The following is a 288,358-nucleotide window of genomic DNA, read 5'->3' on the forward strand; positions in this document are numbered from 1 at the left end:
CCAATATGATGATGCTCTAACATAAGAAAGTAGAAGATGGAAGAGAGAAAGGGGAGAGATAAAGAGAAAGAGAATAATATGTGGATGTGGAAGAAGATCCCTCTTGAGCCAATACCCAACAAATATATTTAGCAATCCCTTCATTCTATCCACATTGGGGAAAAAGAGAAGTCAAAATCCTCATGCAAGAATGGCCCATGCACATTGATTAGTGAACTAGCAATCCAACTAAAGTTGTTTCTAGTCCAAACAAGTGCGAACCCTATAATCTCGAAGAAGAGAGAGGTGTCAAGTGCTTTGAGTTAAATTGGGGAATAGTTGAGTCATCACGAGTTGAAGTGTACTAGAGTATTAATGTGCATTAGCTTAATAAAGAGTCCTTCTCAATTAAGTATCCAAGAATTGAAGAGGAAGCTATGCGCTCTAGTGATTGTTGTAATTTGGTGGAGTGAAGTGAGGATTCACTAATGTAAGAGTACTAGAGTATTAATGTGCATTAGCTTAATAAAGAGTCCTTCTCAATTAAGTATCCAAGAATTGAAGAGGAAGCTATGCGCTCTAGTGATTGTGGTAATTTGGTGGAGTGAAGTGAGGATTCACTAATGTAAGAGAGACTAATGCCCATGGGTTAGTAGAAATGCACATTAGTCAACTTAAGATATAGGTGAGTGAAGTTGAAATGTTTTAGAGTTGAAGTGGAGTATAGTGAAGTGAACTAAGGGTGAAGAGGAGAAAAGGGAAAGGCCATGTGCATGGGTGAAGAAGAGTTGAACTTAGTCGAACTAAGGTCAAACTCAGAGAGAGACTAAAGCGAAGTGGAGAGACGAGAATGCATACATTTAGTTAACTTGAGAGAAGACCTCGTAGCATCCTCCATGCATGCATGTGGCTTAGCTAACTCTAGAAGCCAAGTCAATCATAGATCCATGGATGTGTCTTAGTAAGATGTTGACACTCTCAAGCAACCAGTTACCTCACTCTCAACAAGCTACTGTGTGTCACAAACTAGAGAGTACCACATGTCACACCTACATGGCCACCATTGAAAATATCAATTTGTCTGCATGTCCATAAGATTATACTCATCGAACTCAATTTTCAATGAGACCAAATATGTCATCAGAATCTACGTGCAACACCTACTAAAAATAGAAATGTCACGCATGTCTGAAACTACCCTCCTCGGACTCTATTTTCAGTAAGGAATCCAAATATGTGATCAACTCTAACATGCAACCCCTACTAAAAATAGCCTTGTCTCGCATGTCACTCGAAAGTAGCTCAACGAAATTGCGAGCTCACAATAATCTCAAATATGCCATCACAACTAACAAGGGAATCCCCAAGCCATGTCTCATAAAAAATAGGGGCATTGCTAAAAATAGAAACTCTCTCTAATGTACTGAAAAAATTGTGCAAAATCTGTATCTAAACTTTATGGAAACCAACCCTTGGGTCAAGAAAAGTTGTATCTAAATGTCTTTGAATGAATGCGTTGGTCATCAATCCTCTAGAATTGCAAGGGGACAAATTTAGGGGTTAATAGCCATAGAAGTCACCCTTCACTAGAGAGCCCACAAGTGCAGCTTATTTATTCCACCAAAGTCGTCTAGGGCTTGCACTTGGGCCCACCTATATCACAAACACAAGCACACTTGCACATGAGAATGTTATTGGATAGAGTTGAAATCTAGTGGGGCAAACAATACCCTATTTTTGGCGACCCAACAAGTAACCCAAAAATATACTATAATAATTATGACAGGACATGTTCCAAAGAGCATGACTCTTTATGAATGGACACTCCCGCTAAGGTATATATACAAGACCCCAATTGTACTCTAGTCATCATTTTTTCTACTACCAATTACTTGTATACTATTTATATATTGTCCACATGGATTTCTTTATATTCCAGATATTTTAAATATTTTTGTGGGATAACAAACTTTGTTCATATCACATAGCTTATAAAATTTGGAAGGCATGTGACATTGTAAAAGCAGATGCATTGAAAAGGGGATCAGTTTAGGTCTACCTTTTTGGTTAAATGAGCATTCATTTTTCACAACTCTTTGAAAGGCATGGGAACTTGTAAGCTGTATGTAATGGAAAGCAGACCAGTTTAGCTTCTAGCTCTTGGTTAAGCATTCTCTTTTATAATCAATATTGTCAATGAGAGGCCTTTTATAGAAAATCCTTGTTTTTGAAATATATGCCTCTTATTAAAGAAAACTAAGAACAATCAATGATGTTTTGTTACAGATCATCCTTTCTTTTCAAATTTACAGCTAAACATAAACAATCAATGACATTTTTTCATCGACTTGAAGAGGGTAGATGCTATAGAAAGGTTGGAAGGAAAGTGTAAGTTAAAGAATTTGAATATATTAATTTTAGATAAAATTAAAGAATATTAATAATAAAATCTCTCCCTTTCAATCTAGAAGCTGCTCCCCCATGTAATTTGTGAGAAGACTCGAATTGTAGTAGAAGAGCCTTTGGTAAAATCAGGAGTAGGAGACCTAGAAGTTCCAAAGAATGGTGCAAAAGCAAGTTAATAGATTAAGTTGGTGTCGATGGAATGCCTTCTGCAATGCTATCTCCATTTAAGATGATTTAAAACTGGTACCAATAAAAAAAATTAGAGATTGGAAAATATCTAGCACCATTGTTGTGGAGACCAGCACAACAATGTCAACGAGAAGTTGTCATTGTAGGTGTATCACATGTAATCTTGGTCTTATTTGATGTTCTAGGTTTTGATTATTATAGTGTAGATGTAAGTCAATTCAACAAAACACTGAATTGACATTGTCAAACCAAAACTGTTTCCCTGAATGCGACGAATAAAACAGTAGGTTCTTTTAGCAATATAAACTAACAGTCAAACACACTGTGTCCTTGTCAACATACTGTATTTTTTTCTCGACATATTCAGTCGCTAAAGGATTGCTTAAGTTGACAAAAGGAGACAATGACATATACTTTACCACAAAGGTCAGCACATTGAACTCTTTTAACCGGGGTTTGCAAATAAAAAGCTCCATATAACTTTGAAAAACCAACAGTATCTTTGTTTTATACTGAGATCAAAGAATCCGACTCAGAATCAACAGGAAAGTTTGGAATGCAACCTCGAGTAGCACTAAAACAGAGAACATCTTGATTACTTTCTCATTTTAGAACACAGAGAGCAGAGTAACTATTACTAGAAACATTAAGCTAAAAATCTGAACATAATTGCTATTATGCTCAGTAATTTCATCCTCTCCCCCATAGATTCAATGATGTAACATTATATGCCAAACGTAATGTAAAAAAAACGAACCATAGCATTATTGTTCGACAGCAATTTCTTCAATGGCAAGTTATCTTCATGTCAAATCCAAAAACAGCAAGTAGAATGCTTTATATTAGTAAAAGCAATATTTATTTCAAATGCGAATAGTGAATGTGACAATGCCTGTTATTACTGTACAGTGTACACAAATGTTGACTGGAAAATAGTGTAATGTCGAAACTTCTTGAATTTTTAGTATTCAACGTCGAATCTCATTTACCTCAAAACGAATCAGAGAAAAGTAAAGCAAAAAACCCACCCTTACATAGAAACCAAGTGAACGTGTATTAATAGAGGTGTGTGCTGTTTGAATATTGTCAAAGCTGCCAATTTCTCACAAATTACATATTCTTATAAAAATTTATTAATCCTTATAAACAATCTGAACCGAAATAATTCTCTGAATCGAAAATCAAGCCGACATCATGACCTGGTCACAGGCCTGCAGCGCTTTGCCAGCAAAGTATCTTACATCAACATCGGAATCTTCACTTAGCTCAACTAAACAAGGATGAACAGTTTGCTCTACAACCTGGAAAAATGCACAGAAAAGCATTATATCCATGTAAACTTTAGCGATGCCACAAATCTAAAAATCCTGACCTTAACCAAGGTTACAGTTGCAATGTATAATATATAGCATAATTTGATTTACTTACAGACTGATCAAGAATTGGAATAAGTGACTGTAACACCTTAGCAGTATTAAATTTGATGTTGGGAACCCTGTCAAAATAGGAACTCAAATTCCGGAGCATTCCTGTCGAGAAATTTTAAATGAAAATGAATGCTTTAAACCTACAGTTCTGTAAGAGAATTTACCTGTCCTTTGCTACGCTAATGATAACAGGCAACATTGTTTGACATGTTATCTCTGGACCCAGGACAGGGGCTAGAAGTGAAATTGCATGCAAGACTGTCATTCGATATAAGTAGTGTTGGTTATTTATCATCTCTAGAACCTGTTTGTCAAACGAAAAAGGAACTGTCAAATGCTTTGATAATTATTAACAAGAAAAAAAAAAACCCGTGTACAACTTCCTATATACATAAGGGCATACCATAATTATCAAAAGTTCCAAGTCCAAAACATCATCTCTGACCAAATCATCTGCCAAACTGACATCTTGGAGAGCACAAGGTGCCTCAATCACAAACCCCTATGCGAGTCAAACAATTTGGAACCCTTGATTAAGGACTAAAAGCCACATCTTTTCATACTGATCGCTTTTAGGGTACAGCCATTCCATATTCATATATCAATAATAATTCTCCCTTTGAAGGAATTTTTGAGTTATTACTTCATCTATTCTTCAGTCTGGGAGGGTTTCCTCTTTCTTCCTTCTGTCACAGTACATCCGTTTACATCCTTTACTTGCATGCATTGGAACATCAGCAATGTTGCTCAACTCTCAAACTGTATGCGCTTGCTTTTAGAAATATTATAAATAGAAGAATATGATTCTATTCGTACATTCTTAAAAAATTTTATTGATCCATTTGCAGCACAAGAAGAAAGGAGAGTTTCAATTTGTAACATACATAATCCAAGCAGCCCTCCCCGTGGAGAAAGTTGAAGGAAAGAGATTGAATGAAAGCTCATACTATAACATTGTTTTTTCATTTGATAGAAAGTTTTTTTTAGGAACTACCCTCATTTGAGCACACATCAACATGAGGAAACATCTAATGAGCAGTTACCAGAAATTATTAATTTAAACTCATTAAGAAATGGCTAAGGCAAAGACTAGGAGACAAACTGGAAAAGAACAATCCAAAATTAGCTGACTAACATTTTCATCAGAAATCTTTAGGTACTTGTTACCCACCAAAGGTCGATGACCCCCAAAAGAAAATTTTCACCTATTCATCTCTTCCAGCTGGCAGCTGACAGCCTCTGAGAGCCACTTTGTGGCCGATGTGATGTGCCATTCATATCTCTACCACCTGCATCAGTGATATGTCTTCTCGCCCATTTGTCAAGAGCACATGTTGGAAGGTGGGCTTCTAATCAAAAGGCACTTTATTCATTTTGCAATCAGATGCAATGCTTGTTTGTATTTGGGCATTTTGACATGGATTATAGGGTAGCTTGGAAGAAAGAAGGGTTTTGGCCATAGTCTTGTTCCCTCACCTTAAATGGGGGGTTAATTTTCAATAATAGCCAGTGGAACCCCCCCTAATGGCCCATGATTTTAGGAAGGGGCACTAGTTGAGAAACCATGATTGAAATAGTGTAGCCCCATCTATCCATATTCCATACGTACCACTTTCCATCTTACATTACAAGCCTTATTCCACCTAACTTCTTCGAGTTCAACTAACCTTTGGTTCATTGGAATTTGGCACCCACACATCCTCATACCTAGGCCGGCCATTAAAATGCACCCTAGGAGGTTGATGCAGCTAAATGAAACAGGAAAAACATATAATGGCCACAAGAACAGCAAAGAAAAATCAAAATACAAAAGATGGCCGAGACATGTGGGCATAAGCCAAGCATGAGCTCTACCTCTATCATATGGCCATCACCCGATTCCTAGGCCAATGCTACCCAATCTCATAGAAGACAAGGAACCTTTGCATGTCCCAAACCCCAAATGGGCGATGAACTGCCCCACATCCTAAAGGGGGTAATAACTGCTATAAATCATACAAAGAAAGCTCTCATTCCTTGAACTATGAGCAATAATACAAGGGAAAATCATGAAAATGTACAAGGCAATATAGAGGGGTGGAAAAACAAAGGTCGAGGTAATTCATGCATCCAAGATTGCTCCCTCCTCACATCTATACACCTAGGATGAGGTATTCCACCATAGTCGATCCCTTTGTGATCCGGATTTAAACAGGAACACAATAAAATACAGAGATAACCATAAAGACAGATATGCAGCGGAAATAATACTTCATTTCATTACTGTAAAATATTGAAATATGCTTACAAACAGAAATGGAAATAAACCAGCTAAGGCGATGGTAGCTTATCTCTGAGAAGAGATGTGGCAGCTACATGCCTCTGAACTGTGTTACAATGAGGCTCGAAGGCCTATTTATTGTTGAGAAACAATGGAAAACCCTTAACATCCCAAAATCTAACCCTAGAAGATGAAACGCCAAATTGTAGGCCTCGTTTGGGTAAATTGGTACATCAATTTCCCGGGGTCGTAACTTTGGCATACGATCTCCGTTTGACGCGTACAATAGCTCGTTAGGAAGATCTATCCGAGCACTATAACTTTGGAAAAAGCAACATGGGTCATCCCAGATTTCCCAAAAAACATCGTTTAGGGCCTCCAAACGGCTCCGGAAGTTCAATACCCAAAAAAACTGTTAAAAATACTAAATTGTGCTACAATTACAGAAAATGAAAAACTGAAAGAGACAGTTGTGGGGATCCAAATGGGATAGGTGGGTGGCCACAACATCCACCTGGATCATTCCTCCCCCCTTAGGAAGCAATGTTCCCCATTGCGTTGAGTTCCTCCATCTGTTGAACTTGTTCACGAGTGAGCTATTCTGCAATCTTTGATGTGTCCAGTAATGGTGGGAAGCATGGTCGATGATGGTCCACATTGAACACTCGGTGCAAGCAAAGGAATGGAGGAATGTTGTGCTCCAAAGCATTGTTTCCCATAGCCTTGGTAATGCTGTAAGGACCATGTCGGAGTGGTCAGAGCTTCTGATGGGCTCTTGTAAGGCGTTTTTTCTACAGATGTAACCAGACTTTGTTGCCCACTTGAAGCTTTTGTGGTACCCCTGCGGGTGAGGAGAAGTTGTTCCTGTGTTCTATCATGACCGTATCCCTTTGTTGCTGCTGCTGCATGGAGGAACCTTTTGCGGGGGTCATGGATGTGGTGATGATCTTCCCCTTACTTTGGGAGTGAACCAGACAGATGAATTTCCTGGTCTGGGAGATGAGCTTGCTGCCTTTCTTAGCAGTGATCAAAGAGGTGGCGGTAGGTGGGGCTACCTCCGGTATCCTGTATAATGAATCATCCAAAGAAATAATAACAGCACAAGGCCTTGACTCATACACAGCATGTCGCCTCCACAAGTATGGCTGGCCTAATAGTACATCACAAACATCCAAAGGTGTAACATCACACAATACCTCATCTGTGAAGAGCTTGATGCTGTAGGGAAGGTGACACTGCTGGCGGACTTTGAGATCTCGTCCTTCCTGAAGCCACCCGATACTATACGGCTGCAGGTGTGGTGTAGTCGGTAGGCCCAACCGCTTCACGACCTCTGCTAAAACGAGGTTCATTTGGCTGCCACTATCGACAATGAATTGCAGCGGCGAACCCTTCACCCACATCTGTGAGTGGAAAAGACGCTCCCCTTCCTCTGGATTTTCGGGCTAATTTTTCTGGATCTTGGCAGTGGCAACAGTGGCGCTGGGATCCACATCAATGATCTGCTTCCCTTTGCCATTCCCCTTGTCAGGTTCTAGCTAAGGGTTGGAACATGCATCTGATTCAGAAGCCTTCAACTTGGCCACCAACGACTACTTGATCTGACACTCACTTGTGTTGTGAGTGGGGATGTTGTGGAACTCACACCACTTTCCTGTGTCCTTCTTCAACTTCGTGGTGTTGTTCTTTTCTTGCGGCTTCAACGGGTTGTTTTGGGTCACCCCTCCTTGGCTTTGTCCTTTGGTCTTCGGATTTGCAGATCCAAAGTCTCGCTTCTTCTATTTGAACTTTTGCTCAATTTTGACAGCGTATCAGTACGCAGTGCTGAGCGAGGAGATGTTCAGGAACTCCATCTCTTCCTGGATGTATCTGTGTAGGCAGTCGCGGTATTTGAGTACCAGATGCAGATCAGAATCTTTGATACCAAACTGTGTGCGAAGGGTATGAAAAATGTTTGTGAACTCCGGCACATCTTGGTCTCATCCCTGCCGCAGTGTGGTCCATTTGATGTATTTGTCCTCATAGCTTTTGACAGGGTAGTACTGCTCCTTGATGGCATCCCGGAATGAATCCCAAGTGGGTGCGACTGAAAATAGTGAGCCCGTACTTTCATTCTTCTGCTCGTAGAAGGTTTCCCACCAATCCTTGACGTGGGGTGCTACTTTGAGAAGAGCGAAAACAATCTTTTCCTGACTCGAAAATTCATGAACAGAAAAATACCCATCTAGCAGATTTAACCATTTATCTACGGCATCTGCGTCTATTTGACCCTCGAAGATGGGGATTTCAAAATTAACTTGTACCTTAAAGGGTGTGGCATTTCCAGAGTAACTGTTGGAAGCCGATGCGTCGCCTCTGGGTGGCTGCTGAAGGATCTGCGCAAAGTTGTCCATCATCACGTTCCTTTGTCGCTCGAGGGCTTCTTCGAGCAAGATTTTGATAGGATCTCCTGCTCCCTCGTCTTTCTTTTCATCTACCATGGGAGGCCATCGAGTTTTGCGTAGCTGGTCTTGCAAAGGTTCGACCAGTTCAAGCCCTAACTCCTTATATCCCAACCTCGTTGGGGACATGCAAAGAAAAACAGAGAAAAAGCAGACCGCTTTGATACCACTGATCCGGATTTAAACAGGAACGCAATAAAATACAGAAATAACCATAAAGACAGATATGCAGCGGAAATAATACTTCATTTCATTACTGTAAAATACTGAAATATGCTTACAAATAGAAATGAAATAAACCAGCTAGGGCGATGGTAGCTTATCTCTGAGAAGAGATGTGGCGGCTACATGCCTCTGAACTGTGTTACAATGAGGCTCAAAGGCCTATTTATTGTTGAGAAACAATGGAAAACCCTTAACATCCCAAAACCTAACCCTAGAATATGAAACGCCAAATTGTGGGCCCCGTTTGGGTAAATTGGTACATCAATTTCCTGGGGTCGTAACTTTGGCATACGATCTTCGTTTGACGCGTACAATAGCTCATTAGAAAGATCTATCCTAGCACCATGACTTTGGGAAGAGCAACATGGGTCCATGGACCCATGTTGCTCCCAGATTTCCCAAAAAACGTCGTTTAGGGCCTCAAAATGGCTCCAAAAGTTCGGGACCCAAAAAAACTGCTAAAAATAGTATATTGTGCTACAATTACGGAAAATGAAAAACTGAAAGAGACAGTTGTGGGGGTCCAAATGGGATAGGTGGGTGGCCACCAACATCCACCTGGATCACTTTGACCATAAATCTTGGCCATGACGTCCTTTCCCTTCTATTCCATCATTATTCACATGGCACCTATCGATTGAAGGGTGCACCAAGGACATGTCACTTCCCATTAGGGGTCGGAAACACCTAATAGTATCATCTATCAACAACTCCTACCTAGGGAGGTAATAACATTACGTGACTATGTGTTAAGTTATGGTATGTTCTATGCTTAGAGCAGTTTACTTCTTTTTATTATTATTATCCACAGATTAGCAATCACATGTACATTAAGTAAAGTGCAGATAGAACATTAAACGATCGATAAAAAACAAGCCAAGACAAGAGACACAAGATATGGCGGCTAGCCAGGGACAAACCCAATATGGGGAAACCCTTTGATCAAATCTTCTTTTATCTTCAATAATTCAACAAAGAGAAATAGTAAAAAAATCTGATTTGCATTAGTATCAGCAAACCCTAGATCAGCCCTCAACTAGGGCAGACAATATCTTGCAAACCGACCGTCAATTGCCTTGATTCCTTCATCAAAATGTACGGCCTTCTGAGGAGAGTCAGTTCCACCTACAGTGTAGTTCTGAGAGAGAGTCTGATGGTCAACGCTGGTCAAACCTCCGATCTGCAGTTGCAGCCCTAAATTCTGTGTCCTTCCTTCCACACGTGTGAGAGAAGAGTCCCTTTCTGCGCAGTAGGAGAAGAGCCTCTTTTCTTTGCAGGAGAGAGAGAGACATGTGATGAGAGTGAATCTCCAAATGAGGAAAAGACCTCCTATATTTATATACAAATGTTGATGATGAATAGATGCATCTGTTGGGCTTCTGAGCCTATATGAGTTGCTGGTCGGCTTGATAATTATTCCATAATCAAAATAAATTCATATCTCCATAAATACGTATCGGAATCAGATGATATTTAGATCAATCCTACACCTCTCGATGAGAGGAATCTAGGAAAAATATTATCAGCCATGAATAAGGTGACCCACATGGAGTTTGGCCCTAGTTGCCAATTTTAAAACTCCCTCTCAACGAGAGACAACTTCATCAGCAATTCTGTCTGTCACTACTATTCATCCATCAAATGCACTGCCCTGTACAACTTGACCCCTGCTCTGCTTTTCTCTGTTCTGCCTTGTGCTGATATGCTTTGTTCTGCTCTGCTCGAAATATGAAGAAGAAGAAGTGATCGAGGATGTATCATACCATCCTCCACTAACTCAAAGTCAGTCTCAGAGTGTGTAACATTGGTCTCAGACCAGTCCTCAACCGACCCGAAGTCAATGTCATAGTGGGTACAACTCCTACCACTGGTCCCAGACCAGTATTATTGATCCCAGATCAATGAAGGTCATCCTAGCATAGGGAGTACGGTAGATACAACGATGCATCCATGGGTACTACTATGGTCCCTATCCTCATTTCCCTACTCTCATTGATCAGATGAGAGGTACTTCCCATGAGTCCCAGACTGCATGGGTGGGATGCCTCGACAGGATAACTAATCATCTTGTCCACAGGAGAGACAATCATTCTATCTAGTGGATGCCACAGAGAACTAATCATCCTGGCCCACAGGAGAGCAAATCATCCTGTTCCACAATCGCCATGGAGAACACATCATCCACGCCTCACAGGAGAACTAATGATCCTGCTACATAATCATCATGGAGAACACATCATCTAGATCTCACAGGAGAACAAATCATCCTGCTATACAATCGTCATGGAGAACACATCATCCAAACCTCACAGAAGAACTGATCATCCTGTTACATAGTCACCACGGGGTGTCACAGAGAAAGTTTTGATTCTTTTACCCTGTACATGTACACCACCAGGGGATGGTGAGTCACCCTGTGGTCATATGTCGCTCCAAAAAGTACCCCGTGCCCCCCCGGAGCTCTAAGAGCTCCATATATCATACAACACCCTCATCAAAGGGTTTCTGAAAGACACCAAGTCATTCTCAAAAAGTCAAAAATTTGACCTTTCCTAGGGGCTTTGTCAGAATGTCGGCGACCTGTTCATCTGTACCGATATGTTGGAGCCTTATAGCTCCCCGCTGCACCATATCTCGAATATAGTGGTACCTGATATCGATATGCTTGGAGCGATCATGAAATACGGGATTCTTTGATAAACGAATCCCACTCTGGTTATCACACAGGATCACGGTGGTATCCAATGTAAATCCAAACAGCTCACTAAAGAGCTTTCGTAACCAGACTACCTCACAGGTGGCCATGCTAGTAGCAATATACTCTGCCTCGGCGGTGCTCAAAGCCACTGACTTCTGCTTCCTGCTCATCCAGGATATCGAAGCAGATCCCAAGGAGAAATAGCACTCAGAAGTGCTCTTACGATCCACCACACTGCCTGCCCAATCAGCATCAGTGTATCCAAGTAGTCTCACATCTCCGACAGTGTATCTTAACCCATAAGTAATTGTGCCACGAAGATATCTCAACAGATTCTTGGCACCAATCCAATGTATGTGGTGAGGTTCAATCATATGTTGACTCAACGTGTTGATTGCGAAGCATATATCTGGACGAGAGTTCACTAAGAACATTAATGCTCCGACGAGTTGATGATACTCGGTGGCATTTCGTAAAACAAGTCCAGCAGCGCTACCACTTAACTTCTTAAAGTCAAGCTCCATCAAGGTAGTAACAGGCTTGTAATCCACCATACCGAATCTTTCCAATATCTTCACCACATATTTTCCTTGAGATAGGAAAATTTCCCTTAGCTTCTGCCAGATTTCAAGTCCTAGCAAATAGTGCATTAGTCCTAGGTCCTTCATTTCAAATTTAGAAGCCAACTCCCTCTTACATTTGTGAATGAGAGGGTCTGCACTTGTTAGAAAGAGGTCATCCACATACAGCACCAGTATGAGAGGTTTGTCATCTTCAACCTTAAAGTAAAGGTTAGGATCGGCTTCACTCCTAGTGAATCCTAGCTTCATCAAGTAGCTATCGATCCTCTCATACCATGCTCGGGGTGCTTGCTTTAGCCCATAGAGAGCCTTCTTCAACCTGCATACATGAGATTTTCGATCATAAATCTCAAATCCTTCGGGTTGCTCCACGTAGACCTCTTCTTTGATCGAACCATGCAAGAACGCGGTCTTGACATCCATTTGATGTAGGTTCCATCCTTTTGAAGCCGCAAGGGCTATGATCGAGCGAATGGTGGTATATCTGGCAACAGGTGCAAATATCTCATCATAGTCTATACCTTCCTTTTGGGAGAAGCCACGAGCGACAAAACAAGCCTTATACTTTTCCGTACTTCCATCTATTGCATGCTTTATCTTGTAAAGCCATTTAGAAATGACAATTGTCTTGTCCTGGGGTCTGGGAACTACTTCCTAGACATCATTCTTCATAATAGACTCATATTCTTCGGTCATAGCATCCTTCCATACTTGATGCTTGACGGCATCTGAGAATGATGAAGGCTCATTTTGTATGATCGTGCTCATGATGGTCAGGTATCCATGATACCTGTTAGGTTTCTTACTTTTACGGAAGGTTCCTCGGGGTGTAGTGTGTCCTTCAGCATCATCGAGTAGCCCCCTAAGCCAAGAGGGCCTCTTCCTAGAAGAGGAAGGCTTAGGTGGATCAATAGGATCCATGGGTTCATCCACATCGGGCATTGTTACATCATCCTTTTCTTTTGGTTCCCTAGTGTCAGCTTCTTGAGAGCTCCTTAAAGTAGGAAGATTGTTCACCTTGCTGAGAGCCATATCTTCATCGAAGGTGACATCATAACTAATCACGACTTCCCTTTGACTGGCTACATAGATTCTATAGCCCTTAGTATTTTCACCATAGCCCACAAAGATTCCTTTCTTTCCAGATGCACCCAATTTATTCCTTTTCTCTTTTGACACATGAAAATATACAGGGCTTCCAAAAATTCTAAAATGAGATACGTCAGGTTTCTTACCGGTGAACATTTCTTTAGGAGTCTTGGAACCCAATGCTTGATGAGGGCATCGGTTTTGTACATATACGGCAGTGCTTGCAGCTTCGGCCCATAGAAACTTCGGAAGTCTTTGATCATGGAGCATGGCACAGACAGCTTCCACAATCGTACGGTTCTTCCTTTCCGCCACACCATTCCGTTCAGTAGTATATGGTGTAGTAGTCTCCCTCTTAATGCCAACCTCTTTACAAAAGTCACGAAACTTGTTAGATTCATATTCAGTTCCATTATCAAAATCCTTAAGATCTTGATCTTCTTTTCAATTTGATTCTCGATCAAGGCTTCGAAGTGTCGAAACAAAGAGAACACTTCATCCTTCTTTTTCAAGAAGTATATCCAAGTCTTTCAAGAATAGTCATCTATAAAAGTAAGGTAATATGAATATCCTCCCTAGGAGTTCACAGGCATCATACCAGATATGTCTGAGCGAACCAACTATAATATATCGGAAGTCTTGCTTTGGCTTGAGGGGAATGGTCCCCTTTTGAGCTTTCCTTCGGCACATCCCAGACATACACCTTCTTTCTCTACTCGGAATTCGGGTATCCCTGTCACCATTTGTCTTACATCGAGTAGAGCTTTATAATGAAGGTGGGCAAACATTGATGCCAAAGTTCGAACTGAAGAGATGTGTCACAAGACATGACACCTAGCGGACTTCCACCAACCTGATATAATGAATCAACTCGAAACCCAAGAGTGAAGGGATCTTTAACATTGTTTTTCCATATATGTACCTTGCCATCGTTGAAGGTCACCTTGTAGCCTTCGTCTTCCATTGCCGAGATGGACACCAGGTTCTTTTTTAGGTCATGTACATATAATACATCCTGTAAGTGGATTGTATTACCTTGATTCAATTTAAGAGAGACATTGCCTACACCTTTCACGGGATATTTCATATTATCTCCAAGGACAATTTCCAGTTTAGTTTCTTTCTTTATCAGATTATGGAGAACTTCTTTGTAACCAGTGAAGTGCCTTGAGGCACCACTATCAATAAGCCAATTTCCCAGCGAGTTCGAAGGAGTAGAGGTAGATAGAGCAGCTGGTAGATAATATTCATCCTGTTTATTGTCAACAGTGTTAGATTCATACCTGGAATTTCTAGCCTTCTTGAATGGTTGTCCTCTTCCTTGATTTCCAGTACTCCTTTTACCTCTACTATTAGATTTGCCATTCCTTTGATTGCCATGAGAGGGATTTTGATCGTCATCCTGGTGAGAGTTCCTTCTATCAGGGCATTCCCTTGCATAGTGACCTACTTTATCGCAAATGTAACATCGTCCTTTTCTTCCACCCTTAGGTCCAACCTTTCTTTTTTATTTAGTCCTGGAATTATTTCTTTTCTTAGCATGAGAAGAAAAAGCAGCAGGAGGACCTTTAGGCATGGGCATTTCTTGCTCTTCTATCCTTGTTTCTTCTTGAATGCATCTTGCCATTAATTCCTCGAAACCAGGAATTGCGTTATTGTCGAGAAGAGTAGTCCTGAACACGTACCATTCGGATGGTAATCCTCCAAGGGTTGAGAGTGCCATTTCCCTATCAATGATAATTTTTCCAATAGATAGGAGATCGTTCTTGATCTCGATGATTCTTAAGAAATATGCTTGCATGCTCTCATCTTTGCCCTTCTTAATTTCCTTCAGCTTATTTCTAAGAAACAAAACTTGATTTGCATCATTAACTTTAAGTAAAGTCACCAGTCTATCGTAGATTTCCTTGGAGGTGTTCAGATCAAAGATGTAGGCCACCAAACATTTGTTGATAGAGTCCCGGATGATCTTCTTAGCTTTTACTTCTCCCTTGGTCCATTTGTTCCTAGCAGCAGCAGATGCATTTGATGGAGGCTCAGCGATTCCGCCTCTCACATGGTCCAACACTTCCTGTTCTTCTAATGTTAGATCGAGAGACATCTTCCATCGTGGTAGTCAGACTTCTCACGGAGCTTGTCTTTAGCAGGGAAGTGTGTTGAGGACCCCATGAATTCTTTTTGGATAGCCTGCCAATCTTCTCTTTGTGATTGCTCTTGCTCTTGCTTGGGCTTTGTCTTCACCTCAGCTCTGATACCATGTTAAGTTATGGTATGTTCTATGCTTAGAGTAGTTTACTTCTTTTTATTATTATTATCCACAGATTAGCAATCACATGTAAATTAAGTAAAGAGAAGATAGAACATTAAACTATCAACAGAAAACAAGCCAAGACAAGAGACACAAGATGTGGCGGCTAGCCAGGGACAAACCCCAATATGGGGAAACCCTTTGATCAAATCTTCTTTTATCTTCAATAATTCAGCAGAGAGAAATAGTACAAAAATCTGATTTGCATTAGCAGCAGCAAACCCTAGATCAGCCCTAAACTAGGGCAAAAAATATCTTGCAAACCGACCGTTGGATTGCCTTGATTCCTTCACCAAAATGTACAGCCTTCTGAGGAGAGTCAGTTCCACCTACAGCGCAGTTCTGAGAGAGAGTTTGATGGTCAACGCTGGTCAAACTTCCGATCTGCAGTTGCAGCCCTAAATTCTGTGTCCTTCCTTCCACATGTGTGAGAGAAGAGTCCCTTTCTGCGCAGTAGGAGAAGAGCCTCTTTTCTGCGCAGGAGAGAGAGAGAGATGTGATGAGAGTGAGTGTCCAAATGAGGAAAAGACCTCCTGTATTTATATACAAATGTTGATGATGAATAGATGCGTCTGTTGGGCTTCTGAGCCTACATGAGTTGCTGGTCGGCTTGATAATTATTCCATAATCAAAATAAATTCATATCTCCATAAATACTTATCAGAATCGGATGATCTTTAGATCAATCCTACACCTCTCGACGAGAGGAATCTAGGAAAAATATTATCAGCCATGAATAAGGTGACCCACATGGAGTTTGGCCCTAGTTGCTAATTTTAACACTAAGGCCCCAATTTTGGAAGACAAGCCATATATAAAGTGTTATTTTTCCCATTTCCTTCAAGCCTGGTTCTCTTAGATGCAATAATGATTAATGTATCTAATGATGAAGGTTGCAACCACTAGATATTGTGTGTAATTGGCAGGTAGTTCCATCTATAGGTCTAGGCAACTTAACTAAGGTCCAGGTCCACCAAAGAACATATTGACACCCATGAGTGAATCGTTGAAAGCCATGGGTCTCCTGACAGTTTTAGAGCATCATTCATAGCCATGGGCACCTTCAGCACCCACAACGCTCTTGCATTTGCTATATTATTCATGGGATGATGCACCTGGACCAGCATGCCCCCAACCAACCTAGTAGTGATTACATGGTTTGCCAATTGATCCAAGGCTTAGATGAGGTTTGTCTCATGCTTTGAGACATGGCAGGGCCAGAGCCATCTTCAGTGCCCTCAGCGCTGGAGCAGAATCAAGCTTATTCATCACTTGGAGACCCATGAGACCCTGATTGTGCCCCAAACCCACATTTGGGAGCCACAGAATGATTTTTCAGAGAGATCTAGGGGCCAAATCCTTGACCTTGATTTTAGGATCCCTCTACACTTATCAGGCACCAAAGGAGCTCAACGTAAGCCCTAGAAGGGCCTACGACAACATCACGTCAGCATTTCGGCCCTCTTGTTGGGAGATTTATTGTGCTTCACATTGGCTACAAGGTCGACCTATGACCTTGATTAGTTATTAATTTATTACACATTATTTTAATGTTTGAGGGGTTTCTAGGCATAATTAGACATTAGTAGCATAAATAGATATTAGAGATCATTCATTTGTGATCTCTCATCATCATCAATCTTGGAATTTCGACCTCATTGAGGAATTCAACCTCTCTAGAGGAATCAAACTTGTCCTCTTGTGGATGTTTTGGATCTATTGGATGCATTTTGACATTTGGAGTTGATCTTGGATATTTCTTGGAGCTATTCTTTGGACAATGGAAGTGATTCTTGCATGTTGTTTTGTAGGTACACTTTATTATTAAATATCTATTTTTTATGTCTAATGTATGGAATTATTGATTCTAGGTCATGGTAAATTGTGCCCTAATTTGTTGAAGATTAATTGAATTACTATCTAGATGAATATTGCATACATTACTCATGTATAACATGTGATGAATAGTCCTAGTGGTGAACTCATTGAAGCTCTCCCATAAAAATCCATTTTTCACTGAGTGGGTAAATGCTTGAAATTTGCTTGCTAGGGCATCAAATTTCGGCCTCCTTCGAAACAAGTCTAGCTAACTTAAATCATCCTAGACTCCTTTCTCCCAAGGAACAAGGAACTGGTCGAATTGGTTGGTGACCAATCTTTTCTCTCTCCCAATTCTAGTCCTTTCAAGGCTAGGGTAAAAACCTAGGGCTTGGTATGAATTTCTAGGGAGGAAGGACTTTGGTGGTTGGAGCCTAAACAACAAGAGGGTAGGGTTTGCCACAAAACCTATCAATTTGATGTGAATCCACTACAATTTCATCCATAATTCGCTTTCCCTAGAGAGAAATCGTAGTTTTTCCATAGTTGCAAAAATCGTGATAAAATCACAATTTTTTCAAAAAAGGCAATTTTTTTATTTGTGGTGATTTAATCGACCAATGTCATCGACAATTTTTTCCAAGATGAAAAAATCATGATAAAATCATAAAAATCGCCAAGAAATTGTGAAAAAATCACTAAGATTTTTTCCAAATGAAAAAATGGCGATAAAATCGTAAAAATCACCAAAAAATCATCAAAAAATAGTGAAAAAATCACCAATAATAAATTAACTTTTTGAATTCATTAAATAATAAATATTATAAAAATTGAGCCCCAAGGGTTAGGTCAATTGGTCAAGTTCTCATCACTAAAAGCATCTCACTAATGGGAGGTCACGGGATCAATTCTCCTCAACACCCTCGAGGTTAGGCTTCACTAATAAGCTGGTGGGAAGTGATCCCTTCATGTGGATCTACCCAGACAATTCCTTGGGAAAATATTTATAATTTATTATTTTTATAATTTATGGCCCTCATACAAGTGCGAGTCCCAAACGCCTTAATGACATGGTCTACGTCTACTGTAATCTCTAATTGTAGGCGAGGCAACTTCAGAAGACACCTAAAGTGGAGGCCATCTCATTGGATGGGATTGACACCATTGCTGCATGGAGGGTTGAGGCCGAGAGCCTGTCATGGAATCGACCCCTGATTGGTTAGAGGCCGTAGCAATGAAGGAGGTAGCAACTGCAGAGGAGAGAGAGAGGAGGAGGTGACACAGCCTACCATGGTCACTAGTACAGGACGTGGTCTAGCTCCTTCGCTAAGTAACTAGATTCTTGCCCCCCCCCCCACGTGTCTCGAATCCTGCGTGTCGGACATGATTCTCGAGGGACATGTGTCTGATTCACAGGTCGAACATGTCTAAACACAAGGGATCTGTGGACCTAGTGAATCTTATTCGTCCGAGCAGAGTGTCACGATTTTCAGACACGTGTCCCTCTTGAAAAGTGTTCCACGGCTCTTTAGAACCCCAATTTGGGCCACTTTCTCTTCATTGTAATGCATCTCTCTTGTAGTGGGTGTCTGGGAGTGAGTATCAAAGGGTTTAGGAGTGTTTTAGAAGTGATTCAAGTAACCGGTAAGTGCATTTTGCTTCCATTTTTTTCAATTTTGCTACAACAGTTTTCCTGTCCATTTTGTTTACATGCTAGTGCATTCTTTCTTTATTTTTTAACAACATTCATGGCTCAATCAAGGGAAGTAGGGAAGGGGCAAAAGAAGGGGAAGAATGTCCCCGTTGGCAATGCCCCCCCCCCCCATTCCAGTTTCATCAGGGTCTATCAGTGCTCCCTCTGTTGGAAGTGGGGTTGCAACAACAACTTCAAATATTGAGAGAAAAATAAATTTAGAAATACAACAGTCTCAAGAAAGTAAATATCCCTTATGGAAGTATGTCACAAGAGAACAAGGGCCAGGCAACAAGTTAAGGGTGTTGGAAAATGTAACTAGGTTCGGTCTTCATTAAATGTATTTGAGTCATTTTGTAATATACTTGTCAAAAGAATAACGAAAAGAATTTTTATTACTATTATTGGAACTTATTAAAGCATGGGTTTCATGTTTGAGTCACCATGTTTTAGGTCAAAGTCTCCATTGAGGACTTCTAGGATTTATTCTCAATCAATAGAGTCATTGTATTTTTAAAGAGACCCTTCTTGGGCTTTTGAATCATGTAAACAAGTTTAGTATCGAGTCAAGTATAATTTATGTATCCTCCACATCATGTCGACCTAGAAGAGATCAAGTCAGCCTAAGGACATCAATTTGACCTCCCTTAAAGCCTATCAATAGAAGCAAGCTGCAAGTCGAATTCAATTGGAGGATTTCATCTCAAGCAAGTTAATATCTCTAAGGAAGTCGAAGAAGTGCAAAGTGTGTATAAGGAGGCCAAAGGAAGTGTGAGTTGGGTGGAGTCTAAGGAGAAGAAGAAAAAGGAAATTTTGGCACCTCTCTTTTTGTTTCGTGCCCTAGTTTGGGAGAGCGAAGTCTTCCAAGTTTTTCTAACGCCGGAAGTTGTCTGATGTCGAGCTACTACATAGTCGAAGTTCCTAGAAGAGAGGTCGAAGATCTGGGACGCTGACTTGGTGTGGAGTGAAGGTTTGGTCTTTGTCTAGGGTGAAGAGTCTCAAAGAATACTATTGAAAGGAAGAGAATTTTGAATGGGTTTTCCCCTCGAGGGGGATTTTTCCTTGGCATAGTGCCTATATCTAGTGTCCATTGTTTTATGTGCTTTTGCTTTGATAATTGCTTGATGAACTAAAAGAAAGAATATATAAAGAAAACCTAATAAGAAGTCAAGAACATCACAAGTAATTATCAAGTATAAGAAAATCTTTCTACCTTTCTAATTTTCTAACATGGTATTAGGGTTTTGGTGAAGAAAGAAGAAAAAGACAATCTCAAGCACTTGATCAAGGAACCATTCAAAAGGATTATCTCAAGGAAGGAGTCCACTATATTCAAGGAAGATGTCTAACACAATCAAGGGAGAGAACAAACTTGAAGGAGCCTCAAACTACAGGTCTTGGAAGAAGAGGATTGACCTCATCCTTGAAAAGAACAAGGTACTAGACTTGGTCAAAGGAAAAGTAAAGAAGCATATAGATGACTCTACTGATGCTGAGAAATTAAAATTCAGAGTATTAGAATTGGTGGTCATGACTCTAATGGTAGAAGGAATAAAGGACAATCTTGTCCCATTTATAGCCAACATCAATCATGCTTAGGAAATGTATGAAGCCTTGTCAAATTTATTCACTATTAAGAACATTGGTCAAGTGGCAAGCTTGAAGAATGAACTAAGGACCACAAAGATGACTAAAGAAGATACAGTGGCCTCCTCCTTTGTGAAGATAGCAAGAATCAGAGATGATCTTTTGGCCATTGATGAAATTGTTCTAGGCAAAGAACTCGTGATCACCGCTCTATTACGATTGCCACTTACTTCGGGTGCATTTGCTGTAGGACTTAACAATTGGAAGGAAGCTCCCACTTTTGAAAAACTATGGACTGCCTACAATCAAGGAGAATTGAGGAACTCTCTAGTGGCCAATCCTGAAGAAGTATCTAATGCCTACACTGCTCAATATAAAGGAAAGAAATTGAAAGGACCAAGGAAGAAAGTAGACATGTCCAAAGTAGAATGCTATCAATGTCATAAGAAGGGTCACTACAGAAGTGACTGTCCCGACAATCCAAAGAATAAGAAGAGAGATAGAGATCATGCTAACATTGTTGAAGAAGAAGATCCAAAGAAAGTCAAACCTGAAGAATCTAATATAAGGGACTTACATTATTAAGCCCTTTACTTCTAGTCCTAAATACCTTATTTGTATTTTTTATGTTTTTAGAATTTATAGGTCTTAACATGTTTTTCGAAAAGACTTTTTCTTTGTTTTATAAGTTTGTCAGTATCCCTCAAGCTTTGGAGGGAACCCCCAATAACTCCCAAAGATAAGTATCTCTTTTCCTTTTAGTTTTGGATTCATGTGCTCATTTAGTTTTGATTATATTAAATACTAATCATCATTCTCCCTCTACTGTCTTGATTGGGAAGACATCTGCTATATCCTCAAGGAGTATGGAAGAAAGGCACTCAAGATAAGGTTTGTCAAGAAACAAAGCTATGCCTTAAACTACATTGACTTCTTTATAGTAAATATTCATTTGACAATCTATTACTAACATTATTGTGTCTAGCTATATTGAATCATATTGATTCTTGTTTTGGGTGATTCATCACTTGATAAATCTACCCCAATCCTTGTTAGGTCCCTATAACACTAGTGTATTCCCCCATTATTATTGTCATTGTAGCCCTTATTGTTATTGTTGTACCCATGTTGTGCCCATGTTGTCTCCATATTGTTATTATTGTGCCCCATAGAAGCTCACTATTGTTATTATTGTGCCCTTACATTATTATTGTTATGTCGGCTCTAATTATATTGTGACCCCTTAGACTCCTATATATAGAAAAGAGGTTTTGTCATTTGAATCGTCGAAAAATTGTTCATTTGTGTAATGTAAAGGAGGGTTCCCCTCAAAAAGGCTGATTTTGAAGTCGTTCATCTATCTTTTATATCTTTTTGTGCGTTGGTTGAATAATATTTGGTATTAGAGAAATTTATGGTTCCTCCATAGCAACCATCACTTGACACTCTCGTGCTGGATATAGGAAGCAATTCAATTCTTTGGATGTCAAAGGATTTTATCACAGGTCTACCCAAGTCTGAAGGAAAGAGTGTCATCATGGTGGTAGTTGATAGACTTACCAAGTATGCACATTTTTGTGCATTATCTCATCCATTTAAAGTCAGTACAGTTGCTACTGCATTTATGGAAACAATACAAAAGCTACATGGAAACCCAAAGATTATTGTAAGCAACAGAGATCCCATCTTCACTAGAAATTTTTGGACGAAACTATTTTCTTGTTTGGGTATTTAGTTAGCTCATTGCTCATGCTATCATCCTCAATTTGATGGGCAAACTGAGATAGTGAACAAATGTTTGGAAGGATATCTTCGTTTCTTTGTAACTGATAAACAAACACAATGGGTCAAGTGGTTGCCTCTGGCTGAATGGTGGTATAGCACTTCGTTCCATACTACAGCAAAAATGACCCCATTTATGGCACTTTATGGATATCATCCACCGTCCATCATATCATCTTTAAGAGAAAATTCTAAGTTTCAAGCAGTGGAAGATCACATCGAGCATCAACAAGAAGTTCTTCAACTCTTAAAGGATAACCTCACTTTGGCACATAATAGGATGAAACAACAGGCAGATCAACATCACAGCGAAAGAAGTTTTGATGTAGGTGACTAGGTATTTCTCCAACTACAACCATACAAACAAATGTCCCTCAAGCACGCTAAGAAGGATAATAAATTATCACCAAAATGGTCTGTACAAGGTGTTGCAAAAGATTGGTACTATGACATACATATTGGAGCTTCCTGCATCTTCCCGAGTGCACCCAGTTTTCCAGGTTTCATGCTTAAAGAAGGTTATAGGTGACAAGCTCCCAGTTCAAAAAATATTGCCAGAACTTGACAAGGAAGGAAAAATCATATTGGAACATACAACAGTCACATAAACAAAAACTCGACAGCTACGAAATAGATCAGTTTCAGAATATCTCATCAAGTGGAAGAACTTACTCGCTGAAGATTCCACATGGGAGGATATGAATTTTATACAGAAGCATCCAGAACTAGTCAAGCGTTGAGGACAACACTTTTTTGAAGGAGAGTGGCATGTTAGGTCCCTATAATACTAGTGTATTCCCCCATTATTATTGTCATTGTAGCCCTTATTGTTATTGTTGTGTCCATGTTGTCCCCATATTGTTATTATTGTGCTCCATAGAAGCCCACTATTGTTATTGTTGCGCCCTTGCATTATTATTGTTATGTTGGCTCAGATTATATTGTGACCCCTTAGACTCCTATATATAGAAAAGAGGTTCTGTCAGTTGAATCATCAAAGAATTATTCATTTGTGTAATGTAAAGGAGGTTGCCCCTTCGAAGACGCTGATTTTGAAGTCATTCATCTATATTTTCTATATTTTTGTGAGCTGGTTGCATAACACTCCTATTCCTAACTGATTTTATAGAACCCTAGACAGGTTCTTTGGAAAGCCCTAACCTAAAGGTATGCTAATGTGAATGTTTGAAACCCTAAACTACTTGGGGATATTGTGAAATATTATTTGAATTTCTTGTTGATGGTTTCATGATTGGGATTTCGGTATGATCATAAAATCTTAACTTGTTAGGGTTGAATGATGTTGGTCTGAGATCTCAAACTTTTGAAAATTTGGAATAGTAGGTTTTGCTTTGCTATGTTATGAAACCCTAGATTTTTAGGGTTTGGTTAGGACTATAAGCAAAACCTTTGTTATGAAAGCAAGATCCTAGGAATGAAACCCTAGGTATATATGTGTGTGTGTGTGTGTCCATTTGGTCGAAACCCTAGCATGGTCTAGGTCAGTATGTCTAATGTATTAATGTTGTCTGACATATGATATGCTTATGCATGATAATGAATTCCTAGATATGTGTGTTGACCTAGTTATTGATGGTCACAAGTCTTAGGATTTAATATAAGTCCTTGTCTGAGATTCTATGATGCTGATATTTGAAATTCTAGGGTTTTGGAGTTAAACCTTAGTAAAAGTAAAAGTCTCTGATGTATATGTGATGATTTCATATTTGTGTAAGATTGTTGAAATCTGAGTTTTAGTTGTAACTGATGGTTGATTGACAATCTAGGGATTACAACTAACCCTAGTGGAAGCTGGTCATGTTGATAACTAAGCTGTGATTGGTTTTGATTGATTCTTTTGTATGAAATCTAGGATTTGTCCCTAGTGGAAAGTCTAACATATGAATTCTGAAAGTTGTTAGATGACTTGTAGATCTATATTTGTTTGAATTGTTTCTAGGGTTTGCTATATGTTGTAGTAGTGTATGTCACACCTTTGAAAGAAACATTGAAACCCTAGATGGAATGAAAGTTGTTATGAAGTAGTCTAGGGTTTATGACAAAGTCCCTAGCAAGATGTTGAAGAGAATGTGTCTCTTGTTTAAGTTTGGGTATCGAAATGCTTCTGTAATTCTAATATGGCTAACTTCAACCTTCTATAGATTTGGTTGTACTTGCTATCTAAGTTGTGCAAGTACACAAACTTCAATATGTTGAAGATGTTCGTTGATGTGATGAACATGATGTGGATGATGATAACTCTGATGAAAGTAATGAAAGATTCTCCGATGACAAAAAGAAGAAGTTGATCTCCTGAGATTAAGAGGGAGTCTAGATAAAGAGATGCTCCCCAGTTGAGAGGGAGGACATAGCTTGGTTTTGATTGAAGAATGAATTTCGGAGGATATGTTGTTGCATGGGAAGTAGGAAAGGAAAGTGTATGATTGAGGAATCTTCTGTCAGAGATTCGGTTGATAGTCTTGCTATGAAAAGTTGAGAAGCAACATCAGGTTGTCTGGAAGACCCCGAAGATTTGTATTTGATTATGTACATATGAAAGTATATTATTGATTGGGGTTGTGTTTGTACAGGTGAATCTCTCGAAGGTGTTGATAGCATGTTGGTTACCAATCAGATTGATTGGGAGAGATTGGTTATCCTTGATTTGTTGGATTTAGGAGTGTTGAGGCTTTGTGAGTGAAGCATTGCCTTGGAGAACATCTAGCTAGCATTTTGTGTTAATGTCTAAGCCTCGAAGTTGGAAAAGGTGGTGTTAATTATAGAGATTTCTTTTTGGATACACACCTGGATATTTGGGTAAACCTTGATGGTACCTAAAGAGGTTGAAAGCTTGAGTCCATCTTATTCCCACTTTGATAGATTTCCCAAGTCAGGAATCTAGTGCGTGGCACTGCGGTGCCTAAATTGTTGAGAGACCAATGGATAGATAGTCCTGGTCAGAAATCTAGTCCATTGCATTGCGGTGCCTAAAGTTCTTCATGGTTCATATAGTTGAGATCTTCCTTGTACTTGTATATGATGAATACCTCCCTAGTTAAGAGGGAGTGTTGGAAAATGTAACCAGGGTTCGGTCTTCATTAAATTTATTTCAGTCATTTTGTAATGTACTTGTCAAAAGAACAAAAAAAAGAATTATTATTATTATTATTATTGTGACTTATTAGAGCATGGGTTTCATGCTTGGGCCACCATGTTTTAGGTGAAAGTCCCCATTAAGGACTTATAGGATTTATTCTGAGTCAATAGAGTCATTGTACTTTTAAAGAGACCCTTCTTGGGCTTTTGAATCATGTAAAAAGGTTTAGTATTGAGTCAAATATAATTTATGTATCCTCCACATCAAGTCGGCCTAAGGACATCAATTCGACCTCCCTTGAAGCCTATAAATAGAAGCAAGTCGAATTCATTTGGAGGATCTCATCTCAAGCAAGTTCGATATCTCTAAGGAAGTCGGAGAAGTGTGAAATGTGTCTAAGGAGGCCAAAGGAAGTGCAAGTTGGGTGGAGTCTATGGAGAAGAAGAAAAACAAAATTTTGGTGCCTCTCTCTCTTTGCTTCGTGCCCTAGTTTGGGAGATCGAAGTCTTTCAAGTTTTGTTGATTCTGGAAGTTGCCTAATGTCGGAAGCTGCTACATAGTCGAAGTTGTTGGAAAAGAGGTCAAAGATTTGGGAGGCTGACTTGGTATGGAGGGAAGGTTTGGTCTTTGTCTAGGGTGAAGAGTCTCAAGAGTACTATTGAAAGGAAGAGAATTTTGACCAGGTTTTCCCCTCGAGGGGGGTTTTGCCCTAGCATAGTGCCTATATTTGGTGTCCATTGTTTTATGTGCTTTTATTTTGATAATTGCTTGATGAACTAAAAGAAAAAAGATATAAAGAAAACCTAATAAAAGTAATTATCAAGTATAAGAAAAATCTTTCTGCCTTTCTGATTTTCTAACAAAAGGGACGAGGCAATGTTTTTTGGACATGCAACTATTGCAACAATCCATTCAAGAGCACCTAATACTATGTGAAAGAGCGTTTGTTGGGCTTACTAGGGTGTGGAATTGGAACATGTGCAAATGTTTCTGTAGCTAAGAGGAAAGAAATGGAAATAGAGGCCAATGTTGGTGTGGCAAGGGTAGCTACATCATCTAAAAAAACAAGAATGAAGATCCCCTTCCATTCTTGAGGAAAAGCAGCAACAAATTTCCATTTGAGAGATCTATTGGGAGTGTAGGTCAAGGAGCAAAAAGAATGGTTGTGGCACTTGGTCCAATGGACAAGATATTTCAACAAGAGAGAGGAGAAGAGCTTGATATCACCATTGCCTTCTTCTCTATCTGAACTTCATATCATTTAATGTTGCATGATCACTTTTATTTATTGAGATGTGTCAAGCTCTAACTCAAGGGGATTCATCGAGGTATGTGCCTCATGGGTCAGAGGCTTAGAACCACATTGTTGACTAAGGCAAAGAAATAGATGGATAAAATGCTTGAGCCTATTAAATCAACATGGCCAACATTTGGGGTTAGTATTGTTTCTGATGGATGGAAAATTCCAGCATGCCACTCACTCATTAACTTCATGGTGTCTTCCTTGAATGGACAAATACAAGGATGCAAAATATATGGGTTAGTTGTTCATTAAAGTTATTGAAGATGTAGGTGTTCATTCTTGTGTGCAATGTTAAAGATTGCAGAGGCGGGAAGAAGAGGAGAATAATTTCAAAATAGAAAATGGGGTGGACTCAATATTCTCATTACTCAGTAACAATTAAATAACATTACATAGGAGACATCAACAATAAATGACTAGAGTAAAACTCAACTAAACTAAACTAAACTAGAACACCTGGATTGATAGTTATGATACTTAACAGACAGGGACAGGTGGTTGGAATTATTTTCTCCAACACTCCCCCTTAATTACAACCACAAAAATTTAAACTAAGATGCCTACTACTCTAAGTCTCAGCTAGGCTTATAAAAAATGTTGACATCAGCTAGATTTCCTTTTCTTCCAAATCTTGTAGCCTTTGAATTGCTTCAGTTTTGTCTTTTCGTTGTAGGCTTAAAATTTCGATTTCTTCAAGTTGTCCATGCATGTCATCTATTTCTTCACAAATTTTCTTGTATGTGGTCTGTTGCCACATGTTATGTTCTACAATGTGCTTTTCATCATCAATCTTTTGTTGCTACATAAGTTCATAATAAAAAGATATTTCTTCAGGAATCCAATACATGAAAATTTCATTAACATTTTCATTTTCTACCACGCCCATGCTGTCTTCAACATTCATAGTTGCAACTTCCATACAGACTGTTGAAAAGTGTAACTAGGTTCGATCTTCATAATGACATGTGTAATTATGATTTTATGTAATTGATGTAAAGAAGAAAAATAAAATTATTTTTGTAATACTTGAATCATGGGTTTCGTGATCAAGGAATTTTATTTTTAGTTAAAGCTCCCATTGTGAGCTATTAGGTTTGGTCATCAAGTCAAAAATTCATAGAGTCAATGTCAAAGTTTGAAGACCCATTTTGGGCATGTAAACCATTGTAAAAAAAATATTATTAGCCCTCCATGACCTTGTCACAAGCTATTCTTCATGTTATCCTAAGGATGCTCCCAGAATGAGAAGTTGTCTTACCCATATCACAAGTCGGCTTATATTGACGGACAAAACACTATATATATGCAGCTCAGCCTCCATTTGAGGACAAGAAATTTGGTCAAGCAATTATGAAGAAGAAGTACAAAGACAACAAGAAAGAAGCCTCATCATTAAGCGAAGGAGAAAGGAAGTCAACCGAGTTAATTTCTGATCTGTTTTAGGGCTCATCTCTTCCACACGTGCGAGACTACAATGTTGTTTACTGCAGAAAAAGGTCAAGGTATTACAGTCATATTGAGAGGGAATTTTTGGGAGAAAACAAGGAAGATCCCAGGCCGAACTGCCAAGGAAGAAGTCTCCTTCTAGAGCGAGAAAAATCAAGAGTCAAGATTGGTCAATCTCTTGTGCTAGGGTTTCCAAATTAGGGCCGAAGGTTGAAGAATTGTTCCAAGGGACCGAAATTCTGAAGGATAGCCGAGAAGGAGGAAGAAATAAGGAATTTGACTATCGTTGACTCAAGGAAGAAGAAACTCATCAAGGAAACCTTGTGACTTGGTCTTGGAGAGGTTAAATAGGTCAAGGATCTTGGTCTTGGTATTTGTCAATTGAAGTCTCTATAAGAAGAAGAATTCGTTTGGGTTTTCCTCTCAAGTTGGAGAGGTTTTGGCCCTGGCTAATCACCTACATTTTGTGTCTCTTGTCTCTTTATTGTTTATGCATTGGTAGTTGTTTGATGAAGAAGAAAACAATAATAATCTAAGTAAAGAGAAGGCCCTAATCTAAAAACCATTCACAAGTTGTTATCATTAGAAGAAAAATCTCATCATTGTTTTGCCCTAGATTTCTCAACATGGTATCATAGCTAAGGTGACAAAGTCAAGGAAGGGCATCTTATCAAGGGACACTCAAGGATCAAATCTCGAGAAATACATCAAAGCAAATCTAAGAATATCATCTTGGAGTCAAGATCTACAAAGAAGTATCAAAACCCTAGATCGAAGAAGAAGTCTACACCAGCAGAAGTCTTGGGATCCCCAAGTCATCAAAAGGACCACAAAGACCCTACTCAAGATAAAGGGACTTATAAATCAAGTTTCTTACTAGATAAGCAAGATCAAGGACATTGTAATCATCTTCTGAAGTTCTAAGACAATCTCCTCTCGTTGAAGAAAGGACCTTACCATTGTAGAAGATCATCCAAGAAGCATCAAGAAGTCATCATTGAGCATCATCAATAAGGACATCAACATCAAAGGATCTAAAGTGATATCCCTTTTTGTAGGGTCAAGGATCATTCTTGAAGAGAACTATCTTCATCAAGGAGAAGCTCTCTATTAACTATATCATCATCAAAATTCAACGAGGCAACAAGTGGAAGAAGAATTTTTACAAGTAAGTATATTTATGTCTGAATCTGTCAAAATATCTTTTTGCAAGGAAAGCAACAAATTGGTTGGGGCTTCAAACTATCTTGCATGGAAGAAGAGAACAAATCTGAATCTCATTGAAAATCAGGTGATGGATCATGTCAAAGGCTCTATCACTAAACCATCGAAGGAAGATGCTCAAGCACTTGCAAAGTTTATGAAAGGGGAAGTGAGGGCTCAAATGATTCTCATAGAATCCACAAGGATTCTCTCATTCCATATGTATCTAAACGTGACACCTCAAAAGAAATATATGACAAATTGGTAGAGTTGTTTTTTGTAAGCATTGCAGGAGAAGTTATCTCTCTAAGGCGAGAACTCTACAAGCTAAGGACATTAAAAGAAGATGGGATAGCCTCATACTTTTTGAGGATATCTAAAATAAGGGATCAACTTCAAGATCTGGACGAAATAATGTCTAACAAGGAAATGACCACTGTAGTACTAAATGCACTACCAGAGGAATGGGGTAACTTTACTGCAATTGTTTATGGGAAGAAAGAAGCTACTTCATTCCAGGATCTATGGTCTCTATGCAAAATTGAAGAAACCATACTGAAGGCAAAAATTGATGTAGGATGCAGTGAGAAAGATCAAGCATATGATGTTATGGAAAAGAAAAAGGAAAAGTCTGGGAAATTTGGTCCTCAGAAAAAGAAGAACCTAGCTAAGGTTCAATGCTATGGATGTCAAGAATATGGGCATTACAAAAGATATTGTCCTAAGCTCAAGAAGGAAAATAAAATAGAGGTAGAGAAGAAGCCCATATCACTGAAGAAGTGGAGGAAGTTGAAAAGAAGAAGTCCAAGAAAGAGGAAGTAAGAGATCTCTACTATGATTGAGACAGTCTTCCTCACCTAGTTCTGTTGAAGTTCTTGTTTTCAAGTTCTTTTGTTGTAAGATATGGCTATCATGAATCACTAAGGAAAATGATAAGATGCATCATGGCAAACCCATGAGATATGAAATTTTGTGCTGGGAGGAGGAATTTATGGCTAGTAAGAGCTAGGGTTTCAAGCTTCTGCAAGCGTTGAACTCCATGGAGGGGCGCAAAGGGGGGAGCTCCACTCCCTCCTACAGTCAGGCCGTAGCTAACCGAGGTAAGAAACCGATAGAAACTGCCAGAGGTCCTTCAGGAGAAGGAAAAAGGAACATTGAAGAGGAACAAGATTTGACCAATACAAGGGAGGACAATAGAACAAAAGAAAATGAGGAAGAAGACAAGAAACAGGAAGCAGAAAACAAAACGCAAAAGGGGCCATGTAAACCTAAGGTTGAGGTCACACCCAGAGTAGTTTTAAATGATCCTGCTCTGCAGGCGCACAGGGACCACATGCGGACCTATGCTATCATTTGTAAATTCATGGGATTATGGCCCACAGAAAAGGCACTACAAGTGTGGATTAAATACCACTGGAAACCGAAAGGAGGCATAGACCTACATCTTGGGTCAAAGGGTTTCTTCACTATGGTCTTTACAAATATTGAGGACAAAGACAGGGTGTTTGAAGGAGGGCCCTACTTCTATGCAGCTGCAAGCCTCTACATGCGGCCTTGGATGATGAATTTTGTCTCGGAGCGAGAGACTTTCACTTCGGTCCCGGTCTGGGTAAGACTCTATTCCCTACCTCTAGATTACTGGCAAACTAAATCTTTATCTGCCATAGGAAACAAATTAGGGCGTTTTGTCAAAGCATCTGAGGCCACCAGAAGGGAAAAATATACTTCCTTCGCACGAATATGTGTGGAGATGGATCTCTCTGGAGCTCTACCAGATGAAGTCATCTTGGAAGTTTTTGATGAAGAATGGGTGCAAACAGTAGATTATGAACATATTCCTTTCAGATGTCGCAGGTGCCATGAGCATGGGCACCTATTTAGACACTGCCCTCTCAATAAAATAGAGAACAAAAGTAAAGCTACCACAGTGACGGACACTGAAAACTTTCACAAAGTGGGATATAGAGGAAAAAGGGACAAAAGGGGGCCAAAGAAACATCAAACACAAGGGCAACAGGCCAATCTAAAAAGGTTCCAAGTACTAGAAGAAGAGGAAGATACAACAAAGGTAGATCAGGTATGGAAGGCAACCCAGGGGAGAAGGAGAAAGAAGAAAATAGTGGGCAAACACAGGATATTAATAAACAGAAAGAGACTACGCTGAGCGATGGAGAACTGGAAATGGACCAAGAAATGACCCAGAGTGAGATGGAAATGGAGGATCATGAACTGCAAGATATTCTTGATAGAGAACACCTAGATCTGGAAGGGTTCTTGAAACAAGGGACCATGGGAGGGGTAGACTCACTACCTCAAGAAGAGTTCAACAGAGTACAGTAGTTGTTCCTATGGAAAACTCAGGCTAAAGGGCTGGAAAGGAAAAGAAACAATGAAAGGCAGGGCAACGAAGGTGTGAAAACTATGAAAACCACACCAGGATTAGCTCCTCGAAATCCAGGAAGGAAAAGAAGCAGAATGAGTTATTGATGGAATGTGGAAAGCTAATGAAAGACTCAGGTAAAATGAAAGATCTAACCAGCTACTCCTTTACAAATCTTTCATAATGAAGTTCACATCTTGGAATATCAGAGGTCTAGGAAGTAAAAGAAAACAAAGAATACTTAGCAATAGAATGAAACAAGAAACTTTGGATATGATCTTTATCCAGGAAACTAAATGTTTTATTCAAAAAATAAAAGAAATACACAGTAAATGGCTCAATAAATATGAGTTTCTAGAAGTCAAAGCAAATAAAACAGCAGGAGGTATACTTACTCATTTGAACCCCCAAAAGATTGGCATAATAGATGCTGAGGCATCTAGGAATTATTTATCAGTGGTTATTCAGCCGGTGGGAGATAGGGAGACTTATTTGATTACAAATGTTTATGGCCCCCAAAGACCAGATGATAAACTCAGGCTTCTAGATTCTCTTGTGGAACTAAGAGATAGACATGCAAGAGTACCATGGATCATGGGTGGGGACTTCAACATGATCAAATCACTTTCGGAGAAAAAGGGTGGAACCAGAACTTTAAGCAAAGACTCTATAGCATTTCAAACTTTTATAGACAATTTGAAGCTAGTTGACACTGATCTGAGTAATGGACTCTTTACATGGAACAATAAGAGAGGAGGAGAGTCTCAAGTAGCCTCAAAGTTAGACAGATTCATAATCTCAGAGGACCTTATGCTCACAGATAAGGAAATGACAGTGAGAATTCTCCCCTTTGGAGGCTCGAACCATTGGCCTGTACAACTTGAGGTTCAGGGCATTGGCACCCCCAAGAACAGACCTTTTAGATTTGAGAATATCTAGCTCACCCACCCAGATTTTATCAGCAACATTGCAAAATGGTGGACAGAAGATCTGCATATTCAGGGTACAAGAATGTTTCTACTACACAAAAGACTAAAACAAATCAAGCTCAGACTCAAAGATTGGAACAAGAATGAATTCGATAATATTTTTGAAGCGAGAAAAGTTGTTGAAGGTAAAATGCAGGAACTCAATCAAGCCCTTATCACGGATGGCTTTGATAGAGTCAGAAATGATCAAGTCACTAAGCACCATCAAGATTAGGAGAACTTATGTAAACAAGAGGAGATATTTTGGAGACAAAAATCAAGAGTTCAATGGCTAAAAGAAGGGGAGCGAAACACTAGGTTTTTCCACAGATCCACCATGGTGAATAGATCTCATAACAGGATCTCATCGATCAAGGATGCCGGAGGTCAACTACTCAATACCCATGAAGATATAGAAGTTGTGTTGGTTCAACACTTTCGAAGTATCGCAGAGGAGACCATTTTAGACAGAGCTCATTTTATCAGGGACTTAACAAGGTACATACCTAAGCTAGTAACAAGAGAGGATAATTTCAATCTCAATAGGCCAGTGATTGAAGAGGAGGTTAGTGAGGTCATCAAAGAAATGCAGAATGGTAAAGCGCCAGGCCCTGATGGTTTCAATGTGGATTTCTTTAAAGCTTGCTGGAACATTGTCAAGCAAGATATTCTGAATGTTGTGGAGGACTCCAGGATGAATAGAACCATTTTGAAGGTGCTCAATACATCCTTCATCTCTTTGATCCCCAAACAGGACATTGCTCAGACTCCAAACAAATTTAGACCCATAGCTTTGTGCAATGTGGTGTACAAGATTATATCCAAAGTTATTGCCAATAGACTCAAACCCCTTCTTCCTACTCTAGTTTCTGAGGAGCAATTAGGATATGTGGAGGGTAGACAAATTCTCAATAACATCATTCAAGCGCATGAGGTGGTTCATTCATTGTTAAGCAATAGGAAGGCGGGAATGATTATGCAATTGGACCTAACCAAAGCTTATGATAAGTTGAATTGGACCTATATCAGGAAGGTCCTTCTAGCCTTTGGATTTGACCATAACTGGGTAAGATGGATTATGGCCCTGGTAACTTCTTCTAGCTTCTCAATTCTAGTTAATGGTTCTCCATCCAAGACTTTTACTCCTTCAAGAGGCCTCAGGCAGGGAGATCCGCTCTCCCCCTTTCTCTTTATCCTCATGATGGAAGGACTTGGTCGATCTATCAAGCATGCTAAAGAAGTGGGTAACATCAAGGGTCTCCAACTCTCTGAGACTGGACAGGCTTTGACCCATCAACAATTTGTTGATGACACCATGCTGCAGGGCATCCCCACGGTCAAAGAAGCACTAGCTTATAAACAAATCCTGAGTGACTTTGCCATGGCTACAGGTATGGAGGTAAATCTCTCCAAATCTAAGATTTTCTTCTTTAACACTAATATTGCTATCCAAAGGAATATCTCCAAAATTTTGGGATTTCAAAGGGATGTCTTTCTTTCCAAATACTTGGGAGTTCCTCTAACTGAGAAACCTTTGCACAACAGCATTTGGGGGCCAGTGATTAACAAGATGCAGGATAAAACCCGAATATGGACTATTAGATCTTTAAACTTGGAAGGCCGGTTGGTGCTTACAAAAGCTGTACTTCAATCAATACTCATTTTCATGCTTTCAGCCCTTCCAGCTCCAAAAGGAGTTTTGCATCAATTTAGAACCATTCAAAGAGACTTTCTTTGGGGTAAGGGGGAGGAGAGAAAGAAATGGGCCTTGGTAACCTGGGATAAGATTTGCAAACCTAAAAACCACGGAGGTCTTGGACTGGATGATCCGGAAGTGCTAAGCAAAGTTTTAGGGGCAAAATTATGGTGGCGTTGGGTAAAAGATCCAAAGGCTCAGTAGGCTTGTATTTGGAAAGAAAAATACACCAGCAATTGGCAAGATAATGATCACATAAGGATCACTAGCATCATAAAAGGCTCCTACATTTGGAATAAAGCCTAGGAGAATAGAGGCTTAGTGCAAAAAAATAGCTTCCGGGAAATCAGAGAAGGAGATCTTGCTTTGTTTTGGGAGGATAAATGGCAACAAGAACCTACACTACTAAGAGAGGATTTTGTGAACCTCAAGAAAGAAACTGATACCAAAGGGTTACTTAGGGTAAAAGATTTTTGGGATCAAACCAATAGTGAAGGAAAATGGAAAACCTGGAAGAATATGGAATACAGGGACGATAGCCCCTTGAAAGCAAAAGCTGATGCACTTCTGACAATGTTGGACCAAAGGAAAATTCTAGTTTCAGAGGGGCATGACCAACTTAGATGGGGCAACAATAATGAAGGTACCTTCAATCTTAAGGAGGCAAAGCGCATAATCTTGGAGCTGGATTCCAATGAACCGGACAGGATTTGGCAGAACCTATAGAGGCATCAAGTATGGATGAAAGTCAAACTCTTCATGTGGCTAGTACATCATAAGAAAATTCTGACTTGGGAAAACATTCGGAAGAGGGGTGTTCTGGGACCTTCTAGATGCCAGCTTTTTGAATCCCAAGAGGAAACAATGGAGCACCTTCTAAATAATTGCATTTTCACCTCCAGGTTGTGGGATACTTTTGCCACAATTTTCAAACAGACAGACAGGGACAAAGGAAGCATTATCAATACCCTTAATAACTGGAGAAGAAACTTCTCTGATTATGAAATTCTTCGCTCAGCTTGGGCTTTAACTCCAAGCTTCATAATATGGAATGTCTGGAAAGAAAGGAACTACAGAATCTTCAAAAATGAAAAAATTTCCTCCCAGCGCATTATTGCACAGATCTTAAGACAGCTTAAGGAGACAGTGGGAACTTTAGTGCGAACTTCCCCAAAGAATCCACCTTCAGAAGCTGAAATGCAGATACTTCTTCAGTTGGGTATGCAGGGGCTTATACCACAGGGCATGGACAGGAAGGTGAAGAAACTGGTCAATAAGCCAGACTGCTGGCATCCTCCCCCTCAGGGTTTTTTGAAATGCAACATTGATGGGGCCTCAAAAGGCAACCTGGGTATGGTTGTTTTGGAGGGGTGTTAAGGGATGAAAATGGTTGCATCCTTTTTATTTTTCATTGCCATTTGGGAAGAGCTACAAACAATATGGCGGAATTAATGGCACTTGAGCAATGTTTAGAAATCCTGAAGCAGGACAATCTCCAGAATATAATAATTGAAGCTGATTCTGAGTTAATCATTAACTCGGTCAAGAGAATCTGTTGTGGCACAGAGCTGGAAAAAGTCTCAAGACACTGGAGGCTGCTTCAGGTCTTTCAAAGGATTCAGTTTCACCTTTTGTGCTTGCGTACCGTGAGTTTTACTCATGTGTGAAGGACGGCAAATAAATTGGCGGACATTCTAGCCAATCAAGGGGTGCTCTGCACCAAAAGCAGGGTCAAGTTGAGTTGGCAAGAGATGCCTCAGAATAGATTGAGGGAGCATTGTCTCAATCAGGCGGATGAGGACAGAACGTTATTTCGAAACAGAGTCGCAGAGACGGGGTCTAGTTGATTCGGATTCAATATGAAGTGTTATTTCAGAAGTGATGTTACAATTGGGATGCAGGTCTTTGTCTGCCTCCTCAGCCCAGGTAAGCGCAAACCCAGAAGTCTCAGGTGGAAGTTGCTCGGCAGACAGTGGTTCTTAGATGACCGGATGGAGAACATCAAGAATGGTAAGAAGATTTTCATCTTCCTTTGGTTCAAGCGCCTGAGGAGTTGGGATGGTGCGAGGGACCGGAGTCCCGGCTTTCTCAGCAGACTCAAAACCCCCCGCATTACTTCCCGTGGTGTCAATACTGCCCTCGGGGTGGTTTCTGGTTTATCGCATGCCCTTAAAGCCAGGAGCGGTTTTTCGGAGTTGGGAGCAATTCCACTCACCACGCAACACGTGGCCAAGGTTGGGGAGAGAATACCGCCCTCATCGCGCGGTAATTCTCTGTGCTTTTGGTTCATGCGATATGATCCTCTGTCGTTGGATCAGGCGAGGAGAATCAATGGTCAGGGAACAGCGTGCATGTTGGTGGGTCCAGGTCTTTTATCGCGCAATGGGTCACAAGGTGATCGTGTGGTAATTCTCTGTGCTTTTGGTTCATGCGATATGATCCTCCGTCGTTGGATCAGGCGAGGAGAATCAACGGTCAGGGAACAGCGTGCATGTTGGTGGGTCCGGGTCTTTTATCGTGCATGTTGGTGGGTCCGAGTCTTTTGGCCATTTACGCATTGTTTATTTTGGATTTGAGTTACTTCGAGTCTGTTGTTTGGGTCTTTAGGACCTAGTTGGTGGGTTTTTTATTTTGGTGAGGCTTTTACCTCAAGCTAAAAGGTTTAGCCTGTGGTTGTTTGTATTTTATGTAATTTTACCCTTTGAACATTTTGAACAAAAGGCACGACTCTTGCATTAGCAAAAAAAAGTTAAGATGCATCATGGCATCATAGAAGCATTAAAAGCAAGAGCTCGTAATATCATCAACACAAAGCATGAAAGATCGCTGAAGTCTATGGAAATCACTTATGGAAGGATATAGCTCTTGGTAACCTCATTACAAGCATAAGTAGCACTTATGGGAAAAGAAGAAAAAGGTCATCTAGCACAAAGCTCATCATACATCAGTCAAAAGGGAACATTTTCTAAATTAGGATACTCAATATCCTCTATTGGAATCTTCATTGAAAGGTTCACCAATCAAAAAGAAGCAAGGGTTTCATCAAGAATTCCATCTTGTGGGAATTCATGGGATGATGGTATGATGACAAAAGAGGTGAAGCAGATCAAGGGATTAAAGTTCTTTCAATCAAGGAAGCTGCTGAAAGGAAGTCTAAGATGACCTAAAGGAAAATGAGGTATGTATGCTTGTATTCAATATTGTAGAGTCATGTCATATGGTTGCAGGTAACATGGATAAATGCTCTATCTCAAGAACATGATCAAAATAAAGGATCTCCTCCTTTGAAAGGATGCAGGGAGGCATGAGTCACACAATGTCTAGATGAAAAGAACATAATATGTCCTCATATGAAATATGTAGTTGACAAAATTGGAGGAACTATGACTGGAAGTTCCTAAAAGGAAATGTGTGAAGAAAGAAAGGAAGAGATCATGAAATATGCAACTATGGAAAAGGTAATCAACATCTGAGGACTGAGAGATTTTACTAGGATATCTCCATGAAAGATATGAAGACATTGATGAAGTCTGAAAAAGAAAGAGACCTTTGACAACATATATCTTTTGGAGATGTGTCAACGTGTATGCAGGACGCTGATGTGAACTAGAATATGTCATGATAAAAGACCATAGTAGTTATGAAAACACACCTGTGGAATAATTCGCTGCATTGCCCATTCCGGGCCAAATTCTTCAGCAAGTCGCTTCAAATTATTAGCAGCTGCATCACGAATTGAGAAAACCTGCAACAAATTTCTCAGTTCTTTATCAGGTGAACATACTTGCCATTCTATAAGCTTTACTAATTCAGGGATTCATAAAACTATATGAACCACGCAAAAGTGTGCACAAGAATAATAATGACATTCGATAAATTGGTAACATGTAAATGCTGCTGCTTAACATGTAAATGCCGCTGCTTAACATGGAAGAAATTTAAAATGGTTTTATAATATATTGATTTACAAAGCAGTGAATAAACTATAACACTATGAAACCAAGACCAAAAAGAGATGTCTGGAATTATGAACTGACAAGAGAACTATATTGAACATGTTAGACAGAGCATGTTGCATCTGTTTTTAGATGTAGATGACTTTCAATTTTTCCTTCATTCTTCTCTATGTTGTTGACAACTTATTTAAGTTATTTTGTGAATATTTAAAACAACACCAAATATAATCTCTTGCTTATCACTAGAAGGCTTTCAAAGTTTCAATGGAAACCTGATCTTCAAGCCACTTCATGCAGAGGTTCCCGAGTCTATCATCAAAAAAACCAACACCCAACTGACTGGCCAGCAAAGGAATATACTCGATTATTGCAAGCCGAACTCTCCAATTCCGATCTTCTGCAAGCTGAACTATAGCTGGTAACAGTGACTGAGATAAGAGATCGATTCCAATTACCTGAAATACTCACAAAGCATAGTTAAGATCAATGCAATGCATTACATTGGAAAGCAACAACTTCTGGGGCTACAAAAGCGATTTTTTTAATAGGCAGGCTGCAGAACAGTTAAAAGAATCTAAAGCCAGAAGCACTTAATTTCCAGCAATACTCACCAGTCACAGTTAAAATCACTACTATATATTATAGAGAGCAACAACTTCTGGGAATACATTTTAACAAAGTTTTTTTCAATAGGTAGAACATTAAGTATCATTCTAAAGCCAGAAACACTTAATTTCCAGCAGTATAATACAGCGCAAATAACAATGTATCAAGCAATAAACATGATGAAATATGTTCTACAGAAAAAGACATAAAAGAACCTATAATTCTATGCCCACAAACAGACTATAACAGAATCAATAATGATGGGCCCATATAAAATATGAGGGCATTTTACATTGATTACCCAGAGTAGAGTTAGTATTATTTTGTTAGGTCTTTAGTATGATAGTTGTCCTTAAGCAAAAAATATCATCCCATCAAAAATCAACCAAACATGCAGAGATTCTCCAAAGTGCCTGGATTTTCTGCCAAATGTTTCAAAAATAGTTTCCTACAGGTTAAAAATCTCAGAAAACACACAAAATTACAATGGCTAAAATAATAATTGCAAAACTGCTAAAAAGGGTTTGAATAGACTGTAAAACAGTGCTTTAGAAGTTACTATGTCAAACTAAAGTATTTTGTCCTACTACAACACTGGAAAAACAGACTAATTCCATAAAGCTATAGACTTACAAAACTTTGCTACAGGAAAAATTGCCATTTGGATACAAAGAAACTACCCATTGTCTAAAAATAAACTTAATTCATCTCTAGGAACTTTGCAGTATGTGCAACTTGTTATCTCCCAAATATGTCCCTTAATGAAAGGGGAAGTTCATGTTAAAATCTAAAAGTTCTAACTGAATGGAACTACTACTTTGCAGAAAGTTGAATGTACTTTGTTGAATGTTCTATGTTGTTACAATTACTTAGAATGCAGATTTCTTCTTCACAACTTTTCAGATCAACAATTGTAGATAGAACATAAACTTAAGGATCATATGAAGACAGTGAGGCATAAATATAGGACACTAAGAATTCGGTCCAATGACCAGGGAAAAACCCACAAGGGGAAAACCAAAATAATTCTTCTTCTATTAATTTCTTCAATTGCTCAGCAGAGTACATAGAGTCAGAGAGAATGAAAATGAATAAAGTCACCAATGTTTGATCAACTTGCAACTGAAGTGCTCTTGCTTTTTGCTTGAAGATCTTCCTCTCTTGATTAGATCTTGTCCTTCACACTTGCTCCAGCTCTTCCCTTGCTCTTACTTTTCACTTGCTCTCACACTTCTCTTGCACACACTCAACACTAGCTCTCCTTCTTCACAATGAACATGCTACTCTCAACTCTCACTTGCTCTTGCTTAAATAGATGAGAAAGGAGAGGAGTTACAAAATGAATCCATGCCTTGAGCCAAGAATAGGAGAATCGAATTACATAAGGGAGGAGTTACTTGAGAAGAAGTGTAACTCATCCCAAGAATAGAGAGAGAGAGGTACACTTGTCTTGAGGAGTTACAATTCGAATTAAAGAGAGAGAGAGTTACACTTAGACATAAAAGAATATTTGATGAGATTTACAAATCAAATTGAATGAGAGAGTTACAAGTGCATTTAATGAGGAATTACACTTTTGTCATACATTGAGTTAGTGAGGGAGAGTTACATTCTCTTAAATGTAAAGTTACTATTTTACTCCAAGAGAGAGGTTCGATTTGCCAAATAAGAGATTCTAAATTTAATTTACTTATTCTATGAGAGAATTCGTTTTTATTAATCCATTAAAAGTGAATGACTTTAGATTATTTTATAAATAATAGTATTATAATAATAATAATAAGGATAAAAATATTAGTTCTTGACTTGTATAATCATGATTGATATGTCGAGATCATCTTTGATCATTTAGACATGACTTTCTATTTTTGGAAAGCCACTTCCAAATTGAGATGTGACTTATTATTTTTGTAAAATCATATTAGAATTATGATAAAAGTATTTCGGCGTAAATCACATGAAAAAACATTTGTCGACGTTTCAAACCAACCGGTGTGGTTCATTGTCATATTAGAATTGTCAAAAATGAAACATTATTATAAGTGTTTCAAACAGAACTGAAATGTATGATTTCTTTTAGGAGCAATTCATCCTTGAGCTGCCAAATTTTAACACTTCAAAAGGACAGTCTAGGATCCGTGCCCCTGTCACTGCAAGAGATCCTCCCACGAGTCATTTATGAAATAATGCTTTGTTGATTCAAGAGACTATCGTTAAGAATTCTCATATTCTTCAAAACCGTGAACCAATTTCTCAAATCTACCACTAGATACTTCAGACTTGGGAGACAAAATACCACAGATCTGAATTTAACATCACATGGGTGCATAGGAATCTCATCCATATCATTTATCAAACATGTGTTTGATTTTCAACCATAAGAATTCACACTTTATCCAAAAGTATTTACTTGTACAATTGCTTGTTATATAAAATTTAGTTAATTAGTAGTTATTAGGCATAGGGTATTAGGCATAGGGCATAATCAAAGATCATGCCCATTCACCAAGAGGCACCCAAGGCAGTATAAAGTCAGGGGCCTCCCACAAATTGTAATCATCTTCTATATGTTTAATAATAATAAATATGAATTTGCTGAATATCTGAGTTTGTTTGTGCCATCTGGTATCAGAGCAAGTTGCTCCTCAATTTAAGTGCTGCATAGATCACAGTTTCTCCAGTGGTTGTCCCTACTAATCGCTACCTCCTCATTTCACCGCATTCCTCTCTGTCCAGACCTCTCTTCACTTCCGTTCCATATTGCTTGTGTTCCGCTATCATCCACACATCCATTGTCCCACAAATCTCTTCCGCGTTGTGATTTCTCTCTCTCACCGTGCCCGCATCATCCGCCAAATTTGTTGCGACATACCTCTGCCACAATTTTGCTGCCGTCAAAATCGACGTCCGGTATCTGCCCCCATTTCCGACGCCTATCATTGCACTCTGCATAGCCGACACCCCGTCTTCTTCAACCAACGATCGTGATGCCCACTCTGTCGACCACCGTTCCTTTAACTCCCATCACACAGTTGATTTGGCCCGTTCACATTGTTTGATTCGTGCTCGTTCCCCATTGTGTCTACTATCCTTTTCATTATACGCCCAAGTCAATTCACCAAACATTATAATCCGTAATTATTTTATAATTATAATTATTAAAAACACTTTGTTATAAAATAATTCAATATATAGTTAAATTATTTAATTTAATTATATTAAAAAAATCAAATTAAGGAAGAAACTGGTGGACAAATTTACACCCCCACAAACCCATTCAATGTCGTCGATGACAATGACCGATTTCAGAAAAAAATTGGTTGATCTTGAGAATAGGATTACTAGCCATTCCGATGATTTTAACCAAAAATTAGTCGATCTCGAGAGTAAGGTTACCGGACATTCCGATGACATCAAGAAGCTTCAGGATACGACAAATCGAATAGAACAATAGCTTGGGCAGAACCATATCAAATCTGAAATGAATCATAATCAGACAATGGCAATGCTGACCATTATGTGTGACAGGATGAAGATTACACCTGAACAACTATTCCAGGATGATGGAGGTAATCAACAGCACAATTCATCAGATTCAACAAATTCAACGGATTCTCATGAAAAAACGAAGCCTCCAAAAAAATCATCCACGCACCATCAAGAAAATAGTAATGCGACTTTTCAAAATAAGCAACTCTGGAATTCATTCACCAATCAATACACTTTTTTCGCTCCACCGTTAGCGACGTATCAACGAAGAGCAAAATCAAGCTACCTGGTGGGCTCCAGTATTGTAGTAATGATGCTGCAACTCCTGGGACTCCCTTCTTTACTTTTATCAACCTGGTTGTTCGTAACAAACTTGGAAGCGACAGTGTTGTATGCACAAGTACTAGCTCTTGCCGCAAGCTGTCACTTGATCAGCTGGCACAAGTTCGCTAGGAACTTAAGCCAACTTCTATGAGCTCTTAGAAGAAGCTTTTAACTGTGATGGACAAAAGCTAACTCAAAAGAGACTAGTCTACTTGCAGAAAGAAACGGAAAGCTGAAAGGAAATGCAAACCCTAACAAACCCTAGTTTCCCTGACTAACCCTACTGGTGCAAGAAAAGAGATGAAAGTTGCTAAAATGGATGCCATTGACTCTTGGAAAGGTAAACTACATGTGATTACGCTACTTCTGAAGTAAAATCTAGAAAAAGCTTATTTTCGTATTTTTGAATAAGGTTGCAGAATTATTATGCATGTGCTTCTACTGTTTTTGACTATGCATAGGTTGATTGGCGAAAGGAAATGGAGTGAGCGCTTGCAGGAGGTTGGGAAAGTGAGAAGAGGGCCTAAGGGGTCCCTAGCACCCTTCTAGAGAATTTCACAGCGATCAGACCTCGAAAAACTACTCACGTGAACTTCTATAGGAAGTCTGCAGGGGTTCCACAAGAAGTTCTACAGGAACGGCCGAAAGAGGATTTTAGAGGGTTGGTGGAGGAAAAACGGTGGGAAAGTGGAAATGAAGGATGGATAAGGATGTTAAGGGGTCTAGAACCTGGTAAATGAAGCTAAGGAGTGAGGAAGGTGGTTGGATTTGTTCAAGGATGGAGGGAGCAAAGTTGCACAAGAATGTAGAAATTAGGGCAAATTGAGAAAGTGTGGCAAATGAAGGGAAGGAATCTTGGATCAGAGGTTGGAGCAGGTTGTATGATGGAGGAAGGGTAGGTAGGGATGTATTACAAGTGCTCTGCACACTATTTTCCAAAACTGATCGAACAAAGATTAGAAAAACCAGAGATCTATCTATTTTGACCTAAAAACCATAAACATGATGAACAGAAGTTTATAGACAAGAAATCATGCAAGATAACTATGGAAACTAAGTAAGAACAGATCTAAACATGCAAGTACAACTGGTATCAACTTTTCCAACTTAAAACCTAACACTAGCAATTGCATAGGAAAGCAAAAACAGTGTTTTTGTGGCAACATGTATGCCTTGGTCTCAGCGCATGGTCCCAAGGAGGGAGAGATGAGATCAAGGACTGCTTGATGGCCTTTTTGAAGATATTTTCTGTTACCAAACTGTCAAATCAACCCGAAGCATAAAAACTATCTTAATCATCAAAAACAACCTGAGTAACAAAGCAAGATTTTAACCTAAAGAACATAAATTATTCTATGAATGCAAGAAAAATACATAAGAATACACAAAGGAGGTACTGGCACTTGGGTTGGGCCCAACCCCAAGAGCTACAGCCTCCTAAGAAAGCTCAGAGCTGGTGCAAAGCGAAATTCATCTCCATTATTCAAAAAATAATTATGTCACAAAATTGTTTATAGCAAGAGCTTGAAAATGAGCTGAAATACAGAGCTGCACTAAAGTGCGAAAAACAATTGTTCAATAGCTAAACTACCAAGGCTTGAAGCCTTCCTACTTATGCAACACGAGGACTCCCTGTTGGAAATAATACTGAGAGGGGGGGGTGAATCAGTATTATCAGATCAGATAAAACTTTTCAATTTCATACTCAGAAACATATACGCGACTTCAGATAAGTGAACCCGCGTGTACACGCGACTGTGTCTAATGCAACTAGCGTATACCCAGAGATCTTATAATTCAGTTAGCTTAATCTTCAGTAAATGCATCAGAACATTATTAAGCAATTTAACAGTAAACAGGCGCAGTATAACAGAACAGAACATCACACAAGAGCCACACACATGAACACCATGATATAAGGTGGAAACCCAATGTGGGTGAAAACCACCTGCTGCAATTCGTCTCTTTCTTCTTTAATGAGAAACTTCTTTTACAATGTACTAGTGCAGTCCTTTACCAGTACGCAGGCTACAACCTGCAGAGGGCTACAACCCTCTCTGGTTTTCCAACTACTTCTGGAAGGGAGTTACAACCCCCTCAGCTCTTGTACTAGCTGATCCATTTACTAGTACGTAGGTGCTGACCCTACAACCTTCAGGGACCACGTTTCATCAATTTTCAGACTGGATCCAAGAATACAAAGCAAACATTACCGCAATACAATCATCAACTTATACTTGCATCATAATTCATTAAACAACCCAATACCGAATCACTGAAACCCTGTCATCAAGAACACAGAACCCAGACCAGAATCCAGAACTCTGTAACAACCACCAGAATCAGCAGCAACCTGAAATATTAACCCTTATCATGCATACGCTACTTCACTGTACCAACAACGCGTGTATACGCGCTTTCTCCAAAGGCAACCCGCGTGCAGATCTAGAAATGATTACTTCTGCCTTCGCTATCAGATCCGACCCTTGCCAAGCGTCCCGAACAGATAACCAGCAATACCAGATCCTCTCACTGCGTCAGACACTCACAATCCATACTTCTTTGCCTAGTGATCTTCTCCTTATATAGCCTTAGGCCTTGTTCAATACCAAGAGCCAAAACCATAGAAACACAATACCATCAACCTCGAAACTAGGGATCAACACGTCCGTCGAGACATTATGGTCCAAAACCATAGGCACAACTTCCAAGGTCTAACTACCACGGACCAAAGGTACTTTTCACATGTACGCGCTTTTACTGAAGCCAACCTGCGTGTACACGCGGATTATCCTTGCTGAACCTGCGTATATCTCTTTCTTGTCCTGCTGTACTGAGATCTGTCCTCTGATTAAGTTGCCATCACCTGTACCAACCTCTGAGCACCTGTACCAACCTCTGAGTGAGTTGCCATCAAGGACAACACTTGAAACATAATGCCAACAATCTCCCCCTTTGGACTTGATGGCAACCACCACACCAAGTCACTCTCCCCCTTTGACATCAAGGGCAAAGGGCGTACCAAGATATGCTCTTCTTTGGTATACCTTCTACTGTCCATACTGCTGTCCATACTCCCCCTGAGTACATGCTGAAGTTTCTGATTTGGCTCCCCCTTTGTATATGCCAAAGTGTACCAATCTATCCACGCTCCCCTTGAGCAGATGCAAGTTCTAAGACCAGCCATTCAGATCTGTATCATAAGCATCAGCCTGCAATACCATTCCTTTGATCAAACAACAAGATGTATCATCAACTTCTAACCATAGTGCCAACAATGAATTATTTGAAGAATATTCTCCCCCTGAGTGTGAGCCAACCATGTCTGAACCATTTCCTGAGTCTGTTCTGCTCCCCCTGAGCCTGAGCCAACCATGACTGAACCTAGGTCTGTTTTGCTGCCCTTTCTCCATATACGCGACTTTGCAGCCTGTAACTCGCGTATATACGCGACTTGTTTTCATTATATCAGCGTATGCAGGATGGAATACTGAATTTCATCACTTTCAGATTCCCCTGTGTCTGTTATGTCAGCTGACTGAGTTATCCCACACCTTTCTGTCTCTGTCTTCTTTAATTCCTGCAACTGTGATGATGTATGGTCCCCTTGTCTTGAATTTTGAAATCTGCTCCTGCATTCCCTTGCTTTATGCCCATAGTTGTTGCATGTATAACACCTTATATTTTTCATGTTCCTTCTATCACAATCAATTGCTTTGTGTCCATATGCATTGCAGGCAAAGCAATACCCTCTGAAATACCTGGGATGCGATGATCTTTCTTGAACCATTCTACTTCTGCATCTGGCTGCAACATGTCCAAGATTATGACATACATAACATTCAACATTATTCAGCGGAGGAAATAATCGTCTATCACGTCCATAGTTAGGAGTAAAGGATCTTCCTTGAGGAATTTCTTTCCTTGGTTGTTCCTTGAGCATTTCAGATTTCTCATTAGAGTTTCTTGCCTCACCTTGTGAACTAGATTCACCTTCAACATATTCATGAAAACCAAGACCAGTCTTGATAGCAGGAGATCTTTGACTATTAAGAATATCATCCAAGACTTTAGAACTATCTTGAAATCGTAAGAGCTTATCTTTTTCTTCTAGTTTACCTTTCAAGATATTTACCTCAACTTGATGTTTTTCTTCCTTTTTCAGATACTGCTTCCTTAGGTCTTCTTCAACTTTTCTCCCTTCTTCCACTTGTCGCTTTAGTTTGATCACTTCATGTTTTTGATCTTCAAGATCTTCTTTTAGAGAGAGGATCTTTGATTCAAGTCTCTGAATAGTTGTGCTCTGATCTTTTGCTATATCCTGCAATTTCTCCCTTACCCTGGTTTCTGTCTCCAATTGTTCTTTTAATTTGGCAACTTCTTCAGTTTCTGCATTCTTCTCTTCATGTGCCATGAGACTTTTAATATCCTCGCTATTATTGGATGAAGCATTCTTCTTCTTATGTGCCATGAGACTTCTAATATCTTCACTATCATTTAATGTACTTTTAATATGGGTATAATAGCTTCTACCATCTTCTTCATATATCTTTCCTTTGTTATGAGGACATCTAGCAGCATAGTGACCAACTCTACCACATAGAAAACATTTGAAAGGTAGCTTATCTTTGAACCGTCTAGTTCCCCGTTCAAGATTCTTGACAAAATTTACCTCATCTTCTTCCTCTGACACTTCGAATGCGGCCTCTGGTGGTACCTCTTGTCGCATTTCAAAAGCAGTTAAGATCCCGTGAAGCTGTGACATGGTAATTTTCTGCACATTCTCCTTTTCTTCTATGGCAGATACTTTAGAATCAAATTTAGTAGACAGAGATCTCAAAACCTTTTGAACTAAGACAACTTCCTCAAATTCTTCACCCAGATCCCTCATACAATTCACAATCTCATCCATACGCAGGAAATAATTAGCTATGCTTTCATTACTTCTCATCTTAAGAGTTTCATACCGGATTCTGAGAGTTTGAAGCTTTGCTATTTTTACCTGATCATCTCCTTCGTAGCTTGTAACGATTTTGTCCCATATTTCCTTAGCTGATTTGAAATGCATGATCTTCATAAATTCTGATTGAGTCAAAGTACTCAATAGGACAGTAACTACTTTGTCATTGAGCTCATATTGCTTTTTCTCTGCTGGATCTGTAGGAGTTGCTGATGGGAATTTGTATCCTCCTTCTACGATTCCCCAAGCTTCTGCTCCAAGAGACTGTAGATATGCAGTGGTTCTTATCTTCCAGTGAGTAAAATTGTTCCCGTCAAAGACTGGTGGCCTGATGCGTGCCTCTCTTTCTGGATTAGCCATTTTGATGGATCTTTTCCTTCAAGCGATCAAGCTTCTTCTGAAGGTCCTGGCTCCGATACCAATTGTTGGAAATAATACTGAGAGGGGGGGGTGAATCAGTATTATCAGATCAGATAAAACTTTTCAATTTCATACTCAGAAACATATACGCGACTTCAGATAAGTGAACCCGCGTGTACACGCGACTGTGTCTAATGCAACTAGCGTATACCCAGAGATCTTATAATTCAGTTAGCTTAATCTTCAGTAAATGCATCAGAACATTATTAAGCAATTTAACAGTAAACAGGCGCAGTATAACAGAACAGAACATCACACAAGAGCCACACACATGAACACCATGATATAAGGTGGAAACCCAATGTGGGTGAAAACCACCTGCTGCAATTCGTCTCTTTCTTCTTTAATGAGAAACTTCTTTTACAATGTACTGGTGCAGTCCTTTACCAGTACGCAGGCTACAGCCTGCAGAGGGCTACAACCCTCTCTCGTTTTCCAACTACTTCTGGAAGGGAGTTACAACCCCCTCAGCTCTTGTACTAGCTGATCCATTTACTAGTACGTAGGTGCTGACCCTACAACCTTCAGGGACCACGTTTCATCAATTTTCAGACTGGATCCAAGAATACAAAGCAAACATTACCGCAATACAATCATCAACTTATACTTGCATCATAATTCATTAAACAACCCAATACCGAATCACTGAAACCCTGTCATCAAGAACACAGAACCTAGACCAGAATCCAGAACTCTGTAACAACCACCAGAATCAGCAGCAACCTGAAATATTAACCCTTATCATGCATACGCTACTTCACTGTACCAACAACGCGTGTATACGCGCTTTCTCCAAAGGCAACCCGCGTGCAGATCTAGAAATGATTACTTCTGCCTTCGCTATCAGATCCGACCCTTGCCAAGCGTCCCGAACAGATAACCAGCAATACCAGATCCTCTCACTGCGTCAGACACTCACAATCCATACTTCTTTGCCTAGTGATCTTCTCCTTATATAGCCTTAGGCCTTGTTCAATACCAAGAGCCAAAACCATAGAAACACAATACCATCAACCTCGAAACTAGGGATCAACACGTCCGTCGAGACATTATGGTCCAAAACCATAGGCACAACTTCCAAGGTCTAACTACCACGGACCAAAGGTACTTTTCACATGTACGCGCTTTTACTGAAGCCAACCTGCGTGTACACGCGGATTATCCTTGCTGAACCTGCGTATATCTCTTTCTTGTCCTGCTGTACTGAGATCTGTCCTCTGATTAAGTTGCCATCACCTGTACCAACCTCTGAGCACCTGTACCAACCTCTGAGTGAGTTGCCATCAAGGACAACACTTGAAACATAATGCCAACACTCCCAACAGTCCTCCTTAACTTTAGGAGCTTGGCTGCTCAAAACTGCAGTTAATCAGCCACTTCACAAAACCTGCTCGGCTGCCCATTGAAATCATCTTTGGTGGGCTGTTGAACTCCAAGCTGATGGTGGAAAACTCGAGGAAGGGGTCATTTAGTGCAGGAGACACCCTTCCTACAAATCCTCAGCCTTGTTCCTTCATATTTGGCTATCAACTTGCTCATAAATGCTTGACCTTGGTCCAAAAGATGTCCAAAAATATGCAATAAGCACGTATTAAACTTTGTGGTCAAATGACTATTCTCATTCATTCAATTAACATAAATATATTCAATAGCATGCATAAAACTATGAAGAATGGTGGATTAATCGAGAATAATAGGCAAAATGAGCCCATAAAGTTACCCATTTTTGGGGCTCATCATCACCCCCCTGCTGAATGTGTTGCTCATCCTTTGAGCAACTAATCCAACTCATCATCTTTGATTGCTTTGACTGCCTCTCTAACATCCCAGGTTTCCGAGGTGATGTCCTCTTTTCGATCATGAAACCTTGCTTTTCTCTCTACTTCCTCCCATTGCCTGTGTTCTTCTTCTTCTTTGACCCTTTCCAATTGTCTTAAAAGCAATGGAGGACTAAACTTTAGGCCAATCCAGTTGGCCTGCAGATTTTGCATTCACTGTTTATAAAGTGGTACTCCTGCCAAAGCCTCCCTCATCCTTGTTGGGGAGTGGTACTCTCTAATTTTCAGACTGTGGGACAATGTGTTCCATCTCCTTGTGCAAGCATGAATGCAGTTATCACCAAGCAGTCTTTCCATGTCTTCAAAGTGAGCAATGGCCTGAGCTTGCCTTTCAACGTAGTCTGGGAGAACCTGGGGGTTGTTGGCAAGGTGCTGATGGGCATATATTAAAGCTGAGGGATCTTCTGGTTTTGCCCTGATCATGAGTGGCTCACTTAGCGCTCTGTCCATAACTTTCTGAATTTCTACTTCCCTCTTTTCCTCATGGTTTAACCAAAAGGCTATGGCCATGAGTTGCACATCTCCCAATGTAGTATTGGGGTCCCATAGATTCATGTTTGGAAGTGCCAAGTTGTGTAAATAAAATTCTGCTAACTTGGCCTTATCTTCAACTGAGCTATTGTCACACAAATACATGAACTGATTGTAATTATGAAATGGAATGGTGCCCCTTTGGGCCAATGTGTTAATTTGAAATTGCAACCATTGATCTTTAAGATATAAGGCATAGGACTTAGCAGGTTGCCTACATTGTAAGGCTTCTACTGCCCAGCTGGCCATGCAAGCCATTTGGGCTTCTTTTTCTTGCACCTGTTGTTTTAAACCCTGTATCTCTTCTGCTGCCTGAGACTCTTTTTCCTGCAGCAATTTTGTCAGCATCTCAACATCAACTTGCAGCTTTTCCTCTCTCTGTTGTTCCTCAGTTATTTCCTTGTCTGCTGGAGGTCCTTCTTGCTGTTGCTGCTCTCCCAAAATGGACGGCCTATCTTCCTTATGACCTTCCTGTAGCTGCAACTACTTTTTCAGCAGCTCATTCTCTTCCTGTAATTTGGTTTTTTTACTGCTTTCTATGTCCCTCACCATGGCCAACTCTTTTCTTGATTCTTTTAGCTGTTCTTCCAAGTGGCCTATGTCTGCCACACCTTGGATTTGGCAATCCTCATCCAAGTGTGAGTCCTAACTCGTTCTTGTTCCAATGCAAAGAAAAGTGGTACAGCAAACTTCTGTGGGATGATCTTCCCACCTTCTAACATGTTGTAATATGAGCCCAAGCTAGGTTGAGGGCTTGGTTCCAGTATCTCCTTGGTATTTTCTTCTCCCTGTGATTGTTTGGCTGCCTTCTCCTCCAATTTCTCAGTCTCTTTTAACTTAGCTAGAGTTTCCTGTAGAGATGTTTCAGCTTCCTGTAGAGCTGCCTTTGAGTCCATCATCCTAATTCTCTCTCCAGGTGTAGGTTTTTGGGCTTCCTCTTTCATAGGTGATAGATATCTTGGAAGGAGACTCTTCCTTCTGTTTAGGGGTAGTGTCCTCAATGACAATTGGTTCCTTTGATTGTGTCTGGGGTTTGCCCACTTTGATCCTTGTGCTTCTCCTAGCTTTAAAGTACATGGAGGTTTTCCTCTTTCTCTTTCCCTTTTGTTTTGTAGGTGTGCTTAATGCAGCAAGCACAGTTGCTGCCTCCCTTGCCAACGTCTCAGGGGATTTCTCTTCCTGCTGTTCTTTTTCTTCGCTTCCTGTAGAAATCTCTGTGTCCACTGTTTCTGTCTGTGTTACTGATATCTCAGGGTGTGTCTTTCCCTTTTCTTTCTGGGTGCCTGCTTTGGCTGTGGCAGCCTTCATTTGGGCTTTCTCGGCCTTTTCCCTTCTAATCTGTGTCCTCTTTTCCCTTGTTGTTTTTGCTGTTGTTTCTTCCTCTGTTTTAGGCTCAGCAGTCTTGCCAAATTCTTCTTTTTCTTTCTGTTCTTCCTCTGTTTTGCCCTCTACTTGAATGTCCTGTGCTCCCTCATCATTGTTCTTCTCAATTTCTTCAGTTTGCTCCCCCTCCTCATTGCTGGATGGGGTGATGTTCTCAGCCAAAATTCTAATTTTATCATCCCTGGACATATTTTTGAAGGTTTCCCAAGATATGGGGACAGTATAGATGTGTAAAGCATTCTCCACCAATAGTTTGATGAGCCCATGATGGGCCGACTAATCTGGGATCCCTTCATTTAGCTTTGTATTACATTCAATTAAGGACTGAAGAAGGAAATATGGGATGCTCAGTTTCTTGGTTGGAGGCAAGTCCATCCCATACCTTAGTTCATGTAGCAACCTGAAATGGTATCCATAAATGATGCTAAACCTCCCTTCACATGTGATATACTTCATTATTTGATAACTAACTTCACTCCAGAGAGGAGGCAAGCTTGTCCTTCTAACTCCGTTTTTGTCTTATACAAGATGTTCCTCAGGCAGAAAAAATGTTTTCTTAGCAACTTGGCCCAATGATCTCTCTTCTTTGCTCCAAGGGAGCCCCAATGGTGGATCAGTAATTCTACTGATGAGCTCAGGGGTAAGTTCTAGGGTCAAACCCCTAAAACTAACTGTGGCATGTGTCTTTGAATGCGGACTCATGGACATTAAAAACTCTTCAGTTATCTCCTCATCATAACCCTGAATTTTGTCAAAGAAGGATATCCAATTTGCCCGGGTGAAAAGGTCCACCACCTCAGGGTGCTCGTGCAACTTGCTAGAGTCTGAGGGTTTTTTCCTTATGAATCCTCCTAGCATGGTGTTGAGTGCTCTTTTTATGTCTTAACCAGAAAAGAAAATGCTCAGGAAAACAAACAGTCAATTACTGAAACAGAGGATAGTTGAATTCGGTTTCTTCTGAACCCAAGAAGGAATTTCTCGTGTGTTCCTTACAATATCAAATAGCAATAATTGTCTTGTTTTAAGACTGTTGTCACCCAGAATTTCACTGTCTGTTTATGAAAGAAAGAATTCTGTTTTTACAGAACAGAGCATAAGGACACAGGTTCTCGTCTCAGCACATAGATATATATGTAAATTCAGTTTTTTTTTCACACACACAGGCTGGCCTCTACTGCTACATGTCTCTTCCTTACAATAGAATTTAAAAGAAGTTGAGGAGATTTCCAATGCAGAGAAAAAAACTGGGTAAAATCGGTGAAATATGCAGGCAGACTTTCACTTTTTTCTCAATGCACAGGTAGACTTTTACTCTCGTTTTTCAATCTAATGTTGTTCAATTCACCACCTTGCACAAACAAATCATGCACAGAGAAATTTTCCCGAGCCTACCTCGTTTGGAGCTTGAAATTCAACGAAAATTCTGGGTTTCCTCTCCACAGAGTTGTTCTGCCTTTCCTATAGGACCCTTCCTGTAGAAGTCTCCCGGCTCCTGTAGAATAGAATTGTGCTTCCGGTAGAGCCCGATAGGTTGGAGATTTTCGAAAACAGGTAGAAAACTGGTGGAGGACGACTAGTTAACTGCTCTGAAAGCGATGGATGCATACTCCAGTCGAGAACGTCGTGAGTGCAAAATGAACAGAGGGTGGTGCATGTTTCAACTGAGCGTCTTTTAACTGCGGCGTGATTTGTGGTGAGGGGATGAGGTGGCCAGACCGAACCGTTGATCCGACATCACAGCCATAATGTTTCTGCATGTTTCTGACCGCCATCACCTCCTTTCTCCCGTTATCCGCCACCACCACTACCAGTCCCGACGATTTCTCCCTGAATGGACACTCCACACGTGCTAGCTGCACATCTAATCAGCAGTTTTGAATGTAACGGGGCTCGTTTGGATTCCACGAGGATATGTAACTGGCTGAGGGTGGCCAGTTGACTGGCCACCAATTCCACTCAATCCGAACCATTCCCATAGTCATGCAACTTTAAAATATGATTTATGCAATTGAAGAACGAATTTAGGCACTTACCTGTGTGGTCGTGGCCGTGTTATGTAGATTTCAGGTTTTGGAACCCATTCCTTCGTTTGTTGTTGTTGCATGCACACTGCATGTGTGGCCTCGGCTGTTGCTGATGTTCATACATTCAAGTAGAGCTCCATGCATGTTTCTTCTGCCATACTTTGTTGTCCCTGTCTCTAGAGTATGTCTTTCAGAGGGATCTGCTACTACAAGATTCCTGTAGGATGTCCTGTAGCTACTTCTCCTCCTGGAATGCAAGCTAAAATGAGCAAGGCTATACTGATGAGGAGTCTAGATGGAGGGTAACAGGTATGTTGAGTGAAAAATTGCTGCTTGATTTGTCATTAAAAAGTTTTTGCTGGCAGTATGAAGAAAACAAGATTTTTGTGTGTGACTGTGCAGGAACATAAAAAAATGAGTGCAATGGAGGTGTACAGAGATGGAAAAAGGGCGACATATGGCAATGGATGGAAACAGGGAGGTTTACAGGCCTCATAGGCAGATTCCCAACCTTCAGGTCCTCTTCTGAGATCGATTTTGGCTTGTCTGTAGGTTCTACAGGATCTTCTTGTAGAAGACACAAAACTTCCTGTGGAAGACACAGAACTTCCTGTGGAAGGTGAAATCTTAGCCCGAATGAGACCAAATCTTAGGAAAGGGTAGTGGTCATGGAGGAATGGATTTTGAGGGATGCTTGCAGCCTAGTGCTGACCTCTGTCTTTGTCTTGTGCGATCCTCCTAACCGGCAATGTCCTTCCTGCAACCTGCAATTTATTCAACAAAAATTAGGTTTATCTTCTTTTTCTTTTTTTTCTTTTTTCTCCTTTTTTTTTTTTAGTCTGAGACAATTGGGGTGCCTTTAGGAGGTTTTCACCCTCACTATCTGCCCTGGGCGCCTCCCAAAGGTTTTCACCCAAGGATCTTTTATTCTTTTTTCCTTTTTTTTCTTTTTTTTTGTGTTCAAGGTGTGGGTGGAGCGAAGATAGGGGCCTGCTCCACTACCAACACTGATTTATCCAAAGTTTCAATAACTCCTGCTTAGAAAGGGGCTTCCAGTAGATTTTCAATCGATGCCCATTGACGAGCATGGGGATGGCTTCTTCATCAATAGTCCTGATAAGGACTGACCAATGTTGCACGAAGCACGAGCGAAGCGGAAGCGCGAAGCGGAAGCGCGAAGCGGAAGCGCGGAGCGCGGAGCGCGGAAGCGTCATTTTCCAAAAATCTAGGAAGCAAAGCGTCCGCGGAAGCGTCTGCTATATATATATATTTTTTTATATTTTTTTGCATTTATACTCAAAACAAACATCCCAAATACATTGTAGAAGACATGAAAACATGCATATTCTTGCATAAATCAAGATAGATATGGCATCCATGATTCCATTGTAGTTACTAGTATGTACAACAATCATCTATATTCTAGCTATTACAAACATACATCAGTATCAATTTGATACTGCTTGATGCCTATAAAATTTCATAGGACAAGCTCTAGCAAGAGAAGGAATGCAATCACAAGGAAAGTTATCAAGTTTCTATCAAGTTTCTATATTCTAGCTATTACAAACATACATCAGTATCAATTTGATACTGCTTGATGCCTATAAAATTTCATAGGACAAGCTCAAGCAAGAGAAGGAATGCAATCACAAGGAAAGTTATCAAGTTTCTATCAAGCAAGGTAAGGGCAACAAACTACATTAGCAAGAATTGCAGACTTTACAAGGAAGTCTCTCAGATCTACTCTCACAGTGTATTGATAATTTGATACTGCACCTCTGGAATAATTGGACGTTCGTTATATGGCTATGCTCTTGCTCCTGGTATGATTTACCAATAGTGTCATATGATCATTGGCATATGCTTCAGTATGATTCTTTGCATTATGACATTTGTTCATGACATCAATTCAATATGGACATGTCACTTGCTTCAGTCATATATATGTTATCGTTTCTCATATAGATCAATATTGGTATGGCTTCCCAATATTGGCAATGATGGGTATAAACCTATAAGCAGAGACTTCTTCATTCTTATATGCACTTAGCATTATGTATGGATATCACTGCTCAAATAGCTTGAGTATGGTATTGCTATGTTCTAATTACAGCAGTATATGCATGACCTCAACTTCAACAGTTGTATATATTTATGTGTGTGTGTGTGTATCAATCTCACAAATATGTATGGCATCCCTATGTATGATGGTACAGTATATGAATATATAGAAGTGCATCCATCAGTTCAGTAGATATATATATATGGCTCTCTGCTTTGTACGTATGGTACCTCTACCCTTTTTCAATGTATATTCATTGAGTTGGCATTGTATTCAGAGCAGTAAGACCCCTCTACCCTTTTTCAATGTATATTCATTGAGTTGACATTGTATTCAGAGCAGTAAGACCGTATATTCAGGCTACAATGCTCAAGTTATATGGTATTAGGAATCCTATATGAGAATGATGTCATAGTGGTGTAGCTGTAATATCCTCCATCTAAGATATCAATGCTTTTGCTATTATTGATCACTGTATTGAATGCGCAGTATTGATTTTGTTCACAATCGTATTCCTTCAACAGTGTCAGCACATATATAGATACACAGTTTGAACTCCTTAGCTAAACCGTCCTATGAAATTTTATAGGCATCAAGCAGTATCAAATTGATACTGCATCCATGATTCCATTGTAGTTACTAGTATGTACAACAATCATCTATATTCTAGCTATTACAAACATACATCAGTATCAAACATACCGCGGGTTGCGTCCGGGTTGCGTCGGGGTTGCGTCCGGGTTGCGTGCGGGTTGCGTGCGCTTCCGGGCGGGTTGCGTGGCGCAACCGGATGCCAGAATCGCCCTCCGAAGCGCGGATCCGGGCCACCGCCACCTAAAAACCAGGAAGCGTGTTTAAAAAACGGAATCGCGCCACCTGCAATTTGGAATCGCGCTTCGCCTCGAGATTCCGAAACGATTCCGCACGGGTCGCGGTTCCGGGTTAGGATCCGGGGGGGGGGGGGATTCCTACAACCCTGGGACTGACACATTGTCGTTGCATTTCTCCACTGTATATGGTCCCAGCCATCTTGTCCTCAGCTTTCCTTTGAAATCCTTGTATCTTGAATCATATAACAGCGCCCAATCTCCTGGCTGAAATTGCTTTTCTTTAAGGTGTCGGTCATGCCATATCTTTCTTTGAAGTTGGACCACCTCTGAGTGGAGAAGGGCCTGCATTCTCTGTTCATCTAGTCCATTCAGCTAAAGTAATCTTTCCTGTTGTGCATGGCTGAGATCTAGGTCCAGCTGAGCTGCCAACCTCAATGTGTTATATTCAAATTCTATGGACAGCAAAGCCTTCTTCCCGTAGACCAGCTCATAAGGTGTGAAACCTGTTGTAGTTTTCCAAGTAGTGTTGTAGGCCCAGGTGGCCTCAACCAAGCGATCTACCCAATCTTTTCTGTTGTTGCTCACCACTTTAGTCAAAATCTCTTCCAAAGCTCTGTTAGTGACTTCCACCTGTCCATTTGCTTGCGGATGATAAGGGGTGGAAGTTCTGTGCTTAATCTTGTGATGAGCGAGCAGGTCTTCAATCAGGTTAGAGGTAAACTAACTTCCTTGATCTGTGAGTAATTCTCTTGGGTAGCCAAACTTGTAGAAGATATTTTCCATCAAAAACTCGGCCACTTTTTCCTCTGTTGCTGCCTTGATTGCCTTTGTTTCTGCCCACTTCGTCAGGTAGTCTGTGCACACAATGATGTAAGACTTTTGTTTTGAAGGAGTGTTGATAGGACCCACAAAGTCCATGCCCCACTTCTCAAATGGCTCGAAAGTCACTTGAGGTTGGAGGGGCATTTCATCCCTTGGAGTCGGTTTCCCCATCCTTTGACATCAGTCACATTGACTGATGTATCTCCTGACATCTTGATGAAGAGTGGGCCAATAGTAGCCTGTATAATTTTGAAGGCGGTTCTTTTTGCTGCAAAGTGGCCTCCACAGGGCCCATCATGACAGGTTAGGAAGATGTCAAAAACTTCCTCCTCCCTGACACAACGCCTCAAAATCTGATCTGGACCAAGTTTAAACAAGTGGCCACCAATCCAAGTGAATGGGGCGCTTTTCCTCACAATCTTGCTCTTCTCTTTTGAGGATAGGTGTGGCGAGAACTGTGATGAAACCAAGTTATTTGCTATATCAACAAACCATGGAGAGAGTACTGAAATAGCAAACAGGGGTTCATCTAGCATTTGATCATCCACCATCCCTTCTTCACCTGCGAGCAAATCTAGTCTAGACAGAAAATCAGCAACAACATTTTCCTTACATGGCTTATCAAATACCTAATTGCAGCATGATCAGTGTGTACGAATGTTTGATAACCAGTGATGTAGTGTCTTAACTTGTTTAGGGAACGGACTACAACTAGGAGCTCTTTCTCGGTTACAATATAGTTTAACCCTGCCTTGGACAGGTTTTTACTGACAAAATATATAGCAGCTTCTCTTCAACTTGTCCCAAGGCTGCTCTTATGGCTTTGTTCAAGGCATCTGTGTGAATGTGGAAAGGTAGGGCCCAGTTTGGACCTCTCAAGATTGGAGCAGTTACCAGCTTACCTTTCAACACATCCAGAGCCTCTTGACAGTTGTCAGCCCATATAAACTCAACATCTTTCCCCAAAAGACCAAACAATGGAGAGGCTATCTTACTGAAATCTTTAATGAATCTTCTATAATATCCTGCTAAGCCTAGAAAATTTCGAACATCTCTTACCTTTTGAGGAGGTGGAACCCTTTGGATGATACCAATCTTGTTGGGATCCACCTGTACTCCTTGCTGAGAAATTGTATGACCTAGCACGGTCCCTTTAGTCATCAGGAATTCACATTTTTCAGGACTGAGGGATAGGTTCATTTCAATACACTTGGTTAGAACTTTTCCCAGGTTAGTCAATGCTTCTTGGAAGTTGGACCCATAAGGAGTAAAGTCATCCATATATATTTCCACCAAATCATGAACCAGCTCAGCAAATATGCCCAGTACTGCTCTCTAGAAAGTGGCAAGAGCATTGCATAACCCAAAGGGAAGGACCCGGTAGGCAAAGGTACCCCATGGACAAGTGAAAGTGGTCTTATCTTGGTCTTCCGCACTGATTTGGATCTAATTATACCCACTAAACCCATCTAGGAAGGAAAAGAACTTCTTCCCTGCTAGGCCATCTAACACTTGATCTGTGAAAGGCAAAGGGAAATGGTCCTTCTTGGTAGCTTTGTTAAGTTCTCGCTAATCTACACGGATTCTCCACTTCCCGTTTTTCTTAGGCACAAGCACCAGAGGAGAAACCCACTCGCTGTCAGAGATAGGGTAGATGAATCCTACATCCAGCAACTTTTGCAGTTCTTCTTTGACAATGTCCTTAAGGGCTGGATTCATTCTCCTCTGAGGATACCTGACTGGTTTACAATCCTCTTTAATGTAAATGTGATGGGTACAGACTGAAGGGTGGACTCCTTTCATCTCCTTATAACTCCAAGCAAAAGCATCCAAATGGTGGTTCAATAAGCTACACAACTCCTTCTCCTGAGAGGGGGATAGGGACGAGTTGATCTTCAAGGTTCTTTCAAGGCCAAATTCACATTCTTAACTCGGGGAGAGGTCGGATCAGCCATACAGAGATCCACTAAAGCACTAGCTTGGGTGTCTTCTACCAACTCTTCTAATGGCAGCACATTGGGAGGTGGATATTGAATCAAACTCTCAATAAGGTCATCCTCGGTTTGAGGACCTCCCCTGGTGGTTTCCACTGTGCACAATGGTGCAAACTCCAGAGTAGACTCCATCCTATCTTCCTCCTCCAACGAGAGAGGTAAGTCATGTTCTATCAGAGGTTGGGCAGGAGGATATAGGACTAGCTGTTTGGACATAGGCCCATTCTTAATGGTCATACCACCAGCTCGACAACTGATGTAAGCATCTGCAGTAGCTAACCAAGGCCTTCTGAAAATGAGGGGGTATCCAGTGAGTTTTGCCTTTGGTTGAAGGACCAAGAAGTCCGCAGGGTACTCCCAAGAATCAACGGAGACCATGACATCTTCCACAATCCCTTCGAGGGTCACGATGGAGCGATCTGCTAACTGCAGTACTGTCAAGGTCTTCCTTAGGGAACTCTAAAGGTTGAGTTTGAGCATAGTGTCCCTGGTTATCACATTAATGGCAGCCCCTAAAGCAATCAAGGTGTGGGGGATTATGGTGACATTGATGTGGACATCGACTACAGGACTCCCAGGTTCCAGATATTTTGGACAGATTACCTGTCCCAACATCAAGTCGGACAGTTGTCCTATGACATTGATAGTTGGGGCATCTCTCTTGCGCCTGCATGGGTGCCTGAAACACTTCTCTTTGATCAATTTGTTGTAGATTGGTGCATCTTTTAGGGCTTGGAGAAGTGGTATTTTTACACAACTGTTTAAGTTCTCCCAGAAGTTCAGTCTCTTCTAGGTTTAGTTACGTGGTTCCAGTTAGTCTCTCAGGAAAGGGTGGAATGGCTTTTGGGTTCACTTCCCTGTTTCTCTTCCTCATCCTCCTTAGGAGGAGGTTGGTTATCTGGGAGGACCTTCCCAGATCGTAGGTTGATCTCCTGAATCTCCACAGCATAGGTAGGGCATGTTGTCTCCCCAGTATATACCTGTTGGGCCTGTATGTTATTGGGGTTCAGGTTCGGTTGAGCAGCCATCTGGGGTTGTCTTGGAGCAATAGGAGGTAATGGTTGTGGTTGAGCAGGTGGTGGAGGCAAAATAGCGGGAGGAGAGTTATACTGGGGCCTCCACACCTATTGAGGTGCATTCCACTGAGGTTGTGGCTGAACATGAGAATGAAACGAGTGAGCAACAGGTTGAGTACGGTATTGAGATGGATATGACCAAGGAGGGGGTGCAGACCGGGAAGGATGAGCAGGGGGACCCCAAGAAGGTATGTAAGTGGATTGGTTGGGGTTGTAATAAGTCTGGGATGTCCCTTGCATCCCCTGCTGGTAAGGTCCAAATCCATGTGGCCTCCTTTGGTTTAAGAAGTAGAGTGGTTCAGTGGCTCCTTCAGCCCCTTGGTACATAGCTTTAAGTCCGGGTAAAGTTAGGCACTGGTTTGTAGGGTGGTCTGCCTCATAAACGAAACATATCTCTACGAAGTGCAATGGACACTCGTTCCTGGGATGCTTCCTTGTGCATCTAGGACAAAAGATGGCCAAAGCCCTCTCAGCGTCCTCTTGCTTCTGTTGGATTCGAAAGGTAACCATTTGCATGGCAATGGTCTGTCTCACCTCACTTTTAAGGTCTTCCATCTGATTTGCAAACTCATGTTTGGAGAAGGTGGCACTAGCTGAAAGTTGATTCCCACTACCTCTTTTCCAGGCTACCCTAGAATGGTTTCTAAACACAGTCTTTATGTCATCATAAGATAGCTAGTAGATGTCTCCTCCAACCAGCAAATGGAGGGTATCTAGAAGGTCTTCAAGGTCCTTGGAGCAGAACCAGTTTTAGAGATTCGGGGTCAAGTGTGCACCTGGCCCTTTTATCACTGAGTTGGAACCTTTCTTCATAGTCTTCTAAAGATTCATCACTTCCCATGTCATCCGAAAGATTTCTCCCTTTGTTTCCTTTGACCTACAGTAATCCTGGTATTTGTTGTTAAAGGCTTGCTGCATCTGAGCCCAAGTTGTAATACTATTTTCAAGTAACCCCATGAACCAGCGTAGTGTTGCATCCTTGAGGGTAGAGGGAAAGGGTTTCAACTTTTGCTCGTCTTCTGCATAGTCATAAGTTTGACAAAGGATAGAAAACTCAAACAAGAAGGTATCAGGGTCTTCAGTGGTCAATCCATGGAAGTGAGGTAAGGCTGAGGGACTTATGTTTTTCATTTTTGTGTCCCCATTGGTCTCTCGGATGGGAAAGGCACCTTCTATTCTCTCCTCATCTCCTATACCGTTTCTGTGTTCAGCCATGGTCTCAGGAGGAATGTTTTCTTGCTCTTCTTCTGTTATAGGATCTTCATATATCTCTGGAGGTTCACCTATAGGTTCTTATGGATCACTGCCACCGAAGAAGAGAGAAGGGTGACTCAGTGATGTGGTGGGGGTGTTGGGTAAGAATTTTCCTAAATTGTCTATGTTCCTACGAGGCATGAAATGAAATATTTTTGGTTGATTTTTGTGTTTTTCTCTGCTTGTACCTGCAAAACTGAAATTGATTGAACAACAAATTGCAACTAACTAAAATAAACCTTGCTGGAATGAAAATTGCAGAATTGAAATGAAAGCAGGAAATGACTAATCTATGCTGCTGAAATGAAATTGCAGAAATGAAATGCTAAGCTACGCTTGCAGAATTGAAATTGCGGAATTGAAATGCTAATCTACGCTTGCAGAATTGAAATTGCGGAATTGAAATGTTAATCTATGAAAGCAGGAAATGTCTAATCTACTTTTGCGGAAATGAAATTGCAAAATGGAAATGAAACAACTACTCTACTCTTGCTGAAATAAACTACTTAGCAAAAGGTTGCAATAGAAAATAGAAGAAAAGCAGCAATCACAAATACTTTGACGCTTCCCCGGCAACGGCGCAAAAAAGATGGTGGGCTCCAGTATTGCAGCGATGATGCTGCAACTCCTGGGACTCCCTTCTTTACTTTTATCAACCCAGTTGTTCGTAACAAACTTGGAAGCGATGGTGCTGTATGCACAAGTACTAGCTCTTACCACAAGCTGTCACCTGATCAGCTGGCACAAGTTCGCTAGGAGCTTAAGCCAACTTCTATGAGCTCTTAAAAGAAGCCTTTAACTATGCTGGATGAAATCTAACTCAAAAGAGGCTAGTCTACTTGCAGAAAGAAACAGAGAGCTGAAAGGAAATGCAAACCCTAACAAACCCTAGTTTCCCTGACTAACCCTACTGGTGCAAGAAAAGAAATGAAAGTTGTTAAAATGGATACCATTGACTCTTGGAAAGGTAAACTGCATGTGACTACGCTACTTCTGAAGTAAAATCTGGAAAAAGCATCTTTTTGTATTTTTTAGTAAGGTTGCAGAATTATTATGCACGTGCTTTTACTGTTTTTGACTGTGCATAGGTTGATTGGCGAAAGGAAATGGAGTGAGCGCTTGCAAGAAGTTGGGAAGGTGAGAAGAGGGCCTGAGGGGTCCCTGACACCCTTCTAGAGAATTTCACAGCGATCAGATCTCGAAAAACTGCTCACATGAACTTCTACAGGAAGTCTGCAGGGGTTCTAAAGGAAGTTCTACAGGAACGGCCGAAAGAGGATTTTAGAGGGTTGGTGGAGGAAAAACGGTGGGAAAGTGGAAATGAAGGATGGATAAGGATGTTAAGGGGTCTAGCACCTGGTAAATGAAGCTAAAGAGTGAGGAAGGTGGTTGGATTTGTTCAAGGATGGAGGGAGCAATGTTGCACAAGACTGTAGAAATTAGGGCAAATTCGAAAAGTGTGGCAAATGAAGGGAAGGAATCTTGGATCAGAGATTGGATCAGGTTGTATGATGGAGGAAGGGTAGGCAGCGATGTATTACAAGTGCTCTGCACACTATTTTCCAAAATTGATCGAACAAAGACTAAAAAAACCAGAGATCTATCTATTTTGACCTAATCTGACCTAAAAACCAGAAACATGATGAACAGAAGTTTATAGATAGGAAATCATGCAAGATAACTATGGAAACTAAGTAAGAACAGATCTAAACATGCAAGTACAACTGGTATCAACTTTTCCAACTTAAAACCTAACACTAGCGATTGCATAAGAAGGCAAAAACAGTGTTTTTGTGGCAGCAAATATGCCTTGGTCTCAGCTCATGGTCCCAAGGAAGGAGAGATGAGATCAGGGATTGCTTGATGGCCTTTTTGTAGATATTTTCTGTTACCAAACTGTCAAATCAACCTGAAGCACAAAAACTATCTTAATCATCAAAAACAACCTAAGTAACAAAGCAAGATTTTAACCTGAAGAACAGAAATTATTCTATGAATGCAAGAAAAATACATAAGAGTACACAAAGGAGGTACTGGCACTTGGGTTGGGCCCAACCCCAAGAGCTACAGCCTCCTAAGAAAGCTCAGAGCTGGTGCAAAGCGAAATTCATCTCCATTACTCAAAAAATAATCATGTCACAAAACTATTTACAGCAAGAGCTCGAAAATGAGCTGAAATGCATAGTTGCACTAAAGTGCGAAAAACAACTGTTCAATAGCTAAACTACCAAGGCTTGAAGCCTTCCTACTTATGCAACTCTACTCCCAACAGTCCTCCTTAACTTTAGGAGCTTGGCTGCTCAAAACTGCAGTTAATCAGCCACTTCACAAAACCTGCTCAGCTACCCCTTGAAATCATCTTGGGTGGGTTGTTGAACTCCGAGCTGATGGTGGAGAACTCGAGGAAGGGGTCATTTAGTGCAGGAGACACCCTTCCTACAAATCCTCAACCAACTTGCTCATAAATGCTTGACCTTGGTCCAAAAGATGTCCAAAAAACTGCAATAAGCACATATTAGACTTTGTGGTCAAGTGACTATTCTCATTCATTCAATTAACATAAATACATTCAAAAGCATGCATAAAACTATGAAGAATGATGGATTAATCGAGAATAATAGGCAAAATGAGCCCATAAAGTTACCCATTTTTGGGGCTCATCACTACCCAAGTTCGATGGTCACGAAAAAAGCAGCGTTGCGTGGTTGAATAAAGAAAAATAATATTTCGAGATTTACGATATTGACAATGATGATGAAAAAAGTAGGCACACTTCCATGAAAATGGAAGGCGAAGCATATAATTGGTATATGTGGTGGAAGAAGACAACACTCGCTATCAGTTGAAGAAAATTTAAGGATGCATTCTTTAAAAGATTCCAAGGCGTCAAGGAAGAAGACTTCTTTTCAACACTTGTTAGATTGCGACAAAAAAGAGATGTGGATGAATACACTCCAAAATGGGAGACTTGTCTAATCAGAATCATACATCTCCAGACTTAAAACTCATCTACGAGTAGAACTTGAGCTTCATGACATTTTGTCGATAGAAGTAGCAAGACAAAAAGCAAAAGCTGTTGAAAAAAATTGAAAAGATATTGTGGTCAAAACCGGAAAAAAGTATATTCAAGATGAAGAATTCCCCAGTCTGTGAACGGATAATACAAGATATGTTCCACCACATCTTCGTGAAGGCAAAAATCTAACGTGGCGAAAAGTGGGACCCTAAACATAGGTGTGCTAAAGGAAAAAAGACAAAGAACCTATATAACTGTGAAGTAACTTATGATTCAAACAATGATGAATCAGACATAGAAGGAATAGAAGATGCCCCAAAATTCTCTCCAGAATTAGATGGCAGAAGCATTCCGCAAGTGTCATTATCGACTATGACAAGTATATCACAACCCCAGACTTTAAAATTAAAAGGACATATAAAGAACAACGTAGTGGTTTTCATCGACTCCGGTAGCACCCACAATTTTTTAGACTCAACCATGGCAAAGCGACTCAACATTTTCACATTTCCCATGCCCAACATGAAGGTGATGGTAGACAACAGTAAGACGATTGAAAAAGTAGGGAAATGCCATAAGGTCAAATTGCAGATTCAAGACTTTAATTTAGAATATCCATTCTACACTGTACTATTAGGAGGAGTAGATGTGGTCCTAGGTATCCAATGGCTACAAACCCTACGCACTTACTCTGCCAACCATCAAGAGCAGTTTATAAGCTTTAATTGGGAAGGGCAGAGGTACAAGTTATACAGATTCCAAGCACTAGAAAATCAAATTGTGGCATCATTCCAAATGATGAAAATGATTCGAAAAGTAGCACCAACTTATGTAGTACAATGTCACCAATTAGAAATGTTATTTGCAAAAGTGATCAACAAAGATTCACCAGAAGTACAAGAGCTAATTCAGAAGCATGAAAAAGTATTCCAAGCCCTGCCCATGAAAATGCCTCCCGAGTCCTAACAGGGAAATTGAGCATAAAATAGAAGTCAACGCAGGATCAAACCCCATCAATATCAAACTATATCGATATCCACATCACCAAAAGGCTGAAATTGAGAGATTAATCCAAGACCTTTTAAAATGTGGGATCATCTCGAAAAGTAAGAGTCTGTATGCTACTCCAGTGGTATTGGTCAATGTTGCACTAATCGTTATCGGGATAATATCGGCGCGAGGAAAAAATCGAAAAAAAATCGTAATAATCGGGAAAAAATCGGTAATAATAGGGAAAAAATCGTTTGGTACAAAAATATTCATTTTTTTTCAAAAATCGTGTTTTTGCCTTTTAACATGCGCTGCTCGAGCCTCTAAAAAAAAATCTAAGTACTAAGCATGATTTTATCTTTTTGTTGAAAATATCGTGATTATACGATAATATCGCAATTTTGACAACACTGGTATTGATAAGGAAGAAGGATGGATCATTCAGGTTATGCATTGATTATAGAGGATTTAACAAAATAACGATTAAAAACAAATTCCCAATTCCCTTTATCGACGAAATGTTGGATGAACTACATGGCGCAAAATACTTCACAAAATTGGATTTAAGGTCAGGCTATTACCAAATCATAATCAAGTTGGAAGACATACCAAAAACTGCGTTCCGAACACACGAAGGTCACTACAAATTTAAAATAATGCCCTTTGGGTTAACCAATACACCAGCAACATTCCTAGCCACTATGAACGAGTTATTTCGTCCATATCTTAGGAAGTTTGTATTAGTATTCTTTGATGATATTTTAATTTACAGTAAAACTTGGAAGGAGCACCTACAACATCTGGATAAAGTTCTTACACTACTGAAAGAGCATTAATTCTACGCCAAGAGATCCAAATGCACCTCTAGGAAGGAAGAAGTAGAATATCTCGGACACATAATATCCCAAGAAGGATTAAAAGTGGACCCTAATAAAATCAAGGCTATAAAGAAATGGACCAAACCTATTACTATATCCAAGCTAAGAGGGTTCTTAGGATTGATTCGATATTACTGAAGATTTATTAAAAACTATGCACATATAACTGCACCTCTAACAAACCTTTTAAAGAAGAATGCATTTCAATGGAATGAGGAAGCAGGAAAGTGTTTTGAAGAATTGAGGGAAGTTATGTCTAATGCCCCAGTATCGGCAACTCCAGATTTCTCTAAACCATTTATCATCGAGTGTGATGCTTCCGGGTTCGGTGTAGGTGCAGTGTTAATGCAAGAAGGGCATCCAATAGCTTTTGAAAGCAAGAAGCTCAATAAACGAGAACGTCTTAAGTCCACATACAACAAGGAAATGCTCATTATTATGCACGCACTGGCCAAGTGGAGACAATATATTTTGGGAAGTAAGTTCTCCATTCGAACAAACCATAACAGTCTCTAGCACCTCCTTCAACAAAAAACACTTTCTGAAGAACAACAAAAATGGATTGAAAAAATTGTCGCCTTTGACATGGAGATACTACATCAAAAGGGAAAAGACAATGTAGTAGCAGATGCACTGTCTAGGAAGGACGAAGAACCAACATTACTTGCAGTCTCAGTTGTTGTTCTTGAATGGCTTAATGAGATTCGAAGTGAGTATGCCAAGGATCCAGAAATAACTGCGATAATCAATAACCTTCCAGACAACTCAAAATTTAAATGGAAGAACGATATTCTATGGTACAAAGGAAGAACCTATCTGAATTCAAACTCCAAGTTTAAATCCAAGATACTAAAGGAGTCACATGATTCACTGTTAGTCAGACATGTATGATTCTTTAAAGCTTACTACAATGCACGTCAATCATTCTTTTGGAAGGGGATGAGTTGCGATATTCAGAAATATGTAGCCGAATGTGACAAATGTCAAAGAAATAAAAGTGAAAATATTACGACACCTGGATTACTTCACCCCTTAAACATTCCGAATCAGAAATGGGAAGAAATATCAATGGAATTTATTGAGGGATTACCTGTATCTAAGGGCAAAGATAAGATTTTCGTAGTAGTCGACAGACTCACCAAATATGCTCACTTTATTACAATGAAGAAACCAGCCTTAGCTAAACAAATCGTTGAGATATTCTGCAAAAATATTTATAAATTACACGGTTTTCCGAAAGTCATTGTGAGTGATAGAGATGCCAAATTTAAGGGTAATTTCTGGAAGTAATTGTTCAACCACATAAGAACTTATCTAAATATGAGTTTCGCTTACCACCCTCAAACAGATGGACAAACGGAATTTGTCAATAAATGTTTGGAAACCTACCTACGTTGTTACGCTACAGAAAAACAAAATAAGTGGGTTCAATGGTTTCATCTCATTGAATGGTGGTATAATTCTACTTATCATACGTTAGCAAAAATGACTCCATTCCAAGCTTTGTATGGGTACAAACCTCCGAAATGGAAGGATCTAGCTACCATCCAGACAAATCTACTAGTTGTTAAAACCCAACTAGAAGAAACCCAAAAAATCGTCCAAACCCTAAAAGAAAATATAAATAATGCAAGAAATCGTATGAAGTAACAAGTTGACCGAAACAAAACCAAGAGAGAATTTGAAGTTGGAGAATGGGTATTTGTCAAGCTCCAGCCATACAAACAGTTGTCTTTGAAACAAAAAGGAAAAAATAAATTGGCACCGAAGTTCTATGGACCATACCAGATCAGCCAATTTGCATGTAGTTTAAGCCTTCCGGATAGAAGTCGTGTTCACAACGTCTTCCATGTATCCTACCTTAAAAGGGCACTAGGCGACCATCAATCAGCACAAACAACGCTTCCATCCTTAGATGATGAAGGGTGGGTCATTTTAGAACCAGAAGGTATCATATCCACCAGAGGAAAGAAGCTTTGATCACCTGTAATCAAGGAATACTTGATCAAGTGGAAGGACTTACCAGAAGAAGAAGCTTCTTGGGACACTGAAGCATTTCGTCAACAACATTCGTCATTACGTATGCTTTGAGGACAAAGCATTTTTTGGGAGGAAGGCAATGTTATATAAAAATTAGTTAATTCGTAGTTATTAGGCAAAGGGCATGATCAAAGATCATGCCCATTCACCAAGAGGCACCCAAGGCAATATAAAACCAAGGGCCTCCCACAATTTGTAATCATCTTCTATATGTTTAATAATAATAAATATGAATTTGTTGAATATTCGAGTTTGTCTGTGCCATTGCTTAGTGAACAAGTAACCTTGGAGGTCCATCTTTTTCCACATACATGGGCTAAAACTTAGCATAATTAGGAAGCTAAATCCTATCGATGCATGTCTTACACTCCAACTTGTGCATTGTTACACCTCATACAGCATAAGGATTTTTTCCAAGGTTGAAGACCCTGTCCAAACAGGTTGCATTCAGTGTTTTACAGCTTTTGAGCCATATTTTGCTATTTAGATGTACACACATAATTAATTATCATACAGTGGGCATCCACATCGCAGATATCAAATTCCTACAGGTGGATGCAAAGGAGCTCATGCTTTGATGAGGGGCGATTTTACTTGTGACATTGTCCTAGACACTTATGTTGTGACAATTTATTTGTTGACCATTACATAGGTGTTAAGGCTCTAGTGAGAGTGGTCCACTTGTACATTTGTTCATCTATTATTGCCACCCCGTAGAGCACATTACTTTGGAGATGGTTATGTTAGCCTTCATTTCAATAGATGTACATACAGTCATTTTGATTTTTGAAAACACCATTGCAAGTCCAAAAAGATGCAACTCAAAACCCTTTAAGGCAATATGATGTTATTTATTATGGTATCCTAGACCTATTATGGTCAACCATGCCTAGTCCTCTTGGACTCCACTCTTAGGTCATTTAGTCTTGGATAGGAGTGGAGGGCCTAAGATGGATCTACTTGGACACATGTTGTAGAGGAGCCATTGATTTTGTAGGGGTAATCACAGTTGTAGGGCAAATACAACCCATGTCCTGTGCACCTATGTCTTTTCCACGTGGTCATGTTTCATACAGTCGATATGCATCTCTTGGGCCATGGTACAATATATTTCAATTTCTCAACATGGTAGTCTCACATGTCCCATCATTCCATGTTTTATGGGGCACAACACAAATCCCAATGCTCAGGGATCTTGGGACCAAAATTCAACAGTGACTCAAAATGTTCATCAAGAGGGTTACATGACATGCTAAGAAAAATCACTCCTCTAAAGTCGTCGTAGGTCATTCATTGACATGCATGGACAATCTTTACATCAAGTTGAAGTAATACATGACATGCCATGTGGAAATTTTAGCAAAAAGAGGTTATTTTAAACAAAATCACTCCTCTAAGGTGATCGTAGGTCAATCATTGACATAGATAGAAAAACTTTACATCAAAATCCATCAAATCAAGTAGGGCATTACCCATGCAAGCAAAAATCAACCTCATTTCTAGCTAACATGGAAAAATTCAAGTGAACCTAGAGGTAAAGTCCTAGGTCCAAATTTGCCTAGTGATAGCTCATTGGAATCCTTGTGCTGTGGCCTACCTCCCTTAAGCAAAACATTGGATAAAGCTAGTTGGATGCTTTCTCCATACGGCAGTTTATGGAACTAGTCAAAACACATGCAAACTAGCATGTGGGGGAAAGCAATGGCAAATCAAGATCCATAATTGACATGTAAAGATAAGTTTTACATCAAAATTCATGCAAATTTTCTTCCGAACAAAACCCATGTGTCCAATACCTCAAATCATCAAGGGAGTTAGAAATCTAGCAAATCACCCATCCAAGCCACATGTGTTGGTGGAAACTAATTGTTGGTGGTCAAGAGGACGTTGAAGATGGTCAAAAGGTCAAGTTGAACAGTGGACCTCTTATGCACACAAACTAGCCATTTCCTCTCATCAAGGAAATCAACCCCCTCTTATGGGTGAATTTTTAATGCAAAAAATTATTATTGTAAAAAGTGACTTAGTCTCTAACACGTGGATAACAAGTCAAACAATATTATTTTAAGAGAGAGTCAAACCAATCGTCATCTAGCCATTACAAGAAAGATTATAAAAGGAAAGATCCTTCTCCCATTATTGTTGTTGAACTGTGAAATCATTTTGATGCCATAATAGAAACTTTTCATGTACAAATACTTTCTGTGGATTAAATTTTCTATGCTCCCTTTTCTTAATGTTGTGCTATAATATTTATCTTTCATAGAATAGACACAGGTGCTCTTAGTTATCATAAAGTTGCTAGGCTAATTCTTTGAAGGGCTACAAGTCACATGGAAAGGGAGATCTATGCCCAAGCATTCACCTCACCCTTTGCTAGTGCTAAAGGTATTCAAATCTAATGGTTGGGCAAACACTTTTAAGGGGTATCTTCAGCAAGGGTGAGATCCTATTAATGCCACAACTGATTTAGTGGTTCGATAAACCTTGAACGAGGAGATCTTCATTGGAAATGGGGAGTGTAACGACCAAAAGTGGTATACACAGCGGAAATATTTCAAATATTTTGTCGACAAAGACATCCATTGTAAGACAGTTGTTGTAAATTGTAAATTGTATAAAGAATTGATGTAGGATGAGTACGAATGAGAATGAGGATCCTGTATATATAGCTAGGTAAGTACCCTTTCACGAACAAGCATGTCTTAAGACATCCCTTTTTATTATTAACTAACTAACCATTAGTTAATTTACTTATTATTTATTATTATATTTATATTATTATGATTATTATTTATTATCTATTTTTACATAATTTATGTTCATAGCATTGCCTTCCCCTGCAAAAAATGCTTTGTCCTCGAAGTTTGTTGATGGAAGGACTTGAACTCTTATCTACTGCGAATGTCTTCTCTTCTCGGGACGGACATTTTTGTTGATACAAGTTGATATGATCCTTGGAGTGATATATAAAATTGTTGTAGTAAGAACGGATCAAACCATCCTAGAATGATCTTCTGGGGAATCTTCTGATCTTTAGAAATGAGTGGCGAATAGTTATCGTATGACTAGATTGAGCTCACTTCAGTATCTGTCGGAACATAAGTTTGTTGTTTATGTTCAGAGTGATATAGATTTGTAGATTGATTAAGGTCTCTACTCTTGTGATTCGAATGTAGATAAGGAGTTTTTCTTGTTTGAACTTCCTTTAATGTTTTTATGGAAGTTCCCTGATTTCTTCATGTTGTTGTTGAATTGATCATTGAATTCTCATTTGGACAGTCTGTCGTTTGAACGACAACCTCTGAGTACGTCTTTACCTCAATAGGATTTGGATTTGCTTGAACTGTGAGGTTAGTGGGATCGATGTTGGTTTCTTCTTCCCAACTTGGACTACTACATCTAGCAATTTTGATGTTTCTTTTGCGACAATTTCTTCGAATCTATGTGTCAATGATTTCTTATCATCCTTAAGTTTTTTAATTTGTTTGAGCAGATTTTGGTTATGATTTTTGAGACATAAGCATTCCTCATTTTCCGAGTCAACTTTATTTTGGCCTTCAAGCTTCTCGTCTTTTAAACAATTGATCTGTTCTAATAATTTTTTGTTAAGGTCTTTTAAGCACAATTTTTCCTCTTCTTTCTTTGATAGACTTTCATTGAATTTTTTGTCAAAACTTCCTTTTTCTTATTCTAACTTGTGCTTTCTTAGTTTGTTAAATTTGGCAACTAGGGCCAAACATCACTTTGGAGAGCTCTTATGAGGAGCTGATATTTTTATTGGATTCCTCTTTCCGAGAGGCATAGGATTGATCTAAAGATCATCCCATTCTAACATGTACAAATAAAGTTATGAATTTATTTTGATTATGGACAAATTGTCAAAGTCCACCAGCCATCAAATTAGCCTCCTCCAACCTTCAACATTGCATATAAATACAAGGTGCCTCCTCCTCATTTTGGCATCTCATCTCATTCATCTTTCTCTCTCTCATCTTGATTGGGTACAGATTCTTGGGCCTCTCTCTCTCCACACGTGGCAAAGGAAGATTGTCTTTACTAGTTGTTGCATTGACCAGATTTGACCAAAATTTCATGAGGTCGTTCAGGAGGCTGGCTTTGACCAACATTGACCCTATTTGACTTCGGTTTTGTGAGGGATACTTCTGTTTGGGCAGGCCGTTGTTCTAGGCACAAAAACCGAGCCAGTTTGTCCCCTGAATTGACCACCGTTGACTACCCAAATTCAGGTTACTGTGTTGACTTTTGTTAACTAGGTTTGACTAGTTATTTTCGCATTGTTTTGGGCTGCATTATCTTGTTGTTGGAGGTCGAGTTAACCAAGGTTGACCGAGTTGTTTTGGAGGTCAATTTCAGCGCTATTGACCAGTGTTGACCTTCTAGTTAGGGCTTTCTGTTTCTGTTGTTTTGACTGATCAGTTTGGGCAAGTGAATATTGTAAATTGTACTCTCGCTTCTACTGTTATTTTTTATGTTCTATCTACATTTTACTATCATGTTGTTCTCATTGCTATACTGGATATGATATTGGGCTAATAAAGAAAATTGAAGTAAAATTGCTCTAAGCATAGAACATATCATTGTTATCCTAAAATTAACATGGTATTGGAGCCGAGGTGAAGGCGAAGCCCAAGCAAGAGTGAAGAGAAATATATAGGAGGAGCAATCACTGATCAAGAACAAGTCTCAATGGCCTCCACATCCTACTTCAAGTCTGATGATAAGCTTCATTATAAGTCTGATTATCATGCATGGAAGATGTCTCTTGATTTGACTTTAGAAGAGCAAGATGTCATGGATTATCTACAGGGAAAGATTCTGGAACCTCCTTCAAATGCATCAGCTGCTGCTAAGACAGAGTACAAGAAGGGTGATGTCAAACCAAGAAGATCATTAGGGATTCTATTCATAAGCACTTAGTTGCTTACATCTCCAATTTGAATACATCAAAGGAGATATATGACAAGGTGATTGGCATGTTCAAATCTAGCAATGCAAATCAAATTATTTTCCTCAAGAACAAGTTGAAAGATATAAAGAAGGGAAAAGGTGAGGATATTCAATTCTACTTCATGAGGATTACCGCGATCTGCTAAGACAGAGTACAAGAAGGGTGATGTCAAACCAAGAAGATCATTAGGGATTCTATTCATAAGCACTTAGTTGCTTACATCTCCAATTTGAATACATCAAAGGAGATATATGACAAGGTGGTTGGCATGTTCAAATCTAGCAATGCAAATCAAATTATTTTCCTCAAGAACAAGCTGAAAGATATAAAGAAGGGAAAAGGTGAGGATATTCAATTCTACTTCATGAGGATTACCGCGATCAAAAATGATCTTCTTTCGATTGGTGAACCTATTGCTGACAGGGAGCTCACTCTCAATGCCCTTGGAGGTCTTCTTACCAAATGGCATGTGTTCAACACTACTATTCTCAATAACGACAGAGTTCTAGGTTTTGAAGGATTGCTGACTAGATGTTCTCAAGAAGAAACAAGGATGATGGAATTGGAGATGCCTTTGAATAGGAATAATCCTACCGCATTCTTCGCTCATGCCAAGAGGAAGAACAATGCAGGTTCAAAGAAGCATAGTCAAGGAAGACCGAGATTCAAAAATGGAAGGAAGGGCAGATGCTCCGTTTGCAACAAGTTTGGTCACTATTCCAGGGAGTGTCCAAATAGAAGGGACACATCTCATGATGATGATCACAATCATTCCAATGGCAACAACAACAATCAAAGGAATGGCAGGTTCAACAACAAAGGGAAAAGATATGCTTCCGCTACTCAACTTAGAAATGATCGCGCTTCTAAAATAACAAGAAAATCCAGGTTTGATGAGTCTAATGTTGTAAATTCTAAGCAAAAGGAATTTTATCTTATTTTTGCCCTCCCTACTGCCTCTCCTCCAAATACTTTGGGATATTGGTTGATTGATAGTGGTGCCTCAAGGCACTTCACCGAGTACAAGGAAGCTCTTTCAAATCTGATAGAGAATGAGACAAATTTGGAAATTATCCTTGGAGACAATGCCACCTATCCCGTGAAGGGAGTTGGGAATGTTACCCTTCAATTGAATCAAGATAACACCATTCATCTTCAAGAAGTGTTATATGTACCTGATCTAAAGAAGAATTTAGTGTCTATCTCAGCAATGCAAGACAAAGGATTCAAGGTGGCATTCATCGATGGAAAGGTACGTGTATGGAAAAGAAATTTCAAAGAAGCATTTACTCTTGGATTCAGGGTTGACAGTTTATATCAAGTTGGAGAAAGTCCATTGGGAGCTATGTCTTGTGACACATCTCTTCAATCCAAACTATGGCATCAGAGGTTTGCTCATCTTCACTATAAGGCTCTACCCGATGCAACGAAGATGGTTACAGGTATGGCCGAATTCAAAATAAAGAATGAAGGTGTATGTAAAGAATGTGTCGAGGGAAAACATAGAAGGGGACCATTCCCCTCAAGTGATAGCAATACCACTGACATTTTGCAATTGGTTCATTTTGCTCTATCTGGTATGTTGCATGTGACATCATTAGGAGGATATCTATATTATGTTGTCTTTTTGGATGACTTCTCTCGCAAAACTTGGATATATTTCTTAAAGAAGAAGAACGAAATATTCTCATAGTTTCGTGCCTTCAAAGCCTTGGTGGAAAATCAAACAGGGAAAAAGATCAAAATATTGAGAATCGATAATGGAACCGAGTGTGAGTCAAATGAATTCAATGACTATTGCAGCGAAGCTGGCATTAAGAGGTAGACCACTACTGGATATACTACAGAGAAAAATGGTGTTAATGAGACAAAGAAACGTTCCATTATAGAAGCCACTCATGCCATGCTTCATGATCAAGGACTTCCAAAGTTGCTATGGGGAGAAGCTGCCAACACTGTTGTGTACGTTCGAAATCGATGCCCTCATCAAGCATTGGACTTCAAAACTCCCAAAGAAGTTTTCACCGATAAGAAACCTGATGTTTCTCATTTTAGAATTTTTGGTAGTCCCGTATACTTTCATGTGCCTGGTCAAAAAGAAGTGGAGTTGAGTCATGATGTCACCTTCGATGAGGATGTTTCCCTAAGGAAGATTAGCAACGTTCCTATTCCAAGGAAGGACAAAGAAGCAGATGCGGGAAATCAGGGAGATTCGCAGGATGAGTCGATGCCCAATGTTGAAGAACTGATGGATCCCATTGATCCTCTTCCTCATGAGCCCTCCTCCTCCAAAAGGAGACCCTTGTGGCTAAGGGAAGCTCTCAAAGATGCCAAGACACGTGTTGCAGCAAGGGGGACATTTCGTGAAAGAAAGAAGCCTAATAGGTACCAAGCGTACTTCACTTCTATGAACACCATTATTCAATCTGAACCTTGCTCATTCGAAGAAGCTGTGAAGCAACAAGTATGGAAGGATGCTATGAACGAAGAGTATGAGTCGATTATGAAGAATGATGTCTAGGATGTGGTTCCTAGACCCCAGGACAAATCTATTGTCACCTCTAAATGGCTCTACAAGGTCAAGCATGGTGCTGATGGAAGTGCTGAGAAGTTCAAGGGCAGATTTGTTGCTCGAGACTTCTCTCAAAAGGAAGGTGTCGATTATGATGAGATATTTGCACCCGTTGCTCGCTACACCACCATCCGTTCGATTATAGCCCTTGATGCCTCGCAAGGATAGAATCTACACAAGATGGATGTCAATGTTGCCTTCTTGCATGTTTCACTTAAGTAGGAAGTCTATGTGGAACAACCTAAGGGGTTTGAAGTTCAAGATCATCAGACACATGTATGCAAGTTGAAGAAAGCCCTCTATGGGTTGAAGCAAGCACCTCGGGCTTAGTATGAGAGGATCGATAGCTATCTAATGAAGTTGGTGTTTACAAGAAGTGAAGTTGATATGAACCTTTACTTTAAGGTTGAGAATGATAGACCTCTCATCTTGGTACTCTATGTGGATGATCTCTTTCTAACAGGTGCAGACCCTCTTATTCATCAATATAAGAGGGAGTTGGCTTCCGAATTTGACATGAAGAACCTAGGACTCACGCATTACTTCCTAGGGTTAGAGGTCTGGCAAAAGCCAGGTAAGATTTTCCTTTCTCAAGAAAAATATATTGTGAAGCTACTTGAAAGATTTGGGATGGTGGACTGCAAGTCCGTGACAACTCCGATGGAACTTAACTTCATGAAGTTATGCAGAAGTGTTGTCGGGCACGATTTGGGAAATCCTTCTGAGTATCGTCAACCCGTACGGGCGCTGATGTTCTTGGTGAACTCCCGTCCGGACATACGTTTTGCAATGAACACATTGAGTCAATTTATGGTCGAGCCTCATCATATACATTGGATTGCTGCCAAGAATCTCTTGAGATATCTCTAGGGCACAACCACTTATGGACTGAGATACACTGTCAGGAATGTGAGGCTCCATGGTTACTCTGATGCAAATTGGGTTGGCAATGTGGTGGATCGCAAAACCACAACTGGATGTTGCTTCTCTCTAGGTTCTGCTTCAATATCATGGATGAGCAGGAAGTAAAAGTCGATTGCTTTGAGCACTGCTGAGGTTGAATACATTGTCGCTAGTTTGGCCTCCTGTAAAGTTGCCTGGTTGAGGAAGCTCTTTAGTGAGCTATTTGGACATGTTCTAGATACCACCATGATCTTCGGTGACAACCAAAGTGGGATTCATCTTTTTGAGAATCTCGTGTTTCATAATCGCTCTGAGCATATTGATATCAGGTACCACTTTATCCAGGATATGGTACAGCGAGGAACAATAAGGCTCCATCATATTGGGACCGATGAGCAGGTCGCCGATATTCTTACGAAGCCCCTCGGGAAGGTCAAATTCTTAACCTTCCGTGAATGACTTGGAGTCGTGGAGAGGCCCTCTTATGAGGGTCCTGTATGAGATGGGTAGTGAGCTCTGGGAGCTCCGGGGGACTTGGGGTACTTCTTGGAGCGATGAGCGACCATAGGGTGACTCACCCTCCCCTAGTAGTGCATTGTGTACAAGGTGAATAGTTCACCTTCCCCCATGATACCCAATGGTGCCATATGCATAGGTTGAGTGATTCATCCTCCCCTATGGCATATGAGCACGATGATTGGTTCACCTTCTCCTGTCGACACATCCTACCAATGCAGTTTGGGACTCATGGGAAGTACCTCTCATTTGGCCAATGAGTATGGAAATGAGGATAGGGACCATAGTACTGCTGATGGACACGTCGTGTACTATCGTACTCCCTATGTTAGGATGTTGATATTGATCTGGGATCAATGGAAACTGACTTCAGGTCAGTTAAGAGTGGTATGACACACTCCCTGATGTTAGAGACTAACTTCGGGTCAGTGGAGAATGGTATGATACATTCTCCATCATTTCTTCTTTCTTATGGTTCAGAATAGCAGAGCATAACAGAGCATTGCAAAGCAGAGACAGGGATGGTACAAATTGTTAGATAGTTTGGCAGGTGATGTTCTCCCTAGTTGAGAGGGAGTGTTAAATTTGGCAACTAGGGCCAAACATCACTTTGGACAGCTCTTATGAGGCAGCTGATATTTTTCTTGTATTTCTCTTTCCAAGAGGTGTAGGATTGATCTAAAGATCATCCCATTCTGACATGTACAAATGAAGTTATGAATTTATTTTGATTATGGACAAATTGTCAAGGTCGACCAACCATCAAATTAGCCTCCTCCAGCCTTCAACATTGCATATAAATACAAGGTGCCTCCTCCTTATTTTGGCATCTCATCTCCTTCATCTTTCTCTCTCTTATCTTGATTGGGTACGGATTTCTAGGCCTCTCTCTCCACACATATGAAAGGATGAATGTCTTTTCTAGCTGTTATGCTAGCCAGATTTGACCGAATTTTTAGGAAGCCGAAATTTCAAGAGACCGAAATTTCAGGAGGTTGGCTTTGACCAACATTGACCCTATTTGACTTTGGTTTTGTGAGGGAGACTTTTGTTTGGGTAGGTCGTTGTTCTGGGCACAAAAACTGAGGCAGTTTGTCCCCTGCATTGACTGCCCTAATTCAAGTTGTTGCGTTGACTTTTGTTGACTAGGTTTGACTGGCTATTTTTGGACTGTTTTAGGTTGCATTATCTTTTTGTTGGAGGCCGAGTTGACCAAGGTTAATTGAGTTGTTTTGGAGGTCAATTTTAATCTTGTTGACCAGCGTTGACTTTCTGGTTAGGGCTTTCTGTTTCTACTGTTTTGACTAATCAGTTTGGGCAAGTGAATATTGTAAATTGTACTCTATTTGCTAAACTTTTGAAGAATTATAAGAAAAATTGATCAAGGGTTTCCCCACATTGGGGTTTGTCCCTGGCTAGTGCCAATAATTTGTCCTCTTGTGTTGGCTTGTCTTCTACTATTATTGTTTATGTTCTATGTGCATTTTACACATGTTGATGTGATTGCCATACTAGATATGATATTGGGCTAATAAAGAAAACTGAATGAAAATTTCTCTAAGCAGAGAACATACCATTGTTATCCTAAAATTAACATAGTTTTACACTTTTTGACTTGTGCAAAAAGTTTCTCATTGTCGTTCCTTAGAAGCCAAATTTCTTCGTTGCATTCTGTTGATTCTGCATGAAACCAATCTGCGAGTTCTTTATATTTATTCTCTGACGCTTCACTCTTTTGTTGAAGTTTCGCGATCTCTTCCTTTAATAGTTTTATTTGCATTTGCTCATTGTCTTGATGTTCTTCTGTATTAAATAGTCTTCCACACCTTGGACACTTTAAATTGTTGAATATATGTATATCCAATTACGTTTAGACAAGATGGACATTTAGTCCAAAATAGTGATTCTTGTGTGGAACTCATTTTGACTTCTTTCTTTGCTTTGTCGAGATGAACTTAGGGTTTATGTAATCGCCTTCTTTTTTTCTTTTTCTTTTTTTAAATAATATATAAATATATATATATATATATATATATATATATATATATATATATATTGAATGGAACCTTTGAAATTGAATTTGGACTTCTTGTTTTCTTTGTTTTTAGATTGTACCCCTTTTTAACTTACAATGATTTAATAATTTGTCTAACTTGGATTTTTTTTTAAATTTTACTTTAATAAAAGTAATGTTTAAAAACACTTTTATTAAAAACCTTTCACCTTCTTTCTCTAATAGTATCTCTTTCTTTTATCCTTTTTTTCCCAATATTTAGTTGAGTTATTTCTTCATATAAAACCTTATTTTAAATCATTTTCATTACCTTTTTTCGTTGGAAAAAATATCATCTAATTCCCACTATAGTTTTGCACCTTGCTTAACTTATAATAACAAATTTGATTAATCGTAAAACTTGATCGAACAGGTACGATTGTTGGATATAGTTGTTTTCTTTTTATGCCCACGTATATTATGGTGGTATATTTTATTAGTCACAGATGGCATCAAAGGTTGTTGAGTGTGTGGCTAAATAGAGTGGACTAGGGAATAGTGGGGCTTATTGCAGTTGTGTATTGGCCAAACTGTGCTGTTGGTTGACAAACAGGGTTACGATGTCAATGGTGGAGCTGGTCGATGGACTGTGGATGGTGTGCAGGCAAGAGCGGCAACGGCGTAGCAGTGGTTGGTCAAGGTCATGGATCCACAACGTTGGCTCTAGAAAGGTTCGGACACAACTGGCAAAGTCTGGAGCAGGCGGTCGTTGTCGCTGGTTGCATCCACAAGTGGCTAGTTGGACGTTTTGGCGGCCCAATGTCTTTTGGTTTTTGTTTTTGAAATATAACTCTTTATATATATATAGATATATTATCTTTGTTATATAGTTTTTATTTATTTTTATATTCTATTTATTTATTTTTTTGACTATTGATTTTTTTCTTACTTTTGAACAAAAAAAAAATAATTTAATTAACTAAATAATTTATTTAATTAAATTAAATAATTTTTAAATGGCCAAGGGCCTCTTGACGAATCAGCGATGGAGAAACTCCATTAACTTTTATAGCGAACGCTTTCAGTTTCACGACAACAAGGTTGGCGCAAGGTTGATGACCAACGGTCAGATCAAACGTGGCTTTGATACCAATGTAATGACCAAAAGTCGTATATGCAGCGGAAATATTTAAAAACTTCGTAGACTAAGACATCCATTGTAGGACAGTAATTGTAAATTGTATATTGTATAAAGAATTGATGTAGGATGAGTACAAATGAGAATGAGCTTCCTGTATATATAGCCAGGTAAGTACCCTTTCACGAACAGGCATGTCTTAAGACATTCCTTTTCATTATTAACTAACTAACCATTAGTTAATTTACTTATTATTTATTATTATATTTATATTATTATGATTATATTTATTATCTATTTTTACATAATTTATGTTCATAACAGGGAGCTTGTGTTGAAATTCTAAGTTAGATTGGGTGAAATAGCCTCTTGACTCTTGTTGGAGACATAATCCTTTGGGGTTATATAAATTTAGCCTATTCACTTGAGGAGGAAGCCAAAAAGCCTCAAGCCTCAAGTGAATGCCCACAATCATGAGGAGTCCAAGAGACCTTTTGGAATATGAAACCAAGAGTTAAAACAATGTGTATTTATATGTATATTTTGTTAATAATATGCGTCTCACATTTATTATCTATTTCTTGCATTTACTTGTGAGTTCTAACAGTGGTATCAGAACACTGTTGGTCCTTCTCTAAAATCTACCTCTCCTAAGCCCATCAATGCCAAGTTTAGGTGCCTCCACCCTACTCAATGTAAATCATACTTTGTTTGACATCCTTTTTGCTCTATTTGTACCCCTATCGTGTACAGTGATGACAAGTAATTCAAAAGTGACCCCAAATGTTATTCCCCCCACTAGTCTCACAGTGAGGGAGGCCTAAACTTTTATCACTGAATATCACAAATTTAAAGGTGTGACTTGGTTGAGCAATATGGCTTTGTAATGTTAGCTTTTTGCATTCTACACCAAAATTTGTGACCTGTCACAGAGTGTAACTACTTATAAATTGAATAGAGGAGATCTTTTGCAAATAGTCCTCTTGTTGACATCGGACGCCTAGGGTTTTTAGAGCTTGGGCACTCTCTACCCTCTAATTGTTTTGTCTACCCATCTTCCATCACCATTCCCATGGCCAGCTACAAACTACATGCCATCTCCTCTAGCCTATGCGCCCATCCACAACTTTGAGTGCACATCTTCGATTTTTGTGCAATGTTTGTGTACGTCACTTCCACATACTTTTCCATGTCGTAAATCATCACTTTTGTTTGTTATTAATCAACCTCGAGACATACGATGCAACACTTTTTATAAACTACCACATATTCAAGGGCAAACCACTTCCCAACATACCTCTCTTGTCGATTGTAACTCTTCTACAACCCTTTCATTCTCATTTGTGAGCTCTCTCATCCATGGTCAACAAGACTCCATCTCTACGAGCTCTTTCATCCACGGTCAACAAGACTCCATTTGCTCCCTTTCCAGTGCCTATCAATCATTGGGTGTTCCAATCTCACTACGATCTATGATAGCTAGTCTAGTGGGAAAGAAAGAGCATATTATCACACAATACTCAAAAATCATCAACAACAACCACATGGAGATGCTTGCACACAATTTGCTCCTCGGTGCTCTCACAGGGTCAATACTCGGTAGAGATGGAGTTTACTAATTTATGGAGGAGCATTACCTACATAAGTATACGAGTTCAATAAATTGTAACGCACAAAGTTCGTATACTCAAAGGAATCCTTTGATACCAATGTAACGAACAAAACTCGTATACTCATATGAATGCTTTGATTTCAATGTAACGAACAAAGTTTGTATACGCATCAGAGTAATCTTCAGAATACCTAGAAGACAAAGACATCCATTTTAGGACAAGCAATTGTATAATGAATATTATATAAAATAATTGATATGAGATGATTACAATGAGGGTGAGGGCCTGCTTATAAACCCTAGGCATGTACCTCTTCACAACGGTTATGTCCTTAGGGACATACATCTTCATTAGTAACTATTTGATTAATTAAGCATTAATTATAATTATTTTTGTTTACATTATTTTTTATTGTTTTACTATATATTATATTCATAACATTGTCTTCCTCTTCAAAAAACTTTGTCCTCAAAGCTTATTGATGAAAGGGCCTGGTCTCCTTTCGTGTTTTCAATATCTTCTCGTCTCAAAACCTTCATCTTCGTTGATACAAGACGACATGATCCTTAGAGTAATAAACAAAATTGTCAGACTCAGAATGGATCTAACCATCCTAGATTAATCTCCTGTGGAACTTTCCAATGACTGGAAATTTGTAGTGAATTGTTATCATAGGATTGGATTCTACAAACTTTAGTATTCCTTGGAACATAAATATGTTGTTTCCGTATGGATCAAATATGTAGACTGACTTAGTTGTCTACTCTTGTTATTTGGATATCAATAAGGAGCTCTTGTAGTTTGATCTTGCCCTAATTTGTTTGTGGTGATTTCCCGATTTACTTCAGGTACTGTTGTTGTTGAGTTGGTTACTGAATCATCACTTGGAATTTCCATTGTTTGAACTACAACATCTAAATTGGTTTTAACTTCTATAGGTTTCTCTTCTTCTTGAGTTGTGATATTGACTGGATCAGTATTTATTCTTTTATTTTCAACTTGGATTGAAACGACTGGAGACTTCAATACTTCTTCTTAAGTTGTTCTAACTTGCCATTCAATGACTTCTTGTCACTTTTAAGCTTCTTTATTTGCGTAAGGAGGTTTTGGTTATGATTCCTTAAACATAAAAGATCTTCGCTTTCTGGATTGTTGACTTTGTTCTTAGTATCCTTCTGATCTTTTAAATTTTTTATTTGTTCTAATAACCTTTGATTAAGGGTTTTTAAGTGCAAATTTTCTTCTTCCTTCTTCGATAGATTCTCGCTAAATTTCTTCTTCGAACTTTCATTTTCTTGCTTTAATTTTTTCTTCTTAACCTTGAACTTCTTGATTTGTTCAAGTAATTTTTTACTATGGTCCCTTAGGCGCAAAATTCCCTCGTCCTTTTCTTTTGACTTACTGTAAAATATGTCTTCGATCTCTTCATATTTCTTTTCTGAAGCATTGTTTTTGTGTTCAAGCTTTGTGAATTCTTCCTCTAATCTTTTTAATTGTGTCTGTGTATTACCTTGACGCTCTTCGATACTAATCATTTTCCAATTTCGTTTAGACAAAATGGACATTTAGTTCAAAATAATGATTGTTGTGTGGAACTCATCTTCCCTTCTTTCTTTGCATTGTCGATATTTTTACGTCAACAATAACTGGCCCTTTGAATATCTATATTATTTTTTTTAATTCTTTTGTACTTAACTGGTCCTTTGAATATCTATAGTTTTTTAAATTCTTTTGTACTTCAAACTCCTTTTATTTTGAATTAAATAATATATATATTTTTTTGAATTAAATAATAATAGTAATTATTATTTTTTGTAGTAATTAAATTAATTATTTATATAATACATACTATATAATTATAACTGAAATATAGTTATATAATTGTTAATTATATAATTTATTAACCATAAGGTAATTGAACAATATAAGTTATTGACCAATATAAGTTATAAACTAATGTAATGTTATGGCAAGGGCAACAATGGTCGGGAAGGGTGTGTTGACTGATGGTCAAATATTTTTGGGGGATGCGACACAACACCACGGTGGACTGCGATGGGCTGACAACGAAGACAAGAGGGAGCACGGTTTATATGGATCGAGGAAACATAAAGGATGTCACGGTTGATGGATCGGTGTTGGAGCAGAGGCAGAGGAGGAATTGTGACAGCAAAGAGTAGAGAGGGTTGGAGGTTGGGATGTGGTCATCTACAAGTTGTATGGCGGTTGTGTTGAGTCAGAAGTCAACGAGTTTGTTGGGCTACGTATCGCCTGGCTATGGAAAGCGGCAGTAGATAGGATATTTTGAAAAACGTTAGAATAGGAGTGTGGAAAGGCGGACGGAGAGGCAGCTGAAATTTTGCGCAACAGGGTTGCACGCAGGGCCAAAGCCAACGACTAGAGGAGGAATCTTGTGACGATGGTTGGACAGTCTTATGCCGACAATGGAACAGAGTGGCACAGAGTGGCGGCATGAAATAATTGAGGCGGTAATGCATGGCATCGTGGACACTATGGCGTGCGGCAGTGGTTAATTGACTACTATGGACCAAGTAAGAAGGTCGCTATGAACGACACTAGTTTGTCAAGAAGGGTTGGAACCGTTGAATGGGAAAAATGACTATTGACATTGCCCTGTTCGTTGGCTTGTACATTAGCAATGATGAAGATCCAACCTTGGTTGATGGATGGTAGAACTATTATTTATACGTCCAAGGTCGACTGAATTGAATATTTTTATAGTTCAATGTATATATTTTGAATTTTTTTCTTTTTTTCTAATATTTTCTTTTAAATGTATTTTTGTTTTCGTTTTAATAAATTATTTTTAAGATTTTTTGTTAATTAAATTTTCTTAATCTTTTTTTAATCTTTTTTTTTTAATTCTTTTTCTCTAATGTACTTTGTTTCTAATTTTTTCCTGTATTTTTTTCTTTTATTCTTTTTTTTTAATGGCCAAAGGCCTAACGATAAATTGGAGAACCTCCAAAAATTGGGTAGTGAAACGCTTCGATTATGACGGCAACAAGGTTGACGAAAAATTCAACGGCTAAAGTCCTGGGTCAGACTGGCTTTGTGCAACAATTAAGCAGCTAGAGGATCGAACAGCTCTAATACCAATGTAACAAACAAAGTTCGTATACTCAGAGGAATGCTCTAATACCAATGTAACGAACAAAGTTCGTATACTCACAGGAATGCTCTGATTCCAATATAACGAACAAAGTTCGTATACGCAGCAAAGTAATCTTCAAAATACTTCGAAGACAAAGACATCCATTGTAGGACAAGTAATTGAATATAGATATTATATAAAAGAAATGATATGAGATGATTACAATGAGAGTGAGGGCCTGCTTATATACCCTAGGCAAGTACCTCTTCACAACGGTTATGTCCTTAAGGACATACCTCTTCATTACTAACTATTTAGTTAATTAATCATTAATTATGATTATTATTGTTTAAATTATTTTCTATTATTTTACTATAAATTATATTCATAACATAAATTTTAAAACCAGTCCACAAATTTTGTGTTGAAGTTTGTTTACCTTAAGAACTGACTTTTTCCTTTCAACAAAATCTACAAGAAATGCTTGTGTGTCAATAAAAGCATGCATACTTTGACAAGCTTGGCAACTAATAAGGTCTTTTTGTAACATTATTGGGATTCATTGCAATAGTGGGGTGTGAGTATTGACAAATATGATGAAAAAAACCGAGCATTAGTAGGTGAGTTCGTTAGAGGATAGATTACATTTCTTTGGGGTGTTTTCCTACATGCATAATACTTGTTACCTGAAAATCAGACAATGGAACAATAGCAGAGTTAGGACTATTATGGGATTTCCTATGATTAATTTATGTTGCAAAATGGGATTTCTCATACGAATGATGTTTGAGCATTTTCAGTCATGGATTTCTGTCAAAGCACTTTTGAGTTCAGAGTGAGTGATTTTTGGCTTTATTGATTGGGGGCATATGTTAAAGAAGGGTATAAGGCATTCATGCTATTTTCAGTTTAGAGTATTGGCTTATTTGAGTGTTTCTCTCAAACAATCTCTGATTGAAACATAATCTCATCCAGTGTACCCTCTTTGGGCCTCAGCAACAGTAGCACTTCTGCTCAATTCGCTTCTAGGAGCATTCTTTCATCCAGGTCTAGCACCACACATTTGGTGCTAGTAGTAGCCCTTCAACAGGTTCTACGGGAACTTCTAATTTCTTTGGGAGTAGTAGTACTTCATTTGGGTTGAGCACCCTTTTATTTGGTTCTGGGAGTACATTTGGATCCAAGAATTAGCATATCTGAGTATTTCTAGGAGTGTACCAAGCGGCTAGGATCTGATTCCTTCTAACACTTAGTCTTGAGACATTACTTGAAGATAGATCTTTTTGACAATTCAACACTAAAAGAATGAAAATAAGCTGAATTTGCATTGTAAATGGGTGCATTTACAGTTGAAGTTGCTCAGTTTAAATTGTTCGAAAATGGCTTGAATTGGTTAAGTATCAGAGTTATTGAATACTTTGAACACTCTATTGTTCATGATACAATCAAAATCAGCAAATCCATTCTCACCGATATTCAAATCTGTTTACAACATACACAGGACAAAAGTTGAGTTTCTTAACTTTGAGTGAGAGCTCCAACAAGATGAATTACAGCAAAGGAATCAACATTTTGAACTGGTTTTTGTTCAAAACAATTCTCTATTTCAAATTGATTCCCATCAGCAACCAACACTTGATCAAATTAGCAATGCCAGTTTAGGAGCAGATTCACATGAAAATGTAGAGGTTCCACTTGCACTTCCCAAGCCCATCATCAGACCTTGGGAAGAAGTCATCAATAACAAGTATATAGCCGGTCTTGGATACAAAAAGGAAGTGACCTTTCAGCTCCCAGATAAGATAAGATAATTTTATTAACGTCCAACGAATGACTGCAAAAGTAGGTCAATAGGACTGAAGGATACATCTCGTACAAGTACAATGTGGGAGTGCAAATGCAATTCCTAGAAAATGCCAAAGCTAAAACTAGGATAAAATGATGTAAAGAAGGATACAACAATAGGACAGCCTCGAAAACATGTATATAACCGGAGCTGGAACAATCATTCTACCACCTGGGATTTGCTTTAGCTTGCTGTGGCAAGCCTAGGTCGATTTCTCCTCATCTACATTGTACTCTTGTGCCCAGATTTTTAATAAAAAAGTAAAGTTTGGTGCTGCTAATTGTGTGACTGGTTGTGCATGTGTGAAATTGCAATTTTGTGTACTGTTTCAAGTTACATGTTTCTGTTATTTACGGTCAATTCCAATTAGGAATATTACAGTTTGACTTGTATTAGAAATAGTTAGAGGATAGTGTGGTTTATGTTTCTCTAGCAGAGATCACTTGAATATTATTGTAATAGTGTATGAGGCTTTGAAATTCAACTTTATATAAGAGAATCCCCTCCTATTATAATGGTTGTTAATGTTTAGAGGAAACAATACTCTATCAGCTAGAGTTGAGTTGAAGATCTCTTGATGGCTATGTGATTTTTGGAGTTTCTACTCATGAGTGGCATTCCATCTTCTATATTTTGCTGAATTATGTTGCTGAAATTAATCCTTAATGCTGCTACAATAAGGGTTTTGAAATAAGGGCAGATTTGTCACTTGAAAATTAACTTTGGATGAGGTGCATTCTATCTAACGTTCTTGCTGTTTTTATTTCCTGGTTGAATCTTTCATGTTATGCAATTTCTGTGATAGCTTGCATGATGTTTCCAGCAAGAAATAAAATATTCCCTTATTTGTCATCGGCGCTTCGCATGTTCATACAAGGACACCTTTGGAAGAGTTTTTACTTCTCTCATTTTCAGCAATATAAATTCTGCAATCATTGGTAGAATTCTGAGTGTTGTTACAGCAACTTTTGCCTGCATTGATATTCATCGCTTTTAGACTCAAGATTCCCTATCAAATTTTGGCATTGGTCAATCCTCATCAACTACCACAAAAGATAAACTTCATAAATCAAATAATTTTCTGATTTACTAAGGAAACTCTTCGTCGTACCTTCAGCCCTCATTGCATAAACCTTAGCAATTCTAACCCCAGGAATAATCCACTTGTGCCAGAGGACAGTCGGTTTAATGCAATAAGAGATGCCATCATGCTGACAGCTAAGTTGCACGAAACGCCAAAATGTCTGTAAGTTTCCAAAACGGGTACGGCTGGAAACGTGACTCCCCAAAAATGGAAACGTTGCACGAAATGTTATATATATATATATATATATATATAAAGTGTTGCACACATCGCGATTTAATCGCGATAAAATCGGAAAATCGCGATTTTTTCAAAATGCCGATTCAAATCGCGATTTTTATCCAAAAAATCGGCGGAAATTTTTTTTAACGATTTTTATCGAAAAAATCGCGATTTTTTCGAAAAAATCGCGATTTTTAAGGAAAAAATCGCGGGAGGCGCGGGCAGCGGGGGTTTTATATGTAAAATCGATTTTTTGTTTATTCATTCAGCAGTCCGCCGCGGAGGAGAAGGAGGAGAAGGAGAAGAAGGGAGGGAGAGGGTTGCCGTCGCTTGTGGGAGCCGATTTTAGGAGGAATCCAAGCCAAGATCGCGAATTTGTCCATAAACCAGGTATGTAGATTAATTTTTTTTTGTTTTGGTTCTCTAAAAACTTTGTTTTTCATTGTTTTTAAAGAATTTTTAGAAATTTTTCATTGATTTGGGATGGGTTATTTGTTATGACTATGAGAACCAATTTTTGATTTTTATTTTCTCATTTTCTTTAAACATTGTTTATTTTTTTTTATTTTTCATTGTTTTTTGGGTTTAGAAATTCAAATTGGGATTTTGGAAATAATTAGCTTGTAATTTTGCAAATGCTAAATTGTAATTTGTATTTACTATTTACTATTATCATTTATGTAATCCTAAATTCCTATTTCCTAATCCTTATTTTTCCATAGGTTTGCAAATTCAAAATTCAAAAACAAACATGCCAAGGAAATTGGATCCTTTCTGGGAATATGGTGACCCTAAAACTCCGAATGATAGACAAAACTTGATTTGCAAGTTGTGTGGAAAGGAAATATTCGGGGGGGTGTACAGGTTGAAGTTCCACCTTGCACAAATCCCTGGACGTGATGTGGGGCCCTGTCTAAAGACAAATGCTGAAATTATCCAAAAAGCCATGAGAGCATTGGGAGAATTAGAGCACACTAGAGACGCCAAAGAAGAACTCAAAAGGCAACTAAGAAGGTCAGTTGAAGGAAGTGGGCCAAGTGGCACAGGTTCTACTGCAGCGTCAGTCAATCCGTTTGCTGCATCATCATATTTTGTTCCTCGAACCACACCTGGTTCACAACCAACTATCGGTTCAATGATGAAAAGAACTGAAAAAGAAAAAGCTGACAAGTTGATGACAAAATTTCTCCTCTGGAGTGATATTCCTTTCAGCATTATAAGGAATAATCCATTTTTCCAACCTACTCTTGATGCTGTTGCCAGTGTTGGCCCGGGGTACAAACTCCCTTCTCTTCATGATTTCAGAGGCCGGCTTCTTCAAGATGAAAAGCGTGACTGCACCCAAAGATTGGAGGATTTTAGGGCATCATGGGCACAAACAGGATGCACTGTTATGTCAGATGGTTGGACTGACCAAAAGGGGAGAACCCTTATAAACTTCTTGGTTAGTTGTCCCTTGGGGACTATGTTTATCAAATCTGTTGATGCAACTCATCAAATCAAAGATGCAAAAAATTTATGTGATTTGCTGGATGTGTTTATTTTGGAGGTGGGTGCAGAAAATGTTGTCCAAGTCATAACGGACAACGCTGCAAATTATGTTGCTGCTGGTAGATTGCTTATGGACAGGCATCCTACTTTATTTTGGACACCTTGTGCTGCCCATTGTATTGATTTGATGTTAGAGGACATAGGGAAAATTCCCTTTGTCAAAGAGGCTGTTGACTCATCAAAAACCATCACAAAATTTATTTACAATCACACATCTGTGCTTAGCTTGATGAGAAAATGCACCAACAACAAAGAGTTGGTGCGCCCCGCCATTACACGGTTTGCGACGAGTTTCATATCTCTTCAATCCCTCTTGAATTCTATGTGGGATTTGAAGAGAATGTTTGTTTCAGAGGAGTGGCGTTCTTCGCCAATGAGCCGCAAACCAGAAGGAGAGGCCGTCTGCAGACTTGTTTCATACCAAGAAGACTTCTGGGCGGGAGTGCAGGAGGTGTGCGCTGTCACAGAACCTTTGGTAAAGGTTCTTCGGTTGGTAGATGGTGAGAAGCCCGCAATGGGCTATTTGTATGAAGCCATGGATAGGGCCAAAGAAGCCATTCGGTCCTACTATGATGACAAGGGAGATGATGGGTTCCAGAGACAACTCCTTCTATGGAAGGTCATTGATGAGCGATGGAACAACACACTCCATCGTCCCATTCATGCTGCTGGCCTTTTCCTGAACCCTGCATTTTCTTATGCATGTGGGTTTAATTTTGATGTTGAGGTCGTGGAAGGATTATTAACCTGTGTCCAGAAGATGGTGAAAACTCCAGAAGAACGTATGGAGGTCTCTAGACAAATTGAGCAATATAAGTTGTCAGGTGGCACATTTGGCTTTGAGATGGCTATCAATGATAGGACGGTTAAAATCCCAGGTATTTTTTAGTTTGTAGTATGTACTTTGTAACTTTGTTTCAAATTTCATTGTTTCTTCAAATTCCATTTTTTTCTTATGTTTATTTAAAATTTTCTTTGTAATTTTGTTGTAGACGCATGGTGGAAGATGTATGGTGGCAGAGTACCCCTTTTGCAAAATCTTGCCGTGCGCATCCTCAGCCAAACATGCAGCTCCTCGGGATGTGAGCGCAATTGGAGTGTATTTGAAAAAATACACAACAAGAAGCGCAATAGGTTAACACTTAAACATTTAAAATATTGCAAATTTCCAAATAAATTTTTGAATTCATTAAAGTTTTAAACAATATTTTTTTTATAATATTAATTATTAATTTATTATTTCATGAACTTTGTACAGGTTGGAGTCCCATAGACTTAATGACATGGTCTATGTCTACTACAATCTTCGATTGTGGGTGAAACAACTAGAGAAGACACCTGATACGGAAGCCATCTCATTGGATGGGATTGACACCACTGCTGAATGGAGGGTTGAGACCGAGAGGCCTCTCATGGATCCCACTGAGGATTGGTTAGTGCAGGATGAGGGGGAGGAGGAGGGGGAGGAGGAGGAGGAGGAGGAGGAGCAGGAGCAGGAGCAGGAGCAGGAGGAGGAGGAGTTGGAGGAGCAGGAGGAGGAGGTGACACCGCCTACCCGGGCTACCCGGGCTACCACTACCACCAGTAGAGGACGTGGTCTCCGTCCACCTCAGCCTCTTGTAGCTGCTACTACTAGTTCTTCAGCTTCTAGAGCACGTCAGACTCCACTGCCATTTCCACCACCACAGGCACCAGCTTCTACATCTAGAGGGAAAGAGAAAGCTGTGCCATATTCTCGCAAGAGGGGCAGAGGAAATCAATAGGATTAGACTTTCATTTTATTGTATATGACATTATGACATGATGAGATACATTATCATATTTTTTGTTGATATTTTGAGGCTGAGTTGGACTTGGGACTCAGGACTTACTATTCAGGACATGATTCAATGTTATGTGTGATTTTAGCGCTAGAAATGATATTGAACATCTTATATATTAGTTTTTTTATCATATTTATGTGTCAATGTATTTATTTTATGTTGTAGATGGTTTAGATATTAAAAAAATTGAAAAAAAATGAAAAAAAATGAATATTTTTGTGCCAAACGATTTTTTCCGATTTTTTCCCGATTTTTTCCCGATTTTAACGATTTTTCCGATTTTTTCCCGGCGCCGATTAAATCCCGATCGCGATGTGTGCAACATTGATATATATATATATATATATATATATATATATATATATATATATATCTCTGTGTGTGTGTGTGTGTGCATATTTCATTTTACAAATAAGTTAATAATGCATCTTGCAAGAAAAAAAAAGAATGAAACACATAAATGACATTTTAGAAGGAAAACTCAGTCTATGTTAACTCGCATAGATGATTACATGATTCAAAATCCAAAATTATCCTTTATAAATGAGGTTGTACATCCAAGATTTGAAAATCAGCCTTTATACACGAGGCTTTACATCCAAAATCAACCTTTATACATGGCTATATATGCTGGAAATGAAATATAACATGAGCTAATGACAAATGCAATTACATATCTTATAATCCTAATCTTCATCTTCATTAACAAAAATAGAACAAGTTGTTTTTTTAGCAGAACTAGAGTGTGGATTGATTAGAGATAAATTAGTTTGTGGAGTGATTAGAGATAAAATTGAGTGTTATATTAAATTTATTTTGGCCATAGAAGGGCCCCACAACCTTCTTGGGTGCTTGAGTGAGCCCACAAAAGCAAAAAAGTCAAGGAAACAAGGCAAAATTGGGTGGAAACGGGGCAGATTTGGGCCAAAACGCCCCTGAAACGTTTCGGTGGCGTTTCCAAATCAGGAAACACCACCAAGGCGTTTCATCCGCGTTTCAGTCACATTTCGGCATTTCAAGGAGTTCCGGGTACACCACCTTGGGAGGCGGTTCCTGCAACATAGGCTAACAGTGATAACCCTCTTGATTACCCTTAGGCTTCAACCACTGATGGGACTTTGTAGCTTAAGTGAAAGTCCAATCAGTAAGTAGATAAGGACTCTTCATTCCTTGCCATGTCCATATGAGAAGGTAACAGTTACCCACTTGCATAAAGGGGTAACCATAGAAGAAAATTTGTCCCATGATACAAATTTCCAGCTAGCAGCGGCACATATCCCAGAGATAGTAGCGTCCCCAGGGCTTTTCTTTCACTCTTTACAAGGGGCATGAAAATGAGGCCTAGATAGGGATAACATATGTATATCACTGCATATTTAACACCCACCATCTATCCCTTTCTCCATTGTCCTTTTGGGTTAGTTGTTTTCAGTTGCTCCTATTGGTTCCTTGTTTGCCTCATCCTATGAGAAGAAGGGGCCTGGAAATGCCCAGAGTTTAATGCAGCTGCAAACAAGAAAGAATTAAAGAGCATGCGCCAAATGTTAAAATGTAGAAAAATGGACAGGGATGAATTATACTTAAAATCCAAGTTAACTTGGGCTCTAACCCCTCATGCAAGGCCATGACCCTAGTCCCCTACTTATCATAATCTATCAAAATAAAAGGGACTTAAAGAACATACCAACCCCTATGAGCAATGAACTAGCCATCCTAAAAGGGGATTTAAATGAAATGAAATGAAGCTTGTTAAAAAAGGCAATTAAAGCAAAGAAAAGGGCTGAATAATGGGTGGAAAACTACCACCTCTACACTGCAACAAAGAAAATTGATCCTATGGAACTTAAAAGCAAATAAAAACATATGAAATTTCGGTACCTGATTCACTTGATCAAGCTTGCTTATTATATTAAGACGAACATCAGGACATTCGTCTTTCAGAAGCGCGAGGAAGACTGGAAGAAGTTGCTCAACTGTCGCTTCCTGCAGTCAATGTAAGCAATTGCAGGGTAAATCCATTAAATGAAATTCATACGTTACTGCCAAGTATGTCCCAAGTTTATGCATTATAATTTACAAAACTGAAATACAAACAAGTTGTTATTCAGAAAACCAAATAATCAACCACATTTGACACTAATGACGGATATAATATCATTCAATAGTGAGGAATGAATATTCAATGCATGATTTCCTATATAGCAAACTTCAACACTTTCCTATAGACTATTTTGCCAATTATACTTGATGCTCATTTTAGCTTCACATAATCAATATGTTAGTAAAGAAAATAAAAGCAGTCCCAAACCACCTTACAATGGCTTATGAGATTGTATGATCGTCACATAATCATGTGTAAAGCTTACCTTCCCTAAGATAGGTGCCATTCCCATGATTACAGATGCCAACGCACACCGGACATGCTGAGACGCATCTGTTGACAGTTCCTGTCATACAAGGTAGACAACTTTGATAACCAATATAGCTTGTCATGAAATAAATTACAATCCATCATTGATAAATAAATTTTTTATTTATAGCAGGTAGCTGTCAAATAAGAAACAGAAAATCTGTAAATAAATTAAAAACATAACATATGTCAGCTCTATCATATATCTATGCTACATTAACAGAGTTTTGCATCTCAAATGGAATATTACATGCAGTGAGACACACCTTCACACAGGGAAGGATTTGCTGAATAGCAAGCTGATTATTTATTATTCTACAAAACTTGGCCACCTTTCCTGCTGCTGCAATTCGTACTTCTGCTTCATTGTCACGTAGCAACTTAACATATGCAGGCAGGAGTTCCGTCCTTGACACAAGATTCAGCAAAGTATTATTCATTTGAATAGGACTGTACTTCATCATCCATTATAAATTCTCCTATTTGAAATCACAGTATCCTTTGAAAATATCACCTTAAAAGACAGCTTAAAACCTCAATTCAATGCATTAATTCCCTGTGGTCGATTGTATATATTCAAAATATTCTTAGGCCAAATACTTCTGAACAGAAAACATTTGAAGGCCTACAATAAATTATGCCCAACCTATGTTGACAATTTGAACTTCATACAGGTCATCATATTCTCAATGAATTTTTGGGAGAATTAACATATACGCATACAAACAGTATTGCATAACAGCATAGGAATGAGAAATACCTTGTATTCTCAGGACCAACTGCCTCACAAAGCTCGCTTAGTTGATTTGCAACCATGTAACGAACTCGCCAAGATTTGTCCTGTTTATACAAGCATAAACTCCTTGTTGGTGACTATTACTTCTACAAAATTCAGTTTTATCACAATAGCCAAGGTATTTTAAGATAATGAAAAACTGCACTACGAAATCTAGTTGAACATTTGTGTTGGTAAAGCATATTTGGAAACCACATGTCAAAATGATTTGTCATCGCATCATTAATGTTATGAATATAATTCATATAAAAATAATAATATAAATATAAATATAATAATAATAAATAATAATTATTTAACTAATGGTTAGTTAATTAGTAATGAAGAGGCATGTCTTAGAGACATTACCATTCATGAATTCAATATACAGTTACATGTCTTACAATGGACAGTTATGTCTTTGAGTATTTTATAGATTTCCAATGCGTATATGACTTTTGGTCATTACATTGCTATCAAGGCCATGTTGGCTGATCACCAGGTCTTTGGCCATCAACCTCCCGTCAACCTTGTTCTTGTGTAATTGAAGCGTTACACTCAAAGTTTGGAGTTTCTCCATTTTCGGTCAGGACCTTGGCCACTTAAAAAAAAAAAAAAAATAGTTAAAAAAAAGAGAATTGGAAAAAATATTATAAAAGAAGAGTTAAAAAAAATATTTAATTAAAAAAAAAGGCCAATGGCCATTGACATTTCAATGATTCTAGTAAAAAAAAATAGTCCGATGTAAATTTTGAAGGAGAACATTCATATATATAAAAAGGTTCTACATTATTGATAAAAAGTGCATGATAAAGTCAAAAGGGAATCTTTCCAAATATCTTTAAAACTATACGTAAGAGAAGGAAGAGTAGATAAGATTATCTTGATTCTTCATTAAGTGGTTTACAAGCTCATGGTTTTAGCAACCCATGGTAATTGCCCATGGTATTTTCAAGGTAAAATAAAAACAAAAGGAATACAAAATATCTTTATGTGAATGGTAAGTTTTACTTTTTACGTGGAGAAAATTAACCAAGTCAAAGGCACATAAGTGGACATATATTTTATATTATACCCCAAAAAGGTGAATAGCCATGTTTCACTAGGGTTGTAACTTTTCAAAAAGAAAGAAAATAGATTATAAATATATATAGAAAAAAAATGTTTATAAAAAAAATAATAATAAAACAAAATAAAGTTAAAAAAAGAAAAAGAAAGTTAAAAAAAATAATTTAAAAAAAAAGAGAGTTGTTGAGAATATAAAAAAAGATATATATATATATATATATTAAAAAAATAAAAATTAAATAAAATCAAGTCAAGAAAAATGGACCCTAATTCGAAAATAATGAAGGAAGTAGTCAAGATGTGTCCCACACAACAATCACTATTTTGGACTAAATTTCCATTTTGTTTAGACGAAATTGGATATACTTATATTCAAAAAAATGCAATTTAAGATGTCTGAGGTGTGGAAGATTATTTAGTACCGAAGAGAATAATGATAACGAGAAAATACAAATAAAACGATTAAAGGAAGAAATCGCAAAACTTCAACAAAAGAACGAAGCATCAGAGAAGAAATATAAAAATCTTGAAGATCGATTTCATGAAAAATCATAGAAAATAATGAGGAGATTTTGTGCCTCAAAGACCATAATCAAAAATTCCTTGAACAGGTCAAAAATTCCAAGATTAAGAAGCAAAAATTAAAGCAAGAGAATCACCCCTTTTGAGGGAGGACATGTCCCCCTCAAATTTGACTAATAGCCGCCCTCAAAATTTAAATATATATATAATAAACAAATAAATAACATTTTTTTAAATAAACTTAAAACTTCAAAGAAAAATGAATAACAAATATCAAAACCTAAACTAATTTGCAATCCCTAACTCACTCATTCGACTTACCAAGCTTACCTCTACTTGGCTTACCACGTAGCGCTATTTGACTTATCAGTTGATTGTTGCCTCTCTTCCCCCACGACGCTCCTTCAATGCCCATTGTCCACTTTTAATTTTCAGTTTTAACTTTTGAGTCTTGACTCTGGATATCGATAACCTTAAATTGATCCTTTGACTCCATACTCTTTACTATTTTGAGTTTTAGTTATATCAATTTACCATTCTAGTCTTTAGTCTTCAGTATCTACTATAGTATATATTCCATAGTACTAATCAAATTCTAGAATGATGAATATGGATCAATGTATTTCATTATTGAATCACATGGTGTATGAATGAATGTTGTATGCATCAGTATGAATGAAGAGTATGGATCAATGTATTTAATTATTTAATTCAAAAATGTACGGATCAATGTATTTATATTAATAAAAAAAAACTATATACCCGATGTCCCTCCTAAATTTCCCTAAAATTTGAGGCTATTCCCACACATACCCCCTCATGCGTCTCCCTGCACTTGCGTCCCCCCATCCCGGAGTCTTGGTGAGACATTGGAAAACAAAATGCAAAGTTTTAGGAACAACTCCCATCAATAAAGTGAGTGATTGGGAGCTCAGTTAGTTTTTATATTCAAGAATAAATAGGAGCATAGGATGATAATTAAGGACCTCATATATTTTTCTATGTTATCATTTCTCTAGTATTGTCGGTGATTCAAGTTGTAGTAGAAGGCAGCCCACTGCCCTGATGTTATGATAGACTTTGAAAAAAACAAGAAGACTCTTCTATTACGTATTTCAGTGTTCTTCATTTAAACAAGGGTTCCAACAGGATCCTTTGGTAGGGCCTGTTGCCCACCAAAAGTGGGTACCCCTAAGAGAGCTTCTTTCCTAGTCATCTTCTTTAGCGAGCGGCCCATGAGAACCACCTCATACTTGGTGTGATGTGCCACTTTATCTCTTCTCCCTGCATTAGTTGTATGCTTCCTCGCCCATCTGATGAGGCATATGTTAGAAGGTGGGCAATCTGACCCAAAAGGTATGTTTTTCATTGTGCAATCAGTTGCTTATGCTTGCTTTTCATTGCGCATTTTGGGCATGGATTATTGGGTAACTTGGAAAGGGGAAGGGCTTTGACAGTGGTTTTTTCCCTCACCTTAAATGGGGGGTTAATAATAATCTTCAATCCTAGTCCCATGGGATCTCCCCTATTGGCCTATGACTCTAGGAAGGGCACTAGTTGGGAAACCCTGATTTTGGTAGTGTAGTCCTGTTTTCCCATTCCACATTTTTCACTCCCCTCCAAACATTACAAGCCCTATTACATCATTTTCCTTCTTTAGGTCCACATGACCACTAAGGTCCACAAGGCACTAGCACCCCCTTCCTTCATCCACATATCTGGTGGGGCCTAGAAATGTTGCCCCGAAGGTTGATGTAGCTAAAAGAAATTTAAAAGCATATCATGGCCACAAGCAATAAACAAAAGAAAAAAATATTATAAAATGCAAAAGATCACAGGGACATTTAATATAGCACATGAGAAAAAGCCAAACATGAGCTCTACCCTTTATCATGGCCATCATTGTGGTTCCTAGGCCCATGAGTGCCCCTCACATCATTAAGGAACACATGCATGTCTCAACCCCTAGTGGGCGATGAACTGCCCCACCTTAAGGGGGTAATAATTGCTTTACCTCATTCATAGCATGCTCTCATTTCCTAGAGCCTCGAGCAGTAATACAAAGAAAAATCAAGAAAAGGAAAAGGGCAAATAACGAGGGATGGAAAAACAAAGGCTGGGGTAACTCATGTATCTACAATTGCTCCCTCCTATATTTAGATACCCAATATGTGAACATCCCTCATCATTGTCATCCTTATACCCATGGCATCTGGGCATGAGATCCCTATTTCCCCATCCATTTCATCATCATCCACATGTCACCTATTAAATGTAGGACGTACCAAGGACCTGTCTTTCCCCTTAGGGCCTGGGAACGGCTAATAGGGTTGTCTACTAACCACTGTTGGCTAGGGAGGTAACACTATTACAATATTAAAGCCCCAAATTTGGAATAGAAGCCCCATATGAAGTCTTAATGTGCTTTGATTAACAAGCTTGATTCACTTAGATGCACTAATGAATTATCGTATCTGATGGTGAGGATGCAGCACTGGACATTATACATGATTAGCAGGTGATTTCATCATGGGTTGGGCAACTTAACTAGGACTTAGGTCCATTAGAGGAGCATATGAAACCCTCTAGGTGAAGCGTTGAGAGCCATCGAACTCTTGTTACTTGCAAAGCATCTTTACTTCATGGGCACCTACAACACTGCAGCAGTTTGCATTTTGCCCATATTATTCACGAGATGATGCACTTAGATCAGCATGCCCCCAGCCAACTTAGCAATGTACACATGGTTTGGTAGCTGACCTAAGGCCCATATGAGGTTTGACTCACCTTTTGAGACATGGGAGTGTTAGCACCATTCTCCGAGCCTTCAACAATGGAGCAGATTCAAGCTATTCTATCACTTAGAGCCCATAAGACCCATTTTGTGCCCCAAACAAAAAATTGTGGTCCACTTGACGACTTGCATGGATGTTTAGGGGCCAAACACTAGTAGTGATTTATGGAGCCCTCTTCACTCACTTTGGCAGAGAGAGCTCAAGGCATGCCTCCAAGAGGCCCATGTATTGATGACATCAGCATTTTTGCCCTCTTGTGGGTTTATCTTTATGATTTTTCATCAGCTATGTGGTTGGCTTGTAACTACAATTAATTTTAGCACATCGTTTGACAACTAAGAGGGGCTTTAGGCTAAAATTAGACTTGATAGAACATGTATAAATAGATGAGAGCTCATTTGAGCTTCCCATCATCATCACACTTGGGTTCGATCTCTTCAGAAGAACTCACACTTGTTTCTTTGGCTATTGGAAAATCTTTTGGATGCATTTTGACATTAAGAGCTAATTCACATTTCTTCTCCAGGGCTATTTCTTGGATCTTAGATGGATATATTGCATGTCATCTTGTAAGTGCCTTATGTTAATGGAATTTTTCTCTTGAATGTGTTTAATGTATGGAATTGCTACTTCCGAAATGTGCTAATTGTGCCCTAATTATTGAAAATGGCTTTCTAGTTGAGTATTGCATATGTTAATGTATAGCATGTAATGAATGTTCCTAGCAGAGGAAATACTTGAAACTCTCCATGAAACTCCATTATCTCTTGAAGTGGGTAAATTTTTAGAATTGGTACCTAAGGCATCAATTTTAAGCCTCCTTAGAGACGATTTAGCTCATGTTAAGCTTTCTAAGACTTCACATGCCCAAGGGAAAAGGCACTAATCCAAGTCCTTGGTGGCTAAACGTAATTTTTCTCCATAATTTCTCCTCTCTAATTGTCGGTCCTCTTAAAATACGACGGTTATCTAGGGCTTAGAGTCGATTGCATAGGAGGATTTTTGGTGGGATTCCATGAGACTAAACATCAAACCTAGGGTCTTGACTACTTAACCTCAAAGTTTGGAGGGCATCCACTTGGATTTCAGCCATAAAATTTCTTGCCCTAGGAGTTGCCCTAAGAGGGAAACCCTAGCTAGTTTTCCTCAACCCGGGGACTTCCTTGAGGGTTGTATAAGCTTAGTATTTGGTGAACTAAATCATAAGAAGCCCTTTCTTCTCATTGTGTTGATCTTGGAAGTACCTTCATCCACGAAAATTCATGAAAATCGAGGTCTTGTGAAATCCATTATTAGGTCTCTCATACAGTGTGAAGTGCCTTTGAAGCCTTATATCACAACTTTTAAGCATTCCTTGAGAGGTCCTTGTGTATCACCTTGCACCTAAAACCATAGAACTTCTATTATAGTGGATCATTATCTCACTGGGATTCCTCCCATCGATGAAAGTCCGTAAAGAGCAGGGAACCTTGATTGTGGTGACAATGGGCCATTGTCCCATTGTTAGCACTTAATCTAGATTTTGTCTTGTAGTGTTTCCCTCTCCAAGGCCTGCTAGATTTTGTGGTAATAAAGTCCACTCAAAGAGAAGACTAAAAACCCTTGTATGCATCTCTTGTTATCTTTTAATCATGTTTTAGTGATCATTACAAAATTTTGTAGTAGGATTACCCCTGTAGTAGACTAGAGAGTAAGTTAATTCATGTTATTTCCAACATTTATGTGTTTTGATTCATGTCTTTAAACAACATTTATGTGATTTATACTTCATGTACTTCATGTTTGATGAGAACTCTAAGATTACCAAAAAGTGTAGGGATTGAATAACTAATTGCAACCCTTACGATCCTAGTTCATCAATTCATTAATTTAGTTTTTAATTCCATAACAAATGCCCTTCGACCTTTGTTTGTCTTTGCACATTGTTAGATGACTTGGAGTAAAGATCACAAGGTTGATGGTGTGAAGCAACAGGGGAATGACTTGTCATAGGTGAACACATTTCATTTATGCAATTTTTCACAATGCTAGTTTCAAATTAGACACTTGTAGTTGCATATATAGTGCACAAGGCCTCATAGCTTTCCATGAACCCAGTTTGACATTTAAAGTGAGCTGACATATTGAAGTTTCAGCAATGTTGCAAACCTCGTGTTAGCAAAAACATAGCCAAGGTTTCAGAAACAAACACATCAGCAACATCCGACAAACATTGGAAAATATCAACAAAATTATAATAATACAGATATTTCATTTTTGTCAAAAATTTTAACATCCAAAGCAGCAACAACATCAAACAAATGCATTGCCAAAAAAATATGAAAAGAGAATTGATATAAGATGTATAATATGTCTAGTGATACATCACATGATTGCATATCAACGTAAAATCATGTCCTTAGTCCTAACTCCAAAGGCTAAAAATATCATCAAAAACATAATAAATGCATCTGATCATCATGAGCCATCTAGAATGAAATGAAATAATGAACTAGTGATTGCATCTGCCCCTTTACAAGAAAAGGTAACAACTATTTCTCTAAAGGAAGAAGCCCCTAGGCCTAGTGGGATGCTAATCTTCTCTATAAGAAATACACCCTAGACCTTGATGTCCTCCACTAGTGTTACTACCAAGACCAACTTGCGTTGTCAAACTTCGTGAAGGGGGTGGCTCTAGTGCACTCACAATGTCAACAGTCACCTCTCGTGAAGGCGTCTTCTCTAGATCCTCCACCTCCTCTTCCTTTTTCTCTCATTTGCTACCTCCTCCTATACCCAATCACGCGTTCATTCCATGATAGGTCTCAACCCTCCATGCAGCAATGGTGTCAATCCAATCCAACGAGACGACCTCTACATCACGTGTTTTCTGACTTTGCCTCACCCACAATAGAAGATTGTAGTAGACATAAGCCATATCATTATGGCATTGGGAGTCCAACCTATATGAGAGTCATAAATTATAAATTATTAATAATCATAATACATAATTTAGAGGGTGATTGAACGGAATTTGATCATTATATTAGTTGGCATCCATCTTGATCCTTTCAGAGTGGAAAAGTTGGAGTAATCAACTCACAAAACCATTCTTCTCAATGGATCCCAATTGGGCGAATTAGGGTTCTAAACCTTTCTAGAGGTAGTTTGAAAAATTCTTGAAGATTTTTGGCATCCAAAAACTCTCGCTTGTAACAAACCCCTTAGCATTGTTCTACACTCGGATACATTTCCAACAACACAAGAAAGACCTCAAATGAAGTTTGTGTGCAAAGGTTATGCCACCCAGAAGTTGACCTTCCTGTTTTGACCACCATGATTCGAAAGGATGCCATGTCAACCCCATTACGCATGGAAAAGGGGTTGGCCATGTGAACATGGTGAAGAAGACCCTAGAAGAGTCAATATTGTAACTATAGTTAAGAGTTCGAATCAAACTCAACCACTTGTAGGCTATCAGGTTGTGTTATAATCGGGCCACTAGGAGGAAAATGGGTTCCATTCTATTTGAGTGCATTTTGTTCCATAGATGAGCAAAGTAGCTACGAGTGGATACAGAGAGAGAAAACAAAGAGGATTTGTGTTATGCAGCATCCCATCAGCCAGAGGTCTCAATCTTTTTTATTTGCACCATTTCCATTCAAAGAAAGACAAAGTAAAGAAGCGTCATCTTTTAGCTAGATTTTTCCCCATAAGGGTTTCCCATATCATATCTTGTGTTGTTATGGTTATGAGTGATTGTATTTTTGTATGTTCTCCATTTTTTGCATTTTACATATTGCATACATGAAAACGGTAAATTAATAAACTTTGAAATCTAAGGAAAATAACACTAATAGTATAGATTTCAGATTTTATGCATAATTTTAACAAATCTGTTGTGACGAACTATCCAGTGGAATATCCATAGTAGTTTACGTATCATATTGGTATCAAAGCAAGTTTCTTTGGGTATATTGTCGGAAGTTGAAGGGGATCCAAATCGATTAAGTTGAAAGTCATAAAACCCAAGGCATGGCCAACAAATCTATTAATAAACCTCAAAGATCCAACAAAAGAGAGATTCGCAACATTGGAAGAGGTTGTAGATATCAGTCATAATATGAACCTTCTCATGTCGGCTCTAGAAAAAAGCTTGGAATTGGAAAAGATGGAGTTTCCAACTCAGAGGTCAGATCTCATAGGAAATTGGGGGATCAAGAAGAACCAGAGAAGGAGGCTACAAGAGAACCTGAAAAAGAACAAACCAAACTGAGTTCCATGAACCATTCTTGTTTCAAATGGAAGTGAAATTCGAATTTGAGATCAGTGGTTGAAGTAAAATCTCAATCTCACTTCAAATCAATGGTTGAGATTTATCAAAATCACTCGTGTAATTAAATTACACTTATAAGACTTTTCATAACCTAAAGTTAAAAGGATCTTCACTTTCGTAATTTACTTTCATAAAGTAAATTACAAAATTGAAAGGACTTCGAACAACTTCACACACGTTTGACACAAAACTTATACAAAACTTTCTATTCAAGCTACAATCATTGACACAAATGCAAAGTATTCAAAATTTCAAAGGCCAATTTATAATAGGTCAACCCCAAAGCATTCAACAATGATTACAAAGCAACATTGATCAATTCAAAAATCTGAATGAAACAAAGTACCTTCCAAATTTAATAACTCATAAATCTAATGGAGTAGGGCATGCAAGGAAAAGTATCATCTACATCCAACTACATTCAAGATCAAGCTTTGTTTCAAGTTCATTCTTTTAAAAATATTTTCTACATTCGTCGTTGGCAATATATATGGCAACATGAAGAAGAAGCAAAGCTTCTAATTATCAAAATTCACATGGGATGAAGGCTTCATTAATATGCCATGAGGTTCCACTCAAATTCAAACTAATATTCATACAACTTAGTTTCAAGCATTAAACATCACAACAGTCTATACAACATACATACAATGCGAGTTTCCAGTTATTAAAGGCCAAAGCAAGCAATCTCAAACTTCTCCTTCAATTTTAAATAGATACAAAAATTTGCTAATTCTCCATGGATAAGCAGACCTAGACATATTCTGCATCTATAAAAAGAAACACCAACGAGGTATTCAAAGTTCTAAAAGTCTCCAAAACAAATAGTTGAATCAAATGCACAGGTATAGAAATGCAAATAAAATGCACAAACATAGAAATGCAAATAAAATACACCAGTAAAGACACAAATCAGAAGCACCTTCATTTCATTTTGTTCCCCAATATCAAATTTTCACTCACTGCATATAAACATGTAGCCAATCACTTATACATACACTTCACACTCACACATTCATATCCATATTAATCCTACAAAATGTATACCCATGTTTGTATCTTTGGTCTTGTTTCAACCCACCTCTATACACTTACTAAAGACTCGGCCAACATGATACTACAAGAGACAAGACTCACATGCTCCTATAAAGACTCCGCCAAAAGGATACTATGGGAGACACAACCTACAAGCTACTATAAGAGATGCTACGGAAGTAAAATCTACAGGAAACCACAGGAAACAACAATGCAAGCTAAAGAAGACTACATAAGAAAATCTATACAGCATGCACAAGAAATTTAAGCATCTGATACACCTCCAGAGGACATTCATTACCATGATCACCTCCTGCAAAGAATGATCATATTCAAAATGATACGCAAAATCAAAAAGATGATCAAGGACATATCAAACAAAGATCTGTCACTTCAGTTCTAGTTCTTTCAGTTATGTTCACATCAACATGCATGTCACAGTAAATCTAACATCCATATCTCCTCAAACTTGTGTTATTATTATCCCACCATCCAAAAACTTGTCTACATATACGTTGAAACCTCAACACGAAGGTGGAAACAACGTAGTGTCAACATAAACTTAGCGATCATATGGTGACAAGAAAAGGCAATTAGGAGAACAAAAGTGGCAAGGTCAAATTGTTTATTTTTCATAGGTATTCTAAACTGATAATTACTTCTTATGATTTCTTAGGATAATCTTTTCTTGCTTTCACATTCATCATAAAGTAATTACACAAATATCTCAACAATAAAAACAAAATGCCAAAAGGATCATAAAGAGACAGCTAAACAAAAGATGCAAGAATTTTACCCTAGGAAAACCCACATCGAGAAAATTCCCAACAACCTTTTCCTTAGAGAAATCATTAAGTTCAACAGAGATACATCAAGTCAAATATAAAGTGAAACTGACTAGTAAAATAACTCTGGGCATGCCTAGTCAATCTGCCCTTTAAAAAAGTCAAACTGCTACCCAATGAACTCGGTCTGGTCTAATCTGCTAGGGCCAAAATTTGGCCTGCTTCTGCACCCAAGAATTTCAGTCCTACTGCTTATGTATGCCCAGAAACTTTGCCTTTGATTTGTCTTTACTCTGCCTCATATTCATCCAATATTCTGCCTCATATTCGTCTTCTTCTTTTCCTCAGCTGGTCTGAATTCTCTGCCTCAGATAGTCTGAATTCTTTTCCTCAGATGGTTGAATAGCTTTCCAGTTGATGACGTTGAATGGGCATATATATAGTAATTAGATGAACCCAAGTGGTGTGTCTATAGGTGCAGGCTGACCTATACATCTTGGAGGACCAACTTTACATTTTGGAGCCAAAAATAATTAAAAAATTTCAATATTCATTTTCCCTCTCTTTTGAAGCCAACATGAAGAACATGTCTTACATATAATTGAAGGGAGAAAATATTAATTATGACGACCAACCATAGCTACAAAATTCAACACTCCCTTTTAGTTAGGGAGGTATTCATAATGACTATTTAGATGTTCTCTTGTTGACAAATTTCTCTAAGAAAAGGTTACAACAAATCAACTCAGCATCAGCATCATTCAATTACCATAATCTTGGTCAGCAACTCTGACCTATGGTAAATCAACAGCATCAACTAGTCACCATACTCTAGTCAGTACCTCTTACCTTAGTTATGGCCGGTATCTCTCGCACATGGTGCATTATTAGCATCAACTAATCACCATGATTTTGGTCAACGCCTCTAACCCATGGTATATTGACTAGTCCTGGTTCACCATCATCCTGATCAATCTCTTTAACTCGTGGTGAAACCCTAGGGACACACTCAATCCATTTGAGTATTCTGGTCCCAAACCCAAAGGTCTCAGTCTAGGCCATGATGCTAAATGGGTTCACTCAACCTATCTGGAGAGTAATCTAATTCTAACGTTGAAAGGCACCCACTCAACTGAGTGATTTTGGGCCTCTAGGACCATTCTTCCTAATTTCAGTCAACATACTTGACATAGGAAGAATCATTGTCCTCTGTCGGACCATTCTCCCTAATTTCGATCAACACACTTGACACAAGGAGAATGTTTGTCCCTGATGTTCTCATATCAACACCCTAGACCATTCTCCTGGTCAATCTGACCCAGAGAGAATGACTATACTTGATGTTGCCATTTCAGCACTCCATCTTGCTGAGAGATACCTACTTAATCATTTCAACCTTGTCCTCAAAGTATACAGACTTCATTTTGGGATAGAGGCTTCGTCAGTAATCTGCTTGACTGTAGAATATTACTGGAACCATATTGCTCCCTTTTGTGCCATCTCTTTGTACTAGACCTCACTGTGCCTTGACCTGTCATCATGGTTGTCACCTGCACTCGATCAAACAATCACACAAGTAGTTTCTGAAGCCATACTGCTTCACAACCTGCCAACCAAGTTGCAATATACTTCGCTTCTGCAGCACTAAGTGCAAAAGATGCATGCTTCCTGCTCATCCAAGAAATCATAACAAAGCCCATATTGAAGTGATATCTTGATGAACTCTTTTTATCTTCTGCACTCTCTACCCAAACCGAATTTGTGAATCCCTGCATGTGTACTTCATTGTTTAAGACATATCATAAATCATAATTGGCTATGTCATAACCAACTATATCATGTTGGTACTTTAACACATGTTGAGTCACATGCCTTGGCTCAACCATAACTCGATCAACTTCCTTTACTAGAACCATGGCTATTTTCCGATTACCCTAACTGCCCTTGCTATGGCATTCCTCACGGCAGCTTTTTAGTTACTATAACATATCAACTATCTAGCCTGACAATGATAGTTCATCATCCAAAATTCCCTCGGGGATCTTAATAGTATTCTTCAAGGAGGTGATGCATCAAATCTAGGCCCTTCATCTCGAACTCAGAGGTCAACTCCCTCTAAAGCTAAAGTAAGGCTCCCTGACTGCTCCCTCTATTACGGAAGCAAATCTTTCTACCACAGTTGCTCCCTCTAACACGAGTCCTTTTGCTTCCATCAGAAACAAATCATATAAGATCAACCTTGATCCATCAATCCAAATCTGAGGTACAATCTTCTATTTACAAGCAGGAGACTCCTTCATGACCCTCAAAGCCTTGAAAAGGTTTTATGTACTCTTCTTCCTTAATTTCTTCATGAAGAAAAACGACCTCTACATCCATCTAATGTAATTCAATAACATAAGCAACAATAATTCTAATAGAAGTGTACCTAACAACTAGAGCAAATGTATCTTCATGACCCTCTCCCTCTTTCTGGAAGAACCCTTTAGACTTAACTCTCACTTGTACTTGTCTTATGTCACCATCTACTGCACGATAGATCTTGTAGATTCATTTGGAAGTCACCACTAACTTCTCTGTTCAAATATGTAACTAGGTTCGGTCTTCATAATCACATATCTAATCATGATTTTATGTATTTGTTGTAAAGAGAAAAATAAATATAGTGTCATTCTTGAGGCATGGATTTCATGCTCAAGGGAAATTTATTTTTAGGTCAAGCACCCATTGAATGCCTCTAGGGCTTGTCATTTAGTCTACAAGTCAAGTCATTGTCATGTATGGAAGACCCTTTTGGGTATGTTACATATTGTAAAGAAAAACTTATTTGAGTCAAAGTTAGACTCAAAAGACCTCCAAGACCTTCTCAAGATGCTACAACAAGTCAACCTTCAAAAGGAGCAAGTTGGCTTGCCAAGAGGGACAAGTCAGCCTATTAGGGCACTCAAGGAAGACTATAAATAGGATTTTTTGGCCTCATTCAAAGGGCATCAATCTAGTATCCAAAAAGAAAATAAAAAGTGCGAAAAAGGGAAGAACAAAGAGCCTCTTAGATAGCGAAAAGAAGGAGAAGGAAGACCGAAAGTTTGGGACTGTCTCTTGGGCCACCTACACCTCACACGTGTGGACATTTTTGGGCTACTTTCTGCTACTCAATAGCGAATTACAGTCACACAAGAGGGCCAAGAATTGTCCCTAAAGAAGTCTCCATTGCAAGCCAAGTTTCCTAAGAAAAGAAGTCATCCCAAGTGAAGGAGGAAAAGAGGGTAAGAACACCATATTCTCCCACACGTGCAGAAACTAGTGTTTTTGAAGTAGCCGAAAATTGCAGTCCCAATTGCAAGAACAAAGTTGAGGTCGAAGGAAGAGTTGCAGCACTTGTGAAGTGGTTTTGACTAGAGTTGACTTTGTTGGAGAATTGTTGATTTGGGGTAGCATCGGATTTGCTCTAGGCCTCAAATTTTGCTGGGAGGCTTGGGCACATGTATGCCAAAGAACCCAGAAAGCGTTTTGGGAAATTCCACCCAGAAACAATTTTATTAAAATAATTGATAGTTTTTAATGGGACCCTAAGTTTAAACTTAGGAAATTAAAAATATTAATGGGTATTAATCTAATTGTGGGTGTAACTTTTAGAAGAGGGGCACGGATAGCATCCGTAGAGAGAGAGATTTTCTCAGCCAAAGAATCATCAGTAGAGAGTGATCCAATAGCTCTCACCCAAAGGTTGACGCAAGGCCACAAAGGGCCACGGAGAAGCAGCGCAGAAGGTGAGAGAGGGTTCGAGATTTTGCTTGGCAGAGTCAATTTCAGAAGCCAGGAGTCAGGGTGTGAGACCAGGATGCTAAGAGAAAAGACTCCAGGCAACAATCGATCAGCAAATTGGGTGATGCAGTGCATAAAGAGGTTGAAGCAGGCACTGTGTGAGGACTACGGAGAGGCAACATAGGGCCTACCAAAAGCACTTCATCCAGTGTCCGAATTAGCCAGGATTTTCTCAGTGATTGTGTGAGGTAATCCCACAAATCTTTCTGCCAGTATTTTTCTCTGTAACTGAATCACCCAAGAGGTATTCAGAGATGTATTCAGAATCTATTACTGCTTAATAATAATAAACCTGTAGATCTACTGCAATAGTTTTCCCGCATTGGATTTTTCCGAGGAATTTTGTCCAAAAATAACGGTGTCTATTGTGTTGTATTTTCTTTCTTGCTCAGTCTCTTGTTTCCGCATAATATTTAATTAAGTGAAGATTGCAGTGTATGTATTACGATATTTGTTGTAGGAAACTACAAGTAATTTGTTTAAAGGAATTTAACAAATAGGAGTAATATCATCAGTTGTTGCAGTAGGGATTTTGGTTGAGGAATTTTCACATGGTATCAGAGCTTGCAGGTGAAGCGAGAAGAGCACAGCCGGTAGATCTAGCGCTGAGCAGAAGAGGGAGTTCGAAAAAGTTGCAGGAGGCAGTAGTTCGAAACCCCAAAGAGTTTACGCAATTCTTAGTCGTGATTTAATCAAAAAATCGCGATTTAATAAGGAGCCGATTGAAAAAATCGTGAAGCCCGCCCTGGTCATGGAGAAGTGAGGGAAAAGGCCGAAAATCCCTCATTTTTCACTCTTCTTTTTGCCATTAGTCCCTGTGGAGAGAGGAGGTGTTTAACATTGCCCAAGAGGAAGAGGTTTACTAGATGTGTGGTGTGGATTTGGAGATTTGTCCATTGCTCAACATGAGAGATTCAAGGTGTTGATTTTCTGCTACCAAGTATGTATTTTAATTTCTCTCTCGGTCTTTGTTACACAAATGGCTTCTTAGATCTTTCTATTGGTTTGTTTTTAGCTTAATTTTGCTTAGAAATTTGGAATCAAAACATTGTTTAGAATCTAGATTGAATCAAAACTTCAAAATGTTAAGATTGTTTACATGTTTCAACTTTCAAGAATCAAAAATTCAAACCGTTGTTTAGTGAATCTAAGTGTGTTCAAGTGAGTGAGAAGAGGTATTTAAAATTTAAAATCAACAATTACATTGGTGTTTGCTTCTTATGTGATGGGCAATTTTTTATTCTTTTCAATTTTGTTTTTGCCCTAGGTTCAAATTCAAGTTCAAAGTTTCAAACAAAATGCTGAGGAATTTGGAACCTATGTGGGAATATGGTGAACTTGATCCTATAACCAAATCTGGAGGGTCAATAGAATGTATTTGACTTGCAAGTTGTGTGGCAAGCATATGTCAAGGGGTGTCAACAGATTAAAATTCCATCTGGGCAAATTCTGGGGCAAAATATAGAACTTTGCCCAAATCCAACTCCAGAAATCATCTGGCATGCCATTAAATCATTGATGGATAAAGAGGAGGGAAAAGACATCAAGGCAGCGGTAAAAATCCAACTTGTAGGGGCCTCAAGAGTTGGGGGAAGTGAGAGTGGTTCTTTAGCATCACATTCCACACCCACATGTCCCAACCCCTCAGCTTTCTCATTTTTTGTGTTCCTAGAACCACACCTAGTGGACAACTTGGCATCAAATCGGGACATAAAAAAAAGGAAACAACAAAAGATCACAGGTTGGCCAGTGTCTTCTATGGAGTGATGTTCCTTTCAACATTGCCAAGGCCAACCCATTCTACCAACCTATGTTTGATGTTGTTGTTGTCGTTCGCCCGGGGTACAAAGCCCCTACCATTACAAAGTTGAGAGGGCCTCTCCTTCAAGATGAAAAGGTTGATTGCATTGCTAGATTGGAGGATTTTAGGGCATCGTGGGAACACAATAGAGGCACAGTCATGTCAAATGGTTGGACTAACCAAAAGGGTAAGACCCTTCCTAACTTCTTGGTTAGTTGTACCAAGGGGGCAATGTTTATGAAATCTATTGATATATCTGCACACATTAAAGATGCATGTTTATTATGTGAGTTGTTGGACATCTTCAATGTTCATTCAGGAAGTAGGTCCACAAAATGTTGTCCAAGTCATAACAGAGAACACTACAAATTATGTTGTTGTTGGCAGGTTGCTTATGGAGAGGTATCCTAACTTGTTTTGGACACCTTGTGTTGCTCATTGTATTGACTTGATGTTAGAGGATATAGGTAAGATTCCTCTTATGAGGGATATTGTTGACTCATCTAGGAGCATGGCAAAATTTATATATAATCATGCAAATGTGCTTAGCTTGATGAGAAGATTCACCAACAAAAAAGAGTTGCTACGTCCTCGCATTAAGCCACTACTTTCATATCTCTTCGGTCTCTATTGAATTCTATGTGGGATGTGAAGAGCATGTTTTTTTCACAAGATTGTCGTGCTTTATCTATTAGTGGCATACCAAAGGGAGAGAGCATATGCACACTAGTTTCATATGACCAGAGCTTTTGGGCAAGAGTAGAGGAGGTGTGTGCCATTTTAGAACCTTTGGTAAGGGTTCTTCAGTTAGTTGATGGAGACAAACCCGCAATGGGCTACTTGTATGAGGCCATGGATAGGGCCAAAGAAGCCATTTGTGCCTATTATGAAGATAAGGGAGACGAGGAGTTAGAGAAACAACAGTTGGTATGGGGAGTGAATAATGAGCAATGGAACAATACCCTCCATCACCCCATTCATGTTGTAGGTATCTACCTCAACCCTACATTTTCTTACTCCTATGGTTTTAGATTTGATGTCAAGGTGATGGATGGATTCCTCACTTATGTTGAGAGGATGGTGGCATATGAGCAAGAAGGTGAAGAAATTTCTAAAGAAATGGATATATATAGGATGGCAGGTGGCACATTTGGTTTTACCATGGCTATTAAGAATAGAACGACCAAAATGCCAAGTAAGTTTCAATTAGTTTCAACTTTCAAATTTCATAATTCAATGTCTCTTCATAATTTGCTTCAAGTTTAGAATTTCAATGTTTTAACTTTTTTTATATGTTTCTCATTTTTCTTTTAACTTGTAGATGCTTGGTGGACAAGCTATCATGGTAGAGTACCCCATCTCCAAAAGCTTGTTATTCAAGTGCTCAGCCAAACATGCAGTTCCTCTGGGTGTGAGCGCCACTGGAGTGTATTTGACAAAATACACAGGAAAAAGCGCAACAAGTAAAAAAAATCAAATTAAATTTTTCAATTCATTTTATTATTTTTAATATTTAAATTTTCTAAGTACTAATTTACAATCTATGACCCTAATAAAGATTGGAGTCCCAACACCTCAAGGACATGACCTACATCTACTACAATCTCCAATTGTGGTTGAGACAACTTCAGAAAACTCCTGATGAGGAAGCCATCTCATTGGACAATATTGATACCATTGTTGCATTGAGGGTTGAGACTGAGAGGCCTGCCATGGACTCGATCCCTGATTGGTTAGAAGTGGATCCAAAGGCACTAGAGGCAGAGGAGGTAGCAGTTGAGGCAGAGGAGGTAGCAGTTGCAGGGGAAGGAGAGCCAAAGGTAGAGGAGGAGGAGGAGCAAGGTCAAGAGGCAGAACAGGGGGTGACAACATCTAGGATGGGACACAAGAGGATAGAGGCCACCTATTATTTTTACTTCTAGAGAACGACAGAGTCCATTTGTAGCCCTAGGGGCAAGGCCTTCTTGTTGAGAAATCTATGGCATCAATAGTTAGGTGATTTCTCTTTACTTAGTAACTGCTTGTGAGTGCTTTTTATAACTTTAGATTAGGATCTTCTTAAGTTATTAATGTTCTTCTTCATCAAACAGCTACCAATGCATGAACATAAATAGACAAGAGGCATAGAATGTAGGCTATGAGCCAGGGCCAAAAGTTAACCTCTCACTCATTGAGAGGAAAACCCGCACAAATTCTTCTTATAGAGATTCCAATTGACGAATACCAAGACTAAAACCCTTGACCTGTTTGCCACTCTAAGACATAGACACAAGTTCTCTTGATTGTCAATCTTTTGCCCTTTTTCTTCACCTCGACTTTCTCTTCCACTTCAACCTTCCTAGCACTAAGATATCATCATCACCGAGACTTTGTCACTAACATGACACTGAGACGAAGAGACCCTTCTTGTGATAATACTGAACCATGATCACTGTAATCTCACCAAATTTCTCCTTGATGTACTAAGAGAGAGTTTCACCCTTGACTGTGAGATAGCACAGAATTTATCTTTTGCAATTTAGTACCCTTATCCGAGCTTCTGAAGTGATATCTTCACTTGTTACTGCCACTATTCACCTGAAATATCAGAGAGATATCCAAATTGTTGACTGTGGAAATGCAAAGACCCTAGGCTCATATATAAAGTAGTTTTCCCATGTAAATAAGCCGACCTAAGAGTTCGAATAGGTGTGTCTCCATATTAGGTGAGCCAACATGAGTTTCTACTTCATCTTGAGGCCTGACTTGTGAAGCATAAAAACTAATAGCTTGTAGACTTGAATGTAAATACTAAAAATACACAAGAGGTCCCCGGATGCGGGTGTCTAGCAAGGGTAAGTGGCAGGTGGCCATTAAGGCACCACCGCAACTTGCTACCTGTCTCAATGCCAAGGCAGAGAGCAGGTACAAGTATGCGATGGCATGCAGCAAACAATTAAAGCACCAGGCAGTAGATGTTAAGGGAGATAAGTTCCAGGCGATTGAGGTTACGGGAGATCAGAGCGTGGTTCAGGCAGCATTGATGGTAAGCGAGATTGCTCCGGTTTCGAGGAGCTCTGAATTGATGGAGTTGGATACGCAGCAGTTGGCAAGAGCGCAGGCCTGGCTATATACTGCGTCCGCAGAGAATGCTGCTAAGAGAATGTTGTATGCTGTGGGCAGAGGGCAAACCACCGCTCTGCATCACTACCTCCAGCATATTGCGCAGTGTCTTCAGGAGCTTAGCTGGGGATCGAAGATGCGTCGTCGGGGGGTGCCATGTCGAGGTGGGCGTTCGGGGGTTCGTTACGATACTGAGAGGGAGGAACCACCTCCGATAGCTCCGATGGCCACCATTTCCCCTTCATCTTCCAGTTCAGAGGATGAATTTCTGCTCATGAGGGACTCCTATCAGTCCTTCCGCCTTCGCATTCCCAGAGGGCTCCTTCAGACGGATATCATGGTCAATTTTACAGTGTATCTTTCTGAGGCTCCTCCAATCAACCCCACCGGGTCCTCCCCTGCTTTTGACAGTCTACACAGTAATGAAATTCTGCTGGGGGATATGCAGGGAAGATTGCACAGGATGCCCCGTCCGCAAGCGCCCATGGCTCATGTCGTCCAGCCTCCGCAGGCTCAGCATCAAGAGAATTCCATCTGCGATGAATCAATGCAAGAGATTCAGCCAGCTATGAATCAATGTGTCCAAACTGGGATTGCAGAACCGGTTCACGCTCTTCAGGGTATGGAGGGGCACATCCAGGTGGATGAAGAGTCCGTCATATGGCTACCGCCCAACCCACCGCAACAGCAACTGCCGGCGACGCCCAGTCACCCTTCCTAATTCTGTTCAACAGCGCTGTTCCAGGTCTTGCTTTGTCTTTGCATATGTCATTGTTGGTCACTCTTTCAAATCTCACTCTGTCCATGCTCTCGGCCCTATAGTGGCTTTGTGTTTCTGAGTCGGTTTTGTGAACTGTAATGGTGTCCACGCGGCACTTCTGGTTTTTTGTGAGGCACATCTGGCCTCTTTTTGTAATGCTGTCTCAAAGGTCTGAGTCTGAGTTTTTTGTCCCAGCTGTCATAGTCTGAGGGTGGCCCAGTCCCCTCTGTTGATGTATCTTATGTAAATATTTTCCTGCTTAATAGAAGTTACTTTTACCCAGAAAAAAAAAAAATACACAAGAGGTATTTGAAATAATAATTTATTATATATATAAAATGAATAAGTGATGTGAATGTTACAATGAGGCCCTGCTTTTATACCTAAGCAGGTGACCTTTCATGATTAGGCATGTCTTTTTCACTTAACTTAATGACTATTTAACATAATCAATTTTTGATTATTTAATATTTACATTTATTTTATTTATTTACTTGTTATGAATTATATTCATTACATAGCCCCTTCCTTCGGAAGCTTTGTCCTCAAAGCTTTAATGCTATGGATTTTCTTCACTTAGTGTCTATCATCTCGATGTGTATAATCTAGACATCCTCTTGTCTTATAGCTCATTAGTAATATTCCCTTATTTTTTATTTTTTTTAATAATAATTTTTTTAATACATCTAAATTTTTTCTTTTTCTTTTTTATAACTCTAATTTTTTATTCTTTTTAATAACTCAATTTTTTTTTAAATAACCCTATATTTTTTTTTTAATAATTTTTTTAATGAATTTTTTTTAATTATTTGCAATGTAATATAGTTATATATTATAAATATATAATAATTAACCATTAATAATCCAATTGATACGGTGCCTTGCCGTTTGGTCGGACTGACGCCTGGCTGGAAGTGTGAAAAGGCAGTTGGCAAAGGCAACAACAACCGGCTCAGCAGACTTCGAACGAAATCATGCAATTGGCGTGACAGTTGAGCATAATACTTTTCTCGTTGGAGAGAGCGACACAGTGACGGTGGAAACCACAATATTAAAACAGCGAAAGTCAACTATTAAAAGGAGAGGAACAGTGGAATAGGGAACAACGGAACTGTTCGACGTTGAATGGGCTGTCGGGTGAAGGGTGGCGGGGACGATGTGTGTGGCTGGATGAACTCCATAAGTATGCCCACCTACACTCGTTCCTTCACTCCCATGAAAACCCCAAACTTGCAGAGCGCCATACATACCCTGCTCTCCATAGCTGTTGATGCCTGACTGCGGGGCATGCAACATAGCCCCACCAGAAGAGAACGTCGATGGATTTGCAGCCTCATGATTATTCATATGACCACTAGGATGGACACCGCTAGCGCTCTGTTGTCACAACCTAGGATGATTCAACCCGTTGTGCCTAAGAATCCTTCGATCGTAGCGTTCAACGCGCGGTGGGGAACAGTCAGAACCGGCGGAGGCCAAATGGGTGATGGTCATGTGGCCGTCAATCTCCTTGCTTGGCTCCTCCAAAGTGAAAAAATGGACCAGTGAAAAAAATGTTCGAAAAGAGCGAACAAATGGTCGGCCCAGAGCAGCGATCGCGGTAGACTGGCGTCACGGACATAAGATGGCCAGAGGAAGAATGCAATGAGGATCGCGGTACAGTGACAATGATCAAAGATTGAGTAGGTTCAGTTTGAATGCAGCAAAAATGGTCGGGGTTTTGACGGCGAGGGACAGGACGATGCCAATGTTTTTGAACTCGAATCTTCATATAGGTTACGCTGTCTTTTTGACAACTTGCAGCATATTACATGTTCATATTTTTCGGAAGTTGTTTCTCCACAGCTCATTTCAAGGGACATAATATGAAAAGCCACAATACATTGTGTAAACGATCAACAACTTCTTTATTCATTAGTTCTTGCCTCTCCACGATGCCAGATATTGGGTTACAAAACCAGTGTTTGAATTCCCCCTGTGACTGATCAACAACTTCTTTATTAATTAGTTCTTACCTGTCCACGATGCCAAATATTGGGTTACAAAAGCAGTGTTTGAGTTCCTGCCGTGACTAAAAATGATGAGGCATCAAAAAATGCATCAAGGACCAAAGTTCCATGATATCATTCTGAAGTGGTGTTCCCGTTAAAAGGGTTCGCCGCCTTGAGTTGAAGTTCAAAAGTGACTGCCACCTTTGAGACTTCCAATTTTTAATCAGGTGACCCTTATCTAAAATAAGGTATTTCCATTTCTTTCGATTAAAAACTTCAGCTAAACGTGCAACAGCTATTGCGACAACAATTCTAACTTTACTGGTTTTTTCTTCTTCAGTTGTTTTCTGTAACTGATTTGTTTCTGGTGGAGAAATTTCCACCTTCACAACTACGTCCCTATCTTTTTCTTCTGCAAGTGAAGAATCATATTCTAAGTATGTTCCAATTCTTTTAGCACCATCTTCCAGTTTCTCAACATGGATTTCATTTGACATATTTTTCCCTGCCTCAAAGGTTCCCTCTGCTTCTTCTGGTTCATGAACATTTTCTTCATCTAAATCATCATCTTGATCTACATAATCTTTATCAACATCATTTTCATTGGGATCATCATCTTGATCTATATCATTCTCATCCACATTGAGATCAACTTCATCTGGATTTTCAACATTATAATCTTCTTGATCTATATCAGCTACATCATAATCATTATCTTGATCTAGATCATCCTTATTCACATCAAGATCAGCGTTATCTAAGTCCTCATCTTGATCTATATAAGCTTCATCAGAATCATCATCTAGATCATTTTCCTTGTTATCGCTTTCCTTTCGACTAACTTCTGCATATGATTTTTCTAAACGTTGAAATTCTTCTTGAATTTTACTAAAATTCTCCATGAATTCAGGACGTGAACGTAATGGCATATTATGCGGCAAACTATGCTCAAAGACTCGCATGATTATATTGTGCACCATGGCTCTGATACCACTCAAGCATAAAAATTGATAGCTTGTAGACCTGAATGTAAAAATACACAAGAGGTATTTGAAATAATAATTTATTATATTATATATATAAAATGTATAAGTGATGTAAATGTTACAACGAGGCCCTACTTTTATCCCTAAGCAAGTAACCTTTCATGATTAGGCATGTCTTTTAGACATGCCTTTTCACTTAACTTAATGACTATTTAACATAATCAATTTTTTATTATTTAATATTTAAATTTATTTTATTTATTTACTTGTTATGAATTATATTCCTAACAACTTGAAGAAGAGAACTTTTTGTTTGTCTTGGAGGGCTATTAGACCATTTCATTGACTCATATACATTTGTAACATGCCCAAGAACGGTTCTTCATACATGACATCGACTCTATTTGACTTTTTATGACTGGATGACAAATCCTAAAGGCTCACAATGGAAGCCATCTAAAAATAAAATCTCTTTCTCATGAAACCCATGAAGCAAGCATAAGAATAATTTTATTTTTCTTCTTTTCATCATTTACAAAAATCACTAGATGTCAATACGAAGACCTAATCTAGTTACACTTTTCAACACTCCCTCTTAACTAGGGAGGTATTCATAATGGTACTTAGTCATTCTCAATCTGAAGAATTTTTCATAAGAAGAATCAAATTGGTAGCCCATCTATATACATCATATCAACCAGCATTGTCACATAGCAAGGTCTTGACTAACAGCTCTATCTCTCCACATGGTCTAAGCTCAATGCTGGCAAGACCAATGATTTATAGACACTCTCATCATTGTCTCTCCCTAAACATACCCCACCCGGGTTCTCAGGGTGTGTTCCACCAGGACTATTCTTATCTTGGATTCCCAGTCCTTAAAGAATTTCGGTCCTCTACGACTCCTCTTAACTTGGATGCCCTATCTCATCCTCAAAGAGCATCGGATGTCAGGTGATTACCCAATCCTCCATTCTATCTTCCAGAAGTAAGAACCAAGTGAGCCATTTTATTAATCAATGGAGCAAGTACAATAGTATGGAGGAATGCACCTAGGCTTGGATCAATGGCAAGCGTGACAAAACCCACGTGACAACACAATGATCACAAACACTAGAAATGACTACTACTCTAATGCTTTGCATTGCCCAGAAAACTATACTACTGGCTGGAAAGGAACTGCAAGAAACTCCACCTCCGATACTCAGAAAATGCTACAAAATTGACCCCAAGCTCCTTGACCAAAACCCAGAAAGGGTTTGGTCTAAATCTAACCTCCCAAAATCGACCTCCAAGAGGCCCTATGCCCTCCAAGACAACTCAGGAATACGGCCTGCCAAGATACCAACAAAATCTTCTTGCCAGAGGCTCCGGAAAAGTAGCAATCTCCTCTACAAGTGTTTCTCCCAACTCTCCCAGCAATGACAAGCCTCAATAACTGAAGCTTCACCTCCCACGTGTGCACAAAATGTTGCCTCTGTGTTGGCCCACCCTCCAACTCCCAAACTCCCCAAAATGGCAACCAAACTCGGCCTCTGTTCATTGTGTCCTTTAGAAATACACACCACCTGGAGATGATGAATGCAACTGCTGGAAACTATAATGAAATCCTCCTGCGGAAGAATGAAGATGAACCTCTCTAGGGTGGCACTCGAAGTCCCCCGAAGAAAGGGTGAGCTCTTCACTTGAAGAACTCTTGTTAAACAACAAGTGACTCAGCTAAGCAACTCGAGCAACGAAAGAGAAATTTGATATGCCAAAAGATGATGAAATGAGGAGAGTTGCCTTCCTTATAAAAATTTCGTGGAGCACTTTTCCCTCCATTTTCCTTCCATCGTAGGTCCCTCACTTAACCATCGACTTTCCCTCCATGCAATTCGAACTAGGGAATGCGTATTATCCTAGTATGGGTGGCCCCCACGTAAAACTTAACCACATCAAAAATAACTTCTACTATGTCTAACCTCCTAATAAAATCGAAAGGGCCCCAACATTTCCAAAATTGGCCCCAAAATGTAATAATTAATTATGTTACAAATTAATTTAATAAGGGACATGACATTTTTTGTCTGAACTGCGACATCTAAGTAGGTTTTTCCTTCAACTAGTTTGTCATCTGCTTGAGTTGTGATATTAATTGAATCGATAATTGTTCCTTTTTCTTCAACTTGAATTTCTATATTTGAAGATTTCAATGCTTCTTTCTCGATAAGTTGTTGTACCTTGTTTTCCAACGACTTCTTGTCCTTTTTAAGCTTTTAATTTACATCAGTAATTTTTCACCATGGTCCTTACGCCGAGAAACTTCTTCATTTTTTTCCGTGGTGATTTTGTTAACTTCCCTTTGCATATTTTGTATCATTTTTTACCTTCTTGAAAAGTTACTTTTGAGATATATTGTATGTCTTCTGATGTTACTAAATGTGATTTCAATGTAATGTCTTGTAGTGTTATTTTTTTCTTTTTGCAAGAAAATGTCAAAAACTTTTTCTTCATATTTAGGATGGACCATAGAGTATCTATCCAGGGTGAACCCAAAATAATGTCACTATCATCAAAAAATAAGGTTTTCATGGTGAATTGCAAGATAAAGTATAATCCCCAATACTTAGTTGTAGATTGCTTATGATGTATTGTTTGTAGCTTGTTTCAACAAAATTCGTTTCAATTATATTCGATTCAAGAATCACTAATTGGTTAGCAAAGTCAGTACTAACATAATTATTATCTTCGGTAGGATTATAATATCAGTACTAACATAATTATTATCTTTAGTAGGATTAATAGAGATTATGATATGTCCTCTTGCAAGTGATCCTTTGATTATAAATAGTGCACCAACACATTTACCAAAGGTTTTAGGAAATCTTTCATCACTGGTCTCCATTTCACTATTTTCAAGATGAGTTTATGGTCTAAAGAGTAACTCTTTCTTTATTAACTTGATATGCTTAGTTTAATAACTTATCTCTTTCTTTGCACCTTCACTATGATAATTTTATGATTTGTTTTTTCTTCTTTCTTTTTCTTCTCTTTTTGGGGATATCTTTGACTCCATAATATTAATAATCAATAATATTTTTATAATTCCACTCAATACTAACTTCATCTCACAAGCTAGTATTAAAATTCTTTTAAATGTAGAAAGCGAATATTCTTTTAAAAGTCACCATATTAAGTATATGTTACCCTTATATAATATATTTATATGAATCCTCTTATAAAATTACCTTTAGGGAAACCACTTATAAGATTACTTTTAACCTTTATGTAACGATTCAACGTAAACATCGTCCTATGTTACCGGATCTTCAGGGTGATACTTCAGTGAGATGTAAAATTGATCTTCTCATCTTCACTCGATGTGTCTCCCAAATGCCCCTCAAGCCTCCTCTAATAATCTTTCTGTTGAGAACCAACAGCCCAGATTTGCTCCTAATCAATGGCTCAGATCATTTTGGCTTGATCATCGTCTTCTTCTAAAAGTTTCACCCACAATTAGATTAAGACCCTTTAATTATTTTAATTCCTAAGTTGAGACCTAGGCAGCCATTACAATAATTAATTATTTTAATAAAATTGTCTTCGGATGGAATTTCCCAAAACGATTTCTGGGTATTGTGGAATACATGTGTCGAAGCCTCCCTGCAAATTTTGATGCTTAGAGCACATCCGATGCTACCAGAAATCAACACTTTCATGACTGGTCATGTCCTTAAAGACTTGCCTCTTTTATACTAATCACTAATTAATCATTTGTTTACTATGATTTATTTTTATATATATTATATTCATAACAAATCACTCGTCAAAGTTGAACATTTCATTTACGTAATTTTTCAAACTGATAGTCTTCGATTGAATTTTTGTAGTTGCACACATAGGACACAACACCTCATAAGTTTGCACAAACCCCAGGTTGACATTTAGAGTGAGCTAAGGAATTTTGTATTCATTGTGGTAATCATTTGGCCAACAAAAAATGGTTTCCATAAACATCAAAGATTTGAATCTAGATCAATTGGATAAAAAATCATTGTGCATCTTCTCCACCATATACTAGTAAAAGAATTCACCAGAAGGAGACCACGAAAAAAGGAATGGAACAAAATGGAGTAACTAGCAGCAGATATTTCCTAGATGCTTTCAACTTTAAATGTTTGCGGATACGTTCTTGCCTGAGAGAAAGCAACAATGACAGGAAGAATATGTGTCCCACTATCCTGTGGTTCCAACAGCTTTCCAAGGCCTGCACAACCCTCAACCGCTAACAGTCTCACTGAGTCTTGATCTGCAAAAGCAAAATAAATGGCTGTAATATGAGGCAACAGTCTACAGAATACAGTATAAAACCACACATATCAGGTACTTGGAGGTTTAAGGATTGTTCTACATACAATGTCACCAACAATGCAACCTTACTGCATATTATACATAATTTCATATGTGATCCACTCTGATTAAGTCAACTAAGAATGCAAAATGCACACTTGCATTATATTTCAGATAATTTCAGCATATCCACTACTGTTCACAAAAAACAAGCAGTGGTCACAATTATTGGAAATCCTTTACTTACAACAACAAAAAAATAGACATGTCTAAAGAAAAAGACATGACTTTTAATGAAAAGGCACTCCCGCTTAGGTATTATTTATACAGGGCACTCATTGTACTATAATCATCATTATATATCATATCATTTTTTATGCATCTATTTAATATATTATTCCTTGCTGGATTTGTATTATTTATACATGACCCTCATTCGCCTATCATCACCCTTATATATCATATCATTTTTCATGCATATATTTAAAATATTGTTCCTCGCTGGATTTGTATTATTTATATAGGACCCTCATTGGACTATCATCATCATTATGTATGATATCATTTTTCCTAAATTTATTTAATATATTATTCTTAACTTGATTCTTTTATATTATTCCAAACACTTTGGATTTCGTGATCTGAATTGGAGTGGCTCATCAAATTTGGTATCAAAGTTTTGTTTTCTGACCCTAGCCATTGGCCGTACTTTTTCCAGACCTCATCTGACAAAGCATCTAGTCACACTCAAAAATTTTGTTCAATCACAAGGTCTTTCACCAACCAAAACGAAAAATAAAAAAGAAAAGAAGGCCTTTGGCCCTATAACATTCAAACTCCATTTTTTGAAGAAATAAATTGTTATGAACAAAGTTCACATATACAGCAAAATACTCAGAAGATCTGAAATATATAAATATCCATGATACGGAAAATATATTTATATAAGAATGTACAAAGGATATGAGATGATTGTTACAAATGAGGGTTTGCTTATATACCTAGGCAAGTGCCCCTTTATGAACGGTTATGTCCTTAGGGACATGCCTCTTCATTAACTAATATATTATTATGATTATTATTTATTTATTTATATTATTTTTATCTCAATTATGTTCATAACATTGCCTTCCTCTTCAAAAAATTTTGTCCTCAAAGCTTATTGTTGACAAGGCATGTCATTTGTTTCTTGTCTTCTAATTTGTTCACATCTTTATAAATTCTTGGAGTCGTCATCTTCATTGATAAAAGATGATATGATTCTATTAGTGATAAATAAAATTGTCGTATTGAGAAGGGATCTAACCATCCTAGATTAATCTTTTGTTGAACTTTGCAATTATTTGACAGTTGGAATAAATTGTTATCGTAAGACTCGATTGTGCAAACATCGGTATCCTTCAGAATGTGAAAATTTCAAGTCTGAAATACTATTGCAGCAACTGGAATTAATTCTTCTAATTGTTAATTAATTTAACAATTTATTTGCTACAACAAATATCGAATAAATCACACTGCAACCTTCACAAATAAAACTGCAGAAAACAATAGCACTGGAAACTGAGAAATGCTAGCACACACATAAAAATCGACACAATTATTTTTGGACAAAAGTCCCCAGGAAAAAACAAGTTGGGAAAATCAGTGCAGCAGCTGAGAGTTTTTATTATTAAGCAGCAATGAAAAAATCTGAGTACAATCTAGATGCCGAACACTGGCAATCCTACAAAGAAAAATACTGACAAAAATATCTTGAGGGAAACTACCCTCATTCCAAGCAATCTCGACACTTGACTGCCACTGAAAATCAAGCCGTCCACCAAGCCCAACGCAGCTTGTGCATCACCCTGGCGTAGTCTACTACATGCTCAGCCCGCACTCGTGTCGCCTGCACTCACATTGTCTGCACTCGCTCTCCTCAAAACAACTGAAAATCAAGTCATCCTTCTTGTTGCTGACTAGGAAGACCCTTCTTCGACCCTCGGGAACCTCTGCCCAGCCTCTGGAACTGAAAATGTCTTCTTCCTTCAACAAATCAAACTGCCCTCTAAAGCTTCTATGTTGTCTCTGCGCAGCTTCTTGAAGAAATTTCGGCCTCTGCAAATACACTCAACGAATCTAGAAATCTTCCTCCAGCTTCACTGTCCCTACCTCTCTGACACCTACATCCCTTTTGGCTCGAACTTTGCTGCTGTTAGCTCGATCCAGTAAGGAATACACACTACTAGTGTGTCCTCCATCTACCCATCGACTTCTTCTTATAATCTTCTATTGGACCACCAATGACCAAGATTAAAACTTAACTGAGGGCCTAGATCATATCAGAGTCGATCCGTGTGAGTTTCTAATGATTCACAACTTATCTCAATTAATTCTGATTAATTAGCCAGATTTCATAAGTTTATACTTAGGAAATATTAAAAAATAGGCTAATAATCTAATTGAGACACTTCTAGGTGGAATTTCCAGAAACAATTTCCGGGTTATGGAGAATTCGTGTTTTAACCTCTCCACAAAGTTTTGAGACTAGAACACCTCCAATGCTATAAAAATTCTTAGCGAGGAACGTGTTCTAGTGCTACACCACTGCTACTACAACATCTTGTCTCTGTTTCACCCCTCTATCACATTGTTGATGTCCGGCCACTGTGACTGACTACCACTGCGCAACTTTGAAGAATCTACGTGGCTGCCAACTCTACATGTAAGCCACCTTCTCTATTGTCAACATTGTACTGTGGTCCTCAGCACCTGACTGCTACTAATCTGCAACTGTCACTTGGAATCTGACTACATCATTGACACTGATCCATCTGGTTACTGAATACTGTGGGCCCTTGTAGCAAGGTATCCATGAGGAGGATACCTCAATGGACCCTGCCCAACCTCTACAACTCTGGGACTATAGCTCCATATCGCCCCACTTCTCTCCTAGAGGTATAGTTGCAAACATCGGGAAATCTAATCTACTCATACTAATGTTGCTACTACTCATACCGATCTACTCATATTGAGGTACCAATGAGCAAGAAAGGAAGAATTTGATCAATTTAGTTCATGAATATAGAGATGTTTTGGCTTTTTCATATGATGAGTTGAAAGGTTATAGGGAAGATGTTATGGAACATACTATCCCTCTTAAAGATGAAAATGAGAAACCCTTTAAGCAGAAACTTAGGCAAATCAATCCTAAGTTAGCCCCCTTGGTGCAAAAGGAATTGCAAAAGATGCTTCAAGCTCGTATTATAGCTCACACTAGGCATTCCACATGGTGTTCAAACTTGGTTATTATAAGGAAAAAGAATGGATCAATCAGGCTATGTGTAGATTTACAAAATCTTAATTTAGCTTGTAAAAAGATAATTACCCTTTACCTAATATGGAAACATTATGGCAAAGGGTAACAGGATCTGGGATGATGTCTTTGTTAGATGGATTTTCAAGATACAACCAAGCCTTGGTGAAGAAGAAAGATAGACATAAGACAACATTCACCACACCATGGGGTACTTCTGAATATTTGAGGATGTCTTTTGGATTAACAAATGTTGGAGCAATTTTTCAAAGGGCTATGGACTATTCCTTTAAGGGTCTAATTGGGAAATTTATTGAGATCTATCAAGATAATTTAACTGTTTTTTCTAAAAAAGGAATTTCCCATAGAGGCCACCTAATGCAAATTTTTTATTGGTGTAGAGAGTATGGAATATCCTTAAATCCTGCTAAATCTATTTTTGGAGTGACTGAAGGGAAGTTGCTTGGTCACATCACTTCAAAGGATGGAATCAAGATTGACCCTGAAAGAGTTGAGGTTATTCAAAAGATTCCTTTGCCTCATAATATTAAAACCCTTCAATCCTTCTTAGGAAAGATTAATTTCCTTAGAAGGTTCATTCCAAATTATTTTGAGATTGCTAAACCCATCCAAACTCTTTTAGAGAAAGATGTTAAGTTTGTTTGGGGAAATGAGGGTAGAAAAGGTTTTCAGGAAATAAAGGATTCTATTGCCAAAGCACCTGTTCTAGTAAGCCCTGATTATTCAATGGAGTTTTTGATTTTCTCTTTTGCATATGAAGATATGGAGTGTTGCTTCAAAAGAATAATGAAGGGCATGAACAGCCTATTACTTTTATGAGTAGGTCCCTTCGAGGGTCTAAGTTGAAGTATAGCACCATGGAGAAGCAGGCTTATGCTTTAGTCAAGTCTCTTAAGCAATTTAGAGTTAATGTGGGGTATTCTAGGATAATTGCATTTATCCCCCACTCTGTTGTGAAAAATATTTTAGTCCAAGTTGATTGATTAGTAACTCGGGCTAGGTGGGTCTCGAAGATTAAGAATATGATTTGGATATTAGACCTACCAAGCTTGTGAAAGGCCAGGGATTGGCCAAAATCTTGACTAAGGGAAATGAGAAAGCAATAGGAATGATTTGTCAAAATGATTTGGAATTAGCTTCATCATAACTTCAAAGATTGAGTCAACTTGAATGGTATAAAGACATTATTTATTGTTTGCAAAAAATTTCATGTCCTAACCATTTAGTTGGCCACAAGAGAAGAGCATTAAGGCTTAGAGCAACTAAATATTGCATTATGAAGGATGGTCTAGGTTGGAGAAATCTGGAGGGGGTAATACTTAGGTGTGTTGAAGAAGTTGAAGCCAAAAAACTTATATCTGTGTTTCATTCAGGATTTTGTGGAGGGCATTATGCTGCTAAGACAACTACCCAAAAAATCTTGAAAGTTGGTTATTTTTGGCCTTCTATTTTTGTTGATGTACACAAGTATGTTAGAATTTGCCAAGTTTATCAACTATTCACTCAGAAACAGAAGTTAGCTTCTTTGCCTCTTCAACCTGTGGTCGTGGAAGCTCCCTTTCAACATTGGGGGATAGATTTTACAAGGAAATTTAATGAAAATTCGAGTAATGGCTACTCATGGATTATAATCGCCACTGATTATTTTACTAAATGGGTAGAGACCATCCCTACAAAACACGCCACCGACAATGTAGTGATAGATTTTCTTGAAGATAAGATTCTCACTTGTTTTGGTGTCCTTTCCAAGATTACTACTGATAATGCCAAGGCTTTTAGCTCTGTTGAATTCTCATCATTTCGCTTTAAGTATGGCATTGTTTTATCCCATTCATCAAACTACTATCCTCGAGGTAATGGCTTAGCAGAGTCTAGTAATAAGAATTTGATAACCATAATCAAAAAGATAATAGGGGATAACAAACAGGCATGGGATAGTAAAATTCAATATGCTGGGTGCGCTGATAGGATTCCAAAGAAGATTTCTACTAGGAAGAGTCCCTTTGAGTTAGTTTATGACTTGGATGTTACCCTTCATGTCCATTTGAGGCTACCAGCTTACCAATTGCTACAAAGTTTTACATGTGATAAAGATGTTGTGCAAAGTAGGATTGACCAAATTGTAGAATTGGATGAAACTAGAAGAAGAGCCTTTGAGCATTGTTGTAAAAATCAATATAAGGTAAAAAGAAATTTGGACAAATCATCTAGGAATAGAATGTTTTCTAACAATGATATGGTTTTGCTATGGGATCGCAAGAATGAAAATCTAGGTAATCATGGTAAGTTTGACAGTTTGTGGCTTGGACCTTACATTATCATAGAAGCAGCAGGATAGAATTCCTACCATTTGAGCACTTCGGATGGAGAACCACTCGAGTTGCCTGTGAACGGCCAACTTCTCAAATTGTTCTACAAAGAGAATATCTGATGCCATGGGGCATCTTTTTGTATCATATTTCTAATATCATCCCTCGTCATTTTATTTCATGAATAAATTTGCCATTTATGCTTTTAGAAATAAATTTCCATTTACTTCATTTCTGCACTTGATGATATTTTTGAATGGATACTGCTGATATATGTCTTTTGTCGGTGGATGCAGATTCCAGGTTCTTGCACACAATCACTTTGTATCTAGCATGCATCCCCATATGGAGCCAAATGTTGACCACTGGAGTGGCATCTAATGATTGTATGAAGACTCCATGCCCAAGGATGATCCAGAGGACACTTGTACCATCACATATCATCAGTCAACATAGTTTTTTAACTCTACTTCTATTTCTCATCATATATTCTTATACTCAGATTCCACACCCTACGGGGAATCGTAATAAGTGATACTACTAATGAATCAATGATGAGTTTTGAGTCTATAACAGGCCTAAGATGTTGGGACTCGATCAGCAAATGAGTACACCTTGGAGTGTTTTTTATCTGGTTAATTATCCCTTTTTTTTAGAAGCAAATAATTTTTCTGGGTTTTTTCACTCACTTTTTACCCCAAAGTCGGGGTGACGGTTTGAAGGTTGAGCCCACAACACATCTTAGTGTCTAGAGGCTATGTATATTACCATATTAGATCACACAAAAAAATTCGTGGAATTTGGTTAGGTCTAGGTAATCTTTTTTTATTTTTTTTAATTTCCTGCGGGTCTAAAATTGCAAATAAAATTGTATTTAAATTGTAATAAGTGTAGTCTCGAGAAGTTGTATGGGGTATGAGTAATAAAAAATTCACCTCTCACCTTCAACTTTCTACTATGACACACTTTGAGAGGTTAATAATGTGTTTTGGACCTTCAAAACCTAGATTTCCTAAATTTAGTGGAAATTGTGGCATTTAATTAGGCTAGAATTAAATAAATTAGATAGAAATAAATTATTCCATGTGACAAAATGATGTGGAAATGACTTTGAAATTACCCTAAGTTAAACAGTTGAGTCAGCGGACATGAGGAAGATGACTAAGCACACTGCATCATAAATACACCATTATTTGGTAAAATCGAATTTCCCAGAGATAACACAGCAGTTGCACATGTGGAAAATTGAATTTATTAGAGGAACTCATGCACTAAAAGAATATTCCATGGAATATTTAGACTGGGGATTTCATGGGACTGTCTTTCACTGTTAACTCGAGTGCTTCTACACTTAGCACTTCACATGGAGGATTACGAGTTTCACTTGGAGGAGATCAAGCAGTTCCTAGGGATCTATGCAGAGCATCTTTAGGATCATCATCTAAGGTGGCAACACTTGGTTCGAGTTTGATTTGGTTTGACAGGAGTTATCTCATTTCTTTGGTGTATTCATGGATATGCTTACTATGCCATATAGAAGAAATCGATTTTCTTTGGGTGCCACATGAGGAATTCAATCTGCCTTGGTGTCTCTATAATCTCCACTTGGAACTCGACTTGCTCTTTCTTGGGATTTGCTCCAAGTTCAGTTCTCACATGCATTCTTCCTTGGGATTTGCTCCCAACTCTCTATAAAATGAGACTATGGGCTCTCATATTGTATCATGTAATACGAATTATTGTGCTTGAGGAGACGTCGAGGAATTGTATTCATTACTTGCAATATAATACAACAATCTTTGTGGTAAATCGTGATGGTGTTCTTCTCCTTGCATATGTGGTAAATTCTTGACTTGTTGTTATGGTTCAACTTATTTCCTCATGTCATTGTTTCTTTCATGCTTGTTTTAAGTTATGTTAGTATGCAGTTATCTCACATTAGCATAAGAATTACTTATTTGCTTTAGAAAAAAAATTCTTCTAGTGGATGTTAGATGTATCTCTAGGAATTCTTTCCACTACACTTATTTAATTTCAAGTGGATTTAATGATTTGTGGTAAAGTTTTGTAAAGGAATCATTCTTTGGTCAAGCTTTTTCAAGCGTGAAGGGGAATTCTCGGAGGAATCAACCCATTCTTGAAAATTGTTCAAGGATAACCCACATGTGTTGAACTCCAAAGTCTCATCTATATCTTATTTTTGTCTTGTAGGGATTCTTTCAAGTTTCTTAAAGCTCTTATTTCTTGCATCAAAATATCAAACTTAAAATAATTTTATTTTTTACGTATTGCACTTCATTTATCAATATCTGACTATTTCAAAGAGCTAAGTCATGGCTAGTCAAAGAGGAGAGTTTGCTCATACTCTTTGGCCTAGCCTCTTGTAAAGTATTTTGTAACATATTCTGTAGTTTTCCTGAGCTAATATTTCTTGTGTTGTTGTAGCCATTTCTAACCTGTTCCCTTGTAGCTACTTGCAGGATTCATCATCAAAAAACTACTTACAAGTTTGCATGCAGAACCTTGGGTCTTGAATTTAGTGACTACTGCCAACTTTAGGCCGTGTTCTTCTTGGACAAGGTCGTATTCTTCTTGAAAGAGGCGAGTTATTTTGGCCATCTCTTTCTCTCTCTTGGCTATGGCCATAGAGGAAGGCTAGAATCTTATAATCTCTTCTTCTTCAAAATCTAAATTTTGTTGAGCCTATTTGGGCCTCAAATTGCAGAAATTTTCATCTTGGAAAGGTCTATGGTTTGAAGCCAAATTGTTAAGACTTTCTTTGGATTTTAGAGAAGACTTCATTGTCTTTTCCTTCTTATAACAACTAATAAAATTTTTGATTATGAGAGCATGGGTTTTACCCATTGGTATCTCTATCTCTCCACCTTTTGGAGAGGCTTGGTGGCTTGATCTTTGATTTATTTCATTTGCATGCATCTCATTTAATTGAGAAATTAACACAACCATGCATTACACTCATTCCGCATTCGTTTTAGTTTGATTTACTACATGTTTCAAGTCCATAACAAGTTCAGATTTTTTGCATACAAATATTTTTTACTTGATCTTATTTGGCTTGAACATAGTTCCAAGTTTACTTATGCTTCACCATTAAACATATCTTACATGCATAAAGTTTTTGGGCAAATTTTTTACATAAAGTAACATTCTATTTCATGTCAAGCAAGTACATTTCAAATTGAAGTTAATTTTCATTGTTTGGTTAATGTACTTACATGCCGAAAGCATCACTAAAATTTACCTCCAACTTAAGTTGGTTGAATAGATTTTTAGGGACCCTCTACCTCTATTGACTCCTCATTGTGAGATCCAAATCTTTGGGCGAGGATGAGGTCTGAGGACTAGAGTTCAATTGTAACTTTGCTTTAGCGCTAGTTAATAAAATAAACCAAGAGCACCATTTCATCATATTTACTTGATGAGTTCTTAAATTTCTTGCTATCTTGATGGTTAAAAGTCTCACATGCAAATCTTATGTCAAGAAGCATTTTGGATGCAAGCATTGTAATCTCTTAATTCTGCAACAAGTTTAGTTTAACTTTCTTGTGCTTGGAAATTGGTTTACCCTTGAAGCTTAATTACATATTGCCATTTTGATGGTCATTGATCTCACTTTCAAGTACTCTTATTTTGTTGCAAACTTAATTGCATGTTGTCATCTTGGTCTAACATTTGAGTTCTTTTTGTCATCTCATTCTCATAAGTAGATTTCTAATTGTATCATTTTGAGCAAGATAGTTTCACATGCTTTGATTTATAAACTTATTCATCTTAAAAGCATTTATAATATCTTGTGCTAACAGTTTATTGTTTCACTTTTCAGGATTACTTTGGCTTTCCATTTGAAAGCATTTCACTTCATTTTAAGCAAATACAATTTCATTTCTTTAGAGCAATTTATTTAAAGGCACTGGTTGAATGCTCATGTATTGATGGTTGTCATAATTATTTGATGTCATATTGCTCATATCACATTTGCTTATAAATTTCTAAGAGTAATCCATAACACTATAACACTCTCCTAGAAACTCACATCTTTAACTTAGTTTTCCTTTAAAGACCACCCCCTTAGCTAACCTAGGAGATAGCTTAAATGGAGAGAGTCGGGATTAGTGTGATAGCCCCTTCTCTAAGTTCTTTGCCACCAACCACACCTTTTGGGGTTGAAGGCTTTTTTCAATGACCTATAGGTAGGTGTAGGTGACGGGAGTAACAGGTTCCACCAAGAAAAAAGGCGAGATGGTCATCAATGAAGAATTACAAGCTGATGTTAATCGTTATCGAGATGAAGTCAACAATGTACGTTATCACTTTAGTAACATAGAGGAATCACAAGCAGATTTAAAAAAAAAAAACAAAAAAAGTTGACATCAATGATGGAGCAAATATTGCAAAAAGGCTTCAAAATTAATGAAACCACCAAAAGACTTGACCATGTCAAACGTCTTAATCAATTAATGGAGAAAGTAGACTTACTAACAGTCCTATCTATTCAAGGACCAGAATCCAGCCCACAAGGTAGGATTGTACATGAACCTACTGATCTACCAGAAATATGTTTTTCAAGTAGCCAATATTACACTAAATTCCCAGAAAGAGGCTATCAATGGATTAAAAAGGAGCTCCCAAAATACGATGGAAAAGACCATAAAGGTGCTATTGTCTGGGTTAATAAAATGGAAGCCATTTTTTAATCAAACCCACCAATAGGCGAACGAGAAAAAATCATGACCGCATCCAACAATTTGAAAGCAGAGGCATATGATTGCTTCCAATGGTGGTCTGGCAAATGTGACAAGTTGCACCCATTTTGTCACAATTTCAAGGAAGCAGTTGTGTCGATTTTTTCAAGGTTCATAATCATCAGGCAACTAGTTATCATGTCATTGTAAAACCCATTCTGCAAATTTGTAATGTAAATGATGCTAGTATGACCGTTTATTTATGTAACAACCTAGGTAGGCCTATGATTTTGGCGACGAATTTCATCCTAGGAGGCTTTTGTCTCACTGAATTATGTGTGTTTCTAAACACGGATAATTGGCAGAGTTTTTCCCTCCAGCTTAAACCACAAAGCTAAGGTGGAATTTATTGACAAAGTCTTAGGTGAGTCCTAGTGTTCTTAGTCGAGTCTATTGTAAAAGTGATTTGGGAATAATTTAAGCTATTTGGCTAAATTATTTTATTACAGATCACTTGGTCTACTAGATCATATTGTGTCGCAAAATTGGATAAAAAATTATGAGGGTCTATAATGAACGGGTATTCCCTCTTTGAGGGTTGAATTTGTAATTATCTGATATAAAATTATTTTAGTGCATGGTCGCTCGCAATCAGACACCATGGCTAAAGTATTTGAGGGTGAAAAAATAATTAATCCCCTCAAGTGTCAATTAATTAATTTTTCTGGCAAAATAAAATTAAATCCTAAGCCAGAAAATTAATTAATTTTGTGTCAAAAATTTAAAATTAGATAAATTAATTTCTCCAAGTAGAAAATGACCAAAAAATTTGTGGATCATGAAGAATTCAAATTTTGAGGTCCCCCCACCAAGGAAAAAATGGATTTTTTTACAAAAATTAAGCCCTTAGACCTTGGTGGTTAAGTCAAAGTCAAATTTTTGAGGAAATTAATCTAGTATAATTATTTTTGGATTAATAAAAAATGGTTTTAATGAGAATTTCGAAAATTCCTCAAAAATAAATATTTTCGACAGCTATGATTAAAAGTTGATCAAGTATTTATCAATAGTCGAGATTATTGTGACAAGGGTCAAGCCAACTAGCCGTTATTTTCCACTTGGATGATTTATCTATAAATTAGAAGCCATTTGCTTCTCAAGTCACAATGATAGTGACTCTGGTATAAATGTAATTTGTAACGCTGGTCTGAAGCCACAATTCTGGTGGGAACGTTTGAAATTCATAATAAAATACTTTAGGGTTCAATTCATGGTGTCTTTGTCTCATTGATCTGTGGAACGTGTTAGGTATGTGCTTTCGTATATTGTGCTTCAATATTATATGAATTGTTATTTCATTTGTAGATGATAGGAACATTCTATTGGTAAGTTTTGAGCCTATCTTACGTGATTTGATTTATTGTATGATCTAACAATTTTCTCTTAAGAAATATAAAGAGTTTGTAGGTTCTCCAACCCTTGGGCTCCGAGTTCACAGACTGTGGGCATAGGCCAACCTTGTTTAGGCTTTTGAAAATTTGTATGATTTTCTTATTTTGCTAAGGTTGTGGTTAACATCTATCTTTCAAAACATATCAAGTTATTGTCATTATCATAGAAAATTATTCTTCAAAAATCTTTTCAAACAATCTATATTTGTATATAATTTATAAATTATTTTGTAAAATTGCTTTTTGTAAATAATTTTTCTAACCCTTGTTTTGCAACTAGTTGGGGTTTGGGAATTTATTTTAAATTTTTTTATATGTTGGGGTTTTGGGTATTTCTATTTTTCATTTGTGCAGGTGAGATCCAAGTTATTTGAAGAAGATTGCCTGGGGTTTGAGCTAGATCTAGGCCCTTGAGGGTAAGATCTAGTCTCCAAATTTTTTGTAGGGCCAACATGTTGTAAAGTGTAACTAGATTCGGTCTTCATAATGACATGTGTAATTGTGATTTTAAGTAATTGATGCAAAGAAGAAAAATAAAATTATTATTGTAATGCTTGTCTCATGGGTTTCATGAGCAAGGAATCTTAGTTTTAGGAAAGGCTCCCATTGTGAGCCCTTAGGATTGGTCATAAAGTCAAATTGAGTCAATGTCATGTATGAAGGACCCTTCTTGGGCATGTTACAATTTTGTATGAGTCATTAAATGAATAAGAAGGCCCTCCAAGACCAAGCAAAAGCACCTCCTACAAGTCAGCTTCAAGAAGGAATAATGAAACCTCTCCAAAGGACATGTCGGCCTAGATCCCTATCAAGTCGGCTTAGATGCATGGGCAAATCACTATATATAGGCAACTCGACTCCCATTTGGAAGCAAGCAATTCGGTCAAGAACAAGTCTGAAACAAGATGTGCGAAGATCACTTGGGAAGGAGCCCCATCATCAGCGAAGAGAGAAAAAGGAAGAGTGAAGTCTCTAGCATCATTTTTTGTATTTGTTTTGTGTCACTTTAATATCACATGTGCGAAGAAAAGGAGGATCATTTGCTGCAGAAGAAATCGAGAAGAATTGCAGTACTCTTGGGTAACCGAATTTGAAGAAGGGCAAGTCAAAGGAGAAGCCAAGTTAAGATAGAAGGAGACTATATCTTAAACAAAGAAATCAAGGGCACTTTCTAGAAGGCGGCACTTTCCAAGAAGCTGCAACTAGGGTTTCTAAATTAGGGTCGAAGATTGTAGACCTAAATCAAAGGGCTGAAATTATAAAAGGTAGCCGAAAAGGAGGACGAAATAAGAAGGTTGACTATCATTGACTCAAAGAAACTTGTCAAGGAAGCTTTGCGTCTTGGCCTTGGAAAGGCAATTAGGTCAAGGGTCTTGGTCTTGGTATTCATGAATTGAAGTCTCTATAAGAAGAAGAATTTGTTTGTATTTTCCTCTCAAGTAGAAGAGGTTTTGGCCCTGGCTGATAGCCTACATTCTATGTCTCTTGTCTCTTTATTGTTTATGCTTTTATAGTTGTTTGATGAAGACGAACACTATAATAATCTAACTACAGAGAAAATCATACTCTATTGAAGTAAAAATCATTACAAGCAATTATCATTAATAGAGAAATCACCTAATCTTGATGCCCTAGATTTCTCAACATGGTATCAGAGCTAAGGTGACAAAGTCAAGGAAGGGCATATTATCAAGGGACACTCAAAGATCAAATCTCAAGAAAGGCATCAAGTCAAGATCTATCAAGAAGAAGTCCTCACTAGAAAGAAGTCTTGGAATCCTCAAGTCATCTCAAGACACCTGAAAGACCCTACTCAAGTTGAAGGACTTGTACATAAAGTTCCTTTATAGAGAAGCAAGACCAAGAACATTGTCATCAAGATTGTAAGGAAATCTCCCCCTCGTTGAAGCAAGACATCATAAAGAAGTCATCATTGATCATCATCATCAAAGACATCACCATCAAAGGATCTAAAGAAATCTCCCTTTCTATGGGATCAAAGCTCATTCTTGAAGAAAATTATCTTCATCACGAAGAAGTTTTCTATTCTCTATATCATCATCAACATCAAGGAAGCAGCAAGGAGAAGTAGAATCCTATCAACTAGGTATATTTATGTCCACATCTGAATTTGTTAAAATGTCTTTTTGCAAGGAAAGAAACAAATTAGTTAAGGCTTCAAACTACCTTGCATTAAAGAAAAGGACAGATCTGAATCTCATTGAAAATGAGGTTATGGAACATATCTAAGGATTTATCACTAAACTAGCAATAGGAGATGCTCAAGCACTTGCAAGGTATATGAAACGGGAAGTTAGGGCTCAAAGGATTCTCATTCATAGCATTAGGATTTGCATAGCATATAGGATAGTTAAGCATTCAAGCAACAATTGTTCATCCAGTTACTTGGTCTTAATCGATCAAAAGCAATAAATTGTCTCCATAAGGCACTGGTCTCACATCTAAATCTAATCTAATCTAATCTATAAATCTTACTAAATCAACCAAGTGGCTAGGTCATTCAATCATGTCTCCCAGACTCGCTGGTCGTCAACTTGTCTTTCATTTCCATCTTCTATAGGGACTACCCCCCATAATCTATTGTTGGGAGATAAGTAGAACGAAGTGGGCGGGGATGAGAGTGATTACCCCCGCCTTGAGGCGTTGTCACACCGTGCATGTACAATCTGAGCGACAAAATGATGCTCGTTCCTTTATTTGGAAGAACTTTGTGGATGTTTTGCTAAGAAGGTTGTATGACGAAGTAGAAGATGATGTCTATGAAAGATTTGTTCATCTTAAGCAAAAAGGGTTTGTAAGTGAATACACCCACGAATGGGAAGTATTAGCTACAAGACAAAGAGGATTTACTGATGAATAACTACTTAAAATGTATAAATGTGGACTTAAGGAGTATATCTGTGCAGAATTGAAATTGTATAAAACTAAGACTATCAAAGAAGCTAGACATGTGGCGAGGTTTATTGAACAAAAACATAAGTTCAAAATGTCATCATTCAAGGAAGACAAAGACCAACAACAATACTTAGGTAAAAAAGATGCAAACAAATGTAGATATTGTGGAGACAAATGGACATCAGGACACAGATGCCTTAACAAGAAATTGTATACTTATGAAGTTGAGAAGGAATCAAACACTTCTAGTAATGAGTTAGAAAAAAAGATAAAAAAGAAAAATAATTGTTGCAAGTGTGGAGAAAATTGGATGCCAAGACATAAATGTGAAGACACGTCCCTACGCTACTATAGAATAGTATATGGAAGGCAAGTTGAAGTACAAAAACCTAATGAAGAAATTGTTGTCACACGCAATGAAGATTCAAATCCTGAGGAACCATCATCAGCTGAAATCTCAAGTGTCCAACAAAATGAGGATGATGAAGGCAATTCTTCAATGAGTCAAAAACAACGTCACTGCAAAATACATTCCACCACACCTTCGAAAGCCGAGAAACCAGTCTCCAAGAAGAAAGAACATTAAGCCTACTACTATACCAAGAAATATGACAAGAAGGTTACGACCTAAAACCCTGAAGCTTAAGGGGCTCATAAGAGGCAGAAATGTCAATATACTTGTAGATTTTGGCAGTACTCACAATTGTATAAACATTGATCTTGCTAAACAACTTGATCTTTGTATATGCCCAATCAAGGACCTAAGCATCACTTTCGCTACTAGGAAAGAGTTCTAAGAGATAGGAGAATGTCATAAGGTTTCAATTCAAATACAAGAACTAGAGCTACAAACAGATTTATTTGCCCGATTGCTCAAAGAAATGGATATAGTTCTAGGTGTAGAATGGTTAATACAACTACGAAGCTATACTACGAACCTTAAAGAACAGTTCATGGAGTTTAATTGGCAAAGATGACATTATAAATTATATGGTGTTAATGCTTCCAACTTCAAGGAAGGTGAAAATACACATGAGGATTTCGCCAACTCACAAAGCACAAACACGTCAAAATAAAAGATGTCATTCCTATAGAAACCCTTATGTTATGCCATCTCTAAAGGGGGTGGCAATGTTATGAATAAAATATTTATAAAAATATTAATTACGTAAATAATAATTGATTAAATAATTAATTGAATAATTATTAAAACATCATTAGTTATGAAGAGGTAAATAGTCAAAAGACATGACTATTCATCCTTCGTGGCCAGTCACTGCCTATATAGGCAAACCGCCACGAAGGTATTGTACACCATTCAATTTTTATCAATAATACAATTACTATTTACACAACTAAATTTGCATACTGACATTTCTGCCCAACAGTATATTTTATGTCACAAGAAAAGACGGAAAAATATTATTTTTGAACAAGGGTTTCATGCTCCATTTTGATGGCCATCTAGGTAATTCATGTTCTTGAATCTTCATACTTCTAGGGTTCTTAACGTCAAAAGAATATTTTTCTTGAGTCAAAAGAGTCTTTCTCATTTATATAAGACCCTTTCGGCAAGTTGTAACCTTGATTTTGAGCCTAGCAAGTCCTAGAAACCTCCAAGCACAAGTCGGCCTAAAAGGCGGAACTCAAACCCCACAAATGTGTATAAATAGAAGTGAAATCAACCTCATTTCATCTCCAATTCATTCTCTCCCATAAAGAAGTTCGATCTGGAGCTGGCAACATAAAGAAAGCAAGTGCGAAAGTCTAGAAAGCAAGGATAAGTCAAGGAGAAAAAGAAATATCCGTTTTGGGATATTTTCCTCTCACATGTGTGAAGAAGCTAGGGTTTCTACAGCGCTGAAGTTGTAGGTCAAAGTTGTAGGTAGAAATCAGGGGTCGAAGTTGAAGTTGGAAGTTGGTTGAAGCATAATTGATCCTTGTTGATTTGGTTGATCTCTTACCTAATTGGAAGGGCTGACTTGGTGCTTGGAGGAGAACTTGGTCTAGGATTTGGGTCTTGGTTTTCTCATTTGAAGTAGATTCTATAAGAAGAGAAGATATTTTATGGGTTTTCCCCTTGGAGGGGTTTTGCCCTAGCTAGTAGCCTAATTTTTGTGTCCATTGTCTTTACTATTTTTCTCTTGATATTTGTTTGATGAAAAGATCTAAAAAAGAAACACAAAAAGATAAATAAAGTTCACAAGCAAATATTAAGAATTAAGGAGAAATTGAACTAATAGCTGCCCTACTGCATTCTCCAACAAATTACTCTCGAAACTGCAAATCACTTGCAATTGTGTTGTGTTTTTTTCCTTCCCTTAGGCTATCTTTATAATTTTTTATTGAGCTAGATCTTGAACCCCAATCTCCGAAGTGATGGATGGCTAGGATTAAATCCTAAACCACTTGAAATCAATGGTTGAGATTTGATCTAAATCACTTAAGTGAATAATTCACTTTTCTTTATAAAACATTAGCCCAATGGCCAATGTTAATCAATTAATTAATTAATATATTTTTCCCAAGTTAGACTTAGGAAAAATATCATAATAGACACTCACTCAACATGAGCAAGCTTCTAGGAAGGTCTTGAACTACTACCACATGCTTAACACTTAGCTTATGCAGAAGTACTTGTATGTTGCTACAATCATCAATATTCGAGCTTTGTCAAAGTTTTTTTGCTTGCATGCAAGTCATAGTGTCGAACTACCAATGTGCTTTCAATGCTCCAATCTCCAAAATTGTGCATGTTCCAAGGTGGTGATTTGTATTAGATTTCAGCTTCCTGATAATGTGCAAGTTCTAGGCTATAGGTTTGCAAGTTACAATGAATACAAATCACATCTTATACAACAGAGGATGGGACAAAGTAAACAAGGTTGACATGGAACATGTTTAATTTATAATATGTAGAGGATATATATATATATATAAAGTAATTAAAGTTTATATATCAATAAGTCATAAACAAACATTAATATTTATTTATATACAAATTTATAACGTATTAAAGAAACATTTATGATAGTTATATATAGATTTATAACGTATTAAAAAACATTAATATTAATTATATAAAAATTTATAATGTCATAAATTTTATATAATTAATATCATCGGAGAATCTTTGGACAAGAGTAGTAAAACGCAAGTATATTGATCCAATGTCTCTGGAAAATTGGATCCGTGACCCAAATAAAAAAGGGAGGAATATCTCAGTAATTTGGAAAGCTACCACTGAAGCTTTTAAAGTCATAGAGCAAGGGTTGTCCTGGCAGGTGGGCAGTGGGGAAAATGTTAAAATAGGCAGGGACCCTTGGGTGGGTTGTAATGAGCATTATGCATTATCTCCGGGCCTCATTAGACATCTGGATACAAAAGGAATTCTTCATCTGCACCAGATAGAGAAAATTGGTCATTCTTCCATCTGGGGGCAAGCGTGGAAATCTGGTGAAGACCTCGATCTAGATCCTGTATGGTGGGATGAGTGGCAAATCTTTATACAGGAACTGTCAAGATCCAATGTAAGGATAACGAATAGACCTGATCAGTTGGTATGGGCCCATGCTGACTCAGGCTCTTATGCCCCAAAAGCAGGGTATAGTTTCTTAATGACAAAGAAAGGTTGGGAAGAACCTGTTTGGTGGGCAAAATCCCTTTGGAAGTTAAAATGCCCTAAAAAATCTAGGTTGTTTTTCTGGTGTGTTCTGAAGAAGAAGGCCCCAACTTGGGATATTTTACAAGCTAGATTCATGCAAGGCCCTGGCAGATGCCCGCTGTGCAAAAACGATGATGAGTCCATCCTCCACCTGCTCTTAATCTGCCCTTTCACTAAAAAGGTGTGGGAAGAGGTGCAAGGCCTTCTAAAGAAGCAACTTAGATGGGAAGGGGCTTCCATTATGTCAGCTTGGGAGCTATGGTGGAATCAGAACCCGGGGGGGAATTTGAGGAATCTCCCTCCCATCATCTCATGGGGAGTATGGATAGCCAGGAACAAAGCCATTTTTCAAGATTCATCTCTTCCAGCTGAATCCATAGCCATTCAAAGCTCAGCCATTTTTTTAAGTATCCCTGTGTCGGAGGAAACAAGTAAAAAGGGTCAAAACAGGGAAGAACAAATAAGACCAAACATTCCGTGGGCCTACTTCGATGGGGCCTCACAAAACAACTCAGCAGGGGCAGGCTTAGTCATTCATCTAAATGAATCCCATTCTCTGTCGGCTTCGGTGGGCATTGGTACTGGTTCAAACAACTTCGCCGAATTGTCAGCCCTCAAGTTACTCCTTTGCTGGCTTATCCATAGACACATCTTCGCAATTCAGATCTTTGGGGATTCTCTAAATGTGATTAAATGGGTTAATGGCAACAGTAGATGTCAAAACTATATGCTGAGACCTCTTCTTGAAGAAATTATGCTATTAAAACAGTCTTTTAATGTATTTTCCATTGAACACATATACAGGAGTCGGAATGAAGACGCGGATAAACTATCTAAAGATGCTCTGCAGCAGGCTCTGGGCATATAGGAAGTGATTGAAAAGCAACAGGATCAGTTACAGGAGTCGTTCCAGCCTCCCTATGTCTAATTTAGTGGCCTCGGATGTCTGTTTTTTTTTCCATATGCACATAATATCTGATGTGTTTTTTGATGAGACAGTTTGCTACTTTACAGCCCAAGTTTTCGGGCGTTTTTTACTTGTAACAGTGGGCTGTTTTCCTTCATGGAGGCCCACGTTTTGGTTACAAACGGGTCTAGTGTATGGCGGTTTTGTTGCAGGCAGTGAATCTGCCGTGGTTTTTTGTGTTTTTGTAAAAAGAACAGAACTGCTTCCTCTGACAGGGGATATGGTTTTTTGGTTTTTGTCTTTGGACAGCTTCAGAGAAGGAAAATTTTCTCTGGGTCAGTTGAGGGGTATCTCCTCGCTGTAACTGAATGCGTTAGCATCTGCTTGTAACTTTTTATCTATTTTATATATAAAAAGTTCGTTTTTTTCTCCGGAAAAAAATAAAAATTTATAATGTATTAAAATTATGCAACTTATATAATTTAAAAAAAAAAAATATTCACATTGAAAACACCATTATATTCCATATGAGAAATAGACATGTCTCGGTCCTAGAGTGACCATTCATTCACAAGAACAAGGATCGAAGTCATTACATCAAAGCTCATCATGTCACTGCAAGAATTGAACCTAGGTGGGGAGGATCTCAATCATTCCTCCCAACCACCCAAGATAAAACTAATTGACCTATAATTAAATAAATATATATATATATAATCGAATTTAATGGCAAACTTTATCGAAGTTATTTTTCCCTATATTTTTAATCAAATTATATTGCCCTTGAATCCAAACACAAACGGGAAAAAAGTGACTTACATTTCCTATACCTTGCTTGACAAGGTCTCTGTGATGGCAATCTGTCCTTCGAATTCAGACACAAGTAGAGAAATGCTCTCTGGATTTTTTAGCACCTACACAGGCTTTAGGAGCAATGGGACAAGACCCTCTACACCATAATCCAAGTACCATAAAGACAATCTAAATCACAATCATCAGTGTTACCCACCCATGTGGGTAACTCCTAAGAGAAAAAAAATATCCCATTTGTTCAGCTTGCCAACCAGTAGCCCTATGATGATCCACAGATAGCTAGCCTTAAAGGCCTTCCATCCATGATTTGTTCAATGCTTTATTTCATCTAGCATACTCATCAAATAAAGGTGGATCAATCACCCCTATTATAAGATACATCAAAACATTTTTGTAATCAATTGTTTCCATTTAATGTTTAAGGGCATTCTAGTATGGATCACAAGTTGAATTGGATAATAGACCACTTTTGGTTGTATTCTTGTTCCCATGCTTCACTTTGGTAATTATCCCTTGCCCCTAGTCCAATGTGACCTTCCCTGAGGCCTTTCTTTCCACTGTCTAAGAGGGGCACAAATAGGAGGCACTTATTGATACTGTGTTTCCATGGTAATCTATACTTAACACTTTCCTTCTATGCCCTGTATCCACATCCCATATTCAGGTTGATTGCTATCTATCACCAATATTGGCTCCATGTTTTCCTCATCATTGAGTGTGGTCTTGCAAACTTTCCCAGAAGAGGTTGATGCAGCAAAAAGAAAAGAACGAGCATAAACCATACCGATAAAATGCAAAAAAAATGGTTGGAAAATAATAGTGTCTATATAAAAGCTTAACCTAAACTCTTTCCCCCTTATTAGCCCTCACTTAATTCCTAGCTAATGTGTAAGAAATCAAAATGAAAGGAACTATGAAAATCCCAACCCCGATGAACAAAAAACTGGTTCATCCTTGAGGGGTTTTTGCCTTGTTGCTGAGCTGATTTGATGAGGAAAATGACTTGTCCCCTCTAGAGGGGATGATACACTTCCATAGATGATGACATGATGTCCTAGCCTCATGGTATCCCCTTCATGTAGCTTGGAATGATGACATGAGCTTGGTTGATGATAACATGTTGATGAGGAGATGGCATTTTGATCCTCTCCAGGACTTTTCAAGCTCTCTAGATTTACCCATAGTCCTTTTGAACCTGTTACCTTGAATTATCTCTCATTTCAGCTGCAGCCATACTTTATTGAACATTATCCCTGGGTGTTTTATTTAGTGGAACCCTTGGAGTATTTAGCCTAGGAAATTTTGGGTTATCTAATCTCTGAGATCTGTTGGGGAAGCCTCCCTTGTGGGGATTAATATCCATCCATAGAGCAGTAGAGGGACAATTACAAAGGTGATAGTAGTGGTTGATTCCATTGTTGCCCTTAATTTAGAGTGCTTAGTGAGGATTTGCACAAAGGTGATAGATTTTGCAGTAACATCAGCACCATGTCAAATGTCCCATCAGGGATCAGGCCATCACAAACTCCATCGTCATGAAAACAAGCAGGCAGGTGCCTAATAAAAGGGAGTGAAGGTAGAGTTGGACCTCTCGAAAGAACAACAAAGATCCTCAGCCACCTCCAGATAACAAAGTGCCCTTCATCTTGCTGGCCATTTTTGAGGTGGCCAAGCCACCAGAGCAGAATGAAAGTAATGGATTGGAATCATTAATTGCTGATGAGCCAACACAGATAACTGGCTAACCCAAGGATGATAACCCAAAGGCAGCTGCAGTAGCCACATGTGCTTGAGTTAGGATTATGTTTTTCCAGTGCAAACCTCAGGGAAATCTTTATGATCATTTTTATTTTCTAGACTTGGCCTTGTGCCAATTATTTTGATAGATTTTGCTAGATTGCACTGGGGATCTTGTTTATCTAATGTACCATATAGATTTTGGAAATTTTGATTTTCGAAATGACAATTTAATATACCACTTTATGAACTTTTGTTTGTGGCCATTTATTTTTGCCAGCCTTCTATCTCTGAAATACTAGTGATACATATTGTTACATTATATGGAATATAAGAAGCATTTTTACATGAAAAGAAAAATAAAAATATACGGATTCTCAAACAGCTCAAGGGATGCCAGAAACCACTCAATCAAGAACCAACATTTTACCAAAGAAGACAATACAGTACAGACAGTTTCATCAAAAGAAAATTGGATTCCGGTCTCAGTAAATGTAAGAAAATCAATATACCATCACGAGTGAGATGTTGAAAACATTCAATGATGTCTGTACAGAGGTGTTGTGGCTCAACTGCTGCAGCAAATTTTCCCAAATTTGATGCAGCTGATCTTCTAACCATTGGCATATCATCCATGCAAAGTTGATGATATATGGAACACAAATCTGCTTTCAAAACTTCTGGTGCACTTGGGTAGACAATATGGAAGAGTGCACATGCAGAAACGCGTGCTGTAAACCATTCACCTGCAGCAAGCCTCTGCACACCAGAAAATGCAGTATTTTGTTATCACAACCTATCAAAACTGGGATCAAGAAATGTTTCCCAATTGGATAATGTTTAGACCATACATATTACAGATGCCATATCAAAATACATAAGGTAAAATGATAAATCAACATTATCAACATCCACCTTAAGAGAAAAAGTAACACCTGAGAATGTATGAAAGAACACAAAGAAAAAAGGATAGCACTTTATTTCTTACTGGGAGGAAACCAATCACAAGATCAGTACATATGCAAATTGACAGTGGTCCAAAAATCGTTCTCTTAGTCTCACAATATGATAGCTTCCCCATGATTGGGGCAATTTGGTGCAAGGCTGCTGACTAGATTACCATTGCCTCTGATAGGTCTGGCTTCATGTGAAAATAAATATATCTCCCAAAATGTTCATAGTTATCACCAAATCCTTCAATATTCTAGTAATTTTGCTCAGATGTGAGCCAGGAATCATGGTACTTTTATGAGAACATATACCTGAAACCTACATATATGAAATATATTGCTCAACCATTGGGAGAATGGATGTATGTAGTTAACCTAAACATAATAGTAGTATGTAAAAACAGGTATACAATTGAAATGATATTATATTAATATCCACTAATGACCAAACTTCAAAGTAGGTCAACGGGACTTGTAAATACAGTAAGTAATAGTAAAAGAGAGTGCCTACTCCTAGGGTATCTCCTCCCTAAAAGAAAAAGTGGAACTAACATAGTGATCAAATAAAAGTGGAGTTAAAATGGAATGGGTAAACCTTCAACAATGCAGTATAGTACAGCCCTACAGAAGGACACAGAGAGTGCAGGTACCATTGCAATGGACATAGAAAATCAACCAACCTGAAGCCAATAGCTGAAGAAAAAGAGATCCTTTGTTAGTGTCTAACCCAGAGGCAGAGAATGTATTTCCATCAATCAGTATGAAATAACAAATACTGAACCTGATAATGTCATCTAAAAAAGGATGTGAAATATCTAAAAAAGGATGTGAAATATCTAAAGGATCAAGAGAAGTAATGCAATGCATATAAAGGAAAACACTTCTCTGAGAAAGAACACCAAGCATATCTGGTCAGGATAATCAAGGAATGTTAAGACTTAATAGGAATCCCCTGAGTCTTTGTAAAGGCAATGAAATTTTCCTCAAACCTCATAATAACTAATAAATGGGACACATGAGTCTATGGTATGATTGTGGGAGGAATGATTTGGCCAAAATCACTGTTCTAAATGTCCAACAATCTCCCCCTCAGCATGACCTCAGTGAGTTTTGAACTAGAGACCTGTCACTCAGATACCACTTGTTGGAAACAAAATTGTTGTTAGACCAAAACCCGCAAGTGTTAGTCTACACTGCAATCGCTAGAGCTAGGATCCACGAGAGGCTGTTAGTCCATGTCACAAAACACTCAAGGAGAGTTGAACCCAATTGTCCAACAGGAAGTATTATGTGAATAATATATTTTATCTGGCAAATTGTTTATATATTATGAATAAGACTTTTGTTTCTATATTGTTATGCAAACATATGACTTCTGAATACTAACATTGACCATGAGCATTTTCCATAAATGGACTGCTATTAGTGGAGGACTAATTATGTGAACCACTGGGATCATGTATGACCTTGACTGAATATGTCAGTGGCCTTCATATTCTTGAGCTCATTTTGAACTATATATTATTTGATGTCCATGACGAACATCCATCCATGATTTGGAAAAATGTTTGATTATTTTCACCTTCTACCTCAGACTTGTTTGTTACAATGGTGCTGCTTGTAAGATGAGAGTTTCAATATTGATATGCTTTTATGTTTCAATATTGATATGCATGCGTATGGATGATGAATGGTAACCCTAGTCCCTGACCTTAAGCATTTTCCATAAGAGGAATAGGATTGGTTGAGTATTACTTTAAGCCCTTTATAGGAACTACTGCAATCATGTGACTAATCTCCTTGATTGAATGAGTTAGTGACCTTTTATTATTGAACTCAATTTAAACTGAAAATCATTTTATGACCATAAGGTAGGCAATGATGTGGCAGCATGTTTGATTATTTTGCCACTGCTACCCCAGTGCTAGATGTTAAGTTTCACTGTTCAGTTTTGATCTAAGAACACTAGGGTAGGCCCTGTTGCACACATTTTGTCAAAGTTCCAAGGAAGCGGAAGTACCAAATTTTTTCAACAGGATCGGATCATCTATCAGCAGTTCGCATGTCATTGTAAACCCATTCTACAAGTTATGTAATGTAAATAATGTTAGTAAGACCGTGAATGTATGTAACAACCTAGGTAAGCCTATTATCTTGGCGAGATTTTCATCCTAAAAGGTTTTTCGTCTCACTGATTCATTTGTGTTTCTAAACATGGATGGTTGGCAGAGTCTTTCCCTCTAGCCTCACCCCAAAGCTAGGGTGTAATTCTTCGTCGAAGCCTTAAGTGAATCCTAGTGTTTTAGTCGAGTCTTATGTAAAAGTGATGTGGGAATGATTTAAGCCATTTGGCTAAATTATTTTATTACAAATCACTTCGTCTACTAGCTCATATTATGTCGCAGATTGGGTATTTTTTTTAGGGTCTAAGCCGAATGGGTATTCCCCCTTTGAGAGTTGAAATTCTAAATCTTATGTAAAAAACATTTTAATGCATGGTCCCCCATACTTAGACATCATGGTTAAAATATTTGAGGGTGGAAAAAGTAATTTTTCCCATCATGAGTCAAATAATTAATTTTTCTAGCAAAATTAAATTAAAATCCTAAGCCAGAAATTTAATTAATTAAAGTCAAATTAAATGTCTTAGGAAATGCACATGACGTGCATGATGTAATGGCTGGGGCGGATGGCTTTCACACCCCCCACCCAAGTTCGAATCCTGCGAGGTTGTAAAAAAAGTTGTAAAATGAGAGGGTCCCACCAAAGCTTACAAAAAAAAAAAAAAAAAATGTCTTAGGAAATTAAATTCTCCAAGTGAAAAATTTATGAGTCTTAAAAGAATTAATTTTTGAAGGTCCTCCACCAAGGAAATATTGAATATTTCAAGAAAAATTGGACCCTTGTGCCTTGGTGGTTAAGTCAAAGTCAAATTTTGAGGAAAATAGCTCAAAATAATTAATTTTGAGCTAATTAAAATGGAACTAAATGATAAATTCGAAAATTCCTCAAAAATAAAAATTCAATGGCTAAGTTTAAAAGATGATCAAGTATTTTTCGACAGCCAAGATTATTGTGACAAGGATCGGGGAAACTAGGCATTATTTTTTACTTGGAGTATTTATCTATAAATTAGAAGCATTTGAGTCTCTAGCCATCTGATTTCTGGCTAAGAAATTGCTGCTGAAGCATTTGTGTAAACTATTGTCCCGCTGGGAACTATTTTTTCTATCATAATAAAGACTTTGGGGTGCAACTCGAGGTGTACTTGTTCGTTGATTTGTGGTATGTACTGACTACGGGCTTCCTATGTTGTGCTTATATATGATTATTTTGAGATAAATACATAGTGTTTGCAGGTACTTCAGTCCTTGGTCTCCAAGTTCACAAACTGTGGGCAAGGATCATTTTCCTTGGATCCTAAGTATTTATATGGTGGATTAAATCTTCGCTAAGGCTATAGTGTGCATGGGGTTTCTGAAGCGTTTTTAGCCATTTATCAAAGAAAAAAGGCCATAAAAATATTTTTCTCAAAAATTTTAATTTTCAAAACCCTTGTATATTTTGTAATTTTGTAAATAATTTTTTAAATATAATTTGTAAATTATTTTTTCTAACTTGGGTTTTGGGGTTTTAAGAATTTTTGTATATATTTGGGGTTTGGGTGTTTTATTTTCATTTTTGCAGGTTGAATCAAGAGATCAAGCTAAAGTAGAGCTAGATCTAGGCCCTTGAGGGTAAGATCTAGTCTCTAGAAAATTTTGCAGGGTTATCCATTGAAGATTTTGCAGCAAAATTCAGATCCGAAAGAGAGATAAGTTTTTGAAGTAGGGGTTTCACTTTTCAACCCTCCCGGGCCTAGATCTAGCCCTTTGAGGGCTAACGTCTCCCCTCCTTGGCCCAACGTCAGACTTTTCGGCCCTTTTAGGGCAGGTCGTAAGCCCTAAGGGTCTTGGCCTCCTTTCCTAGCCCCTTCGCAGAGGGTTTAAGGTCTTAAGTGTCCTGGTCGTGGGCTCAAAGAGCCTCGACCTCCCTCTAAGACCCTAGATGACTGCCTTAGGGAAAGTCGTGGGCTCTTTAGCCCTAAAACCCTGGCTGTTTGCCTCTTTTACCCCAGCGTCAAGATTTTTGAGCCTCTCTCTGATGGAAATGAGATTCTGGGCGTGAATCAAAATCTCTTTCCCTAAAAAAAGAAATCGATCCTGAGGCCTGTGGGTTATGGCCCACAAACCCCTATCGGAAACATTCTTTAGGCTCTAGGCCTTCACAACACTTATCGGAGGGTTTCTTTACACTAGCGGGAGCATTTAGATATGCTTTTAAGCCTTAAACCTCGCAGCCATACATTAACCGAATTACACAGGAATAATGGGAAAAACCCACTCCGGCACACATAACCAGATTTTAAGTCTTATAGACCTGCGTTCATAATTCTCGTCGAGTCCATTTCTTATTCCTTGCTCTCCGCCTCATCATTCTTCTGATCTCCGATCCTCCCGACGCCTGATTGCCGATTAATCCGACATCGATCGTCGATATATCGTTGTCGGCAATATCGCAACCCCGCTAACATCGCTACTGACCCTTGCGCCTCCGATATGTGACTTAAATCGTGACCGTTGATCTTCCCATGATCCAACGGTACACGATTAATCGTGTTCGTTCATTACAATTCCCCAAGGCTCGATTGCGATTTAATCGCAACCGTGGATCTTCCAGATCCGACGACTATTGAGCGATAATATTGGCCTTCCCGTCCGCTCATTTATCTCGGTTCTACGCCGTTTTCTTCAGTTTTCTCTGTGTAATTGGGTTTTCCGCTTGCAGACCCAAACTACACCAAATTTACCTTAGTCGCAGATCTCTACTGTTAGTTATGGAAACACAGAGCCAATACCTAAATCCTCCACATATAGAGAAAAACCAAGCCTTCAGGGCCTCCACGAGCCAATTATATAATCATACATGCAACATTTATTTTATTCAGCATAAATACATCAGAACCGAAAAGACTTAATACACAGACACACAGCAAAATCACAACCACATATTTATTATGCACAGCACGGCTACAATTCTAAGGTGTTTCAGCCTTAGCACAGAGTCTCTCTCAACTAAATTGTAAACACTCTATTCTCACAGTCTTCTATCTATTTCTCTCTCTATTCCTCTTGAACGTGCAGGTTCATATATATAGATATAAAGAAACATTGGAACGGATCACTAAAAGGATCTTACCAAATCTCTCCATGATTTCCTCCAACAAAAGCCCTAAAGCTCCATAATGCATGCATGGCAGATAAGTCTCCTCGAGACTTTTATCCATTCCATCTTTTACGTTGTTTTAAAACAGAAAAGTCCCTATTTTGCTCCCTGGTCCACGTCTTCCTATTTGTTCCGCTTTTGGATTCCTCCCTTTGACTAAGGGTGCTGGATGCTCCTGCATCAGTCTCCCGAGGCACAAAAATTTATGACCTCCTGGTTATATGCTTCTCCTTGTTCTTAGCAATTCTACCTACTGATATTTCACTTCCTCAGTGGCGCTGCCTTCATGGTCTTTTGTGAGCTGCAACCAAACCTCTGCAGTAACAGTCTTCCTCCGTTACACGATACCTCACCAAGCCCTCCTCACTCGGTCTTTTGGCATCCTTCAGGTTCTCTCCTCTGGAACCATATGAGCACTCCATGCTCTAGGTTTGCTGCAATCTTCTCACCTTCGGCTGTCGTTCTTTATGCGATGGTAAGACCATAACTCTCCATACTTTATCAACTGTACCTCATGCTCCTCTTCTCTGGAATCCTTCATCTTCTATTAGGAATTTCTTTAATCTTCCTTTGCATGCAGAATCTTCGTTTGCTCTGATACCAAATGACGGAAATGAGAATTTTAGGAGTTAATCAAAACCCTTTCCTTTACAAAATCGATTCTGAGGCCTATGGGTTATGGCCCACAAAGCCTATCGGAAGCATACATAAGGCTTTAAGCCTTTAAATCGTGGACTTATAATTCATCGGATCTATTACACTATCGGGTCTTTTTCACCTCTATCGGGAGCTTACACATGGGTGTTCGGGCCTTAAACCCCATAACCCATTTAACTATCAGAACATAAGAATACCCGGGAAACCATAGGAATTCCGCCTGAACACATACATGGACTTGAAACATTATTAGCCCGACTTCCCAATTCGTCGACAGGTCCGCACTCCGAACATCTTGAGGCCTGTGGGTTATGGCCCACTAAGCCTATCGGAAGCGTACTTAAGGCTTTAAGCCTTTAGAATCATGGACCTTTCAACATTATCGGAGCCTTTAATATAGGCGTTTAAGCCTTAAACCCCGCGGCCACGCAACTATCACAATACAAAGGATTAACGGGAAACTTCCACTCCCGAACATATATGCCGGATTTCAAATATAATTAATCGGCAACTATAAAATCGGCGGGTCCGCTCTCATCGCTTTCCAGTGCGCCCATCTCAGCCTTCTTCAAACTTTGACTACCGACGACTCTGATCTTCGATCGTCGATCGGCTTATCAGCGATATTTCCATATCGCTCATCGGCGTATCGGCCCTTGCTCTTCCATTATCGCTCATCCCTTGCCCTTCCGATATATGTTCACCAATCGCATCTAAGCCATCGATCTAGACTCCAGTTCCGACGGTCCATGGACATCGCTTTATGGCTAATCACTCTGCGATGATGGTCGGATCTGATAACACCCGAGGGGCTCCACCGATGTGATAAAGGATTTGGACCGTTGATCCATGGGATCAAACAGCTCCTAAGCATTCTCGCCTGCTTCCCTTCTTTACTTAATCTTGCTTGTCGTCGATCAACATGCATACAAATGGGCTTTAAGTCATTCGACACATAACACACACCATAACACGAACAAAGGCAAATACACAGACATGCGGAAATCACAGAACACATATATTTATTATAAATAACACAGCATAGCTACAAATCTAAGGCGTTTCAGCGTTAGCACAGAGTCTCTCTCGACTACATTGTAAACACTCTATTCTCACAGTCTTCTATCTATTTCACTCTATATTCCTCTTGAACGCGCAGGTTCATATATACAGATATAAAGAAACATTGAATCGGATCACTAAAAGGATCCGATCAAATCTCTCCATGATTTCCTCCAACAAAAGCCCTAAAGCTCCATAACGCATGCATGGCAGATAAGTCTCCTCGAGACTTTTATCTATTCCATCTTTTACGCTGTTTTAAAACAGAGAAGTCCCTGTTTTGCTCCCTGGTCCACGTCTTCTTCTTCGTTCCGCTTTTGGATTCCTCCCTTTGACTAATGGTGCTGGATGCTCCTGCATCACTCTCCCTCCAGCGTTACCTCTTTGTGGCCTCCTCTTGCCTCTTTGACCCTCAATCCACCCCACTAGCCTCCTTAACCCTCAACGCTAGCCTTGTTAGGCCTAGTGTTGGCTTTCCTTGTTGAAAAATATAGGGCATCGAAATTGGAGATTTCTCTTCTAATGATAACTGCTTATGAATGCCTCTTACTTCCTTAGATTAGGATCTTCTCTTTACTTAGATTATTATTATGTTCTTATTTCATCAAACAACTACCAATGCATAAACAAAAAAGAGACAAGAGACACAAAATGTAGGCGATCAGCCAGGGCCAAAACCTCTCCAACTTGAGAGGAAAACCAAAACTAATTATTCTTTTTATTGAGACTTCAATTCACGAATACCAAGACCAAGACCCTTTACCTATTTCACCTCTCCAAGACCAAGTCACAAGGTTTCCTTGATGAGTTCCTTCTTCTTTGAGTCAACGAAATTCAAACTCCTTGCTTCTTCCTCCTTCTCAGCTCTCCTTCAAAATTTCGGTCCCTTGGAACAGATCTGCAACTTTCAACCTGCTTTAGAAACCCTAACACGTGAGGTTGACCAACTTTCAACCTTGAATTTTCTGCGTTTCAGGTGGAGACTTCTTCCTTTCAAACTCGACTTGAGATTCACCTTGACTTCTTCCTTGATTTGACCTTCAAGTATGACTGTGATACCTTGGCTCTTTCTGTAGTTCAGACAGCATAGATTCTTCGCACGTGTGGAGGATTTCAGCTCTAAAACAGACCCAAACAACTTCGCTCTTCCCTTCCTTCTTCTTGTTGGCTATGAGGGTGCCTTCCTTGACATTTTCGCACTTCTTCTAGCTTCAAATTGCTTGACTGAAAGTCTTATATTCAAGTGGAGGCCGAGCTACCCTATTTATAGTGTTTTGCCCATGTAAATAAGCCGACATCTCCTAGTGACAAGGCCGACATGCCTTTTTAGAGATATCTTTAGGCTTACTTGAAGTAGGTGCTTGAGCTTGGTCTTGGAGGGTTTCTTAATGACTCATTTACATATGTAACATGCCCAATAAGGGTCTTCAAACTTTGACATTGACTCAATCCACTTTATGACTTGATGACTAACTCCAAAGGATCACAAAGTGCTTAACAAGAAATAAAATTCCTTGCTCATGAAACCCATGAAACAAGCATTACAAAAATAATTTTATTTTCTTCTTTATATCAATTACATAAAATCATTATTACACGTCATTATGAAGACCGAACCTAGTTAAACTTTTCAACACACCCTCTTAACTAGGGAGGTATTCATAATCCATACAAGGTACTTCGACATTCTCAATCTAAAGAATTCTCATAAGAAGAGTCTAATTGGTAACCCATCTGTATAGCATCATATCATCCAGCATTGTCACATAGCAAGGCCTTGACTAACAGCTCTATCTTTCCACCAGATCAGAGCACAATGCTGGCGAGACCAATGATGTATAGACACCCTCATCATTGTCTCTCTTGTAACATACCCTACCCGAGTTCTTTTCGAGTATGTTCCACCAAGACTATTCTTATCTTGGATTCCCAATCCTCAAAAAATATTATAACCCATTTGTATAGCATCATATCATCCAGCATTATCACATAGCAAGGCCTTGACTAACCGCTCTATCTATCCACAAGATCAGAGCACAATGTTGGCGAGACCAATGATGTATAGACACCCTCATCATTGTCTCTCTTGGAACATACCCCACACAGGTTCTCTTAGCGTATGTTCCACTAGGACTATTCTTATCTTGGATTCCCAATCCTCAGAGAATATCGATCCTTTGTGACTACTTTTATCTTGGATGCCCTAACTCATCCTCAAAGAACATCAGATGCCAGATGTTTACCCAATCCTCAATTTGTCTTCCCAAGTGAAGACAAGAATGATGTGTTTATCTCTCCCTCTCAACTGAGGGAGGACATACCTATTCCAATGAAGGAATGTGCTCATTCCTACGGAAGGGATGCACCTAAGCTCACTCTTGGCTTAGGAATTTGCTTTCAAGTTTCTACCAAGTTAGAAACTTGTTTCCAGACTCCCTCATAATTAGGGACCTACAGCAGTTCTCTAGGTAGCGATGATGGGACAACCTGTTGCTTGAAGCATTCCTCCTCACAATGTGATGAACTTCTTTTCTTTATTCAGGAGACTTCATGTTTTGGGACTTCTTTGTAGGGCACAGACCATCCATCACTTTCATCCATGAGTCAGTGGTGGATGATATCCATAGCTCTTCCTTTGGCAGCCCTGCATAAGCCCATCCAGATATCATTCAAAAATAAGGAATGAACATTAAATAAAAATTATCTTTGTGAAAGTCTTTCATCATGACATTTTCTAGTTCGCATCAGCATCCCACATACACATTGACACATCTCCAAAAGATATATATTGTCAAGGGTCTCTTTCTTTTTCAAACTTCATCAAAGTCTTCATATCTTTCATGGAGATATCTTAGTCAAATTTCTCAGTCCGCGGATGTTGATTGTCTTTTCCATAGTTGTGTATTTCATGATCTCTTCCTTTCTTTCTTCACACATTTCCTTCTTGGAACTTTCAATCATATTTCCTTCAATGTTGTCAACCACCTCATATTCCATGAGGACATATTATGTTGATTTCATCTAGACAATGTGTTACCCATGCCTTCCTGCATCCTGTCAAAGGAGGAGAGTCTTTCTTTTGATCATGCTCTCAAGATAGAGCATTTATCCATGTTACCTGCAACCATAATGACATGAATCTTCAATATTGAATACAAGCATACATACCTCATTTTTCCTTTAGGTCATTTAGACTTCTCTCAACAGCTTCCTTGATTGAAAGAACTTCAATCCCTTGAATTCTCACAAGTTGGAATTCTTGATGAAACACTTGCTTCCTTTTGAATGGCGAACCTTCTGATGAAGATTCCAATAGAGGATCTTGAGTATCCTCATCCAGCAGATGTTTCCTTTTGACTGATGTATGATGAGCTTCGTGCTAGATGATCTTTTTCTTCCTTTTTCCATAAGCACCACTTATACTTCTAATGAGGTTATGGAGAGTTATATCCTTCCATAGGTGACTTCCAATAGACTTCTATTTCAGCTATTTTTCTCTATGATCACGAGCTCTTGCTTTTAATACTTCTCTGATGCCATCATGCATCCTATCATTTTCCTTAGTGAATCATGATAGCCATATCTTACAACAAAAAACTAGAAAACATGAACTTGAAAAGAATTAGACGAGGAAGACTATCTCAATCATAGTACAGATCTCTTACTTCCTATTTCTTGGACTTCTTCTTTTCATATTCTTCCACTTCTTCGGTGATATGGGCTTCTTCTCTACCTCTTGTTATTGTCCTTCTTGAGCTTAGGACAATCTCTTTTGTAGTGCCCATATTCTTGACATCCATAGAATTGAACCTTAGCCAGCTTCTTCTTCTTTTTCTAAGGACCAAATTTCCCAGACTTACCTCATCTCTTTGTCATAGTAGCATATGCTTGATTTTGCTCACTGGATCTTACATCATTATTTGCCTTCAGCCTAGTTTCTTCAATCTCGCATAGTGACCATAGATCCTGAAGTGGAGTAGCTTCTTTCTTCCCATAAATACTTGAAGTAAAGTTACCCCACTCCTCTAGTAATGCATTTAGTACTACAGTGGTCATCTCCTTGTCAGAGATTATTTCTCCCAGATCTTGAAGTTGATCCCTTGTTTCAGATATCCTCATAAAGTAAGACGTTATTCCTTCTTCTTTCGATATCCTTAGCTTGTAGAGTTCTTGTCTTAGAGAGAGAACTTTTGCAGTGCTTATAGAAAAACACTCTACCAACTTGTCATATATTTCTTTTGAGGTATCGAGTTTAGAAACATATGGAATGAGGGGATCCTTTATGGATTCTATGAGAATCCTGAAACGAACAAAGTTCGTCCTTCAAGTTAAATACTCCAAAAGACTTGGGAAATGAAAATATCCATTGAGGATAAAAACATTATTATATATTAAATGTATGAAGAATGATGATACAATGAGAGTGACGGTCCTATATATATAGTCAGGTAAGTACCTTTTCACGAAGAGTCATGTTTGTAGAGACATGCCTCTTTGTTTAACTAATTATTATTTAATTATATATTATTATGATTATTATTTCTTATCTATATTTATTACTTTTACATAATTTATGTTCATAACATTGCCTTCCCCTTCAAAAAGCTTTGTCCTCAAAGCTTGTTGATGAAAGGGTTTGATCTCTTTTTCTACTACGAATGTCTTCTCGTCTCATGACAATCATCTTTGTCGATACAAGTTGAGATGATCCTCGGAGTGATAGATAAAATTGTCGTACTGAGAACGAATTAGACCATTCTAGAGTGATCTTTTATGGAATCAAATTTTGTGATAAATAGTCATTGTAAGACTGGATTCTGCAAACTTCCGTGTTCCTGGGAACATAAATTTGTCGTCTATGTTCTGAGTGATACTAGCAAGTCAATTGATTGGAAAGTCTGCTCTTGTGATTCGGGTGTCGATAAATAGTTCTTCTGTTTGGACATTCCCTTATCATGTTAGTGGTTGTTTTTTTATTTCTTTCAAGCGTTGTTGTTGTTGAGTTGGCGGTTGAATCATCATTTGGAATGTCCATCATTTGAATTGCAACTTCTGCATGCGTCTTTACTTCAGTAGGGTTATCCTTTGCTTGAGTTACGATTTTGACTGGATCGGTATTTGTTCCTTTTTCGTCAAACTAGATTGTTACCTTTGAAGACTTTGATGCTTCCTTTGCGACAATTTCTTCGAACCTATTCGTCAATGATTTCTTATCATCCTTAAGTTTTTTAATCTGTTTGAGCAGATTTTGGTTATGATTTTTGAGACGTAAGCATTCCTCATTTCCTGAGTCAACTTTATTTTGGCATTCAAGCATCTCGTTTTTTAAACACTTTATTTGTTCTAATAATTTTTTGTTAAGGTCTTTTAAGCATAAATTTTCCTCTTCTTTCTCTGATAGACTTTCATTGAATTTCTTGTCGAACCTTTCTTTTTCTTGTTCTAACTTGTGCTTCTTAGTTTTACACTTTTTGACTTGTGCAAGAAATTTTTGGATATAATCTTTTAAACGAGAATTTTTTTCGTTTTTATTGGATATAGCTTCCTCAAGATCTTTTTGTTTTTCTGATATTAAGTTTTGATTCCTTTGAGGTATTAATTTCGTGACATCTTTAAAGTTTTCTAATGAGGACCTTATCAATTTAGACATCATTGTCATGTCTCGAAATGTAATCATCTTTCCCTAATAAGAAAACATCAAAAAACAAATCTCTATGTTTAAAATGAATGCACCCAATTCTCTAAACCAAGGTTGACCCAGAATTATGTTAGCCTCCATGTCATACATTTTTACAACATTAAATTGGGATGTGTACTCATAATGATCTATTGTTATTTGTAAATCATTAATTTCGTATTTCTTTCCAAAAAGATCTGTTGTTTCGCCTACATTGGCATCTAAAATTAGCAATCGATTCGCCAGATTAATATTTATGTAATTTTCATCGTTGCTTGTACTAATAGCGATATTAACTTTTTTCCCTTTGATAGTCCCTCTTAATGTAATTAGCTTGCGATGTGTGATTAAAATATCCTTATAGGAATATCGTCCTTCCTTCCATTCACTTTTTTCTTCAAAAATGGACTTCTTTTTTAAAATAAGTGCCCTTTTATTTGATAAACTTGAACAACTTTATAAATTCCTTCAACTTTTATTTTCTTCAATTATATATTTTTTCCCACTTTAAAAAAAAAAGTTAATATAGCTCCGCTATTTAAATAAACTGCACATTATATTTATTATAAAGCTTTTAAAAAGTACTCTTCCTCTCTTATAACTTGTTATCCTTATTGTCTCTTTATAGTTCTAGATTTAACCCTTTATAAACTTTAATATATGGATCTTTCAAGTAACCTTTTATAATAATACTTGCTTTGTACTTATATATATTTTCAATAATTTTATGACTTTAACTTTTCTTCAAATACCCCTTTATAATATAATACTTATCCCTATGTCTCTTTATAGTTCTAGATTTAACCCTTTATAAACTTTAATATATGGATCTTTCAAGTAACCTTTTATAATAACACCTGCTTTGTACTTGTTTATATTTTCAATAATTTTATGACTTTAACTTTTCTTTAAATACCCCTTTATAATATAATACTTCTCTTTATATATATTTTTATTGATATTTTTTTCTTTTTTTTTGAAAAGTTACAACCCTAGTGAAACGTGGCTATTCACCTCTTTGGGATATAATATAAAATATATGTCCACTTATGTGCTTTTGACTCAGTTAATGTTCTCCACATAAAAAGTAAAACTTACCATTCACATAAAAAGATTTTGTATTCCTTTTGTTTTTCTTTTATCTTTAAAATACCATGGGTTTCTAAAACCACGAACTTGTAAACCACTTAATGAAGAATCAGGATAATATTATCTACTCTTCGTTTTCTTACGTATAGTTTTAAAGATATTTGGAAAGATTCCATTTTTACATTGTCATGCACTTTTTATAAATAATGTAGAACCTTTATATATATATGAATGTTTTCCTTCAAAATTTACCTCAGACTATATTTTTTTCTTTTACTAGAATAATTGAAATGTGAATGGCCAAAGGCCTTTTTTTTATTTTTTAATTAACTAATTCTCTTTTTTAACTCTTTTCTTTTATAAGTGGCCCAGGGCCTGACCGAAAATGGAGAAACTCCAAACTCTGAGCGAAACGCTTCAATTACACAACAACAAGGTTGATGGCCAAAGGCCTCGTGATCAGCCAAACCTGACTCTGATACCAATGATACGAAAAAAGTTCGTCTTTTAAGTTAAATATTCCAAAAGACTTGGAATATGAAAATATCCATCGAGGATACAAATATTATTATATATAAAATGTATGAAGAATGATGATACAATGAGAGTGAGAGTCCTATATATATAGTCAGGTAAGTACCCTTTCACAAAGAGTCATGTCTGTAGAGACATGCCTCTTTGTTTAACTAATTATTATTTAATTATATATTATTATGATTATTATCTCTTATCCATATTTATTACTTTTACATAATTTATGCTCATAACAAATCCTTTGAGCCCTCACTTCCCCTTTCATAAACTTTGCAAGTGCTTGAGCATCTTCTTTTACTTGTTTGGTGATAGATCCTTTGACATGATCCATAACCTCATTTTCAATGAGATTCAGATTTGTCCTCTTCTTCCATGCAAGAGTTTGAAGCCCCAACCAATTTGTTGCTTTCCTTGCAAAAAAACATTTTGACAGATTCAGACATAAATATACTTGCTTGTGAGGATGCTTCTTCCACTTGTTGCCTCTTTGAATTTTGATGATGATATAGTTAATAGAGAGCTTCTCCTTGATGAAGATAGTTCTCTTCAAGAACGATCCTTGATCTTCAATGAGAGAGATTACTTTAGATCCTTTGATGGTGTTGTCCTCATTGATGATGATCAATGATGACCTCTTGATGATGTCTTGATGCTTCTTGGATGATCTTCTTCAAGGATGAAATCCTTACTTCAATGAGAGGGAGATTATCCTTTTGATAATGATGATCATGACGTCCTTGATCTTTCTTTTCTTGGATGAATAATGTTGACACCTAATCCTCTGCGATTGGGTGAATTTGGAATGTGAACAGTCATCAAGAAGATGAACTGATCAGTCACATTCATGTATATAACAATAGCTACCTAATGAAATAAATGAATCAGTTTTTCTGCCAAGTCTGGAGTTACTCCTGGTCTGACATGGTATCAGAGCTAGGTTTAAAAATAGTTGTAACTCCCTTCAGTTTTGCTACTGTGGGTTGTACGCTGGCCTGAGCTCTGTCCTCAAACGCCTCTGTCATTCTGTCCACTGAGCGCTCCTCTGCCTCTGTCCTGAAATGATTTGCCACTGCCATATTCCCTTCTGTCCTGATGATGGCCTGTCCGAGCTCATTTCGCTTCTATGCTAAAATCTCTGTCGAAACTCTGCAAATCTCATTCATTCCTGAATACATCCGTTGAAGCGTGTCACTGCATGCTGTGCTGAAGGGGTCGTATTCTGTGTTGAGACATTTGTTGAGACATTGTGTTAAGGTGAATCTGGGTGGTCAATTAGGGTGGAAGTTACGATGGTAACGACCTTCCCTCTTCCCTCACGCCGACTGGAATCATTCGAAACCATAGCGTTCTAGAGGTTGTAGCTCTGCGACCAATGTTCTTCAACATGGAACCCAGTAGGTTTTCCATGCATCTGTACGTTTTTGCTCAGCCGAGAGATGACAAAGAAGGGTTACGAGGATTGAGCTTCTCCTGAATAGCAACTCAGGTTCTTGGTGACCATCCATGTTATGGGAATTTCCGACCTGATTATTCTCTGAACAACGCCACCCCTGCTTCTCTATTTGAGGTCCTTCGGGTTTGAGGTCCTTACGGTTAGAAGGATGCCTCGATATGTGGACTTGCTAGCCCTAGGATTGGAGGGTTAAAGTGTATATTTCTGCTTACAACTTTCCTTCATAGTCCTTTATGTAATCATTGTTATATAGTTTCTGGCGGGAGATAATTTTTAACATGAATATTACTTCAGCAATAAAGGGTGAAGGCCTGTTGTGAAGGATTGGATTGGTTAAGCAATACGCTTAAAGCTGGCGGGAGATAATTTTTAACATGAATTTTCTCAATGATAATGGTGCTGACAAAGACCTGAATGTTGTATGCGTTGTTCTTTTTTTTTGAGATAGCGGTGTTTCAGAACGAGGCTATCGTGCAGTGCTCCTTTTTTTTTGAGATAATGGTGCTGACAAAGACCTGAATAGCTGTATGCGGTGTTCTTTTTATTTGAGATAGCGGTGCTGAATTAATTTGTTGTGGCTTATATTATAGCGGTGCTGAATTAATGCGTGGTTTATATATGTTTTGAATGCGCTGTCCCATTGAACTGTGGCTTGAATGATGTTGACCAGCGTTTGAGTTTTGGACGCCTGATGATTGACCAGCATATATATATATATATATATTCACCATCTTGCTTGAGAAAATTTTTGGACGCTGTTTGAATAGTTTGTAGATATGGAATATGGTGGATATATTATATGAGGATCCTTGGAGGGATTTGAAGAAACAGTACATAAAAGTGTTTGAAATTTTTTTTGCCCTTTTGAGTACAATTTCACTGTATATCAGCAGAAGTATTTTTTTACATAATGCATTCAATCATCTCTATGGTAGGAATAGTTCTCACTGGCAAGGAGAACTATCCTGAATGGTCCCCAATGATAAAACACACCCTCATCTTCAATGAGTTGTGGAAGGGAGTGTGTGTCGGAGAAGGAGAAAATGACCCAGTGCAGCCTACATCAGACAAAGAGCTCGTCATTTGGGAAAACAAGAACAGCAAAGCCTATGCATTAATCGCAGCATCTGTAAATGAAGAAGTAAGTCGCCATATTTCATCATATTCAACTGCCTTTGAAGCTTTACAAAAGCTGAAAGAACTCTATGACTCACATTCTGCACTTGAAGTTGTTCAGCTCGTGATCAAACTCTTCACTCTTGAACTGAAAAATAATGATCCTCTTGCTCTTGCATCTGAAGTAAAGTCTATAATGCATGATATTAAATCCACTAAGGTTGAGCTGGATATCCCTCTTATTGCTTTTCTCAAGGCACTCTATCCGACTCACTCCAATTATCTTGAGTCTCTACAAGCAAATGGAAATCTTAAAGATATAACCTTTGATTCTCTTGTGAAAAAGTTTGCTGAAAGAGAAAAAGCCTTTGGAAAGAAGACAGTCCCTGAATCTTCTGAAGAGACTGTTTGCCTTGCTCATAAAGAAAAGCATCATGCTCAAGATTCTACAAGAGGAAGAAGCAGACGAAGAGGAAGAGGAAGATACTTCAAAGGCAGGGGGGGCTGACATTCTCAAGGAGAAAAGGCAGACTTACATTGCATTCGCTGCAAACGAAATGGATCACATGATGCTTCTACATGCAAGCTACCATGGGACAAAATTGAGCAAAAAAGAAACCAGCAGAAAGGTAAAACTGATGATACAGACAAAGGTAAAGCACCTGAATCCGCTCACTATATTGAGGCACAATGTAACATTGGAGTAAATGAAGATTTGTTTAATGCTTCACTTGCTTCTTCGAAAAATGATTGGTTGCTTGATTCAGGAGCAACCTGTCATATGACTCATAGAAAAGATTTTTTTGAAGATTTCACTGACAATGTTGATGGAGCAGTATACTTTGTAGATCAGTCAAAAATCAAACCATCAGGGCTTGGCACAATCAGGCTTAAACTGCCTAGTCTTCCAGACTTTCTTTTGGATCATGTTCTATATCTCCCACAGCTCAAGAGAAACTTGTTGTCCTTGGTCCACATCCGCCAGCAAGGTCACTCCATTCATATGTTTGATGGCAAGCTTGAGGTAAGAAAAGCATCTGACCACTCACTTGTCATGAGGGGAATAGAAGAAGAAAGGCTTCTCAAACTGCAAGGAACCTCTGCTCATGCACAAAATTTCTCATATATTTCTCATCATGAAGAAGGTACACTTCCATCAAGTTTATTATGGCATGCTAGATTTGGACATCTAAACTATGACAGTCTCCGCTTATTGAAGAAAAATGGTGTTGTTGGTTTGCCTACAATTCCTAGGAAACATAAGCAATGTGATGCTTGCATTCTAGGAAAGCATAGCAAACAGGCTTTTCATGATTCACATTCAAGAGCACATAGGAAGCTTGAACTCATTCATTCAGATTTATGTGGTCAAATGCCTGTTCCTTCAGCAAATGGAAATAAATATATCATGACATTTATTGATGATTACACCAGAATGTGTTGGGTTTATTTATTGAGGAACAAATCTGATGCTTTTCAAACATTCAAGAATTTTCATAAATGGATTGAAAATGATGCACAATCTCATATTGGGTCTATTCGCACTGATAATGGAAAAGAATATATATCAAATGAATTTGAACACTATCTTCGCCAACATGGGATTAAACATCAAACAACTGTGCCTTATAATCCCCAACAGAATGGTGTAGCTGAAAGAATGAATAGAACAATCTTGAATATGGTACGATCCATGCTCTTTTTCAAAAATGTAAAGATAATGTTTTGGGCTAATGCTGTTCTATGTGCTGCATATATAAGAATAGATGTCCATCTAATGCTATAAGAAACAAGACTCCTTATGAATTGTGGTATGGACATGTTCCTTCGGTAAAACATCTCAGGATCTTTGGTTCCACCTGTTATGCTTTGATACCAAAGGTACATAGAAACAAACTTGGTGCTAGAAGTCGTAAGTGTATCTTCCTGGGGTATTCAAACACCTCTAAAGCATACCGCCTCTATGATGAAGTAAATAAAAAGTTTGTTGTATCTAGAGATGTCATTTTTCTAGAATCATCCAAATCTGACAATGTTGTTGAACGGCAACTTGATCGCTTGGATAGATTCGCAAAAACAAAATCATTTCAAGAATTTGATAATCAGATTTCACATCTTAAAGGGGGGATTCCTATACTAGATCAACATGTGGAATCTTCTTCTGAAGAACAATCTCCCCTGCATGAAACTCCAACAACGGATGATGCTTTAAGTGATGTAATTGATAGAATTGGGAGACTCAATCTTGATTCAGTCCCAACTCAATCAACAGAGCAGCCTGGACCATCTCAGAAAGGTCCCCCAAAGTGGCTGACAAAGACACTTGAAAGTGTTCATCCTGATGAAATTGGAAAAGCAGGAACCAGAAATTCAAACCGACAAAATGGAGGTGATGTAGATTACTCTAATTCACCTGTTGATATGGATATTACTTATGATTGTGAATTGAACTTGTCTACAGATTTTGAACCAACTTCCTTCAAAGAAGCTGCTTCTCATGATGAATGGAAAGAAGCGATGAAAAAGGAGTATGATGCCCTCATAAAGAATGGCACTTGGAAGCTGGTTGATCCTCCATTTGGAACCAAACCAATTGGCTGCAAGTGGGTCTATAAGAACAAATACAAAGCTGATGGCTCACTTGACAAGCACAAAGCTAGGCTTGTGGCAAAAGGCTTTGCACAGAAGGAAGGGGTCGATTATGAGGAAACTTTTGCTCCCACAGCAAAATGGGCCACCATCCGGACACTCTTTGCACTAGCTGCTCAGAACGGTTGGAAAGTCCATCAAATGGATGTAAAAACTGCATTCTTGAATGGAGATCTAAAAGAGAATGTTTTTATGTCCCAGCCTGAAGGATTTGCTATGAAGGGACATGAACATAAAGTATGCAAACTTGTGAAGTCCTTGTATGGCTTCAAACAAGCACCACGAGCCTGGTATGAAAAACTAACTGAGCATCTTCTGAAACTCAACTTCAATCATTTTGATCTTGATGATGCAACTTTATTTGTCAAGAAAGTTGGCAAAACAGTTGTATATCTTGTGGTATATGTAGATGATCTTTTAATGACAGGGAACAATGAAAGCTATATTACATCGATAAAGAAAGAATTAGGAAAAAGTTTTGAAATGACTGATTTGGGCTATGTTCATTACTATCTTGGCATTGAAGTAACCCAACATCCAAAATCCATATTTCTTTCTCAAAAGAAATACATTGGAGATTTTTTAAACATATTTGGCATGACAGAGTGCAATCCTCTTTCTACTCCAATGGAACAAAACTTAAAGCTCACATCTATTGAAGGAAAGGAATTTGAGGATGCAACAAGGTATAGACAGCTTGTAGGAAGTCTCATCTACCTCACTACTACCAGACCAGACATTTCATTTACTGTTGGAATTCTCTCCAGGTTCATGCAAAAGCCTTGTGAGGGACATTGGTCTGCTGCAAAAAGAGTTCTAAGGTACTTGAAGGGAACTCAAGACCTTGGAATCAAGTATACACAGGTGGACGACTTCAGCTTGATTGGATACTCTGATTCAGACTTCGATGGAGACAAAGAAACTGGAGTATCTACTTCAGGATATGCTATGAGTCTTGGATCAGGAGCTGTCTCTTGGAGATTACGCAAACAATCAGTTCCAGCAGATTCCACAACAGAAGCAGAATATGTGGCAGCAGCTGAAGCAACGAAAGAAATTGTGTGGCTCAGGAAAATTCTTGAAGATTTGCAGGTAAAACAAGTACAATCAACTCCACTCATGATTGACAACACCTTTGCAATAAAGTTGGCCAAGAACCCAAAGTTCCATGATCGTACAAAGCACATCAATACTAAATATCATCTGATCCGACATCATGTTGAGGCCAAAACAATCCATCTCCGTCATTGTTCCACAAATGAGCAAATTGCAGACATCTTCACCAAAGCGCTTGGAAGAGAAAAGCTTGAAAGATTCAGAACGATGCTTGGACTCACCAACATCCCTTCAGATTAAGGGGGGGAATGTTGACACCTAATCCTCTGCGATTGGGTGAATTTGGAATGTGAACAGTCATCAAGAAGATGAACTGATCAGTCACATTCATGTATATAACAATAGCTACCTAATGAAATAAATGAATCAGTTTTTCTGCCTAGTCTGGAGTTACTCCTGGTCTGACAAATAATCTTCAAGTGACTTTGATTTGTAGATCTCTTCAACTTGAGTGGGGCCTTAAAGGTCTTTTGATGATGAATTGAGGATCCCAAGACTTGTTGGTGTAGACTTCTTCTTCGGTCTAGGGTTTTGATACTACACTTGTAGATCTTGACTTCACTTTGATATCCTTCGAGATTTGATCCTTGATTGCTTGTGTCTCTTGATAAGATGCCCTTCCTTGAATTTGTTACCTTAGTGATGAACCCATGTTGAGAAATTTAGGGCATCAGAATTGGAGATTTCTCTTCTAATGATAACTGTTGTGAATGCCTTTTACTTCCTTAGATTAGGATCTTCTCTTTACTTAAATTATTAGTATGTTCTTATTTCATCAAACAGCTACCAATGCATAAACAATAAAGAGACAAGAGACGCAAAATGTAGGCGATCAGCGAGGGCCAAAACCTCTCCAACTTGAGAGGAAAACTGTTAATTTTTAATGTACCTTGGACAAGTGGTTTCCCATGGGTTAGTTTCTACCTAGGGAAAAGTGTCCAAAATAATTATTTTCCTAAGTGTGACTTTATAAAGTGAAAGGGACTTTATAGGTGGTAAGGTCAATGTTAAATTATAAAATGAAAAGTGACTTTAGACATAAAGTACAATGTGGGTACTTTATTTGATGGGTGAGTTAAAAATAGAAAGTGAAAATTAAATGCACATTTATTCTCATCCCTTGATCTAAATGAATCTGAGCCATTAGATTTAGGGTTGCCCAAAAGTCATTTAGGGAAACAAAAGCGGGAAAAGAAAAGAGAGACTCCATTCATTCTTCATAAGCAGATTGTAGAAAGGAGGCTGAGAGCTGGAGAAAAGTTTTGAAGGAAAAATTTGTTTCAGCAAGCTGAAGGAGTGATTTCTGGGCAAAGGTGGGCATGGAAATCAAGTTTTAGAAAACACCAGAAGGTACAGTACGAACAACATTGAATGTTGTGCATTTCACGTGTTCGAAAGAAGTTTTTGAAAGAAAAAAAATTGAAAAAAAATGCGTAGAGTCGTATCCGTACAGTACATATTTTTAGCTTCAAGTGGGCACGGAAATCGAGGCAAAGTGGGCACGATTTTCAAGGAATTTTGGGCTGAAGAGATAAGTTGTATTTTGTTGTTTTGTTTTGTCTACAAATGTATTTTTCCTGAACTTGAAAGATAAATAAATTTGAAGAGCTCTCTAACAAGTTTTCCAATGAGAAGATTCAAGGGGTTTTGCCTAGGTATAAGTTGACCAAAAATCTATGTATTTTTATGTGTTGCTGGTCTGGTTATGTCCATATTGATTTTCAACATGTGTTGACAATCCCATGTGTTTTAATCTGAAAATTTCATTTCCAGAATTCTATATGTTGAATGTTTGTTTATGGGAAAGGGCATTTAACTAAATGGGAGTGATAAGGTGAAATTAAAACCGGGTTGGGATTGTTGGAAACTTTTTTTAGTCATCAAATTTCAACAAAAACCCAAACGAATTCTTCTTCTTATAGAGACTTTAATTGATGAATACCAAGACCAAGACCCTTGATCTATTTCACCTCTCTAAGACCAAGTCACGAGGTTTCCTTGATGAGTTCCTTCTTTGAGTCAACGAAAGTCAAACTCCTTGCTTCTTCCTCCTTCTCGGCTCTCCAAAATTTCAGTTCCTTGGAACAAATCTGCAACTTTCGGCCTACTTCAGAAACCCTAACACGTGAGGTTGACCAACTTTCAACCTTGAATTTTCTACGCTTCAGTCGGAGACTTCTTCCTTTCAAACTCAGCTTGAGATTCACCTTGACTTCTTCCTTGATTTGACCTTCAAGTATGATCGCGATACTTCGGCTCTTTCTGTAGCTCAGATAACATAGATTCTTCGCACATGTGGAGGATTTCAGGCCTAAAACAAACCCAAACAACTTCGCTCTTCCCTTCCTTCTTCTAGATGGCTATGAGGTTATCTTCCTTGACCCTTTTGCACTTCTTCTAGCTTCAGATTGCTTGACCAAAAATCTTATGTTCAATTGGAGGTCGAGCTGCCCTATTTATAGTGTCCTGCCCATGTAAATAAGTCGACAATCTCCTAGTGACAAAGCCGACATGCCTTTCTAGAGATATCTTTAGGCTGACTTGAAGAGGTGCTTCAGCTTGGTCTTGGGGGGTTTCTTAATGACTCATTTACATATGTAGCATGCCCAATAAGGGTCTTCAAACTTTGACACTGACTCAATGAACTTTATGACTTGATGACTAACCCTAAAGGCTCACAATGGGAGCCTTAACTAAAATTAAAATTCCTTGATCATGATACCCATGAGACAAGCATTACAAAAATTATTTTATTTCTTTCTTTACATCAATTACATAAAATCATAATTACACGTCATTATGAAGACCGAACCTAGTTATGCTTTTCAACATTCCTTGGCCTAGTTTGCCCTAGTTTGCCCTAGATCCATATCTGAAATTTTCAAGACTAATTTCTTGGTGATTTTGCAGGAGAAAGTTGCTCAAAACCTTGTGTTTTCAGGGGCAAGATCATTGGAGAAATTTTGGGCTTCTTGGCAAGTTGATCTTCAAGGCCTTGGACCTAGCGTTTGATCTCTAAACCTTTATTTTGCTTCTGATTTATTACAGCAGTAATAACAGTGATAATTAGGCCCTAAAATCACATATAACTTATTCAAAATCACTTAAAATTACAAAATCTAAATTTTCATGAATTTTGGCCACTTGGGCATCTTAGATCTAGCCTAGATCTAATTAATTTTTGTTCGCTGGAATTTACTACATAAATCATTGAATCAGTTATAAAATCTTCTGGCCCGTACTCTCTAAAAGCCCTAAATATCGAATTTTTCAATTTTGGCAAATTTTTCCTATTTTTGGGCATTTAAGGCATTGATTGTGGCATCATTAGCGTGTTAATCTGTTAGTTTATTTACTGTTGTAATAATTTGTTTCAGATCTGATATATCACTGAATACATCATCATAACATGAGCTAAACACAAAAATTTACCTTTGTTGGTCATTAGAAAATTTTATGCTTCATATATTGGGTAATAACAAAGTGCTGAAATTTTCTTAAGTTATTGTTGATCTAATTATTGGGATCTAACACTTGTTTGTCTCATTCTGAGTTTTGTAAAAAATTCTGAATTTTTCACTAAAAGCAGTCCTACACTTAAGCTCTAAATCTTTGATCTCGTGATTTGTATAAGTTGCTTCAACACTTGGAATCTAATTGGCATTATTGTCTTTGACATCTAATTGAGGCATTGTTAAGAAATCATAATCTTAAGAGGCTCTGATATCTTGGTCGTTTATCTTAAGCAAATGGCATCTTAAGTTTCATTGGTTATTTGGCATTTTCTAAGCATCTTGTGGAATATTGTTGAATATTGGCACTTGTATCTTTAAGCATTTATCTTGTTTAAGATTGTTATCTCATCATTGTTAAGTACTCTTGCTATAAGGAAATTCACATTAAGTACTTAAATAACATAAACCAATATTAAATAAAGATATGTTAACTCAATCCATCTTGCATAAGCATTCTAGGATCTAGCCTACATGAAGAACTTATCTCCTAGCATAAGTTAGGTTGATAGACTCATAGGGCAACTCTTTTCCAATTAGCTTGAAGGATTCAACTCTTCTTAGTGGTTAACACAGTGACCTTGCAGTTTGTTGTCGCCCAAAGTGTACACCTAAGGCACAATGCTCAGAGTAGGGGATGTCACCCTAGATCCCTACTCACTCCGTTTAGACTCTCTCCTAGCTAAGTCAAGTGGGGTAGTCCCTAAGGGTATATGGAAAGGGGAAACTTGTTGGAACAACAAGTTCTAGGAGATTTGAGGCAGGGCAATTACTTCTCTAGGTAGATTGAATTAAGGGCAATAATCTAACACTTAAGATGAAGCCATAAGGGACCAGTGCCTAGATACAATTCTCAAATAAATTAGAGAACTTGTTCAATGATGCAATATACCTCAAGCCACAAGATAAGTAATGTTGCAAGGAAATGTTAGTAAGATAGATCAAGACTAATATGCAATGCAAATGCTTCAATGAGATAATGTAGGTTAAGATGCTTCAAAAATGAAATCCACTAAAGATATGACAAATATTCCAAGATCACAATACTGATGAAGCAAAAAGAGATACTCAATGAAACAATATGTTAGTAGATAACACAAGTGCCTCTTTAAGTTTAAGCCTTGTTCTTAGGTGAAATGAATTACAGATCTAACTAGATCATTACTTTGATGTGTGTTCTTCAAGAGCACAAAATATTTGACTTTAACAATGACAGGTGAAGCTACTAAGCAAAATGGAAGTCATTACTTAGATCAACCAGTTGTACAGTGTTAGAAGAATGTGAATTAAAAAGCTACATTAAGTTGCTTCAAATCAATATGTTTACAACAATATAACCAACTTGCAACCAAGATAATGAGATCATGACTATATCACATTCCTTTAATTTTGCACCTGTTTTTAGAGTATCTTCACTTTGTTAAATATCAATTAGGATTCTCTGAATGCACGAGCACAAGTAACTCTAAAAGATGAAACAGTCAACAATGAGTGTGTGAGAAATAAATTAGTAATTAGATCTAACTTTCAATACTGAAGAAATTTCAACCCCCACTCCGGTTATCAGTTTTCCTTATCACTCTATGCATTTAGTTTTAAATCCAAGCATGATAAAAATTCTAAAATCTAGAAATGACAATATTTTCTTAAAACACATATTTAGAGATTTCACAACTGCTGAAATTGCAGAAATAGAACATGGTAAAATTATGACAACAACACACAAAAAATAACACAGTGATTTTTTTTCAATGTGACTTTGGAAAAACACCCTACAACTCTTGGGGACAACTAGTTTGAGAGCTCTTCTTTATTTCTGAAAATGCTTTTACAGAGAAACTGAAATACACAATAAAAATTCCAGCAACCACAAATTACAACTTATCTCGATTTCCGTGCTTGAACTCCGCTTCGAAAATCATGCCAATCAGCGAACAGCCAAAACAAAATTTTTTCCAACAATAAAACAACATTAAATGTTGTATGGCCTACCTCGAAAAGTGTGCCCAGAACTTCTTGTATGGATTGTACGGGCCGTATAGATTTCAGCAATACGACTCCCTTGAAAATCGTGCCCAAATCTACCTCGAAAATCGTACCCTTACTGTTGTCCCTCTTCCTCGATTTCTGTGCCTTTCTCCTGCTGTACGATTTTTCCTTGGGATGCATGTCAATAAATGTTGTTGTCCAGATTTGCTGAAATGTCTTCTTGCTGCTCTCCTTCACTTTCTCACTGCTCAAAAAATTTCTCCTTGCTCTCTCTTCTCTTTCTCTCAAATGCTCATGAAAGAATGAATTGATATTTTTTCTCTTCTCTTCTCCTTTTAATCTCTAAATGACCTTTTGGGTTACCCTAAGATCTAATGGTTGAGATTCATTTAGATCTAGGGATGAGAATAAATGTGCATTTAATTCTCACTTTCTATTTTTTAACTCACCCACTTAAATAAAGACCCACTTAGCCTTTTATTTCCATAGTCACTTTTTCACTTTCTAATTCTTCATTGACTTTAATAAAGTCACCTTTAAATTAGAATGTAACTTTACCACTTATAAAGTCACTTTTAAATTAGAATGTAACTTTACCACTTATAAAGTCACTTTTAAATTAAATTGACTTTACCACTTATAAAGTCACTTTAGGAGAAAAGTACAAATAAATTTGGACACTTTTCCCTAGGCCAAAGATCAAAGCCTTAGGGAACCACTTATCCTCTGGTACCCAAATTTTAACACTCCCTCTTACGGAGGAAAGTGTTCCTCACCACTCCCATATTGTCTCTAAAGCAGACATGCTTGCTCCGTGGTAAGGCTTTGGTGAAAATGTCCGCTACCTGCTCATTTTTGGAAATGTACTCAAGCTTGATAGCTCCCTTTTGGACATATTCTTTAATGAAGTGATACTTGATCTCAAAATGCTTTGATCTGTCATGAAAAACTGGATTCTCTGTGAGTTTTATACAACTCTGATTATCACAGTAAATTACTGAAGGTCTCAATGCCTGACCAAATAGACCAAACAACATCTTGCGAAGCCATATGGCCTCACAACTAGCCAAACTAGCAGCCATATACTCTGCATCAACTGAGCTCAATGCAACTGACAGTTGTTTCCGGCTAATCCACGACACAACTACCGAACCCAACCCAAAACAGCACCCGAAAGTACTCTTCCTATCTGAAGCACAACCTGCCCAATCTGAATCTGTGTACCCTTCCAGTGTCACTCCATCACCCTGTCTATAATCCATACCACAATCCACAGTCCCCTGCAAGTAACGAAGAATGTGTTTTGTAGCCACCTAGTGCACTCTCCTATGTTCACACATGAACTGACTCATAGTGTTAACCACAAAACATATATATGGTCGAGTGTTGACCAAATACATCAATTTACCAATCAGCTGTCTGTATAGTGTAGGATCCACCAACTAGAAATCAGAAGCGTGAAGCTTCTTCCAGTCAGTGATCATAGGTGTAGACATGGATTTGCAATCCTCCACGTGAAATCTGCTAAGAATATCCACAATGTACTTCCCTTGTCCCAGGAAGAAATGCCCCTCCTCCTGCCACACCTCCAATCTCAGAAAATAATGCATCAAGCCGGTATCCTTCATCTCAAACTCTGAAGCAAGATCTCTCTTGCAGCCCTCAATGAGTCTCTCTGCACTAGTGATGATCAAGTCATCAACATACAACACCAAAATAAGAGGCTCCTTACCCACCACAATGAAGTATAAGTTCGGATCAGCCTCACTCTTTCTAAAACCCAACTGCTACAAGTATGTATCAATCCTCAAGTACCAAGCTCTAGGAGCTTGCTTCAAGCCCTAAAGTGCCTTTTTCAATCCGCATACGTGGGACTCCTTCCCATGCACCTCAAAGCCCTCTAGCTACTCAATATAAACCCCCTCCTGAATGAAGCCATTGAGAAATGCGGTCTTCACATCCATCTGGTGGATCTTCCAACCCATCTCTGCTGCAATCAATATAATGGAACGAATAGATGTATACTGAGCTATGGGAGCAAAGGTCTCCTCATAGTCAACTCCCTCTGCCTGTGAGAACCCTCTCACCACAAATCGAGCCTTGAACTTCTCAATGTTGCCATCTACAGCATGCTTTATCTTCTAGAGCCATTTGGAAGTAACAACTGATTTACCTTCAGGCCTCGGCACTACCTCCCAAACATCGTTCTTCATAATAGAAGAATACTCCTCCATCATGGCCTATCTCAAGACGTGCTCGTTGACTGTCTCCTCACAACTAGAAGGCTCGGAGTCAACAATGCTTGTTACGATTTCCATGTAACTACAAAACCGTCGAGGTGATTTACTCTCTCTAGCCTCTCTTTGGCCCAGCAATTGATGTGGCCTCGCGCAAGGTATCTTGAAGCCACGTGGGCTTCCTCTTCCCTGAGAATACTTCTCCCACTGGAGTGAAAGAATCCTCATCATCATCAGAAGCCTGAACTCCTAAAGGCCTGCCAACTAGCCTCATGCCTGAATCTGTGCTTGTAAATGCTGAAGTACCGTGCAAACTGTCCATTAGTGGACTACCCTGTGAACTGCTTTGCGGATTACCCTGCATGCTGCCCGAAGAACCACCCACCTGAATCTGAAAGCCACTGCTCACTGATGGACCTGACATTGTAATCGATGTACCTCCTGATCCCTGAACACTGGATCCCTGTGACTGACTCAACTACTCCTGAGGGTCTGGTGACTCTAGATACTCTAACTCCCACGACCTCCTGAAAGCTCTGTCCTCCTCGAACTTCACATCCCGCCTGACAACCACTTTCCTCTACGCAAGAATATAAATCCGATAAGCTTTTGAGGTCTCTCTATAACCCACAAAGATGCCCTTGTCTACAATGGGCTCTAGCTTGGTCCTATTCTCCATGGGAACATAGGAATATCTAAGGACCCAAAGATACGAAAGTGCCCAACATCAGGCTTCTTCCCAGAAAAAGCCTCCTCGGAGTAACATTCCCCAAGGCACGATGTGGACTCTTGTTCTGCGAGTACACAGCAGTGTTGCAGGCCTCTACCCACAAAAATAAAGGTAACCACTGATCATGAAGCATGGCTTTGGCAGCCCCTACAATGGATTTGTTCTTCCTCTCTACAACCCCATTCTGCTGGGGGTTGTAAGGAACTGTGAACTCCCTCCTAATGCCTGCCTCAGCACAAAAATCAACAAACTCACCAAGGGTATACTCCCCTCCAGTGTTCAACCTGAGGACCTTGATCTTCCTACCTGTTTAGGTCTCCGCAAGAGCTTTGAACTCTTGAAACCACTTGAAGACCTCACTCTTGGTCTTCAAGAAATAAATCCAGGTCTTCCTGGAGTGGTCATCAATGAATAAAACATAGTACTCATAGCCACTCAAGGATACATGAGACATCCGACCACTCACATCGATATGAATCAAGTCAAGAATCCCAGTCGCTCCGTTGTTACTACTAGGAAAAGGGGATCTGACAAACTTCCCCATAGCACATCCTCTGCATACATCAAGGTGATCAAAACTGAAATCTGGCACACTAGTGGTGATCTCCCACAATGTACTCAAGACCCCATGATACATGGGGCACAATGCCAAATCTCACACAACCCTGAACTGCTAGATCTGATGTCGATCCTATCTCGGGTGCTCCTACTCAATGCCATCAGGGGCTAGAATGAGAACTTGTACACCTTGGCATGGCGCACACCAATCACTCTAGCTGAGGAAGCTGGATTTCCCCTAGGATATATAAGCACTTGCCCTCTGCTGAACAACACATCATACCCTTTGTCCTCAAGTGCTGAGACGGATATCAGGTTCTTCTTCATTCCAGGCACATATAGAACATCTGACACTTTCAAGGGAGGTTTGGGTCCCCTATCAAATGTCAATGTCCCCACACCGACTGCTCTAACCATGCTGTCATCACCAAGTACTACCTCCATATCAGTATCATCCTCTGAAAGCTCTGAGAAGTACTCTTTGACTCCTGTCATGTGGCGGGAAGCGCCACTGTCAACATACCAAATGCTAGAAGATGCTCTGTTAGTAGTGGAGAGTGCACACTCCCTCTGAACCTGTATGGCAGGTGATATTGCACTAGTGGCCTCACAAGCTATGAACCCAAACTCCCGATCAAAGCTCTCTGAGAAGCTCTCTATCTCTGCAAAAGCTACCATGGGTTTGTCTCTCCCTTTCTTGTTCTTCTTCTCCGGACACACAACAGCATAGTGTCCCAACTTTTGACAATTCCAACATTTGACTTTGGAATAGTTCTTCTCCTTGTTCTGTTGTTTGTCTTTACCTTTGCCTTTGCCTCCACTGTTGGAAGCTTGCTTCTTTGCTCTGTCCTTCTTGCCTCTTGCTAACAATGCCACATTGTCATCCTCCTCCACCTATTTGGCTACCCCAAGACGGTTCTTTCTGATCTCATTCTGAATGCAATCATCCCACAACCTCTCCCAATCGGGAAGGTTTTCCCGTGCAACAATGCCATCCACAAAATTCTCCCAAGTCTTGGGAAGACCATTCAAAGCAATCCTCACCAACTCAGTGGGTGCAATGATCTCACATACGGTTGCCAACTCATATCTCACTGAAGTGATCTTTGTGAGGTATGATGTAGCACTATCAGTGTTAGCCATTTTAATGGCCTTCAGTTTCTCCTTTAGGACCATTTTTCTGTTTTCATTTGAGCTCTCGAAAAGACTAGTCAAGGTTGTCCACATCTCATGTGCATAAGTCTTTCCTCTCAAATGAGAAATGACATGATCTTTGATTCCTTCCAGAATCAATCTTTTTGCCTTAGCGTTATTTCTATTAAACTTTGCCCACTGTACAGAGTCAGCTGGTACTACTACTGGATTCTGTGTGGTATTTACCATAATGCCCTAGACTTCTACTTCCTCAAAGATGCTCTGGATTCTCTCTTCCATGCACTATAGTTGTTCTGCCCATCCAACCTGTCTTCCACTCTCAAACCCAAAGACATGTTTCACTATCCTACCAAACTGAAATTTTCAAATTTTTGGTAAAGGCTTTTGTTTTCTATGTAAAAGTCAGCTTGTTGTAATTTTCACTTTGTTGTCCCAAACTGCACTTGTCAGCGAACCAAGCTCTGATACCATGAAGAAATTTCAACCCCCACTCCGGTTATCAGTTTTCCTTATCACTCCATGCATTTAGTTTTAAATCCAAGCATGTAAAAATTCTAAAATCTGGAAATGACAATATTTTCTGAAAACACAAATTTAGAGATTTCACAACTGCTGAAATTGCAGAAATAAAACACAGTAAAATTATGACAGCTAGACATAGAAAATAACATAGTGACTTTTGGTCAATGTCACCTTGGAAAAACCCCTTACAACTCTTGGGGAAAACCAGCTTGAGAGCTCTTCTTTATTTCTGAAAATGCTTTTACAAAGAAACTGAAATACACAGTAAAAATTCCAACAACCACAAATTACAACTTATTTCAATTTCTGTCCTTGAACTCTACCTCGAAAATCATGCCAATCAGCAAATAGCCAAAACAGAGATTTTTCCAGCGATAAAACAACATTAAATGTTGTACAACCTGCCTTGAAAAATGTGACCAGAACTTGTTGTACGGACCATATGGGTTTTAGTAGTACGGTTGCCTCGAAAATCGTGCCTTTGTTGTTGTCCCTCTTCCTCGATTTCTGTGCCTTTCTCCTACTGTACAATTTTGCCTTGGGATGTGAGCCAATAAATGTTGCTATCCAGATTTGCTTAATTGTCTTCTTGCTGCTCTCCTTCACTTTCTCACTACTCAAAAATTTTCTCCTTGCTCTCTCCTCTTTCTCTCAAATGCTCATGAAAGAATGAATTGATATTTTTTCTCTTCTCTTCTCCTTTTACTCTCTAAATGACCTTTTGGGTTACCCTAAGATCTAATGGTTGAGATTCATTTAGATCTAGGGATGAGAATAAATGTGCATTTAATTCTCACTTTCTATTTTTTAACTCAACCACTTAAATAAAGACCCACTTAGCCTTTTATTTCCATAGTCACTTTTTCACTTTCTAAATCTTCATTGACTTTAATAAAGTCGCCTTTAAATTAGAATGTAATTTTACCACTTATAAAGCCACTTTTAAATTAGAATGTAACTTTACCACTTATAAAGTCACTTTTAAATTAAATTGACTTTACCACTTATAAAGTCACTTTAGGAGAAAAGTACAAATAAATTTGGACACTTTTCCCTAGGCCAAAGACCAAAGCCTTAGGGAACCATTTGTCCTCTGGTACCCAAATTTTAACAAATACCAATCTACATTAATGAGAAAGGAAATCATGGAATTAATATCCTCAAGGAAACCACCAAGGGCACTAGCAATTTGATTGCATAACAACTGCTCTCCAAAAAAAATCGAAGCACTAAGACCTAGAAAATCCCTTTCAACCAATACAAAACAATCAATGAAGCCCACGGCCAAGTAGAGAAGCAAGGTTAAAATATGTGATTGATTTAACTGTTTCAAGCCTTTCAAATGTTAAACCTTTCGATTATTAAATGAGATTTTGTAGTCTTCTAACCCAAGAACAAATAAGAGACCCTTGCAAATGATGACCTTTCTGCAAGAATTCAGACCAACTAATAGATATGCTTCTGGCCCACCAAGAAAAACTTATTGATAACAGCCTGGACCGAAATATGCTTAGAAAATTTATGACTCAAAAAAGATTTAATTAAATTTCTTGGGTGAATTTTTATTAAGTCTCAAAGCCTGTAGCCCTCACAGATTATGCAAACAACCAGACACTGTAAAGAAGCACTCTTGGCCCTAGGCCAGAGAGAAAAATGGCAAATTTCTTCAACAATTTGATGTGGCAAAAATGGCTTTGATCCTCTCTCGGCCCTGAAATCACACCTGCACTCAATTTCTTCACAAAAAATATCAAACCAAGCTCTAATAAATCAGATATTTTCTCTACAAGAGGAAGGGTTAGAAAGACAAAAATTCATAACCATGAAAACTCGTTTCAAACCCCTTGTGGTGTAGCAAAATGAGGCAAGTCTGTTAGCGGCTACTTCACAAAATTATCAAATAACTTTTCTTGAGCCACAAATTTCTTCCTGGAACCTATTATCCTCCACAATATCCCAAGGTCGAGAAAGGAGATCGACTGAGGTAGCCTCAAACCAAGCTTTTAGTTTGGCAACTAGCCCTACCAAACTAGAGAGGGCTCTCTCTATGATCACAGCCAAAAATGACTGGAGAAATAATAGATTTTAGGCTAGATATTTCAGCTCATGTAAGGTTTTGAAATTTAGGGTTTTGCTGAATTAGGAGTCAAAATCAAGGAACTATGTCAGGTCTCAAAAGTTCAGTTGCAAGAGATAAAGAGGAGCAGGGTAGGTATGCTTTTGTGATACTTTGGGGATTTGTCGATGTAGTGTAGGGTGGAAAAGCAAAGGTTCAAAATGAGCATGGCAAGCATGAATTCATTTATCAGAAGACAAGTAACATAAACATGAAATTCCTAATAAAACAAAGCTTAAACTTAAGAATTTTGTTTTGAACCTCTTTAGGAAAATCACTATAGATATGGAAAGGAGATGAAATTACCATTCATATAAACTATTAACAGAAGGAAAACATTATCACAAACTCACACCACATGAATTCCTAGATAATAGTTGCAACTGGCCTTTGATTTCCTGTGAAAAAATGATGAATACAAGCTCCAAGACTTTCACTCTCTGATGTCCAACCCTTAATACTTTGAAATATGAAGTACTTATACAATTATAAGAAGAGCTTCGGCGTAAATCACATATAGAAAGACCTTTGTCGACGCGTTTCGAACCAACGATGAGCCACATTGGTTGGTTCGAAACGCGTCGACAAAGGTCTTTCTATATGTGATTTACGCCGAAGCTCTTCTTATACTTATACAATGTTTTACAGAAAAATATCTTGAAACAGATTTCAAGATTTATTACAAAAATTCCTAAAATAGATCAAAACTACTAAAATATTATTTTGTTGAGTTTCTGGTGTTGTTCTGGGCGTTCTCGTGTAATTGAGGCCTTGAATGAACACTTTTGTTACTCCTACTGTTTGACGAACTGCATGTTGTTCCACTTTTTCTGCATTCAGTTCTCAAAGCTATTGTGATGAATGTGCAATGTGGCTCCCTTTGCTATTGTTTTTTCTATTAAAAGCGAGCCAGAGGATCGATTCTTGCTCTGTCGTTGACCCTCATCGCAATCGCATCCAGATCGGGCCTCTGTCGTATCGCAATCGCAATACAGACAAAGAGATGTAACACTGATTTTTCATGTTTTTACCACAAAGGTGGACCTGAAAACTTTAACACTGTGATATATAAAATATCGCATCCAGAGGATTGATGACAATCGCAACCGAACAGAGGACTTTTCCCTGTTTCTATAGTGTTTCAGCAATGGACCGGACGCGATAGCCTATTAAATCACGATATATAAAATATCACATCCGATCGGGCTTTACATACAGGGAGGGACTTTGGATTAATGCGATCGCTGGGGGTCGGGATTTATAAGCGAGATGGGGACCAATTGCGAGACTTATCGGCGGGCGAGGGTTATTGCGGGATGTGGGAGTTTGCAGGATAGGCCGATGCGGGATTTATCGGTTATCACAATCACAATGGAGAAAGGGTATGGGGCATTGCGTATAGTTTGTGTGATACACGTCGATTGCGGGCTGCGGGACTGTTATCGCAATCGGCGGATAGGTAGAGAACTTAACATATAGCACGCGGAACTTATGCGAAATGCGATAGCAGGATAGCACGGGCCCATTTTATGCCTTGGGAATAGTGGATTTAATGTATATGTATTACGTTGTAATACATTACATTGTAATGTATTACAAAGGCAATGCTGATATGGGAAAACGGCTATAGTTTTATGTATCACTCAAAATGGAAATGTGGCTAGAGTTTATGAATTTTCAAAGGGATTTCATAAAGTTTCAATGTATAACAATGGGAATGCGAATAGAAGGAATATACAAGGGATTTTTTGGGATAAGGCTAGAGTTTGGAAATATGAACAAAGGGAAAATGGATTAAAGCTAGAGTTTCAGGAATTAATATGAAATGGGAGTATTTCCAAAGGAAAAAAAGGGTTTTGACTTGGGATTTAAGAATTTCTCAAGGAAAAAGGGAGTTTAAAGGGAAAGAGGGGATTTATGAGGGAAGTTGAGGGAGATAAATGAAATTTGAAATGGGGATATTGAAACAGGTTGAAATCTCCTTGAACATCATTTTTCCCTATTACTACTCTTGTAATTATTAGCCATAAGTGATGTTATGACTCTTTTGACCATTTTGATGACTTGACCTATTGATGACATCCAATGGAGTATGAAACTGACCATGAGATGAGACTGAGATGGTGACCAAGACATTTACTAATGACTCATCATAATGAGTGATGATACATCATAATGAGTGATGATACGACCAAAATGGCATTGGACCATGAAATGGAGGGAGTAGTAACGACCTAGACATACTAACTAGTGATCCAATGTTTATTTGAAATCCTTTTGAAACCATAAAAATTTGACATTGGACCCTATCAAAAAGACTTTGAAAGAGCACATTTGATCACTGGTGACTTGCAAGACTGACAAACACTAACATAACCACAAAAAAATGAAAACCCTGCCAAAAGATAATTAGAAGTTTCTGAAAGAAACCCTTTTGCTTCAAATCAAAAAAGGATGTGGCCTTCCCAAAGAAAATAATTCTCCAAGGTTCAAAAATTTATTTGGAACCCTCTCAAATTTTCTGAGAACCTCTTGGTAAAACCCTGTCTTTGTAATGTGATAAGTTCTGCAAATTTGAAACTCGATTTTAATGGAGAAATTATCACAAGAACTCTTCAGAGAAAAGGAGGCCCTTCAGCCCACATATTTTAAAATGGATTTTAAAATGGGGAAAGACCATTTTGGCCCAAGCAAGACGGCTTCAAAACATTAAATTTTTCTTTACTCAAACCCTAGTCGTGAAGGCTATGAGGGGTGGAGCCCTTTCTTCTATTCTGCTTCCTGAAATCTCTCATGGGGATACTTGCAAACAAAACGATTTAAAAAACCTCCATGTATCTTGTCTAAGCCTGCAGTGGTCACACAAAATAGCCACACAAATATATAAAGAAAATGATACAAAAATTATTTGAACATTATTCACAAAATTTAAAACAATACATTATATTCACAAACTTTAAAATGAAATGCTTCAGATATTTTTATATACAAAATTTAAGAAAGATAGAAAATAAAATATTTACAAGTCTAAACAAAGGGAATATTTACAACTATTTAAAATTTAAATTTACAAAACTTTAAAATAAAAATAAAATAAAAACCTGAGAAATTATATATACAAGAAGGAAAAAAATTGTAAGCTTAATAGTACCTTTCATTCATTCATCTATAAACAGGAAGATTACAAATATATAAGTCGTTTGGTGGCCTCAACCTGCCCAGTGGGAAACCAGGTCTGTTGGCCACTGAATCGCATTATAAGCCATCCAAAACATGAATAGTTTGAGTCTATTTAACCAAGCCTTATAACGCTGATAGTCTGGAAACCAACTAGTAAGCATAACACTAAAAAAATAAATGTTACCCGACATATACAACCAAAACTAAGCCAAAATTAACAAGCATAACTTAGACCAACTAATCATCAAACGAGTCCACCGGAGCAAGATCTTTAGCACTTGATTCTGGCAATTCAGATTGCGACACACATGGGATATGTCGCTCGATGCAGCCCAGGCGAGCGTTCTAATTCTGCAACTTAAGTTGAATAAGCTGGAGCTCTTTTTGAAAGTCTCGAATGCCCGGCTCGGCCTCACTTTGCGCAGTTGTGTTGGTGGTCGCAACCATTGCTTTGGCCATTATGCATTTCATTAACTAGTAGAGATGGATGGACTGTCTAAACAAGGTGAGACGGCCGCGAGTGTATCCAGGGTCCGTGATTAGCTCCCCCCAATGTTCAAATGGCAGTTCAAGCTCAGTTTTCAAATTCAACTCTGCCTCCCAGGTCGTGATCAATTATTTCACCTGCGTCAGGGTCCCTTCACAATACGCCTGAACTGTGGCCTGAAGAATCTCAGAGTTTGTTTTCCAACCCCTCTGTCATGCAGTTCTCTGCCAAGCGGTCCTTTGCCGCACAGTCCGACCGGAAAATGAACCAACTTCTTTTCCTTTGCCTTCTTGGTGTCTGCGGCCCCTTCTGCCTTGGCTTGAGGCTCCACCGCGAGGCTGAGACTTCACCATATCAGATAAGGTCGGGCGCCTTTTCTTCACCCTTCTCCCACCTTCACACAATCGTAAACCAGCCCATTGTACAGAGGTCGGAACTTGACACAGCGTACGCAGACCACACTTTATACGCCAACCTCGAACCGAGACAGGCAGCAATTGGGTATACCTCTCGCGTTCCCGGCGCCACAAACCTGTACACATCAAACTTAGGCTCCCTAAGAAGCTGAGGACCCAAGTTTATACGTCAGACAGATGGTCTTAACTCCACCTTCGCTCCCACCACCTGTACGCACCGAGAGTTACCAACCTTCACGTCGTGGATCTGCCTTGATCTACGACGCTTCATGTTGTCACAGTGCATAAGCGTGTGACGGCGTGGGGGATACCACCCACCGTCCCAAACCAATAAATGTTTTGTCATTGATACCCAAGCGGGCCTCCAACTGTTTCGCACCTCGATCGGGGATATATACAAGAAGGAATTTAAAATGCAATGGGTTAGTGAAATAATACAAGGTGGAAGGTTAGTATATATAGATGCAAATTAGAGAAACTCTTTTCAAGTTTTGAATGTGGGATAAAAAAGAAAAACTTTAAAAAATTAAAATTTTAATCTAATTAAAAAAAAAAAAATTGAACTACAAAATTAAAACTTAAATCAAATAAATATTTACGCTTTTGAAATCTAAAAATCATTTACAAAAAAATCTTTAAAAAAATTACAAGTATGCTAAAAACCCATAAACATAAAATTTAAAACAAAATCCAAAACCCCAAAGGTTAGAAAATCAAAATTATTCTACAAAGACTATATAATTAAATTACAGATCTACCAATCCCATGGGGCTTTAGATTGACGGAGAATGGGTGCACTGTGAAGGCACTCTTTGCGATAGGTCACTGGTTCAAATCCCCCTGGGTGCTTACCTACCAAAAAAAAAAAATTATAGATCTACCAGATCTGAGAAGTATGAGTCCGACTCTGCTCCCAGATCTGTAGATTTCAGGCTCTTGCTAGCCAGATCTAACTATTTAGCACAAATTATTAAAGATAAATAAAAAAATTTAACGAGGTACTAGCCCAGAAACACCCCGCAAAAAAACAGATCGTTAGATAATCTCAGAGTTAGTATGAGGTAGGCTCTTTAAAAAATATATGCTGAGAGTTGGCTAGTCCAACTGAGGATTATCCCCAAACGCTTAATGAAAACCTTAGAGATCTTCTGCAAACACTAGATCAACCATCAAACCAAGTAGAGAAATAGAATAACAATAAAATTCAGAAGAAGTGGAGATACCTGCTGATTCAATCAAAATTGAAAGCATTGCCCTAGATCCAAGAAACTGAAAAAGATACCTATAATCATATTATTCTAAAAGAGCTATTGATTTGCGATTTTCAAATAATATTTGCAGAAATTAAAACGATGTTACCATAGATTCATGAAGAGGAACACCACCGCAAGTTGAAACTCCATACTTGCATTAATTCCAAAAAATATACAAAGAGCTTGAGAGCTTAGTACATGATTCAAAGATCGAATCATTTATATGACAAGTGACCTCTAATTTATAAATAAATTCTCCAACGGCTAGTTGGCTTGATCCCTATCAAATTAATCTCGATTGTTCATAAAGATTTAATTAACCTTTAATCATCACCGTCGAAATTATTTATTTTTTGAGGAAAAATCGAATTTTTCATTTAATTGATTTTTAATTAACTCAAAATTAATTATTTTGAGTTAATTTCCTCAAAAAAATTGACTTTGACTTAACCACCAAGGCCCAAGGGTCCAAAATTTCTTGATTTCTTCAATATTCCCTTGGTCGGGGACCTCCAAAAATTAATTTCTTTAAAACCCACGAATTTTACCTTTGGAGAATTTAATTTTACCTAGGACACAAAATTAATTAAATTTTTGGCTTAGGATTTTAATTTAATTTTGCAGAAAATTTAATTAATTGACTTATGAGGGGATTAATAATTTTTCCAACCCTCTAATATTTAGCCATGGTGTCTAATTATGAGGGACCATGCACTAAATATTTTTTACATCAAGATATTACAATTTAATACATGAAGGGGGAACACCCATTCGTTATAGACCCTCAAAAATCTACCCAATTTTGCAACTCAAAATATGATCTAGAAGACCAAGTAATTTGTAATAAAATAATCTAGCCAATTAGTTAGGATTATTCTCAAATTACTTTTACAAAGACTCGATAAAAAACACTAGGACTCACTTAATATCTTGACAACAAAATCCGCCTTAACTTTGGGGTGAGGGTGGACGGAAAAACTCTGTCGATCATTTGTGTCTAGAGACAGATGAATCAGTGAGACAAAAAACCTCCTAGAATGGAAATCGTCAACAAAACAATAGTTTTACCTAAGAATGGGTTTTCATTTTTAACAAATTGTCCACTGATGATGAAATCTGAATGATGCGAACACTTGAACATGATAGATCCCTTTTGCGAAAAAAGGATGTACTGCTATGGGGTCGCTGACACAAAGTCGTCAACACAATCTCTGCAGCACCAGCAGCACTAGGTGGGTGGAACATAGGGGGAGGCATCATTAATCAGGCCACTACCTACTTCCCATTGGTTTCCATTTCATAACCTACTCTAAAGACTGTTTCTCAAAATAGTTAAGGGAGAGGTTTTATTTAGATTAGGCATTTAAACTAAAATTTACCAACATTCTTGCATCACATGTAGATTCTAGGATTTGCACATTATATAGGTTAGTCGATCATTCAAGCAGCGGATGTCCATCCAGTTACCTGACATTAATTTACATTAAGCAAGAATTGTGACTCCATAAGGCATTGGTCTCATACTTGAAAATCTAATCTAATCATTGTAGAAATTTCTCATTTCCCACCCCGGTTTTCAGTTTCTCCTTATTTCTCCCATATAGTTAAATGCCCTTTCCCATAACCATACATTTAACAAGCTGGAAATAATAAATTTGCTGAAAACACAAATTCTGGAAATTTTACAGAATGTTGGAAATTGCAGAAATAAAAATCAGCAGTAATAAACAGCCATTAAAACACATTTAAACACTGAGATTTTTGGTCAATGTGACCCTGGAAAAACCCCCTACAACTCTTGGGGAAAACCAGTTTGAGAGCTCTTCTTTATTTCTGGAAAATGCATTTTTACAATAAGAGAAATATTCAGCAAAAATCAGCAAGCAACTTTTACAACTTATCTCAGCCTTGCTGAAACCCAGCCTTGCTGAAACTCCGCCCTGTTGAAACTCCGCTGTACAGACTTGCTGAAACTCCGCCCTGCTGAAACTCCGCTCTGCTGAAACTCCGCTGCTGAAACTCCGCTCTGCTGAAACTCCGCTGTTGAAACTCCGCAGCTCACTGTCCAGAAATCTCCCTTGCTCTCTTGCTCTCCTTCTCTCAATCTACTCATGAAAGAATGAATGACCTTTTCCTCCTTTTCCCCCTTTAATCTAACCCCAAGTGACTTTAGGGTGATCCAAGTGACTTTTGGGTGATCCCTAAATCCAATGGTTGAAATAGATTGAGATCTAAGGCTGAGATTAAATGCTCATTTAAATCTCACTTTTTATTTTTTAATTCACCCCACTTTAATAAAGACCCACTTAGTCATTTATTTCCAAAGTCACTTTTCCTTTCTAATTTTTCATTTACTTTATAAAAGTCACTTTAAAATTAGACTTAGTAACTTTATCACTTAAAGTCACTTTTAAATTAGATTTAACTTTATAAAATTATAAAGTCATTTTAGGAGAAAAATTAAATTCTTTTGGACACTTTTCCCTAAGCCAAAGATCAAAGCCTAAGGGAACCACCTGTCCTCCGGTACCAAATTTCAACAATCATTAATCTTGCTAAAATTTTACCAAGTAGCTAGGCCACTCGTTCGTGTCTCCCAAGTGAGTTGGTTCCCAACTCATTTTCCTTCACCTCATTCCATAGAGACTACCCCCCATAGCCTGTTGTTGGGAGACAGCTAGAACGAAGTGGGCGGGGATTAGAGTGACAGCACCCACCTTGAGTGGTTGTCGCGGTGCCTGTACAATCTAGGCGACAATGGTGTCTTTCTTTATGAACGAGAATCACCACTAAGTCCTTGATAGAATCGAGGCATGTGAGTTGCCAAGTCAATGAAGGTCACTAAGTTCCTCCTTGTACAAGGTTGGTTTTTGATTAGTTAGATACTAAATTGTTAAGTACTTTTTGTTGTTAAACCATTCTATATAACGGTTACTTTTACATGTTCTAATTCACTTTAGCTTGAATAGTTTAAAACTCGGGCTTGCATTATAATTGTTATGATTTATAAAATAAGATACTGCTAGATACTTGCCATAGATAAAGCTAGTTTCCACTAAGCCAGTTTGCTCCTAGTAAATGATTCAGTTCAAATATTTCGTAAGTTTATGCCCACGTCAACTGGTTTCCTTGCCACATGGACCTCATTGATAAAGTGGTCTAGTGATTCTGGTTTAAGTTTCTCGCGGAAGAATTCAGAACAGTACCTGTCTTCATTTTAATCTTTAAGTGTGAGGCACTAAACTGCTCTCTTTCTGTTGATATTGTGGTATGTTCCACTTGTATATATGAATTTAGCATATTGAAAACCAGACTACAGAAAATAAGCTGCAGAAGCATGTAGATTATACACTTTTATTTCCAAAAGCTACTGAGGTCTACATGCAAACACGGTATATTCAATTCTCTTTGCGTTGTTTGGTAGGATGGCTACCTGGGCACATCAGCTTCACTTCAGGCATAGTGACTGTTTTTTACCTTCTACAAACTGTCCCTCTCAGATTAAAAACTGGCCAACTGAAAGTTGTTTCGAGAAAGTGAACTCACTTCTTCCATACACCAAGGTAAGAATATACTTGAATTTGATGGAATCACTACTCCAAGCATTTGCTGGTTATTTCGCATGCATGCAGATCCCTTTGCTATTATCAGTTGCTGGATTTAGGGCTAGGATTGAATTATTCGAAATAATGTCTGGAGCTTCCAAAAATCATTTCCAATACTATCATAATGTAAATAAAAGACTAACAATCATAAGGGCTGTTCTCTTCCTTTCAGCATATAGATATGAAATACATATGAAAATGAAAACTGAAGGCCTACTACATTATAAGCTCTAAGTTTATACTAGTAAAAGAAAACAAGAAACAGAGTTCATACAACTTGTGATGTAAGGAACAAATAAAGTCAACAGTAATGAGTGAATATCAATAATGAAGCTAGGCAACTATTGTAACAAGAATACCAGGTGAAGTGCAGAAAATAAACAGTTTTACAGTGCGTGACGCAGGGAATAATGTGAAGTCAATAGTAATACTAATGTGCAGATATTAACAATAAAGCAAATCTACGAAGCCACTATTAATACATGAATACCAGTTGTGAACAGATGATATGACAGCATAACTTGAAATTCATAGTCAGTGCATGAATAACTGTGGATACCCCTCCACACTATGGCAGGAGAGAAGCATTTTTTTATATTCCAGGTACTACCCTTCGGAAACATAGAAGAACAAAAAAAATTAAAACATAAGATCATATAATGTTTTACAAATCAAACAACATAAAAGCATTTGTGACAAATAATAGGACCAAGAAAATTACACCTCGATTAGCAAAATCAAACTAACACTCAAAAAAAAATTCAATTCATAACCACACAAATATAATGGAATGCCAACTTGTGAAACTGAACTTAGATACTTTACCCTCACAAGTGGAGAAAACCAGTCCAACAGGTCACCTTCTTTCATTTGGGATCCAATTCGGCATAGTGAATCCACAGCTTTATCTCTCACACTTGTTTCTTCTACAGTACAAAGAGTTTCTAAAGGAGGCAGCAAAACATGGGCATAATCAACTCCGCCAACATAAGGAATAAAAACCCCCAATTCTTCTGCCATTACAAGCAAAACCTCATCATCATCATCATTGTTCTCACTCAAGAATGGGATTAATTCCTTCCGGGTTCTCTCTTCCCCAAGGGCGCGTGCAATTGTTGAAAGTTTTCGAATAGAATTTAGTCGCAAATGAATATCCTCATTTTTCAGTTCATCTATCAGAATAGCTATAGGATACAGTGGTTCATCGAGCAAAGCCATTGCGCTAACCTAGCTCCACAAACTGCAACAAGTTAAATGCTAAATCAGAATCACAGTAATATAAGTTAGCCAGAAAACACCTGGGTTACAAAGCAGAGACATTTACTGGCTTCATTTAAACATGAAAGAGTATAAAAATGTATAAGCATACACCAAGAGGGTACAGACTAAGTAGCAAATATTTTTTTCCCATGAAATACATAACCCAGGCAAACCCACGAAGCACTTTCCCCATTCCAAGGATGGTATCCAGGGTAAACCAGATTCTTCAGAGCTCAAGGCCAATACAACAATATACTCATTAAGAGATCAACATGTTGCTTACACGAATTGACCCTCAGTGGGGAGGATAACACTTCTCTCAACCACCTGGGCTAGACCCAATTGACAACTAAGTAGCACATATATTAGAAACACGGCAAATTTCTTTTAAAAGTTTTGAATTTTAAGACCTTTTGCGATTTGAACATCACAAACTGAATAATTAAGTATACTGCCTTCATTTTGTTATGATTCACATACTAAAAACCGAAAGTACAAACCATTTACAGCAATGTGAGCATGGAGCACAACTCCAATATATATAAGAGAGACAAGTTACCCCATAACTTCTTAAAGAATTCAAGAACCGCCTCCAAATACCCAAATACATTCAGACAACCAAATCCATGTCCTCAATAATGACTATATGGTCTCTATATATACCTATTCACACATTGCCCATGTGGCCCCTTCATCACTAGATGGACCCTATTACATATACATTTACCTATAACATATAGGTTTACATATTAAATGTACATTTATGATTTATATTGTATAGTATATTATTACTCTATTACATATACATTTTACATATTATATGTACATAGCCCAATATAGGTTCCCTTTGGGACCATAACACATTTGTTACATAGGGGCATCAATTTCCACCTCACATAAGGTCAAATATATTAGAGACACAACAAATTTCTTTAAAAAATTGAGTTTTTAAACCATTCACATCTGAACATCAAAAACTAACAAGTATACTGCCTTCACTTGTTGTGCAAGGGCATGGGCATCCATTTCTGCATGACATAGGTGCAAATGAAAAACTTGCGTAAAGAAGAAAAATATTTGTAGGTACATGCAAGGTCCCAGTTCCACATCAAGCAATGATACTTTAGAAGGGAGGAAACAACAAAACTGCAACACAACATAACGCAGTAACGCAAGCATTAAGAAACGTGTCAGATAATGTAAGTGTGTACAAGACCTTTCAGATTCGAACATCACAAACTGAATAAGTATACTGACTTCATTTGATATATAGGGGCACCCATTCTGACTGACATGGGCTTCTATGATATACATAATTGTTTTTACATACAAGGATCACTTGACAAGGATCTGGGCTATCAAAGAAGAAAGGTGGTGGACTTCTCATTCCACGTGTTTGTAAGGAAGCCGGGGATCTTTTCAAAGATAGTAATAAGGCCCTCCATAATTTAAGGAAGCCGAGATCTTCTATGCATATATTTGCAAGGTATGAATTGTAGCCTTGAAAAGACAATCAGTGGGCATCCTATGTCATCCATATCAGTAAAATCAAGGAACCCTATTTTGTGTATTGAAGAAGAGATCGAGTCCTTATCACTGTTACAAGCACATATATATATACAAGTATTGAAAGCCTGTTCCATTGAAGCCAACTTGCAAATCAATAAGGAATATATAATCATGGCTTTGAAGTTTTCATAAAAGGTGCCCTAAAGCTGATGAAAATAGAGGATGCAGTTATAAGAAGGGATGGTCCCTTTAGACATCAATTTGAAAATAATTTTTGAAGAATACTAAAAGCCCTCCAAAAATGTCATTATCTAGCAGCTGTTGCGATTTTGTTGAGAAGGTTTAGTGGCAGCCCTCCATGTGATCCTATTTTTGTCTAGCAGTGGAAGCAAAGGAAGTTCATCCAAGGAAAGTATGCAGCTCCTTTATGTTGGCACCTTTGGATAAGGGTGATAGTACCCTTGAAAGTCTGGCAGATAGAAGAAGTGCAAGGCACTTTGGAGCAGACCCTCGTAGCAGCTTGTATGAACGTAAAATCAGAGGTATGGTATCTCTCAAGGTGCCTCATGAAGAAAGCATTGGAAAAGGATGTGCATGGCAGATCCTATGTCTTGGCAAGCATGATGAGCAAAGGGAACTGTGAGGACCCTAATTTTGGCAGCTTGATTAGGTCATTGGGCACTTTGATGCGTTGAGCCAGGATCTTATTAAAGACGGTCTTATGAATATGGATGTTTGGATGCGAAGGACCCCTCCTCATCATGGATTAGGTATTTTTATGCATTGGTTGCAGTAATCTAGCAATGAAGGATAATGCTGTTGTTTTGGGATAATCTCATGGGAGGATTTCTTCACTCTAGTTGAAGAAGGACAATGATGATTTTGATTACTCTCTGATCTAAAGAAAGCTTCCTAGATGTTTGTTGTTGCAATTGTGTTGAAAGCCCATTCCATTGAAGCCGACTTGCAAATCAATATGGAATATATAATCATGTCTATGAAGCCTTCATAAAAGGATAAAAGGTGCCCTAAAGCCAATGAAAATAGAGGATGCAGTTATGTGAAGGGATGGTCCCTTTAGACATCAATTTGAAAATAATTTTTGAAGAATAGTAAAAGCCCTCCATAATGTCATTATCTAGCAGCTGTTGTGATTTTGTTGAGAAGGTTTAGTGGCAGCCCTCCATGTGATCCTATTCTTCTCTAGCAGTTGAAGCAAAGGAAGTTCATCCAAGAAAAGTATGCAGCTCCTTTATGTTGGCACCTTTGGATAAGGGTGATAGTACCCTTGAAAGTCTGGCAGATAGAAAAGTGCAAGGCACTTTGGATCAGACCCTCGTAGCAGCTTGTATGAACGTAAAATCAGAGGTATGGTATCTCTCAAGGTGCCTCATGAAGAAAGCATTGGAAGAAGGATGTGCATGGCAGATCCTATGTCTTGGCAAGCATGATGAGCAGAGGGAACTGTGAGGACCCTAATTTTGGCATCTTGATTAGGTCATTGGGCACTTTGATGCGTTGAGCCAGGATCTTATGAAAGACGGTCTTATGAATATGGATGTTTGGATGCGAAGGACCCCTCCTCATCATGGATTAGGTATTTTTATGCATTGGTTGGAGTAATCTAGCAATGAAGGATAATGCAGTTGTTTTGGGATAATCTCATGGGAGGATTCTTCACTTTAGTTGAAGAAGGGCCATGATGATTTTGTTTACTCCCTGATCTAAAGAAAGCTTCCTAGATGTTTGTTGTTGCAATTGTGTTGAAAGCCTCTTCCATTGAAGCCAACTTGCAAATCAATAAGGAATATATATATTCATGTCTTTGAAGCCTTCATAAAAGGTGCCCTAAAGCCAATGAATATAGAGGATGCAGTTATGAGAAGGGATGGTCCCTTTAGACATCAATTTGAAAATGATTTTTGAAGAATAGTAAAAGCCCTCCATAATGTCATTATCTAGCAGCTGTTGTGATTTTGTTGAGACGGTTTAGTGGCAGCCCTCCATGTGATCCTATTTTTCTCTAGCAGTTGAAGCAAAGGAAGTTCATCCAATAAAAGTATGCAGCTCCTTTATGTTGGCACCTTTGGATAAGGGTGATAGTACCCTTGAAAGTCTGGCAGATAGAAGAAGTGCCAGGCACTTTGGAGCAGACCCCCATAGCAGCTTGTATGAATGTAAAATCAGAGGTATGGTATCTCTCAAGGTGCCTTATGAAGAAAGCACTGCAAGAAGGATGTGCATAGCAGATCCTATGTCTTGGCAAGCATGATGAGCAGAGGGAACTGTGAGGACCCTAATTTTGGCATCTTGATTAGGTCATTGGGCACTTTGATGCGTTGAGCCAGGATCTTATGAAAGACGGTCTTATGAATATAGATGTTTGGATGTGAAGGACCCCTCCTCATCATGGATTAGGTATTTTTATGCATTGGTTGCAGTAATCTAGCAATGAAGGATAATGCAGTTGTTTTGGGATAATCTCATGGGAGGATTTCTTCACTCTAGTTGAAGAAGGACCATGATGATTTTGATTACTCTCTGATCTAAAGAAAGCTTCCTAGATGTTTGTTGTTGCAATTGTGTTGAAAGCCTGTTCCATTGAAGCCGGCTTGCAAATCAATAAGGAATATATATTCATGTCTTTGAATCCTTCATAAAGGTGCCCTAAAGCCAATGAATATAAAGGATGCAGTTATGAGAAGGATTAGACATCAATTTGAAAATGATTTTTGAAGAATAGTAAAACCCCTCCATAATGTCATTATCTAGCAGCTGTTGTGATTTTGTTGAGAAGGTTTAGTGGCAGCCCTCCATGTGATCCTATTTTTCTCTAGCAGTTGAAGCAAAGGAAGTTCAACCAAGAAAAGTATGCAGCTCCTTTATGTTGGCACCTTTGGATAAGGGTGATAGTACCCTTGAAAGTCTGGCAGATAGAAGAAGTGCAAGGCACATTGGAGCAGATCCTCGTAGCAGCTTGTATGAACGTAAAATCAGAGGTATGGTATCTCTCAAGGTGCCTCATGAAGAAAGCATTGGAAGAAGGTTGTGCATGGCAGATCCTATGTCTTGGGAAGCACAATGAGTAGAGGGACTCCCTTTGGTTGTTCAGCTTCTACACCAACCCTTAGAGGATTAGGTGTCCAAGAAAAGAGTTGTAATACAAAAAGTGCAAAAATGCATGGCAGCACTAGGCTGAACGTGCTCTCTGAAATGTTGGTATAAAGGGAGGTGGTTTAAGGATGACCACCAACACTAGAACGCTTAGTGCAATTCCCGAAACTCTTCCAAGTCTAGCAAGAAGCTAAGGTCTTCTGGTAGAGGAAGTGCTCGTGATGTTTTGAAGAGGGAAACCTTCAACCTTAAAACGGAGGTCTCACCCTGCATAAAAAGGGAGAACCTTAAACTGAAAAGGGAGGTCTCAACCTGTGATGGTTTAAGGATGACCAACAACTCTGGAATGCTTAATGCAATTCCTGGAACTCCTCCAAAATTGGCAAGAAGCTGAAGCCTTCTGCTAGACGAAGTGTCTCCAATTCTTTGAAGAGGCATCACCAACTGAAGGCATGCTCAAGGGCATCTTTGTCTCTGGCTACAACTCTGAATCTGGTATGGCAAGTTGTGGCTCAGGCTCGCTTGATGTGGCTTTGAAGCTTGTAGATGACCATCACTTCATCATCACTTCCCCCCCTGTCAAATACAAGGTGAGATGATGGAGAGATCTCAACTGCAAGACTGTTCAATACTCTAGAACAAGTTCAGACATATGACTTAAATATCTTCTTGGTTGTTGATGCTCATTGCCAAGAAGTGATCCATCAAAGATGAATCTTTGTGCTTGCAGGAGGCTTGTTTTTTAGGCATCTGTTTGAAGAATGATTGGTTTTATGACTGTGCCTACATGGATGAAGATCAAAACAGTAATCTTTCATATGGCCAACTAGGTCATAGTGTTGGCATTTCACAATTTGTTGTTGTTGCTGTGGAAGAGGAGCAGAATCTGGAACAGCTGACGGTGAACTGTCATGAAGGAATCCAACACTCTGAAACTGGATGGGCTTTGGTAATCTAGAATATGAAAGGACACGTCCTTGTCATATCCAAGACCAGTTATGTGCTTGTTGTGGACAAGCTCTTCCCAAGGTCTAATAACCAACTTGGGAAGTGCGGACTGAATTTCTGCATTTGCATGTACAACTGATGCTTCATTGGGTACTAAATTTGAATGAAATTCAACAATATTGACTTGTTGTTGATGGGAGTTTATCTCAATGTTCTGAACAGAATGATGCTTACGATGTTGTAGCTCTTCTTGTTGTAGCTTTGTCTCAAGCTGCAAAAAGCTCAATATTCTCCTGTGCATTTTGTAGACACATTTTAATATTGGAAAGATAGGTTTTGTTGATCTTAACCATCTCATCAACAGTGGAATGTATTAAATTATTTAGTAGTTTCAATACATGATGGAATGCTTCATTGGGTACTAAATTTGAATGAAATTCAACAATATTGACTTGTTGTTGATGGGAGTTTATCTCAATGTTCTGAACAGAATGATGCTTACGATGTTGTAGCTCTTCTTGTTGTAGCTTTGTCTCAAGCTGCAAAAACTCAATATTCTCCTGTGCATTTTGCAGACACATTTTAATATTGGAAAGATAGGTTTTGTTGATCTTAACCATCTCATCAACAGTGGAATGTATTAAATTATTTAGTAGTTTCAATACATGATCCATTCGGTCCATTTCAAACCGATATAATCAGAGAAACGATGTTATCTTCAACTACAAATTGACCTATAAAATGATAAATAGCTGCAACTATTAGATGAGTAGCAGGATACCAATATCACCAAGTCACTGTATCAGACAGCGCAGTACCAATTTCAATGCAGCAAATGACTCACTGCTTCAATGCACTTGCTTCTCAAACTTCCCAAAAATAAGAGCCAATCTTCGAATTTCTTTGCAAATGAAATTTGTCAACAGTTCTAGAGCCTGCTAAAACACCTTTTCATAACATTTGAATACAAATTCAAGATTCACAAATGCAATCATATTTTATCACTAAATTCACTTCAGTAATTTATGGTGTTTAATGGGTTCTCGCCCCTTGAAATTTGGTCCTATTATCCGGCCATCTCTGATAGTCCTCCTCTAACACTTTCACTGAAACTTGGTGGAACATAACTTGAAACATCCAATTACAGCATAAAAATTTACTAAAACAGTCCACCCAAAAATGAGATGTCTTACCAAACTACCAAGGGTAAATTATTTATCTAAAACATAAATGGTGCAACTCAAAGTATCCCTGTGTCGACAGCATCATCATCACCCTCTGCTTTGTATGCAAATCAGGAAAATATATGTTGTTGAGCAGCTGCTTTGTCACCGCCATAGTGGCCTTGGGATTCGAATGCATAACCATCATAAGCACGAATGCCCATGTTCTCACATATATGTGCATATAATATTAAAAAACAAAGCTAAGCATCACACTGATATCGTGTTCCACAATTCAGACCCTCGTGGCACTGAAAATGGACAGCATAACCAAAATGCCGACACAACAATCAATGCACCCAAATAGCATACCGGACAAGGCCGACCTCCTCAGCAGGCAACCACTCTGAACCCCTTCATCATCAACTGTGAGCATTAAATTAAATATTTCCAAAGATTTCACATCAAACGTAGGCCACACACCATCGTTCGAGCCACGAGGAAGTTTCTTTACGGTGAGAGATCTCTTGGGGCGGCCTCTAGAACAGTCTTCGAACAGTCGGAACTTCAAAGCGAAGCATAAGCTTTCTTTGCATCTGGACTAAAGACAACGGTTTCGAAGCACTCGAAGGACCAAATGAAGCAATATTTTCACCCAACTCCCGGATTACAGTATAAAGGACATGAGTTTGACCCACTGGAACATCAACATCAAGCTTAAAAGCACAAAGAGGGAGTCCTGTAGCTAAGCCGTTGCATTTAGCACAGCTCACGAGGTTTGATTATGGATTTCACTCACCTTTGAAGTCTTGTATCACTCATACGCTCGAGGATTTCAGAACCTTCTACTACCTCGGCTTTGGCTTCTCTTTATACCCGAAACATCCTTGTATCAACGAATTGTTACGGTATCTTCAACTGAAATGCAAGGGGAGCCTGCTTTCCAAGGCAATATTTACACCATCTACTCCAGCCAGAGTGCTTCTGTCAACACTCCCTTCAACCTGAACACAGTTACGGAACGTCGCCTTGGTGCTATCGGATTCTCATGGCCACTGCTTGAAATCGCAGGCGCACTCATTCCACCAGCAGAGAAACTACCACGAATAGCGCTAAGGAGGTTTCAGGCCTGACATACTGACAAAGAAACGACCACCGACATACTATTCGAGTAGGCACAAAAATTAAGAGGTAAATAAATGCATTGCAGGAAGGACTAACACTGAAGGAAGAGCGTTACTACGTGCAAATGTGAGCAGAGATTGCAACTAGAATTTAGCTAAGAAAACATTCATGTGAGCAAAGATTGCAAAACTAACCTGCACAGAAAGGGCCATAAAACAAGTGGCTCAAATATGAGCAGTGCAGCATATCGCCCGCTCTGATACCATGTTAAACACATACATGGTAGAGGCAATAGGAAAGATAAACATTAGATTTCATTTTCTTATTTACAATGATACATATTTATAACACATAGGAATGACCCTTGGTTTCATATTCCAAGTGGTCCCTTGGACTCCCTTTGGCTGTTCAGCTTCTACACCAACCCTTAGAGTATTAGGTGTCCAACAGAGTAGGTAATTTAAAGCATTGGTTGTAGTAATCTAGCAATGAAGGATAATGCAGTTGTTTTGGGATAATCTCATGGGATCTTCACTCTAGTTGAAGAAGGACCATGATGATTTTGTTTACTCTCTGATCTAAAGCAAGCTTCCTAGATGTTTGTTGTTGCAATTGCCTCGTGGAAATTCTCATCCCTTGCATGAGAAGCTCATGATTGAAAGCTAGATGATCATGTGAATCAAGGCTTCAAAGGGAGCTATAGAATCCTTGGCAGCATGACCTGATGACTCTTCTTGCCTAATGTTTATTGATGAAGGAAAGTCATGGAAGTTGATTATGATTATGACAACTCTAATGATGCCTTGATATATCCCTATTACTTGAGAGGCTGCATGGAAGTTGCATGATTATGACTGATGACTTTGGCACATGGACCCAAGGGTCTATAGAAGGAAAAGGGACAAGTTACAGATGGCTCAATGATTATGTTTTAGCAAGGTCACTTTCCCTATATTCAGAGGGAGTTATGGATGAGCCATATTGATTGGATTGTAAAGATGCAGCTATTGATGATGTCTGATTGATGACCCTCTCATTTATCAATGTAAGAGAGCGTTGACTTAAGTCAAGATGGAAAACTTAGCCTTGATGCTCTATTCCCTGCACTTAAAGATCTGATGAGATGGAGAAGTTGTTGGTCTACATATGTATATCTTGTGGGATGTTCTTGATAGACACCCTATCAATCATATGCCTCGCTATGAAGACTCTTGGTCGATCTATGGATGAGCTTCATATGTTGGATAGTTGCTTATTGAGATATCTCTGTGATTCTATTATCTATAATCTGAGATACACTATTGGAATCTAAGATTCCATGGATACTCTAATGTTGGCTTGATTGGAAATGTGATGGATGGAAAGAGCACATCTAGTGCTATATCTTTTGATTCGATTGCTCTAGAAGCACTATTGGGGCTTAATGTGTATAGCAGCAAGTATGGCTTATTATAAAGCCAATTGGTTGAGGAAGCTCTTCAGTGAGCCATTTGAGCACGTGCTAGTAACCATTGTTGTATATTGCGATATTCTTGAGTGGGATTCATCTTTTCAGAGAATCCATGTTCCACGACAGCTCCAAGTATTGGGTACCTCTCTATTTGAATATGGTACAACGGAGAGCAATCAAGCTCTATCATTTCTAGTTGGATGTGCAAATTACTATCATCCTTGCATAGCCTCTTGGTAAGCTCAAGATTATCTTCCTTCAGAGAGAGGTTGGGACTCGAGAATCGTGGATAGACCCTACTATGAGGGTACCAGCTGAGCATTGAGCTTTGGGAGCTCCTACGGGCCTGGGGTACTTCTTGGAGCTATGTTCACCTTCTCAAAAGTAAGTTGTGTATAGGGTGAGTGGTTCACCTTGCCCTGTGATACTCCATGATGATATATGCGAGCATAGGGTGAGTGGTTCGCCTTCCCCTATAGTTGATGATATATGCATCGAATGAGTGGTTCATCTTCTCCTGCGAATACCCCAGTGAGAGATGCATATAGGCATTTGTCGATTGTCACATGTGGACATGTCGGTGGGACATGGTTCATCCTTTCCTCGCATGTAGGATGCTCATTTCCTATGATCAATGGTTGACATGTCGATGGGACGTGGTTCTTCCTTTCCCCACATGTAGGATCCTTCCTACGATTGTTGGTTGGCATGCATGTAGGACGTGCTTCATCCTTTCCCTACTCTCAGTGGTTTGCATGCGCGTAGGACTTGCTTCATCCTTTCCATACTCTCAGTGGTTTGCATGCGCATAGGATGTGGTTTATCCTTTCCTCGTTGTTGCCCCAGCATCATCCTACCCATGTAATCCGGGACACATGGGAAGTACCTCTCATATGGCCAATGAGTTGGGAAAAGTGGTTAGGGACCATAGCACTACCGATGGACACATCGTGTACCGTCGTACTCCCTATGACTAGGATGCATGGTGTTCCACACGGTCTTGATCTAGGATCAAGCTTGGATGGGGTTCTACCCCTGAAAATTGTTGATTTTTGGTAGCATTGGATATGCTCTAAGTCTCAAAATTTGCAAGGAAGCTTGGACACATGTATTCCACAATACCTAGAAATCGTTTTGGGAAACTCCACCCAGAGACAGTTTTATTAAAATAATTAATTATTTTTAATGGGACCCTAGATCTAAAGTTAGGAAATTAAAATAATTAAAGGGCATTAATCTAACTGTGGGTGAAATTTCTAGAAGAAGACGAAGATCAAGTACAAATGATCTAAGCCATTGATTAGAATCTAATTTGGGTTGTTGGTTCTCAACTAGAGGATTCTAAGAAGGACTGCGATGGGCATTTGGACAACACATCAGGCAGATACTCAGTTACCCGAGTAAAATCGATTTTCTTAATGGTCGAAGTTCGACAAGAGGAAATCGATTCAAAGGGAGAGTTGCAGGTGAGGAGAGAGGGTAGCAGCATCAGTAGGGAGTGCAAGAGCAGTAGACGCGGAGCAGAGAAGCGACAGCGCAGAGGTTGTGACGCAAAGGGACAGCGCATAGGCTGACGCTGGGACTGCGCAGTCCTCACGCAGAAGCTGAAGCTGACGCAATGAGACGCAGAGGAGGAAACAGCTCCTCTCTTGGATCAAAATCTCACCGGGAAGTGTGAGAGAACTGTCAGTAAATTTCTCATAGAGATTCCTCTTCTATTATGTTGATTGTATCTTGTACATGAGATTTTTGCTGAAGATTAATAAAGAAACCCTCATATGTTGCACCAGTTTTCCCGCATTGCGTTTTTCTGAGGACAGTTGTCCAAAAATAATTCTCATTGTGATTATACTTGTGTTAGTATTTTCTTTGCATTTACTTTCCGCAGTGTTTTAATTGTGAAGGCTACAGTAGAATTTATTTCGATATTTGCCGTAGAAACACTGTGAATAACTTATTTCTGAATTAATAAGTAGAAGAAATAATATCAGTCACTGCAGTTGGATTTCTATCTAGAAATTTTCACATGGTATCAGAGCACAGATCATAAGTAGAAGAGCTCAGAAGTAGAGAGGAAAAGGATTTCAAAATTACTACAGAGGCAACAATTCGAAACCCCAGAGGCAGCGCAGTTCAAAGGCCAAGGAGGATGAAGTTTTAAGGAGAAATCAATTTCTCTAAGTGAGTCGACAGAGAAATTTGATCTCTAGATTGAAGCTTACCAGAGGCAGAAGGGAGCAGCGTATTTTTCCTTGCAGAGCAGATCTTCAGCTGGGACACAGATATTTTGCAACAGTTGCTGGGGCAGAAAAGCATCAGAAATCAATAGGAAAATAGCACAAAGAAGGATGGAAAATCAAGATGTCTCTGGATTATCTTCTAGATTAGAAGAAGAATTTACATGCTTGGCAAGTTCAGCATCAGCAGATGTTTGGTACATTGATAGTGGGGCTTCAGCCCATATGACTGGAGTACAAGAATATTTCTCGAGTTATCAAGAAGAGCAAATGGACTTCCAAATTACTATGGGAAACAGAACGAAGTGTACTCCAGTAGGGAGAGGCACCATAGCATTTCAAACGGAAGCAGGAACCAGCATTCGAGCCACTAATGTTTTGCATGTGCCCGAGTTAGGAATGAATCTGATTTCAATGTCCCAATTACAAGACAAGGGATACGATGTATACTTCATTAGAAAGAAAGTATATGTCAAACATCCAAGCTGGAAGAAGAAGAGACAAATTGGAGCTCGAAGCAACAGACTGTATTGGTTGTAGCTCAAGTCTCCAATGGCAATAATAGACAGCAATCTTAATGGTGAAAAGGAACTTAATGAGCTATGGCACAGGCAAATGGAAAACTTACACCATGGAGCACTAAGGATGCTCAAAGAGACTGTTACAGGAGTTCTAGTTCTTAGTATTGAGCATAATGATATATGCAGAGGATGCATACTAGGGAAGTACGCTAAAGCAACTATTTCGAGGAGTAAAAACAAAGCAGAGGGTGTATTGGGATTGATACACTTAGATATCTGTGGTCCAATGTCCATAAGAGCTCTTAGTGGTGGCATATACTTCGTCACATTTATTAATGATCACTCTAGAAAAACTTGGATCTATTTCTTAAAGACTAAGGATGAGGTCTTCAATCAGTTCAAAGAGTTTAAGGCTCTCGTTGAGAACATGACAGGGAAAAAGATAAAGGTACTGCGTTCAGATAATGTTGGAGAATATACAGACAAAGACTTCATAGATTTCTACACAAAAGAGGGCATCAAAAGAGAATGGATAGCTCCATATAATCTGGAGCAGAATGGAATAGCAGAGCGTAAGAATAGAACTATTGTTGGGGTGGCAAAGGCTATGTTGTATGATCAGGGTTTTCCTAGATTCTTATGGGTAGAAGCTTGCAACATGGCGGTGTATATTCAGAATAGAACTCCTCACAGAGCTTTGGGGAAGAAAACGCCCAAAGGTGTCTTCACAGGGAAGAAGTCAGAAGTCAGTCATCTCAGAATATTCAGAAGTGTGGCATATTGTCACATTCCAGACAAGAAGCATAGTAAACTAGATTAAGCTACAGAAAAGGGGTACCTCGTAGGATATAGCGAGACCTTGAAGGCATACAGAATCTACATTCCTAGCAGCAAGAAGATTGTAGTAAGACGGGATGCGAAGTTCATGGAGGATAGAGCTTTCAGGAAATCCCGAGAGATGCCAACAAAAGATCAGTTAATAGATATTCCTTTAGTCTAGCAGCAACAAGGGCAGCAAGGAGGACAAGCAGGAGGACAGACACCTGGAACTAGCACAGTGACCAGTACCAGTATTTCCTCAGAAGAAGGAAATCCAAGTAGTTCTCAACAGGTGGAACGACAGGAACAGGAGGGGGATTTGATCGAGCCTCCCACCACCAGTGGCAGAACTAGTAGAGAAGTACGACAGACATTGAGGGACACAGAGGAGTTTGTCAGAGCTCCTAGAACCGAGAAGAGGCAGCGTAGACAGCCTGACAGGTACCAAGCCTTGGTAGCACAGGTTGAAGAACCCTCTAGCTTTCAGGAAGTCGTACAACACCAAGTATGGGTGGATGCCATGGTAGAAGAGTATAGTTCTATCATGACGAATGATGTCTGGGAAGTGGTACCTAGGCCAAAGGATAGATCAGTTGTAGGATCAAGATGGATCTACAAGATCAAGTATGTTGCAGATGGCAGTATAGAGAAGTACAAGGCTAGGTTCGTAGCAAAGGGGTACGCACAAAAAGAAGGAATAGACTATGAAGAGACCTTCGCCCCAGTAGCCAGATATACCTCTATCAGATCCGTTATATCCCTAGCAACTCAAATGGGATGGGAGATTCACCAGATGGATGTCAAGACAGCATTCTTGAACGTGTAAAAATTTCTCATTTCCCACCCCGGTTTTTATTTCTCCAAAATAAGTGAATGCCCTTTCCCATATCCATACATTTAACAACTGGAAAATAAATTTTGCTAAAAACACATTCTGGAAAAATTACAGAATGTTGGAAAATGCAGAAATAAAAATCAGCACATACAAACAGCCATTCAACACATTTAAACACAGTAATTTTTTGTCAAGGTGACCCTGGAAAAACCCCCTACAACTCTTGGGGAAAACCAGTTCGAAAGCTCCTTATTTCTGGAAAATGCTTTTTACAGTAAGAGAAAATATTCAGCAAAAAACCAGCAAGCAAACTATTACAACTTATCTCGTTTTTTGTGCCTCACAACCAACTGGAAAAACTTGCAAACAGCAAAATTGAACAGCAATGAATGTTGTACGGCCTCCTCGATTTTTGTGCCAAATTTCAACGTTAAACATTGTTGTACTGCCTACCTAGAAAAGCGTGCAAGTTGCCATAAATGTTGTTGTACGATTTTCGCGATTTTTGTGCAGCAAAAACATTAAAGTGTATGGATTTCTGCCTAGAAATGTGTGCCAAGGTATAGCCACTTGCTGTACGGCCTCCCTTGAAAAGCATGCCAGCAATTTTCAAACTTTCTACTCCTCGATTTCTGTGCAACCTTGCTATACGGCCTCCTTGGAATCTGAGCCAAAACTACTATACGGCCTTTCTAGAAAATCATGCCCAAAACCTGCCCTTCACTGTGTGCGAACTCAGCTGTACGGACTTGCTAGAATGCTGCCTTGGAATGTGTGCCAAGTTGCTGCCTCCTTCTCCTCACTATCCAAAAATCTTCCTTGCTCTCCTTCTCTCAATTTGCTCATGAAAGAATGAATGACCTTTTCATCCTTTCCCTCCTTTAATCTAACCCTAAGTGACTTTTGGGGAATCCCTAAATCCAATGGCTAAAATAGATTGAGATCTATGGCTGAGACTAAATGCTCATTTAAATCTCACTTTCTATTTTTTAATTCACCCAACTTTAATAAGACCCACTTAGTCATTTATTTCCGAAGTCACTTTTCGTTTCTAATTTTACATTGACTTTATTAAAGTCACTTTAAAATTAAACTTTAGTAACTTTATCACTTAAAGTCACTTTTAAATTAGATTTGACTTTATAAAAATTATAAGGTCACTTTAGGAGAAAAATTAAATTCTTTTGGACACTTTTCCCTAGGCCAAAGATCAAAGCCTTAAGGAACCACCTGTCCTCTGGTACCAAATTTCAACACTCCCTCTTACCGAGGAAGGTGTTCCTCACCACACCCATCTTGTCTCTGAAGTAGTCATACATGCCCCGTGGTAAGGCTTTGGTAAGAATATTTGCAACCTGCTCATCAGTGGGAATATACTCAAGCTTCACAACGCCCTTTTGAACACAATCTCTGATGAAATGATATTTGATCCCGATATGCTTTGACCTGCCATGAAATAATGGATTCTCCATGAATTTAATGCAACTCTGATTACCACAGTAAATCACTGAAGGTCTCAACGGCTGACCAAATAAGCCAAACAACATTTTGCGAAGCCAAATGGCCTCACAACTAGCTAGACTGGCTGCCATATACTCTGCTTTCGCTGACCTCAATGCTATTGACTTCTGCTTCTGGCTGAACCATGACACTACTGTCGAACCCAACCCAAAACAGCACCCTGAAGTGCTCTTCCTATCAGAAGCACAACCTGCCCAATCAGAATCAGTATAACCTGCCAATCTCACTCGATCCCCCTGCCTGTAGTCCAGACCATAATCCACTGTCCCCTGCAAGTACCGCAAAATGTGTTTTGCAGCCACCCAGTGAACCTTCCTAGGCTCACACATAAACTAACTCATCGTGTTGACTACAAAACAAATATCTGGTCTAGTGTTGACCAAATACATCAAGGAACCAATCAGCTGCCTGTACAATGTGGGATCCACCAACTTGGAATCCGAAGCATGGAGCTTCTTCCAGTTGGTGATCATCAGTGTCGACATGGGTCTACAATCCTCCATGTGGAATCTGCCAAGGATGTCCACAATATACTTCCCCTGCCCCAGGAAAAAATGCCCCTCCTCCTGCCACACCTCCAAACCCAAAAAGTAATGCATCAAGCCGATGTCCTTCATCTCAAAATCCGCCGCAAGATCTCTCTTGCAGTGCTCTATGAGTCTCTCTGCACCTGTAATGACCAAGTCATCCACATACAGCACCAGAATGAGAGGCTCCTCACCTATCACAATATGGTAAAGGTTCAGATCTGCCTCACTCTTTGTGAAACCCATCCCCTGCAAGTACGTATCTATCCTGGAGTACCAAGCTCTAGGAGCTTGCTTCAGGCCATAAAGGGACTTCTTCAGTCTGCACACATGGGACTCCTTCCCATGCACCTCAAAGCTTTGTGGCTGCTCAATGTACACCTCCTCCTGTATGAAGCCATTGAGAAATGCAGTCTTCACATCCATCTGGTGGATCTTCCAACCCATCTCTGCTGCTATCGATATAATGGAGCGGATCGAAGTATATCGAGCCACGGGAGTGAAGGTCTCCTCATAATCAACTCCCTCTACCTGGGAGAACCCTCTAGCCACAAACCTCGCTTTGAATTTCTCAATGCTGCCATCTGCAGCATGTTTTACCTTGTAAAGTCATCTTGAAGTAACCACGGATTTGCCCTCAAGCCTCGACACCACCTCCCAAACATCATTCTTCATGATAGAAGAATACTCCTCCTACATGGCCTCTCTCTAGATATGCTCGTTAGCTGCCTCATCATAGCTAGAAGGCTCAGAGTCAAGGATGTTGGTAGCCACTGCCATATAGCTACAAAACCTCTCAGGTGGTCTACTCTCTCTGACCGGCCTCTTAGGCTCAGCAACAGATGTGGCATCTCTCAAGGTGTCCTGAAGCCACTTGGGCTTCCTTTTCCTTGAGCGTACTTCTCCCATTGGAGAATGACACTCCTCCTCATCATCATCAGGAGCATAAACTCCTGACTGTCTGTCTGTTGTCCTCTTGCCTGCACCTGAACCTGTAGAAGCTGAGGTACCGTGTGAACTGTCCATCAATGGACTCCCTAGTGAACTGCTCTGCATGCTGCTCGGAGCACCACCACTCTGGCTCGGCGAGCAACTGCTCACTGACGGACCTGACATCCTCATAGATGTACCTCCGGATCCTCTTGATCCCTGCCCACTGGATCCCTGCGACTGACTCAACTGTTGCTGAGGGTCTGGCTGACCCAGATACTCTAACTCCCGTGATCTCCTAAAGGCCCTGTCCTCCTCGAACTTCACATCCCGCCTAACAGCAACTTTCCTCTATGCAGGAATGTAAATCCGAAAGGCCTTTGAGGTCTCACTGTAGCCCACAAAGATACCCTTCTCTGCGGTGGGCTCTAGTTTGGTCCTCTTCTCCTTGGGTATGTAGGAGTATGTAATGCACCCAAAGATACGAAGATGACCAATATCAAGCTTCTTCCCAGAAAAAGCCTCCTCTGGAGTCATGTGCCCCAAGGCACGATGCGGAGTCCTGTTCTGCAAATAAACAGCTGTGTTGCAAGCCTCTGCCCACAAGAACAATGGCAACCCCTGATCATGTAACATGGCTTTGGCAGCCCCTCCGATGGATCTGTTCTTCCTCTCTGCAACCCCGTTCTACTGGGGGTTGTAAGGAACAGTGAACTCCCTCCTAATGCCTGCCTCCGCACAATAGTCAACGAACTCTCCAAGGGTGTACTGTCCCCCATTGTCCGACCTCAGGGACTTGATCTTCCGACCTATCTGTGTCTCCACAAGAGCTATAAACTCCTGAAACCGCTTGAAGACCTCACTCTTGGTCTTCAAGAAATAAATCCAGGTCCTCCTGGAGTGATCATCAATGAATAAAACATAGTACTCATATCCACTCAAGGAAACATGAGACATCCGACCGCTCACATCGGAATGAATCAAATCAAGTATCCCAGTCACTCTGTTGTCACTGTTGGGAAACGGGGATTTGGCAAACTTGCCCATCACACATCCTCTGCAAGTATCAAAGTGATCAGTACTGAAATCTGGCACACCTGTAGTGATCTCCCGCAAGGTCCTCAAGGCTCCATGATACATATGCCCCATCCTGCGATGCCAAATCTCACACAACTCAGAACTGCTAGCTCTGCTGTCGGTACTACTGCTCAATGCCAAAAGGGGCTGGAATGCAAACTTGTACACCTTTGCATGGTGTACACCTATCACTCTAGTTGAATCAGCTGGAGTGCCCCTAGGATACATCAACACCTGTCCTCCCCTGAACAGTACCTCATATCGTCTGTCCTCCAAAGCTGAGACGGATATGAGGTTCTTCCTCATCCCTGGCACATAAAAAACATCTGACACCTTCAAGGGAGGTTTGGACTTCGTCTGAAAAGTCAATGTCCCCACACCGACTGCTCTAACAACTCTGTCATCACCGAGTACTACCTCTATATCAGTGCCACTCTCTGAAAGCTCTGAGAAGTACTCACGGACTCTTGTCATGTGACGTGTAGCCCCACTGTCCACATACTAGATACCCGAAAATGCTCCGCTAGTCAAGGGAAAAGCATGCTCCCTCTGAACCTGAGTGGCAAGTGATCCTGCACTAGAGGACTTACACGCAGTGAACGCAAACTCCCAGTCAAAATGATCTGCAAAGTCCTCAACCTCTGCTGAAGCTGCCATGCTCTGGTTCTTCTCCTTCTTCTTCTTCTTCTCCGGACACACAACTGCATAGTGTCCCATCTTTTGACAATTCCAACATTTCACCTTGGAATAGTCCTTCTGTGTGTTACCCTGTTTACCTTTACCCTTGCCTTTGCCCCCACCATTGCTTGTGGAAGCCTGCTTCTTCCCTTTGCCTTTCTTGCCTCCTGCCAACAGTGCTACATCCTCATCCTGCTCAACTGGCTTGACTGCCCCAAGCTGACCTTTCATGATCTCTGTCTGGATGCAATCATCCCAAAACCTCTCCTATGTGAGAAGGGTCTCACGTGCACAAACCCCATCAGCGAAGTTCATCCATGAACGGGGGAGGCCATTCATTGCAATCCACACCAACTCAGTGGGTGGAATGACCTCTCCAACTGCTGCCAACTCATCTCTCACATTAGTAATCTTTGTGAGATATCCAGCTGCACTATCATTGACCATCTTAATGGTCTTCAGCTTCTCCTTCAGGACCATTTTCCGGTTCTCATTGGTACTCTGGTAGAGATTAGACAATGTTGTCCACATCTCATGGGCATTTCTCTTTCCTCTCACATGAAGAATCCAATGGTCTTTGACTCCGTCTAGAATCAGTGTCTTACCCTTGTTGTTCTTTCTATTATAAGCAGCCAACTGAGTAGCATCAGTAGGCACAACAACAAGGTTCTGTGTGGTATGCACCATGATGTCCCAGACTTCTGCCTCCTCAAAGATGCTCTGCATTCTCTCCTTCCAAACGCTGTAATTGGAATGCCTATCCAACCTATTCTCCACCCTCAATCCCAATGACATCCTGCTGTCCTAAAACTGAAAAATAGCACTGCTGTAGTAAGGATAAAACTGTTGTTTGTGAAAATCAGCTTTTTGGAATTTTCTGAGTGAAAAATCAGAAGGCTGTAATTTTCCTCCTTGCTGTCCCAAACTGCACTTCAGCACTCAAGCTCTGATACCATGTAAAAATTTCTCATTTCCCACCCCGGTTTTCAGTTTCACCTTATTTCTCCAAAATAGTTAAATGCCCTTTCCCATATCCATACATTTAACAACTGGAAAATAAATTTTGCTGAAAACACAAATTCTGGAAAAATTACAGAATGCTGGAAAATGCAGAAATAAAAATCAGCACATACAAACAGCGATTCAACACACTTAAACATAGTGATTTTTGGTCAAGGTGACCCTGGAAAAACCCCCTACAACTCTTGGGGAAAACCAGTTCGAAAGCTCCTCCTTATTTCTGGAAAATGCTTTTTACAGTGAGAGAAAATATTCAGCAAAAAATCAGCAAGCAAACTTTTACAACTTATCTCGTTTTCCGTGCCTCATAGCCAACTGGAAAAACTTGCAAACAGCAAAACTGAACAGCAATAAATGTTGTACAGCCTCCTCGATTTTTGTGCCAAATTTCAGCGTTAAATGTTGTTGTACGGCCTACCTAGAAAAGCATGCAAGCTGCCATAAATGCTACTGGACAGTTTCCTCGATTTATGTGCAGGAAAAAAAACAGCAGTAGTGTACGAATTTCTGCCTAGAAATGCATGCCAAGGTACATCCACTTGTTGTACGGCCTCCCTTGAAAAACGTGCCAGCAATTTTCAGACTTTCTGCTCCTCGATTTCTGTGCAACCTTGCTATACGGCCTCCTTGGAATCTGAGCCAAAAACTGTCGTACAGCCTTTCTAGAAAATCATGCCCAAAACCTGCCCTTCACTGTGTGCTAACTCAGTTGTACAGACTTGCTGGAACGCTGCCTTGGAATGTGTGCCAAGCTGCTGCCTCCTTCTCCTCTCTCCAGAAATCTCCCTTGCTCTCTTGCTCTCCTTCTCTCAATCTGCTCATGAAAGAATGAATGACCTTTTCCTCCTTTCCCTCCTTTAATCTAACCCTAAGTGACTTTTGTGGAATCCCTAAGTCCAATGGCTGAAATAGATTGAGATCTAGGGTTGAGATTAAATGCTCATTTAAATCTCACTTTCTATTTTTTAATTCACCCCACTTTAATAAAGACCCACTTAGTCATTTATTTCCAAAGTCACTTTTCCTTTCTAATTTTACATTGACTTTATTAAAGTCACTTTAAAATTAGACTATAGTAACTTTATCACTTAAAGTCACTTTTAAATTAGATTTGACTTTATAAAAATTATAAAGTCACTTTAGGAGAAAAATTAAATTCTTTTGGACACTTTTGCCTAGGCCAAAGATCAAAGCCTTAGGGAACCACCTGTCCTCCGCTACCAAATTTCAACAGAACGGGGTGATAGAAGAAGAGGTGTAAATAGAACAGCCGGAAGGCCTCGAAACTCATAAGAGAACTCATGTATTTAGGTTAAAGAAAACCCTGTATGGGATCAAGCAGGCACCCAAAACACGATATGGTCAGATTGATAGTTATTTGCAGCAGTTGAAATTCATCAAGAGTGATGTTGATTCAAATCTCTATTATCTAATGGTGGAAAATGAGCCACTTATTCTGGTATTATATGTGGATGACTTGTTTCTAACAGGGTCATCTAAGCTCATAAAAGACTGCAAGAAGAATCTTGAAGCAGAATTCGACATGAAGGATATAGGTTGATGCATTATTTTATAGGGATGGAAGTGCGGCAGAAGGATAGGAGAGATCTTCCTTGGACAAGGAAGATATGCTACAAAGATTCTGAAGAGATTCAGAATGCAGGATTGTCGACCCATGGCTACGCCCATGATCACCAACTGGAAGAAAATAGATGCATCAGGAAACAAGGAGGTGGACCCCACCTTGTACAGAGAACTCACTAGGTCGCTCATGTATTTGGTCAACACTAGGCCAGACATTTGCTTTGTTGTCAACACCCTTAGTTAGTTCATGGTGGAACCGAAAAGGGTGCATTGGGCAGCAGCTAGGCACATTCTTAGATATGTGCGTGGAACAGTCGGATATGGGTTGAAATACACCCGAGAAGATGATGTGAAATTGAATGGGTTCACAAATGCAGATTTGGCAGGTAGTTCAGTCAATATTGCGATCACAATCGGGATTAAATCGGCGAGGGTCTGAAACCGGAAAAAAATTGTAAAAATCGGCAAGGATCTTGTGACTCAATCCAGGATCTTTTCTTCTTGATCTATGATATCAAATCTTTAGCAAAGACGAGATGAGATGCAGTCATAGTACATGATGATTATGATATCATCAATATGATAGCAGCATGATGGTTATGATGGCAGCATGATGATGGGTATTGGCAGGTGGAACTCCCCTTAGTTGAAAGGGAGTGTTAAAAATGGACAACTAAGGTCAAATTCCACTATAGACAGGTCCTTTGTATGAGATGATGATGGCATTGGATTCCTCTTCTCTAGAGGACCAATTTTGACCTAAGGCACTGTTATCACTCTAATAATTCCTTTGAAGTAATAAGAAGGAGAAAGCAAAGGTAACCACAATCCACTTTTGGAGATCAGGACCTAGCCTTCCTGATGCTTAGAGAGGGCTCTCTCTTTAAAATTTAACTTTGTTTTAGTAAAGATGTTTTAGGCTAGCTATGATTATTCAAGGGGTTTTGATTTGTATTTGAGATTGGGTGGTGGGATCTGCTTAGACAGATGGATAAATTGATGTCTTTTAGACCATTGGGCTATGGAGTCAACTGATAAGGAAGCAAAACTGGATTAACTCACTAAAAGGGATGTTCCAAGGGCAAGATAGCAAAGTGTATTTCAGATGTTTGAGACAGAGGGGTGGAAGGGTTTCACTCAAGGTGAGAGAGTAGTTAAGGGTTCTCATACCCGGATAATGAATGAGGAAGGAAGGGGTAATCGAAATCAAAGGGCAGTTAAGAATCCTTTAACCTGGATTATTCATTAAATCAATCTAAATCAAAGAGCAATTAAGAATTCTTTAATTTAAATATTAGAAGAAAACATTCAAATGCTTAACTATTAAGACAAAGTGTGATTTAAACAAGTTCTGAAATATTATTCCAGTTATAGCATTTAGATTGAAACACATATAAGATTATGAATAACTCTGAGAAAAATGACAATAACACATGAAAATACTTATCTGAAATTCGCTCAACACATGAATCCTTGGAACAATCTGATCTTTATTAATCAATCCAGCTTGTTGGCTCATCAACTGATACAATAACCTTTCTGGTTCTTCTTGATCAAAAAGTCTATAAAAATATCTAATATTATCTACACTACATACTTCGAAATGTGAAGTATTTATACAAAAGTTTATTACAAAATATCTCAAACTGATTTGAGATTTAATCTAGGAAAGAAAAATATCTTCTTGCAAGAAGATAGAGACAGCTATTGAACTGCTTCATGTTGTCCCTTTTATTTTGGTATTGTTGGCTTTTATGCTTTGATTTTTAGCCCTTTATGCTGCTTTGTTGTTTGATCTTTCACGTTGGAAGCTTCATTTACTTTAGCCTTTCATCTGATACACTTTGACTCTGATACACTTTGACCCTGCTGATTTGTCTTCATCCTTTTACCATGTTGTTTTACTTTTATTGTACATTAACCTTTTTACTGCATATTTCTATAGTAAATCAATTAATTTCTCCCATGCTTCAGCATTAGGTAATTGGATTTTTAGCATCCTCCTATATATTTCATCTGCCTCTGTGTATTTGGCAAAAGTAGGCTTATTGATAAACAAGTGTTTTACCTCATGCTGGAGGTAAAACAAGTTTTCAAATGTCTAGTAGAGTACTTTGCCTATTGGCAATGCCTTCATTGATGATGTATTCACCTGATCCTTTGCTACCTCTCTGATTTTCTTGTTGTAATCCTCCTATGTCATGAGCTTGTCATTTATCACTAAGGGATTGGGTAATCCCTTCTCTCTCAAAATTTGGAACTTAGCCATAAATCTGTTTACTGCTAGCTGCATATTTTGACACTTATCCTCTAAGTTTTGCATTAAGTTCCTCTTGGAGAGGACCTTTCTAACCTCCAAAATTGTCTTTGTTCTGTCTTCTATTTCCAATTCCTGAAGCTCATACTTATTCTTGTTGTTAAGGAACTGGATAATTCTGGCAGCCTCTTCTGGCATTTCTCCTAATTCTTCTTTTACTCTTTGGATGGCCTCTATAGCCATCTTTATTAAATCTATCTACTCAAAAATCACCTGAATAGATGGCCAAATATCATTGACAGAGTCAATGATATTGGCCCATAGTAGTTCCTTAACCTGCCCAAGGGGTTCTTTCAGTGTCAAGTCTTTTTCCATGGCTTTCAATCTTTCACTCATCCTAGCAGCTTTTTGCACTTCTTCTTTGTGCATGATTTTGGCAAGCTTGTAATCAGTTTCCAAGCTTGTCACCTTTTCTTTGAGCTTATTCATCTCTGTTGTCTGTATGGACATTTCTTCCATAGCTTTAACCAACTTTGCTGCTTCATCACCTAATGTACCTATTGCTGATGTAGATTCTGTGGAAACTGGTTGTGTTGTGGCCATTGGAGTTGTGGGAGCCAATGAGGCTGCTAATGTGGAAGGAACAGTCATGGTGACTGTTGGGATGACATTCACCAAGCTAGTGCCAATATCAGTTTGCTTTATTAGGTTGTCCAATTCCTTTTCTGTTTCCCTCAACTGATCATTTAGTTTAAGGACTAAGTCCATCAACTCTTCATGTCTTGTTTGGCTTTCCAATACTTCCTGTGTCTGGGGATGTTGCAGTTGAGGTATCTTCAATTGCTTCTTGAGTGTTGCAATGTCATCATTCTTCCTTTTGATTAATTGTTCAGCGGCCTTAATGTCTTTGGGATCATGTCCCAACTCAATCACCAAGTCTTCCAAAGACTTGATTATGGTGTCTTTGGCCTGTGAGGAGGCCTTTTCCAACTGATATTGGGCTGAGATGTTATTCAATGAATTCTGCAACTGATGGGCAGCTATGGCTTTTCCTGTAAGGGTGGAGTAAATCATTTCTCTAGCCTGTTTGTGAAATTCAATTTGGTCAATGGGATGAATATCCCTTGCCAATACCTCAAAGTCTATCTTCTTGAAATCTACTGATGTTCTTGGTTGTTGCACAGTTGGCTTTATGAAGGACATTTGCATCTTTCCTTCCTTGATGTCAAAAGCTGACATCAACCTAGTTTGATTGGTGGGTGTAAGTTTGAGATATTGTGCATAGGATTGTGCCTTCAATTTCTCATTTCTCATTTTGATTTCCTTGAACCTGTCCTTAATGTCCCTATCTCTATCAGCAGGTTTATTAAATGAGGAGACTTCTACGCTGAGTTGCTTTCCAACATTTGAGTCTGTGATATAGATGGCTCCTGTGCCTTTTGCTCTGGCTGGCTTCATATTGTACATTGGATGTGTCCATACCTGAACTGGAGGCTTCCTCTCTGTTCCTTTTGAGATTCTTTTCCTCATTCTGAGGAGTCTGTAAAACAACAGGGGTACTCATGGTTCCTTCTTGCTCTGGTACCTGCAGGAATGAGCTTTCATCAAGCTATCTCTCTAGATCAAATAAGGTATTTTCAACGTCTACCTTTGTACTATCCCTGTCTATGAGAGTGTTTACCAACCACTCAGATTGATTGGCATATCTCTCTATTTCTGGTCTGGGGTGATGAATGTAAGGTCCCAATTTGACCTTTTTGTCTTAGTTTCGTCATAAACCCTTGAGGGTCATACCTCCATATGAAACTGTTCTGAAACTTCATTTGTTGCAGAATTTGATCTGCTTCTCTAGAATTGCAAATGAAAGGGCCTAACTAATTTTTGACCTTGAACTGAGTTCTTTTCTTCGCTGAGACAAAGTTGACATTATTAGAGTTCATTCTCTGCCTATAATACTCTAGAGCAAATAACCTCATGGGGAGGTATTTGGGCAGTTTGTATGGGGCAAGCTAGCAACCATAGATTCTTACTTCAGTGTGATTTTGTTAATGGTACCAATCTCCCACCTTACTTTGCGTGGACAATTGGAGCACTCTTTTGATTTCTTGGCTTATCCTGGGTGAAGGGCTTCCTGTCAGTATGGTCATGACTGGATGGACAAAAGAGTCAATGAAGTCTATATAGGTGTATGGTGATGAATACTTGTGGAATAATGGTGTCAAAAATATGACAGACCTGGGTTGGCCTCTAGTATCCAGCTTCTGGATGGAACGGGAATCTATCTGACTGATAAAACAAAAACATGTGGTAAAGTACAAATGAATACTTGAATACTCTCTCATTGTGTATTTTGGTAAATTGTTCATGCATCCTTTCAGCTATGAACTGGGCATAATTGTACAAAGTAGCAGGAGGCTTTCCTGGGGTGAAAATGGACATGAAGGCCAGGATGAGCTCATCAACAAATTCATTTGTGGTATAGCCCAGAATACATGATATCATAGTTACAATTTGCTTGCCCCTTTCAGAGAAAATGGTAGAAACATATGGAGGGGCATCTTTAGGAATGTGTTGCTCTTCTACAATGAAAGTTTGGAATATTTGGGCCAGTCTAGATGGACTCAATTTGGTAAAGTGGTCTAACAAATCCCCAATGGAGAGTGGGATCAGGTTTGGACCTGGTTGGACTTGCAACATTTCATTGATTGATTCAACTGTGATAGTAAACAAGACTTTTTGGTCAGGGGACATTATAGCTCTCTGGCTGGGAATGTAATAGGCATGGCACATATGGACAATCTCAGGAAAGATATGTACTTGTGGAAACTGGTATTTGGGCAAATTGGAGTCCCAAAGGCCAATGTCATCAGTATGGTTTAGATATTTGTCCTTACTCAAACAATGAATTTTGAGCAGGACTTCATAGGCACTTGTGTCTTTGATTTGAAAATCCCTATTCGCCAGGGGAAGGTGGTCAAGGTCCAAATGGGGGGTCGTGACAGGTCTGACATCCATGGCGATGGGGGCAGCCATAATTCAATTCTTGTGGATTTGAATTTGGTAATACAGGTTTATATCAGAGGTTTTGAAGGAAACTTGGAAGCTTTCAGAAGGGTTTGGGCACACAATTTAATTTTTAAAGTAATTTCAATTAATTTTACTTAATTAAAACACTTTAAAGACTGAACGTTTTCAAATTGAAAGGGTTGTCTGGTAATTTGTCTTCAAATACCTGGAATTTGGGTGAATTAGCTTCAAATTGGTGTTCTCGGCAACTGCAGAAGGTTGAATGAGCTCTGGTACGGACTAAGAGCTTGGTTGGGGTCTCTGCAACTTCTTCAGGATTGAAATTTGAGGTCAATTGGCGAATTCAGCGTTTGCAGGTGTTGCAATGGTTTGCAGAGGTTTACAAAGAAAATGAGTGAAAAAAGCGAAATAGGGCTTCTCGGCCTTTTTATTGAGCAATGGTCACTTTTTGGCGGGTAAATTACAAATGAACAGTGGGCGGTTTTTCGGGTTGAGCGGGGAGGTGGTTTCCCAAGCCATCGCACCGCTTTTATGGAGGAGGCGGTATTTTGGAGGGGTCACCCGATCTATGTTAGCGCTTGACACGTAGCAGATGGGGGCTCGGGCAAAACCACTTTATCGGGCAAGTAAAGGTCAGACATCAGGTGAACCCGATATGGCTGTGGACCATTGGATTTGAGCGTTGACGATCAGATGGCAATCGGGTGACAGATGTGCACGGATGAAATGGGCAAAGGTTTCGAGGGGGCCCAGGGCTTTAATCCTTGGCGGTTTGGGATTATTTACGAGTTAATGATGGGATTAAATGATTGGGTGGGGCTTAATGATGGGATTACTTTAGCTTTACCGAGAAGTGGTGAATTAAGTGGGTTTTGTTGGGAATATGGGGTAAAAGTATAGTTTATAGCTAAACTAAGGGTTGGGGTATTATATACGGGATTTAATTATATACAGGAAAAGGTATATCGGGAGCTATAGTATTATGTTAAAAATTAATATGAAATGAAATGAGCAGAGTGAACATACCCCTAAGCATAAATGTAATATTTGCGCATTTTATTTACATACACTTCATACTTAAGATAAAATCTTTGTGGGTATTTTGAATGAAATGGAATTCAACATGGGGTTGCTTTACTTTTCATAGGGAAATGGAGTTTAACCTTAGGAAAAGGGATTTTATTAGGGTAATGAAGGGAAATGAATTTTATGAAGAGCATTTTAACACTTGATGTCCATAAGTCATTAAGCCGAGGGTCCAATCCCACCAAAAGTCAGAGAAATGCTCTGAGCCTTTATGACTTTAAGGATTTTTAGTACTAGAACTTACTTGTGGATGGGGAAATAAGTAAGTAAAGGGATGAAATGAATGAGGGGGAGTTAATTAAATGAACTTGTAAAACATTGTTTTTGTTTTCTTAAATGCTCATGCACATTGAAACATATAGTTAAGCATGATAAATGTGCTTTTGTCCAATCAACTTTATACTTCAAAAACCTTTCTTATACTTACCCATTACTTACCCTAACATTTTTTCTTCATTTATTTGGGTGCATTTAGGCTTGCAAACCCTTATCATTCATTTTTCTTTTGAAAAGTAAACTATCTAATTCTAACCTTATATCATCCAAGGGCTCAGATTAAACTAATGAGCTCCTTTTATTTTCTCTACCTATTTAATGACCTGTCAAAATTAAGCTATTTGGTCAGATTTTATTCTCTAACTATAAACATAAAATTCAAAGCATGAAACAGTCAAGATTAAGCAGTTTGACTACCATGGGTTGTGGCATGTATGACAAGCTGCACACAACTATTATTTAAGACAGTAAAATAGTAGTGGCATTTAGACTTGCACACTTTCATGATATGTTTTTGTTTTTGGGGTTCATATATTTTCTTTTTGATCTTTTCTTATTCTTTTTGTCCTTTGATATTTCTTTTAGGACATACCCTCTTTATATTTTTTAATTTTTAATATGGAAAACATTTGCAGAAAGCAAAGGTATGTACAATATTACAAGGCTTAACCTTAGCCAATTCAAAATTATGAATCCTATCACTATAAGACTCTAACAGGCACGATGGATTTTGACAAGCATAAATGTATTTTTGAAGTCAAGCCCACAACGTTGGTTTTGGTCAAGGTCGGCCCCACAGTCATATAAGCTAATGAAGCCCAAGAGACATGACCTTTGACCCACATTGACTTATATAAATATAAGATGAGTTCACTCCATTTTGGCATCATCACACACATGATTTTCTCTTTCCTCTCATGATGGATTCGACTTTCTTTGGGCAGCGATCTCTCTCCCACACGTGCAAATTTTTGGAGGACAAATTTCCTACAATTTTTCTGCAGTTGACTTTTCTAGTACACAGTGTAGCGTTGACCACGCACTTTAACCAACTGTTTGGCTGCGATTTTGATGGATTATTACTCTACCAGCTAGGCCGCACTTGTGGGCACAAGAATAGAGGCAAACTGAGGTGTTTGACCTATGTTGACCGCAGGGTTAACCGAAGACTGTTGACCGAGTTTTGACCATACTCTTTTGAAGGTTGTGTTGACTGCATTTTGGCTGCCTAGAGAATGAATTCTCTCTCCATTGACCAATTTGATTGGGTTGATTTGACTGAGTTGTTAACATTGACTACTAACTGGTTAGGGCAGCTTTGACTATTGTTGACTTCTGCAGATGTGACTTTGACTTTTGGACAGTGGATTGGGATCATCTATGGCAAGTCAATCTATTGACTTTGACTAATGTATCATTGTACTTATGGATTTCTCTCTCTCTGAACATTTGATATTTTCAAGAAGAAAAAGACCTGTGCGTTTTCCCCCTTCTGGGTTTTGCCTTGGCTTTAAGCCTAAATCATGGTGTCAACTTGTCTTGGCTTGTCTTCTGCATTTATGTTTGTTGTTCTTTCATCAGTTACTATCATATGATAATGGTAATGTGATGCTAATGGATTAATGAAGTAACTGACCTAAACAAAGAACATGTTAACTCAAAAATTAACATATCATGTGTGATGGTATGAGATTGGCATTGGATGAAGAGCATGAAGCCCTTTAAGTACCTTGATGTTGGTGGCATTGATTGTTGAACTTTGTTGATGTTGGTGGTATTGATTGTTAAACTCCTCTACCATGGCCTTAACAAAAATATACCCTTCACTGAAAGGAAAATAACCGGTTAGGCATGCTAAGCTTTTCTACCACATTATAAGGTTGAGGAGATGAACCCTTCACTCAAACCAAAATCACTAGTTAGACATGTTAAACTTTTTAAATTTCTATCATATTATAAAGTTGAGCAATCCAATTTTGAAGACTTTGAGCTAGATGATGTTTATGTATGTTTTGTTGATGATCCCATTTCTAGTAGCATTGAATCAATGATGAGTTTCATGAGTGATCATGTTGATCGGTGATTTGTAGTTTTGATGTCTAGTTATATTGCTACTTCAACTACTATTGAGGTTGCATAGGAGTTTTAGGAGTCCTCAAACTCTGGGCCAGATTATTTATGTAGCTCGTGTTGATGATCCTGTTGTCTAGTAGTGGTCATGAGTTTGATCATGAAGAGAAGTGATCATGTTGATCACTGGTATGTAGACTTGCAGTAGGCCAGTGGTCCCACAGCTTGTAGCAATGTTTTTGGACTCTAAAGGCCATTTACAGTCTCATTGATTATGCATTTTGTTGTTGATATGTATTGCACTCGGTGCCATTTTGATATATTCACCTTTACATAGTATATAAATGAGCAAACTTTGCATATTTTGTCTCTGTTGGTTTGGAATCATGGTTTTAAATCCTAAAAATATTTTTTCATTGAAAATAATTATTTCATGTGTTTTTCAAAGCCACATTCTCTGCAACGCCAAAGGCACCGGGTGATAGGAGCCTAACAAAAGGTATCATTAATCAAGCCCTTGCTTGCTTCCTGTTGGCCTCCTTCCCACAACCTACCTTGGAGCCTAGCTTCAAAATAGTTAAGTGAAGGTCATAATTAGACTAGGCATTTAATTAAAACTAACCAAAATCTTTGCATCACATCTAGGATTTAGCATTTGCATTCCATTTAGGTTAATGAGGCATCAAAGCAACAGTTGTCCATCCAATACTTGGTCTCAACTTTATAAAGCAAGAGTATTGACTCCATAAGGCACTGATCTCAAATATATAAATTCAATCTAATCCTTAGAATCTTGTTAGATTTAACCAAGTGCAAGGTCACTCAATTGTGTCTCCCAAACTCGTTATAGTTCCCAACTTGTCCTTCATCGTCTCATTTTCACAGGGTCTACCCCCCATAACCTGTTGTTGGGAGATAGCTCGAACGGAGAGGTTGGGGATCAGGGTAACAGCCCCCGACATGAGTCGTTGTCGCAGTGCCTATACAATCTGAGAGACAACACCCCCTAGTCATTTATTTCACACGTGTTTGATTGTGTGAGTTTTGCAACCAACTAGCCTTGATTTGTATTTATGATAATTCTTTGTTTTGATTAAAGAAACATGCAAAGAACACAACAATATCATCGAATCAAAGACAGATTGGATAGCGATAATGTAACATGAAAGTGCAACCAATAATCATGTTAATCTCCCTGGAAAGTATTTATAAACGGATTTATTAGTGGTAGGGATAAGCCTATGCTAGGGTTTGAGTTGTGATGTGCGTGCATCTATCCTTTTCTCAATTAATTTGTCCTATCTCACTGAGTGACCTAACAGGGCATGATAAAACCACCAGCTTTGGCACAAGACCATACGGCACCTTAACTAGATTACATAGGGGCCAATAGTGGATCTATTGATCCATCTATGCTTAGAGCTGGCAGCAAAAACCCTATGTCTAGTAGCAACGACAAAAGCACCCAGAGCACAGAGGAAGTTCATTTGTAAGGTCTACCACAAGATAATTTCAGCACCGAGTAAACTATTGTGACATTATTGGGAGTTCCCTCGAAAGCCACCATTAGGTCCTGCCGTAAAAAAGTACAAAAACCTTATGGTTGGCATTGCCTCACCGTTAGGACCTTGACTAAAGCATTCTTCCCATTTCAATTAATTGAGAATGTAGATGCTCATGATATCTTTACTCGTGGCTTTTGTGTATGTAAGAATGACCTCATAGTGTCATCCCCATGGGACTAGGCTACCCAACTCTCATACATTTGGGTGAAATCACCTAACCATCCTATGCAATTCCTTCCTTTCCTTGAGTGTGTTTTTTTGTGTTGATTGGAAGTTGTATATGCCACACACTTGCATGCCTTTTTAACCCTAAGCCCCATTAAAAATGTCTATCTTTGTTTCAACCTCCTCGAAAACTAAAGGAATTTGTCTTTATCTAGGTGGGGATAAAATGATGAAGCAATCAATCAAGCATATTAACCTACCAAACACATATTTCAGGCCAACAATGATGCCAACAGCAAGTGCGTGCAATGTGTTCATCAGAACAATTAGAATAACAAGCCTAATCGCGTTTTGAAGGCTACAATTGCCAAAGGCCTTTTTGATTTGTGATGATGCTTGCCAACTTGGTTGCTTGCTTCCCCTAGAGATGGAGCAAATTTGAATGGTGGAATCATGCCTTTGCTACCCTGTTCCAAGCCTCTACAAGCAAATTTGAGTGGCTTGTTGCAGACTCCTTTTCCAGCTGCCTTTTCCTCCATGGGAATGGCTCCTTTTTTTACTTCCCCTTGCCTTGACAAAGGCGGTTTGACATAAACTTGTGTTGACTTCTTGTCCATTGAATCCTAGGCCTCATGTGTTGGGCCTTTGTTGAGCTACAATGGTATTAAAATCCCTTAGCCTTCCTTGCCTAGCCTTGGCCATCATAGCCCATTTCCCTCATGAGCTTAAAACCGATGCCTAAAGTGTGCTTTTCAAAGTCACCAAAGGTCTCTTGAGGAAGCGTTTTGAAAGTTGAGTTTACCATGCTGAACTCCATCATAGTGCTGACTTCTGCAGTGGCAACAAAACAGGCTTGCTTGGTCTCTTGGACAGCTACTTGTAGCTTCTTCAACGCGCCTTCCTTCACTGCCAAATAATGGTATAGTTGTGCAGTGAACCTGTCCTCTTGAAAATTATCCAATTGAATCAACTTCTCCTCCAATTGTAAGAGCTTCAATCTACTCTTATCTAATTTTTCCTCATGCTGGAGATGGAATCTTGGCATTTGGCAAGTTCTTTTTCAAACTCATCCACTTTCGGCCTCCGATACTAGCTTTCCTCTTGGATCTACCTGTTGAACTCTCTCAACTCCTCCAACTTCTTCCTCTTCAAGGTTTTGCCCATGGTAATTGCTTCAAGGTCTACGACAAACTTGCTCTGGTCCGTAAACAATAGGCATATGGCCTATCTGTTACATCAGCACGGATCCTCTGCAAAAATGAATTTTGTTCTTTGTGCTTGAATGAGCAAATATATATAGCCATGCTAAAATGGTCAAAGCAAACAATGCTTAGATATACACAATACAACACTCCAATTCAACTTTCCAAATTGCCAAATGGCATTATTGTTGCTTATCAGTTACATAAACTAGCCACAAGCAATGACATTAACCCCAATTCAAGCGAACTGTCCGTGCTGAATTTAAAATCTTTTAGTGAGTGTACAAAATTCAACAATCAAAACAATTATAAACCCTCCCATTGAAGATGGCCTTGACAGCAATTGCATTGGCGATAGCTACAACTCAACAAATGATATGTATTCTTTAAGCCAACAACTCGCTCTCAGATAGTTCTTGTGGTTTAAAAAGAGGATGCAATAACAGATTAAAACAAACCGGAACTAAATCAAGGTTGCACAGAATACGTTCACACAGCAGTCAACCACAAAGAAATGCAATTACACCTTAATAACAAACAGAGACACCGAGATGTTCCTACAAACCCAATTGGGAAAAAAAACCAGGTTTCTGGGGGATTTTATTAAGAATGATTGATAACCAGAAAAATGGTGAGCTATGCAAAGAAAACCTTATGCATTGTTACTCACTAGCAGACATAAATTTACAGGTGAATTGAATTTAACAATAATCTTTGCTCATGCATGGCAAGGCACTATGTTTCCCTGGTCCTACAATCGTCAAGATGATTGCCTCTTAGAGCTCTCCTCTCTACAATTGCCCTTCTTTATTTACTCTTAGTCTCGGCCCTCTTCTCTTCCACTGAATGCCCTTCTTTATCACAGCCTTCATTTTTAATGGGCTACCTTGGTCAGCAAACCATCATAATACTTCGTTTCCATTTACAAGAGAATTTTGGACAGTTCTGCAACTTTGCCAAGAAAAACAATTAAATGCTTCTTAGAGAGGTTACAAAGAGATTTTGACAAGGAGCTAATTCAGATTATCCAATTATACTAGCACAGACCTCTCTGAACCTGGGTTTGATATGCGCCTCAAGGATAGGAAGTGAAGTCCATATACACAACCTTGACGTGCATGTCAGATCCAGGTTTAGATGGGTATGTCCTAGTGTCCATACTCAATGTACCCAAGGCACTGACGTCCACGTTCAAAGAATTGATGGACTACACCACCGGGCTGCAGAATCGTCACACCCACCTGGGCTGTAAATGAGTCTGTTCTAATGTCCATACTCAATGTACCCAATGCACTGTCACACCCACATATGAAGAGTTCATGGTTACCTAATCCCCACATCCACCCGGACTATAGAATGCACCACGCTTCTCTCCCTGGAAATAGTTTATGATGTAGTAATAGCTAGTTAGTGGTAGTTGAATGCAGGCCATGACGGATTCACGGAACTACAGCTACCGAATACCATATGTAAGCTGGACCTATGCTTCTGTGTATAATACGGTCACCTTGATTATTTATTTTTTCACTGGGGCTAAGCGAAAAGGGGTTGAAACTTCACCGTAAATTTTAAAAATAAAATAACATCAAAACCGTGATCTTCCAATGAAGAACAGAGATTTAACCGTCCTAATAAATGGTTCATTTCGCGGAATCAAATAAAAATAAGCATTAATTCAGTAATATGAGTACCTCTCGAACGCCCTTCCAATGCTAGCCTTCAGATCTAGCCTCTCCTGCAGCAGACTTGGTTGAGCTCGTGGATCAATCCCCCCGGACCACCAACAGATGAGCGATAAGAGCCGAGCCTGTAAGATACAAACTCAAGTATCACTCACAAAAGAAAAAGGGATTTTCTTCTTTTCCGGTTCAATCACGGTCTTGTTTTAATAAGAAAGCTTTTTCAAATCGAATCACATTCGGTGACATAACAATGACAAAGCGGAGATGTAAACCACCCGGTCGCAGCGACAGATACATAACATAACATTAGTTTTAATTCATGGGGTGCGGTGTTTGGAAACACCCAGCGTGTGGAAAGATTGAAAAAGTCATGTAAAAGGATGCACTCGACATATCTCCCCACAATGAGGACAATTTCGAAGGCACTCGAATTTAACACACCCGACTTATAAGAGGTGGTAGCTTCACGAGTTTTTGGAGTTTTTTTTGGGTGGACAATCACTATGGGAGATGTGCCAAGTTTCTCGGTAACGCTTAATAGTATACCTAGGGGAAAAAGATAAAAGGTAAGGATGATATATTAGTTTAATATATTAATATATAGATGTGTTTTAATTTTAAATTTATAAAATAGTAGGGATTTTGTTCAATTTGAGAGTTGAAGAGTGTTTTAAGATAATTTTTAATGATGGATTTAAGTTCATTAATTAATGGATAAAATTAATTTACAAACAATAATTTTATTGGGTGACTCTTTTTATCTAGCAATTGTATCTTTGCTTTATTGAAGCTAAACATTTGTAACTGGTTTATAAAACATTTCTAGTATTGAAAACTTTTCTTATTCAAAAGTCAACTTTGGGGTACAAGTCCCTAAGTTGATGTTATAGTATCCTCTCTCACTTTGGTACTAACATCATTGATAGTTCAAAATCATACTCTATGGGTTGTTTATGGCATGTGTTAGTAACTATGTGATGTTGCACGCTATCTTTACTACCATGTAATATTGTTGAGTTGGGATTTCATTCCACATTTAATACTTGCTTTCTAATTATGTGCGTATTGTGAATAATTATGCATGCATCACAATTGGAAAATAATGATGGTTTATGGGGCATTACCACACCATAGTGGCTTTGGACTCCAAATTCTCAGATTGACATGACAACATACTCCCTCACTTTAGTACTAGCATCACCGATGTTTTTGGAGTCAATCCTTATGGGTTGTCTTTAGTTTGTGGTCTTTATCTATGCGACATTACAAGATATCTTACAGGGTGGCTATCCTATTGGGATTTCATTTCACGTTAATGCCTCCCTTCTAATTGAGTGCATGTTGAGTGTGTGTGTGTGTGTTGTAAATAATCTTGCATGCATAACAATAGTGACATCTAAATGGCTTATAAGTCATTACTCACAACAAAAGCTTTATCAACCTAGAAGTTGGCTTTGAGATGAAACTCCCCAAATTGATGTGATAGCATCCTCTCTCATTATGGCACTAACATCACTAGTGTTTATGTGTCATGCCATAGGGATCACCTTTAACCTGTAATTTTATTTATGTGGTTTTGCACATTATCTTATCACAATGACATATCCATGTGATGGGATTTTGTTCCACGTTTACACCTCTCTTCTCATGTGTAACACCCATGTTTGACAGCTTGACTATTAATTGCATTGATTTAGTGACTCAATAAATGTAGAACCTTAGAATACTCCTTGCTCCTAACCACATTGCCATTATGATACACAACATGAGAGCCATATGTATATTGAGGGAGTTCCTATTGGGAATAAGAGTGATAAAATCAAAATGAATGCAGAAATTAAACATAGAATGAAATAATACAAAGGAGATATCAATATGTGGTTCACCTAATGTGGGCTACATCCATAGAGAAATATCTAATCCTTCCTTTTATTCCATCTAGCAAACTAAAGGGATACAACCTGCAACAAATCTACTGCGACCCCCTCTTCTCTCTCTCATGGTCTCCTCTCTCTCAATTACAATCCTCTCACAATACATAAGTGCAATGTAATTCCCTCATAAAGGAGGGTTGCATCTAGAAAGAAAAAAAAAATAGCATAACATTTATCATTAGATTTATGACCTACTCATGAACAATCTAGATTGACTATGAAATTACAACATTATATAAGGCAATTTTTCCCAAAAAATCTCTATGGGAGCATTGCCCTCAAACCTCTACTAGGGGGGAGCCAAAGAATTGTCGTCACCCCCTTGGACCACTTGACGACAATAGTAGGGGGGAAAGCCCCCTACTCCCCCTATCAAGGAGTGCATTCCCAATGTAGCTAGAAATAAGACCTCTAAATAGTGAAGATAATCACGCTTCCCAACTGACAATCTCTACTTGGAAATTGATGACAACAACTCCACTACTACTGCAACTACTAGACTATGCTTCAATTTTAGACCTAGCTAGTTTCTCATCTTCATCACCATGCTTGAAGACCTATTGAAACTTAGTAGAAACTTAGTGTATCCTTGGTTATTACCTTTATTAACATGTTTGCAAGACTTTGGCTAGTATATATCTTTTTTAATTTCAATTAATCATCTTCCAAAATTGATCGTATGAAATGGTACTTGAGCTACATATGCCTAGTCTTGGAATGGAAGGTTGAGCTCTTTAAAAGATGAATGACACTCTTGCTACCACTATACAACTTGTTATTTTCCTCTTTCTTTTCTTATTCCTCCATGAACCTTTGTAACCAAATCATCTCTTACTAGCCTTTGTAGTAGCAACATACTCTATTTTTGTTGTTTAAAGTACAACAATCCTTTGCAATTTTGAAATCCAAATTACTATTGTTCCAACTACAATAAAAACATACCCTGGTTATCCTCTTGTTATCTATATCACCTGCCATATATGAGTTAACATATCCCTATAGAATAGCATTTGAACCTCCAAAGCATAATTCCTTAGTAGCCTCTCAAATACCTAAGAATCCACTTTATTGTCTTCCAATGCTCTTTACCTGGATTGTTGATATACCTACTCAGAACCCCCACTATATGCGCAATATCCCGCCTTATGCACACCGTCACATGCATCAAGCTATCAATCACTGATGAATATGGAACCTTGGACACATGTCCTATTATGTATTGGGACATGTCTATTTAGTCAATTTGAAATGGTTATCCAAAGGTTTACTAATTGTTTTTCACCTTTCATTTTAAATCTCTCCAAAACCTTCTTTGTGTACTAACTCTAAGACAATGTTAATCTATGATTTTTCCTATCTCTTGTTATTCTCATAACAAGGATTTGTTTTACAACACCCATATCCTTCATAGCAAATGAATTAGTTATTTTTCTTTTGAGCACTTTAATATCATGCATGTTAGACCTTGCAACATGCGTGTCATCTACATGCAATAACAGTGTAATATAATTGTCATTATCTAGTCCCTTAAAATAAACGTAACGGTTTGACTTATATTTAATATAACCTTTTTCTGTCATAAACTTGTCAAACTTCAAATACCACTACCCTGTAGCTTGCTCTAAACCATCAAGCTCTTCTTCAATATGCATACTAAGTTTTCCTTCCACTTGACCCCATACCCCTGTGGTTGTTGCATATAAATCTCTTCCTCCAAGTCCACATGGAGAAAAGTTGTCTTTACATCTAACTGCTCAAGATACAAATCTTCTACTACCATTAAAATTATATAGTTCTAATTGAAGTCATTTTCGTAATAGGAGAAAATATTTAATCAAAATTTATACATTGCTTTGTGCGGGCCCCTTTACAATAAGTCTAACCTTATACCTCTTTTCGCCTCCATATTCTTCCTTCAACTTGTAAACCCATTTATTCTATAATGTTATTTTCCCTGCAGGCAACAAGACTGAGTACCATGTTTGGTTATGTACCAAAGAGTCCATCTCTTCTTTCATGCCTTCATCCCATTTCTTTATAGTTTTTACCTGCTTTGTTTCTTCGTATCTTTCGGGTTCACCAAAAATCAACTAATGATACATAACATAATGAAGAAGAGTATCATTTAGGGGATCTACTTAACTTAGTTTATCTTCTAACATCAATTATAAGAGTTAGAGGTACCTGATGTTACTGTTGTTGTTGAAGTTTTTGATTTTTTGGCACCTTGGAATTTCTTTTTATGTGACTTCATCAAGCACTATCTCCTCTATGTTTTCCTTTTCCTATTTATTTCTTTGCAACTAATCTTTATACATGATCTTCTCATTTAATACCAAATCTCTATTCCTAAATTTTCATAATCTCATGAGCAATATCCAAAATCACCAACTCCAAGTCCAATAAAAGTACACTTCTTGGATTTTGCTCCAAGCTTTGTTCTATTTTCAATATCAATATGGACAAATGTTTCATAACCAAAATTCTTTAGAAATGAGTAGTTTACCTTTTTACCTATCCATGCCTCCTCTAGAATGTTACCATCCAAGGAACTTGAGGACCCTCTATTTGGTTTATAGATTTATGTGGTGTGGTTTTTTAGAAACTAAACTCAGATATTCCACAGTGTTCATCTTTTATTTGTCGACGTTTCGATTCTAGACCAAGACTCATCATCAGGACTGATTTACAGAGTTCAATTTCTCAAAGACCCTCTATTTATTAATTAAACAACAGTATCCACAACATCTACCAAAAATTGTAAGGGAAATCCATCATGTAATCTCATACTCCTTACATGTTCCATAATTGTCATGTTCATCCTTTCTTGACACACCATTTTCTTATGGCGTTCCTAGAATTGTCTTCTCTCTTCGAATCCCATGGTATGAATAGTAACTATGAAACTCCCTACTACACTATTCGTCTCCATTATCTACACTTAGATGCTTCAAGTTATCTCCTATCTCATTCTCAACCAAAGATTTTCATTACTAAAGAGTATTAAAGACATTAGGTTATTTTCTAATGCAATAGACCCAAGTTTTACTAGTTGTATCATCAATAAAAGTAACATAATAATAAGAGCCACCAAGAGATGATAGCTGAGTTGGTCCCCATATATTTGCATGCACAAGCTCTAACTTTTTACTCTTATTTTCCTTCCTAACTTTGAGAAATTCAATCCTTTTCTATTTTCCATAAACACATTACTCACAAAAGTCTAAATCAACCTTCTGTAGGAAACCAAGAAAACACTTGGGGGGTGGTGAATTAATATTTTAAAAGCTTTAACAATTATTAGTTGAGTTCTTTAACAATTAGTAGATTTATTTAAATATACAACAAATAACCATGAAATCAATACACGGTAATGCTACCAACATCACACGCGTGCAGTCCATAGAGACATCATATGTATGTGGAAACCCATAAAGGGAGAAAACCATATTTGTTTTGATCTAAGCGTAAGCATCGACTTCTTTTTACATCATATTATGCAGGCATCAACCTACAGGAGGCTCCAACCTCTCTTTTCTTTGCAAGCACCAACTTCCACTTCTCATAGGCACCAACCTATTGATATTTTTCACTTGCCTAAAGGAGACACCAATCCTTTAATAAATGAGCCAAATATTTGTTCAGACACATTATTATGATTTCATTTCAAATATTTGTTTGGACACATTCTTATGATCTTGTTTCAACAACACTCTCTCTACATATGATCCTCTGTACTTTTCTTTATAGCAACTTCTACTTTTATCGAGTCCCCTTCTACAACCTTTGTGATTTTCCTTCTGTTCTTTTGTGTTTTAAGCTCTTGCCATTTAACAATTATGCCCAAATCTTCTTACAATCTCCCATTGTCTTTCATGTTTCTTTATTCTTGAATCTTGCCAAAAAGAAAGATTTATCTACAACTTGAACCACCAATTTTTATCAAACTCTATTCTTCAGTTATGTCTTGTTGCATTCTTATATCTCAGGAATCGAGTCACTTCAAATTGTGCCTTTCAAGTTTCAATGGTTTCTTTGTTTAAGATTCACAACACCAAATTTTTAAGGAAAATGAATTGCCAAGCATCAAAAATCAATTTTATGTGGAATTCAACAAAATGTTGAATTTAATCAACACAGGGACACAAAATTCCAATTTTTGATGCACCAAATTCCTTCAGTTGTTTGATGCTAAATTTTGACTTATGCCCTTTAGGATTTAGGGATTTACCTCATAGAGCCAAGTGACATGACCTTGAACTTAAAGGTTTGGGTTTAGGAGGTTTTATTTATGCACTTGTGCAAGTCGCCTAGACACCCAAATGCCCGAATAATCGAATTATCGAAACTGGGACCACCACAATTCAATGTTTGGGATAGTTCAACTTGTTCACCCTACTTTGAGGCCCAATCCTTGTATAGCTCGAAATGCATCCAAACCAAGATTGGGCCCCACTTTTGTTCAAGGGTTCTGTGTTCGAGAGATTTTGTTCACATTCTTGTGCAAGTCACTCAAAGGCTCAAATAGTCGAACTAGGCCCACTGCCTCAATTTCGCTAAATTTCTGAAAAACATTAATATAGGAAAGCATTACAAAACACATCCCCTTAGCATGAATCCCAAGATTGTGCCACCTCATTATATTATGTCATGCTAACGTCATCCTAGCCACGTGGCACCTCCTAGTGGTACCATGTGTTTCCAATAAATAGGCCACTAACACACCTCAAAACACCCAAACTGCCTACCACATGTCATATTGTCATGTCATGTTGACATCATTTGCCGAAATCATTTCCACCCTAGCTGCCACATCACCAATGGCTAATGAGAGAGCACCATGTGTCCTTTTCCAACTCATTGAGTATGGAGGAAGGAGTTCAAGTTCAGGTGAATTTCACATTTTTATTATGTAAATTTCTTCAAAAGTCGAACATCTGAAATACATTTGAAGTCCCAAATGACTTGAATACCCTGAATATGGGATGGGTCTCATGCTGGTTCAGGAGTTTGGGAGTCCAAGGAATTTACTTTGTGCAATTTGTTATATCCTTCGAAATTGGTACTAACCGAATGGCTCGAATGATTGGGTCCCACACATATTTGGGGGTTCAAAGCCTAAATGGCCCAAACTAACCTGAATGGCTCGAACTAGTTATTTGCTTTAACTACTTGCCACACTTTAAAATGCATTTTCTCATCAATCCTTGGGAGTTTTTTTAAGTGCCATATATTGTTGGAAAGGTATTTCCAAGGCATGTCCATATGAGCGATGTGCATGTAGAAATTTGATATAAATTGTAACTGCTAAAGATTTCGAACTGAAAACAAGAGACACAAATCTACTCTACTAATCTGTGAAACATAAATCACAATTTAGAACAACATGCATAGACATGCAACAAGCAAAACCACAAGTACACAGTGATTTCGAGGGGAACCCAACTAGGAAAAACACCTCAAGCTTCTTTGCATTAATCTGTTGAATATAGAAACTATTACAATTGTTTGCTCCAGCTATGAGCACAACCTGCAAAAGAATAATTGTTATCTTTGTTGAATGAGAGCCTCTATCCAACACTTAGCCAATTTATGCCTCCTCCAACATCCTATCTCCTTGCACAAATTTGAGCGAATTCGAGCTCGTAAAAAATGGGGAAGTCCCTATTTTCTTGCACAATTCCCAAGGAATTGATCTCCTGTCTTCATGCAACAATTGTTCACTCAACTAGTATACAACTCATGTTACATTGGCCTTATCTCCTCCACCTTAGCTGAGAAATTCAAATTTCATGCATGCACGAGCTATTTTGGGCTAATTGATCAGTTAACTGACAAATCTATGAGTTATATTGTTGTCCCACTACACAATTGACCTTCAACTTACTCTATCAATAGTTAGAGGTTAGTTAACTGAATGCAACTGAAAATAATTGAACTAGATTGCTAAAATTTAGCAATCAAAACATGCATGACTGAACTCCAAGCCCCTAACCTGAATATATTGAGTTAACTGAGTGACAAGAGCCATGTCACACTAGTTAACTACCTTCCAAGTTGTCTTGCTGATGTGGAAATTCGATTTACTCAATTTGACGAAGGCTAAAGTTAAATTGAACCTTTCTTGCTACATTTTTTAGCAGTCCCACTTGGCAAGAAAGGGATTTTTCACCACCCTTGTCCTACACCTGTGGAATTCAAATTTACCTCTTGAGAATGCCTTTGTCAAGATGTCAACAACTTGCTCCTCAGTTCGAATTTATTGTAGCCACATAATTCTCCTCCGCACATAGTCCTGCAAATGATGATACTGGATATCAATGTGCTTGGACCTGTCATGAAATACCGGATTCTGAGAGAGCTTAAAGCAACTATGATTATCACAATACATCATTTTCAGATCCATCTCTTGACTAAAAATACCCACAAGTATTTTCCTTATCCATGTGGCCTCACATGTTGCTTGACTTGCAGCTATGTATTCAGCCTCTGCTAAGCTGAATGCCACAAACCTCTACTTCCTGTTGTACCAGGAAATAGTTGCAGACCCAACAATGAAGATAACACATGAAGTACTTTTCTTGTCTGATGGCCTCCCTACCCAATCTGCATCGGTGAAGCCTTGGAGCTTGTTGATGGTGCTGGACCAGCCAACATTCAAGGGATCTCCCCGGTAAGAAGTCCCAACTAGACCTCAGACCGTTTGGAGTAGGAGTCCCAGCAATGGGTGGTAATGTAATGCCTTGACCGTAGTAGCGCGCAGAGGTAAGTATGATAACTTTGGGCTGAAGCAAGTGTGTGACCTTGCAGCGAGTCAAGTGAGATGCATGGGGGTTCTAACACATGAAGGGGAAAAGGAAGTGTGCCCCTTAGAATCCTGTAATAGTACGCAGCTTGAAAGGAACACACGAGTGGAATGACATCACAAGCTAAAATGTGGAATAGTCCACAAATTAAAGTGACGGGTTAATCCAACAACACGCATTCAACAAGATTCATACAATTGCATACAAAGTAGTTCATAAGAAAATGTGTAAGTTAAACAACATACATTGCTAAAGCAACCAAAATAGTCCAACTATAATAACAACATATGCATGAAAGTGTGTTGGCTCTGTTATTATTATTATAAGTGAAAGTTCCATCCATATATACACCATTGATGGCCACTAGCCCCAATAGTGGAACATTACAGTCAAGAACACCTGCTCCTCCAAACAAGTATATTCACTCTATGTTGTGGAGAAGCCAAGGCTTGTCAAAATACTCCCAAGGCTTCTCTAAGCCTAAGCATAGCTAAAATCTTGGCTCCCAAAAGCCTGTTCTAATAGTTATGAGGTTCTATTTATAACAAAGGGTGGGGTGACCCTTGACATTCCCCTTTGTGACTCTTTGACTACCCTCATGACTCTTCAACTTCTTTACAAATAACTCATTACATAATATGATGACCTTTCATATTCCACTAATGACACTTGGAATTTCACTTACAACATATTCACAAATAATATTACATTTTCCACATGTACCCATGTGAGACAAAATAGGCTAGAGACAACCTAACAAGACAAAACACTATGACTCCGAAGTTTGGGGAAAGACCAACTCGACAACCTCCACTTGATGCTTCTCGGTGACGTACTCATGCTAAGCTTGGTACTGTGAGATGATGTCCCCAAACTGCTTGATGGTGTCTTTCTGATAGCGGACTCTTGCCTCCATAGCATCTGGGTATATGGTCTTGGAACCTGTATCCAACTCATCCTTAAGCATGTGCAGCATAGTGTTTACCATGACAGGACCACCAATGTACTTCTGCATGTTATGTGTGTTGAGCTCCAAGTCATCCTTGGTGGCCTCTCGCCTTAGTTGCTCCATGTACTTGTCGATCTCTAGCCAGACTTGGTTCTTGTGTTTAGCCTCGATGAGGGAACCGATTGAAGGGATCATGTGCATTCTAACCATGACATACAAACTCTTATACAACTGTTCATATGAGGCATGTATGCTGGTGATGAATGGGGAAAGTTGCTCATAGTTCTGTATCAACATCTAGACCTTTGCTTTCTCTAGCTCTGCTTGAGGCTTCATCATCTTTGGAAAGTGAAGCGGGGCCCCTTTGTACCGCATTGTCCACTCTTGCACATGGGCGATGGCAGCATGTATGTCCCTAAGAGTTTGCACAAACTTTTTGCTTCGTTTTTGTAGTCTATGCACATGGACAACTGCTTTATGCATAGTGATGAACCTGTCATAGAGCTTTCACATGGTAGTCTCAATTGTTGATACTTCATCAAGAATCTCTTTCCTCATCGCAACCATTGTGTAAACTGCAGCCTTCTCTCTGAGTTGTTCTGCCTCTTGCCTGGTTGCTTGCAAGTTCTTTGCCATTTGTTCATTCTCAACCAATAGGAAATTAACATTAGAGCTTCTGTCTCATGCATATGTCAAGATGGCATCAACAATGGTAGTTAGATGTTGTCTAACATCTAACACTATCACCCTTTCCTTCCTGAATTTAGGTGACGCGTGATCATCCAGAAAGTGTTTTCTTCGCGCATATACAATCTTCTTCTACAACTCATTGAATGAAATATTGTACACATCCATAACCGGATCATCATCAAGGAGAACAACCTCTCCTTGCTCGCTTGGGACTGGTTCTGACACTGGAGGTGGAGGAGACTGAGAGGTGACCTTGGGTGCTCTTGGCATGAGGTCAGTGTCTTCATTCTGTGGCTCATCCCCCAACTCCATGTCCGTCACTTCAATCAATTGCTCAATTTGTTGAGCAAGCTCCCGATCCTGCATCTGTTCACCCTCTTCTTCAACTGTCGGTTGTTCCGACTCCTTAACCTGTATGGGCATTGTTTACTCCATCATCGCACCTTGTTTTTATTCTTCCTCCTCTTTCTACTTCTCTTCCCTTTCTCTCCTTCTCAACTCCCGCTCTTCCTTCAACTTCTTTTTTGTTTCCTGCAACTTCTATTTTTCTTCCTTCAACCTTTGCTTTTCTTTCTTCCTTCTCTTTGCTCTCTTTAGTCGTTGCTCCCTCTTTACCTCTGCTGCCAAATCTGTTTTCTCAGTGATAGGATCTTCTCTCATCTTGTAGCTTTGCTCAGCCTTCGGGTTCTCGATAATCTTCATCTTTCCTTTGTCATGCACCGGATTGTTTCTTATTGTTGTTATTGTTGTTGCTTCATGCGTTGCTGCTACCTGTAGAGCAGCATTCCAAGTTGTAGCTACATTGACCGGCTCGTGGAGCTTGGAGGCATTGTAAGAATATCTCCAAGGGTCCTCCTTGTGCTAATGGAATGTGTCATGGATCCATGGATAATACACATTCGCACAGTGGTTCTTGCAAATATTGTGGGGATCATACAGATTGAAGTCTTTGGTGCCGAACTCAAACTTCAATATCTCCTTAGCTTCGACATCAGTATCTTTCAAGCTCTTAATCTTGTACAATCTGATCTGCAAAGGAAGGGTGGGCCATGGTGCCTTCTTCTTCGTGTGCAGTCCTGATGATAACCCAGTGGAGAGGTGATATGAGACCTCTTACATGACCAGCTTGTATGTGGCATACCTTGGTAGAACATGCAGAGGCTTCTCTTCGCCAAACACTCTGATGAAGGTGCCATTGGGTGAGGCATAACAATCTGCAATGTTAAGTATCACCTCCATCGCTTCTTGAGACATGCAAGGTGGATCCTGGTCAAAGATAAACTTGTACAACGGGATGATGAAATGGTTAGTCAACCTTACCATTACTCCTCGGTATTTCTAATCGAAAAGTAAATTGTAATAAATATTGATGGAAGTCTCTTTCAATGTCCATGTCTAGCTCATGCCAAGAAATTAGTGTTGGGCACAGATTGCATCCAGTAAGTATGCGGACATGTGGAATCTCGCTTGTTCATCCTTGGGTGGATTTCAGGCATTGGTCACATGGACTTTCCACTGATAAGCCAACAAGTCTAACCAGTTGAATGGCTTTCTATCATTCACCAACTGGTCCAATACAACTACCCAACCTTCAAGAAAGGTCTATGTGCTCTCTTGACCATATATTCAACATGCAAAGATGATCAAAAACTGGTAGGCCTTCCTGAGAGACTTTATCTTGTAAACATGATTGGGTGTCTATCTGAACTTCAATGACTCTTTCACCCATTACCTGACTATATCTCTCGTGTTCACTTGGTTGTGGGTGGCATAAAAAAGTGTGTCCATGTGCCTCACCGACTGAGGTAAATGATACATTTGATTATAGTTCTCCGCCTTGAAATTGGCAAGCTCTATCGTGTTTGTACTACTCAATGTCATAGTTTCTGGGTCTTTGTGTGAGATAATCCAGCCAATGATGTTCACACATGGGAAGGCGGGGTACCTGCATGCAACCTTGTAACAACTTGACCACCGGATACTGATATAAACTTGTCGGTCCTCTAAGTCCTCCTTGAATTCCTCTGTAAAGGTATCATTGATCTGTTGCCATGTCAACTTCATGCCCTTCTCAGTGAACAACTCAATGTCTGCATAAACTTGAAAGTTGACTAACACCTTCTCAACTGCTTCTCCAATACTACTCTTGACAATTTTCTTTGATGCAAATCTCTTTGAAGCCATGTTAACTATAACTGCTAGAGAGGTGCTTAACAACTGTTGTACCTGGAGACAGAGACGACACTCATGGCATGCAAATGTTAACTTAAAACCAAAAACACTTCAAGACAAGATCAAGCAACAAGATGGGAGGGATTGCATAATATTGGTTCATAGAGGTGACTGGCTGCCTAGTGGAACTGCGCATCACACAGTCCCAACAGTCAGTGAGGGAGGCTTGCTGGCTGGAACTGTGCAATGCACAGTTCAGTCTTGGCACAGGCCAGGAAAGGCTGTGCATTATGCAGTCTTAGTGGCCAGGACTAGGAGGCTGGCTCTTGGAACTACGTTGTACATAGTAGGAGCCAGTCCAAGGTAGCCTCTGCGCAATTCCAGAAGCCAAGGTTGGGCCTTGATCTCCCAGAATGTGTAGTGCATGCAAGGGAAGGCAAGATCCGGGAAAGGGAAGCCCAAATCTACCCAAGAGGAGCGTGACAATGATCAAATATAAAGGATGGTGAGATGTTGGGTGCAAATCTAATTGAGTTATGATGCATGCAAGTAAAACAAGTGCATGAATTAATCAAACTGAAGGAAAATGATGCATGTAGAGAGAGCCACCGTAATAACAACCATTAGTGCAAAAACTAAGTAATGCATGCGACACCCAGGAAAGGAAATGCAAAAATTAAAACAACATTTCTCAATCTAAAACAAGTTAAAACACAAGTGGTCATTCAATAAAACAAGTGAAACAACACTCTCACAAGCTAACCAAGCAAAAACAACGAAAAAACGACAAAAGAATAGAAAAGCAAGACTTACTCGGAAAAGCGACAACGATCGCACTGAAGGTTCCTTAATCTCCTCGTGAATGCGAGAGCTCCAAGATTGAATGTGAAAATGAGCTCTATCTGTGTCGATTAAATAGATTTGGCCAATTTAGGGTTTATGACGTGAAGGCCAAAAATCAAGGAAAAAGCGACACTTGGCAATAGTTTCCAAAATAACTCAAGTGTCTCCTTTGGACTGCTAAAATTAGATCTCTATTTTCTAGGCATGTTTTTTTCGCTTTTTTCTTTTTTGATTTTTTCAGGAAAAGTTTCCATGCATTGCCCGAAGAGTTTGGCAGAATCACTAGGCAACTCACTGGCTCATACACTGAGCAACTTCTGAAAAATTGGCTTCTGTGCAATTTCTGGGCTAAGTGGCTTTGGGCTGCCTCTCAGGCTCTATGCGATTTCCTATCCGAAGGTTGGTTGTCAACTGGATCTGCACAATTTTGGAGTTGAAGGCTCACTGTCAGCTTGAACTGCACAATTTCTGAGAGCAAGGTTGGTTGCCTTCAAGGATTGCTCAGTTCCCTAAGCCAAGCCTGAAACTGGGTGGAAACCAAGTTAAGAGATTGGCTTGAGGGCTAGATAGTAAGTCAAGTAAGAAAACACAAGCCATGATGCAAAGATGAGGCTCAATCAAAGCACACGTACCTAGGTCAGTGCAAGATGAGCTATTGTAATTTAGAAGGGACGCTCCAAAATGAAGCATAGGAAAAATTTTAGAGGATGGTTGTAGCCGTTACAACAGAGCTTCATTGTCGTTGTCCTCCTGTACCATAATCCATACTCATTAGTTCCTCTAAGGTACCATAACACATGCTTTGTTGCCTTTTAATACAATTTGGTCGGCCTCACATAGCTTGACTAAGCTAGTTTAGTGCATAGCACATGTCGGGTATTGTGTTCACAAGATACATCAAAGACCCCACAAGTTGCCTGTAAATGGTAAGATCAACCTCTTCACCTGAAGTGGCATTCTCCTTCCTATAGTTTTTGGCTACAGGTGTGTCCATAGGCTTACAATTCTACATGTGAAATCTATGAAGTATTTCGGAGGCATACTTCCCCTAAGACACAAACAATTCACCATCACTTTCCCATACTTCCATCCCGAGGAAGTAATGCACTATTCACCTGAAGTGGCATTCTCCTTCCTCTAGTTTGTGGCTACATGTGTGTCCATAGGCTTACAATTCTACATGTGAAATCTATGAAGTATTTTAGAGGCATACTTCCCCTGAGACATAAACAATTCACCATCACCTTCTCATACTTCCATCCGGAGGAAGTAATGCACTAAGCCCATGTCTTTCATCTCAAATTCCCTTGCACTATCCTCTTTGCAAGAGCAGATCAGATACTCATCACATGTCTATATTAAATTGTCAACATATAAAACAAGAATAAGCAACTTACCATCTACCACAATGTGATAGAGGTTCACATATGCTTCACTTTTGGTGAAGCCCAAACCACTAATATAATTGTCGATCTAAGTGTACCATGCTTGGGGCACCTGTATGAGACCATAGAATGCTCTCTTGAGTCTGCACACATGTGACTCCCGATCATATGTCACAAGTTCTTATGTTTACTCTATGTAAATTTCCTCCTTAAAAATATCATTGAGAAAGGCGGTCTTCACATCCATTTGGTGGATTTTCCACCCCATCTGCACAACCAGTGCTAGAATGGATCTGATTGAGGAATATCTCGCAACTGGTGCAAAATTTTCCTCATAGTCCACTTCCTCTACTTGAGAGAATCCTTTGGCCACAAATCTGGCCTTATACTTCTCGATGCTCCCATATGTTTCCTGCTTCACTTTGTATATCCACTTGGAACCAACCACTGATTTCCCTTTTGGTCTGGGCACCACTTCCCATACATTGTTCTTCATCATGGATTCATATTCTTACACCATGGTATTGTTATAGACATTTTTGTGCCTTGCATCACTGAGCATGAAATGTCAATAATCAAGGGATCCAAAGTCCCTAAACATGTTGTTCCTACCCCTAGAGGAACAAGGCCAACAAACCACAGCACTGAACAAAAGTTCTCCACCTGAAAACACTCAAAAACAAGGCAATTCTGGATCATGTCAACTGCTCCACTGAGCATCTGCGTTGAATGTCAACTGCTCCACTGTCTACCTGCGTTGAATGTCAACTGCAAAGAAGGCTACCTGCGCTGAGCGAGTTTGGACAAGTGGCAGAGTCATTCCTCAAGGTGTCAATGCCCAGGAAGCTTCCAAAATGACACTTGGATCAGGGAATTCGACTGGTGATGAGTAAGAGGTTCCAAATCTCCAAGTGGAAGCAAGAACCTCCAAGTGGACTCAAGAACTGAAGTGGGAGAGGACACTAGTCAGCTTCATGCCAGCCTCAAGCTGACTCATCCTTTCTCCAAAACTCCTATATATAGATCTCTCTCATGAGGTCTAAGGGGGCTGGAATTTGGTATTTGCAAAGAATTGTTGTTGGTTTGTGGCTAGAAACATTGGGTGTGTTATGCTTTGAAAGGAGCTGAAGAAGGGATTCCATTCTGCTGGGAAGGAGATGCTGGGTTGGAGCCCTATGGGTTGTATCTCTTCCTGAACCCTGTTACTTTCAATAAAGCTATCTTGATTCTTTCCTATATGCTGGTGTATTTTGTGTAATTGCATTAGTATATTTGATTTACTTCTAATCCTGAATCATTTATGAATATGTATATTTGCCTTTGTATTGTGTCCTTCTCTTGTTGCAAGTAGCTGTTCTCTTGTCACAGGTAGCTGTTCTCTTGTGATCTCGTGGGATTCAAGTAGTTGTTCTCTTGATCAAGCGAGGAGGCAAGTAGCTGTGGACACACAAAGAGGAGAGGGTCTAGTTCGAGGGACAACCAGAAGATAACGGTAAGTCTGCCGATCTCCTCTCTTTCATATTTCATAAAGGAAGAAGTCATGATAGCTGTATTCGTTTGTTGCTAAGGCGCTGTCACACCTTAGGTGGATAGGATCGTCCTAAATAGGCATTTTTCCCCACAACAAATTGGCGACTCCACTGGGGAAGAACTTGTTTATTCATTTCATTTGTGTTTCCGTCATTTGTTTACTTCATAGACTTGACAGCAACCCTTGAACTGCATCTTTCCCGGATGCAAAGTAAAAGTTGTTGCTTTGATCCAGTATGTTGGACTTGTCTATGATCTAAACTAGATCCACAAACGATTTGATTGATCCTTGTGATAGTCTTTAGTACCCTATCAAAGCATCCCTCTGTTTATACCTTGCTTGTGTTTCTGATTTGGCCTGAAACAGTTGATTTTTGAGCATTTTGTGACCCAGAAACCAAGAGAAACGAGAGTTTCTCTCTTCATTGCAGGCACTGTGAAGACAGTCTGCATTTCAACGCAGGTCTCGAAGGGGCTACCTGCGCTAAATGTCAAACTGACAGTGTTCTACCTGCGCTGAACCAGTGTGGCCTTGTGCAGCTGGGGTTCTTTGTCCCTTTTTGCCCTGTTTTGATCTCTGTTTTGCAGCCTTTAACCAAGTATAGGTGCTGGTCTGATAACCCTTTTCTTTGCCTGAATTCCGCCCCAATTTTTGTACAAAAAGATTGTGAATGTTTTTATGTGTTTGTGGCGTCATTTACAGTCTTCCTTTGCATGAGTAAAGTGGTCTTTCTGTAGCCTTTGATTCAGGTCTGATTGAAAGTGATCTTAGAAGGGAGTTCATTGGCTGTTTGTTCAGATTGATTATAGTTTTACTTTTGCTTATTGGTTTGAATTTGTTCTTTTCATAGTATCAAAACGAGTCTTTATTTCGAAAATCGCAAAGTGATTGTAATCTCTTCTACCCTTGTTGATTTCGAAGAAAGTGAACTTGGTTATTTTGATCATTGTAAAAGCAAATTCAAAGTTGTGCAAAAAGCTTTCTTTGTAGGCATTTATACTAAGAAAGTGAAAACAAACACTTGCATTGTGCATTTTGCATTTGATAAGTTTGCATGTTGGATTTAGGGAAAGTGCATTAGAGTGTGTTGATTGCTCTTTGAGAAAAGATAGTCGTTCTCTTTTCCCTTAGTAGCTAGGATTTTCAAAGTTGAAAGATTGTAAAGCTTGCTTATCATCTTAGACTGCATTTAGGAAGTTGTATCATACATCTCGTGGTGAACCTTGAAAGGCAAACTTTAAAAAGATCAACCTAAAATAAACTGAATGAACCTAACAACGCTTTGTAACATAACGCACAACATAGAGGTCTAGGCTAGAGACGTGTTCCGGCGTCGTTAAACATAGTGACTGTCGATCTCGAAGAAGGTGGGTGATTCCTCCTGAGAGTCGGTGGCACTAATACGGATTGTGCTCCCACGTACCGTCGCGTATATATTGGGAGACCCCTATAGGCATATATCTTTTATCCTTAGGAAGCCGTGTCGGCCGCCCTACTGATCGCAATGCAGTGAACACAGCATTCACGAAGATCGACCACCCGTACCGTAAAAAGTATTCTGTGGTTTTGCGAAAGGTTTGGCACACCCTCTGCCTAGATCTCCAGAGCAGTTTCTTTTGGCCTTTTTCAGACTCTATAATAGAAAAAGTCCATCCGAGCATTTGTCACTTCGGGCTCGTTAAAACATCGAAGGAGACTAGAGTCATCTTTAGCTTTTTCTCGACTCTTTAAAACTGAAAAAGCAAGTTGTGTCTAAAAGCGTCGTTAACAATTTATTTTAAACGGAACAATCACCCTTTAATCCTGCGTTGATCTTTAGGTCGAAAAGATGGAGCACACCAACCAAGGAGTTCCCTTGGGTGGAAATCCTAGTCCCTTCTCCTCTTGGGGAGATGTTGGTGCGCCCCACATGGCCACATTGTCTCTTCCAGGACTGACAATTGGCCTACCAGTTTGGCTCTTTTCGACCAATGTCGTTCAGAATACCGCCACTCCTGAACAGTCGAGTCAACAGTTAGATCAGACAAGAGTTGCCTCCCAGCCTTCCACTTCATCTTCCTCCCCTCCTTCCTCTTTGCTTGACGGAACTAGTCGATCAAAAAATCGGGTTCCTAAGGAGAAGAAGGAGAAGAAGAAGAAAGAAAAGAAGAAGAAGGAGCCTAAGGCGACTAGGGGAAAACAAATGTCATCTAACAAAAATCCACACACCGCACTTGTAAGGCCTAAATCGCCATGCATCATATTCAGGGGAGACCACTCCCATAGAGATTGTCCCTGTATCCCACGGATACTAAGAGACTGGTCCCCCCGTTTGCACAATTCGGGAGCATCGACCTCTGATAGCCATGTCGATTGCTCACCGTCAACTAGTGGGAGTGAAGCTCCAGGACAGAATGGGAAAGTTAAATTTCCCTGCAGACTGTGTGAAGGCGATCACGCCATCCACCGTTGTCCCTTCTTAGACGAGGCAAAAAGAGTTCTGGAAGATCGTCCGATTTTACGAGCGAATCTTCCTCCTGGATATCAAAAACTCCTGCCAAGTCCTTCATTAGTTGAGAATCCGGCTGAGCCACCGAGATGGTCAGCCGAAGCACCTGTCATTGAAGAAGAACCGTCTGGATCCATGCCTGACGAAAGTCAAAAGGTCGATACGGCAGTTGACCCGGTTTTGCCTTCAGAGGCTCCATCTTCGAATGACACCATCACAGAGGAGAATACAGACGACACCGTCCAAGTTCTCTTCATCAGCACTGACTCTGATGATCAAGGGGGCAATGCCACCATTCCTTTGTCGCAGGAAGGAAGTTCATCAGAGCGCTATCCGGCCGTATATTCGGTCCCACCACCAAGCAACCTGGTTGTGTCCTTTGATTGGAACCAACTAGGCAGACCCCGGTTGCCAGCCAGTGTGCCATTCAGAATTATTTGTCAAATATACAGAATGGTAATGGCTGGCACTATCATTGATGAGGGGGCATCTATGAGTATCCTTTCCTCTATTGCTTGGAGAGCGCTTGGTTCGCCAGCACTCTTACCTGAGATGAGAAATCTATCAGGTTTTGATACTGGAACTAGTCGACCTTTAGGGATCCTCCCCAATGTGCCTATAACATTGAAAGGGAAGACCGTTCAAATGAACGTGATGGTCGTTCAAGGATCCTTGGATTATAACCTACTCCTTGGACGAGACTATATATATTGCATGGGAGCTGTAGTCTCCTCACTCTTTAGAGTAGTGTGTTTTCCACATGAAGGAAGAATGGTCAAGCTCGTGGACCAACTTTCGTTTCCCGGATCACACATCGCAAATAGTCAGGTGCCATCCCTAAATGGTCTATTCATGCAAGAAGTGTCTCAACCCACGGTCCACCCTCCTGATGAGCGCGAGTAATCCGGGAGGATATGACTGGAACCTAGGGGGCATGCATCCTGGCCTGCTTCGGCAGGGAAACTTTGGGTATAGGGTAGGTTTCCGCGGGAGAATATGACTAGTCCGTACCCCGTCCGTGGTTGGAAGAGGGGTTGTTCTGGAATAAGATTCTCTTGTCAAAGTTATGTGAGAGGGCGGGGGTCGTCACTCACCTCTGTCTATTTCGGTAGACATTGCCGAAGAAGTGTTTTGTTGAAAGAATAACAGAACAATCTTTGGGTAGCCTGAAAGAGGTAGGCCTCTCCCGGTAAAACGGATGTTTTATCTGCAAATTGAGGGGTAACCTTGAAATCATACTTTATACCTGGGGGCATGCAAACCTTTCGGAGTGCAAGCAAGGGGCAACTATTTATTTTTTTAAATTTTTAGGACCTCTAACCCTTTAAACTCGTAGGATTAGTCGTTTCCAAACTTGCATAAAGAAAGGAGAGTGAGCATAGCTTTGGTAAGGCGCAAGCTCTATAAAAAATGGGATCTTTCATGAGACACTCTTATCTTATGACTGGGTAATCGAGCAGTTTTAGCATAAAGTTCATGCTCGTTAAAAAATAAACGCAAGATCCGAGCAGTTTTAACGCGGTCTTCATGCTCGTTAAAAAATAAATATAAGCAGTGAGCAGAGTTTCCTCCAGTGTTTAAGCTCATTTTTAACTAAAAAATGAACCTATTCCGGTAAATAACCGCTGTGATCGTAAATTTATCAGCCATAAAAGCCTTGGTCGTGTTTGCACCTGCCACCTCCACTTTCATTTGGCCGATCGTTCACCTCCATATGATTGTTTACCCATTTTGAGGAACAGCTGCGAAGAGTGATTTCACCTAGCCATCCTTGTGACACTGCCGTGATTGGAAAATTCCAACCTGTACCTGGAATCAGTTGCCATCCCTGTTTATCACTCGTTCCTCAAAAGACGAGTCTTCTTTAAGCTCTTTTCAACTGACTCGTAAAATATGAAAAGATTGCCGAGTTTTGGCCTTCCAGCTCGTTAAAGGACCGGAAGAGCTATCCCTCCTCTAGATTTTAATCTTTTTGGACCTGAGGGATTATTGCACAAAAAGGTCGAGCGCTTGTTTTATTCGACTCGTTAAAGTTATCGAAAACTCATCCCTTATGTATTGTTTTATACTTTTTCGGACTCAAGGGATTAGATGACGAAAAAGGAATTTTGGAGTTAACTTTATGTACCTTTTCAGACTCTCTAAAAATGAAAAGGACCGAGTTATCCTTGTCGTTAGACTCGTTAAAATTATTAAATAGCGACAAACTTGTCTTTAGACGAGAACGAGTTTCCCTATCGCTAAGCTCGTTAAAACATAGCGATGGGCTTGCCCGAAGGGCAGGTTATAGAACAAGCATATGTTATCCTCCTCAAGCTTGACAAAAATAAAGAGGTACTGGTCAGCAATGACTGGGGAAAAATTGGGAAAAATCAAGAAAACTTTGATGGTAGCAGGTCGCTCTTGAACATGACACTTTTCCTCCGTATCATATTCGGGTTGGGTTGTTTCATTCACCGGTCACATCACCATGGTCTTGCCACACCATCCATGTTTGGGGTAATGCTACCGATCCATCGCATCAGTGTCGCCATATGTTCAAGAGAAGTCGTTCAGAAAGAGGCAACCGGGTCCCATCCACTGCCATACATTATCCTTCATCCATTCATGACCGCCACCCTGAATCATATGTCACAGATTGTTTTCACCTCCATTAAAATCATTAGCTCTGTTCCGTGTCACTGATGTGGGATTCATTAAGACCCTCCTTTGACAGATCGCTCCTTGTCGACATCAGCTCATTATCCAAGGAGTTGATCTAGGAACACCCCCTTCAGTACTTTGAAGCTTGCATGCCTCAATGGCAAGTTTCTCACTTCCGGCGACAGGTATACATCAATGACCTTCGACCAGAAGATTTTCCGTGGTGTTCGACGCCAAGTCCTTTATTCACACCACGTGAATTGTACTGTAGTGCCTTGAGGGTCATCATCATTATCGGTGATTCCTCTCGCGCTTGTTAACGGTTTACATCATTGACCGGTAATCAAGCGATGTCTTTCCATGTTCGACTTCAGCGCAATTCTCACATGGATCGACTTGTACTTAGAGTGAAGATCGAACGAGTTTGAAGACCCCGGATCTAGTTTCATCCATCCGGGCTGCGATATATATTCAGGAAAAATAAAGACATTTGACATGTACATCATTGCAGCAGATGATCATCCTACTCAAAGGATGATAATTTTCACCAAAATTATCAGTCTACCATCAGACGATCGTCTGTTCTATGTACAAAAATGAATTTATAAAGCTGAGCATGGGAATGCCCGCCTAAGCTAGATCATGAAAGCAGAATGAATCATAATGTATTGTATTGTATTTTATTACAGGTCTCCTCCCAGCAGATGGATGAACTTCGGACCCTCCTGGATAAAGCATTTCACCCGATAAACGGCCTCATACTTTAGGGGGCAACTGTTATAGACATTTTTGTGCCTTGCATCACTGAGCATGAAATGTCAATAATCAAGGGATCCAAAGTCCCTAAACATGTTGTTCCTACCCCTAGAGGAACAAGGCCAACAAACCACAGCACTGAACAAAAGTTCTCCACCTGAAAACACTCAAAAACAAGGCAATTCTGGATCATGTCAACTACTCCACTGAGCATCTGCGCTGAATGTCAACTGCTCCACTGTCTACCTGCGTTGAATGTCAACTGCAAAGAAGGCTACCTGCGCTGAGCGAATTTGGACAAGTGGCAGAGTCATTCCTCAAGGTGTCAATGCCCAGGAAGCTTCCAAAATGACACTTGGATCAGGGAATTCGACTGGTGATGAGTAAGAGGTTCCAAATCTCCAAGTGGAAGCAAGAACCTCCAAGTGGACTCAAGAACTGAAGTGGGAGAGGACACTAGTCAGCTTCATGCCAGCCTCAAGCTGACTCATCCTTTCTCCAAAACTCCTATATATAGATCTCTCTCATGAGGTCTAAGGGGGCGGGAATTTGGTATTTGCAAAGAATTGTTGTTGGTTTGTGGCTAGAAACATTGGGTGTGTTATGCTTTGAAAGGAGCTGAAGAAGGGATTCCATTCTGCTGGGAAGGAGATGCTGGGTTGGAGCCCTATGGGTTGTATCTCTTCCTGAACCCTGTTACTTTCAATAAAGCTATCTTGATTCTTTCCTATATGCTGGTGTATTTTGTGTAATTGCATTAGTATATTTGATTTACTTCTAATCCTGAATCATTTATGAATATGTATATTTGCCTTTGTATTGTGTCCTTCTCTTGTTGCAAGTAGCTGTTCTCTTGTCACAGGTAGCTGTTCTCTTGTGATCTCGTGGGATTCAAGTAGCTGTTCTCTTGATCAAGCGAGGAGGCAAGTAGCTGTGGACACACAAAGAGGAGAGGGTCTAGTTCGAGGGACAACCAGAAGATAACGGTAAGTCTGCCGATCTCCTCTCTTTCATATTTCATAAAGGAAGAAGTCATGATAGCTGTATTCGTTTGTTGCTAAGGCGCTGTCACACCTTAGGTGGATAGGATCGTCCTAAATAGGCATTTTTCCCCACAACAGGTATCAACCCAAACAGGTTGAGAAATTGCTTCCTCAAATGAAGAAGGCTTTGTCTCAATGAGCTCTGTCATGAGAGCCATGTAACTAGTGTACCTCTCAAGTGACCTCCTATGCTTGCGCTGTGATATAGGAACTCCCACAAGCTCTCGTGCATCCTATATCAATTTATCAGCTTCTCTGGTTCTCTTTCTCCCTTCTTTAGATGTTTCCGGTAGAATGGGTGTCTGCACTCGACCTCCTATGTGCTGCTCCATTTGTGGCTACTCCACAACCTCCTGAAGCTCATCCTTAGACTCCTTCTTTGGAGCTAGAAGCTCATGCTCCGATGGGATACTAAACTCTCATTCCAAAGAGCATCTCATATCCTTCTCCTCGTCGAACTTGATATCTCTCCTCACAACCGTCATCCTCAATGAAGGTAAATACACCCAGTAATTGTCTGGAGTTTTGGTGTATCTTACAAAAACTCCCAATTTTGAGGTAGGCTCAAGTTTCTTCCTCGAATCCTTGGAGACATGACAATAAAATGAAGCTCCAAAAATTATGAAATGAGACACACCAGGCTTTCTCCCAAAGAAATCTTCCGCTGATGTGACCACACCAAGTATTCTATGAGGACATTGGTTCTACAAGTAGATTGCGGTGTTGCGTGCTTCTGCCAATAGATGTAATAGTAGCCCTTGATCATGCAACATGGCTCTTGTTTCTACCACTATGCTTTTGTTCTTCCTTTTAGCTACCCCATTTTGTTGTGGGTTATGCGGTGTTATCAGTTCTCTTCGAATACATTCTTTGGCAAAGAAATCCTTGAAGGCATTCGAAACAAATTCACCTCCATTGTCGCTCCTGAGAGCCTTCACTTTATTCCCAGTATATGATCTGGAATTGATCCAAAACAAACAATTAAGGTATTACAGACTCATGTGCATGGATATGCCTATGTTATTTTATGCAACGGATCGATAAGATTGTGAAATACACAGGCACTGAAGCAGTTAGAGAAAACATAACAGGCAAACATGTAAACACAACAAGTTTAATAAGGAGTTCACCCAACACTCCTGGGCTACGTCTCCCGGTCCAACCTTTAGTGGTGGCCTCTCTATTATGTTTTCAAAAGCAGAGTTTTTACAACAATGAGCTCAATTTGAGTCTCACACAGCAGATACAATTCAGTAGGACTGTACTTGGATCCCCCAAGTCTCTGGAGTACATAGACTCTCCTTACTGAAACTCGACCTCTATTGGTCACCGTAGTATGAGCCCAATCTGAGACTCATACATGACAGGCATATACAGAGGAGTTCGCTTGAACCTCTCAAGCCTTCTCTGGAGCACATAGACTCTCTGACTCTCTCTGTCTCTGTTTGGCTCGATGTTGCCTTTGCTTTTGCAGGTCAGCTCGGCTTCTTCTCTCTGCTCTCAACTTTCTGCGTCTAACTCACTTCTAACTTACTGCTTGTTGCTCTCTCTGTCAGCTTGTGGCTTTAAAGCCAATTTGCTTTCTGACTGTTCATTTCCGCTTCTCAGCTTTCTGGTTCTCCTGCCTCTGTCTGTTTGAATCCCTCTATTCTACGTAATCATCACTGTATAATGCTTCACAGGGAGGTGGCCACCTATTCTATAACATATGAGGGTGTCAGCTCTCTCGGACATGTTTGAACGGTTGTTATTTCTGTTTGCTCCAAGAGTGCCCGCAAAACCAAATCTTTTGCCAGCTCATTGTCCATGTCGGACTTCAAATCCCATGTGATCTTTCCCTATAACCTCATCAAATCTGGTCACCCATCGGGACGCGTCTCCGCCATTGAACTGGGCCCCCCAAATCCTATGGTTGTCGCTCATATCAAGCGGTGAGTAGCTCGATGGTTACCCGCCCGATGTAAGCAGTTTTCTCTCTCTTCCACTCAACGCATGGCAATCGATGTGTGGCATCAGGCGGGACTTGGTTGAAACCACTTACCACCTCGAGCCCTTCCAATATCCTACCGGTTTTGTGGAATCTCGTCTCTGACAGAATCGGCGCGATATCCGTTATATTTTATAGCCTTTTGGGTCTGGGTGCTCGGGGCTTTTCCTTCTTTGAGGGGTTTGCTCGACGATATGTGATTAGCGACTTGAGCAACTTGTCGCTAATCGCATACCAGAAACCACCCCCTGTTTCTAAAAAAGACCTCCTGTTCTGCCAATTTGTGACAGCGCGCGTTACCATGGGCCAACGATCTACGTGCTTGACCGAGGGTCCTCGTTGCTCCGCACTGTTCACAAATTACAACTATTTCGAGGATATTTCTGATAAGCTTGTTCTTTGTAAGACTTTGAAACTTTGGCATGAATTTTACAGAGTTCATGAAGACTTAGAGAGTGTTTTAGGATCTAATTCAGATCATGGTCTTCCCACTGAAAAAGCTTTTGGACCACCACAAGTTGGTTTTTAAGCATTAATCAAATGAGGGTATAGATTCCTCACTTGCCCAATTTCTACCCATCTTGCACTGCTTGGTTTTGTGTTGAAAAGTGTGCAATAAGAAATGCTTGTTGAGAATGCAACAAGATGATGGAGCTTAGTGAAAAGAGTCGCCTTCACTAAGTGGGCCCGCAGGCAAATTATGGCGCAAGTTCTATTTTTTATCACAGTGTGGATGATCATAGTGTGGATGATCACAATGTGGGTGATCACAGTGTGGGTGATCACAGTGTGGGTGACCACAGTGTGAGTGATCACAGTGTGAGTGATCAAAGTCTATTTTTAGACTAGCTGTCAAAAATAGAAAAGTCAAATATTATTGTCTCATAATAATATTTGGACTATAAACTTGATCTTATTCTCTTGGAGCACTTCAGGATGAGCTACGGATGTGGTACATGTAGATCCCAAAGGGAAATACATGGTTACCTATGGGATGACTAATATTTGCATGCAGGACTTCAGTTAGAACTCAAGTGAGTTGAGTTTAGTGGACTGGAGGTGCAGTTGATGGAGTTGTGTTCAGTTTAACTTTGTTAAACTGGTTGTATTTAGTCTAACTGGAAAATAGACTAGAGATGAGTTGGGTGAATTAGTTATTAATTAATTCACAAGTTATTAACTCATAATACATCAGTTAACTCAGTTGCATGTTAGTGCATGTTCAGTTCAGCAGGGACAGTTGTTAGAGGATCAGATTGCTATCAGTTGTGACTATAGTTGTGCATGATGATTTGCACAATCAGAGGGATTGAGTATGCCAATGAATTGGCCAATATCAAGAATTGTAGCCTGTGCTCACGTCCAACACAGTGTGAGTGATTATTTGCAGGTCAAATACGAGTTTGGTAAGCCATTCTCATCAGTTCTTGAGTAGGTATTGAGCTGGAGAGGCAGGCAAGCAGTGGAATAGATTTGGAGATCAGATCTGAGCTGTATTGTGTGTAACAGGTGGTGCTAGTACTGGATTGCTTGTGATAAGCATTGTACTTTGTAATGTTACATGATTCAATCAATATAATATACAGATAGTGTGGGGTTTTTAGCGAGATGCTTTCCCGGGGATACATACTGTGTTAATGAGTTTGATTGATGCTTCTATGTGTGCCTGTGAATGTTTCTACTTCTGTAAATTGATGATCAACGTAGAGGAGATTATGTATTATACATGTTCCACTTATAATTGTATGATCAGGATAATCTCTGTGAATATGTGTTAAACTATTCAAAATTTCTACATTTTGAACCTTTGAGCCCAATCCTAAGGTACTCAACATCCCCTCTGCGCATAGTTCTCACCTTTCTGTCCAGAACTGTATCTTCCTGCAATTCATTAAGATATTTAGGCAACAGATCATCAATAGAAGGTAATTGACTCTGCTTTTTGGGATCTTCGATCAATGAAGGTTCAAACAGTCTCAAGATTTCTGCATTAACTACTGAATAGATGCACATGTAAGCTGGCAAATCAAGGCGAAAAGCATTCTCACCAATTTTCTCAAGTATCTTGAAAGGTCCATACATTATTGGCTTCAGCTTCTTACCTTCACCTTGCATTCTGTTCTTGCTAATATACAGCTAGACTTGATCACCAACTTGGAAACTATGCTCAGTCCGATGCTTATCATGCCTTGCCTTGTAATTGGCTTGGCTCTTTTCCAGCTGTTCCTGTGCTGCCTGGTGAATCTCTTGGATTTGTTCATTGAACTTGGTTGCGTTGTCCACATCACTGTGTCCATCAGCCGCTATGTCTTTACCAAAGACAAAATCCAAGGGAGACCTTGGTATGAAACTAAAACATGTCTCAAAAGGATATCTCTGTGTAGAAGAATGTTTAGCTCGGTTGTAAGCATGTTGCACATAACACAGATGTTCATCCCAAAGCTTAGGATACTTGCTGCAATAGCCTCTGAGCACCTGGATCACTGTCCTGTTGACCACCTCTGTTTGGCCATCTGTTTGCAGATGAAAAGTTGTGCTCTTCTTCAGTCTGGTGTCCATCAATTCCACAAACTCGACCAAAATTTCCCAACAAATCAGGTATCTCGATCGGATACAATGGAAGTGGGTAATCTAAAATGAACCCATACATGCTGAAAGAACAACTTTGCAGTTTGTTCAGTGGTGATATGTTTGTTACAAGGCATTAAAATACACATTTTGCTGAACCTATCCACAATAACATATAAATAATCATGACCTTTTCTAGATTTAGGCAGTCCCCCAACAAAGTCCATGGAAATACTTTCCCAAGGATGAGAAGGAACTGGTAATGGAGTGTACAAGCCTAGTTTTATATTGTTGGGCTTGCTTTTAGCACACATAGTACACCGTCTTACATATCTAGAAACTATCTCATTCATTTTTGGCCAGTAACAAAATCTTTGCAGCTGTGCAACTGTTTTACTTACACCAAAGTGACCTGATATTAGGGAAGTGTGTGCTTCTCGAATTATATTTACTCTTTCAGTTTGAGGAATGCATAACTTTCCCAAATGATACAAGAGTTGGTCCTTAATATGATAATCCAATTCTTCTACTTGTTTGCCATTGCATATACATCTTTGAAATCTATATCTTGAGCATACTGTTCAATGTAGCTTTCATGCAATGCTGAATTATGCTTAAGTATAGTAGATGCATTTATTATTGGTCTGGACAACATATCTGCAACTTTACTATGTATGCCCTTTTTATATCTGATGACAAGATGAAACTGTTGTAGAAAACCCATCCACCTATAGTGTCTTGATTGTTGCAACTTAGTTTGGGAGTGTAAATATTGAAGTGGTTGATGATCAGTATGTATAACTGTCTCTTTGCCCATTAAATAATGTTTCCACTTTTTCACACTCTGTACTAATGCATACAATTCCTTATCATATGTGGGATAATTAACTATTGTAGAATTAAATGTCTCATAATGATAACATATGGGTTTACCGTGCTGCATCAACACTGCTCCCATGGCATAGTCACTGGCATTTGTTTCAATCTCAAAGGGTCTTTGAAGATCGGGCAGTGCTAGTACTGGTGCTGTACTAATCTTTTCTTTTAAGGTGTCAAAGGCTTTCTGTTGTTTGCCTCCCCACTGAAACACCTTGTTCAATCCTGTTAAAGCATGTAAGGGAGCTGCAATCAAGGAAAAGTTAGCAATAAACTTTCTCCAATACTGTGCTGCTCCTAAGAAGCTTCTAACTTCAAGAGCATATTTGGGTTTAGGCCAGTTTACAATGACTGCAACCTTAGAGGGATCTATCTTCAATTCACCACCCCCTACAATATGACCCAAATAATTCAAATATGTTTTGCCAAATTCACATTTTGATAGCTTAACACAAAGATTTTCTCTTTTCAAAGCATCTAGAGTCTGCTTTACATGCTTCAAATGTTCTTCCCATGTTTTACTAAATATAAGAATGTCATCTAAATACACAATGACAAAATCATCAATAAAAGGCCTGAGTACATCATTCATTACTCTCATGAAAGTAGCAGGAGCATTAGTTAAGCCAAAAGGCATAACCAACCACTCATACAATCCCTCCTTCGTTTTGAAAGCAGTCTTCCATGCATCTTGCTCTGCAACTCTGACCTGATGGTAGCCACTATGTAAGTCCAACTTGGAAAAGTAAACAACTTCTTTCAATTGATTTAATAGATCATCTATGCGAGGAAGGGGATAACGATTTTTTATTGTTATCTTATTCAGTGCTTGATAATCAATGCACATTCTCCATGAGCCATCTTTCTTTCTCACTAAGACAATTGGAGACCCACGAGTTGATGTGCTAGGTCTTATGAACCCTTTCTTGAGCAGCTCCTTTACTTGCTTCTTGATTTCTGCATTCTCTAAAGTGGACAACCGGTACATTCCGATGTTAGGCAATGGAGCATCTTGTTGTAAATTAATATCATGTACTATTTCCTTTTGGGGTGGCATACTTTTAGGTTCTTGAAATAGTATATCATATTCTGAAACAATTTTTTCTAAATCAGCTTGCTGTTTAGCATTACAACCCTCAAATATACTGGTTTTATCAGGTTTCTTTTCCTTTACAACCATCAGTAAAAGTTGTTTGCATGAATTTACAATTCTTTTCATCTGCCCTGAGTTTATGAGAGCATAATTATTCTTGAGTTTATGAGCTCTTACAATATATTCGATTCCATCTTTAACGAGTTGATACTTGTTTTCAGCTCTATAGAAAATAGTTTTCCTATCATACAAGTAAGGAATTCCTAAAACAATTCCACATATATCCAAAGGAACTATATCCAACTCAACCTCATCTACAAATGCTGACCCAAAAGAAAACTTAAGTTTACATTGTCTAGTCACTTGTAGCTTTGCTTTATCACATAACCAACCTAATGGATATGGCTTCTTGTGAGGTGTGGTTAGTAATCCCAACTTCTTTACAATTGCTTCAGAAATTAAATTTACTTGTGAGCCACTATCAAACAAAGCATCAACCTTTTGATGCTTGGAAATAACTCGAATATGAAAAAGCTCATGTCTTTTCCTCTCATTTTCTTCATTATCAGTAGATTGTGCAGAATTACTAGTAGATGCTTCAGAATTTTTACCTTTTATACCTATGACTGTGATTGTTGTTTCATCTTCTAAGTTTGACCCCAAATCCTTTTGAATAGCTGCAGCAGTCTTCTTCCTTTTGCCATCAAACTTCTTGGGTCTCAGCTCCGAATGCAGAATCCAAAAGTGTTCATCATCATGTCCATCCTTCTTGCACTAAGTGCATGAAGGCTTGGTCTTTTGTACATCATTTGTCTTCCTCTCTTTCCATTTCTATTTTCTCTTTTCCTTGCTTTTGCTTGCAGTGGGTTTTGATGATCCCTCAACTTTTGGGTTCACATTCTTGCCTCTAGCCTCTAGATGTGTAGCCTGAACAAATACCTCATCTATGCTAGTGGGATTAAACATGAGAATGGTATGTCTTAAATAACTATGTAGACCACCTATATACTTCAACAAAGTTTTAGGTGAGTCCAAAGAAATGCCTAGAATCAAAGCTCTTTTCCTAAATTCTTGGGTGTAACTTTGTACACTTTGCCCTTTCAATTGGCGAAGAGTTTGCCAACTCATCATAGCTTGCTGCATATAAGCTAGTGGATAGAATTGTTTTTTAATTGCAGAAACAAATTCATTCCAGGTAGAAAGAATTTTACCATGTTTCTTCAAATCAGCTTGTGTCTTGCCTTCCCACCATACCAAGGCGGTGCCTCCAAGGCATAGGCTAGCCAGCTAAATCTTTCTCCTTTCTGAATCGATGTTCTGCACTCTGCAATATACATCAATTTGTCTAATCCAGTTATCTAGCTTTTCTGCATTCAATTCTCCGTCATAAACTGGCAAATCAAACTTCACATCTAATTTAATCAAAGAAGATTTCTTCTTTTTCTTTTCAGGGCTTTCTTTGTGTGAAGAAGATGATGATGAAGGTGATGATGGGGGAGATGGTGGAGAGGGCTTCTCTTCTTTTCCTTTGCCTTCTGGGTGGGCAACTAGAAGAGGTTCTTCTACTCCTTTATCTTGTTTGGAGGTTGATGACTCTTCACCTCTACCTTTCTTAAATTCTCTATACATTTCTTCTACCATGGCTCTCATGGTCATGAAACTGTCCATGAACTGGGAGTCTAATTCCAAGGGATTTTCTTCTGACATTTTCCTCTTAGGATAGACTCTTCTGATTTCTGGGTTAGCTTCGACCAACTATCCTTCTGCTAATTTAAGATTTGATCTAGCTATCATTCAACAAAAGAATCCAACACAAGCATGTCTAACCTTAGTAACCTAGAGATCTGATACCACTTGATATGGAATTCATCTAAGACAAACAATTAAGGTATTACAGACTCATGTGCATGGATGTGCCTATGTTATTTTATGCAACAGATCGATAAGATTGCAAAATACACAGACACTGAAGCAGTTAGAGAAAACATAACAGGCAAACATGTAAACACAACAAGTTTAATAAGGAGTTCACCCAACGCTCCTGGGCTACGTCTCCCGGTCCAACCTTCAGTGGTGGCCTCTCTATTATGTTTTTCAAAAGTAGAGTTTTTACAACAGTGAGCTCAATTTGAGTCTCACACAACAAATACAACTCAGTAGGTCTATACTTGGATCCCCCAAGTCTCTGGAGTACATAGACTCTCCTTACTGAAACTCGACCTCTATTGGTCACCGTAGTATGAGCCCACTCTGAGACTCATGCATGACAGGCATATATAGAGGAGTTCGCTTGAACCTCTCAAGCCTTATCTGGAGCATACTGACTCTCTGACTCTCTCTGTCTCTGTCTGGCTCGATGCTGCCTTCGATTTTGCAGGTCAGCTCGGCTTATTCTTTCTACTCTCAGCTTTCTGCGTCTAAATCGCTTCTAACTTACTGCTTGCTACTCTCTATGTTAGCTTGTGGCTTTAAAGCCAATCTGCTTTCTAACTGTTCGTTTCCGCTTCCCGGCTTTCTAGTTCTCCTGCCTCTGTCCATTTGAATCCCTCTGTTTTGCGTAATCATCACTGTATAATACTTCACAGGGAGGTGGCCACCTATTCTGTAACGAATGAGGGTGTCAGCTCTCTCGGACATGTTTGAACGGTTGTTATTTCCATTTGCTCCAAGAGTGCCCGCGAAACTGAATCTTTTGCCAGCTCATCATCCATGTCGGACTTCAAATCCCATGTGATCTTTCTCTATAACCTCGTCAAATCCGGTCACCCATCGGGACGCGTCTTTGCTGTTGATTTGGGCCCCCCAAATCCTACGGTTGTCGCTCATATCGGGCGATTGAGCAGCTCAATGGTTACCCGCCCGATGTAAGCGATTTTCTCTCTCTTCCACTGGACGCATGGCAATTGATGTGTGGCATCGGGCGGGACTTGGTTGAAACCACTTACCGCCTCGAGCCCTTTTGATATCCTGCCAGTTTTGTGGAATCTCGCCTTTGATGGAATCGGCGTGATATCCGTTATATTTTATAGCCTTTCGGGTCCGGGCGCTCGGGGCTTTTCCTTCTTTGAGGGGTTTTCCCTTGTCGCTAATCGCATATCAGAAACCACCCCCGTTTCTCAAAAAGACCTCCCGTTTTGCCAATTCGTGACAGCGCGTGTTACCATGGGCCAACGGTCTGCGCGCTTGACCGAGGGTCCTCGTTGCTCCGCGCTGTTCACAAATTACAACTGTTTTAAGGACATTTCTAATAAGCATGTTCTTTGTAAGACTTTGAAACTTTGGCATGAATTTTACAGAGTTCATGAAGACTTAGAGAGTGTTTTAGGATCCAATTCGGATCAGTATCCTTCTCAACCAATGCTTTGAATTCAACAAATTTTGAGAAATCTTCATCCTTATTCCACATGAAGAAGATCCAACATTTCCTAGAGAAATAATCAACAAAAATAACATAGTATCTATGTTTTGTTGTGGAGGATGTAGAAAAAGGTCCACAAACATCAGAGTGGACTTGCTCCAAGATTGCATATGCTCTGCTATCTCAGCCATGGAAAGTGGATTTGACATATTTCCCCAATGTGAAACCTTTGTAGACATCCTACCGATCAAGGGAGCCTTTAGACATACTGATGGTAATTTGTTGCATGATTTTTAAGGCACAATGGTGTGGATGACCCAATCTCCTGTGCCAAAGTTTTCACACATCTTGACTATGAACTTTTTCTACCTGGTTGGTCAATGCAGCAAAATATCCCACCTCAATTTGTATAGATTCGTGACTCAAACTCCAATCTGCTTCACTTTCCCGGTAGCTATGTGTCTCATAAAGGATTTCCCTTTATTGAAAATAACATCATAACCTCTATCCTCTAATACTGCAGTAGATATCAGGTTCTTCTTCAACCCAGGTACAAGCATAATATCTTTGAGGCAAAGAGGGGAGGATTTATCCCTCTCAAAGGTGACAATACCAGTTCCTATAGCACTGTACCTTCCATCATTCCCCAAATCAATATGCACATGTGGAGATTCTTCTCCTCCAGACTACTGAAAAATTCCTTGCACCTTGTCATATGGAACAAGGCACTGGAATCAAGGTACCACACACTCCCCATAACAATGTTGGCCATGCATGCTATCAGGGTGAAGTCTAATTTGAATTTTGAATTCAATGCTTCACCGCTTGCTCCTCCTGAAGGATTCTTGTTAGAATTATTGTGCGAACATTTTGTTGCATAATGCCCATATTCGAGGCAGTAGAAATATTTTATCTTGCTCAAGTCTTTCTTCTTGCCATTATTTTGGCTGGATTCAGGTTTTCTTTAGTTCTTCTTTCCTTTTCCCTTCTTCCCCTTTCTAACCAATGAAAAATTTTCTTCATCCCATGCTCTAGATGAAATTCCATCTTTGGTATTTCTCCTAAACTTTTCTTGAACCAAATTAGACCACAACCTTTCCCAATTTGGTAATTTTTCCCTTCCATTCACAAAGTCTTGGTAGTTGTGCCAAGATTTTGGAAGGCCTAGAAGAGTTAGGTTCACTAGGTCATCTTCTGCAACATTCACCCCAACCCCTCCAAGCTCATCTCGAACTTATGTAAATCTGGAGAGATATTGTGGAATAATATCATTTTTCTACATCCTTATGTTTCAAAGTTTGTTTTTCAGGGCCAATTTTTTTATGGTCATTGTTATTTTCGAATAGCTCAATCATTTTCTTTCACATAGAAAATGGTGTCTCTTTTCCATGGAGATTTGAGACCACATTGTCTCTCACACGTTCTAGAAGAACTATCTTGGCCTTTGCAACAACCTTCATCCACTGGGTTAACTATTGTGCATCCAACTATGGAGGTTTTGCAATATCAACTTTATCATATTCTAACACACCATTATCATTAAGAACTGCTTCGATTCTATCCTTCCAAGCTATAAAATTTGAGCTACCCTCCACGACATACTCTAATCTCAGTCTGTTGAAAGACATTCTCTCGAATCTGAAGAAAAATTGTTGCATTGAAGTTGCAAATTCAGAATTCATAAGGGACAAATTCGAAATATTGGTTCTAATGTGATTTCAGGGCTTTGATACCATGTAGAAATTTGATAGAAATTGCAACTACTCAAGATTTTGAACTGAAAACAAGAGACACAATTCTACTCTACTAATATGCGAAATAGAAATCACAATTTAGAACAACATGCATAGACATGCAACAAGCAAAACCACAAGTAGATAGTGATTTCTAGGGGAACCCAACTGGGGAAAAAACCCTCAATCTTCTTTGCATTAATCAGTTGAGTAGAGAAACTATTATAATTGCTTGCTCCATCTTTGAGCACAACCTGCAAAAGAATAATTGTTCTTTCTACTGAATGAGATCCTCTAGCCAACACTTAGCCAATTTTTTCCTCCTAAAACCTCATATTTCCTTGGGGAAAATTTGGGCTCCTAAACAATAAGGAAGTCCTTATTTCCTTGTGCAATTTCCAAGGAATTGATCTCCCGACTTCATGCAACAATTGTACACTCAACCAGTATACAACTCATGTTATACTGGCCTTATCTCCTCCACCTTAGTTGAGAAATTCGAATTCCATGCATGCATGAGCTATTTCGGGCTAATTGGTCAGTTAATTGGCAGATCTATGAGTTAAACTGTTGTTCCACTATACAATTGACCCTCGACTGACTCTATCAATAGTTAGAGGCCAGTTAACTGAATACATTTGAAAATAATTGAACTAGATTGCTAAAATTTAGCAACCAACTCCAAGCCCCTAACTAGAATTTATTGAGCTAACTAAGTGACAAGAGCCATGTTAGACTAGTTAACTACCTCGAAGTTGTCCTGTTGATGTGGAAATTCGATTTACTCAATTTGACTAAGGCTAAAGTCAAATTAAGCCTTTCTTGCTCCTTTTTTTAACAGTGCAGGAGTATTTGAGTTGATCCACTACACCCAAAAATGCCTTCAAACCAAACATTAAGCACGCATCAATGATTGTTTTACATCATCGATAACCAACTATGACTCTCCAATAGGATCCCCTTGAGCTTAATACTTTTTTTATACCAATTACTCCTCCTTTGACATTAATGACAACACTTTGCCCAACAATCTCCCCCTTTAGCATTGATGACGACATTAAACATTGCAAGTCATTAATGGCAATATTACATGGGATTACTCTTCCTAGTATGCTATTTAACATTTGCTCATTTTCCAATTTCTGCTCATTCTCCCCTTATTTGGCAACACTAAACACTTCACGCCATTCATGGCAATATTGCATGGCAATACTCCTCTTGGTATGATATCTAACATTTTCTCATTTTCGATTTCTACTCATTCTGCCTTTATTCTTCAATGTTTGTTAATTCTCCCCATTTGACATCAATGGCAAAGGGCCTGGTCTGACCATTCTCCCCTTTATAAAGTGCAATATCTTGCTAACAATTATTGTTGTAAGGACAAGCTCCCCCTGAACAATGTCTCTCTTAACTACTCATCGAGTTCTTAACTCTTTGTGGCTAATCAGTCTCCATCTATCAATACATCTATATATTAATATATGAAATAAAAATATCATTGTTGTTGCTCACGTGACTATGCATACTCACATATGAATGTTTCCATTTATGTCGTAACCATAATTTATTGTCGCCTTTTGCTCACTCCTGTGACAAATTTATGGTGCCTACTTCTACTGATTGTGCAACTCTCCCTGAGCCTATGCACTCTCCTTCTTTTTTATCTCCTGACATCTACTTTCCTGCTTCTGCTTGGGAGCTATTGCTGTGGACTTAACCTTATTTTTATGCCTTTTAATGCACAACTCTTTTGTTGTAGCTCATTACCCTTGTTTTGTTCCTATTTATCTTGGGAATTTTAATCATACAACTTATCCTTGATTAATTTGGACCAAAAAATCTCTTTCAAAAGAAGTTAGTGAAGGTATGATGAGGACACCACTCCCAACTTTTGTTTTACGTAAGGCTTCTCTTGCAAGTGGCTTGGTGAATACATCAACTATTTGATCTTTAGTTGATATATAATCTAGTTTTACATTCTAATCAACTACATGTTTTTAATGCACTACTCTTTTGTTGTAGCTCATTACCCTTGTTTTGTTCCTACTTATCTTGGGAATTTTAATCATACAACTTATCCTTGATTAATTTGGACCAAAAAATCTCTTTCAAAAGAAGTTAGTGAAGGTATGATGAGGACACCACTCCCAACTTTTGTTTTACGTAAGGCTTCTCTTGCAAGTGGCTTGGTGAATACATCAACTATTTGATCTTTAGTTGATATATAATCTAGTTTTACATTCTAATCAACTACATGTTATCTAATAAAATTAAAATCAATGGGTATATGCTTGGTTTCTTAATGAAGAACAAGATTCTTTGATATACTTATGGCACTGGTATTGTCACATTTAATGGGAATGGGTTCATCATATGCTACCTACATGTCTTGAAGTTTCTGCTTCATCCACAATACTTGGGTGCAACACACAACAACTATTGTGTATTCATCTTCAACAACAGGCAGTGAGACAAAGGTCTACTTTTTACTCAACCACGCTACCAATTAATCTCCTAGAAAGAAGGCACCACCACTTGTGCTGTTTATATCATCTATACAACTTGCCTAGTTGGCAACTATGTATGTTGTTAATAAGAAGTCATTTCCCTTTGGATACCACAATTTGTAGTCCATTGTACCTTTTAAATATCTATTTATTTTTTTTGTTGCTAACAGGTGGCTTTGCTCGGGTGTTGATTGGTACCTTGCTACCAGACCAACAACTAGCATTATTTTCAGTCATGGTGTTTTTAGGTATAATAGACTCCCAATCATTGATCTGTACATTTTTTTATAACTTTGGATGATTCATCATCTTTACTTATTTTACATTTAGTGACCATAAGAGTGTTGACATGTAAGGTTCCTCCATTCTGAATTTCTTCAACATTTATTTTAGATACTTTCCCTAAGAGATGAACATGCCTTTTATGTTATGCAACCAGCTCACAAAATAGAAGAAAAGATAGAGCAACGATTTCAAAATCAACCTCTTCAAGGGGGCAACCTCCTTTATATTACACAAATGAACAATTCTTGGATGATACAAATGACAAGACCTCCTTTCTATATATAGGGGTCACAATATAGTCAAAGCAGCCATAACAATAATAATGTAAGGGCACAACAATAACAATAGTGGGCTTCTATGGGGCTTAATAATAACAATATGGGGACAACATGGGCACAACAATAACAATAAGGGGCTACAATGACAATAATAATAAAGGAATACACTAGTATTATAGGGACCTAACATGCCCCTCTCCTTCAGAAAAGTGTTGTCCTCAACGCTTGAGTAGTTATGGATGCTTCTGTATAAAATTCTCATCATCCCATGTGGAATCTTCACTGGGTAAGTTCATCCACTTGATGAGATACTTTGAAATTGATCGATTTCATAGCTGTCGAGTTCTTATTTTTGTGATTGCTTCAAGTTCCAATATGATTTTTCCTTCCTCTTCAAGTTCTAGAAATATTGTTTGAACTGGGATCTTGTCACCTATAACCTTCTTTAAGCATGAAAAATGGAAAACTGGGTGCACTCGGGAAGCTATAGGAAGCTCCAATTTATATGCCATAGTACCAATCTTTTGCAACACCTTGTACGGACCATAATACTTTGGTGATAATTTATTATCCTTCTTAGCTTGCTTGAGGGACATTTGTTTGTATGGTTGTAGCCATAGAAATACCCAGTCACCTACATCAAAACTTCTTTCGTTGCAATGTTGATTTGCATGTTATTTCATTCTATTATGTGCCAAAGTGAGGTTATCCTTTAAGAGTTGTAGAACTTGTTGTTGATGCTTGATGTGATCTTCCACTGCTTGAACCTTAGAATTTTCTCTTAAATATGATGTGATGGATGGTGGATGATATCCATAAAGTGCCATAAATGGGGTCATTTTTGATGCAGTATGGAAGGAAGTGTTATACCACCATTCAGCCAGAGGTAACCATTTGACCCATTGTGTCTGTTTATCAGATACAAAGCAACGAAGATATCCTTCCAAACATTTGTTCACTATCTTAGTTTGCCCATTAGATTGAGGATGATAAGATGAGATATGAGCTAACTGAGTGCCTAGAAAAGAAAATAATTCTATCCAAAAATTTCCAGTGAAATTGGGATCTCTGTCGCTTACAATAATCTTTGGGGTTTCCATGTAGCTTTTGAATTGTTTCCATAAATGCAGTAGCAACTGTACTGGATTTAAAGGGATGAGCTAATGCACAAAAGTGTGCATACTTGGTAAGTCTATCAACTACCACCATGATGACACTCTTTCCTTCGGACTTGGGTAAACCTGTGATAAAATCCATTAAAACTTCCTCCCAATGGAGAGGTGTGCAATTCCATGAGAATCTTTTGTTTGAGTTGGGAATTATTACAGAGTTATAAGTGATCTTTGTACCATAATGAATCATTTGTCCAACTAAATGTATCAGATGTCCTGGGGTCTTGTTGTAACTTTTGAATGAGTGCCCACACTTCTTCGTCATTCTTCCATTCATCCCTTGCTTCGTTTATCCAATCTGGTTGGATAATAGAAATGATGCTAAGCAATGTTTCCACATCCTCATCCTTTCTTGAGAGTGCATCTGCAACAACACTTTGCTTCCCTTTTTTGTAGATGATTTCAAAGTTATAACCCAACATCTTTGTGATCCATTTTTGCTACTCTTGTGAAGACAATCTTTGTTCTAAAAACTATTTAAGACTATCATGATATGTTTTTACCTTGTAGTGTCTTCCCATTAGGTAAGGTCGCCATTTATTAAGTGCATGTAGTGTTGCCAACATTTCCTTCTCATAAATAGCTTTGTGTAAATACTTTCCTTTGAATGGATGACTTTCGAAAGCAATGGGTCTTTCTTCTTGCATTAAAACAACACCAATTCCATTTCTTGAGGCATCACATTCCACAATAAAGGTTTTTGTGAAGTCTGGCGTAGCTAAGACCGGTACTTGGCATATTGCCTCTTTAAGATGTTCAAAGGCTTTCGTTGCTTCTGGAGTCCAAGAAAATGCATCTTTATTTAGTAATGTTGTTAGAGGTTCTGCTATTCTCCCATAATTCTTAACAAACTTACAATAATACCCTGTCAAACCGAGAAATCCTTACAGATGCTTTATGGATATGGGGATTTTCCATTCCTTAATGGCTTTAATTTTGCTAGGGTCTACCTATTGACGGTGCTGGACCCACCAACATGTCAGGGGATCTCCCTAGTAAGAAGTCCCAATTAGACCTCAGACTGTTTGGTGTAGGAGTCCCAATAGTGGGTCGTACGATAATGCCTTGACTGCGGTTTCGCACAGAGGCAAGTAAGATGTGCCTGTTGGTAGCAAGGGTGTGATAGTGGCAGTAAGCCAAGGACGGTGCATGAGTGGTTCTAACACACACAGGGTGAGGTGAGTGCGCCCCTTGGAAACCTGTGACAACACGGAGTTAAGAAGGGAACACAAGAGCAAAGATGCATCGCAACATGGAAGGAAAGTTAGCTATCAATCCAAAGTGATGGTTAAACCAACAACACATTTAAGAAATCTACATACATACATATATAGAAAGCTACACATGCATGCATAAGCAAACATATACATATATCGTTTAGAGTAGTCAAGATAGCTGAAATACAATACAACATATGCATGAAACGTGTTGGCTCTGTTATATTAAGAAGTGTAAGTTCTAGTCATACAATACATCCATGTCCAACCACTAGTTTCGACAATGGAACGTTATAGCCACAACTGCCTACTCCTCCAAAGAGATATACTAGTTTTGCATAGTGGAGAAGCCAAGGCGCATTAAAACACTGTCCAAGCTCTCTCTAAGATAGTCTTATTGGAAGCTTGGCTGACCAAAATCCCTTATAATGAGTTATGAGGGACTATTTATAGCAAAGGGTGGGGTGACCCTTGACATCCCCCTTTGTGACAATTCATCTACCCTCATGACGCTTCATATACTTTGAATGTTACACCCCTATCGACACTGGAACTTACACTTGACATGACATTACATTACAATGCACATGTACCCATGTGAGACAAAATGGCTTGAGCAAGCCATGCAAGAAGTTAGAGCCTAAATCTGCCTCAGGCTGAGGAAGGTAGGATCTAGGGCCAACATCAAACCACGCTTAACCTGGTAGCTAGCCCTACCAGGTCGGGAGAGGGCTCTCTCCAGGTCAACCTCAACAAATTATGATCGATGAGGGCTTGAGATGACTGATAGAAATACTGTTCTTAGGCTATATATATGTGTGAAAAAGTTTGATTGAATAAAATGATGTTTTTGTTGGCTCAGATGGAAAGGTAGATTTTGGGTCTGGGGAATGAGGCTCAGTCTTGTAGAGATCTCAATGAGGCAAGGTAGGAAATTGTTTTTGGCACTTAAAATTGAATAAGATGGAAGGATTAGACAGGTAAGGAGTTGAAGAGGGCAAGAAAACTGATGGATCCTCTCTAAACAGCTGAAAACATCAAAGACTAAAGCAAACGTCAAGTAGAGCATTGCAATTTCAATGGATTCTACTTACACTCTTGTTTGATTTAGCTGAGAAGAAATAAGAGAGATAATGGCATACAATCACATAAATAAATTCACAATTACAAAGAAAAGTACTGTACCAAAACAAAATGCCACAGGGATCCCAAAGAGTGCTGCAAATCCTGGTCTCAATTCCTTAGCCAAAATGTTGATATGAGTGTACAATGAAGCTCAAGGCTTTCTAAAAAGTCCATCCTTCTACTAAAATCCAACCCCTACACTATGAAATTCATAAAATATATACATTTTCTCATACTTGTACTAAGGGATTGAGCTCAACCATTTTCTTCAAAATAGAATCAGTTACATTAAACTTGGGGCGAATTTCTGAAAATAGGTGTTGAATATGAACTCGTATCTCCTAAACCATAGCATCTGTTACAAAAATGAAAGAGGTTTTTGTAGCTAAGGTCATGTTGGAGAAAAAACTCTCTCAAATTTTGGAAATTCGTTTCTAGTTGCTTGCAATATGTTCCACAAAACCATATCTAAAACAGAAAATCATTAAAAATCTAAATCTGTGAAAATGAGCTGTAAAGATCTAGTCATATATCCCAATTCGTGACACCTGTGAATAAACTGAAAGAGGTTTTTTTTATATGGCTCGTGGTTAAAAAATCCTCCTTGGGTTTTGCAAAATTACTTTCTATTTGTTGTAAAATGGCCCCACACTAAAATGACTAAAACAATAAAAAATATGAAAATTTTGCTTTGTTTAAATGTAGGCTCCAAATATCACTGTATATCTCCCACATAGTAGCACCTGTGCATAAACTAAAGGAGGTTTTTGTTATTTGGTATGTTATGAAAAAAAACCACTTTCACTTTTGAAAAATTCCTTACCATTATTTCACAAACTGATTTTGTACTAAACTTGTCACTGTGTGCAGCAACTGACCTCAAAACATGCATAACCAAGAATCACTCATTCATTTTGATCATATTTTCTAATCCAGGAGCCCGTTACGGGAGTGTGATATACCGTTGGAAAGATTTTTCCGAGCTTCTTTTTATGGAAACGCTTGTGACATGTTTTGTGCTGAACATCATGTGCAAAACACCTAACCAAACCATACATAGTAAGAGCTCATGTTGATCCCTGGTGACAGGCTGCGAAGACTGGAACTAACACAAGACATCATTATGACTCGGACAACTATTGGAAGACCAGTTCTTCTACATCCTCACGGTGGTCAACAGTAGTGAACTGATGCCAAGATTGGTAATCCGCGATGGTATCTGCGTACTCTAAGGTGACATCTTTATGGAACTTGACTCTTGCCTCCATAGCATCTGGGTACACTGCTCAGGCTCCTCTGTCCAACTCATCTGATAGCATGTGCATCTTTGTCTTGAGTGTGGCCGGACCAAAAACATACTTGTGCATGGTGTCTGCATTGATGGACAAGTCTGGGCTGGTGGCTATGTGCATCCGTCAAAGTACGACTAAAGCTCTAGTCGGACTTGTGCCTTTGTCTTTGCCTGGGTGGGTGTCCCAATAGATGGGATTGCATGTGTGTGCACAACAACATCCATACTCTTGAATACACATGCATGGGAAGCTTGTAGACTAGTGATGAGCTGCGGGAGCTCTTCATATTTCTGGATCTAACTCTAGATGCATGCCTTCAGCTCGACCGCTCTAGGCTTCATCATCTTAGGCAAGTGAAGCGGGGCTCCCTTATATCTCATCGTCCATGTTTGCATGTAATCAACAACAGCATGCATGTTTGACATGATACGTGCTCTTCTAGGACATCGTTGTTGCCATCCGTTGAGATGGATAACTTCCTTATGCATGGTACCAAACTTGGAATACAATGCCCGCATGACTGTGTCAAGGGACAATACTTCATCCAGTATTGCCTTCTTCAATTCTACTCGGGCGGCTAATGTAACCAATTTTCCTCCTTGCTTGTCCGTCTGTAGCTCCTTCGCCATTTGCTCGTTCTCAATTATTAGGAAGAGAACACTTGAGCTAGTGGCTTCGACATATGCTCTGGTAGCATTGGACAATGCTATTGGATGTTTGTGTACATCAAACATGATCACTCATTCCTCGAACTGTGTAGGAGACGTATAATCATCTGGAGTCGACACTCTGCGAGATTGCACAACTCTATGTTGAGACTCGTTGAATGAGATGTTGTGCATCTCCTCCTTCGAATTGTCTCCAAGGATTTCTGTGTCTCCTTGGTCGCTTGGGACTTGCTCCTCTTCTGGACATGGTGAAGCTGGTGGATCAACCTCTTGGTGATGAGGCATGAGGTCGATGTCTTGCTCTAACTCTTGTTGCGTATCCATCTGTTCAAGTGCTTGCTCTATCTCCTTAGCGAAGTCCTGCTCCTGCGATGGTTCACCCTGTATGCCTAACGCCAACTGTTCTAATGAGTCCACTACCTCTACAAGCGTAGTTTCATATGTCTGTACAAGTTGCGCCTCTTGTTGTACCTGTTCCTGCTGCGCTTCCTTCTCCTATTTGTGCAGCTCCTGTTCCTTCCGAAGTTTCTCCTTTAACTCATGCAACTCCTTCTCTCTTTCCTCCATTCTTCATTTCTCTCTCTGCCTTTACGCGTTTCTCTTATCTCATTGTTGCCTCTTTGCCTCTATGGTTAAAGCTGCTTTCTGTACAAGTGGGTCTGCTCAGAACTTGCATCTTTTCTCTTCCTCCATGCGGTTGACAATCTTCCTCTTGCCCTTATCGCGCACTGGTATGTTCACCTCTGCTGCTTCTGGTGCTCTTTGAGATGTTGCTTCACATTGCTTTGCTATCCATTCCATAGTGAGGTCGACTGGTTCATTGAGTCTGGAGGAGTTGTAACAATATCTCCATGGGTCTTCCTCCGCCCAATGACATGCCCCGTGGATCTAGTTGAACTGTACTCTCGCATAGTGATCTTTCACAAGACAATGCGGGTCATACGGATTGTAACTTCAGAGGTCAAATGGATACTTCTTCATCTACTCTGCTTTGACATCCACATGCTTGAAACTCCATATCTCGTATAACCTGATCCACAACGGAAGAGCGGGCCAAGGTGCCTTCTTCTTCCGGTGCAACCTAGCTGTCAATCTTGCCGAGATGTGATATGATACTTCCTGCATGACGATCTTGTCCAAGGAAAACTTCGATAGAACATATAGAGGCTTCTCCACATTGTACATCTGTATGAAGGTGTCGGATGGTGAGGTATACCAATCAACTATGTCAATCGGTGCCTCCATTGTTACCTTCGACATGCAGGGTGGATCCTGTTTGAATGTCATCTTGTAAATTGGGGTGACAAAATGATCGGACAACTGTGTGATAACTCCTTTGAAGTTACATTCGGACAACATATTTCAACATCTTGCAATAAGTTTCCAAGATGTACGCGGACATGTAAATTTTTGCTTGCATACCTTTGGGTGGCTGTCGAGCCCTTGTTACCTGTTCCTTCAGCTGGTGAGCCAACATGTCGGACGAGTTGCATGATTTGCATTCTCTGGCCAGTTGGTCCAACGCGATCACCCAACTATGTGGGAAGGTTTCTGTGCTTTCTTGGCCATACAGTCGACATGTAAAGATGACAAAGTATTGATACGCCTTCCACAGTATCTTCATCTTGTAGACCTGGTTGGGTGTCATCCTGAATTTGGTCGGCTCCTTTACCCAGTTCTTCAAAATGTCTCTGGAGTTGGCATTGCTACTAGGTATGCTAAATGGAGTCTCCATGATGATCACAGGCTTCGACATTTGATACATATCATCATAATCCTGAGCCCTGAAGGTAGAAATCTTTGTCCCACTGACACTACTCAATGTCATCGTCTCCGGATAAGTGTGCAAGATAATCCAATGTATCATGTCTGCACATGGGAGCATGGGATACCTGCATGAAATCATGTACAAGCTGGACTTGTGGATGTTCACATAGACTTGGCGGTCTTCGAGGTCTTCCCCAAATGTGCCTAAAAATTCATCATTGACCTCTTGCCATTTCAGCTTGATGTCCTTGTCTATAATCAGCTTGGTCTCTTCATAGATCGGTAGACTTGTCGACAGTCGCTCAACCACTGCTCCAGTTGCACTTTCGTCAGTGTCCTTTGATCTTACTCTCTTGGAGGCCATTGATCCTAAACTACTAAGAAGCGGACGAACACCTGCTAGATATGGAGTCAAAGTGACATGCATGGCAATAAATCTATCAGCAAAAACCAAAGCAAAATTGAGGAACGACATGCAACATACATGGGGATTTACTGGCAAGGATTGCATAATTTTTCCTAGGAGGCTAGGACACTGGCTACCAGAACTGCGCAAAAGGTAGTCTGGGCTGTCTGGGGAGGTTGGCTAGCTACTGGAATTGTGCAATCTAGGCTGGCCTGTTGGAACTGCGTAATGCGTAATTTCAGTTAGCAGTGGTTGCAGGCCCAGTGACTGCATTGCGCAATTTTCTGGGCCAACAGTCATTTTCCCTTAGAATTGCGCAATGCAAGACTGGAGGATAGTCACTAGACAGAAATGTGCATTTTCTGAGACGAAGAGAGAGCCTTCCTTCTCAGGATTGGGCAATGTTGTCTTGGTGAGGCAGAGTTTGGGCCAAGGCTGCCTAGACCCACCGACAGGCAACTGAAAGCAAATGTGAATGTGATTGCATGGCGATACTAAGTGTAAGCAGGAGTGAATGATCGTGCATGCAAACAGTGAATGAAAGATTCAGAAAACGAAACAACATGCATGTGGGTGAAGCGAGTCGCCAAATCAGCGACCATTTGTGCAAAACAGTTTCATGCATGCGACAACAGTGAAATGCTAATGAAAACTGAAATGGTGCTAGTACAAGCTAGTATACATGTAAATGACAACAAGCATTCACAGAAATCAAGCAAACAATGCTCACACAAGCGAAAACACAAAAAGCGACATAAATGTTGCAAAAGACAAGTTAAAGCAACTTACCCATGAATAACTGAGTCAGATGTGTCGAAAACTCCTGGATGTGCTGTGGGATGTCAGAGCTCCAAGATCGATGTGAATAAGTGAGCTCTGAAGCGTCCAATAAACAAGTTTGAGGTCATGATGCGCATGCCACAAATCTAGGAAAAAACGACACTTGGAGGAAAGATTCTAAAACGATCTTTGCATGTAGCCTCCAACTGCTAAAAATAGCTCCCTAAAATCTAGGGATGCCTTTTGCATGTTACCTTTTTCTATTTTAGGAAAAATCAGGCCATACATGCAAGTCAAGTTTTCTTGGTCTCAGGTGGAACCGGTCAACGCAACTGCACATGCAATAGTCTGCTTAGCTGAAGGGAAAAATGCGCATTTCTAGGAGGGAGCTGGGCTGACTTCCAAGAAGGTTTGCGTAATTTTTGGGCTGAGCAGCTGACTGCTGCCCAGAATTGTGCAATTTCTAGGCTGAGTAGCCCTGCTAGGAGGAATTGCGAAATTTTGTCAATGAACAGTGACAGGCAGATTTGCGCAATCTGCAGCCCAACAGGCTGCCAAACAGAATTGTGCAATTTCTCGAGGGAAGGCTAGTTCCCCTCCAGAATTGCACAATTTCTTGAGGGAGTTACTCAGCCTGCAGCTGGACCAAGTCCGGAGAATCATCCTGTGAGGGGGATGCAACAAGCTCTGATGCATAGGCTGGCCTTCTATAAGAAAATCAATGAAGCTTGTGTACTTTATAAGGCAATACATGTTGTTGTGAAAGGTTGGTAGGGAGGCTCCAAAACGAAGCTAAGGAAAAATTTTGGAGGGTGGTTGTAGCCGCTACAACACTACCTTAACACCTTCATGAGATACAATATGGCCCAAATATTCCACCTCTTGTACTCCAAAGAAACATTTGGAGGTTTTTCCATATAATTGTTTCTCCTCCAATAGTTTGAGAACTCTATCAACATGTTGAACATGATCCTTCCAAGACTTGTTGTAGATTAGTATATCATCAAAAAATACTAACACAAATTTTCAAAGGAAGGGTTTGAAAATGGAATTCATCAAACCTTGAAATGTAGAAGGTGCATTGGTAAGGCCAAAAGGCATGACCAAAGATTCATAATGACCCTCGTAAATTCTAAATTATGTTTTCAGAATGTCTTCAGTCTTCATTCTGATTTGATGATATCCTGAACAAAGGTCCAACTTGATGAAGTAAATTTCTCCATGTAATTCATCCAATAATTCATCAATGACAGGAATAGGAAATTTATCTTTAATAGTGATCTTGTTGAGCTCCCTATAATCCGGACACATGCGCCATGATCCATCCTTCTTGTGCACCAATACTACTGGAGTAGAGAAAGAACTCTGACTAGGTTGAATTATACCAACCTCTAGCATTTCTGCAACCATACATTCAATTTCACTCTTTTGGGAATATGGATATCTGTAAGGCCTGATGTTTGGAGGAACACTTCCTGGAATCAAAGAATAACATGATCATGATCACGAATAGGTGGGAGGCCTTTTGGAGTCTCAAATACCTTGTAATGATTGTCCAAGACCTTTTGGAGATCTGGAGAAATAGATGATTTCGACGTGGGAACCTCTAGCGAACATAATTGTGCAATTACGCCACATTGTTCTTTCTTTAGAAGATTTGTCATGCCATTAGAGCTGATTATCTTTCTTGGTTTCCTTGCGATACCCCTTAATTCAACTTCCTTTCCTTTTGGAAAAAAATTCAAGAAAAGTTCTTGAAAATTAAAAGCTATCATACCCAAAGATTGTAGCCATTGGACTCCTAGTACAACATCAACACCACCCATTGGAATGGAAAGCATTGGACTATTCAACACATATTCTCCCATGGATAGCTTGATATTATGACACTTTCCAAAGCAATTTATGGTTCTTCCATTTTCAACCATCACTTGACACTATGGTGTTGGATATAGGAAGCAATTCAATTCCTTCGCTATCTTACAATGAATAAAATTATGGGTACTACCTGAATCAATCAACACTATTACCTTTTTCTTCTTGATATGTCCTTCTATCTTGATAGTTTGAGGAGTGGTTATTCTAGCCAATGCATTACAAGATATGGTCAGATTCATTTCTTCTTTCTCTAGGCTTTGTTCCTGGTGTGTATCCTCTTCTTTTGATGTTTCTTGTTCATTTTCTTCTTCCTCTTCACAATATATGTAAAATAATTTCTTATGAGCACACTTATGACCTTTAGTGTATTTGCTCTCACAAATATAACAAATCCCTTTTTCTCTTTTTGCTTCCAATTGTTGTGGTGTCAACCTTGTAGGTTGTGGAAGGCTAGGAGCAACAACACTTCCATCTTTATAGTTGTGATTGATAGGCTTCCTTGTTGCCATAATTTTGCTTTCAATTTTTCTTGCCAACCTGAATGCCTTCTCCAATGAATCAGGTTCCCAAAGGTGAACCTCATGTTGGATGTTATCCTTTAATGTCCCTATCAACACATCAATCCTATGCTCCTCTGGAATATCTTTTACCCTTATATTCAATTTTTGGAAGTCCTTAGTGTGCCCCACCATTGAACCTTTTTGTTTGAGATTTTTCAATTGGGTAAAAAAGGTGTTACTTTTTGTATCCTCATAATGTGCTATCATTTCTTCCGTAAAAATTGCCCAAGTGACAATTTGTTTACGAGAGCAAAGCCATACAAACTGATTGGGTTCCAAATATAAAGTCACAATGCTTACCTTTTGTGTGTTTTGCACATTATGGAGATCGAAATATTGCTCCATCTGTAGTATCCGTATTATGGGATCCTTGCCATCAAACTTCCTCATATCGATATTTGGAACATGGTGGGTCTTCAATCCATCATTAGAGTCTATGAAATCATGAATAACATTTCTTTTTTTCTCATCATGAGTTTCCTCTACTACCATTTCCCATTAGGAAGCATTTCTTGTAGCAACTTTGCTAAACCTCCTTTCAAACCTTCCATGTCTTTCTTCAAATCTTCAATGTTTACTTCTAAACCATCCGTCTTAGCTTCCACGCCATCCATATTAGCTTCCACTCCATTATTTAAACCATCCATCTTAGCTTCCACGCCTTTCTTTAAACCATCCATCTTAGCTTTTGTTACTTTTTGTGAGAGTGAAATTTGTTGCACTTGGTCTCGTAATTTTGATATATCATGTTGCATTTATTCCTCTTCTTCATGAGTCATGCTAGAACTTTCAGGTTGCTTACTAAGTGTTTCCATTTTCTTTCTTCGGGGCATCAATTAATGATAATTGTGCTTCACTATGTCATTTTAATTCCTTCAAACTAATTTTTCAAAACCAAACTTATGCAAAATTTTAAAAATACTACACACCTTTTTTGGCTTTGTAGGAGCTCGATATTCAATCTGTTGTATATCTGTAATTTCGGATCTCCAAGGTCATAAATTTCATCCTATGGTAGCCCTCTACATCCTCATTCCAACCCCCCAAGTTTGATCACGATTGGATTCTCGAAGAAAGGGTTATTCCTAATCTCCCACGATGGCCTGATTATAGACTGGTTCAATAGAGTGAACTTGTACGAAGTGCCACGTGTCACTGTTTCAACCTTCGGACCTGAAACTAATATACATAAAACTATTGTTCGTCCTATTTCTGTACCTTTTTATGAAATTGGAATCTGATGCTCAGAGAGAAAGTTATGACTATTTTCCCTAGGTCATATGTTTGAGATATAATTTTGGAGCCTGTAAAAACCCTAACTTCCTTGGATCATATCTCCAAAAATATAGCGAGAAAATATATGAAATTCTTGCTCGAGGTTCATCAATATTTCAGCTCAAATGGGTTTTAATTTTAGCTTTTGAAACACCGCAGAAAAAAAGTTATAGTGAAAATGCCACGATGACCTGTTTGAAGCAACAAAACTCTAGAATCCAAAGCTCTGATACCAATTGTTATGCAACCATATCACAAAATAGAAGAAAAGATAGAGCAACAACTTCAAAATCAGCCTATTCGAGGGGGAAACCTCCTTTACATTACACAAATGAACAATTCTTGGATGATACAAATGACAAGACCTCCTTTCTATATATAGGAGTCTAAGGGGTCACAATATAGTCAAAGCCGACATAACAATAATAATGTAAGGGCACAACAATAACAATAGTGGGCTTCTATGGGGCATAATAATAACAATATGGGGACAACATGGGCACAACAGTAACAATAAGGGGCTACAATGACAATAATAATACGAGAATACACTAGTATTATAGGGACCTAACATTTTATATTTTGTGTAATTTGTAAACTAAGAAATAATGAGGGTTCTACAATTATAGACATTTCAAATTCAGATTTCATTGCTACTGCAAATCCTTAGCTTAGTGAATATTTATTACTGCAAAAAATGATATCATCAACATAATTAACAACAACCAAAAGATCCTCATTATCATATTTTGTACGTAAATTGTTTTCAATTGTTCCTCTCTTGAAGCCTCGTTGCTTTAGATACTTGTCTAGTGTAGAGTACCATGCCCTTGGAGCTTGCTTGAGTCCATATAGTGCCTTTTTCAATCTTCATACATCATCAATATTGTTTGATACTTGAAAACCTTCAAGTTGTTCTATATACACTTCTTCTTCAAGTTCGCCATTCAAGAATGTTGATTTCACATCCATCTGATATACGTTGAAATTATCAAGACACGTGAAGGCTAAGAACATTATGATTATTTCTAATCTTTCTATAGGATAAAAAGTTTCTTCAAAATCCAATCCCTCTACCTGAGCATAACCTTTGCATACTAATATGGCTTTGTTTCTGATAATTTATCCATATTAATTTAATTTGTTTTTGAAAACCCAGTTTGTACCGATGATGTTTCTACATGTTGACCTTGAAGCCAATTCCCAAGTTTGATTATGCGCTTGACTAGAAGTGCCTACTTTCTTCTCGTTTGAAATCGTACTTCCTTTTTACCAAGAATTTGACTTTCAGGATTGTTCTTTTATACATACCTTGAAGGAGGTTTTGAATGAGTGTATTTTGCCTCTTTTTCTTCCTCTTTTCCCAATTCTTCAAGTTGTTCTTCTTCCTCTTCATTGACGTTCTAACCAAGCAAATTAATGAATCTTGTCTACTTTCTTTTGAAAGGTAATTCCTCATCAAATTTTACATCAATACAATCAACTATTTTGTGTAACCTTTTATTGTAGCATTTGTAGGCCTTGCTCTTTGTTGAATAACCTAAGAATATTCCTTCATCATCTCTAGCATCAAACTTTACCCAAATTTTCATCTTTATTTTTTATGTAACATTTACTGCCAAAAAATTTGAAGTGTTTTATTGATGTTGGTTTTCCATGCCACAATTCATAAGGTGTCTTGTCATTGTTCAGCCTCAGATGTGCTTTTTTCAAAATATGGACAGTTATATGCATAGCTTTAGCCCGATATTTCAGTGGTAGATTTCTTTCATTCATCATTGTTCTTGCCATTTGTTGCACTGATATGTTTTGCCTTTCAAATACTCCATTTTGTTGAGGGGTGTCTGCAATTGCAAATTGTCTTTTGATGCCATCTTCTTGACAAAAGTCCTCAAACTCATTTGAAGTAAATTCTCCACCTCTGTCTGACCTTACACGTTTTATTTTTGCAGTTTGTTTGATTCTCAACTAGAAATGCAACCTAGGTAAGTTTGGTGCAATCATCAATAATCAAAATGAAGTTTCTCTCACCACTGAGAGCCTCTGTTTTTTATGTTCCACATAAATATGCGTGAACTAATTGTAATGGTTCGTTAATTAATGAATGTTATTTTGTTTTGAAAGATACTCAAGCTTGGTTCCCCATTTCACATGACTTGCAAATTATATTGTTTGGCTTGGTAATTTTGGGAAAAATCTCTTATTGCTTCCTTTTTGCCGAGCTTTAAAATATGATCAAAATTCAGGTGCCCCCGTCTTTTGTGCCACAACCATCTTTCATAAAGTTTCCCCAAATAACTCTCTCACTTTATTCTTTGAGAATATATGCATTATTTGAGGTTATTACAACCTTTTATACTATTTTATCTATGTTTGTTGAATTTATTTCACAATCTTGAGAATGAAAAGTGACATCATACCCTTTGTTGCACATTTGGCTTACACTCAACAAGTTGTGCTTAAGTCCATCTACAAAAGAACATCTTGAGTTTTACTTTTTCCATTGTGTAGACTCATTGTACCTTTGCCCATAATCTTACTTAGAGCATCATTACCCGAAAGTGACATTTCTTGATTTATTTTCATTGAGTGACAAGAACTTACTTTTATCACCAGTCATATGCCTGGAGCATCCACTATCCACATACCAATGGTTGTTTTGATTTTGAGCATATAAAACAAGGCCACATTTGTCTTTCTTTTCTTCCTTTTTCTTCTTCCAAAACATGGGTTCTTCTTTTATTTGCTTATCCTGCGATGTTGATTTGAAGTTTACGACTCTACACTCGGTTGCGTTATGATCAAAGTTATGACAGTTAAAACATTCAATAACATTGAATAATGGGGTAAAAGGATTGTTGTCCCTGCAATTATTTCTAGATGAATTTACAAGTTTGTTATTTCTATTTGATTGATAATAATCACTTCTATGATTTATTGTCTAATTTATTCTTTTGCAGTTCATGTCCCTGCAATCAATTTTTTTACAGATATAACAATAGCCATAGAAGAATTTTATTTACCTAGGAGTAGCTCGTCCTCGTGAGCATGATCTCCTAGGAACTTGATGACTTTGTCTTTATGAACGCAAGAATTTTGATGATTTGTTATCCAATTATGGAATTTTCTTCATTGCTGCTAAGATGTGTTGTCCCTTTGCTATTGTTCATTTTTCACGTATTCAATGTGTTTATTTATGTAAATATTGTAGATTCTTGGTGAGATGCATTACCGTCATTGTCCTTGTTTCCTAATTGTTGATTATTGGAAATCCTTTGAATTCCATTGCCATTGATGTCTCTGAGTGCTTTGATGAAGTTCATAGGGTTTTTGTCTTCAAATTTCATGTTACTTGTTTCTCCTTCACAACCGATGCCAACATTTATCAGAGGGGATCCATGAGCATTAAGAATTTCATCTAACTTTTCAAATCCTTTAATCTTATTTATATTTAGTTTTAGTTTAGATTGTGTTTTCTCCAATTCCTTTCTTAGTGTGACTACCTCTTCTTCTAGTTTTTCACATTCTTTGCCTCTTATTTTAGTTGCTACAGTAAAATGTCTTTGACCTTCTTTGCTTCTTCCAATTCTACCTTTAACATAAGAAGTTATTTAGATTTGGGTTCTTCTTTAACATACTTAACCAATAACTCTTTTTGTTTCTTATTCTTTTTCTTAAGTCTATCAATTTTTTCTAAGGCACTTATTAATTCACCTGTTAGGTCTATTTCACCTCAATCTTCACTTAGTTTACATTCATTATGTCCTTCATCTTGGATTTCTAAGGTGATAAGCAAGAAATTACCGACTCCTTCATCATCATACGATTGTTCATGATTACCTTCGGAATAATTACTATCTTCTTGAGTATAGAAGCTTTTCTTCTTGAAGTGCTTCTCCTTCCTAGTTCTCTTATATTTATTTTTTTTATTTGTTATCAAATTTATTTTTCTTTTTTAGTGGACATTTAAATGCATAATGGCATTTTCTTCTACAATTAAAACATTTTAATGGAAGCTTACCTTTATACTTGTTAGTTCCTTTCTTGAGTCTTTTGGCAAACTTAGCCTCTTTATCATAAGATCCATAACTTGAACATTCTTGGTCATATTTATTTTTCTATCTGCTTTAAATGTTGCTTCCCTTGATGTTGATTTTCCTTTGGCAATTCTCATTTCATAGGTTGTTAGAGATCTAAGTAATTGATCCATTGTTAAAGTTTCAATGTTAGACATTTCCTCAATAACTGAATTTAGGATTAATTTGCAGGAAGAGACCTCAAAACCTTTTGAACTATTGTGGACTCTATATTTTCATCTAGACCTTTCATAGAATTTATAGTTTCATCAACTCTAAGAAAAAAAATTCAACATCCTCATCCTCATTCATATTTAATGACTTAAATTGCATTCTATAGAATTGTAATTTGGCCCTTTTTTCTTTTCCATCACCTTCATAATTGGTCTTTAATTTTTCCCAAATTTCCTTTGCACCCTCGCAATGCATAACTCTAACAAAATCTGATTCAGACAATCCACTGAGGATTGCATTCATTACTTTGGCATTAAACGACAATTCAAGATTGTATTCTTTATCAACTAGTGCAGGTGGCCCTTCATAACCATTGTCCATTACACCCCAAACAATTGCACCAACGGACATTAGATATGTCCTCATTCTCACTTTCCAAAAGGTATAGTTTGTTCCATTGAAAAGAGGAGCTTTATTGGTAGAACATCCTTCTTGGCTGGCCATGTCTCAGGTTTAGATCTTCCTTCTAGTTGTTAGATTGATGTTGAAGGAACCTACTCTGATACAAATTGTTGGAAACTAAGAAAATACTCAGAGGGAGGGAGGGTGAATCAATATTTTAAAAGCTTTAACAATTATTAACCGAGTTATTTAACAACGAGAACAATTATTTAAATATACTACAAATAACCATGAAATCAATACAAAATAATACTATCAACATCACACACAAGCAATACATAGAGACACCATATGTATGTGGAAACCCACAAAAGGAAAAAACCACCAATCTTTAAGTTTTGATGTAAATACAAGCACCAACTTCTTTTTACATCATATTATGCAGGCACCTACCTACAAAAAGCTCCAACCTCTCTTTTCTTCATAAGCACCCACTTGTTGAAAGCACCAACTTCCACTGCTCACAAGCACCAACCTTTTGAAACTTTTCAAGGACCCACCTGAAGGAGACACCAATCCCCTGATAAATGAGTCAAATATTTGTTTAGACACGTTCTTATGATCTCGTTTTAGCAAAACTCTTTCTATATATGATCCTTTGTACTTTTCTTTATATCAACTTATACTTTTATCAAGTCTCCGTCTACAACCTTTGTGGTTTTTCTTTTGTCCTTTTATGCTTTAAACTCTTGCCATTTAACAATTATGTCAATTCTTCGCAGGATATCTCATTCTCTTTCGCGTTGCTTAATTCTTGAATCTTGCCAAAAATAACTTCTCTTTATAGCTTGATTCATCAGTTTTATATCAAACTATGTTCTTCAGTTATGTCTTTTTGCATTCTTACATCTCAGGAATCGAATCACTTTAGATCATGACGTTTGAGTTTCTCCATTTCAAATTCACAACACCGACTTTGTAAGGAAAATTAAACGCCAAGCATTAAAAATTAGTTTTATGCTAGATGCAACAAAATGGCGAATTTAATTAACATAGGGACACAAAAATTCCAATATGTACTGCACTGAATTACTTCAGGTGTTTAGCACCAATTTTCAACTTATGCCCTTTAGGATTTAGCACTTTATATCATAAAACCAAATGATATGACCTTGAGCTTAAAAGTTACGGTACGAGAGATTTGATTTATGTGCTTATGAAATTCGTCTGGACCCCTGAATGCCCCAAATAGCCGAATTATAAAAAATGGGCCCACCATAATTCAGTGTTCGTGATATTCCAACATGTTCACTTTGCTTCAAGGCTCAAACCTTGAATAGCTCGAAATGCATAAAAACAAAGAAAAGGTCCCACCCGTGTTTGGGGATTCAGTGTTTAGGATATTTTGTTCACATTCTCGTGCAAGTCACCAAGAGACCTGAATAGCCAAACTAGGCCCACTATCTTGACTTCAACAAATTTCTGAAAAACATTAACTCAAGAAAGCATTACAAAACATGTTCCCTGAGTGAAAATCTAACATCTTTCCACCTCATCAAATTATGTTGCCTTGACATCATCCTAGCCACGTGGCGTCTCCCAGTGGTGCCATGTGTCTCCTAGAAATAGGCCACTTGTACACCTGAAAAACACCAAAAATTCTTGTCATGTGTCATATTATCACATCATATTGGCGTAATTTATTGACACCATTTCCACCCTGAATTCCACAACACCATCTTGCTTAACACAATTTTCCAATGAGAGATTGCCATGTGTCCTTTGCCAACTCACTGGGTAAGGAGGAAGGAGTTCGGGTTTAAGTGAATTTCACATTTTTCTTTTGTAAAATTTCTTCAGAGGCTGAATGCCCGAAATACAACTAAAGGTTGGAATAATTCAAATAGCCCGAATCTGGGATGGCTCCCACACCGGTTCGAGAGTTCATGGGCCTGAGGCATTTTCTTTGTGTACTTTTCAATATCTTCCCAAATTGGAACTAGCTTGAATGACTAGGTCCCACGCTTGTTCAGGGGTTGGGGCCCGAATGGCCCGAATTGACTTGAATGGCCTGAACTGGCTCTTTGCTTTAACTAATTTCCAAACTTTAAAATGAATTTTCTCATCAACCCTTAGGAGTTTTTCTAAGTGCCATATATTGTTGGAAATGTCTTTCTAAGGCCTATCCATCTAAGCACTTTGCAGGAGTATTTAAGCTAATCCACTGCACCCAATATGTCTCTAAAAAAAACATCAAACACACATCAATGGCTATTTGACATCAATGAAGGCCAACTGTGACTCTCTAATAGGATCCCCATGAGCTTGATACTTTTTGACATCAATGACTCCTCCTTGGACATCAATGGCAACACTTTGCCTAACACCTTCTTCAAATATGGAAATAATTTTCTTGAGTGGAGAATTCCATTCCCTTCTCGCTTATGTGCTTAAGTTTGCGATGCCACAATGTTTTATACACTCCTATAGAAGCTAAAGCAATGGAAAGGTTGACATTGCCATTACATAAATATAATATACCTAGTTTCTCTCATTTTTCTATTATCATAGATCCTCTAATGACATTCCATGAATTCCTTGTGCATGTAATTATGCATCCTTTACTTCACAATTGCCATGTTGAAATTATATTTGTTCCTAAACCATGAACATGCCTTACCTCTTTTAACAACCATTGGTTTCCATTCTCCAATTTTATTCATACCTCACATTTTCCAACAATTTTACATGGATCATCATCCCTAATAAACCTGTCCAAAATCACCTTGAACATAACCTTGAAAATATTTTCTATGAGGTGTGGCATGAAATGAAACCCCTAAAACTATTACCCAAGAATAAGTAATGTTATCTACTAAAAGGATCAAAGCATCTCGTAACACATCACCTACCACATTTCCTTCCCTATTATTCTCATGTTGTCCATCTCCTTTATTTTTAGAGAGTAATAGTCTTTCTTCCTATGCCCTTTCTTCCCACAATGCCAACATTATAGCCTCCCTCTAGATTTGGATATACCCTTCCTAGACTTTTAATGGTTCACTGGTCACTTTCCTCTCTCCCGTTGTGTTGCTCTATTCTCTATAGTTAAAACATCACCTAATGCCTCACCTATGCTTTTCCATCATATTTCCTCACTAAGAACAACACCAACAACATCATCAAGCTTCATAGTGTTTGACCATAGATAGAATTATTGACAGCCTTGACCAAGCCATTCCAACTTTATTGCAACGAGAAATTCAAAAGAACCCTAACCTCATCATCAAACTCGAGTCCTACAAAACTTAATTGCTCGGTGACTATGTTAAATTCATTTAAATGATTAATAACAAACCCACCTTTTGACATCTTCATATTAAATGAGCACTTCATAAGAAATACCTTGTTGCAAGCAAGGATTTTTTTGTAAAGTTTAGCCAATTCCTTCATCAAACCCTATTGTGTATTTTCTTATGAAATGTTCAAAGCCATTGATGTTTCTAGGAATAACCATATTGTTCCTAGTTCCTTTCTATCGAGAACCTCCCATTATCTTATCTTTCACTCTGGTTGTGTTCTTTTCTATTCTGCCTAATGGTAGAAAACGATTTTCAAGATAGAAAAAATATTCCATTTTAGTCTTCCATAATTAGTAGTTTTGGCCATTGAACTTCTCGACTCTAAAAACTTCTTATGCCATTGCTCCTACTCAAACGAGGAACCCTCCTTTTCTATGAGTGTTAATAGGGCAAATAAACCTTGGGTGTGGATACTAGTTGTTAGGTATAAAGTCACAAAGCAATAAAATAAAAATGAATGAGGAAATAAAACATTGAATGAAACAATACAAAAGTGATACCAACATACACTTTTCACTTGATGTGGGATACATCCACAAAGAAACAACCAATACTTCCTTTCATTCCATCCAACAAAATGAAGGGATACAAAACTCCACAGTTAAGCACGCTTGGGCCAGAGGAGATCTGGGATGGGTGACCTCCTGGGAAGTCCTGGTTACCGGGTGCAAGCCCCGGAAGTGATGATTGATGCTATGTGATTCATTTCACTAGTTTCAATCCCACTTCTTCACCCCTGTGAGCATCACCCAATGCAATGAGTGCTAAGTGAACTATTCAAAAATCATGAGAAATTAGTCAGTTACGACTACCTCTCATGGAAATGGTCATACGTGAATGACTTATTTAACGCAGTTGAATCCCAAAATGATATCTAATATAATGCACTGCGTAAACCCCCATACTTAAATTCAAAAAGAGTCAAGGGATCTCTACTTGAATGGTTCATGAGGCACAATACTTGCTAAGATTTTGCAAATGGGGTAGCAAGCTAAGTGGGCTTGATTGTGGGGAAAACTCCACAGTTAAGCGCACTTGGGCCAGAGGGGATTTGGGATGGGTGACCTCCTGGGAAGTCCTGGTTACCGGGTGCAAGCCCCGGAAGTGATGATTGATGCTATGTGATTCATTTCACTAGTTTCAATCCCACTTCTTCACCCCTGTGAGCATCACCCGATGCAATGAGTGCTAAGTGAACTATTCAAGAATCATGAGAAATTAGTCAGTTACGACTACCTCTCATGGAAATGGTCATACGTGAATGACTTACTTAACGCAGTTGAATCCCAAAATGATATCTAATATAATGCACTGCGTAAACCCCCATACTTAAATTCAAAAAGAGTCAAGGGATCTCTACTTGAATGGTTCATGAGGCACAATACTTGCTAAGGTTTTGCAAATGGGGTAGCAAGCTAAGTGGGCTTGATTGTGGGGAAAACTCCACAGTTAAGCGCGCTTGGGCCAGAGGAGATCTGGGATGGGTGACCTCCTGGGAAGTCCTGGTTACCGGGTGCAAGTCCCGGAAGTGATGATTGATGCTATGTGATTCATTTCACTAGTTTCAATCCCACTTCTTCACCCCTGTGAGCATCACCCGATGCAATGAGTGCTAAGTGAACTATTCAAAAATCATGAGAAATTAGTCAATTACGACTACCTCTCATGGAAATGGTCATACGTGAATGACTTACTTAACGCAGTTGAATCCCAAAATGATATCTAATATAATGCACTGCGTAAACCCCCATACTTAAACCTACAACAAATTTGTTACAACCTCCTCTTGTCTTTCTTACAATCTCCTCACTCTCAATTACGATGCTCTCATAGTACACAACCACAATACAATTCCGTCGTAAAAGGAGGGTTTTCCTTCTAAGGCAAAAAACCCCAACTTAACATCTACTACTAAATATGTGACCTAATGATGGATGATCCAAATTGACTACGAAATTACAATATTTTACAAGACAAATTTTCAAAAGAAAAAATCTCTTTGGCTTGCCGTGGGGGCGGGGGGACTCTAAAGAATTGTCACCATCCCACTTGGACCCCCTTGCATTAATAGTATGGGGGAAATCCCCCTACAACCCCCATTAGGAATTAGGGTCCAAACATAACATCTCTCAGTTAGAAAGATAATTGAGGTCCACATCTAACAATGCCATCCATTGCATCACTAAAAGTTGAAGACAACCTAAGATGAGATGAACATCATGTTGTGTAGCCCATTTCAGACTCCCATTTTATAAATAGAAAATTGAAATTGAAAATTAAGAATGGAGAATGGAGAATGGAAAAATAGAGAAACCTAACACTTTATATGCACACAGTAGTTACATCATAGGGGTCACTTTTATCATCTAATTATTATCTGTGTGGTGTTGTACACTATCTTACAACAATGAAATATCCATGTGGTGGGATTTTGTTCCACATTAACACCTCTCTTCTCACGTGTAAGATCAAGATTTGCTAACTCAACTCCTAATTGCATTAATCTAGTGACTCAAAAAAAACGTGGAACCTTGGATTACCCCTTGCTCCTAACCAAATTTCCACATGACACATGACATGAGACCATAGGTATACCAAGGGAGGGCCATAAATTGCATCACTATAGGGAAATCGACGTGTCAAGTCTTGATCAACTAATCTGAGCTTGGGCCAATGAAGATAAATCTCCATTAAGCTTCATGGTATTAAACTAGTGGTCAATCACAAAAAGGCAAGAACATGAATTAACATCAACAATTATTTATGCATGTGAAGACCGATTCAAGACAACCTATTCGATTTGGGGAAGAATGGGCTATAAAGGATTGGTCCTAGAAGCAACAAACATGCAAAAGTATATCGTTGAAGAAGCCCAAAACAAAGATGTGACACTGGTGTTTAACTGCTGACAATTAGATGACATGGCCACTAGACATGTGCCTCTTTTTCATACATTGTAGATAGACGACGAAGGGCTCTAGAGGAACCTCCACTTAAAGCACACCTTCAATATTGTTGCGCAAATGTGTGACAATAACTTTTCTAGAGAGAAATAAAAATGAAAAAACACTCTCTGTCCCTCTTTATATTGTATGAATTTTTTTTCTAATTAATTGATGAAATGATTTGGTTCATTCTATATTATAGATATAGTTAGTATTAAGATTTGGAATTATTCTTTCTCACCGAATATAAATAATTATGGAAAACAAATATTATATTTCTAATTAATTAATTAATTTTATTATTTTTATCTTCAAAGGCAAAAAAAAATGCAAAGTCTAACATCCTTTGACATTATTACAAGATTCCCATGTGTAATAACCAATCTCCACTCTTACAATATACCTTTAAGTTTGAAGCAATTAATAAAATATATTAATAAGTAGTGACTTTTAAGAAAGCAAAGTAATGTTAAATAATCAAATTTACGTCAGATAAATTTACATTGGGCTAATTATAACTTGAAAAAATAAAGAATAGATTATAACATTATATATCATTAACATTGGTATGCATATTATGGTTTTGTTTTTATAAATCTAAAATAAATCATTTTACATATATATAATATGTAAACATGGTAAATATCATAACTCTTAAATTAGTTTCTTTTTTAATATTACCTCAAAAAAACAATAAAAAAACATACTTATATTAGTAACACTAAATGCATAATTTTTTTGGGTTGATTTTATTCAATCTTTAAACCCCAAATAATAAATGTCATATAGAAAAGGTAGAGTAAGAAATGATCATTGATCTTTGAATTTACCTTTGGACTAAGTGGAATGAAGCCTCAAACTAATGTATCATTTCCATACAACTTTGATACAACTTCTTATATAAACATAGGACATTTATGATTCTCTAACAATATCATTATGCATGATTGGATGTCGTCATGTTAGCTCATTGGGGAGTGAGATTGAAGAAGATATGGATTGTCAAATTTTTATAGAGGTCAAGTGTACTTTTTAAAATCTGTTGAAAAATGCATAAAAAAATTCTCAATTTGATTTTGCCTTGATTAAATTGAGAAAATTCGAATTTCCACATCAACAAATAACTTGGATGCAGCTAACTTGTGTGACATGGCTTGTGTCACCCAGTTTACTCAGTAAATTCGAGTTCAAGGAGTTAGAGTTCAATTAAGCATGTGTGATTGCTAATTTATAGCAATCAAGGTCGATTATTTCAAGTTGTTTTTAGTTAAACTAGTTCCAATTGTTGGAAGAACTAGTGGAAGGTCATTTGTGCAATGAGATTTCAGTCCAACTTAATGACCTTCTAGTTAATTGATCAATCAAGCCAAAATAGCTAGTGCATGTAGAGAATTTTAGTTCCTCAACTGTGGTGGAAATTCCAAGGAGTGTAACATCAGTTGTAGACTAGTCTTAAGTGTACAAGTGTTGCATGCAGTGAGATGATCAACCTTGGGAATTACGCAATCAATTTGAGGGATTTCCTAAATAATAGGGGCATAATTTGTCAAGGAATTGTGCAAGGAAATAGGGGCTCAAGTAGAGGAAGAAATTGACTAAGTCTGGGTCAGAGCTTCTCAGTGAGCAGAGAGATAGGTTATTCACTTGCAGGTTGAGCTCATATTGAGCTAGCAATTGTAATACATCTCTATTCATCAGATTAATGCAAGCAAGCAAAAGGGTTTTTAGAAGATTTCTTTTCCTTGGAAAAATATTGTGTACATGTGTGTTATTTCTCATTGCATGTTTGTGATTGATGTTCTAAATTTTGAATTGAATTCTGCAGAGCAGTAGAATAGGTTTCTGTCTTGTGATTTTGATTAAAATTTCATGACTAGTTGCAAATCTACACCATAATTTATACATGGCATCAAAGTAGGATTCACATTAGAGAAGGAATTTCAAAGTTGTTTCTCAGGAGGTTCGAATTTGCAGCTTCAGTGTAGCAAGATCTCTTTCGAGTTGGGAGAATGGCTTTCAATGGACTGAGATTAGAGTATGCCTTGGGAGGTAGCTTGATTTTAATTGCATGGAAGGATAACATAAAGACAGTGTTGGCTAACAACGGATTGCTAGAATACATCAAGAGATATGTTTCAAAGCCACCAAAATATGATGCCCAAAACCTAGCCTAATGGAAGAAGGATGTAGCCAATATGAGGAGAATAATCTTGGAGGGAGTGCGAGACTACATTGTCACAAATATCCATGGGAAAGAAGCTCCTTATGCATTGCGTTAGGCACTAATAGATCAGCTGTAGAATAACAACGACCATAGGAAACTAGCCCTCAAGGATGAACTTCAAAATATCAAGATGTAGAAGAGTGACACTATTCAGCAGTTCTAAGCAGGTTCACACAAGTTTGTGATGAGCTTATAGGAGTTGGTGTTACTGTTTCAGATGATTACTTGGTAAGCCTAGCCCTTTTAGGCCTTCCCAAGAGCTTACATAACTACCAAGATTCAGTGAACGAGAGGGAGAAACTACCAATTTGGGAACGCTTACGGTTTGATCTGGTAAAGGAGGAAATAAGGCATAATCCTAGATATGAAACTTCATCTAAGGGCGAGGATGAAGAAAAATTTGCACTGGTTATAAAGGGAAAGAAAGGAAAAGAAAAGAAATCTCAAACCGAACCAGAATCCAGCCAAGGGGGCAAGAAGAAATATTTGTCCAAAATTAAATGCTTCAGTTGTCACGAATTCAGGCACTATGCCATGAATTGTCCACACAAAAAGTCATGCAAGAAGACCTCAGGAGCAGGAGCAGGTGAAGCTTTGGCTTCATAGTTCGAGCTTGACTTCACCCTTATTGCATGCATGTCCAACACAATGATGGAAAGCGTGTGGTACTTGGAATTTGGTGCCTCGTTCCACATGACAGGTTGTAGATACTTTTTCAATGACCTGGAGGAGAAAGATCCCTAGATGCCCATTGAGTTGGGGGACGAAAGTAGGCACAACGCAACTGGGATTGGCATAATCACCTTTCAGAGGGAGTCAGGCTCCCCTCTCAGACTCAAGGATGTCATGTTTGTTCCAGGCCTAAATAAGAATCTCATCTCTGTTACAGTTTTGGAAGACCATGGTTATGATGTGATCTTCAGTAAAGGGAAAACATTCATGAGACACATAGCCACATGATAGGTGAAGAAGATCGGGGTTCGTGTGAAGAACATGTGTAAGCTAGATGTGGAAAATTGTGTTGCATTAAGCACTAAGGTGGAGAAAGTGCAGAGCCGCGATGTCAGTGAACCTTGGCACAAAAGACTTTGCCATTTGCATCTTGGCACCTTGAATATTATGCAACAAATAACCATCGACCTCCCCAAAGGAGCACTTGAGTAGCATGATGCATGCAAAGGATGTACTTTGGGGAAGTACACAAAATCTACATTCCATGATTGGGACAACAAAGCACATGCAGCCTTGGAAAGGATCCACTCTTATGTCCGTGGACCTTTCTCGATAGCATCCATTGCTAGACATAAATATTTTTTCATTTTTATTGGTGACTTCTCAGGGAAGTGTTAGATCCTCTTCATGCAGAATAAATATGATACATTCTCCAATTTTG

General features: G+C 38.8%; 2 protein-coding genes across 3 annotated transcripts; one reads left to right on the forward strand and one right to left on the reverse strand.

Annotated features, from left to right (window-relative positions):
• Positions 1 to 3,382: 3,382 nt before the first annotated feature.
• LOC149186747 (uncharacterized) lies at positions 3,383 to 224,097 on the reverse strand. Of its 2 annotated transcripts, XM_089411115.1 has the most exons (13): positions 223,724 to 224,094; positions 188,892 to 189,306; positions 145,251 to 145,497; positions 122,769 to 122,881; positions 95,591 to 95,670; positions 95,097 to 95,238; positions 94,787 to 94,867; positions 94,299 to 94,403; positions 38,805 to 38,987; positions 38,229 to 38,321; positions 4,166 to 4,305; positions 4,003 to 4,069; positions 3,383 to 3,875 (listed from the first exon to the last, which is right to left on the reverse strand). In XM_089411115.1, exons 2-13 carry the CDS (start codon positions 189,282 to 189,284, stop codon positions 3,756 to 3,758), a joined length of 1,764 nt encoding a protein of 587 aa, XP_089267241.1. In that variant the 5' UTR covers positions 189,285 to 189,306; positions 223,724 to 224,094; the 3' UTR covers positions 3,383 to 3,755. The 2 variants fall into 2 exon arrangements, with proteins under 2 accessions (XP_089267241.1, XP_089267242.1); XM_089411116.1 differs by lacking the exon at positions 188,892 to 189,306 and having other exon boundaries at positions 223,724 to 224,097.
• LOC149186748 (uncharacterized) lies at positions 42,638 to 92,550 on the forward strand. The gene is made up of 5 exons (XM_089412366.1): positions 42,638 to 42,707; positions 51,034 to 51,212; positions 90,596 to 91,475; positions 91,590 to 91,731; positions 91,856 to 92,550. Exons 1-5 carry the CDS (start codon positions 42,638 to 42,640, stop codon positions 92,358 to 92,360), a joined length of 1,776 nt encoding a protein of 591 aa, XP_089268492.1. The 3' UTR covers positions 92,361 to 92,550.
• Positions 224,098 to 288,358: the final 64,261 nt, after the last annotated feature.

The sequence above is a fragment of the Pinus tabuliformis genome, chromosome 3_1 (genome assembly GCF_031772625.1).
Source record: "Pinus tabuliformis cultivar Carrire ecotype Pingquan chromosome 3_1, CPIR1, whole genome shotgun sequence".
NCBI classification, from domain to species: domain Eukaryota; kingdom Viridiplantae; phylum Streptophyta; class Pinopsida; order Pinales; family Pinaceae; genus Pinus; species Pinus tabuliformis.

What these genes read in the sequence shown, in the direction of transcription:
- LOC149186747 (XM_089411115.1), bottom strand. Translation starts at nt 189,284, where the DNA reads ATGGCTTTGCTCGATGAACCACTGTATCCTATAGCTATTCTGATAGAT. An exon ending in TGCAGCGAATTATTCCACAG is followed by an intron (nt 4,306 to 38,228) that starts GTGTGTTTTCAT and finishes TTTGACAAACAG; the next exon opens with GTTCTAGAGATGATAAATAA. An exon ending in TTCCAATTCTTGATCAGTCT is followed by an intron (nt 3,876 to 4,002) that starts GTAAGTAAATCA and finishes GCATTTTTCCAG; the next exon opens with GTTGTAGAGCAAACTGTTCA.
- LOC149186748 (XM_089412366.1), top strand. Translation starts at nt 42,638, where the DNA reads ATGGCAATGCTGACCATTATGTGTGACAGGATGAAGATTACACCTGAA. An exon ending in TAGGACGGTTAAAATCCCAG is followed by an intron (nt 91,476 to 91,589) that starts GTATTTTTTAGT and finishes ATTTTGTTGTAG; the next exon opens with ACGCATGGTGGAAGATGTAT. An exon ending in CACAACAAGAAGCGCAATAG is followed by an intron (nt 91,732 to 91,855) that starts GTTAACACTTAA and finishes AACTTTGTACAG; the next exon opens with GTTGGAGTCCCATAGACTTA.